This window comes from Bos indicus, chromosome 18, assembly GCF_029378745.1.
Source record: "Bos indicus isolate NIAB-ARS_2022 breed Sahiwal x Tharparkar chromosome 18, NIAB-ARS_B.indTharparkar_mat_pri_1.0, whole genome shotgun sequence".
In the NCBI taxonomy this organism is placed as follows: domain Eukaryota; kingdom Metazoa; phylum Chordata; class Mammalia; order Artiodactyla; family Bovidae; genus Bos; species Bos indicus.
In genome coordinates, this window is record NC_091777.1 from 26,787,176 (window position 1) to 27,074,675 (window position 287,500).

At 45.0% G+C, this 287,500-nt stretch overlaps 5 protein-coding genes and 3 non-coding genes across 27 annotated transcripts; 3 read left to right on the plus strand and 5 right to left on the minus strand.

Annotated features, from left to right (window-relative positions):
- The first annotated feature begins 36,125 nt into the window (after nucleotides 1-36,125).
- NDRG4 (NDRG family member 4) lies at nucleotides 36,126-78,894 on the plus strand. Of its 5 annotated transcripts, none has more exons than XM_019979842.2 (17): nucleotides 36,126-36,253; nucleotides 55,403-55,497; nucleotides 61,324-61,368; nucleotides 69,048-69,153; nucleotides 69,425-69,545; nucleotides 69,634-69,696; nucleotides 69,857-69,917; nucleotides 71,224-71,310; nucleotides 71,428-71,484; nucleotides 71,852-71,955; nucleotides 72,764-72,820; nucleotides 72,923-72,974; nucleotides 73,943-73,990; nucleotides 74,158-74,193; nucleotides 74,328-74,379; nucleotides 75,970-76,008; nucleotides 76,785-78,894. In XM_019979842.2, exons 2-17 carry the CDS (start codon nucleotides 55,426-55,428, stop codon nucleotides 76,937-76,939), a joined length of 1,155 nt encoding a protein of 384 aa, XP_019835401.2. In that variant the 5' UTR covers nucleotides 36,126-36,253; nucleotides 55,403-55,425; the 3' UTR covers nucleotides 76,940-78,894. The 5 variants fall into 5 exon arrangements, with proteins under 5 accessions (XP_019835401.2, XP_019835397.2, XP_019835398.2 ...); XM_019979838.2 differs by lacking the exon at nucleotides 36,126-36,253 and adding an exon at nucleotides 36,761-36,948; XM_019979839.2 differs by lacking the exons at nucleotides 36,126-36,253; nucleotides 75,970-76,008 and adding an exon at nucleotides 36,762-36,948.
- On the plus strand, nucleotides 43,000-43,072 carry TRNAG-CCC (transfer RNA glycine (anticodon CCC)). Its single transcript has one exon. It is a non-coding gene; the product is annotated as a tRNA-Gly (tRNA).
- Nucleotides 78,895-80,133: 1,239 nt separating the features above from the next.
- On the plus strand, nucleotides 80,134-86,566 carry SETD6 (SET domain containing 6, protein lysine methyltransferase). Of its 5 annotated transcripts, none has more exons than XM_019978870.2 (9): nucleotides 80,134-80,238; nucleotides 80,448-80,540; nucleotides 80,621-80,765; nucleotides 80,839-80,980; nucleotides 81,117-81,311; nucleotides 81,432-81,552; nucleotides 82,591-82,771; nucleotides 82,886-83,028; nucleotides 83,187-86,566. In XM_019978870.2, the coding sequence occupies exons 1-9, from the start codon at nucleotides 80,212-80,214 to the stop codon at nucleotides 83,490-83,492; spliced, it is 1,353 nt and encodes a 450-aa protein (XP_019834429.2). In that variant the 5' UTR covers nucleotides 80,134-80,211; the 3' UTR covers nucleotides 83,493-86,566. The 5 variants fall into 5 exon arrangements, with proteins under 5 accessions (XP_019834429.2, XP_019834430.2, XP_070626780.1 ...); XM_019978871.2 differs by having other exon boundaries at nucleotides 81,252-81,311; XM_070770679.1 differs by lacking the exon at nucleotides 81,432-81,552 and having other exon boundaries at nucleotides 80,173-80,238; nucleotides 80,402-80,540.
- On the minus strand, nucleotides 85,210-168,200 carry CNOT1 (CCR4-NOT transcription complex subunit 1). 9 transcript variants are annotated; one of them, XM_019978866.2, is made up of 49 exons: nucleotides 168,047-168,199; nucleotides 142,609-142,884; nucleotides 136,251-136,358; nucleotides 135,570-135,668; nucleotides 135,156-135,224; nucleotides 135,014-135,068; nucleotides 134,340-134,543; nucleotides 132,318-132,486; nucleotides 131,185-131,311; nucleotides 130,932-131,042; nucleotides 128,216-128,386; nucleotides 127,684-127,811; nucleotides 125,268-125,508; nucleotides 123,260-123,379; nucleotides 122,394-122,516; nucleotides 122,075-122,226; nucleotides 117,349-117,499; nucleotides 115,973-116,174; nucleotides 114,823-114,966; nucleotides 113,636-113,760; nucleotides 112,932-113,218; nucleotides 111,966-112,044; nucleotides 109,798-110,028; nucleotides 109,338-109,478; nucleotides 107,855-108,034; nucleotides 106,294-106,410; nucleotides 105,854-105,964; nucleotides 105,432-105,509; nucleotides 105,076-105,253; nucleotides 104,175-104,305; nucleotides 103,257-103,553; nucleotides 102,441-102,581; nucleotides 102,241-102,345; nucleotides 101,536-101,655; nucleotides 100,034-100,225; nucleotides 99,323-99,465; nucleotides 98,861-98,969; nucleotides 98,593-98,762; nucleotides 97,719-97,950; nucleotides 95,520-95,768; nucleotides 94,408-94,571; nucleotides 94,105-94,222; nucleotides 92,879-92,980; nucleotides 90,800-90,973; nucleotides 89,815-89,964; nucleotides 88,929-89,109; nucleotides 87,200-87,332; nucleotides 85,741-85,875; nucleotides 85,210-85,564 (listed from the first exon to the last, which is right to left on the minus strand). In XM_019978866.2, exons 2-49 carry the CDS (start codon nucleotides 142,708-142,710, stop codon nucleotides 85,486-85,488), a joined length of 7,128 nt encoding a protein of 2,375 aa, XP_019834425.1. In that variant the 5' UTR covers nucleotides 142,711-142,884; nucleotides 168,047-168,199; the 3' UTR covers nucleotides 85,210-85,485. The 9 variants fall into 9 exon arrangements, with proteins under 9 accessions (XP_019834425.1, XP_070626775.1, XP_019834426.1 ...); XM_070770674.1 differs by having other exon boundaries at nucleotides 97,698-97,950; XM_019978867.2 differs by having other exon boundaries at nucleotides 114,838-114,969.
- On the minus strand, nucleotides 107,198-107,336 carry LOC139177390 (small nucleolar RNA SNORA46). Its single transcript, XR_011561836.1, has one exon. It is a non-coding gene; the product is annotated as a small nucleolar RNA SNORA46 (small nucleolar RNA).
- Nucleotides 116,929-117,064, minus strand: LOC139177391 (small nucleolar RNA SNORA50). The gene has a single exon (XR_011561837.1). It is a non-coding gene; the product is annotated as a small nucleolar RNA SNORA50 (small nucleolar RNA).
- A 43,331-nt stretch (nucleotides 168,201-211,531) lies between the features above and the next one.
- Nucleotides 211,532-223,634, minus strand: SLC38A7 (solute carrier family 38 member 7). 4 transcript variants are annotated; one of them, XM_019979757.2, is made up of 11 exons: nucleotides 223,391-223,634; nucleotides 220,708-221,132; nucleotides 219,781-219,979; nucleotides 219,408-219,552; nucleotides 218,409-218,507; nucleotides 217,266-217,323; nucleotides 216,954-217,068; nucleotides 215,479-215,626; nucleotides 214,743-214,942; nucleotides 213,843-213,897; nucleotides 211,532-211,821 (listed from the first exon to the last, which is right to left on the minus strand). In XM_019979757.2, exons 2-11 carry the CDS (start codon nucleotides 220,975-220,977, stop codon nucleotides 211,719-211,721), a joined length of 1,392 nt encoding a protein of 463 aa, XP_019835316.1. In that variant the 5' UTR covers nucleotides 220,978-221,132; nucleotides 223,391-223,634; the 3' UTR covers nucleotides 211,532-211,718. The 4 variants fall into 4 exon arrangements, with proteins under 4 accessions (XP_019835316.1, XP_019835314.1, XP_070626787.1 ...); XM_019979755.2 differs by lacking the exon at nucleotides 223,391-223,634 and adding an exon at nucleotides 222,902-223,362; XM_070770686.1 differs by lacking the exon at nucleotides 223,391-223,634 and adding an exon at nucleotides 222,902-223,361 and having other exon boundaries at nucleotides 220,969-221,132.
- A 4,514-nt stretch (nucleotides 223,635-228,148) lies between these two features.
- GOT2 (glutamic-oxaloacetic transaminase 2) lies at nucleotides 228,149-251,953 on the minus strand. The gene is made up of 10 exons (XM_019979412.2): nucleotides 251,762-251,953; nucleotides 241,130-241,286; nucleotides 238,905-239,033; nucleotides 236,531-236,590; nucleotides 235,837-235,998; nucleotides 235,355-235,459; nucleotides 234,093-234,243; nucleotides 233,689-233,854; nucleotides 230,228-230,378; nucleotides 228,149-229,375 (listed from the first exon to the last, which is right to left on the minus strand). The coding sequence occupies exons 1-10, from the start codon at nucleotides 251,848-251,850 to the stop codon at nucleotides 229,253-229,255; spliced, it is 1,293 nt and encodes a 430-aa protein (XP_019834971.2). The 5' UTR covers nucleotides 251,851-251,953; the 3' UTR covers nucleotides 228,149-229,252.
- Nucleotides 251,954-287,500: the final 35,547 nt, after the last annotated feature.

The window sequence follows — 287,500 nt, forward strand, 5'->3', positions numbered from 1 at the left end:
GAGAGATGGCCTTTGGGAACCAGAAGACTTGTTAGGCAGCCACTGCGATCACGCAGGGAGAGACAAAGATGCCTAGACCAGCAGTGGGGATGAAAGAAGTGCAGGGAACAGAGGACGCGGTGATGACGGATGGTGGGGGAGGGAGAGAGGTGCGGGTCCAGATGACATGCAGATTTGTGGCCTCGGGAGAAACAGGTTTGGGCCAAGATGCTGTCATCTCACCTGGCTAACCATGCCGGCCGTGGCTCCTTCACCTTGTCACTGTGCCTTGTGCAAGTTTCTCGGGGCCGGCTGGGTGCAGTTTCCCACTTGGCTTTTGTCTCTTAATTTCCACACTGCTCCAAGACCTCACGATCGCTGCTCATGCTTAGGGCATAAGAATGTGCTGTAGGACTGCTCCCCATTTACATAACCTTCTGCCCCTGGCCGGTGACTGAGCCTGTTTCTAATCCTGACAGTAACCAGGACCCTGGTCCTTCCTGAGGCTTCCTGGCAGCTTGGACTTGGAGCCTGTGAGCCAGCCCCATGGTGGGGTGCCAGAGAGCCGGAGGGGAGCATTTTGGAGTTTGGAAGCTTTTTAAATTTTGTAACTGTTTCGTAGTTTTACTGTGTGCATTTTGTTTGGTTACATAAATAATATGTAAAAGATTCAGGCGATCCAGAACAGAACATAAAGTCCCTTCACCATCTCCTCCCCACCCAGCTCCCAGGGCCTCCCTGCGAGTCAGCATCATCAACAACAGGCGGCTTCTTTCGAGTCCCCTTCAGCACTTTCACACTCTTACACACATCTTTTATGTATGTTGGACCTTATTATACATTCTGTTCTGTAAACTTCCTTTTATTATTTTGTCTGAGAGAGATCTAACTACTGTTTTCTTTTGTTAACAACTGCACAGTTTTTATAATATGGTGGTATTATATTTTATTGAATATTTTATTTACTCACCTTCTCTGAGGGTTTGGCTGTTTACTAATTTTCTCAGTAATGCTGCCGCGGATGTCATTAGGCTTACATTCGGGCTCACATGCAAGGATTTCTGTCAAACATTCCTGGAAATGGAATTGCTGGGTCAAAGGGCAAATACACTTAAAATTTTGAGAGCTACCTCTGAATTGTTTTTCCCAAAGCTGCCTTTTTCTTAAAAAAAAAAAAAAAATTTTCCTTCGGTTACAAAAAGTAATTTGTGCTCTTGCAAAAAAATGTAAAGAATACAAATAAGACCAGAAAAGAAATTTTAACACACACATAATTCCAGTTGTGAACATAAAATCTATTTATTTGAGTCTTTTTATAGTACTTATATGTACATATGGATTTTTAATGAAAATGTATTTATAATGTGTAGTCTTTTTAGAAGGAGAAGGCAATGGCACCCCACTCCAGTACTCTTGCCTGGAAAATCCCATGGACAGAGGTAGGCTGCAATCCATGAGGTCGCTAAGAGTCGGACACGACTGAGCGACTTCACTTTCACTTTTCACTTTCATGCATTGGAGAAGGAAATGGCAACCCACTCCATGTTCTTGCCTGGAGAATCCCAGGGACGGGGGAGCCTGGTGGGCTGCCGTCTACAGGGTTGCACAGAGTCGGACACGACTGAAGTGACTTAGCAGCAGCAGCAGCAGCAGCAGCGGTCTTTTTAGAAACCTGCTTTTGCCATATCTGACAAAAGTCTTTTTGAGTCATTAAAGGGTGGGACTCTAGATTGCTAACGTGGTTTAGGGACAAGAGGAGGAAGGCTTATGTGGAAGGAAGGAAGCTAAGAAGAATTTTTTTTAAGACTATGCTAAATAGTTGATAACCCAAGTGGAGGATGTGTTCACTTGAACTATTTATGTAGAAGAATTATTCTGCACCCCTGGTTCTTGGATGTATTTGAGAAGCTGATAAAGCCATCTTCTTCCCAGCCATGTGTATGATCACATAATTTAAATATATTTCTAGAGGTTCATGTCCCTTCTCTCCCCAGTGGGAAAAAAATACATTATCTACATCATCATTTTAAATGGTTGCGCTGACTGCCTCAATGTGGCTAGGGCACAGTTATATAAACATAGGTTGTTAAGAATATGGACTCTTGAGTCAGGCACACCCCATCAAATCCTGGCTCCATTGCATGCTCTTCAGTCCCTCTGCCTGTCCCCCTACATGTAAAATCCAGACAATAATAGGTGGGTTCTAGGGTTGTCGGGAGGTTTAAAGAGTTCATGTACAGAAAATGTTTAAAACAGAGTCTGGCACAGGGTAAGTGGTAATTAAATGTCAGCTCTTATTATTTCCAGAGTTTGGGTTTTGTAACATGTCTAACTCTCTTGTGATGGCTTCCCACGGATAAATTCCTAGATGTGGAATAGCTGCATGGAGGCATTAGTGTTATTTATGACATTTTGGATATATAATGCAGAACCCCTCTATAAAGATTTAGATCCAGTCATTATTCCAGGACTGGATTTCCATTGGTGAAATGGATGAAAATCTCTGCTTTGGTGGAGTTTACATTAGAAATGGGGTAGACAGTAAGCAAAATAAGGAAGTGACCTACTAGAAAGAGACAATTGCTATGGAGAAGAGGCAGGGGTTGCAATTCTGAAGGGACAGGAGGTCCAGGGGTTGAGGAACGTTCCAGACAGAGGACCTAAGTATGGAGGGCTTGGGGGGCAAAAATATGCCACGTTTGCCTGAGGGGAAGCCGGAAAAGAGGAGGGGGACCCAGAAGGGGACAGGGACACGTCATGGAGGGCCCATAGACTAAGTCAAACTACACTTTGGGAGCAGCTTTAATTCTGTTCAATGATCCGTCTAGAAAGGATGAAGTAGGTGTTCAAGGGAACACTTAGAATGAAACTTAGAATGAACACTTAGAATTGAAATTATGTCTTCCTTGTTCCAATGTGTGCTTAAGAGCACTAAAAGGAAAAGGCAACTCTCAACGTTTCTCTAAGAAAATCAGAGGTTCTTGTTTTCTGAGTAAAACATGTGAATGTCCCACATACTCAAGTCTAACCTTTTTTTTTTTTCCTTCCTAGAACAGTGAGAACCAAGAATAAAATGAAAAGACTACAAGCTTGTTGTTTGTTCCTGGGCCGTGTTCCCAGGACAGTCTGTTTGCCAGGTGTGTGGTTTTGAGACCGTGTTTATCAGAGAATTTAGGTCTACAAGTCTCAGATGACCTTACCCAGGTTTGAGGGTTCTGAGCCCCCAGGCCTCCCCTGCTCCTGTTTTCCCTGCACCCCACGGCCACAAAGCATCAACCCCACAGACCCACGCAGAGGGCAGAGAGCCCAGCTCAGATGCTGGAAGTTAGAGCAAAGAAGTAGTGAACCACACGTTCTGCTTGGGGACGCCACAGCAGAAATAAGTGGCCTGGAATTCCTACTCACTTCCTCCAGCTGCAGAACCTCTGCTTCAGATAAACTAGGATGTTCTGGGGGCTTGGGAAGGACCAGACTAGGAGCTGAGATCGTTGTAAATGACGGGGGACGAATCTCAGTGTAGAATGGAGGCTGGTGGTCCCCTGCTGCCACATGGGGTCAAAGTTGAGCCCTGACAGGATGGCTGCTCCTCCTGTTTGGGCATCATCATCATCTTCCCCGACGCTCCCATTTGTGACTCCGCTTGTCGACAGCGTGTCGTTGATCGCCTCCTGCACACACCAGTTCCCACCCGAGGAGGGAGGGACGCTTTGCTCCACTTTTGGCTGAACGCCCACCAGCCTCGCCTGCTCCAAGTTAACACCCGTCACCCGGTTGCTTCTTTGTCTCTCTTCTCTCCCTTCCCTCCTTTCTTTCTCTTTTGCAGCTGGTACAATTTTATCATTATGCAGTGGGATTAGACCGAATAGATAACTTCTCCTGATTAAAATTAAACTGTACCTTAGTTTAATTTTTTAGCAGATTTCAACAAGCAGGTTTATTTATTTTTTCTTATGAGGCCCCTTTAACAAGCAAGTGTAAATGCTTGTTGAAAAAAAATAAAGCTATATGAAAACATCCAAAGAAGAAGGGCAACTCTTCACAGCTTTTACCTCCTGCTCTTCCTCTCCCGAGATACCTACTGTTAATATATCAATATTTTACTTTCCAGCTTAGACCTTTATTTTCACGTACATACCTATTCCACATATAATTTTTATACAGAAAGAAAGTATAAACTCCTGTTTAATTCTCATCTGTGTTTCAAGCTCCAGGAACATGATATTATTCATTCGCTAAGTTGTGTCCGACTCGGCAACCCCAGGGACTCAGGTTCACGTCCCTTGAGCCAGTGATGCCATCCAACCATCTCATCCTCTGTCGTCCCCTTCTCCTCCTGCCTTCAATCTTTCCCAGCATCAGGGTCTTTTTCAATGAATCAGCTGCTCGCATCAGGTGGCCAGTGTATTGGAGTTTCAGCTTCAGCATCAGTCCTTCAGTAAATATTCAGGGTTGATTTCCATTAGGATTGACTGATTTGATCTCCTTGCTGTCCAAGGGACCCTCAGGAGTCTTCTCAGCACCACAATTCGAAGGGACATGATAGGCATTGAAAATATTTGTTGAACAAATGAATTAAAAATTTCTGAAGTTTGTCTTTCACATTCAAAAATGCACCATGGACACCTTTCTGTGTTATCTAGCACATTCATTTTATGGCTACATAGTACTGTACACTTTTACTTTTCACTTTCATGCATTGGAGAAGGAAATGGCAACCCACTCCAGTGTTCTTGCCTGGAGAATCCCAGGGACGGGGGAGCCTGGTGGGCTGCCCTCTATGGGGTCGCACAGAGTCGGACACGACTGAAGCGACTTAGCAGCAGCAGCAGCAGTACTGTACAGGGGCTTCCCTGGTGGCTCAGTGGTAAAGAACCCACCTGACAATGCAGGAGATGTGGGTTTAATCCCTGGGTCGGGAGGATCCCCTGGAGAAGGAAATGGCAACTGAACTCTAGTATTCTTGCCTGGGAAATCCCATGGACAGAGGAGCCTGGCGGGCTACAGTCCATGGGGTTGCAAGAGTCAGACGTGATTTAGCAACTAAGCAACAGTATTCTATAGAATGTCTGCACTGTTGTCAAACAGCCCTACGGGTGACTTTAGGCTTCTCTGCACTTTCAATATTTGACGTCCTTGTATCTACGTCCTCCCACATGCATGTATTTCTGAAGTCAGTTGTAAATAAACAGAATAATGGTTTTCCAAAGAGGCCCACATCCTAATCCTCAGAACCTGTGAGTTTGTTTCCTTCTATGGAAGAAGGTCTTATAGGTGTGAGGCTCTTGAAATGAGGGGGCGGGGCTCATGAATAATCAGGTGTGTCCAATATAAGGCACCTTATAAGAGGGAGGCAGACGGTACGGAGTCAGAAGAGGAGGTGTGGAGCTGTGCTGAGAGAGCGAAGGGTGGGATGACGCCATTGCTGGAAGTCCTAAGCCAAAGTATGCCAACACCCTCCAGAATCTGGAAAAAGGTAAAGAAATGGGTTTTCCTGTAGAGCCTAGGGCTTCCCAGGTGGCCCAGTGGTAAAGGATCCGCCTGCCAGTGCAGGAGACGTGGGTTCAATCCCTGGGTCGGGAGGATCCCCTGGAGAAGGAAATGGCAACCCACTCCAATATTCTTGCCTGGAAAATCACATGGACAGAGGAGCATGGTGGGCTACAGTCCATGGGGTTGCAAAGAGTTGGACACGACTGAGCAACTGAGCTAGGGCCTCTGGAAGAAATACAGCCTTGCCTGCCCATTTTAGACTTTTGACCTCCAGAACTGTAAGATAATAAATTTGTGAAGTTTTTTCAATTATTTTATTGTGATAAAATACATGTAATATAAAATGTACTATCTTAACCATTTTTAAGTATACTGTTTGGTGGTATTAAATACATAATATTTAGTCAACACCATCCATCTGCTTAGCTCTTTTCATTTTGTAAATCGGAAACTCTAGATGTATTAAATGATAACTTGCCATTGCCCCCCAAACCCCGGCTACAAATCTTCTACTTTGTCTCTATGATTTTGGCTGCTCTAAATACCTCATAGTGGAATCATACGGTATTTGTCTTTTGTGGCTGGCATTTTTCACCTGGTGTAATGTTCTCAAGGTTCATCCATGTTGTTGCAAATGTCAGAATTCCCTTCTGACAAAGAGTCAGACACGGCTGAGCGACTAAGCACAGCACAACACGCATAGGTGGCGGGGTGGTGAAGGACCTCATTGACGATGTTATCAAAGTTGTGATGTTTGAATTCAACAAAAGGTTTACATAACAGATTTCAGAAGGAAATCTAGTCTGTTTTATTTTTGCTTTCAAAATATTTTTGGATTTTCCAGTTTGCCTTCTGCTACTGATTTCTAACTTTATCTCATTGTGGTCAGAGGAAATACTTTGTATGACAAGTTATCTTTTAAAATCCTATTGAGACTTTATTTTTGTGGTCCAACATATGGTCTAACCTGGGAAATATCCCTGTGTACATGAAAAGAATATGTATGCTGTTGGTGGGTAGAGTGTGCTATGTCATGTATTGTTGTTTTATCTATTTCCTTCTGTCTGCTTGCTCTTTTCATTATTTCTTTTCAGTTCTGTCCATTTTTGCTTCATTTATTCGATTGTCTGTCATTAGAAACGTAAATGTTTATAATTTACAGCAAAAAGTCATATCGAACTTGTATTAAAATATAATGTCCTACTTTGTCTCTTGTAAATTTTTTTTCACTTAAAGTCTTTTGTCCAACGTTAGTATAGCCGCCCCTGCTCTCTTTTGGTTACTATTTGTGTGGAATATCTTTTTCTATTCTTTCTCTTTCAGTCCATACGTGCGCTTTGATCTAAAATGAACCTCTTGTGGAAAGACTGGCATAGAGTTGGATCATGTGTTTTTATCCATTTTGCCAATACGTCTTTTGAATGGGGAGTTTAATCTGCTTACATTTAGGAGTAATTACTGGTAAGGAGAGACTTCTGTCATCTTATTTGTTTTCTGGGCATGTTTTTGAAGCTGTTTCCAGAAGAGATTAACAAAGAGATTAGAAGAAAATCAATAGTAGGCTGACTAAAAAAAGATCTGCCTTCACCAAAGTGGGCAGGCCTCATCCCATCTATGAAAGTTCTGAAGAGAACAAAAGGGCCAAGAAAGGGCAAATTATCTTCCTCTTCTTCAGCTGGGACATCCATCTTCTGCTGCCCTCAGAGATATCAGGGCTTCTGTTTCTTGCATCAGCAGCCCCTCAACCTCTGGGTCACAGGCCTTCAGCCTTTTACTGAATTATACCCATGGCCTTCCTAATTCTCCAGATGGCAGACCATGTAACTTCTCAGCCTCCATAACATGAGCTGACTCCTATAATAAATTTCATGTATACAGGTGGCTCAGTGATAAAGAATCTGTCTGCTGGTGCTGGAGACACGGCTTTGATCCCTGGGTCAGGAAGAGCCCCTGGAGAAGGAAATGGCAACCCACTCCAGTATTCTTGCCTGGAAAATCCCATGGACAGAATAGACTGGTGGGTTACAGTCCATGAGGTTGCAAAATATCGGATACGACTGAGTGACTGAGCATGCATGCACATTATATATATAAAAAGAGAGAGATCTATATAGAGACATTAATCTATATATATCATATTGGTTCTTTTTCTCTGGAGAACCCTAATACAGTATCCTAGTCTTTAATGTTTGTCTCTGTAAAGGGGGGAAACAGAAAATGAAAAGGGAAGAAGAAGGTACCAACCCTTTAACTCCCCCGGAAGTCACTTCCACTGGAGGGGCCACGGCAAGAACAATCTGATTAGAAGCAGCAATAGCCAATGGGAGCATGGATCTCTAGTATTTGGAGCAGGGTCCTTTTTTGCCTACCCTGGCTCCACAAGCTGTGTGCAAGCTGCTTCAGGAACATGTGCATAGCTGCCCATCATGGGGATGGGGGAACAGATAACTGCTATGCTCAGAGCTGAAAGTTACCAAAATGGACCATAATTTACTGTCCAAGCCTTTCCCTGGAAGTTGCAGTCCTTCAACAGACTCCAGAGTTCCAAAATACTTACGTCAGATTCTTCTGGTACAATTGTCTAGGGTATATTTAGTCATGTCCGACCCTTTGCAACCCTGTGGACTGTAGCCTGCCAGGCTCCTCTGTCCATGGGATTCTCCAGGCAAGAATACTGGCATGGGATTCCAGTTCCTCCTCCATGGGATCGTCTCGACCCAGGGATTGAACCCACATCTCCTGCATCTCCCTGAATTGGAAAGCGGATTTTTTACCCTGAGCCACCTGGGAAGCCTAATTGTCTAGCAAGGGAGACATATTCCCAGTGAGACGTATTCCTGGTGCTTCCCATCCCACCATCTTTCCAGAATCCTTTCGATCCATGTTCTTTTAAGCCACATAGTTCATAGTAATTTGTTACAGTAGCAGTAGAAATGAATTCAGCAAGAGCCCTAGAAATTGCTAGTTCGAATTATCAACTCATTTTCTCATTTACTGTCCCTCATATCCACATGGTTTCTATCCTGGTTGTGGCCCTCCAGACAATTCCCAATGTGCCCGTGTTCCTCTCAAACTGTCAATCCCAGGATGACCCACTTCTCTAGACCCTGCCCATTGGTACAGAGTAAGCATTTTGTTAGATTTGATCCGTGTGTCTGGGACTCTGCTATTTAGCTCTGCTCATTAGCTAGAAATGAACTGAACATAAAGCTACCTCAGTTACATCTCTTCTGTCCTGTTCTCATGTCATTGGTTTGTTTTTGACCTTGGGACAGGATTCTTTCCTCCTGTCTAAACTTCATGTTGACTAACAGTGAAATATTAGCACCTCTAGCATCAAGTTACTGACTAGTTGCTTGTTGGCCATTTCAATTTCTTGTGCTTTTGGAGACTAGAAAGAGCAGGTAGATTTGGCCCCTTAATCTCCAAGAAAGCTAACAGAGGCAACATTATAAATAGTAGGTAAAAGCCTTCATATAAAAAATGGCTCAGCTTCAAGGCTTTAAATGCCTAAGATGTGATTTATAGGGGAAAATTCACCAGAGAGCCCAGCTCAGAGCAGGGGCTGAGTTTATGTTGGGAATTTATTTTGTCATCAGCGCCAGAGTGGCCAGGCCAGCCAAATGTTGGCCCGGGTGCTGCAGGCCTCCTCCAGTGCCAGCAGAGAGGAGGTGCCCCTGGGAGCCGGAAGCCTGTGCACACCCATGTGACAGGCACCTCCTTTAGCCCCCTGGGGCCCTACCCAGTACTCAGCTGAGCAAACTCTCAAGGACTGACAATTCCTTGGCTCTTTATTGTCTGATTGAGGGTGGGTAGTCTACAAATTTAAGGGAAGTTAGAGTTTTGAGAGAGCCATTTCCATCCTGTCTTCTCTCTTTACAGAGACATCCGAGGGCTTCCCACGTGGCTCAGTGATAAAGAATCCGCCTGCCAATGCAGGAGACTTGGGTTCGATTCCTGAGTTGCGGAAGATCCCCTGGAGTAGGAAATGGCAACCCACTCCAGTATTCTTGCCTGGAGAATCCCGTGGACAGAGGAGCCTGCTGGGATATTGTCCATGGGTTGCAGAAAGTCAGACACGATTGAGCACACACATAGGCAGCCAAGGCTAGTTTGTGTAGACTTCAGGTTCTGTCAGTTATGCTTTGGGGAATAGCCTCATGGAAGGGCTTTGTGGGTATTTTTCACTCTAGCCAATGGTGGATGCACTGGGCCAGACCAGGAAAAATGCGTGCAGACAGGCTCACACATACTCCCACTGGAAGCACTGCATCCTAGGGCGGCTGTAACCTAGTGCCATAAACTGGGTGAATTAAAACAATGGAAATGTCTCGTCTGTCAGTTTTGGAGGCTGGTGGTCTGGAGCCAAGGTGGCAGCAGGGCCACGTTCTCTCCATAGGCTCCAAGGAGGTCCTCCCCTGCCCCTTCCAGCGTGTGCGGGCTCCCGGCACTCCTGCTTGGCAGGTGCATCACCCCGGCCTCTGCCTGCATCTCTGCACGGCATTCTGCCTGTGCGTCCCCCCATCTCCTTCCCGCTGCATGTGTCCATCTCTGGGCCCAAACTGCCCCTCTTATAAGAACACCAGTCCTATTGCATCAGGACTGGATTACCTCTGCAAAGACCTTGTTTCCAATTAAAGTCACATCCACAGGTACCAGGGGTTAGGATGTCAATATCCCTTCGAGGGACACAATTCAGCTGTAACAGGAACCTTCTACTAGGAGACAGAAGGAAGTGGGTAACAAAGGTCCAGGGATGCTGGCTCCATTAGCCGTTTCTAACTGAGATGTGAGGTCACCTGGACAGGCAACCCTCAACACTAGTATTCCTGGCTGACCCTGAGTCGGGGATCGTAGAAGGAAGGCCTGGTACAGGGCTGGGTCTCTGTACTGTCTTTTTAAAATTTTTTATTTATTTACGTATTTGTTTACTACACTGGGTCTTCATTGCTCGCCGTGGGCTTTCTCTGTTTACCGTGAGCAGGGACTATTCTCTAGTTGCAGTTTTCAGGCTTCTCAAGTGTGGTGGCTTCTCTTGTTGCAAAGCACGGGCTCCAGGCACACAGGCATCAGTAGTTGTGGGACATGGGCCTATCTGCCTCTCAGCACGTGGAATCTTCCCCCACCAGGGATTGAACCCTCATCCCCTGCATTAGCATGCAGATTCTTAACCCCTGGACCAGCAGGAAAGTCCCTGTACTGTCTTGAGAACCCTTCTCAGATTCCAACTTGCTTCCTTGACTCAGCAAAGCAAGGTCTGGAGTCCATCCATCACCTAGGATCCAGTTAGCAGTCGTTATGACTTACATTATTCTACCCTTCCAGAGTACTCCTTCTACCCCACACACAGCTCCCCTGAGAAGAGCTCTGGTTAATTCATATGATTTTTCTCCCTCTCGCTGCATTTCCAGCATGTCATGTGGCCTGTACAGAGCAGCAGCCAGGCAGCCCCTGACACACTAGCCCTTTAGCCTCATTCTCCTCGCAGATCTCTGCGGTGGAGAGTGAGGTGGCCCCATTCCTGGGCCTTGTCACCAGAGAAGCCGACGTGCTTGGGTGTTTTCTGGTTCTAAAACATTGCCAGTGACCCGCATGCTGTAATGCTCAATGAGACTCCTCACTTCAGTTAAGGCTTCCAGACACACCCAAATCCATCACCTGGTGCATACCAGGAACCATCGTGTCCTGTTAGCGTGGAACCACTCAGGCCCATCGGTTCCACAGGGGCAGCAGGGAGCTCCACTGCTTCACTCCAGGTTCTTGCATCCTTGACTGGAAACATTTTGCAAGCCCACTGTAGCATACCTAGAAAGCTACAGCAAGACTTTTCCATCAGGCAGCTCTAGAAATGCCACTTAGAGAACCATGGACTTCCCTGCAAGAGACGGGACTACAGGTCTTAAAAGTGTGAGTGTTGGACTTCCCTAGTGGCCTGGTGGTTAAGACTCCAGGCTCCCAATGCAGGGGGCACAGGCTCGATCTCTGATGGGGAAGATCTCACTGGCCATGAGGTGTAAGGGCCCCCCCTTAATAGAGTGTGAGTGTTCCCCACTGTCCCAGGCCTGCTGGTGAGGGCCTTGACACTGCCCTTTCCATCTCCCTTTATACCCTCTATAGAGGGCACTGTCATTGCCCGACAAGTTCTGGGAGGTAGAAAGGGGCAGAACCATCCTAAAGGAACTCAGGTCAGTGGCCACATATTTGCAGCAGGTGCCAACCAGGGCGGCTGTGCCAACTCATCCATGCAATACACTGTGAGCCTCCTGGAGTTGGGCTCTGGCCACAGTGCAGAGGCCTGGAAGGGTGGGGCGGGCATGAGTGAATGAAAGAGGAGTTTTCTGGAAAGGAAAGTGCGTACCTCATGGAAGCTGTGTGTGGTTTTTTTTTTTTTTTTTTTTAAACTTTACAATATTGTATTGGTTTTGCCATATATCAAAATGAATCCACCACAGGTACACATGTGTTCCCCATCCTGAACCCTCCTCCCTCCTCCCTCCCCATACCATCCCTCTGGGTCGTCCCAGTGCACCAGCCCCAAGCATCCAGTATCGTGCATCGAACCTGGACTGGTGACTCGTTTCATATGTGATATTATACATGTTTCAATGCCATTCTCCCAAATCATCCCATCCTCTCCCTCTCCCACAGAGTCCATAAGACTGTTCTATACATCAGTGTCTCTTTTGCTGTCTCGTATACAGGGTTATCGTTACCATCTTTCTAAATTCCATATATGTGTGTTAGTATACTGTATTGGTGTTTTCCTTTCTGGCTTACTTCACTCTGTATAATAGGCTCCAGTTTCATCCACCTCATTAGAACTGATTCAAATGTATTCTTTTTAATGGCTGAGTAATACTCCATTGTGTATATGTACCACAGCTTTCTTATCCATTCATCTGCTGATGGACATCTAGGTTGCTTCCATGTCCTGGCTATTATAAACAGTGCTGTGATGAACATTGGGGTACACGTGTCTCTTTCCCTTCTGGTTTCCTCAGTGTGTATGCCTAGCAGTGGGATTGCTGGATGATAAGGCAGTTCTATTTCCAGTTTTTAAAGGAATCTCCACACTGTTCTCCATAGTGGCTGTACTAGTTTGCATTCCCACCAACAGTGTAAGAGGGTTCCCTTTTCTCCACATCCTCTCCAGCATTTATTGCTTGTAGACTTTTGGATCGCAGCCATTCTGACTGGTGTGAAATGGTACCTCATAGTGGTTTTGATTTGCATTTCTCTGATAATGAGTGATGTTGAGCATCTTTTCATGTGTTTGTTAGCCATCTGTATGTCTTCTTTGGAGAAATGTCTATTTAGTTCTTTGGCCCATTTTTTGATTGGGTCATTTATAAAAAAAATATTTATTTATATATTTATTTGGCCACTCTGGGTCTTAGTTGCAGCATGTGGGATTTAGTTCCTTGACTGAGGATTGAACCTGGGCCCCTTGGATTCTGGAGCGTGGATTCTTAGCCACCAGGGAAGTTCCGAGTTGTGTGCTATTGCAGAGGATGGTCACTAGACCGAAAGTGCCTGTGCCGTCTGTACCTGAATCCCCTTTGTGCTAAAAAAGGCATAAACACTTGGAACTTTGGTGGGCTGTGTTTCCTTGAGCCCCTGCCCCAGGAACGGACCACATGAGTGTCAGAACCTCAGTAGGGTTCTGTGTACTTTGCCTTCTCTAATCCTTACAATACCACCTGAGGTGCCAGTGGTATTATCATCCCTATTTTACAGATGAGGAAACCTAGGACCAGGCAGATTAGGAGACTGGTTTAAGGTCTCCCTTGACTGGTTTGTGCAGAGCTGGGACTTAGAGCCCTGGCCTGGACTTCCCAGTACTTCCCGCCTCCTTGGTGCTGTGTGCCCTGAGTCAGAATGACCCAGTCCAGATTTGGGAATCGGGTGCTCCAATGCCTAGAATTGGCCAGAGTTCTCAGAGCCCTAAATAGACCCCATTCCCAATGGGTCGTGCCGTGTGGCGACACCGAGTCTCCCTGCAGCCCAGGAAAAGCATCAACAGTGCCCATGGGGAGAGTCTGCAGGGCTGCCCAGTGACCCCCAACCCCGCGGGGAGAGCACAGAGCTGGCTGCCCGTCCTGCGGGGAAGGAAAGCCAGCCCAACCTGCTCCTGGCTCTATATTTTTGCACGGTCGCTCAGTTGTGTCCAACTCTTTGAGACCTCATGGACAGCAGCAGGCCAGGCTTCCCTGTCCTTCCCTGTCCACTATCTCCTGGAGTTTGCTCAAACTCATGTCCATTGAATTGGTGATGTCATCCAACCATCCATCTTCTCACCCCATTCTCCTTTTGCCTTCTATCTTTCCCAGCATCAGGGTCTTTTCCAATGAGTTGGCTCTTCACATCAGATGGCCAAAGTATTAGAGCTTCAGCGCCAGTCCTCCCAGTGAATATTCAAGATTGATTTCCTTTAGGATTGACTGGTTGGATCTCCTTGCAGTCCAAGGAATTCTCAAGAGTCTTCTCCAGCACCACAGTTCAGAAGCATCAATTCTTTGGTGCTCAGCCTTCTTTATGGGCTTTATGCCTTTCTCCGTTTAGCCTACAAACAGAGGGCACCCTCTGAACGTCCCAGGACTTCACTGGCCATGGGGGCCACAATGGCCAAGAGGAGGCAAAGCTGAGTGGGCCCTTCCCAGCAGGCTGTGGGTATGAGATTATAAATAAGTGACAGTTTCCATAGTTACTGTGCTGTCTATTCTGAAGCAAGGGTGAATGAGGGTCAGGGCCCCAGAATCAGCACCAGGTTCAAGTCCTGGCTCCTCTACAGTTTTGCCTCGTGATCTCAGGCAAGTGAGCCAGCTGGCAAGACTCTGGCCTTGAACTCGTTTCACCCTCACGACTGCTTTCTCTCCAGACCAGCACCCACCCCTGCCCCCACCCCCAGCCAGCACATGAGTAGTGCCAGGACTCATGAGTGGTATGGTGTGAACTGGACCCCCTAGCACATCCTGTGAAGACAGGTCCAGAGTTTGGGGTTCAAGCAACCCATGGGGACGAAGAAATTCTCCAGACCAAGGGAACCCAGAGCCTGGGCTCCTGGCACTTTACCAGGGTGGCTGGAGAAGGGGCTGTACCAACCCACAGGGCTCCCCCTCCCTCTGCCATTCCCAGAACCTCTTTGTCACGCACTGCTGTATCTGCTGAACGTCCACTCATCTGTCACGTGCTAAGAGGGAGCCACCCGGTCTCTGGCGTTTATTACCCAGCCTGAGCTAAGACAGTGCAGTGCCAGGCAGAGTGTGCGCCCAAAGCCTCTGGTTCATTTCCACCGTTAGGTTCAGAGCCAGGCAGCAGTCAGCCAGGGAGCTGCACCTGCCACCATCAGCTCTCCAGGCTGACGGCTGACCCTGCATTGGCTGGCTGCTTCCTCAGCTGAGGCCCCAGCTCATCTGCCACTTGGTACCAGACCTTCCACATGCAGTCCTGAGTTGGCGGGGTGTTTGTGCCAGGCCACTGTTCCCAAGGGCTTCCCAGGTGGCACTAGTGGTAAAGAACCCGCCTGCCAGTGCAGGAGACATAAAGAGACACAGGTTTGATCCCTGGGTCAGGAAGATCCCCTGGAGGAGGGCATGGCAACCCACTCCAGTATTCTTGCCTGGAGAATCCCTTGGACAGAGGAGCGTGGCGGGCTGCAGTCCATGGGGTCAGACATGACTTAAGCGATTTAGCACACACACACTGTTCCCATGTACCCTACTCCAAGAGAAATCTCTTCATGGCTCCCAGGTCCCTGAGATCTGACATATAAAAGCCTCTAGCCCCTCTCCCAGCCCAGCTGGAAGGGATGCATCAGGGACCCACAGGGTTTGCGAATGTGTACATGTGTGTTCACCACACAGTAAGCTGGCTTCTTTCCTGATGTTTCACTTCAGACTGAGGTTTGCTGCCAAAGAAGAGATGGGAGGGGCCACACATGAGAATAGGGATCAATTTCTGGAGGATGAGAGGCCAGGCAAAGGGTACCCGTCCAGAGAAAGAGGATGTCCCAACAGGCAGGTATGCAGCATACAGCAACAGAAAATTCACTCAGTGCACAGGAATTAAATGCCTGCTGTTTTCCAGGCACTGTGGGGAGCTCTGGGATACAGACTGGACGAAGACCAGGGGGTGCTTAGAAGTCAAGCTCTGGAATCAACCACCCCTGGTCCAACTCTGGCTCCTACATTTTTAGTATCTATATGAAGCCGAGAACATCTGTTTTTGTTTTTTTTTTCCTGCCAGCATCCATTCTCAGCCCCTCTGGTAACAATATCCCTGTGGTTCATGTTGTCCCAGAGAAGGTGACCTTAGGTCCAGTTCCTGGGGAAGAGTACGGGACTCCTCTCGCCCCAAGCTAGTCACTGCCTCCCACTCCTCTGGCCATGGCAGGAGCAGGTGGGTGACCAAGTCAGGGCCCTGGTTACAACCCTGAAAGTGAAAGTGTTAGTTGCTCAGTCTTGTCCATCTGTAGCCCACCAGACTCCTCTGTCCATGGATTCTCCAGGCAGAAATACTGTAGTGGGTAGCCATTCCCTTCTCCAGGGGATCTTCCTGACACAGAGATCGAACCTGGGTCTCCTGCATTACAGGTGGATTCTTTACCATCTGAGCCACCAGGGAAGCCCATAGTCACAACTCTAGCTGACCATGAAACCAGACAAAGGTAGAGACCGGAAGTCCTATTTCCACCTGGCCACCAGACAGAGCCCAAAATTGAAGCAAACACAGAAGAAGCAAGAAGCAGAGATAGGGGGGAACCAAGGCCTGCTAGCACGTGAGTCCTTGGAGTTAGCCATGCCCGAAATAGCTGCATCCTTGCACCTCTCAGTTCAGTGAGTAAATTAATTACCTCTTTCCTTTTAACTTATTTTCATAAGCCAGTTTAAATTAGGTTTCTGTCGAGTGCAACTCCTCTAGTACACAAACGTACCCAAAGCAATTCCAGATTTCTGAAAATGGAGAATGAACCAAGACAACAGTGTCTTCAGGTTGTACTTGGTTACACATGGCTGGTGAGGGGTTATGGATAAGGGGACAATCTATGGTTTGCGTGGGTGATTGTCTGATGTAGGCAGAAGCGCTTCTCATTTAAGTGGTTTGTGAGTACCAGATAAAGCCTAACCTTTTCCCCTTCTTTTTTGTGAGTGCCTCATAGGCAGATTGGTTATTCCTTGGGTACCCCAAGGGGTAAGACCTTCACCCCTTGCTCTAGGGACCTTGAGGTTAGAGGTTTTCAACTCCCTGCCCTGATAGCCTATGATGGCCACAGCTCCAGGCAGACTCACTGACCCTTAAGTGAGAGTGCTTTCAACTCAGCGACAGGATTCTTAGATCAAGAGAGGGCAAGGAAGAGTGGAGATATATATAGCTGATTCAGCTTTCCAGGTGGCTTAGTGGTAGAGTCCACCTGCCAGTTCAGGAGACATAGGTTTGATCCCTAAGTTGGGAAGATCCCCTGGAGAAGGGAATGGGAACCCACTCCAGTATTCTTGCCTGGAAAATCCCATGGACAGAGGAGCCTGGCGGGCTGCAGTCCATGGGGTTGCAAAAGAGTTGGACACGACTTAGCGACTAAACAATAGCTGATTCACTTTGCTGCACAGCAGAGACTAACACAACATGGTAAAGCAACTGAGCTCCATTTAAAAAACAAAGACATAAGGAAATGTCTTGATACATAGTGTTAATGACATGAGTAAATTCTCAGGTAATAATAAATGGGAACCCAGTTAACAATTTTAAAATATATTACACAAATAGGGCCAAGGAAAATAGAATAAAATATAAACTAAAAATTAAAAAGAGAAGGGGGCAAGGAAAGGCACATTTCTGGAGAGAAGGCCATCTGAGCAGGAGATGGAATTCTGAACCCATGTGGGGAGGGGCAGGGGGATCCTAGATCTCTGTCACCTCTGGCACACATAGGTGCTCAGTAAACTGGTTCTTCTGTAGATATGAATGAGTGAATGAGCAGACCTCACAGAGGGATGGAGTATAGAGATGGTTATTATACAGGAAATTTCCCAAGATGTCAAAAGACCTAGGGACATCACTTGTCAGAATGTGCCTCAGATTCATCAGATTTTTGCCACATTTGCATGCCACCTGACTGTTATTACTTAATATTTTTATTTTAAGTACCCCCCCATTTTTAACTGAAATAAATATACCACTATGGCAAATACATGTACAATGAAGATGCAATGATTCTAAGCCAGAGGCTGTTCTCTTTGTTAAAAAGGATTAGCAAGAACTGGAGAGGTGTTAAAGACACCTGGCACCTAATAGAGACTTCCTCTTTGTACACTAAGCACGGAAAGGAAAGACTTACCATGAGATTTACTGCTCTTTAATTATTTATTAGGGTATTCACTCAAAATCATCATGTATATCGTCTATATCTCAGGAGATACCGGCATAGCTCAAGGATGTTATGAATTCAGTTCCAAACCACTGCAGTGAAGTGAATATTGCTGTAAAGTGAGTCACATGACTTTTTTAGTTTCCTAGTGCATATAAAAGTTATGTTTACAGTATCCTGTGGTCTCATATTTATTGTAATATTTCATGTAAATGTTTATTTAATGTTATAATATTGCAAAAATTACCTCTCTGCCCAACTTCACTTATTATGCTATTCTCTAGATATATCATGTTGCTGCAAATGGCAATATTCTATTCTTTTGATGGCTGAGTAATATTCCATTGTGTGTATGTGTGTGTGTATACACACACACACCACATCTTCTTCATCCATTCATATTCATGGATATTTCAGCTGTTTCCATGTCTTGGCTCTTGTGCACAGTGCTGCTGTGAACACTGGAGTGCATGAATCTTTCTGAATTAGAGTTTTCATCTTTTCTGGATATATGCCCAGGAGTGGGATTGCTGGATCATGTGGTAACTCTATTTTTAGCTTTTAGAGGAACCTCTAGACTGTTTTCCATAGTGCCCATGGTACTGGTTTATATTCCCATCAGCCGTGTAGGAGAGTTCTCTTTTCTCCACCTCCTTTCCAGTATTTATTATGTAGACACGCCCTTTCCAGTAATTATTATGTCATAAAGTGTAGACTTCCCATTTCAACTTAGGTAATTACTTACATTAAATTCTCTCCGTTCAAATGTTTGATGTGGTTTCTGTCACCTACATGGACTTTCACAGATATACCATCGAGCTGCCAGTTTAAGAGGCAAATACAATCATGCCACTTCTGTTTAAGACCTTTTCATAGTTCCCCATCCCCAACCAGATAAAATGCTTAGCTCATCATTCAAGACTCTTCAACGTCCAGCAAACACATATACGTACACACACTATATACCCTAAATTGTGGGCACAGCCAGCAGCTTGCTATTTCACAAACACAATTCTAGCTTTTCCACAACCACCACCCGAAGGAAACTTTGTACCTCCTCCTCTCTCTGCCTGAAATGTCTTCCTTCTCCTTCTGGAATGTCACCTGCTCCTCCAGGAAAATGTCTGTGTCAGTTACCTCCTCTGAGAAGCCTTCCTTGATTTTTCTCAGAGAAAAGAACGGCCTCTCCTGGGCTTCCCCAGTGTCCTCCCAGAGCACATACCCAACTGTGTGAGTGTGGACACCACTGCCTCCCCCAGATCAGGGGCTGCTCAAGGCCGGGGATCCATCCATGTTCTTCCCGATTCCTGTGAGCCTAGAACACTGTCTGACACTGAGCAAAACTCAATTCGTTTAAGGGATGCTCTCTTTTTTTTTAAGACTTTATTTTTTTAAATTTATTTATTTTTATTTCTTTATGGCTGCACTGAGTCTTTGTTGCTGCATGGAGGCTTTCTCTAGTTGTGGCGAGTGGGGGCTACTCTCTAGTTGGGGTGCGCATGGCTCTCACTGTGGTCACTTCTCTTGTGGATCACAGGCTCTATGGCGCCCAGGCTCGGCAGTTGCCGCTCATGGGCTTAGTTGTCCCGCAGCATGTGGGATCTTCCTAGGCCAGGGATTGAACCTGCATCCCCTGCATTGCAAAGCAGCATCTTTACCACTGAGCCACCAGGGAAGCCCTCAATTCACAATTGCTAAATGAAAGCATAGAAACATATCTATCCTTCAGTCGATCTACAAATTTAAGTCAAATTATGCCCAAGGGTAAAGAAAAGTGGTGTCTAAGATATAACAAACGATAAAGTTAACATTTTAAAAACTCAAATCCCATCCCATCTTTTTAAAACACACACAAACACACAAATGTATGAATATAAGCGTTAACCTGGGTCTTGTTTTCTCTTTTTGTGCAGAGTTCTACTTATTTTCGGAGAGAGGTCTGCCTCTTGGAGTGACTTTAACAAATTCATGAAAAGTCATTTGACAAGTTTATAAAAGTTCACTTCACAGATTCATAAAAGCCAGACTTGCCTTGACATTCTGCCAGAAGGATCAGTTTCTTCTTCTTGAATGCATATTATTTTTAACGATACTAACTTTATTCTCATTTTATTATTAAAATTATATGTGCTTTTGTAAATTAAAAATAATGGGTAGTAAAACAGATGTAGACAGGTAAAGACAAAACTAGAAAGTCCCTTAAAATCCACTACCCAGAAATAATCATTCTTCGCATTTGGTGAACAGAATGCACCAGTAAGAACCCACACTGCCTCTTTTAAAAATGATCCAGTACTTTAGATTTTTCTTTTCATGATTTCATGAAAAATCTAGAAGTCCTTCTGTCCTTCCGCCCAGTTGCTGAGCCAGGGCACACAGACAGTCAAGACCTGACCTTTGGGAAGCAGGTGCCCCAGTTACAAAACACAGGTCTCCCCTCTGAGATCCACAGAGTTGGTGTGAGCATGGATTCAAAGAGAAAAACAGCAGTGGGGAGATAGCTGAAGGGTAATGAAATGACAGTCCAGTGAACATGTTTCAAAAGCACATTCAATTTTGAAAGACAGAAATATTAAATTAGCAAAAGGGAACATGTTAGACCCAACAGAGCCAAGTTTCCGAATGTCTTTTTGAAATAATTAACTCCAGGCATAGGGAATCGGGTATATTCACTGCAAGTGGGAGATGACAGCGGGACCCAAAGCTGGAAGGTGCATCTGGAGACGGGTGTGTGGAGGAGAGCTTGGAGGAGCCCACTGGTTCCATTTTCAGGGTCCTAGGATGAAGGACCAGGAACTAGAAGGCAGGATTCTGGAAGGACTCATTGCAAGGGCGTCTGGAATGGCTCCCGGCAGGGTGCGTGCCCTCTCATTTCTCACAGTCAGCCACCTGCTTTGGAATCAAGGAAGCTCATTAAAGACACAGAGTCTTTGGTGCCTCTGAGCCTTCCTCACCAGGGTCCTGGGGTCAAGGCTCAGGGGCTTTGTGGGTCACAGGGTCTCCAGATGATTCTGAGATCTTCAACGAGTCACTCAGGACCTGGATGATTCGTTGTGAGCACTTAAAAGCATGGAGGAGAAGCAGAAATGCCGCAGAAATGCCGCAATCTGGTTTTATGTGAGAACATGTGCCAAAGCCTTAAATTCTGAGGAGGACAGAGAACGCTCAGTCCAAGGAGTGATTTGTTTTGTGTAATTTCCTGGAGTTTTCATTCTTATTCTCCAGAATTCCCTGATGCCAGCAGGACATTAAGCAACTATTAACTTTAGTCGTTGCCCATTTTACAGACATGGAAACTGAAATGAAGGTGACTCAGCTGTTGCCTAGACACCGACCATTTGGGTCTGCAGACCTCTAGCCTCTCACTTCCCCCTCCCCAAGTGCCCTTCCTCTCAAGAGTTTGTGATCCAGACTTGTCCTTCTGGGACTTCCCTGGTAGTCCAGTGGCTAAGACTCCACGCTTCCACTGGAGAGGGTGAGAGTTCAATCCTTGGTCAGGGAACTAAGATCCCACATGCATAGCATGGCCAGAAAAAACTTGTCCTTCCCTGCTTAGAGGGAGGCAAGATAGGGCACCTGGTCAAAAGATGTTTATCAGCCATCCCTCAGGCCCTGTACTGATTGCCTCATCTAATCTTCCACTCAAGGAAGTAAGTTCAGTTCAGTCGCTCAGTCGTGCCCAACTCTTTGCAACCCCATGAATTGCAGCACGCCAGGCCTCCCTGACCATCACCAACTCCCGGAGTTCACTCAAACTCATGTCCATTGAGTTAGTGATGCCATCCAGCCATCTCATCCTCTGTCGTCCCCTTCTCCTCCTGCCCCCAATCCCTCCCAGCATCAGAGTCTTTTCCAATGAGTCAATTCTTTGCATGAGGTGGCCAAAAGTATTGGAGTTTCAGCTTTAGCATCATTCCTTCCAATGAACACCCAGGACTGATCTCCTTTAGGATGGACTGGTTGGATCTCCTTGCAGTCCAAGGGACTCTCAAGAGTCTTCTCTAACACCACAGTTCAAAAGCATCAATTCTTCGGCGCTCAGCTTTCTTCACAGTCCAACTCTCACATCCATACATGACCACAGGAAAAACTATAGCCTGACTAGACAGACCTTTATTGGCAAAGTAATGTCTCTGCTTTTAAATATGCTATCTAGGTTGGTCATAACTTTCCTTCCAAGGAGTAAGCGTCTTTTAATTTCATGGCTGCAATCACCATCTGCAGTGATTTTGGAGCCCAAAAAAATAAAGTCTGACACTGTTTCCACTGTTTCCCCATCTATTTCCCATGAAGTGATGGGACCAGATGCCATGATCTTCGTTTTCTGAATGTTGAGCTTTAAGCCAACTTTTTCACTCTCCTCTTTCACTTTCATCAAGAGGCTTTTTAGTTCCTCTTCACTTTCTGCCATAAGGGTGGTGTCATCTGCATATCTGAGGTTATTGATGTTTCTCCCGGCAATCTTGATTCCAGATTGTGCTTCTTCCAGCCCAGAGTTTCTCATGATGTACTCTGCATAGAACTTAAATAAGCAGGGTGACAATATACAGCCTTGACGTACTCCCTTTCCTATTTGGACCCAGTCTGTTGTTCCATGTCCAGTTCTAACTGTTGCTTCCTCACCTGCATATAGGTTTCTCAAGAGGCAGGTCAGGTGGTCTGGTATTCCCATCTCTTTCAGAATTTTCCACAGTTTATTGTGATCCACACAGTCAAAGACTTTTGGCATAGTCAATAAAGCAGAAATAGATGTTTTTCTGGAACTCTCTTGCTTTTCCGACGATCCAGCGGATGTTGGCAATTTGATCTCTGGTTCCTCTGCCTTTTCTAAAACCAGTTTGAACATCTGGAAGTTCACGGTTCACATATTGCTGAAGCCTGGCTTGGAGAATTTTGAGCATTACTTTACTAGCATGTGAGATGAGGGCAATTGTGCAGTAGTTTGAGCATTCTTTGTCATTGCCTTTCTTTAGGATTGGAATGAAAACTGACCTTTTCCAGTCCTGTGGCCACTGCTGAGTTTTCCAAATTTGCTGGCATACTGAGTGCAGCACTTTCACAGGACCATCTTTCAGGATTTGAAATAGCTCAACTGGAATTCTACTACCTCCACTAGCTTTGTTCGTAGTGATGCTTTCTAAGGTCCACTTGACTTTACATTCCAGGATGTCTGGGTCTAGGTGAGTGATCACACCATCGTGATTATCTGGGTCATGAAGATCTTTTTTGTACAGTTCTTCTGTGTATTCTTGCCACCTCTTCTTAATAGCTTCTGCTTCTGTTAGGTCCATACCATTTCTGTCCTTTATCGAGCCCATCTTTGCATGAAATGTTCCCTTGGTATCTCTAGTTTTCTTGAAGAGATCTCTAGTCTTTCCCCTTCTGTTGTTTCCCTCTATTTCTTTGCATTGATTGCTGAGGAAGGCTTTCTTATCTCTCCTTGCTATTCTTTGGAACTCTGCATTCAGATGCTTATATCTTTCCTTTTCTCCTTTGCTTTTCGCTTCTCTTCTTTTCACAGCTATTTGTAAGGCCTCCCCAGACAGCCATTTTGCTTTTTTGCATTTCTTTTCCATGGGGATGGTCTTGATCCCTGTCTCCTGTACAATGTCACAAACTTCCATCCATAGTTCATCAGGCACTTTTTCTATCAGATCTAGTCCCTTAAATCTATTTCTTACTTCCACTGTATAATCATAAGGGATTTGATTAAGTTCATACCTGAACGGTCTAGTGGTTTTCCCTACTTTCTTCAATGTAGTCTCAATTTGGCAATAAGGAGTTCATGATCTGAGCCACAGTCAGCTCCTAGTCTTGTTTTTGCTGACTGTATAGAGCTTCTCCATCTTTGGCTGCAAAGAATATAATCAATCTGATTTCAGTGTTGACCATCTGGTGATGTCCATGTATAGAGTCTTCTCTTGTGTTGTTAGAAGAGGGTGTTTGCTATGACCAGTGCGTTCTCTTGGCAAAACTCTATTAGCCTTTGCCCTGCTTCATTCTGTATTCCAAGGCTAAATTTGCCTGTTGCCCCAGATGTTTCTTGACTTCCTACTTTCGCATTCCAGTCCCCTATAATGAAAAGGACATCTTTTTTGGGTGTTAGTTCTAAAAGGTCTTGTAGGTCTTCATAGAACCATTCAACTTCAGCTTCTTCAGCGTTACTGGTTGGGGCATAGGCTTAGATTACTATGATATTGAATGGTTTGCCTTGGAAATGAAAAGAGATCATTTTGTCATTTTTGAGATTGCATCCAAGTACTGCATTTCAGACTCTTTTGATGATCATGATGGCCACTCCATTTCTTCTAAGGGATTCCTGGCCACAGTAGTAGATATAATGGTCATCTGAGTTAAATTCACCCATTCCAGTCCATTTCAGTTCGCTGATTCCTAGAATGTCGACATTCACTCTTGCCATCTCCTGTTTGACCACTTCCAATTTGCCTTGATTCATGGACCTAACATTCCAAGTTCCTATGCAATATTGCTCTTTACAGCATTGGACTTTGCTTTTATCACCAGTCACATCCACAACTGGGTATTGTTTTTCCTTTGGCTCCATCCCTTCTTTCTTTCTGGAGTTATTTCTCCACTGATCTCCTGTAGCATATTGGGCACCTACTGACCTGGGGAGTTCCTCTTTCAGCATCCTATCATTTTGCCTTTTCACACTGTTCATGGGGTTCTCAAGGCAAGAATACTGAAGTGGTTTGCCATTCCCTTCTCCAGTGGACCACATTCTGTCGGACCTCTCCACCATGACCCGTCCTTCTTGGGTGGCCCCACGTGGCATGGCTTAGTTTCATTGAGTTAGACAAGGCTGTGGTCCTAGTGATTAGATTTACTAGTTTTCTGTGATTATGGTTTCAGTGTGTCTGCCCTCTGATGCCCTCTCACAACACCTACTGTCTTACTTGGGTTTCTCTTACCTTGGACTTGGGGTATCTCTTCACAGCTGCTCCAGCAAAGTGCAGCCGCTGCTCCTTACCTTGGACGAGGGGTATCTCCTCATGGCCACCCCTACTGACCTTGAACATGGAGTAGCTCCTCTCAGCCCTCCTGCACCCATGCAGCCGCTCTCCTTGGATGTGGGGTAACTCCTCTCAGCTGCTGCCCCTGACCTTGAGCATGGGGTAGCTCCTCTAAAGTGAAGTGAAGTTGCTCAGTCGTGTCCGACTCTTAGCGACCCCATGGACTGCAACCTAACAGGCTCTTCCATCCATGGGATTTTCCAGGCAAGAGTACTGGAGGGGGGTGCCACTGAGGAGAAAGCAAATAAGGCACAGAGAGATTAAGCAACTTGTTCAAGGTCACATAGCTCTAAGGCTGTGGGCTCCAGGGGCCCTGGGGAGTTCTGTTCCCAACCTTGATGCTTCACCAAAGCACCGTTACCCAGTCCCCATGTTGACTTTGCTTGTGCCTTCAAGACCCAGAAGGGGCAACTGAAATGTGTTCAACTGTGAGCACTTAAACCCATGCCCCTTGCCCACCCCATACAGAACATACACTCATGCCCTCCTCTCATGACACGCATACACACAACATCCACCTATGCACACACACACTGGCGACTCAAGCTGGGGCTGTGATAAGGGGATGGTGAGCCTGGACTGTGTTGGCTGCCGATGCTTTGTTCAAAAAGCCAAGAGCTAGGTGAAAGCATCGACCGGCTGGGCAAAGAGGAAATTGCTCTCCTGGGTGGGAAGAGGGGACCAGCTGTGCCACACCCCAAGAGCCTGCCGAGACCCAAAGAGGCTGCAAAAGAGGAGGAGAGCAAGGAGAGAGGATGAGAGAGAGAGAGCTGCGCTTGGTCCTCTCCAGGGGACGCAGCGAGGTCACAGCCCTGGCAGGCAGCATCTGGGCGACTGCAGGAGGTAAGTAATGGGCCATAAATAATGCATCGGGTGAGGCGGGGGGCAGTTGGTAGGAGAGACTCTGGCTTTGGAGCCAAGGGACCCAGGAAGGAATCCCACCCTGGCTTTGAGTTGAGGGAGGCCGTGACCTCCCTCTCATGGGCTCTGTTTCCCCAAACCTAAGCCAGGGGCACTCATCATATGCCTGGCCACTGGGAGGAGGACAAGAGACAACAGGAAGAGGATGACTGAGAACAGAAAGGTAGGGTCCAAATGTTAGGCGGCGTTATTGCTCTTAGAATCATCATTCCATCCAGAGACAGTAGAGCCCAGTGGGGAGGAGCAGAGACCCTGGAGCCCCCCTGCCTTCGTTCAGCCCCAATTTCTGGCCCTGACTTTACCCTTCTAGGCTTCAGTTTCCTGATTGGTAAAACGGGGATAATGATGGCACCCATCACATGGAGTTGCTATGAGGGCTGAGTGGGTGAAGGATGCTCAGCACAGCAGAGAAGGACATAAGAGCTGGCTGTTTCCCGCCCCCCCTCCGGTGAATTGGCATCATCCTGGGACTTACACAGTGAGGCTGGTTATAGATGGAATGGTTGTGTCCCCCAAATTCATATATTGAAGTCCTAAGGCCTCCAGCCAATGCAATGGTATTAAGAGTTGGTGGCCTTTGGGAGGTGGCAAGGTTATGAGGGTGGGGTGTTCATAAATGGGATTAGCACACTTATGAAAGGATCCCAGAGGGCTCTCTCTACTCCACCCCCACCTCCCCACGTGAGGACACAGTGAGAAAACAGCTATTTGCCACCCAGAAGAGGGTCCTTGCCAGGACCTGACCATCCTGGCATTCTGATTTCAGACTTCCAGCCTCTAGATCTGTTTATTAAGCCACCCAGTTATGGTATTGTGTTATAGCAGCCTGAGCTGGTGAAGAGTTGGTGAAGTCGGGACCTGCCTGCAGAGGAAAAGATCCAGTGCGTGGCATCCCTTCTGCTTACGGAAGCAGCAGGTGGGCACCCGGAGATGACACCCTCAGTCCTCAGGCCATGGGCAGTTGTCCAGGATGCTGGCTTTACTGGCCGGCAGCACTGCTCACTCACACTCTGGGGCTCCCTTCCCCTAGAAAACCCTTCATGTCCTTCTCTGTGACCCCTCCTCCACTCAGCCTGCAGAGCCAATGGCTTGGTCTCAGGATCAAACTGTAACCCACATTCTTATTGTTGTTCAGTTGCTAAGTCGTGTCTGACTCTGCAATCCCATGGACTCAGCACACCAGGCTTCCCTGTCCTTCACCATCTCCTAGAGCTTGCTCAAACTTATATACATCGAGTTGGTGATACCATCCAACCATTTCATCCTCTGCCACCACCACCTCCTCCTGCCCTTGATCTTTCCCAGCATCAGGATCTTTTCCAATAGGCCTCTGATGCAATATATCCAAAGTATACAAAAATCCTTTTTTCTTGTCTATCTTTCCTGATAGTGAAGTACATACAGTAATAATCCAATTCAGCTCAAGTCATTTAATAAGTGACCACTAAGTGTGATCCTCAGTGTCAGGCACTGGGCACCATACTGGTTTTTATTGCTGGTGTGAAAAATTACCATATTAGTGGCTTAAAAATCACACCAATTTTATTACAGGTTTGGAGGCCTGAAATGTGGAATGGATCTCCCAGGGCTAAAAGCAAGATGTTGGCAGGGCTGCATTCCTATTGGAGGCTCTAGAGGAGAATCCATTTCCTTGCTTTTTCCAGCTTCTGGCGACCATCTGCTTTCCTTGGCACGTGGCCCTTTCCTGCATCTTCAAAGGTAGCAATGTGGTCAAGCCAAGTCCTCATGCTGCCGTGTCTCTGGTTCCCTCCTGCCTCCCTCTCCCACTTTTAAGGTCCCATGTGATTATATTGGGTCCCCCCAGATAATCCAGGATAATCTCTCTACTATCAAGGCAGCAGATTAGCAACTTCATTTCATCTGCAACCTTCATTCCCCTCTGCCAAGTCATGTAACATATTCACGGGCTCCAGGGAGGAGGACACGGATGTATTTGAGGGAAGGCATTTTTCTGCTAACCACAGATCATCCATGGTGTGCCAAGCACTGCATCAGTACTTTGCAAGCATTCACTCAATCACTCATGTATTCAACAAATACTGGTGGTGACTCCCACCTACTGAGCCCATCCTAAGTAGCCCAGTGCTGGGTGCTGAGGCTCAAGCACCAACAAGACACAAGCCCTGCCCTTGGGAAGCTCATAGTCCAGGGAAGAGATGGGCTGGCACACAGACATCCATTATACAGTGAAGCCAATGACTTCACTTCTCTGAACCTGTTTTTTCATTTGTAAAATCAAAAAACCAAGAGATGTATCTATCTCTCAAAATGTTGGGAGAATCAAATGAGATACTATATGTAGGTAATGCCTTTAGCACTGTACCTGGCACACAGTAAGGGCTTCCTAAATGGTAGACGATGATTAGTGGTATTATTATTGAGAATGTGATATGATGGGAGCACAGAGGAAGGGAACCAGGTGAAGTCTAAATTGACATCCCCCAGGGATGAGCAGGATTAGCCCAGGGAAGTTTAGGAAGTGGAAGGAAGGGGTCCCTGGGCAGACAGAATGCATGTGCAAAGGCCCTGGGGTGAGCAGGCCTCTCCATCCTCATGATACCCCAACAGCCCATCAGATCTCTTCCTGCTGTGTACATGAGCTGTGTTCCTACTCCCAAAGTCCAGAAACCATAGGGACCCCTGGCTTATAAACACCCAGCTCCGAGGCGGTGGGATGTGTCATTGCACCCACTGTTCTCATCACAGGGATCCCACCCGCCCCCATATCTTGTGCCTGGGACCACAAAATTCATTGTCCTAAGAGCTACTAGTCAATGGGCCCCAGCTACGCCCTGGGCTGAGGGCTCTTTAGTCAGCAACTCTTGACTCCTTACTGCTATTTGTTAGACCTGTTTGAGAGAGGAGGAAACTCTGCAGGTTTGTGATCTTACCAAAGGCTGTCTGACTCCCCATCTCAAGGCCTGCTCAGGCCAACAGCCTAGGCTTTGATGGCTCAGCTCCATGCATGAAGGCTGGACTGTAAGGAGATGGATAGAAGATCTGGTCTACCCTAGAGTTGACCTAGGGGTGCCTGGAGTCTGGGCTAAGGGCCAGGGCAGGGACTGTTAGAAAGAACCGGCTCCTTTCTTTCCCAGGATAAGCTGTAACACCAGCAAGGCTCCAGATAAGAAAGGACAAATTGGCTTGGACACTTCAGGGAGGGTCCCAGACTGAGCCCTCCCACCCTCAGCAGAGCCTGTTCTTCTCCAAGAATAGGGACATCTGACCCAAGCTCACACAGAGCCAGGGGGAGCTTCCCAGTTCATCTGTTCCTTGACTGAGGACAAAACTGTGTGGATATAGAATAGCATGTATATCAGATTCCTGATGCACACTCGTGGCTCCTGGCCCTTCTCTCATCTGCAAAACTAACCATGTGGATTCCACTTATCTTCTCTTGGGGAGCGCTAGCCCCTATCATGCCAGGATGTCCAGACTACCTTCTTGCAGTTAAGCCTCCTTCCTTGTATGAAATCACAGTGAAAACAGATGACAGTTTGCATATGTAAGTGGCAAAATAAGTGATTGTCATCAATGCCATAAGGGGTTAACTCCGCAGGCTTGGGTGCTCAAATCCTGTTCTTTCCCACAAAAGGACTGGCTCTTGGTGGTCTGGATGCCTGACAGGAGTGTTCCTGTGTGTCTAAGGCCTTGGGCCACACTGCAGGGTCTGATCAGACAGTGAATGCTCACAGTGTGACCTCTGGGGAAAGCCTGTGTGGCCCTGGGCCACACTGTGTCAGTTTCACTTCTGGGGCCCCGAGTAGCTCAGGTCAGTCACTTGGTGCTGTGTGCACCAATTAAAACCCTGCGCCCCGGGGCTCAGGCGCGCACCTCTGGTTGATACGCCACTTGTGATGTGACACACCAGTGCTGGAAGCATTGACCGTGCCTGTGTGTGACTCCTCTGAGAAGGACGCCTGGAAGCTTGTGCCTGGAGTCTCCCAGACTCTGCTCATGCACCTCTCTCTCTTTAGGGATTTGACCTGAGTCCTTTCACTGCAGTAAATGGTAACTATGAGGGAAGTGACGTTTCTGAGTTCCGTGAGTCCTTCTAGTAAATCAAGCTCGAGGGTCGTCTTGGGAACCCTCCGCACAGCATCCTGTGTCAGTTCCTCAGTTTCTATTTTCTGGGAACTTGGTTAGAACCTCTGACTCCACCCAACCCTGTTATCATGGTGCCGAGGACACTGTGGGAGCACTGGAGGAGGGCAGAATGCCCGGGGCGGCTCAGCCTAGGGGCTAACCCAGGTGTGGGGCGTGGTACCCCAGCTCATCCTACGGCTTTAGCTCAGGTCTGGGGTGGGGTCGGGACAATCACCCTGTAGAAAGTGGGCCATTCTCTCCAGAACTTCAGGACAGAGGCTTCTCCAGACTTGTCTGTCCTCTTTGGGAGGAGAATGGCTTAGCTGTCCTCCAAAGAGCAAGTTTTAGCTTTCTGTCTGCTTGCTGCAAATTGCTGTTTACCCAGGAGTTCCCTGGGATCCGTGGGGGAAGCTGTGCCTCCTCCCTGCCCTCTTTGTTCTCCCTTCCCACTGCAAGCAGGGTTGATCAGGCCCCTGAAGCTCATGATTGAGGCCAGCAGCAGAGTTAGGATCCAGGAAAGCTTGGAGAGCCACCCACCACCCACCAGGAGAGCTGTCTTTCCCTGGGATGTTTCCCACCCTTCAGGGGAAACTAAAGCAGGGAACTCTTATTTCTGGTCCTTGTGACAAAGTGTAGACTTAAAAACATTAGTTCCTGAAACTGGGGCCAAATAGATCCCTCCAGGACTACCTGAACTTCTGTTTGTTTTTTTTTAAAGTTTTATTTGAAGTAATGATAGATTTACAGGAAGTTGCCAAAAAAAAGAATTACAGAGAGGTCTTGTGTACCCTTAGCTCAGTTTCCCCCATTGGTAACAGCTTACAAGTACAAGATCAAAAAAAAAATTAGGCTTTAAAATGAAATTAGCACAATTGGGAAGGTGGGATAATCACTCACTTTTCCCGGAGGATCCCCGAATGAACCTGCATAGGTACAAAGCCAATCAGGGCATCACAATACAGGTCTCCTGTCAAGGATAGATGGGCTGACCTTGGCAGAGGTCAGAGAGGGCAGAGGTCAAGTAGCCAAGCAAAAGGAGGCTGCAGGGTGGCCTTAGGAGGTCATCCAAGAGATGTGAGCAAAGTAGCATCTTGGCATAAATTACTAGCAACAATGTTTCTAACTGAAAAATTGGAAACATTCCTACATGCCCAATACTGTGGGACTAGCTCAGAAAATAATGCAGCACCCACACAGTAATGGGCTTCCCTTGTGGCTCAGGCGGTAAAGAATCCACCTGCAATGCGGGAGACTGGGTTTGATCCCTGGGTTGGGAAGATCCCCTGGAGAAGGGAAAGGCTACCCACTCCAGTATTCTGGCCTGGAGAATTCCATGGACTGTGTAGTCCCTGGGGTCACAAAGAGTCAGACATGACTGAGCGACTTTCACTTCACTTCACACAATAAAGACAGTGTAGCTCTTATAATTGCATTGCAGAAGAGTAATTTTATCAGGGTCAATGTTCATGATATACTGGCAAGTGAAAAAAGATAGAGTGGCAAAAATATATGCGGTATGATTCCTTGGAGAAAAAACACAAAGTGCTGAAGGACGCACCCCTCCCCACCCCTCCCCACCCCTCCCCAGTGTTAACATGTGAACGCTGGTCATCTTTAGGCAATGGAATTATGAGTGGTTTTAATTTTTTCCTCTGCACTGAGTGTTCTGCATTGAGCATAGATGACTTTTGGAATTTTAAAGATGTATTATCAGATCACCCCTTTGCTGGACTCGGCATATACTGGGGCTGCATATGTCTGGTAAAGCTTCCAGGGGAGATGGAGAGCACTCTCAGAGGGAACTGGTGGGTGCTCTGCTGTCCTCTGGGATGGGGGAGGACAGAGTAGGGTGTCTGGAGTTTCCTGGAGAGCAAAGGGTGGACCCTGCTGGGGGAGATGGGGGTCTTTCCATGTTATGGGGAAAAGGAGGTGGCGACATAGCCAGTGAGTAGTCCAGGGTGGCCCAGGAGCAGGAAGCAGATAATCTGGTGGCTGGTGAAATTCCAGAGTGCCTGAGAGCAGGCTCTCACCGCTGCCCACTTGCTCATTTCAGCTTCCTTATCATCTGCTCATGCACACCCAGCCTTTTCCACGTCAATCCAGGAGCTCCTGATAGAGGGCAAGGCTGCAGCACGCTCAGCTCTGTGCCTCCCTGAGCTTATCACGGGGCCTGGCTGACCCAGTGTTGGATGGATGGATGGATTCAGGGATCATCTCTCCCAATCACCCCCTCTTCTATCTCCATCCTCTGACCTTCTGCCTCTCTGCAGGCTCAGATGCCTCTTCCTCCATGAAGCCCTTGCTGACCCCTCCAGGCCCCCACTGTACTGCACAGGAACCTCAACTGCACATGTCAGCAGAGTCTGCTCAGAACCCAGATTATGGGACTCTGAGCTGGCTTCCTCCATTGGTGCACAAACCTGAAAGTCAAGGTCAGTGCCTGATCTGCTCTGGTTTCTCCAGTGCACTCAGCACAGATCTTGGCACCAAAGAGGCACTCAGCCAAGCCTGTAAAAGAAGAGAAAGGATCCTCTCTTCTCTCCCTGAGGCCATCTGACTCATGATGACTGAGTAGGGAGGGTTAGTTGTGTGTGTTGGGGGGGACCATTTCTGCTCACCCTCCCCTTGCTAAGAGAGGAAGCTTCCATGGCCCCAGGCTCCTCTGCACCCCTGACCCCACCTGCTGGTTCTTTTCACTTGCTCCCAGTCATGGTCACGAGGGGACTGGAGAGGGATGGTGACTCAGCCCAATTCATCACCACAATGGAAAAACACAGTCACCTGTCCTCCTGGCAGCGGGACCAGAGCTGCCTCTGCATCTGGAAGGGCAGCGAGCCATACTGTCCTCAAGGTCCTTGTGTCTTTCACCTGCTGAAAAATCAAAGACTGAAGGATGTAGGAGCATCCTTGCCTGACACTGTAGATTGGCAGTGTGATATGACTTTCAACGACCTAGGATAATGTGTTCCCTCCATGCCAGGCTCAGAGCTGAGGGCCCGTGTGCGTCATCTCACAGCAGTTTCATAACGAGTCCATCATTATCTGAAGTGGGCACTGGTCACTCTTGGCCAACAGCATCAGACATGCCCTTCCTATGAGGCAGGGTCCACCTCCCACTAGAGGAACTGAAAATACCTTTTCCCAGCCTCCCTTGCAGCTTTGACAGAATACGTGGTCCAGGCACTTCCAATCAGACATCCCATTCTTGTCTGTGAATTAGAATCTGGTAACATAAGAAAGCCAAGACCATAAGAACAATTCATCCTGGTGACAAAGCGGCCACAGCACCTCTGGCTTCAGAGGCAGCCATGGTCCTGATGCTAGTATCCCACATCCTGCCCAGGGGCGGTGCTGTGGTAGCATCTGTGGGGGGATGGCACCAATGCTTCAGGATTGGGCCTGCATCCTGAGATCCCCAGGGCTGCCCTCCATCCTTCTAACATAGCTCTGTTTTGCTTACACCAGACAGAGTAGGTTTCTAGTTCCTGCAACCACCCAGACTGATATCTTTGCTTGAGTTTCCAGATCAGGAAATGAAGGCCCAGAGAGATCTTCAGATAGGCTGGATCTTGTCTGCAGCTGAGGTGCAGGCAGTCTCTTCCCTGGTCTACAAATGGGAAAAAGGGAAGTCCAGAGAGGGCAGCAACTTTCGCAGCCTTTTTCACGTAATGAGGAGTGAGGCTTGAGGGACATGTCTTAGAGGCCCCCTGTCCCAGCCAACACCCTGGCCATCTGCCATGCCCTGCTTTCCTCTGTTAAAAACCCTGCCAGAGGCTTTCCTGGTGATCCCGTGGTTAAGAATCTGCCTTGCAGTGCAGGGGACACTGGTTTCATCCCTGGTCTGGGATGATCCCACATGCTGTAGAGCAACCAAGCCCAGGTGCCGCAACTCCTGAGCCCATGCTCCAGAGCCTGTGCTTTGCAGCAAGAGAAGCCACCGCAGTAAGAAGCTGCACACTACAACTAGAGAGTAGCCCCACTTGCCAAAACGAGAGAAAACCCATGTGCAGCACAGCCAATAAGTAAATAAAAATTAAAAAAAAATATATATATATATATATCTAAAACTCTGCCACCCAACCTGCCTCCAAACACCATGCCTCCATCACAAGGATGAAGAAGAGCCCTGGAGAAAAAGGAATGGAGACCTTGTCCATCTACTGACTCAGCTGGGACTTCTCTGCCTAGAGTGACTGACTCCTCCAGAAGGGCTCAGAGCCCCGCTCCCTGCCTATACCTGAAGCAACTTTCCTTGATGCAATAGGCCCCGGTGAGGGCAGTGTTCATACAATCACATTGCTTCATCATCTGTTGAGTCGCTACATTTTCTTAGGACTTCATATCCTCAACCTGACCCCTTGAATGCCCACTTGGGGTTCATGGATTCTGAGCCAGGTGGGTTGTCCACATTACTTCAAGTCCCTGGCAGACAGCATTCTGCACAGAGACAGTTGAGTCACAGTGTCAAATCTGTTATCAGGCAGTCTTTTACATCCTCCTGGGGCCTGTTTCCCTCGGGAATTTGCCAGGGAATTTAGAACAGGCTAGGCCTCGTGAATTATGTTACTAGACCATCAGCAATCAGTTTTGTTCAGTGACTAGCTCTGAAATTATTGGAAAGGGTAGAATTCAGAAAAGCCTGAAAGAATCTCTAATACAATAATTACAGTTTTATCATCAGTAATCATAGGGACTATTTACTGAGCATTTCAACTGTGAGTCTGGCACTAGACTAAAGCATTCTATGCCATCAGTGAATTCTTAGGCACCCTCTGAGGTCAGCATCATCCCAGTTTCATAGAGTATGACATGAAGCCTCGGAGAGGATAAGTCACACAACCAGGAAACTGTAGAACCAGCCTGTGCTCTTAAGGACCAGCTCCAGACTTGGATCTATAGAACCAGCTTCCTGGGTGTTTTGGATGTAGAGGTTTACTCTCTCACCACCTCCCCTCAGCATCCCCTCTGCAAAGGAGGAAACTGAGAGGCAAGGATTTCCCCAAGGTGAGCCCCAGAGTTGTAAGGAGAACCCAAGCTTGCAGTCTATATACTGCACCCCAAGCAGGAATATGCACCCCATCTAGGGCCACCCAGTCTTACCAGCTTCCTAAACATTGGAGAGTGGGTTAACTCAAGATCATAGTAGCTTCCTCGGAAGGCTGGAGTTGAGGGAAAGCTAGGACTACAAACTAGTCCAGATAAAGATCCAGTGAAGGGGGAGAGACCTTGAAGAATCCCATTGACCTCTCAGCCTGAAACATCCCAGACTGCCCAGATGACCTGGTCCCACACAGTCACTGTGCCCCAGAAAGGCTGGAATCAGGAGGGGCAGAGCCCTGCCCAAAGTCAGTGGCAGAACCCGGGTAGAACCCTGGTCTCCAGGAGCCCTCCACTTGAACTGCCTCCCCCAAGTAAATTTTCTCAGGTCATCCCACTCCCTTCCTCCCTACAGTAGGACTCCATCCGGGGACGCTGGCGCTCCCTCTCTTGGGGTAACAGGTGAGAGCAAGGTCCCTGGGCCTGACCAGAGGGAGCGTGAGGACCAAAGGGGTCCCCAGGTTCCTACTGGCTCAGATGATGGAGGGTGAATGGCGGAGAGTAGGGACTTGGACACATTCTGTTAGGGGGGTGGGGAGGAAGCTCTGGGGGTAGGGAGGGGGAACCTGAGGGCCCCAAACACCTGTGCCTGGAGTTACTCCCGCATGAGTTTCCCCAAGGAAACCCTCAGGCTCTGCAAACAGGCGCCGACGACCCAAAGCCCCGCTGAGCACCTGGCTCTTCCAGACACCCCAGGACTGTCCCCCGGCGGTTCCCAGCCAGCGACGGGGCGGGGGAGCGGGGTGCTGTCTCCTCCGGCTCCCGGGGAATCTAAACAAAGACTGGGGCAGAGACCGCTCCCTCCCTCGGGAGCTCGACGCGGCGCGGCGACCAGGGGACGGGCGGGGCGGGCGGGGCCTCCCACCGCGCCCGGCGCACTCGGAGCAGCGGGGACCCTTCCTCCGGGCGCCTGCAGGAGGTGAGGAACAGGCCGATCAAGCCGGGCTCTGCGCTGGGTTCGGGTGTCCCGGCGTCTAGCTCGCCGCGGGAGGCGGAAGCCACGCGCCCAGGAACCGCCTCCCGGGTCCAGCCCCCAGGCCCGGCGCAGCACCGGGACAAGCGCCCACCCTCCCCGCGCCCTCGTGGGCACGCCCCCCGCGGCGCACCGCCCCCGGCCCGGCCCCCGCCCGGCCCCCGCCCCCAGCAGCGGTGGCTCTGCGGAGGGGCCCCGGGTTGCCCGCACCTGCACCCGCGCGTTGGCGGCGGCGGCGAGGAGGCCTGGCTCCCCGCCTGCGCGTCTGTCTTGCTCGCGTCTCTCTAGGTGAGTCGGCAGCGCCCCGAGGCCCATCTCCCGCCACCCCCCGGCCACTGCAGCCGCGGCTGGCCCCCCTGCCTCGGTGCAGCCCCCGCGCGCGACCCCGACCCGCGAGCCGGCCGCCTTGTCGCCGGGCCACACTTCGCCTAGGAGGGCGGCATCTCCTCCCCACCCCACTCCACCCCGCCAGGGCTCTTCCTCTTCGCCTTTCCGGCCCGACACGGGGACCACCCCCGTCTCCGCCAAGGCCAGGGCCCCGCCGCACCGCGCCCCCCCGCGCCTCCCCGATCGCAACATCGGGGGCGGCAGGGCCTTTTTGTAAGCGCGGCGGGCAGAGGGGCCCCCTCCCGCCGCCTCGCGGAGTGTCACCCGCGCCCACCCCGCGCGCTCTCTCCGCCTCCCGGAGTTCACCCGGACCAGGTGGCGGCGGGCGCCTTTTAGGGGTGCGCGGTCGTGCAATTGGTGGATTTTTTTAAACCTATTTGGAGGGGGGGAGCGCGGCATAGGGGGCGGCGAGAGCGCTCCCGGCTCCCGGCGGCTCCTCCTGCTCCGCTCCTCGCTCTCCTGCCGCTTCCCTCCTCGCCTCCCGCGCTCCTGTCCCTGGCTCCGCCGAGCGTACTCCCCCGACGCCGCAGCCGCGAGCCGGGCAGCGCCGGACGCCGAGATGAAGGTGCTGGGACACAAGATCGAGCTGCTGACAGGTACCGCCGGCCCTTCCCGGCCGCCGCCCCTCGGCGCGGCCTCGCCGCCCGCTACTTTCCGAGTTGGAGCAGGAGCCCGGCGCGGTGGCGGCGGCCAGGGCTTTGGGGTGTCTCGGGTTGGCGCAGGAGGAGAGGGTGCGGACACCAGCTAATTCCTACCTTGTGCGCTGCGGGTTCCTGTGCGGAGCCGGGCCCCGGGAGAGGACTTGGGGCGGTGCCCTGCCCGGCTTTGCTCTCTGAGTCTCCGCGGCCCGGCGTCGGGGTGGGTAGAGCGCTTGCTGCCGGGATGTGGTCGGGGGAGCGGCCCGCTGGAGTCAAGCTCTAGTCAGGTCTTCAGAAGAAGAAAGGGAGCTTGGAGCCCCTGCCCTTCTATCAGTGTCGCTCCGTTCCCCCCAAGAAAGGAGCTCCCTGGGCTCCAATAGACTTGGGGGCTGGCGAGGGAGGGGGCTCGGATTTCCGGCTCCCTGTGACAATCTGAGCAGCCCTCCCTGCGAGAAGTTACTCGCTGGGAGTAGAGGCCAGTGATCAGGAGAGTGGGGAGCCAGATTGGACCCTGATGACCAGGAAACTTCAGCCTTGGGCCCCTCTGAAGAAGTGCCAGCCACTCTGCTGGAAACCACATCCCGGGTACAGTGGCTGGAATCAAAAGAGGACACTGGGTCTGCTCTGGAGAGGAGGAAGGGGACGGGGCAAGGGGTCTGAAGGGTGCAGACAGTCTCCCAGACAGGAAGGGCTAACCCTACTGGTGGCTCCTGTGGTCTCCCCAGGGGAGAGGTGCAGAGACCTAGACAGGAGGATGGGGGCTGGGAACAGCAGGGAGGTCCAGATGCCCCCAGGTGCCCGGCTCTGGGGTGCTCAGTCAGTGTGTGTTGCAAAGACACATGGGTTCCAGAAAATATCCTCTGGTACCTGGGAGGTTCAGTCCCTCGCCTGGAGGACCTTGCCACCGGGTGCATGGGAACAGAGCGCAGAACAGAGGACAGGACAGGGAAGGGGGTTTGGTGTGGGGACACACTCAGGAAGCAGGTTGGAGCCTGAGGTGGGAGATGAGGGGAGAGGAGAGATTTGAGCATGTGGCAGCATTTGAACTGCACCCTAAAAGACAGATTTTCTATTAATGGAGAGGGAGGTAGTGCTACAGGCTGAAGAATGGAGGGACCAGCACATGCAGAGGGCTTGGGATATGAGAGAGGCTTGAACCAAGCAGAGGCTGGAGGGCTGGAGTGTGTGGGATGGAGTGCGGGGGAGGGGATAGGTAAAGTTTGGTGTTGTAGGTATGGGTTCAAGTAACAGTGAGTCCTCCTTGGCTCAGGCCAGGCTCGTAGAGAAGAGGAGATGGGCGCTGTTCCTGGAGCATTGGGAACACTAACCAAGCGCTCAGAAGAGCAAGCTCTGAGCCCAGTTAGCCAACGGCTCCCCCCGGCCAGTTCCCTGCCAATTTTCTTTGTAGAACTCACCTGAGGCAGGCCAGTCCTCCTGACTTCAAAGGGAAGCACAGGTGGCTGGACTTGTTAATCCCCTGGAGGGAAAGTTTTCACCACCCCGTGGGTGGGTTTTTAGAGCTCCCCACGCAGGACAGAACTCCTGGATCCTTCTCCTTTAGCCCCAGAAGGGCCTGGAGGAGGAATATTGGTGGGAGACATGTGTGGGGGCTCTGGCGGGGCTCCAGGCTTTGGGGTCCCAATACAGTGTACCCTCATCCTCTGGCTATATGGGTCAGGGCCCCTCCTCCCTCATTAGACAGACTTGCCCAGTTCTCACAGACTCTGTGCCCCTGGCCAGGCTGGAACAGGGCTCCCTTGGTCAGTCTTCAGTCCTGGGTCCCACTGCCATTTTCTCTCACCAGGCCCTGGGAGACAGGGCATGCCCCAGCTCCAGTGGTTTTTCCAGCTTTCCCTCTTTCTCCAACTCCCTCCCATCCTCTTCCTGGTCCCACCAATCTGGGTTCATATCCCAGCCCCTCTGCAGGCCAGCTGCATGACCTCAGACAGGTGGCTTAACCTCTCTGACTCCAGTTTTCTCATCTTAGAGGTGAAACTGTTGACCCCTGCCTCTATAAGCTGGGGTGAAGCTTGCTGAAATGGCACAGGAGACACTCCTGGCTGGGGCCTGGCCCCTGGTGGGCACCTCGTGGGCTTCATCTCCCCTCGGGTTCCTTGGTCTTAGCTGTCCCTGTGATGGAGAATCCACCTGCCCTGGCTGATTGGCCACTAGAAAGTCTGGATCTGCTTTCACCCACTTTATCCCTGTTCCATGCATCTGTGAAAATTTGACCTATCTGCTCCATTGGCCGATGAGCAGGTCACAGGTTGTGGCTGGTTTCTCGTAGTGGCATACAGCAAGCGCTCAATAATTGTTGACTGAGCCAGGCTCAGCAGCATCTCCAGGATAATTTCATAGAGGTCTCCAACTCCCTGCCCGCACATCAGCATTAGGAAATTATTTCACTGAACCTCTGTTCAACTCATGTTTATTGAGCTGTTTATAGTTTTCACATTCTCCCATTTTATTATTGTGATCATTTTACCAGTGAGGCCAGTCTCTGCCTCACATCATACGGCTGAGAAGAGGTGGTGCTTTGTTTCAAACCTGAGTCCTGAGCCCTGAGCCATCCTATGCGTTTCTAACTGCCTAGCTCATCCGGGCCAGTCTCACAGCTGCTCTACCCTTCACTTTCCTCATCTGTGAAATGGGCTCGTCGTGGCACCGCCCACACAGTGATGAGACTGTGTGTAAAACGTCAAGAGCAGCATCTGGCAGGTGGGCAGCGAGTGGGAGAGGTGGGGCTGTTGTCCCTAAGCTGTGTCCTGAGGTCTCCTCCCCTTCCCTCTGTGCTCCAGTCACCGGATCCCTTCTTCAGGGAATTTCCAGCTCCTTTCTTCCTCTGGGCTCTCCACACAATCCAGGCCTCCTGAGATGTGCATCTGGGGGACTCTGCTTCAGCCTTAGGTTCTCCGTCACTTGGGAAGGGGAGACATGATTTTCTAGGGTTGGGTCCTGCTGGTCTGACGTCCACAGCTCTGACACAAGGTAGGGAAAGCTAGTCCCCCTTACTTATGGGGCTGGAAGGATGCCCATGAATTGTTATGGGCAGCCCGAGCCTGTCTTTTTGTTTCAGCAAGAAGAGGAGGTGGTTCTTCACCCACGAACAATGCTTAGGCGGCCAGCACCTAGTTTCCAGACGCCCTTCCAGGGTGCTCCCGCACAGGGAGAGCAGGGATTCAAGAATCAGAGGGTGTGAATTTCAGAGTCTCCTCTCTGCTCTCAGCTCCTGAGCATATTCTTAATTTCTCCAAGCCTCCGTCTCTTTATCAATAAAATGGGAACAAAGGCCCTCCCTTGTTAGCATGGTAAGAAGGACCCAGGACTCTGTCCTGCCCACGCACAAGCTCTCTGCGGCTTCAGAGGACAGACTCTTGGTGCCTTTTTTTATTCTTTAGTGAGATGGGAAAAGTGGGACATTTGTCTGTTTGCTAGCAGGAAGGTGATGGTTTTTGTGCATTTGTTCTCCAGCAGTCTGTCTCTAGGAGGGTTCGGAGTCAGAGCTCTAAAATGGCAGATTTAAGGCTCTGAAAAATGGTCCCTTGGGAGCGTCAGTATTAGACGCTGGAAACTTTCAAAATATGCTTGATGTGTGATTAGAAAGCCAAACTTTGGCCAGTTCAGTCTGGAATTTTGGTATCATTTTAACGCGTGGAATGTGTATTTAAATAGTGTTAGATTGTGGGCAGGTATAACTCTGACCCATATATTTATATGTGGGGGAAACTGAGGCATAGATTTACCACCCCCCCAAGACCCTGAATCCTCATTGCTAGCCCATCCATTTTAGTAAACTTCACTGCTTCACTCAGGTGCTGGAGTCAGGTGTGAAGGGACACGTGGGTTGCTGGACCAGCGGGGAGGGGAGCAGGTCCTTACACGGGGTGTGGGGAGATGGGCAAGCTGTTCCACTGGTGCAGCTTTATGAAGGGCAAGATGGCAGTGATGTATCAAAAGCTCAAAAATATGTATGGTCTGTGACTCAGCAGTTGAATTTTTAGGAACAAATAAAGATGTGTTCAGAGGTGTTTGTTCAAGGATGTTATCCCGTAGTTGCTTATAGAAAGGAAAGAAAAACAACTGGAGACAACCGCCTAACAGTAGGGGAGGCTAAATAAACAGGAGCACACTCACACCAGGCAACCTCAGGCAGCTGCGAATTAGGCTACCGAAAGTCACTTACCCACCTGAACAGATGTCTCCTGATATACATATAATAACGTGATGACAGCTCACACTTCTATGGCATTTGTCGTGTGCCAGGCACAGTCCAAAGCACTTTCTATATGTTAACTCATCATCATAACCACCCTATGAAATATGTGCTGTTATTTCCTCCTTTTAGACAGATGAGGAAACCAAAGCCCAGAGAAGTTAAATAACTTGCTTAAGGTCACACAGATGGCAAGTAACTGGCTGAAATTTCAACCAGGAGATCTGGCTCCAGAGTCCAAAAGATGTTTCAGAACAGTGTTTTTTGTTTTTAAATGTACAGATTAGCACTGGAAGTGAAAAGAGATAAGCAAAAATGTTAACAGTGGTTTCCTCTGGTTACTAGGATCATATGTGATTTTTTCTTTTTGCTCTTCTGACTTTTCTCAGTGAATGTGTATTGCATGACATTCAAGTTCTATTTTAAAAAATGAAAAATTAACAAATGCATAGGGGAACGTGCGAAGCTCTGGGGGTCTGATGAAACCAGAATTCCTGGGGGGATTCTAAAGGCGGTCTGAAGTCTGCTTTTGTGAAGAGGGTATGTTCTTGGAAAACTCTAGGGAGGAAGTGTCATTCACGGTAGGTATTGAACTTGCCTTTCCATAAGTATAGGGAGGAGGAAGTCATTGTAGGCAAAGTGGATAACACACAGCTGGGGTGTGTGTGTGTGTACACACGTGCTAGGCTGAATTTTGGCCCCCAGATATATTATGATCCTAATTCCTACAAGGGCTTTCCTGATGGCTCAGCAGGTTAAGATGTAGGAGACACAGGTTCGATCCCTGGGTCAGGAAGATCCCCCTGGAGGAGGAAATGGCAATCCATTCTGGCATTCTTGCCTGGGAAATCCCATGGACCAAGGAGCCTGGTGGGTTACAGTCCATGGAGTTGAAGAGTCAGACACAACTGAGCGACTGAGCACACGCGCACACAGCTCTTGTTTGCAGTATGTGGGATCTTTACTTCTGGCATGTGAACTCTTAGTTGCAGCATGTGGAACCTAGTTCCCTGACCAGGGATCAAGCCTGGGCCCCCTGCATTGGGAGTGCAGTGCCTTCGCCAGTGGACCACCAGGGAAGTCCCAGTCCTCAGGTGCTTTAAACACCAAACCACACATGTACACTCCAACCAAAATGACCATACGTCTTTAGCCCCACATCCAATACCTTTGAGGACTGAGATGTTTTTTCAGTTCATGTTGGGGCAGGGGTGGGGAAAGCAGCATAGGCCCTGTGTGCCTGGTGATGCTCCAGTCCTGGGCAAGTGAGAATCCTGGCCTGTCCCACCCAAGCGCACACCTGCTCCTCGCCCATCAGGTGACAGCTCCGGGTTCAGACCCCGTCTCTGTGGTGATGGGTCCAGTCCACACCTCTCCCCTGAGGTGCAGACTCTAGAACCCCATTGGCAGCATCCCCTGGCTCGGGTCTAAGCCAACTGCCTGAGCTTTTCCCCCAACCCCACCCTCTTTTCCCCAAGGCCTTCTGGGCCCATAAACAGCAGCTCTTTCCCTCCAGTGGCTCAGGACAAACCCAGATCACCTTGGACTCTTCTCTGTCTCTCATTCCCCATATCTGATCCACCTGCAGCTCCCGCCAGCTCTACCCTCAGAACATACCCAGCCACCACCTCCACCCAGGCCTTCAGCATCTCTTTCCTGGATTACTGCAGCGACTGGTCTCCCTGCTCCCACCCTTATGCCCTAGGTCTGCTCCACACATAGCAGGAGAAGGGAGACTTTAACATGGAAATCCTATCACATCACCCTGCTGCTCAAAACCCTCCAAGGCAGAGACTTCCCTGGTGGTCCAGTGGGTAAGACTCTGCACTCCCAATGCAGGGGGCCTGGGTTCGATCCCTGGTCAGGGAACTAGATCCCATGTGCTGCAACTAAAAGCTCCCACATGCTGCAACTGAAGATTCTGCATGCTGCAACTTAAAAAAAAAAAAAAAGATCCCACATACTGCAACAAAGACCCCACTTGCCACAAGTAAGACCCAGTGCAGCCAAATAAATAATTTTTTAAAAACCAAAACCTCTAAGGTACCTCAGGAAAAGCCAGAGTTTTTCTAACAAAACTTCTAGATGAAATGTGATCTGATGCCTCCTCCACTCTTCACTCTTTGTCCTTACCCCTCCCTCCCCGCTCCCCTCGACTCACTCTGCTCCAGCCATGCTGGCTGCCTTCCTCGAATCCACCCGAAGCCACCAGGCAAACACCTGCCTCACGGCCTTAGCACTTGCTTTTCCTCTGCCCTGAGCACTCTCCTAGGCATCCACACAGCCCCCTCCCTCACCTCCTCCACGCCTTTGCTCTCATCACCTCCTCGGGGAGGCCCACTCTTACACTCTGTTTCAGATCACAGCCCCACGCTCCTCCCCCTACTGTGATGTTGCTTCCTGGTGTGCCCGGCATGTCTGGCACACCGGGTATTTACTTGGATTTGTTGATTGGAATTCTCCTGAAAGTTCCACAGATGTAGGGCTTCTTGTCTGTAATCATCGGTCTTTTATCTCCGGTGCCTGAAACAGTACCCGGCACATAGTAGGTCAGTATTTGGCGATTGAATGAATGAGTGAATAAATGAAGGATGTAGACCTGAGCCACTCGGCTGCCCTGAGAGTGTGATCATTCTGGTGCCATGCGGGCTGAGAGTGGGGCGGGGTGACATTTCCCCAACCAGGTACTGCTATGAGAAGAAATGGCCTGGGTTGAGCGGCACTGACACGCGGCCCCCTTCTGCAGACATTGTATGTGAGGCGGGGAGACCCTGGGAGCAGCTTGGGGTGGGTGATTTCCTGCCAGGTGTGTGTTGTTCCTCAAAACAGGAATACAAGAGGCAATTCAGAGGGGACGGGGGCTTTCTGGGAGAGAAATACCCAGTCAGAAAGCTGCTCCTTCAGGCTCTCTCTTTCCTGCAGACCACACTGCAGACCTGCGAGCTGGGGGAGACTTGTTGCCTTGTGTTACCCGCTTTGAATCTTGCACAAACATCCAGTATCTTTGTTTCCAGACGTTTGCCAAATTAGGCAAAGATACAGGAGTGAATCGAGGCACCTGTGTTCAAGAAACTTGAGAATTTGCGGCCCCAAGTGCCAGACTGAGAGCGTTTTAACTTTTGAATGTGGGTCATGGTTACCAGTGTTGACGCAGCTTCTGTGAGCCTGTGAGGGGTGGTCTGGAAGGGGCTGGCTTACTCTCTGAAGTGAGAATGCTGCCCGCTGCAAAGAGGGGTCTGCAGAATTTCCCTGTGTCCCCTCAGGCAGGCCCAGCCTGTTCCTTTTCTTTGGGTTCCTTTAGCATGTTAGGCTGGGATTCCAAGAAAAATGTCCCAAGTTTAAATTAGCTTCGGTGGTATGTGACAGAAAGCCAAGGATAATAATAATAGATTAAACAGCAGAACAGAAATACACTCACAGACATAGAAAACAAATTTATGGCTACCAAAGGTGAAAGAGGGAGGAGGGATAAATTAGGAATTTGGGATTAACAGATACACACTACTCTAAAATAGATAAACAAGGACCTACTGTATAGCACAGGGAACCATATTCAATATCTTGTAATAACCTGTAACAGAAAAGAATCTGAAATATATGTGTAATATATAAAATATATATATATATAACTGAGTCATTGCTCAATACCTGAAACTAACACAACATTGTAAATCAAATATACCTCAATTAAAATATGGATAAAAGAAGATAAAGGATATTTCCCTCTTTTATAAGCAGAGTCTAGAGCTAGGCCATCCAGAACCATGGCTTCATGATTCTCAGGAACTTAGACGCTATCTATAGTGGTACTCTACCACCTTTAGTATCCAGCCTCAGGGTCCAAAATGGCTGTTCAAGTTCCCACCATCACATCTGTATTCCAGTCAGCAAAAAGAAGGAAGGGCTGAAGAATGGCATGTCTCCTCCCTTTAAGACCACTATCCCAAAGTCACATGGTTCCACTTACATCTAACTGGCTGATTGTTGTCATAAATAGGCTTTATTCCCTTGTCTACCTACTCATCTAAAATTTGGGGATCTAGTATTAAGAGTATCAAGGGGAGAACAGATACTGGGGGACAATTAACAGTCTCTGTCGCGGTGGACTTTTTCCTGGCTCCATACACAAGCTGCTTACATGGAATATATTATTGGGATTCCCATTCTGTCTGCAGCTTGGTCTGAAGGTTGGAGGTTTGTTTAATGTCTGGAACCGTGTTGTGTACAGAAACAGAGTTCACACATAGGTGCTGTGCCTCAATGGAAGAAAATTTTATAAAAGAGCTATGTTATGGCAACTCTCAGATGCACCTTTTTTTCATAACATCTCTGACATATATCCTCTCTTGGTGAGGTGGGCACCAGGACCACTGTTTTGCCATCATGGTACACCAGAAGGTGTAGTCTGGTGAGAAATCCTGGAGGTGGTAGTGGAGCCCTCTTGGGAAATGCTGTACCAGCGACATTCCTGATATCAGAGGAGCTGGGACTCCATGGAAAAGCATAGCCAGCCACAACCTCAAGACCGAGTGGGACTTCCCTGGTGGTCTAGTGGTTAAGAATCCACTTACCAATGCAGAGGATGCAGGTTCAATCCCTGGTCAGGGAAGATTCCACATGCCGTGGAGCAGCTAAACCCAGCAGAGCTACTGAAGCCAGCAAACTCTAGAGCCTGTGCTCCACAACAAGAGAAGCCGCTGAAATGAGACACCCTCGCACTGCAGCTAGAGACTAGCCCCCTTAGAGAAAGCCCTCTTGCAGCAACAAAGACCCAGGCAGCCAAAAAAAGAGAGAGAGCAATTCAGAAACATTGGATCCTGAATGTGAAGAAGTTTTAGGAAGAACTGATGCAGTTTATTTCACTTCTATTTTTTTTTCACTTCTATTTCTTTTTAAGAATTTACAAGCATTGTACAGCAACTATACTTCAATTTTTTTTATTTTTTTAAAAAATTTGTTTATTTTAATTGAAGGTTCATTACTTTATAATATTGTAGTGGTTTTTGCCATACATTGACATGAATCAGCCATGGTTGTATATGTGTCCCCTATCCTGAATCCCCCTCCGACCTTGCTCCCCATCCCATCCCTCAGGGTCATCCCAGTGCACCAGCTTTGAGTGCCCTGTTTCATGCATCAAACTTGGACTGATGATCTATTTCACATATGGTAATATACATGTTTCAATGCTATTCTCTCAGATCATCCTACCCTCGTCTTCTCCCACGAGTCCAAAAATCTGTTCTTTATATCTATGTCTCTTTTGCAGTCTCACATATAGGGTTATCATTACCATCTTTCTAAATTCCACATATATGTGTTAATATAATGTATTGGTGTTTTCCTTTCTGACTCACTCCGTATAATAGGCTCCAGTTTCGTTCACCTCATTAGCACTGATTCAAATGCATTCTTTTTAATAGCTGAGTAATATTCCATTGTTATACTTCAGTTTTTTTAAAAAAGAACTTATAAGAGTAATAGATGTGGGTCTAAGTCTATAAGAATAAAATATTTTAAAAAATTAATTACCAAAAGTTCTGAATGATAGGAACTCATTATGTTAGTGACAGTTCTGCAGTTACTTTGTGTGTATAGTAGGAATGAGCAAATAAAAATATTGCGGATAATTATAGCCAGGTTTCTCACTGTGGAAGAAAAACAATTACAAATAATGAAAGGAGGGAAGTTAGAATAAACTGGTGTTGAATTGGAATTAGAGATGTCAGTATAAATTCCAGATTTTTAATAGATATACAGATACATACATAGATAGAGAAAAGTGTGTGTGTGAGGCAGAAAAAATAAAAGATGAGTTTGGAGTAAATTAGAAGCTACTAAAAAATAAAAAAGACAGCGAATGGTGAAAGGACCCAAGAGCCAACTTAACTCCCAATGGCCAAATCTGGCGCAATCAGAACAATAAAATAATAATGGAAATGGATTATAACCCATAGAATAAAATAAGTAATTGAATAAATCAGTGAATGGAGAAGAAAAGACAACTCTGTGTCTTCCAGGAGAAATCCGATTAATAAATGTAGAAGGGGTGATGGAAATAGAAAACGATCATCAAGCAAATACCACTGTAATAACTGTAGGCAAGCCTCATCCATAGTTGTTAAAATTAGTGGGCAGAAAGTATGATGAGAAACAAGATGTCTGCATAGTCTCAAAGGATCTTCCCACAAGATACATGTTAGTTACAAAGGGAAAAACAGTAACTTTACACTGGAGAAACCCGGCAGAACCTGAGTCAGGGGATCAAGCTTAAGGTTCCCCAGTAATGAGACAGACTGACATCTTGTACCCCATGAAATGACGCAGTGACAAGGGCACATCTCTTCTGCTGTCTTCTTGCGAAAAATACAAAACCTCGGTCTAATCATAAAAAAAAAAGAGAGAGACAAACCCAGACTGAGGGACAGTCTACAGATTTTAACTACTCAGTGTTTCTCGGGTGTCAGCATCATAAAAGACAGACTGAGGAACTGTCCCTGAATGGAGGGACCGTGCCGCGACTAAGGGCAGTGTGGCATCCTGGACGCGGAGGCTGCTGGAAAACGTGAAATTCAGTGACCGGTACAGATTGTATCACCGGATTATATCAGTATTTTCCTTCCTGGTTTCTCTAATTGTTTAAGGTTCTGTAGCACGGTGACATTCTAGAGGAAGCCGAATGAGGAGTATGTAGGAAGTTTCTGTGCTTTTTTTTCTGTGATTTTTCTGTAAATCTGAAATTATTTCAAAATAAAAAGTTAAAATGTAGGGGGCAGTATTAATTTCATCAATAATGGGTTTTTTTTTTCCTTCTTTTCTATTGATTCATAAAATGTTAGTGTCAGCTCTAATTGATGGTATCTTAGATTTGATAAGATCTGCTCTGTAGAATCGGAGAAGGCAATGGCACCCCGCTCCAGTACTCTTGCTTGGAAAATCCCATGGACGGAGGAGCCTGGTAGGCTGCAGTCCATGGGGTCGCTAAGAGTCAGACACGACTGAGCGACTTCACTTTCACCTTTCACTTTCATGCATTGGAGAAGGAAATGGCAACCCACTCAGGTGTTCTTGCCTAGAGAATCCCAGGGATGGCTGAGCCTGGCGGGCTGCCGTCTATGGGGTCGCACAGAGTCGGACATGACTGAAGCGACTTAGCAGCAGCAGCAGCAGCTCTGTAGAATAAAAGTCTCCTTTTAGACTCTTCCAAATACATATTCTTCCTCTGAAATGAGCATTGTTATAGTTACCCTGATTCATTCGAGGACATTTTTTCTTTTTTAATTTGCAAATAAAAGTACCTGTTCCATGCATGTATTTTTCACATAAATGGGCTTATTTATTTATACTTATTATTCTGTGCCATGCCCTTTTCTCTTACCTGCGTATTTTAGAATGCCTTCCTTATCTGTTTGAGTGGACCTGCCTCATTTTTTAAATAGCTGTGTGATGCTCAGGGGTATAGATGTGCCAGGGTTTGTTTAACCATTCTCCTGACATTTATTTTCCTTGTGATGATTCTTTTCACTTTTTTTCCTATTCCAAAGAGCGCTGCAGAGTGCACCCCTGTGCAGAGCCTCTTAGTGTTTTTCTTCAGGATAAATACCTAGAAACGGAATTATTGAGAGAGATTTGCATTTTCCCCACAACCTCATTGACACTGAATGTTACCAATCATTTAATACGTTAGAGTCTGAACAAAGAATCATTCATTCATTCATTTCATGTCATTCAACAAACACACATCGTGTCAGAAAATATTAACAATTTATTTTCATTATTATTGCTGTTGTCATTGTTGTGGGCATGTGATGGGGAAAGGCATTTCAGGCAGAGGGAAGAGCATGCACAGAAGCACGTGCTTCCTGCAGGAATAATGGGCCGACTGAGTCAGCTGGGGTCTTTAGCTGAGTGTCGGCATCCAAATATGGCTGCCTTCAGCACAGTGGGAGTGTGTGTGTGTGTGTGTGTGTGTGTGTGTGTGTTGGCAGGGTGGCAGTGGTTGTGGAGAGATAGGAATTCACGGGCCCAAATCAAGGAAGAAGCAGGAGACATAGTCTAGGTCAAATTTGGCATAAAGCAGGGGGCTGTAATGGGAGAGGAGATGGAGGCTGGGCCAGAACACAAGATCATGTTCCCTGCAGCCTCCTGTTAAGCCATCTACCCCAGGGAAACAGAATCTGTGTAGAGCAGGGTTTGTTTTTCTTTATGGGGTGTGGGGGTGGGCAGTCGGCCACAGTGCAGCCTGTGGGATCTAAGTGCCCTGACCAGGAATTGAACCTGGGGCCCTGGCAGTGAGAGCACTGAGTCCTGAGCCACTGGACCACCAGGGGATTCCCTAGAGTCGGGTTTAAGAGCACGGGCTCTGGGGTTCCTCCCTGGATGCGCCACAGGGGACTTGCACCAGTCACACCCTCCGTGCGCCTGTTCTTGCCTCACCTGTGAGATGGGGATGCTGAGGGAAGGTCTGTCTCCATCCCAGGCCCGCCACCAGCGCTGTCCCAGCCCTCTGAGGTCTGCATCCAGACGGTGAGAGTGATATGAGGGGCCAGCTACTCGGACAGCTCTCAACCCTCTACACAATGCAGCTGGAAGCAAAGTTCCTGAGTTCTGGGTCCCTGAGTTCTGGGACTTCTTTTCAAACCACAGTGCTGGCGTGGTGTGGGTAGATGGAAGGGCATCAGGTGCCCAGGCTTGAACGTGAGTCTGATCCTGCCCTAAGTGACCTCGTTCTCAATCTGTGGCACAGACCCTTCCCCAGGGTGGAGCTGCCCAGGTCAGACTGGCTCTGCTCCTTGTTCCATTTGCTCAAGGCTCTTCTCGTAACGGGACGTCATAACTAGGACTTTCAGGAGTGCACCAACCACAGGGTGCCTTGGACCAAGACCCTGACCATGACCTGCCAGAGACCCCCTCCCTCCAATGATTGAAAAAACAAGACAGTCCTACCCCTTTTATAGTTTGGTTTCTCCCTGTCCCACAGGATCTGGTTCACCTGCATACGCTAACTTCACCCTGTTGGTGTCTGGCCTTCCTTCTCCTTCAGCTCTTGTGTTTCTCAGGGGGGCAGCTCAAGGCGTTTTGGGGTGGGGAGCGATGCTTCACTGTGCAGCGGTATCCCCAGGCAGCCTTCCTTGCCTCTGACTCCTAACCACTGTAGGTGCCCCCGGTTGCTGCTGCTGCTGCTGCTGTTAAGTCGCTTCAGTCGTGTCCGCCTCCTGGCAACCCCATGGACTGCAGCCTACCAGGCTCCTCTGTCCGTGGGATTTGCCAGGCAAGAGTACTGGAGTAGGTTGCCATTGCCTTCTCCTCCCGGTTGCTGAGACAAGCTCAAATCCCTGCATGTATTTCCAGATGCCCATACTACTGACCGAGCTGGGCTTCTACTCAACGATGGCTTTATTCCATAGGATGCGTAACTGCCACTGATCAGTTTAATTGAAGCATTTATTGAATAGTTTCGGGGCTTCCCAGGTGGCTCAGTGGTAAAGAACTCACCTAGCTAATGTAGGAGATACGGGTTCAATCCCCGAGTCGGGGAGATCCCCTGGAGAAGGAAATGGCAAACCACTCCAGTATTCTTGCCTGGGAAATCCCATGGACAGAGGAGCCTGGTGGGCTCCAGTAGTCCACGGGGTCACAAACAGCTGGACATGACTGAGTGATTACACACCAACTACACACCTCAGGAACGATCATAGTAATCATTTACATTTTTAACCCTGTTAAGTCTGAGCATTCACATGGGCCAGGTCTCAGCACAGAATCACATTTAAAGAAGCACAAAATCAGCAACCAAAAGTAATAGAAAAGAAATGCAATTCCTTTTAAAGAATTCACCCACCTTCACTCTGCTCTAGGGCCCCTTTCCGTCACCCAGCCAAAGAGCCCTTGCTTTCTCTCCCTCACCCCTTTCCTGTCCTTTTATTGCAAACATCAGCAGAGCCTCCCTGCCAGCAGGTATGACTTTCCTTAAACAGGAGACAAGAGAAAAAGAAAATCCTCCAAGTAGGCAGAAGAAAGTTAGGAGGACCCCAATCAACCCTGTGATTTTTGTCCCATCCAAATGGGTATAGAAATCTATTTTAAAAGCATGTTTCTCAGACTCACAGATTTAGAGAATAAACTTATAGTTCCTGGGGTAAGGGGAAGACTGTGGGGAAGGGATAGGGAGTTTGGGATGGACCTGTATACACTGCTACATTTAAAATGGATAAGCAACTAGGACCCACTGTATAGCACAGGGAACTCTGCTCAATGTTATGTGGAAGCCTGGATGGGAGGAGAGTTTGGGAGAGAATGGATACACGTGTATGTATGGCTGGGTCCCTTTGCTGTTCACCTGTAATTATCACAACATTGTTAATTGGCTATACCCAATACAGAAAAAAAAAGTTTAAAAAAATAAATAAAAGAACACCTGGTACATAGTAAAAATACTAAAAATAAATTACAAAAACACATTTCTGTCTGTTGTCTTTGTTGTACCTCAAAGCTTTCTGAGGTGGGCAAAGGGAGGCTACCACTCCCATTTTGCAGATAAGCAATCCTGTTAGTGGCCTGCTCAAAATAAAGCTAGGCAGTGAGTGAGACAGAAGAGATTCCAGGGACTGCGGACCTAACCACTGAGAAGCTGAGGGCTGGAATTCATCCCAGGCCCATTTGTTTCTAACACTCTGCGTTGCCTTTAGGGACTTGGGGATTAAGAGGAGGGGAAAGACAGAGTGAAAAGGCCCATCGCTATGGCTCCAAGACCCCCTCCCCCCGGGCACCTCCCACCCCACCTGCTCTGTGCCCCCTGACTCTGTACAGACCTGACTCAGGCTTCCTTGTGGGACTTGATAGGAACCTCACTCTTTTCTGAAAGCTTTTTTCCAGCTTTATTGAGATACCAAAGTTGACATATAACATTGTATAATAAGTTTAAGGTATACAATGTATTGATTTGATAGGAATCTCATTTTCTTGTAACATTATCTAGCTGCCTTCTTTTAATTTTTGAAAATTATTTACTTCTTGGCTATGCTGGGTCTTTGTTGCTGCTCTGGGCAGTGCAGTGAGCAGGGGGCTACTCTCCAGTGGCAGTGCCTGGGCTTCTCATTGCGATGGCTTCTCTTGCCGTGGAGCACGGGCTCTAGAGAGCTCAGGCTTCAGCAGCTGTGGCTCGCTGGCTCTAGAGCACAGGCTCAATAGTTGTGGCTCATGGGTTTAGTAGCTCTGTGGCATGTGGGATCTTCCTGGATCAGGGATTGAACCCACGTCTCCTGTATTGACAGGCAGATTCTTTACCACTGAGCCACCAGGGAAGCCCTGCTTTTTCCCTCCCAATCACAACTCTCTTAGGAAGGAACTTGTCTGCCACCACCACCTGGGAAGAATGCCTGCTGTGGCCTCTGTTCTGGAGCCCCACACCACCACCCGCTGGGCCCTGGGCGGTCCCTGTTTTCCTGGGGCTGAGACATCCCCGGTTCTCTGGAGTATGAGGTTTCTCTTTGCAGCCCCCTTCCCCACCACCCCCTCCCTCACAGGCCATCTGTCCCTGCACTGCCCACTCTCAGCCCTTTTAATAGCACCGTCCTTGGGGAGGATGGGTCTCCAGGGTGGTTTCGTAACAGACCTGGGTGAGGGCGGGGCCATTCCAGTCCTGCCAAGGCATTTAATTGAGTCGGGTATTCAGGGAGGCTGGAAGCTAAAGACTCCCTAATGGGGAAGAGACTTCCAGGGTGGGGGCCCTTCTTTCAGCTCCCCACCGGATGGAGGGATGAATGTGCACACATCAGAAAGAATGGAAGAGAAAGTGGGGGAGGGGAGAGAGGACGCCGCTCTAAAAATACAGCCCATGTGCATTGTGTTAGCCGGTTTCCCTGGAAACCACTGGGAACAGAGAGCTCCAGGGTGGCACAAGGTGCGGGGACCTGGGCGCCTAGACGGGCAGGGGCCTTCCTGCCTGGTCTCTTCATGCTGGGGACCAGGCTCTGCCAGGGGTGGCGGCACAGAGCTGGATTAACCTTCCAGCAGGCCTGGGTGGCCAGCAGTTCCCAGCCCAGCCTCAGCGCATCTCAACCCCAGACTAGACTGAGGTGGGGACCACAACGCAATCACAAGGCACCATCTTGATAGCATTCTGAGGGCCAATGCTTCCTGCTTCTGACAGGATGGAAGGAAGCCCAGGGGAGGTCTGGAGCTGCAACCTGGTCTCAGGACTGCCCACAGGAAATGGGTTCCAGTTGAGGTCCTTGGGTCCAGGCAACCACTGTGCCCACTCCCCGTCACTAGGGCCTCTATAGGGAGAAGCCAAAGGAGCAGGGGTGGGCAAGGATGGGGGGCACCTTCTTAACCAACCAGCTAGTGGGATGGTCAGCCTTTCAGGGCAGAAAGGAAAGTCTGAGGGCTTCACCTTTAAGATAGATTGATAACAGAATTGGGAAGGAAGGAGAGAGGGGAGGGAGGGAGGCTGGGAAGAAGAATAGGGAACGTCCTTCCAGGACAGACAGTGTTACAGCACCAGCATGGGGCTGGATGAGGAATTTCCAGGCCTGGCCCCATCTGGGCTTGGAACTTCTCTGAGCTTTGGTTATCTCATCGCATTTCCCATCAGCGTGAAATCTAACAACACAGGAAAGTGCCTTGGGAGCCCTGGAGTGCTTTGCCAGAATAAAGAATTGTTAATCATCTTCAGGGAGTCTTTCTTAATGGTTTTTTTTTCTCCCTGATTTCAGACTCGAGGTGCTAGTTTTCTGTCCTTCATTCTGGGATAATACCTGTTAACTTTATAAAAAGCCTTCCAGGCTTTTTTCTGTGTGTGTGAAACTATTCATATTTCTCGTAATTTTGATAATATTGTATGTTTTACAACTTCTTTTTAAAAATCTATTACAACACAAGCATTTTCTCACGTTATTAAATAATCTTACAAGTTATTGTCTTCCCTATTTGTGGACATTTGGCTTCTTTTAGTTTAGTTTTGTTTTTTTTTTCCCCTATTATAAACGGCACTGGGGTGAGCTTTCTTAGAGATAAATCATTAGATGCTAGTTTCCCTACGGAAAGCATATGGTTTCCTTAGGAAATTTCTCCCAGGGAGAGGACTGCTGAGTCCAAGAGTAAGAACCTTTTAAATGATTCTAATTCAGTTCTGTAAAGCTGCCCTTCAGAAAGATGGATCAATTTATACACTCACAAGCAGTGTAAGAAAAGTGCCCGTTTTGGTGCATCTTTGCCGGCACTGCAAAGTATGCCAATTCCATTAGCAAAAAATATATATATATCTATATCTTTGATGTCTAGTACGCTTTCATATTCCCCCCTGTATTTATTGGCTAATTGTAATTCTTTTATGAGTTCTCAGCTCATATTCCTGCCTAGTGTTTCTCTTGGTGAATTCTTATTTATGCCATCCTACAGTCCCAGCGAAGAATGGTGGTGCCAGACTAGACGGATTGTGGGGTCTTGGCAACCCTTTCTGTCTGCCTTCCCCCAAACACTGGATCCTCCAGACACACACATGTGCACAGATGACCCTTCCTCCCCTGGGGTTCAGAGGCCCAGAGTCTCCCCAGAACCTGCAGCCATTAGGCCTGGGCCCCTCCGCCTGGTTGTGGTTGAGGGGTCACAGTCTCACCCCTCCCTGCTGGTGGTGTGTCGTGACTGGCACCCCTTCCTTCAGTGTCACACTGCCAGCCCCCTCCTCTCTCAGAGGCCCCCTCACCCAGGCTTGTCCTAAGCACTGAGCTCAGCTCAGTTCCGTGTCCTCCAGACCCCACTGTCCACTTCTGACCACCGGGGGCTTCCCCACACGTATCCCCCTGCTTCTTAATAAATGGAATTCACTTGAAATTGTTTCAAGGGTCATGGTATATGGTGTCGCTCTGTTTTTCCTTTCTTTTTTCTTCTTTCCCTTCCTCCCTTCTTTTCTTCCCTTTTCGCCCCTTCTTCCTTTTTTGCCCCTTCTTCCTTTCGTCGGGGGCTTGGGGGAACATGTTTTAAAAACAAATAATGTAATGACCTCCCCTGAGCCTTGCTGCCCCGGTGAAGCGCTGAGCTGGGCCTGCTCTTGGGGACCGCGATCCGGGGATGGAGCGGAGCGGGCGGGTGGTGCCTGATGCCCCTGTCCCAGTGCGGGGTGGCGCTGTCCTCTCCGCCGGGCTGAGACGTCCCCGCCGCACCAGGCCCTAACCCCGCGTCCTCGCCCTCTCTTCACAGGGCTCCTGCTGCACGACGTGACCATGGCCGGCCTGCAGGAGCTGCGATTCCCCGAGGAGAAACCACTGCTCCGGGGCCAGGACGCCGCGGAGCTGGTGAGTAGTCGCGCCTTCGCGGTCCTGGGGGCGGAGGGCGCCACCTCGTGGCTAAGAAGGAAACTGCGCGCCTTTTCTCTGGTCTGACGGATGGCAAGCAGCTGACCGTCCATCCTTCTAGTCTGGCAGATGGCAAGGAGCTGACCCTCCGAACCGCGACGCGAGCCAAGGGCCAGGAATCCTCAGGCCAACCTGGGAAGCCTTGTCCCTGCCGGGAGAGAGTTCCGCGCGGGCTGAGCGCCCACGCAACTAACATCCAGCCAGCCTCGCTGGGGCTTTGGCTGTCTTTGAGGCAGGGAGGCTCTTTAGAAGAGTTATTCTCATTTCAGTGATGAGAGAACTGAGGCACAGAAAGGTTAACTCACTTGGCCAGGGTCACACAGTTATCAGGGAGTGAGGTTCTGAGCAGCCTTTGGACCCCAACAGGGTCCCCGCTGGCCAGGGCTGCCTCCAGCAGCAGAACCACACTTCCCCCCTCACTCAACCCTTTCAGGTCTGCAGCTTCTCTTTTTTCCTCACAAGCCTTTGAGATAGGTGGGCAGGTATTACCAGCAGAGCCCCAAGGAGCAGTGGGCCCAAGGCATTGGAGATTGTTATTTTACCTGAAAGGGCCCTCATCAGGACCCCAGACATCAGATTCCAGAATTAATTCTGCCCACACTTTCTAGTAATGGTCACTTCCAGCATGGCTTCCCTTTCCCTCCTTGCAAGGAAAACCTGGGGGTCCACTGCTCGTGGAATTCTGGGGCAACACAGCCGCAGCTGTCTGCTGGTTATGCTGCCAGGCTCCCTCACTTCACAGATGGGAAAGCCGGGAACCCAGTCCCCGGGTGCTCAGCACACCCCCTTTCTGCCCTGCCCCCACCTCCCACAGCCTCCCTCCAGAAGGTGAGCCCCAGAGCTGCTGAGCACCGCATGTGGGGTCAGAGTGGCTATGCAGGGCCCAGGGGGCCAGCCACATGAGGTTGGCAGTCCTGGTCCAGAGAAGGGCACATTTTTAAAATTTTATTTTTAATTGGAGGATACTTGCTTTACAATGTTGGGTTAGTTTCTGCCATACAACATGAATGGGCCATAAATATACATGTATTCCCTCCCTCCCTCCCCCTTGAGTCTCCCTCCCTCCCCCCATGCCTGGGTGCAAGCTCAGTCACTCAGTCGTGTCTAACTCTATGGACTGGAGCCCTCCAGGTTCTTCTGTCCTTGGGATTTCCCAAGCAAGAATACTGGCGTGGGTTGCCATTTCCCACTCCATGAGATCTTCCTGACCCAGGGATCGAACTGCATCTCTTGAATCTCCTGCATTGGCAGGCAGATTCTTTACACAGTGCCACCTGGGAAACTCTCCTGCCTCCCCCACCCCCATCTCTAAGACAGAACCTTGAGTTAACTTTTAAGGCCTGATTACCTGAGGGCAGCCCCCAGCAATGGTTAGGAAACACTGGTGAGCTGGACACTGTAGACTTTTTTTTTAATTCATTTATTTTTAATTGAAGGATAATTGCTCTACAGTATTGAGTTGGTTTCTGCCAAACATCAACATGAATCAGCCATAGGTATACATATGTCCCCTCCCTCTTGAACCTTCCACCCACCTCCCTCCCCATCCCACCCCTCTAGGTTGTAAGAGCCCTGGTTTGAGTTTGCTGAGTCATACAGCAAATTCCCATTGGCTGTCTATTTGACATGGGCTTCGGTGGTGGCTCAGACAGTAAAGAATTTGCCCGCAATGCGGGAGACCTGGGTTCGATCCCTGGGTTGGGAAGATCCCCTGGAGGAGGCCATGGCAAACCACTCCAGTATTCTCGCCTGGAGAACCCCATGGACAGAGGAGTCTGGTGGGCTACAGTCCATGGAGTCTCAAAGAGTCGGACACAACTGAGCGACTAAGCACACTCATCTATTTTACACATAGTAATGTGTGTTTCCATGTTACTCTCTCCACACATTCCACCCTCTCCTGGACACTGTAGACTCTTGACTCTGATCCTACTCCCTCCCTGTTCCAATCCCCCATCATCTCCTCCGGGTGCTCCATGCCAGGATGGATGTGCATCTATCTGTGTGTGGCAAAGAGAGCTGAGGGCACCTTGACCTCACATGTTCTCTTCCACCCCTCCCCTTGGCAGGGCACCCCAAGAGATGCCCCCTCACCCCTTCCTTCTGCTTGGAGAAGCCGCCCCACTGGTCTCCCTACTCTGTCCACCTTTTAAAGTCCACCATGTCCTTCCTGGCATTCTAATATGCTCCATTCCCTTGTTCCAGCCCTTGGTGAGTCCTGCCCTTGGGCTTGGTAAGTCACCCTTGAATCCTAATGATAAATTTCCCTTTTTGCTTAGACCGACAAGATTTGATTTCTATTACTGGCCACCATCCCTCCCCAGGCCTGTTTTTAACTATTGTTCTTGGCTTTGGTAAGGGACTCGGATAAATTTATCCTTTTTTGCATACACCAAAAAATAAATAAGACATACCCTCACTTTCCACATTGTTGCCCAGCGGCTGCCATTGCTCTCAGAGTTACAGCCACAGTCCTTCCCTGGGACCAGCATATGCTCTGCACCAACCCCCAGCCTCCGCCGACCCAACCTCCCCCCACCCCACTCCTCTCCTGTCTCATGGGCTCACTGTTCTTCCCTGACCCAGCTAATCATCTTCCCAGCTGTTCCCTCTGCCTGGGATATTCTGGCTGCAGAATTTGCAGAGCAGGCCCTTCATTTTATTTGGGCTCTGCTCAAATGCCCCCTCCTCAGAAAGGCCTTCTCTGACCACGGGGTCTAATACTGACCCCCCTGCACACCCTCCAGGCCTGGCCATAGCACTCGCCACTCTCAGGCCCTGCCCTGCAGGCTCCTGGGGCAGAGACCCTGTCTGTTTTGTTCTCTGATTCCCCCAGTTCCCAGCACAGCACCTGATACCCAGTAGGTGTTCAGTAAAGACTTGGGCCAGGTGGAAGCTATAGACTGTGATGTGGTTCAGAAGAAGTTTTCCAGAACTCTCTGTAAAGTCCTCCTGCCCCCAAACAGCCTGTCCTTCAAGGCATGCAGGCAGAGACCGGCCTTCTTGTGAGGGCACGACGGCGGCTCTCAGGGACCCCTGCACCCATCACCAGGGCTCAGGGGGGGGCTGCCTGCTGACACAGGGTGTGCAGCTGTGGGTGGTATGGAGAGATGAGGGCACCGTGGCCTCACACATTCTATGCGTCTCTCCCACCCCTCGCCTTGGCAGGACATGCAGCAGATGCCCCACACCCTTTCTCTGCCCAGCCTGGCCTGGCACCTTGCTGCCCCTCCCTTCCCTTGTCAGAACCCCTCTGACCAGCCCCCAGGCTCTGCCTTCTTTCTGCTGCCCTTGGTGTCTTCTCTCATCCCAACTGGACCTGAATATGCCTGTACCCCCAACCCCTCCCGCCCACAAGGGCCCGCATCTCTGTTCTCCTCCGAGACTGCGAATCCCCAGCTCAGTTTCTCCCCTTTCTGCAGTGGACCTGGTCACCAGTCACATCTGCTTATGAGTGGCCCCAACCCACCGCCCCCCAGATCCGCCTCTGTGCTCCCAGTGTGGCCTTCCCAGGTTTCAGTGACAGCTGGTGCAGTCCTGCCTGCCTTTGCTTTTGGCCTTTTTCCCAGGCAGTTACACCCACAGAGTCCCCCGTCCAGCTACACAGGATGATAGTACCTGTCCCCTGTCCTTTTGCACTTTTTAAAATCTTTCACCACCTGCAAGGTATAAATTCCCTGGGTCTACTGAGGAGTGAATGCGTCCATGTGATCACCCACCATCCCTCCACCATTTGAGACTCTGAAGTCGTTGCTTGCTGTGTCTGGGGCTCCGTGCCTACATTCCCCCACCTGGATCTCCTTAGGCTGCTCCTGGGCCTCCTTGCCTCGCCCCATCTGGGCCCTCTCTCCCACCTGTCTTCCTCGAAATGTTCATGTGGTTCCTCCCAGCCTCCGGCATCTCCAGATTGGCTTGTGTTATTCCTGCTGTTTCTTGGTTTGGGGTCCTGCCCCTCCCCTTGAAAATCTCCTGCATGCATCTCTTCCCCTGCCTACCCCCCTTCCCCGGGCCAGGTCTTCTGGTGACAAAATTCGTGAATATCCAGCCTCCTCCCTTTCCCCAGGGCCCCGCCCCCTCCTTCGGAGGGTCCAGGAGTGGCTGCCTCCGTGTTCTCCTCCCCTCCCCATGCAGAGAAAGCCCCTCCGCACTGGCCCTGGGGGAACCAGGAGGGGGAGGATGGCCGTTGTTGATGTCACCTGAGACAGATGAAAGCCTCTTGGCCTCCTTTTTGGTGTGAGAGCCTCTAGTCCTGTCTGATTCTGTCTGCCACGCCTCCCACTCCAGCTGCCAGAATGCAGATGGATGGACTTCGCGTTCTGAGAGGGAAACATCAGCATCGCTGGTTTTCGCTCTTTCCCTCCCATCCCTGTGATGCGGGCCCATTTTCCTTCTTGTTACGCTTGGTGGCCCTGCCCTTCTCTTGCTGTCCTCCCGTGACATCCTGGTTCTAGTCTGTCTCCTTTGTCCACATGGTTACCCAGCAGCCTCTGTAGCACCCAGAGCCCAGTGCAGGGGTGCCAGGACAGAATGACTGCTCTCCATGCCCTTGGTCAATCCTCATGGACACTGAGGCTTGGAGGCTAAGCCACCTGCCCACAGCAAGCAGAGGGGAGCAGCAAGTGTTCTCAACAGACACGAGAGAAGGCAGAGCAGAGGCCCCAGATCTCCGCTCTTCCTGGATATGTGGGATCCCACCCTCCATGAGGTTTCCTTCCCCAGATAGAGTCCCAGAGAGGGTGCAGATTGTCCAGGGGCCTCCAGGCTGCATCAAGGAGAGCCTGGCAACTTAGACGCCGAGGGTTTGGGCTCCCACTCCTCCGCTCTCCATCTCCACCACCTTTTAAGCAGTGGGTATATCTAAACCTTGCTCCCCTCCTTGTGACGTCAGACTTGTTCACCCAGGTCTGTTTGTGTTGGAGGAGCCTGGTCCATGCCAGGCTTTATGCTGAGAGCCGAGCCAGACACGGTCCACACCCTCTGGGTACCTACAATCCAGTGGGAAGAATAGGTACCAATCAGATGGGCACACCATCAGCAGAAATGAGCCGAAAAGCCAACCTTTGAGAGGTGGGTCTGAAGAGATGGGGGCAGCTATGGCACGGGCCCAGGCAGCGCCTTCGTGCAGGTCAGAAAAGCCCACTTCTCCCTCAGGGTGTGGGGCTTGGCTTCCCCATCCTCACAGTGGGTGTGACAGTCAGGCCCTCATCCCCCAGCCCCTGAGCTTGTGCCCTGATGGTCGACCTTGAAAACCATCCGAGGGGCCAATGGGCAGAGTGATGAACAGCAAGAATTTGGGGTCAGAGATTGTTCCATCACTTTCTCACCATGTGATTCAGCCTCTCTGAGCCTCAGCCTTCTCACCTGCAAAGTGGAAATCTTCACATTTTAAATTAATAGGTAAAAAAACACTAGGAGGTAAAAATCCATGTGTGTAGCTGCTCGTAGCTTCATCTGTCACATATTTAATGGCTTGAAACCTGGTGTGTTGAAGGCCCTGGGTCACTTTTGTTCACATTAAGATAGACTAGGGAGGGACTTCCCTGGCGGTTTAATGGTTAAGACTCTACACTTCTACCACAAGGCATGTGGGTTCAATCCCTGGCCTAGGAACTAAGATCCTGCATGCTGCAAGGCTCAGCCAAAAAAAAAAAAAAAAGATGGGAACAGCAAGTGATACTGCTCAAGGCAGAGCCCCTCCTGGTCACCCTTCACTGCCCGGCCAGCCTGGCCCTAACGAGCCAACCTTCTCTGTTTGCCTTCCTGTAGGAGAACTCTGACTCCTTCCTCTTGGCTGTGGACACAGACTGGAAGGTAGGTCCCCACTCAGCTTCCCCAGATAGGGGACCGACTGCTGGCTGGCCCCTCCCTGACCCAGCCTGTTTCAGATGAGGGTCACAGCCCTTCCGAGGGCCCCCAGCCTGAAGCCACAGGGACTGGGCACCTGGCAGCCTTCAGAACCACCCCTACTGCTCACAGCAGCTTTGCCTGGCACCCTGCCCCATGGAGAAATGCCCCCTCCCTCCCTGAGCAGGACAGGGGAAGGAGGGGAGGTCTGGGGGAGTGAGGATGCTGTCATCTGAATCAGCACTTTCCTCCTATGAAAGCCAGACTGATGCTCCGAATAGCTCTTGTTTCCATGGCAGCAGTTGCCCGGGACAACCATGTCCTCTTCAGTTTGATGCCAGATTCCCTGGGAAAACTGAAATCAGTCTTTGTGTTTATTCCTCCACGTGATGATTTCTGATTTCGCTCACTTGGCCCGCCATTTCTCCCCTGTGAGTCCCAACGTGGCCATTTATCTCTGGGTCTCAGAGAACGCGAGATAGACAGAATGGGAGCCTCACAAGGTTCCAGGGCCCCCATTGGCCATTAAAACCTATTGACCAAAGTCAGACCTTTCTGGGACCTTCCTCCTGGCTGGCGGGAACTAGCCCTCAGGCCACCATCCAATTTAGGTCAGTCTCCCAGCCCCATGACAGCCTCAGCCTCGTGGTCTGGACGCAGGGGTGACGTGGGAGGTGGAGCGGCCTGCAGGCTCCTCCCCCAGGAGCACGGCTCTGCAGCGAGGACCTGAGGATGTGGATCTGAGCCAGGCTTTGGACCCTGGGTTACGTGCCCCTTCAAGGACACAGCGGAGGCATCAGAGCAGTGCCTGGGCACATGCTCCTGTCCACTGGGAACTCTAACTCCGATCACAAAGGCCTCTGCTGCTGGGGAAGACAGGATGGGACCTGGGGGAGTGGGGACCCAGGAGCCAGTGGCAGGGGAGGGAGCCTAGGCCACAAGGTAGCCTAGGCCAGCCAGAGTGCCCTTTGTCCTCCTTGCTCCAAGAGAGGGCTGAGGAGTGTGAACACACAGCCCCTTTTCTGTGCAAGGGACTACTGAAATAAAATCCAGGGCAACGAGCTGCTGCCTGACCCTGAATGGGACTCCTCGGATGCCAGTGGTGCTGCCAGCCCCCAAAACACACACACCCTGGGAGGCGGATTGGGGGGTGAAAGGTGATAGAATCCTGGGGTGCTCTGCACCCATATACCAGGCCCAGGCCAGGTGGGTCACCCCATGTGTGTGAGACCCTGGTTCTCAAGATCTTTGCTTGGTAGACCGCAGCATGTATTAAAAAGCACCTTACTCTCTGCTCTGGTTACTCCACACAGGTTGCTTTTTGTTAAGTAAAGCAGCCGCCAGGATGGTCCTTATCTGGGCCAAGGCCTGGCAAGGATTTTATCCTGTTCAGTCCCTAGCCTCAGGGGGCCCAGCTAGTGGGGGAGGCGGAAGGACCTGGTCCAAGTTGTGACCCTGCCACGTAACCACCAGCACAGCTCACTACCTCATTCGTAGTAGCCAAACCCTGGCAGGTTTGACCTCCAGGTCAAACTTGGAGGTCAAATTTGAGGCAGCTCAGACCCCGGGTGTTTGTAGGCTTGATGATGGTGCCCTCGTCCCTGGGCTGACTGTGACTAGTGGCCACCGGAGCCAGACTGCCTCCGTGCAGCCCCTGGCTCTGAGCCCTCTGGCTGTGTGATGTTGGGCAGGTTACAGGACCTCTCTGTGCTTCATTTTCCTTGCTTGTAAAGTGGATGTTCAGAGGACAAAATAAGGTAACATAGCAAAGCTTTTAGATGGGAGTCTGGCCCGCTAGAGAACTAAGGCCGTAAGCATTTACAACTCTTAATAATGTGACCTCATGGGACTTCGCTGGTGGTCCATTGGTTACGATTCCACCTTCCAGTGCAGGGGGCTGGAGTTCGGTCCCTGGTCAGGGAACTAAGGTCCCACATGCCTCGGGGTGTGGCCAAAAGTTTTAAAAATAATAAAAGATAATAATAACGTGAGGTACCGGTAAGCTCCACTGCTTCCTCGCTGAGTGGGAGAATTTACTTCACTGTGCTTCAGATTCTTCATCCTTTCTCATATATGATATTGTGAAAATTATGTATTATCCTTGGCAGCTCCTTATGCAAGCAGCTACTCTACTGTTCTTCCATTTAAGATATGACAGCTCAGAGGAGTTAACTGACTTGCCAGAGGTCACACAGCAGAGACTAGCAGGGTTTGGCTCCCAGGACCTGAGCTTGCCTTGTTCAGCCCCAACAACTGTATAACCTCCAGGGAAGAGACCCACAGTTCGGAGAAGCACACAGATTACCGCATTTCTCCCCTGGGCAGACGTGGGGTTGGGTCTGTAGTGAGGTATGTAGCTTTTTATCATCCTCCTAGGAGCTCTGTGAGGAAGGCGCAATTCTTGTTTGATAGTTGAAGAGACTAAGGCACAGAGGAGTGGAAAAATCTTGTCCAAGGTCACCCAGCTAGTGGATGGGAAGGTTGAGACTTCGACGCAAGTCTGGGGATTTGAAGCCATTGAGCTGAGCAGAATCAGGGGGTCATGGCTTGCAGTGGCTAGTATCCGAGGTCACCTAGGCCCAAGGGTGGAGAAGGCCACTCAGAGGTTCAGGTGGGCATTAGGTTGGATGGGGATCGTGGAACAGGGAACGTGGGCAGGACGTGAGGGGCTGGGGTACACCCATTCCAGGCCCTGGCTGCCCTTGGAGTGCACAGGCCCCTGCACTCTGCAGCAGGCCCACATGGCGAGAGGTCAGAAAGGGGCAGAGAAGTTATTGACGCTCCCCCTCCACCAGGCAGAGGACGTGGCCGGGAATAGCATAGAGGGTGGGTGCTGACCAGGTCACCAGGCACCCAGAGATGGGGAGGTGACCGCCTTCCCCCAGGGCAGCCGGCCAGCATGCACGGCTGTCCATAAAAGCTGGGGCGAGTGGCAGGTTCCTTCACCAAAGCGACAGAATGGGGGCACAGGCGCCCGCCCCCCGCCCCCTCTCTGTTGCTCCTGCTCCTCTCAGTCCTTGGGCTCCCTCCTCTGCACCCCTCCCTGGCCTATTTCCTCTCCTCCTCTATTCTCCTTTGCCTCCTGCTTCTCATCTGAGTACCCTGCCTGCCTGTCTCCAGCCAGCTCCTGACCCACATCCTGAGCCACGTAACCCCCAGCACCTGTCCTGCTCCCCAGAGACTTTAGAGCCAAGCCCCAGGCTGGGTGACCCCAGAAAAGAAGGCTGGGTGTGGCTATGGGGAGACGGGGTGTGCACGTGGACAAGCTGCCCTGCCCCCATTCCACCTCCTCTCTCTCCAGGGGGACTCTGGCCTGGGTGCAGGATGAGGGTGCGGGAGGACAGAGCTGGTGTATGCCCACCACATCCCTGGTCTCGAAATCTCTCCAGGCCCCCTGGCCCCAGAACCCTCATTTCCCGTCCCCAGTGGGCAGGCACTGGGCATCCATGTACGCAGATTGGGGACTGCCCAAGGGGAAACCCTGGGGGTGGAGGAGGAACAGCTTCCTGGAGTAGGGTCACAGCCCAGGTTGCTGCAGGCAGCAGTGACTCCCCACACCTCTCCAGGTGAAGGGATCCAGGTCTTCCTGATGTGGAGGCTGGGCTTGGGAGCCACTCAGGCTCTCCCTGCTCCCAGGGTATGGGTCAAGGGCTGTGCTGTCTAGGGCACCCTGGACTGCTCTGCTGTGAGAGGCTAATCTGTACCTGCCACCGGGCGCACCTGTACATGTGGCCTCTAGTCTTTCTGGGACCCGGTGTGCAGCTGCGGTTCCGAGCCTCTGTGCAGTGGGGCGGGGCGGGGGTGGGGGAGGTGAGTGGGTTGCAGGAGCTGGGGACCATCCTGACTGATGTGTTGCTGGGGGTGGGAGGAGCAGAAGCCGGGGTGACCGAGGACCTTGGAAGCCAATCGGAACCAAGATTTGTCTCCTGAAAGCCAATCCAAGAGCAGGGGCTCCGGGTGAGCGAGTGGCTGCTCACAAACCCCGCAGGGAGGAGGGGCCAGTCCAGGCCGGGCAGCTCCTCATATAAATGGCCCGTGAGCTGGGGCCCCACCATAGAGCCGCTGGTCTCCCACTTGCGCAGACGTCCAGTCTCCCTCTGGACTCGGGTGACTCAGGCCTTTGTTTGCCCTTCCTGGTCGAGGCGGGTGGCCTCCCTCGGCAAGATGCCGGAGTGCTGGGATGGGGTGAGTGAGGACTCAGGGGACCGCGAGGTCCGCGGGGAGGCGGGGGCATGCTCTGCCTCTATCCGGCGGTGCTTCTGCCTTCAATTGGCGCACCCTGGGGGTCACAAGGCAAGATCAGCGGGTCCCAGGTTTCCTGGTGACCCTGGTCCGCTGCGTGGTTGGGAGGAAATGTTGGTGGGTCCGCGGGGGAGGATGGGGGAAGACTGAAATCTCTGCGGAAATCGAAAAGGGCTGTGACTTGTCTGTCAGCCCGTGTGGATGGCTGTGCGAGATGTGTATCCCACTGACAGTGTGCCCTCTGCCTGGCACGTCCCAGCTCTGCCTGGCGCCTGTGACCCCTTCAACCCTGCAGAAGCTGTTCTCTGAGGCGTCTGGGGTCCGTACCTGCAGGTGTCTGACCTCCTGACCCTGCGGGGGTTGTCATGGTTGTTTGGGGGGGACTGCATGCAGAAGCAAAGAAGTCTGGGTTGTGTGTGGTTTTAACTGGGCCGTCAGGCTGGGGTCCCTGCAGGTGAGGAGCTGAGAAGGGGGTCTCTGTGCTTTGTTTTCTGGGCATAGGAGGGCAATGCTGGGGCGATGAGCCAGCAGTGTAAGGACCTGGAGGGGCGGGGTGGGGAGGGGGCGGGGGAAGGGTGGGGAAACAGGACACCTCCTCCCTGGGGCAGCAGGTGCCCTGAATCCGTGCAGTTCTAACTCTAAGAAGGAGAGGCAGGGGCAGACCCACCCCTGTACTCCCCGGCCTGCCCTGCGGGGTCCAATAGCCATGGGGCCACCCCTGACACCCGCACCCAAGCAGCGACGTCAGTGCCTCCGCGCCGCTGCAGACTCGGTCCTCTGAATTATTGATGCGGTTGACGGGAAGAATCCAACCAGCCCCACACGTGCTCGTCTTGAAGCCCGAGTCGGAGGGCTCCCCCCGCCACTCCCCGCCCCAGCCCTCAAGGTCACGGATGAGGGGAGCGGGACAGGCAGAGAGAGGACATCAGAGCCCCCTCCCGGACTGCCGCAGTGCCTGGCGCTGGCGCCCACCTGGAGGCGGGACGAGCTCTGACGTCACCGGGAGCCAATGAAAGCCCTCGGCCCTGGGGGTTGGGGGGCTCCGAGTGCGTCCGCCTGCGACCCTCGGGACGCCCCTCTTGGGGACATCTGGCCTCTATCAGGATGAACTGGATCTGAAGTTCTGGTTCAGAGCGGGTGCAGGGAGGTCGGCGGAGGGTTCCGCCAAGGTCACTGGGCAACCGGGCCGGCGCCCACGATGGCGCGCTCAGCTCCCCCCTTCCCGTCCCCTGGGAGCTGAGCCTTAGTGGGGCAAGCGCCACGCCGAGTCTCGCTGACCCGGGGTGATGGGGGTGGGTGAGGGCGGGGATGGGGACCCAGGCGATCACACCGAGACTGGGAGGGGGCAGGCGCCCCCTCACACACACACTTAGGGGAGGTGGAGAGCTGGGAAGACCCCTTCTTGGCCCTCACTTGTGCTCTGCAGGGCTAGAGCTGACCCCACTGCCGCAGGCAGCGCATTGCAGCTCTAGTGCCATGGGGGCCCTCTCCTGCCCCAGCCCCCACCCTCTATAGCACCGAGCGTCCTTCCTGCCCCCATTCCTTGCCCTTCACAGAACTGAGCTCCTCCTGCCCACCCACCCTACCCCGTAGCATTCATAGCACTGTGCACCTCTCCTGCCCCCATCACGCCCTCCATAGCAGCCTGGGTCTTTCCTGCCCCAGCCCCTATCCTCCATTGCACCGGCCTCCTTCCTGCCCTGCTCCCTGCCCTTCATAGAACTGAGCTCCTCCCAGCCCCCTCCATAGCACCGTGCACCCTCCTGCCCCCTACCCCGCCCTCCAGAGCCAAGAGAGCATGGCCGGAGGTTGGGGGGGGGGGACTCGGCAGGGCCCCCCAGCAGGGATAGGCAGCTATGGGGAGGGGTCTGCTCAGAAGTCTCTGGGGTGGAGCTGGATCTCTTCTTCAGAAATAGCAGCCTGAGAGAGGCACCCCCAAGGCCCACCCTGCCTGCCCTCTCTGAGCTTGACCTTGGGCAAGTCAGTGCTCCTTGGCCAGCCTCAGTTTCCTCCTCTGTGAGTAAACAGAAAGTATATGAAAAGTGTCTGGTCAGTGGTCATTGAGCAGGAAGTGCTAGTGAGGAAGGACAGGCCAGGGCCCTGCAGAGGCTGCTGTGGACCCCAGAAGTGTGGCTCCCGGGGTGTGGTCTTGGGCCCCAGGGTTGGCACCACCAGTCCTTCCCTTTTGGAGACGGGACCAGGCAGTGGTCCTCTGAGCCTAGACCCAAGAAGGCCGGTCACCTAAGGCTCCCCTTTCTTGTCGGAGGCAGAAACTTTGGTTCTCTCTGAATATGAGTGTCCTGGCATCCTCCACGTAAAAGGTGGGGAAAAGTACTCCTTCAACCTGGCACACAGTAGGTGCTCAGTCACATGGTGATTCTCCTTGACCTCAGCCTGACCTCCAACTCCCCAGAAGGGACCACCCACCTCTTGCAGTCCCCAAGACTCTCCCTGGGAGGGCAGGGCAGTTTATTCAGCGTTGACAGACCTTCTGGGAGTCTGCCCGTGAGTGGCCAAGAGGGACCAATTCCCAGAAAGACCAGCCAGCATGGCTCAGGGGATGCGCCCACCCACGGCAGCCCCCTTTCTGGGGCCAGGTATCAGCTCATCTAGTTCTCTCTGAACCCCCATGAGATGGCTCAGAAAGAGGTGGTTGAAGCACAGAGAAGTGTGTGCCTCACTCAGAGTCACACAGTAAGGGGCAGAGCGGTTCCTGAACCTGCAGCACTCAGCTCCTGCTTCCTGAAGGACTGATGACCTCGAGCAGCAAACCCAAGGGGGTGGACCCAGGAGGAGCCCAGAGCCGCCACTGCAGAAGGCCTTTGGGGGAGGGGATGGTGTCGAGCCTGGCCCTGCCCGAGGGAGGCCTTGGGGATCTGAGAGAGGCAGGAGCGAGAGCCTGGGGGTGGAAACAGGGACAGCTGTGGGGATGGGCAGCTGGACTGGCTGGCATGGGGTCTTCACCGTGGATTCTAGGTGGGCTGCAGCCCTTTTGCAGGGTTCTGAGTCCAGGGGGATCATGATGAGGGCAGGACTCGGTGGGGATGGCAGAGCTGACCCAGAGGGCTGCAGTGAGATGAGGAAAAATGGGCCTCACTGGACCCTGGAGGGCTGAGTGCAGCCGGGCTGGGCCGCCCCGCTGGCTGGTTTGCGAAGGAGACAAGAATGTTCACGTGCAGCCCAGTTTATGTTGCCCCTGTGCTGAACACCCGTGAGGAAGGATTTGCCCTCTGGTCTGTCCTCTCCGGGGGCAGCTGGGGGTGATGAGAAGGGGATGCCCACCCTATGGGGGGAGGGGTGAAGGTCCCACCATAGGCCCAGCAGCCCCCAGGCTGCTCCCCAGCCTCGTTTCCCAGAAGAGCCAGGAGTTGCCCAGAGGGTCCAGCGCGGTCTCTCCTCTCCAGGAACATGACATTGAGACGCCTTATGGCCTTCTGCACGTGGTGATCCGGGGCTCTCCCAAGGGCAACCGCCCAGCTATCCTTACCTACCATGACGTGGGGCTCAACCGTAAGTGTGCCCTCCTCTGCCTCAGGTCTGCCGGAATAGTGAGGCCCCCTCCCTCCCCACAGGGCTGTGTGGATCCCCACTCACGCTTAGCTCTGTGCCTCCAGCCATGTGGGTCTCAGTTTCCCCGCTGAACCATGAGGCTGATCATCACCTCTGTCTCAACCTCCCTCCCAGCATCCACGGGCCTCATGGGCCTCCCCATCCCCCCCATCCCTTCCGCAACTTCCCCAGTTCCTTGGCTCAGCCAGAGCTGAGAGCTGTGTCTTTGCAGACAAGCTGTGCTTCAATACCTTCTTCAATTTTGAGGACATGCAGGAGATCACCAAGCACTTCGTGGTGTGCCACGTGGACGCCCCTGGTCAGCAGGTGGGGGCGTCACAGTTTCCTCAGGGGTAGGTACCAAGAGAACCCTGCTCCCAGCTTTCTCTAGGCCCTCCTACCTCCAGCTGCTCCGGACCTGACTTCCTGCTTCACCTGCAGGTACCAGTTCCCTTCCATGGAGCAGCTGGCTGCCATGCTCCCCAGTGTGGTACAGCACTTTGGGTGAGTCCCTGCCCAGTCCCCCACCCCCACCCCGGAGGTGCCCACCACTGCCACAGAGCCAGCAGCTTCCAGCTGAGGGCTCAGGGCTGTGGCTGGGTCTGCTCTGGATGGCCATCACGGGAAAAGAAACCCCTAGAGTGACCAGCATGCTCTCTGTCAGGTTCAAGTACGTGATTGGCATCGGAGTGGGAGCCGGAGCCTATGTGCTGGCCAAGTTTGCAGTAAGTCTACCCACCACCGCCCCCCCAGGCCCAGCAAATCCCAGGACTGGTCCCCCCAGGGGGTAACCCTGCAGGAACTTTCTGTGTTCTTTCTTCCTCTCCTCCTCCCTCTACTTCCTCTTCACTTAGAAAAGTCCTTTTTTCTTTCCTCCAAGGAAATTAAGAAAAAAAAGTTAATTTTTTCATACATTTCCTTAAAACACTATAGTCTGTAAGTTGCTCAAACCATTATCCAAAACCAACAAGCTATACAACTAATTAGCCGCTAAGTAAGGATTATCTTAATTCCTCATTCACTAATTAGAGTAATACTTAAACATGAATCATTTTTTAATGAAAAGTTACTCTTATGTTAAGTTTTGAGATTTAAAAAAGTCAGATTTCAGAAACATCATGTCAGGCAGGAGGAGCCCACAAGCTTTCCATCTCTAAAAAGAAAACCTTAATTTTTAGGAATCAAAGTATTTCTTTCTTCAAAACAAAGAATAAAACAAAAAAACTGACCAAGAATTTTCAACTCCAGTTTCGACTGCAGTACTTAACCACCTTGTTGACTGTCAGTCATTCCCTGCCACCCCAGACAACCTTGACATGACCGCAGTATGTATATATTACCATTTTCTCCTAAACACGGGCAGTCAGTCGAACAGAAAACTCCAGTCTCTTTTACAATATCTAAACACAGAACAGGCTTTGGAAAGCTCAGTTTCTTCACATCACTAGGGCTTTTTCTATGAAAGCAAAGAAACAATATTTTATTGAAGATGCTTAGTCCTCAGTGTTGGAATAGTAACCTCTTCAAGTGAAAGTCGCTCAGTCATGTCCGACTCTTTGCGACCCCATGGGCTATATAGTCCATGGAATTCTCCAGACCAGAATACTGGAGTAGGTAGCCTTTCCCTTCTCCAGGGCATCTTCTCGACCCAGGAATAGAATTGGAGTCTCCTGCATTGCAGGCTGATTCTTTACCAACTGAGCTATGAGGGAACCTCTTCAAAGATATATTTAAAAGCTGAAAAACTGTGATATAGGCATAGATTCCAAATAAAAGGATTGTGAAAAGTTCCAGGTGGAGAGGAGGATGAGCAGGGCTGGAAGGGGCGCAAGTTCTCAGCTGAAGGCACTTGGTCATCGATTGCACCTTGGAAGCCCTTACAGAACACGTCCTCCTCTTCAGACCCTTACCACCCTCTACCGCCCACGAGACAGGCAGGGCTGGAATTTTACAGTCGGCTTTCTAGGTGGAAAGACTGGGGCTCCCTGGACCCCGTCCCGCCCTTCAAGCCCTGTCTCCCTGTCACGGCAGCTCATCTTCCCCGACCTGGTGGAGGGGCTGGTGCTGATGAACATCGACCCCAACGGCAAAGGCTGGATCGACTGGGCGGCCACCAAGGTGAGCGCGGTCCACCTGGAGGGGGGCGGAGCAGGGGGGGCGGGGCGGAGCCGGGGCCAGGGCAGAGCCGGGGGTCTTGAGAGGCGTCTCTTAAACTGGCCTCTGCCCGGCCCGCAGCTCTCCGGCCTGACCAGCACTTTACCCGACACGGTGCTATCCCACCTCTTCAGCCAGGTAAGGGTGTGCGGGACGACCTCATGCAGGAGTGGGGTGGCCGGGCTAGGAACCTCCCGAAGAGCCTGGTTGCCGGGGATGGGGCGGGGAGCGGTAGTGGATGTAGCATCTGAGCTGAGCTGCCGCACCCCTGCCCTGCGGTGAGCCAGGAGACTGCGGCACCGAGGACTGGGAGGGGTTCCCTCGCCTCTGAAGGTCATGGGCTCCCCACGACAGTCTTGCTGTCTCCCTCTCCCCACCATCACTGGGGGTGGGGCAAGGGCTGCTCTGCGATGCCCACTCTGACGTCCCTGTCTGTGGCTTCCCTCCATGGATGCCGCTCACCGCCCCCTTCCCCTCCTCCCGTCCCCCGTCCCCCGGGACCCAGGAGGAGCTGGTGAGCAACACAGAGTTGGTGCAGAGCTACCGGCAGCAGATCTCGAACGTGGTGAACCAGGCCAACCTGCAGCTCTTCTGGAACATGTACAACAGGTGTGGGCGGCGGCGGGGGGGCCAGATGGCAGCACCAAGACTGAAGGGCTCACATAGCTGGGGGATCCCTGATTCAGCCGTCCCAGGGAGGAGCAGGTCGCTGGCCGGCTGGCAGAAGAGCAGACTGTGGAACCTCCGATAGGGGTGACCTCTTGCCCAGGGTCACACCCTTGGAGGGGCAGAGGGCGAGCAGGGCTTGTCCGCTCCTCCTCCACCCCTGGCATTGCTGGCAGGAGCAGCGGGGGATGTGGGCGCCACCTCTGCCCCCACCACCCTGAGCCTCAGTGCTGACAGCCCAAAGTGGAGAGGAGGGGGGATGAAGTGCTCGATGGATCCCCTTGGGGTTAGTCCTGCAGGGGAGTATCCTGCAGCTCCCACTGGCATGTCCTTCCTTCTCTTTTTTCCTACAAATATTTCTTGAGCCCCTGTTGTGTGTGTGGTGCTGGAGAAACACTGGGGAGGGAGAGGAGCCCCAGCCTGCCTCCCTCTAAGGCCCGGACTCCCAGCACAATGGTGGTCACAGCCCGTGATGACAGCCAAATGTGAGGGCCCACCTGGCATGAGCTGGGGAGTCTGGGATCTCCCCATTTCACCAATGGCATCCGTGAGGATCTGTCTCACAGTCGAGACACCAGAGCATGAGCCCCAAGTCTGGGACTAGCCCGGCACCTGGAGGGATGTTGGGCCGTAATTGCCATGTGGAGGGATTGGGTGTGGCTGAAATATAGCAGGTCAGGCTCAGGGACACGCTCCAACACCCCGCCCCGGGATCCCGTCCTGGGCTGCCCGCCTCTGCCTCCCCTTGCAGCCGCAGAGACCTAGACATTAGCCGGCCTGGGACAGTGCCCAACGCCAAGACACTCCGGTGAGTGGCCCTCCCCCTCCAGCCTACCTGGCCCTTGCACACACTGCCCCCCACCTTGCTCCGGTGCCCAGGCCAGACGGCCCTCTTCCTCTGTGCCTGCAGCTGCCCCGTGATGCTGGTGGTCGGGGATAACGCACCTGCCGAGGATGGTGTGGTGAGTGAGGATGGTGTCCTTGTGCAGGTGGGAGGCAAGGGTAAAGGGGTCACTTGCTCCTAGTCCGCAAGGCCAATCCTTGACCCAGCCCCGGGAAGCCTCGGGGTGGACACTGGCTGCTGGGCTCCTCATCCCACTTCCCCCCATCTTGCCATGCACTTCTGCCTGGAGTGACCCCATCCTTCAGGTGGGGGAAGCCTGGAGACAGGAGGGCCCTGGGGCCAGGACCAGGCCACTGATTCCCTCTGCCCACCCCACAGCAGTGCAGCCCCTCTGCAGTCTCGACCCATTTTAGGCCCAGAGACTAAGATCTCTCTTTTCTCTAAAATCTGATTCATTGGTTATGAAATAATCTGTGAGCACAGGAGCACATACCCCCGTTACATTTGGGACCGTGTGTCACCTCTCCTGTTGGAACTCTGACAGCCTGGGGGTGCGTGTCCCCCTTAGCACAGAACGCCGGGGCTCAGGAATGCCCAGGGAAGCCCCCCTGCCCAGTGCACACCCAGACTACTGCGCACTCCCTGTGCCCGAGGGCCGGGGGAGCGGGGGTGGGGCTGTGCCTGCTGTCTTAACCCAGGCAGGGCCACAGCTTCCGAGGCTTCAGGTCTCCTGCTGACCTTTGGCTCTCCCCCACCTTGACCCCTGACTCCTGGGGTCCCTAGTGCTTTCCAGCTTCTCCTGCAGAGGTGGCCCTGGCTCCCTGTGAGGACTGGGCCCAGCCCCCACCCCACCAGCAGTGGTGAGTGGAACAGAGGGTCTCAGGCCCTCAGGAAGCCGCTTCCAGATCCCCAGGGCCTTGACCTCTCCGAAGGTGCCCAGGGAGGTGCTGGCTGGCCTGTGTCTGCCCCCTGCACTCCCTCCCTGTCTCCCAGCCCTGAGGAGAGAAGCTGCCTTAGCACCTGGGGCAGGGGGCGCCCCTGACACCCTCAGGTGCCTCACATGCTGAAGCTGCTCCTTGTCCCCAGGTCGAGTGCAACTCCAAACTGGATCCAACCACCACGACCTTCCTGAAGGTGAGGCCTCCCCCTCCCCACCACGGGCCCCCCCAAAGGGAGGGGTCCCAGCCAAGGCGGGAGCAGGATGATGTGTCTGATCAGAGGACCTGCCTAGGTTTGCAAGGGACAGGCAAAGTGTGGTGGGAGGTGGCCCCTGTTCAGTTCACCCCCTCTTTTCCCTGCAGATGGCAGATTCTGGGGGTCTCCCCCAGGTCACACAGGTGAGACTCTTGGCCCTCCTTCCATCTCCTACCTGGCCCAGGGTGGGCGGGACCTCCCCAGGGTGGGCGGGACCTCCCCCCTCCCCCAATCCCAGGCCGCCAATCAGACCCTGTGCCTGTCCCTTGCCCTGCAGCCCGGGAAGCTGACTGAAGCCTTCAAATACTTCCTGCAAGGCATGGGCTACAGTAAGTGTACTACCCCCCACACCCCCACTGACTAGGGAGCAGGCAGCAGGTGGGGGCTCTGAGCATGAGTCCTTTTCCAGGGCCAGATGCTGTGCCTGCGGACTTCTAGGGCATCTTCGCCTAGGCTGTAAAGTCGGTGATCCCAGGCTGACCCCTGCCCTCCCGTGCCCTTGGAGAGGGAGGCTTTGGGGCACTGTTTTCATGGCAGGGCTGGGCCTGTTGGGTGGCGGGGTTCTTCTCCCAGCCCTGGGGGACCCAGGCCTGGAGCTGAATCCTGCCGGGGAAGCCTGCCTGGGGGGTGAATCATCCACACCATGCCCCCAGCTGGGCCTCCAGCACCCGAGAAGGGCTGGGAAGGTGCTGGATGGTGAGAGGGGCAGCAGAGAAGCGGGCTTGGAGTCTGGGAACTGGGGAAGGCACGGGAGGCCATCTGGGTGTGAGGAGAGCTGAAAGCAGCCAAGCCTGGGGGCAGCAGACCTGAAGACCCCGAGGTCATAGGGGCCGTGGGGTGGGTGGAACCGGCTCCCTACCACCTCCAGCTTCCCCTCGTGCAGGGGTGAGACCCTGCTCGTGAGCCTCTCCCGCATGCACACACAGCCCTTCAGTGACACAGGCGTATCCCTGAGTTCCTCCCATCTCCCCCTTATGCCTGGCTCTCCTCCTAGAAGCAGACTTCCTCTCCCTGAATTTGTTTTCTTCCCCCTCGACTTCAGTCTCTGGAGCTTGTGTCTCCTTGGGAGGACAGGCCTATAGGGAAAGACCGGGGGAGTCCAGCCAGGAATCGAACTCCCGGCCTCCAGGGGACCGGGCCCCCCTGCAGCCTGTCTGGGGACAAGCGGGGCAACGAGAGGCCAAGCCCCACAGTGAGACCCGGCGGGGACACAGAGCCCCGGAGGTGCCTGGAGAACACGGCTGGGACGGGTGGGTAAGTGGTGCTTGTCAGGGCCAGGACCTGTTCTCTGGGCCCTGGCAGGAATACCACCAGGCAGCTCAAGACCTGGGAAGACTTGAGAGATCATACAGGCCTCTATCCAGGGCTTCCCAGGCAGCTCAGTGGGGAAAAAATCCGCTGCCAATGCAGGAGACCTGGGTCCGATCCCTGGGTCGGGAAGATCCCCTGGAGGAGGATATGGCAACTCGCTCCAGTATTCTTGCCTGGAGAATGCCATGGACGGGGAGCCTGGCGGGCTACGGTCCACAGGATCACAAAGAATCGGACACGACTGAGCACGCATGCATGGGCCTCTATCCACGAGGATACTGAGCCCACTGGAGTGGTGAGGGTGCGGGGACACGTTATAGTCCTCAAAGGCCTTGTCGGCAGAGCCCCCAGGACTGCAGCCCGGGCTGGAGAAGCAGAGGCGGATGAGTGCCCCACCCTGCTCTCTGGGCTCCTCGGGGCAGACTGACATCAGTGGCTCCTTCTGGGGGTGCAGGAGGGGGCCCCTGAGGCTCCGGCCCTGCCCCCAGCCTCTCTGTACCCTCCTCTCCTCTCCGGCCCATCTCAACGCCCGGGCCTCGCCCAACCTCCTCTTCACCCGTGTTCTGTGTCTCCCCTACCCCGCCCCCTGGCTCTGTCTTCTCTCTTAGTTGCATACTTGAAGGACCGAAGGCTGAGTGGAGGAGCAGGTAGCCCCGCAGCCCCTCCCCTGATGCATGGATCCCCCCGCCCGCCTCCGGCGCCCTGGGCCCCCTGCTCCTCCCTCTGTGCAGTGCTGCAGCCAAGCCGCATCTTGCTGTGGAAACTTCTTGTGCCGCTTTTCCGTGGGCTCTATCCCGGTTAGGGCTCTGGAGTGGCCGGGCTTCAGACCAGTCATGCTTCTAGGTTCCCTGGGGCCCCGTGGCTTCCAGAGCCCTGGCAGTTGGGGCCAGAACCTCTCAGAGGTGTCAGGGGCAAGCCACGCCTGAGCTGGACAGGTGGCCGGTGGAGGTCAGAAAGGAAGCATTTGCTCCCTGAGAGTTTATCTCACTTGTGTGACTCTCTGAATAATGGACTGAGGGCCGTCTGAGGCTACCACACCTTGCCCTTCTTTACAGAACTGATCTCCCCCCTCCCGGCCCCACTGTCTTCTTGAGGGAAGCAGAATTAGAAAGAATGCCCCATCGTTCCCCGGGCTTAAGGACTCCTGGTTGGTCGTCAGCTGCTGCCCCGTTGGGGCCACAGCTCTGGCCCGCTCTTGTGAGGAGGGTCCTGCTGGCCCCTGTGGCCCCCAGCCCTTGGGCGCACTCCCTGTCACTGGCGTTGCATGACCGTAGAGCCCTGGCTGCGGATGGGCCTCCGAGCCTTCGTCGGAAGAATGGGTCTTGCTGGCCGCTTTGCTTGCGTAAATCTTTCTCCCTTCTCCCACGTGCCCGTGCCCGCCCTGCTGGCCGGTCCTCACCCCCGGTACCCTCTCTGTCCACAGTGCCCTCAGCCAGCATGACTCGTCTTGCCCGCTCTCGCACAGCATCCCTCACCAGCGCCAACTCGGTGGACGGCAGCCGCCCGCAGGCCTGCACCCACTCGGAGAGCAGCGAGGGGCTGGGCCAGGTCAACCACACCATGGAGGTGTCCTGTTGAAGCCCCGGTCCCACGAAGACGCCCACTCGCCCCCTCACCCGCATTGATGTCCCACGGCCACCCTCTTGCGGCTCATTTCCCCTTTAGTTTATTTTTGTGAGGGCGAAGGGGAGGAAATGGGGTTACTTCTCTTTTGTTTAAAAAGAAGAGGGGATCTGTCTAGATGCTGCAGCAGAACAGTCTCCAGATGGTTTGAGGGGCTCACTCCTCCCCACCTCATTCCCCTCATGAACCTCGTTAACTTGGCTGACTCAGTCCCTCTCTTCTGACTCCCCAAGGCCCAGGCACAGTAAAGGCACTGTTCCAGGGAGGGAAGGGAATTAGCTCAGGAAAGACTCAGAGTCCTCCTCTGACCAGGATCCAGGATAACATCCTGGGTCAAAGCATGGGTTGACCCCTGGGCCAGGCAGGTTTGAAGATGGGGAGGAGGTTTTGAGGTGGTGGGTTCTGGGCCAGCAGGAACACGGGGTCCAGCTCGAGCGCTGGAGTGAGAACCAGGAGCCAGCCCCTTTCCCCCAGCAGCCCAACACCGAGCACGTCTGTGTCTGGTCTTAGCACCTATGACAATCGTCTGAACAGCAGCCACAAGGGGGCGCTACTACCAGGCAGCAGTTTTGCGGGTGCTCTCCTGGCAAGCCTGGTGTTGTAGGGCCAGGCAGGGGCTGAACGGGGCTGCTTTGCCTGAGGAAGACAGAACACGGAGGACCTGGAGGGCAGGAACCCCACAGACTGTCCCTTCCAGCCCCACCCTCGGCCACCTCCTGGCCCTGGCCCATTGCTGAGCCAAGGCCCTGAGGCAGAACGTCACCTGGTCCTCTGCCTCCATAGGGAGCTGACGGGCTGAGGTTAAAGGCTGGGACAGCCTTTGAGTGTTGGGTGCACTTCTGAGAACTTCGTGGTGACTGCTTTTGGAAGCCTGCAGACAGTGGCAGCTCAGAGTTCCTATAGAGTTCCCTCAGAGACCCCCCTTTTTGCCTCTAGGTTCCATGGAAGACAACTCAGTCAGCAGCAGCGTGGCCAAGGTCATTAGAAATGTTTCTAGACAGAGTTCTCGTCAAGCTATGCCAGCGTTTCATGTAGGCATCACTGAGCAAGCTCATGTGGAGAAAACTGGTCCGAGGTGTCCCACATCACCATCCTAGCCAGGTGGAGGAGGCCTAAGCTGGGGCTTGCTGGGTCCAGGGGTGGGAGGTAATGTTTCCTGAAGTGAACAAGGGCCAGGCAGAAGAGCAAAGCTCCCCACACACCCCAGCCCCTTCCTGTCACCTGAAGCGCAGCACTGTGCCATATACTCCCTATCCACCCACCTTACCAGGTAGAATCTCCGGGCCCAGAAACCAGAAGCCATTCGTCTCTGAGCCTAAATCAATTGCCATAAGCCCCCAAATGAGCAAAGAGAAGAGGGCAATGAAAAATGCAGGACTGTGGAGGGGGGTGGGTGCGTGTGGGGCTGAGGGGACTCCTGCACCCACATTTCCTCTGCACACGTCTCCCCTTTTATACTCTTAAGCCATGACTCTAGACTGCTCTAGAGCCCAGTGGAGTGTTAGTCTGCCCCCAGTTCTGTTCACTCACGTGCTTCCTCGGAATATCGAATGTGACTGTTTGAAAAGCTGGTAGAATTAATCCCTTATTGTAGATAGCGCTGTGAAACTTGGATTTCTTTTCTGTGTTCTTTCAGATGAGATATCTATAAATATCTATACATTATATATATATATGTATATTGGGTACCCCCACGTGTGGCTTTCCACCGGAGGTTGTGTCTTCTTTGGTCAACGTGAACTTTTAATGGAATTTATTATTTTCCTCTCTGTACAAAGTGAAGAGCCTACTCTTGTGTATTCTGGTGGCTGATGTCGTGAGACTTTGAGATGACAAAATGTAAAACAAAACCCCTTGTCAACGTAGAAAGAGTGAACTGTGCTGAAAAACTAATAAAGTAATAAGAAAAATTTGAGTATGGTGATGCTATGCCCATCGTGGGAAGCTTTGAAAGTATAAGCTGGTGAGGCTGGTGCTTCCTGGGTTTTAGGTGGGGTTGAACGTTTAGAGTGAAGACAGGCATTTCCATCCATCTCTGTATTTCCAGATCTTGTCTCATTCCACAAGGTAGATATTAATTATCCTAGTTTCACAGCTGAGAAAACTGAATTTGCCCTAATAAGAGACCAAAGTGGGAGCTGACCTTGGCAGTAATTGACTTCAAAACCCAGATCTGTAATCTCTGTATTCGCTGCCTTTAATTTCTTAAATTTAACGACATGCTATTTCCCCGTGTTTAACCACCATTTCCGATTCATTCACTATCCTGCTGTTTGTCAGCTACTAAAGAACCAAGTAAATAAAAGCAAACCCCTCCTACTCTGCAGAAACAAGACAGGGTCTGTTCTAGTTTGGGGAGCCCCGCCCACTCTCCACGAAACTGCGCAAACCGCTCTATTCGCGCTCCCAGCCGACCTCTCGCGAGGCCTTCCCTTCGCATCCAGAAACCAAATTTTGCACTTCAACCCGGCTTCTACCTCTGCTGTCAGAGACCTACGCGGGAAAGCATTGTGCCTGGCTCAGACCACGCTCAAGGCGGCAAAAGGACACGCCTTCATGCACCCAACCGCACGTTTTCTAAACCCAGCTGCGGACACTTGGCCTCAAAGATGTTTTCAGCCGGAATGATATCAGTTCAGTTCAGTCACCCAGTCGTGTCCGTCTCTTTGCGACCCCATGGACTGCAGCACGTCAAGCCTCCCTGTCCATAGCCAACTCCCGGAGCCTACTCAAACCCATGTCCATTGAGTCGGTGATGCTATCCAACCATCTCATCCTCTGTCGTCCCCTTCTCCTCCCGCCTTCAATCTTTCCCAGCATCAGGGTCTTTTCCAATGAGTCAGTTCTTCGCATCAGGTGGCCAAAGTATTGGAGTTTCAGCTTCAACATCAGTCCTTCCAATGAATATTCAGGAATGATTTCCTTTAGGATGGACTGGTTGGATCTCCTTGCTGTCCAAGGGACTCTCAAGAGTCTTCTCCAGCACCACAGTTCAAAAGCTCCTGCTGCTGCTGCTGCTGCTGCTGCTGCTGCTGCTGCTGTGTCGCTTCAGTCGTGTCCGATTCTGTGCTGAGTGCAAATGACTGCTTGTCTTCCAAGCGAAGGCGAAATGAAAGTCACGTTGTCCGGGGCGGGGACATAGGCCCCGCCCTCGAAAGCCCGGCCCCCCGGACGCCGGAAGCGCCGGTGCGGGTCTACAGACGCCTGAGGCTCCGCGCCCTCGGACCATGGCGACCCAGGCAAAGCGCCGGCGGGTAAGTTACGGCGGGCGGCGCGGGTGCACCCCTCTCCACCGCGCCACGCCACTCTCTCGCGCGCCGCTCCGCGGCCTGCCGCGGGTCATTCGCCGCTCTTCGCGTCCCCTCCCCAACCCCGGGCCTTCCTCCGCGCGCGCGCCCCCTTCTTCTCCGCCCCCAGCGAGCTCTCCCGGGCGGGGCCGCGCCACTGCGCTTGCCTGTCTTAGGTGGCCGGGCCTGCGGGCAGCGACGACGACCCGGCCCCGGTGGCCAGCTTCCTGAGCTGGTGCCAGCGGGTGGGACTGGAGCTGAGTCCCAAGGTGAGAGGGGGACTGGGGGAGGTGGGTGCAGCGGGGAAGCGGGCGCGGGCCAGCTCTGAGGGGCCATTCTCTCTGCTCAGGTGGCGGTGAGCCGGCAGGGCACGGTGGCCGGCTACGGCATGGTGGCCCGGGAGAGCGTGCAGCCCGGGGAACTGCTGTTCGCGGTGCCGCGGGCCGCGCTCCTGTCGCAGCACACCTGCTCCATCAGCGGTGTGCTGGAACGAGGTGGGCACGCCGACAGGGGTGGAGAGACGCCGAGTTGGGCCCGCGGGGTCCCTAATCTTCGTGTCTCCCCCAGAGCGAGGCGCGCTGCAGAGCCAGTCGGGCTGGGTGCCGCTGCTGCTGGCGCTACTCCACGAGATGCAGGCCCCGGCCTCGCCCTGGAGCCCCTACTTTGCGCTCTGGCCCGAGCTGGGCCGCTTGCAGCACCCCATGTTCTGGTGAGAGCCGTAGAAGGGGCTGGGGAACGCCAACACCGTACGTAGCCTGGCTCGAACCGCTTGCCCTTGGGACACGGGTGCCAAGCGCTAGTCTCGGTAGATTGGGTGAAGAACCCGGGTGGGGGTGTCACTGCAGGCCAGAGGAGGAGCGCCGGCGATTGCTGCAGGGCACAGGCGTACCCGAGGCCGTGGAGAAGGATTTGGTCAACATCCGCAGCGAGTATTATTCCATTGTGCTGCCCTTCATGGACGCCCACCCCGATCTTTTCAGCCCCAGGGTCCGATCTCTGGAACTCTACCGCCAGCTCGTGGCTCTTGTGATGGCCTACAGGTCAGTGAGTAGAGCCTTGCACAGGACTCTCTTCTTTAGAACTCTGTTGAGTGACCAGAAGGGAAAGAACAGTGAGCCCCACCCCAACACTGGGCTTTAGCCAAGTTCTCTCTGTGGCAGCTTTCAGGAACCACTGGAGGAAGAGGAGGATGAAAAGGAGCCAAACTCCCCTTTGATGGTGCCTGCTGCAGACATACTAAACCATTTAGCCAATCACAATGCCAATCTAGAATACTCTCCAGTGAGTGGATCCCTCCCAGTTCTTGTTTCTGTGCCTTGATGCTTGGGCATTTGAATCGAACCAATGTCTTCTTCATGCTGGCCTGGCAGTTGAGCCAAATGGGCTCAGTTCTCCTCATACTAGAAATCAGTAGGTGAAATTAGTTCCTCTGCTATGTACTTTGCTTGCATATTACAGTGAAGTTCTTTGAACACAAATTAAAGCCCTCAAAGAAAGTTGGGGTTATCCTCTGCTAAACCTGTGCCATTGTTTTGGTGCTTTAGGTCTGTTCTGTGCAGTGCCAGTGAGCTGAGATTGTGTCAGGGCCCTGTGGACAACAATCTGCAACAGCCATAGCGTCAGTACTTTTCAGAAGAGGGGATGTTCCTAAGAAAGGGTTTAAGATGATACCAGGACTGTGTTTATATCTGTTCTATTTGCTAAGTGGAAAGTTGCAAGAAAAGATGTAAGTTTATGGAGTTAAAAATTAGGAAATGGCTGTTATTTTTAAAACCTTGTCTCTATTTGCTGTTCCTACTTTGATCTGGGTTGAGTTTTTTGTTGGCTTTTTTTGCAGAGCTGTGCATATCTTAGTTACCCAACCAGGGATTGAGTCCTAACCTCTAAACCACCAGTGAATTTCCTTTGATCTGGGTTTTTTTTGGCTGCACTGTGAGGCACATGGGATCTTAGTTCCCCAAGCAGGGATGGAACCCACACCTCGCTGCAGTGGAAGCTTGGGGTCTTAACCACCAAGACCACCCGGAGGTCCTCCTTAATTCATTTTTTAAAGCTAGCAGCTTTTTGAAGTGCTTGAGATGACTGAGCAGAAGTTTCACCTACTAAAGCATTGGGCTGTTTAGACTTTTGTAAGCCTCAAATGTTTTATTCTACAGCACAGGATCTTAACTAAAAGTAGAATGTTGGTAGGTATAGCATCAGCCTCATTGCTGAACTATAACTGTTGGTGGGAACTATACTTTCCTAGGAAGTGAAGTCATCTTCTTAGGGGTGGCCTGGAAAGGGCTTGACCCCAGCTTCTGAACCCTTCCACCCCAGACTTGTCTTCGGATGGTGGCCATTCAGCCCATTCCTAAAGGCCATGAGATCTTCAACACTTACGGGCAAATGGCTAACTGGCAACTGATTCACATGTATGGTTTTGCTGAACCGTATCCCGACAACACGAATGACACAGCTGACATTCAGATGGTGACTGTTCGTGAAGCCGCGTTACAGGGTGAGTGGTTAACTCAGACACCAGTGTGTGTCTATCCTGCCCCCTTTTTGTGGACTAAGGAGAAATGAGGTTTTGGGTTTACCAAGACTTTCACACCAGTACTTCTATCTATAGGGACAAAAGTTGAAGCTGAAAGGCTCCTACTCTATGAACGCTGGGATTTCTTATGCAAATTGGAGATGGTAGGGGAAGAGGGAGCCTTTGTGATTGGGCGTGAAGAGGTACTGACTGAAGAGGAACTGGCCACTACACTCAAGGTACATGCTCAAAATGAGTATTTAGAGCTAGATGAGAAGAAAGGTGGCCTGGACAGAGTACACTTAAATGCTGCCAGGATAGGCCAGCTTCTCTGAATCAGTTTCAGAAACATGCAAGTATTACATCCTACTTTAAAGGGCCCCATGGTTGCTTCTAGGTACTGTGCATGCCTGCTGAGGAGTTCAGAGAGTTTAAAGACCAGAATGGATGGGAAGATGATAAAAGTGAAGAAGACAGCCTGACAATCACAGATATCCCCAAACTCAAAGCATCATGGAGACAGCTTCTTCGGGACAGTGTTTTGTTGACCCTGCAAACCTATGCCACAGACTTAAAAACTGAGCAAGATTTACTCAGCAATAAGGAGGTCTATGCGGCACTTAGCTGGAGGGAACAGCAAGCCTTACAGGTGCGTTATGGTCAGAAGATGATTCTACACCGGCTGTTGGAGCTGACACGTTAGCAGGCTCCCTTCTGCCTGAAGGAGTATCCCGAAGAGGAACTTCATGCTAAGCTAGTATGCACTGATACTTGGAAAGAAGTAAAATTTGGATCTTTTGCTTTGTGTTTTGTACTAATACCAAAAGGAAAAGTAGCGAAATTAACAAAATAGGATGTACGCCAAGGTAAGAGTGACATGCTGAAGGATTGGGAGCAGTAGACTTGTGAATTGCTGCTGTTACTAACACTGATAAACTTTATAGCTGTTTTGTTATCGAGTTTGAACCAAAGCAGAAATGTGATAGTGATACATTTTGTTGTAGTCTCGACTGAGAGGCGTCACTTTCACTTTTCACTTTCATGCATTGGAGAAGGAAACAGCAACCCACTCCAGTGTTCTTGCCTGGAGAATCCCAGGGATGGGGGAGCCTGGTGGGCTGCAGTCTATGGGGTTGCACAGAGTCGGACACGGCTGAAGCGACTTAGCAGCAGCATTTAATAACATGGAGTTTGAAAGTAGACCTGGTAGGTCTTGAGCAACCACTTTCCCTTTTTTAAAAAACTGTTCCTGTTGGAGGATTTAGTAAGCTATGTTACTGGAACTCTGAGCAGTTATTTTAATTCCTTAGCAGCCTAAGATACCAGTGACATACAAGCCCCCATGTAAGATTTCTATTTATCTTGTATATATTTCAAGTGGGATAAATATAAAATATGTACCTACTCCTATTCCTTTTCTTTTAAAAATTGTATCAAAACGCCATGAGGGTCTATTTTTTTAAACTGGCATTTTGAATTTAACCACAGAAACCTGGTGCAGTTAACTTTGAGAAAGGAAAAGGAAAACACTACACAGAAATCACTTCCTTGTTTAAAGATGCTACATTGGTAGTGGAAAAACCTAGCATTCAGCAGAAGTTGGTGTTGCCCAATGGGAAGGCTGGGTGGTCCACGTTCCTTCTCACCACCAGCACTGGCTGCTACTGAGAAAGGCACAGTGGACTCGTGTGTCATAACTTTAATGTGTGACTACAGTATGCATACACATAGAAGAAGTAGGGAGGCTAAAGCCAGGAACTAGAAAGGCTACAAAATACAACACATGGACCAATATACTTGCAAAACATTCAAAATCCTTACAAAAGGGGCTGTATTGGTCCTTTTGACTTTGTTGTTGAACTCAGCCTGTATGGCCATTCATTGGGATAATGGGGAAGGGCAATTCCTACTATTTGGCTCCTTTCTGCACAATTTACAAGTTACTATAATGAGAGATGGGGGAGCTTTAGGCCTGGTTTGGCTTCCCTTTATAAAAAGTGTCTCACAGGGCCCAAGAGGGTGTGTTCTCCAGCAGCAAAGAGAAAATGATGCTCTCCCAGCAGCAAGCTGTAGATGTGGGGAAGAGGTAAAATAAAAAACCCATGGGATCTCAAATGTGAACTCTGCACATGTTCCTAGCATACCAGATTCTACACATCCACATTTTTAAAAAACAACTTGGTGATTTTCAAGGTCCCTGTCCATACTTTTTAAAAAAAGTTACACAATATTTAAACTGGCTTTCTTGCTATTCTTTGGGACACCTGGAATGTCAGAAGACATGGCGCTATGCCCCGTCCCCATCCCATCCCACCCCACCCCCAGACAAGTGCATGGCATCAGCAGCTCCTTCCATTATAAATTGGGCAGGTACCAGTTTACCTACTTGCCTTGAACACATTTTGCACAAACCCAAGAAGTTTCAGACAAAGGTTTTCTCTTTCATATATTTACACAAGTTCAAAATGATATTCACAGCATCTTCTAAATTTTGGCCAAGAGTCAAAAAAATGCATTTAAACTTTGGAACGTGTCCACATAGACAGGTAGCTGACCCAAACAGTAATTGGGGCAGATACCCAAGAACCAAAGGGCCGGGAAAGTCAGGAAGAGCTGAAAGGATCTTCAGCCAGTTTATGAACTTGGTACAGTGGGACCTCCAGGCAGACACATTTACAACAGAGATGTGGTTCCATCTAACTGGCACCTGTCCCTTCCATTACTTGCTGAGCCTGCTTTTGTCCCATGCAGCACTGTGCGACGGACTGGAATAACCTGAAGAATGAAGACAAGTACAAGCTGGTGAGAAAAATTCAGGCCTGACCAAACCTTGTGTCTTACTAATTTTGGCTACTACTCCCTTCTTAATCACCCACCCAAGCTGAAGCCATCAAATGATTATTTCTCCTGTCTTAAGACTGAAACAATGAAAACAATTACTTTTGACTCACTTTTCAATTTCTGGGGCACAGTGTACAAATTCATGGTTCCAGAATTTAAATGCTGGATTTTTAATCAGCTCAATGAAGGTAATAAGAAGACCCCAAGGATGTGGCCTATTTACAATCAACCGTTCCAAAAGAACCCTGGAGGATGGAAGAAAAAGTTCATCAATGCACAGGAAAACACCAGATCATGACCACTTCTCTATTAGCTTTAGAAAAGGAAGGTGGATATACAGAAGTTAGCATAAATAGATCCTAGAATTACATAAAGTAGATTTGAACCCCACCTCTTCCCATTACTGAGCCTAGAAAACTAAGGTAATAGATAATAGATTACATGGCACAGAGAATACACTTAAAGAATAAATACTCAAATAGGAAGTAAGGATTTTAATGCTACTAGTACACATGTAAACTGGGGGGGATGATTCTTCTGAATGGCAGTCAGTATTGGCTTAAATATTTACATTCTTTGACCTAACCAACTGTACTTCTAAATTTATCCTAAAGACGTAAATAAAGCACAGCAACAAAGACATGAGTACAAGGATGTTCACTGATGCTTTATATGTAATCACAAAAAGGACTTGTCATCTAAACATCTAATAATACTAATTAATTTTTAGTATATAAAACTAAGGAATATTAATACCTAGAAGCTAATAATATGTGAAGGGGCAAGTTTAAGAAGTCTGGTCCAGTTCTTTAAGTTTGCCTGTATATCTCTCACTAGGATGTTCCCATTTCCTAATTTGCAAATGCTGTATATAGTCCAAGCAATCTGTAATAGATTCCTAACTATTGTTAGTAAAACACAAGTATGATCCTGTTATTTCTCCTGCTTAAAACCTTACTACCTACAGGTAATGAAGACAAGTTTAAGCTCTTTAACCTGGCCTTTGAAAGGCCTGATGCTTCAGGACTCAGGTTAAATATGCTGACAACACCACTTGGGAAAAATCCCTAATCTATAAAAGTACTGGCACCTTGTGTTGACAACTACTTTTTGGTTTTAACAATGATTAGTAATTCTGTTTGTGTGTGGGGGGGTTTTTTGGTGCCCATCAGACTATTTCAGGAGGGCAGGAACCAAGTCCTTTTGTTCAGAACTATTTAACACATGGGCTTCCAAGGTGGTTCAATAGTAAAGAATCTGCCTGCCTGTGCAGATGCAAGAGATGTGGGCTCTATTCTTGGGTTGGGAAGATCTCTTGGAGAAGGAAAGGCTATCCACTCCAGTATTCTTGTCTGGAGAAGCCCAGTACTTGTCCAGTGTTCTTGTCTGGACAAAGCAGCCTGGTGGGCTACAGTCCATAGGGTCTCAAAGAATCAGACACGCCTGAACACACATGCATTTAACACAGATACTCGGTGAACACGGAATCCATAGGAAAAACACTCAGAAGTCATAATAAAAGGGAAGAGGTTCCATTTAGAAACTCCGAAAAACAGACTTCTGTCTTACCTTGTGATCTGTTCTTGAATAGCTTCAGTGTTGGCCTCTGCAAAAAGGTACAGCATGGTGCAGCTGAAGTAGTGAGTGTGGCTATTTGGGTACCGCAGCTGATTTGCAATTGCATTCAAGAAGAGATACCGACCTAGAAATTAAGACAGTTTAGCGAGAATTTGTTCTTCAAAGGCTGAATCATTCTGACTGGCTAGGGTTTGGATTTCTGATAAAGTCTGTCATGTTATCCTTTGTTTCAACCAGTGGGACTTGGACCCCCAAAGAGTTTTCATTTCTGTGGGTTTTTACTTCACTATTTTCCACATTAAAAATTTTTTTAGTTGAAAACTATTTTTGAGAACTATTGCATAGTAATATAACATGTAAATATAAAATTTAAGTATTTCCCCCCAAAAAAACTTTATTATTATATAGAGTGTCAGTGTTTTACATTCTGTTGGATTCTCATTTCTGCCCTTTTGTTCAGTCTGTTTCCAGTATGGTATTTCATTCATGTAGCCTCTGGAAACCTTCACTGTACACTAGTAACAAAATGAGTGGAAAAACGCAAATGTTTCATCATGAAAATAGTTTTGACCTCACAGTCCCTCTATAAGGGGTTTACTTTGGGGATAACCCACCAAGGGTTCCCAGTCTCTACTCTGAAGCTAGCCTCATCTTAACTGGATTTGGTTGTCTGTGTCTGCTTGGTATTACTCACAGTGAGCTTCAACACTGCCTTGGAGACTACCCTCTTTTTTTGCTGTTGGGTTCTGGATGCAGTGGTATTTACCTGTGTTAAATCTTGATTTTTAAGCTGTCTCAGACCCGCCCCCCCCTCCCCCTGCCACAAATATGCAAGTAGTATATACTTAAAATTGGAGAAGGCAGTGGCACCCCACTCCAGTACTCTTGCCTGGAAAATTCCATGGACGGAGAAGCCTGGTAGGCTGCAGTCCATGAGGTCACTAAGAGTTGGACACGACTGAGTGACTTCACTTTGACTTTTCACTTTCGTGCATTAGAGAAGGAAATGGCAACCCACTCCAGTGTTCTTGCCTGGAGAATCCCAGGGACGGGGGAGCCTGGTGGGCTGCCGTCTGTGGGGTCGCACAGAGTCGGACACGACTGACGCGACTTAGCAGTAGCAGCAACATATACTTAAAATTAGCCTCTCAAGGATCCATAGCGGAAAAAGCCAAGACAAGCAGGACAAGTAGGTTGGTCACCACCTACTTGGGTCTCTATTACAATGAATACAGACCAAAAGATGTAGTTTAAGCACGTGAGATAACCTACACCAGAAATTATAATGTGAACATTTTGCAAAGCAGGTAGGGGGAGTCCTATTCATTAATCTTTCTTTACACATGGAATATGTAACATACTGCCTGGCAAAGAGGCACCAATAATGCTGGAACAAAAAGCAGGCTAGCAAAACAAGTGAGCCTATCTTTAGAGAGGCTAGTAAAAAAAAATGTTTATTTTTACACTAAAAAAACCAAAACAATACACTCGTATATACTGAAATATTAACTGATGTGGTAAGGATTCTGGATGGTTTTTTACCCCCTTTACGCTTTTCTGTGTTTTCTGCATTGAGCAGATACTACTGAATTAAATAATCAGCCAGACCTATAATCATATTGACAGAACATTCTCTGTTGTGGCTTAAAGTATTTTTAGGACCAGACTATGACCAAATACACAGAAAACTTGACTCTGAGAACTGGCTGGCTTCACTCACCTTCAGTGTCCAAATCCACAGCCAGGTTCTGGAAGATGTCCATGTGAGCTGAGTGCGTGATGGTGCTCATTGAAGGTGTGCTGCCCTTGTTGTGGATGTGTGCAATGGCCTGAGTCCCTACATAGAGCACCAGTGCATTAATGAGCTGGAGGTTGTAGCGATTACCAGGCTCATTGGATACCTAAGTGAACAAAACAGAAAGCTCCTGACTTACTCGCACCGATAGTGATTTAAGCATTGATTTAGGCACCGACAGTTCTAAGAATCCTTTTTATGACTTTCAGAGAAAAGCTGAACTGCTCCCAATATTCTCTGTGACTTAAATTTTAGAAATCTGCTTTGATTTTGTATGGTTATGTAACAAATACACAGATGCTCAAAGATAGTGTGTCAATAAAAGAGGTATGATTTCCCTTGGGACACTAAAGCTTTAACAGTTACCAGCACAAAAATAAAGTTTATAAAGTCAAAATATGCATTATCTCACTTATTTAAAAAAAAAAATTGAAGAGGGAAAAAGATGTGGTTTCTTGGTATGGGAAGACCGGAAAAATAATATAGCCTCAATCATTTTCTATACAGCAAACTGAATCAGAATCCAATTTAGAAGTCTTATTAGAGTATGGGAGCGATTATCAGCAATCTATTCTTACGGAAAACCAGTCCATTCCCTGGCTGCCTCTTCCAAGATTATGCTATAGATGTATAGGATGAATATATGTACTTATGCTAAAATGTATAATATAATCTCATCTAACCATTAAAAATGACAATGTGCTTTAAAACCTTTAAAGCATGTTGAAATGAGACCATGCACAGGACTAACTATGCATATAAAGTATTTTCTATAAAGACACAACCAAGAGTTTCAGTCAAACCAATTAACCTGTAGGTTGCTGCGCAGATCAGACAGGAAAGTGACAGGTGATCGAGTTTTAAGATAGGAATCCAAATCCTTTTTGAATTGAGGTGGCATCACTCCAGTAAAATTGGTGAGAATCCGGGGAGCGATGTTAATTTCACTCAACATATCCACCTGCCACAAACAAATACAAGAATCACAATCAGAAGCATTTGTAGGGCCTTAATAGCAAACTGTCTCTATGTTAGAAAGTTGTTTATATAAAATTTTGTCTTGAAGAGTACTCAATCGTTTAAAAACATTTTACTGAAATACAGCAATTTATAATGTGTTAATTTCTGCTGCACAGCAAAATGTTATTAATTAGAAGAAACAGATTACTCAAAGGTACCTATATACAAAATGATAGTAATTTCTCATTCTATACTATTTTATCCTTCTTAAAATAAGGCACAATAGGTATCTTGTAGAAGTCTATTTTAAAATACAGAATGAGACTCTTTGCTCACCAAGAGCCCTACTCTTTGAAAAGATATCCCAGCAAAGTAAGACATCATATTCTCTACTTTAATAAAACTTACAGTAGCCATGTAAGGGGTGGTATGATCTTAAAACAGTCCCTTCTTTTGACAGTTTAAACAAAATGCAAATACACACCTATGAAATATGGCATTACTAGTGTCTATTCTGCAATGCTCTGCCACTAGTGGGGCCACCCAACAAATGACTGGCCCAATACCTAGGTTGAGGTTCTGTAAATACAGCTAAATTTAATAAAAAAACTGAAAACAGCAACTAGACAAATACTGTGAACCAATATCCAGAAGCAGTCAGTCTCATACTTTATCAGGTTTAATAACATAACTGCTTCCCCCCAAAGAGCAACGTTATCTAACAGGTAACTTGTAGGTATGTGTGTTCTGGGGGCAGCATATACCTCTCTCAGCAGAGAAAGGACTAAAATACTAACAAACAACTTTCTTTTCCTTAAAACTATTTAGAACTTTACCTTCAGATTAGGAGTGAATGGGTCTGGGAGCCTCATGTTTCTTGGGAAGGCACTCAGGATCAGATTTCTTAGCTGGATACAATTAGGTGGGATCACGTCACAAAATCCATAATGGTAATCACAAAGGAACTCAGGAAAATCATGCAAAAGAACCAGCAGCACCCTTAAAGTGCCCTATTTTTCAAAAACAAGAAAAACATTGGTTGTTTCCACATTAAGAAAACAAGAGTAACATTTTTACTATTATAAATTTAACTGAAGGGAGGGAAAAAAAGGCAAAACTAGGTATCCAGAGTTTATAAAAAATACAACTTACCAAAACCCAAACAAAAAAGAAAATCTGAATAGCCCTTTATAATAAAGAAGTTAAATATTTGTTAAAACTCTTTCCTCAAAGAGGAAGAGGCTTTACTTTGGCTGGCTTTACTGCCAAATCCTTACAAATATTTAAGGAAAAATTAACACTATTCACAATCTTAATACAAAAAGATTATTTTCCAACCCCTTCAATAAAAGTAGCATAACTTTGATCCCAAAATGACATGAAAACTAAAAACAAAAAAAAATCCTAAATAGTAGAAATGGAAATCAGTGATACATCACAACCAAATGATCCACAAATGAATGCAATGGCAGTTTAAGAATCTGAAAATTAATGGACTAATAACACTGACAAAAAAACACATGACTTTGAGTTCAAGAAAGCATCCAATAAAATTCAACACTCATTTTAATGATTTTTAAAACTATCAGCAAATTATGATTAAAAGGGCATTTCCTTAACCAGAAAATGGTACCTACAAAACTACAGATTTATAAAAACATTATACAATTTCACAAAAACATCAATATCTGGAACATAAGTCTAAGGGAAGTAAAATTAAAGACCTAACAACTAAATGGAGATACACATGGGTTGAAAGGTTCGATATTATTAAGGCATCTATTTTCTCCAAGTTGATCTACATATTCAGTGAAATCTCAATCTAAATCCCAGAAAGTTTTATAAGTAAAGCTAATTGCAAAGTTTTATGGAACTGCAAATGATACAGAATAGCCAAAATAGTGTTACAAGAGAGCAGTTGAAGAACATTCTGCTCTACCTGAGTACTCTACCTTTACAGTAAGTCTTACCATCAAGACCTTTTGATACTGGGCTAAAAGCAGATCAACAGGTAAACTAGGGAGATGCCCATACACAGTTAACTAGATCATACAGGTACTAAACAACTGAACAAGAAATGAAGAACTTTAAAACTGTTGGTGAAAAGCCTTACATACCTATTAAGCTGGAGGGTATAAGGAAGGGGAGAAAATGACCTTCATCATTCACAAAATTAAGTTTGCTTTCTGAATGTAAATGTAAAAGCCAGAATTAATGGTTTTTTGAGTAGGGGGCAGGCACGTGCAGAACAGAATGAATTTAAGATTAGCAAATATTTCTTACCCAAGACACAAAAAGCAACGTACAATAAAAGAAGAAAACAGGTCAGTTTAACTACACTGAATTTAAAGCATCTACCCCTCAAAAAACACATTACTTTTAAGGGAGTGAAAATGCAAGCTACAGGAATAGGAGATGTCTGAATATACATCATCAAACGGCTTACATCCAGAATACATAAGAATCCTTGTTTAAAAAGAAGAAAAACACAGATAATCCCAAAGGGATATGAGCACAAGGCTGAAGAGGTATATCATCAAAGGCAGATACCCAACTGGCCAATCTACACACAAAAATCTTATTAAGAAATCAAGGAAATGCAAACTAAATCCACAATGAGATCCTTCTGCACAACTGCTAAAATGAAAAACAGACAATTTCAAGTATGTTAAATATGGGGAGAAACAGTCTAATGCAATTCTGGAAGAGTTAACTGGTGCACACATTGATATATGAACATCAAGCACTGGTTATACAAATTATGTTCAATTTTTGCACTTTTCTGAATATGTGTTATACTTTAAAAGCTTAATTAAACAACATTAGGCCTCATATACTGCCAGTTGAAGTATTTTTCAAGTGTTTTAAACTGCTAGGTTTTAATTATTCTGATTTTACAATTTCAAATTAATTACCTTGTAGAGGATTTGCATAGGTTTGGTGAGTTCCACATTTCTAAGGAAAGGCGCTAAATATTTGAATAAATCAATCAGTAACTGTGCATACATAGGCCATCCCTGAAAGAAACATATGGGTAATAATTACACTCAGTTGCTGTCCCGCCACCAAAAAGGTTGCCCAAGCAGCTACGCTGTTGACTATTATTTTCTTCATAAACCTCTCTTAAAGACTGACTAGCACAAAAAAGGAGTAAGCAAAATAATGCAGATAATGGGAAATGATATTTGAAACAAACTGGCTCCAGAAATTCCAGGATATTTAGGTCCTTCTGCCTGCACCAAATAGGGTAAGGGTGTTTCAGACAGAACACAAAACACCCAGCCAACTAAGAAACTCACATCTGTTAATTTCTTCAAGTCCTGGATCTCAACTATTTATTTTTCCCACGTTCAATTCCTCAACTCTTAGCAAATAACCTCATCCAATTTACAACATGAATCCTTTATTTTCACCCAAATTTGGCCTGCTTACCATATTCCAATTATACCAATTATGTGCACTTTGGGTAGATTTTATTCAGTACTGTTCTTCCTCCTGGAATGCACTTATTCACCGAATACCAAATCCATTTAAGGATTATTTCACTTTTTTTTTTTTTTTTTTAACCAAACATAGTAGTCACATTTGTCTTCTGATCTGAAGGGTCAATCAAAGGTACTTCCTTACACTCATCTGCCACTTAATTGCAAGATGAGAGAGAAATGTTCTCATAACTGTGTTTATTCACAATTATACTAAAAACTCTTATCTCAAATTTTATCTTAATTCTTCAAATACAGTAGAGACCAGTGGTCCTCAACTCTGAATGTATGAGTCTTTAGTATTTAGAGTGAGAACTTGTAAAAGTGGCAGGTTCCCGAGTTCCATTACTCAAGAGTTTTATATAACTGTCTACAGAGGTGCTTTAGGGTCTCAACATTTTTTGGAAAATGCCTTACAAGGCTGACGTAAGGTGACTCATGACAACTTGGAGAAGCCATATGCTAATCATTGAGGAATGGCTTTCAGGCAGAGGCGGTCAAGTACCTGTTATGCCTCTCCCCATGACCTGACTCTACATTAAATGTAAGGACCCCCAACTAAGCCTGAAAGAAGTACAGTGACCACTGAATGACTAAGAGTGCTAGTTAGTCCCAGGTAGTTACAGTCTTCATCTGTAGGAGATAAACTGCAGCCACACCTTCTGCTGTGGCGTGTGTGCCAGCATTCTTGCAATAAATATCCGATGGGAGATCAGTTCAAGCCAAGCATACACAAAGCCAGGAGCTTTGGTAGGCCTCAAAATGTGGAATGTGTTGCTGAAAGAAGAAAACCTTAGTCAGAAGCACAGTCCAACTTAAAGTTAAAAAAAAAAAAAAAAAAGACTGTAAGATAATATGCAAGCTGCATTGTAAATCAACATGCTTCTAACCCAGAGTTCTTCTCAAATTTTATGACACTAAAACAGCAATCCTTAACATTATTACTTTCAATAATAACTCACCAGAAAGCTGTAAGTGTCTGGAAATTAATGGTTTCCAACACATGCTCAGGTGCATTGAGTTCCAAGAGCAGCATGATAAAAATTCGGTGGTAGGGAAGTTGCTGAAATTCACTTTGCCGAACATCATGATCCTGTAGGAGAACTCCCACTACTATACCGAGGACCTATAGAGCACATAGATTATACAGCATGTAAATCATGAAGACAATTCATTTACCACTCTCTAGTCATGCTTCATACCTTTCATTCTTATGCCTCACATGGAAGTAAATATAAAATTATATACTGGAAGCCAAAGGGACCACACGTTGGTTTGATCTGTCCTGTACTTTTATATGTTTTCTCTGAATTTCCATAACCATGGACCAGACATGTACACTCTCCACAAATTTTTCTAAAGCTCTAGAAGTCAGCATGGTACATATTTTATCCTGTTTACACAACCAACCTAATCTTTCTGGTCTGACATAAAGCTTACAGGAGGCAAATGATGCATACTTCTCTTGGCATTTAGGAGATGGGAGGTCAGATATGCTCTTAGGTTGCAGAAACACTGCAGAACTATCCTGCACTCCACTTGATTTCACCACTGAAGAGTAGGGGACGTGAAACCCATTTGTAACTATCCAAGACCAAAGTCTAAGTTCATTTTTGCACTATCTTAACATTCAAATTACCAGGAATTCCACTGCAGAAATCAAAGAAAAACTCTGTTCCTTTTCAGAAAATCAAAGACAACTGCAATGTCACTCATGGTATCTGAGTTGTCAATCTTATGTTATCAAAGGAGATGTCTAGTCATCCCATTCACAGTAACTCTGTACTTGGGGGCAAATCTTATACTACCCTAAGTATCTTCTAATGTAGTCATTACCAAACAGTAACACACTGAAAATACCTTATACCGTTTTGCTCTGAGACAGGGTGTCTTTCAGTTAAGGCACCACACTCCTCTTCTAAAATTCGGTTATTATGTTTACTTATTATCTATGAATTTAATTTCTGGACAGAAAGGGGGATATTACAAAATGTTTTGAGGGCCCTGTAGGGTTGAGAACCACTGATGCAGACTTCAAGTGTGCAAAAGTCTAAGGCAAGAAAGGATTTCAGACCTTATTCAGCAGATTAATCTTTGTGACAGTGTTGGTGGCCTCCCCTGAGTGCTTTACTAGCAGTGCAATGAGTCGGACAAAGGCATCCAGGTTGTGATAGCACTTGGCTCGGATCATGGTGGGATTAGCAGCAGGATTGTGCTGCTGCTCTGCCTGAGCACGGTAACTGATTTCAACACACATTTCAGTACACAGACGAAAGAACCTTGTTATGAGGTCATCAGTCTTCAGGATTCCTTGCTGGTGCATCTACCAAGGGAACAAAAACATTAGAAGGCAGGATGAGATAACACACATGGATAAACGTTTAATTTTCATGCCAAGAAGTATTCTCTCGTTTAATCCTGTTGTCACATTTCTAACTGTTACTTTGTAAAACAGCAGAACCCATGACAGAATTCCATCAACTTTGATGGAAAATGAAAAAGAATAACAGGGCAATTTTAAACAAGCAGTCCATAGCCAATAATTTCAAAAGTTAACTATGCAAGTTAAACCACCTTTGTAGTAACCCATTAAGTCATACTAAGACATTCTGGTCAATGTGTATTTCCCCCAAGTAAGAGATTAAGTTACATATACTTTACTTCCTTACAAAATTTAAGATAATTTCTTCCATCTGACTTAACCAAAAACAACAAAATTTTTGAAACTCCAACTAGTTGTACTAGGAAAATCAAATAATAATTTATACAATAAGTAGGTACCAAATTTTAGCTCACAGATCATACCCAGCTATTTTAATGTAAATTAAGATAAAGTGAAAAGGGTAAGTTTATTTAAAAGAAAGGATAAGTACAAATTTTATGACATAATCTGGAAGTTAAGCAGGGAAGTTATTTGGCTAGTACAAAAGAAGAAAAAGAAGACAATGTAAAAACATTAAGGCTGCAGAGGGAGGTCAGTGCTTACTAAGCAATGAAACCAAGCCCAGAAAGAAAACTTGTTTTAAAAAGTTTCCAAGATAATGGTCAAGTTAACTGTCCCTTGATAAATAATTAACACAGCTGAATTGACATTAATACACTAGGCAAAACAGATGGCTTGCAAAGGGACTTCTGTACAATGAAATCTAAAAAACTAAGTGGGGAGAAGAAATGAGGACAGACTGCTATGATCAAGAGGGAGCCTAAGAGGAGAAAAGAATTCTCAAAAAGATTCAAAAGCACAGAAAAATATAATACATTATCTTTTTCAAATGAAGAGAAGAAACAAGAGCATATAAGCCAAGAGGAAGAGCTGAGACAGGTGCCACATCCATACCCATGAAATATCAATGATCACAAAAACCAATTGATTTCAAATTCCTCCATCCAAATTGGAAATCAAGCTCTAAGTATGCAGTAGCAGCTTTTCAATAGGGTATGTTTGATAATTCCTTGGTTTCTTTTAAGGGAGAAACTTAACTTATTATGATTTAACAACAACAAAAAAAATCACCTTGAAAAGTAAATCCAATTCCTAACAACTTCTAAAATTCAAACCAGCTCTTCCATATTCAATTGTCATTCAAATGAAAGATAATTTGTATCTTTCTTTGGTGGCACACCTAAGCTTTGGTCTCAGTTTGAAGAAATACAATTGTCAAAATGCAGAAATAAGCTATTTTAGGAGATAGCTAAGCTAATTAATTTAGAAAGATAAAAAGCACTACCATTTAAATGCTTAAGTTTTGCTGTTATATTTTCAATTTTCTATTTTTTTGTTTTTTGGCTGTGTCTCGCAGCTTGCAGGATCTCAGTTCCCTAGCCAGGGACTGAACTCGAGTCACCAAAGTGAAAGCACCAAATCCTAACCACGAGACCACCAGGGGACTCCTTATTTTACTTTTAAACATGGGCTGTTACAGAACTTTACTTAGCCCATAATCTCATCCCTGCTGATAATCAAGCTGGTAAAATTACTATATACATCTGGCAATTTTATTATTCATTATCTGGTCCACTGTATTCTGTAGCTGTGACAACTGAAATCAGATAAAAAGTACTAAAGGGGATAGCAAATGCTGACTTTACTGCTTAGTGACCAATGATGAGAAAATAAACAGTATCAATTTAACTGAGTAATGATGAAGACATTTTTGGTTTACATGAGTATGGAGGTAACTGACCACAGGTACATAATACTGAACTTTAATAATGGAGGCATCACACCCTACTTATGTTGAATAAAAAGCACCTTTCTTTCCAAAAGCTCTACCTGTCCAACAAACGCAGAGAAAGCTTTGGTACTGTCACGACCAGCTGCTGCTGAATGGTAGAGATTCACCCATTCCCTCAGAAGATACTCTGCCTTCTCCCTCAGGCCTGGAGGATCATCATACTCTGAGGCTTGAGAGATCCCAGAATGCATCATAAAGTTAGGGCCTCCATGAGCACGATCAATCATTGCTTCATAGTTGGATCGCACTACTTCCATCAGTTGGGGCAATCTAGTACAATAAATCCAGAATGAAAATCAGTCCACTCATGGTTGTGATTTCAAAGACATACAGTTGGAAATTTGCTTATTAAATAGAAACCACAAGAGTGATGATCATTTACCATTCCCATGATTAAACAAAACTATCCTCGGTTTTCTTTGTTATCTGTTTACCCATGAGGACAAAATGTGCAAATGACTGACTTCAGTTAAGTCACTTCTTGACCAAAAAACGCCCAATGAAAGGGAGCTGATGTCCGTGGTCAAAAAATTATTCACTGCATGCCCACTATGTGCCATGCTTTGTGTTACTTAATTCTCAACAGCTATTTAAGGTATTATTTCCATTTTATATAAGAAACAAACGTAGGGAGGATAAGTCAACTTGTCTAAAATCAGATTTTAAGCAGCTGAGCCAGGCCTTCAACAGAGGACTCTGACACCAAACCTAGTGCTGTATGTACTGGTCTGCAGCAAGAGGGCTTGGCAGCAGTTAGTTAAGCTTTCATATTTCAAGGGACAATATTAGGCCTCACCAAAGCTTACCATATGTTGTAGGTAAAGCTGTTATGTAACGGTAACGTTAGTAAGTCTACACACTCATTTCTAAAACTGCGGAATGCACAACAACCCCAAAACATTTCCTTCTCACCCTTCAGGAGCATTGCCTCTGGAGTGAGCATTAATCCTCATGAGGGTTTCAATGGTGTGGAACAGATCTGCCTCAGTAACATGGGCAACACTCCTTTCATCCACCAGCAGTATTTTTACCAATTGCATAGCAAATGCCACAGCCATGTAGTTTAAACCATTCTCCATTGACTGGCAACACAGAAAGCACAATGTAAGAAAGACAGCACTGACAGCAAACACACTTCCCAACTACCAGAGTCTCTTTTCCCGCTTAATTCTTTCCATACCTGAGCAAGGTGAAGATCATACTGTTGCATGTTGACCAAATGATTGCGAATTAGCAACTCCACTGCCTCCACATTATATTTGTATTCATCCCGACACTCAATTAGGCACCTAGGAAAGGCAGTATTCCTTTATTCATAAAGGCTCACCCATGCTGTGGATCAGGTGAAATAAAGGGCCCACTTCATTCAATGTTAACTTATTCCAAATTAAGGATGTCTTGAGTACCAACTGAAAATCAGTGTATCAGTTTCCAAGATTTAAAATAACCAGTAACTAAGGAGAACAGATAACCCAGTGTTAAAAGTTTTGCTAAGTCTCGAAAACAAAGCATTCCATTTAAGACATATAATTCTCACTACTGAAAATTAGAAATTCCGTATGTTTGAATTTTATAAACAGGGCCATGTGGTAATGTGAGAAGGCAGTTGAATAAATATTACTCTTCTAAGACAGGGACTGACCTTGTGATCTGTTTGTTACACCATGGAGACCCATATGCCCGGCCATCTTGAAGAGCTTTCAAGACCAAGAGGTGGCACTCTCTGTAGCGAAGAAGGAGGTCAGCATCAGCACCACTGGTGGCATCCAGTAAGCCCTCTACAGCCTATTGAAGGAAAAAAGCATTCATTCAGATTCATGGAAAATACAATACTCAGCCCAATAATCAAAGCCAATAACCAAACCTTGATACAAAGTACAATGTATCTTCTAAGGCCTCAGTGAAGAATCTCTCCCCACACACCAAAACCCTTTCCACTTGCCTCACACACACCCTCTCCCAGTTCCTTCCAGTTTATACTTACTACATTCCTCACTGTCAGAAAAGGCTTCACTGTCCCAGCAGAGCCAAAACCCATTGTGGCCCCACACCCTGCCCCCCACCAGTACTTAGATCAACTGTCCCTCAAAACCTAAGGGAATATCTTTTAAAGTTTCTTAAATAATCATAATTCCTGAAAATCTTACCTTTATAGGGAAAAAAAGACTTCGCACTTTAAAATTTATAACTATTTGTAACACTCTATTCTGGAGAAAACCACCTGCTTACTACAAAACAGAACCTACTTTATATTAATTTTTAAAAATCTTAACCATAAAGTAGATAATGATGCAGGTCACCAGATGTATACAAACTCAGCGTCTTCTAAAACAAACAGATTAAGAACACTAACCTTCTGGAGCAATCCAAGAGCAGCAATGGCATCTCGAGAGTTCCGTGATAATACTACAACCTCCAGAAGACTTCTGAGGGCCTGAGCTTGGGGGTTCATGGCCAAAGTTGGCGGGATAGCGTGAAGATGCTGCTCCAGTTCTGTAATACACTTATCATAAATCTGAGCTACATCATCTGTTGCCCAAGCTTGCTGTTTTGAGAAAACAACCAAAGGGGGTGGAGGGGGGAGGCGTGGAATTAAAAGACTTTTCACTGGCACAAGCAGCAATTTAAAAGTATGTTTACTACCCGTAATTTCTTTTCATCAAAAACATGGAAGGGCTCTTTCATTTCCCTTCCTGAACTATTTCGTGTTGATGCTGTTAGGTGGGGCAGTGCAAAATAAGCCCTGGCATGGGGTGGGGGTTTTACTTGACAGTGGAAAGCTTTGCAAACACCAGTACAAACAAGTGATAAAAGACGGCATGATAAACAATGAGACAGGCTGAGGGCAGCACCCCCTGTAGCATGTAATAATCTCTTTGCAGCCTATGAAAGTAAGTAATTCAAGCCATGGAAAATATAGTTTTCAGTCCAACTGTTAAAACTCAGTAAGAGAATAAGAACACAGCATCATTTCTGTGCTATTCCTATCAAACATGTACTACCTGAATCTATTCATGAGAACATACTGTACAAACCCAAATCAGGTCATTCCACTAAACCATGGGCCTGTAATCAAAGTGTCAAGGCCATGGAAGACGAAAAAAGGAGCTAGGCTAGATTGACTTGGGGGAAAAATTTTAAATATGTCAACTAAATGAAATGCGGTTCTTTTTTGGGGGGTGGATTTGGGGAACACAGCTTGTGAGACCTTAGTTCCCTGACAGGAAACCAAACCCGGGCCCCTGCAGTGGTAGTGAGGCGTCCTACCCTATCCGCTGGACCACTAGGGAATTCTCTGAAGTGTGTGATTCTGATTTAGATTCTTTTACTATAAAAAGACCATATTAGGACACTTTGTAAACTTGAATGAGGTCTGAGGATTAGATGACATTGATGTATCAGTGTTGACTCTGTTTTCAGTGGTTTTACTATGGTCACGTAGAATGTCTCTGTAAGGAAACACAGACTAAAGGATACAAGAGTGACTGGGACATCAAGGTCAGCACCTATGTTCAAATGGTTCAGAAGAAAATGTTTCCCCCTCACATTTTCAACTTTTATAACATTTCAAATTTTTAGAAAATCTTTTTACAAAGAACAGGGCAAACCATGAGGTCACCAAGTAAATTCCTTTAGTATGTCAAACATGAAGGTTAAATCAACCTCGTGAATTAAAAAAATTCCCAAATGCCATGCTGATGTGATACAAAGGGTAGCGACACTCCACAATGCAACAGCTGTGGGTAATTTTTTTTCCTTGTAACTTAAGCTCCTGGGCACAAGTGACAGATTAACTGACAGAAACATTCAAATTAAACTGTAAATTCCTCAATTTAATCCAAGACAAGTACTTACCTTCATGGGCTGGGCTAAAAATCCTGTGGGCTGACTTAAATCATTTGTAGGCAAGAAGCCAGGCACATTGCGTGCAAACTCTTCATAAACAGCCAGCTGCTTTGGGTCCACACCACCAACCTTGGAAGAAGAAAACCTGTTTTAACAGGATCCTCTTCACAATCAAGGGAAACCTTTTTATCAAAGTGGAAACTCTGCATGGGAGTAAGCACCAGGGTTTTGAGAAGGGACACAGGAGTCTTTACAACATTTAACACACGACTGAATAGGCATGCATGTATGCACACACAGTTCAGGGTTTCCTATTTTCCCTGAGACCTGTTAGAGTCACCCTCATTTATACTTTTTCCACTGGCAAATGCCTCAAGTAGGACCATGCAGCCAGTGCAATTCCCCAATGGAGCTGTAAAATTGCTAAGATTTCTCAACATTGTCTTCTCACCAACAAGCAACTAGCAATAAAAACTCAAGTATCAGAAGGGAAGACCAAGCTCAGAAACAAAAACTAGAAGGCATATGAACGTGTAACAGCAGCACTTCAACAACAGGGGGAGGGGATACATCTAAGCTATTTCTGTGTCTTCCCCACAGGCAGCCTTTAAGAGAAATCACATGATTTCTCAGAAACAGAATTTAACCCCTATCTTAGTCCTCAGAAAGAAAACAAAGACAGGGCAGAGAGAGAGAGACAGCCCCAAGTCTCACTTTCAGCCTGATTTGCTCTGGCATCCGCTCAGCTTGGTATGTTAACACAACAGGATCACAATACCTTCGCCCTTCTTGCCTAGCATGTTTTCTCAGCTCAAATTCCTGCAAACAAACAAAAAAATCACTGAGGTTCTTGTTATGAGGCACTTTCTTAAATGGAAAAACAAATACTTAAAAGGCAAATGCTAAACACTTACAGTTGCTAATCTCTTGTCCATCTCAGGGCCTGCTTTTTCTACTGCAGTCTTCTGAATAAAACAGCAAGCTAATTCACAATTGTCCTGAGCTAATTGAGCAGCTGCCTGATCCATCATTTCCCTTTGTTGTGGGCTTGCAGTCTATTGGGAGGAGAAGAGACAGAAAAAAATTTAAAGTTTTCTGTGGGTAGACAAAACAGATAGATGGGATACTAGAAAATGCAATGTTTGGGCAAATTAATTTTAGAAGTTCCAACTCTACTTATGACTTATTAGCTGTGACCATGAAGTAATCTAACAATCATCTTCAAGATGATACACTACTCAACTGAAACATCTTACCAGGTTGTTATGAAGATGGTGAACACTATGAAAGCAATAAAGCAGTACACAAAGGTATTACTAACCATGACATCTGAGACCCCAAATGAGTGAGTGAGTTATCTGAAGAGACTATGTGCTTATGTATATGTGCACGCATGCGTAGTCACTTTAAACTGTTTTGTACTGTCCTACTCCAAAGTGCTTTAAATCTAAATTCTTCATGGTAAACAGAATCAAGAGTGTTAACTTAGGCAGTTTTCAAAAAATCCTTCATTTCTTTAAACCAGTAAGTATCTACTACTTGCCAAATACTACTGAGGATAAAATAAACAAAAATAAACACCACCTCATAGAATTGACAAATCCAAGAGGAAGACATCAAACACATATGGTGACTATTAAGAGTACGTGGAATGCTCACTGCTACAAGCAAAGAACAATGGCTTCGTAAGCAGTAATGAGTTTTATACTACAAGAAAATAGTAAACTTACACGAAGGGCTGAGGCAAAACTGTTTTTCAGGTTGGTTGATATGCTCATGAGTAAAGGTTCCCTGCAAGTAATCATAGCCATTCCAGCTGTCAAGTTCCGCATCATGTGATGAGCTGCTATTCGCATTCGAGATTCCTCAGAATCCAGGGCAAAATCTTTCCTGACTATTTGCTCACAAGTAGTCATGGCAATCTTAATTGATCGATCCACCACAGGATGGACCAGCTCCTGGACAGCCCGTTCGATTGCTTGGCGCACACACTGCTTCAGCTGTGGATGGGCCTGAAACAAGGGAATCTAGGGAGGAAAAAAGAAGTCAACAATTTGTTTAAATAAAACAACCAAATTTCTATCAGTAATCACGCCCTTGTCTTTGAATTACTTCCAAATTAACCATGAACTACCCATTTCTACTTTAAATAATGAAAAGCTCAGAAATTGGAAAGCTGGGCTCCAAGGAGGGCACAGTAATCACTGTATCTTGTGATACATGATTACACATCAAGTTTAATGGGCAAACTGTTCATTACTAGATGCTTAAAGACACTACCCTGGTTAGTCAAAATTTGTGGCTTGAGTACTCCTAAAGAAAGTAACTTCTTTAGTACCATGGGGAAATGCAAAAATAATCAAGATAATAGAAAAAAAGGCTTTCTACAAAAACTATTATTTTCAAAATAGCAAGCATTTTATTAAAAAAAAATTACATTGAAATCTTTTTCTTTACTTGAAAGACTATTTATGGGTATTTACTGAATTTTTAAGAAACTTAAAAAATATTCATGATGAACTTATACTACACATAGCAATTCCTCCTCTCTGCAACAAAAGCCTACAACTTAGGAATCCACATAGGAAGTAAAAAAGGGAAGGGAAATTTAACCAGTTGACCTCGTCACAAAGTAACAGTTTACTTACTGTTGGGTTTAGAGTAATGTGTGGTGCCAGGCCTGCGAGGGAATAGACATTGATGTCATGGTAACTGTACTGTGGCTGTGGTGGAACAGTGGCTGTACAGGTGGTGCTGGTAGCTGGTGTTGTAGAAGTTGCTAAATGTAGAGAAAAAATAAAAGCTAATGAAAGAAGCACACTTCCTGACTTTACTATAAAATTAGCAGGGCATCATGTGGTTTTAATCTAACTAAACTGACTGAATGGGGATGGGGAGGGGTGGCACAGGTCACATTTTTCCCACCCTGAATTATCACAATCTAAACAAAGCATGTAAGACTCAGTCACTGGCCATGCACCTGGGCACAGGAATGAATTGAGGGGTCTTGCCACATTAGCTGGCCCAAACCTTGTCCCATTATTCTATATATAATGTATATCAATTTTGAACCTATTCTGTTTCTAGTTTTACCTGGGGATTCTTGAGGGCTGAGAAAAAAGAAAAGCTGGTTTATTGTAACCACACCTCCTAAAGCTCCCAGTCCTCTTAATGCAGGTTAAATAACCCACTCGCCTAATGGGTTGAGCCAATCTGGCCATCCCCAAATTTGAAGAATAACACAGGTCTTCATGCCAGTGCACTTCTTTCTCTAAGACCTCAAACAATGTAACAGTCTGGCTGAGGGGGAATATGAGGAACAACTGATTAATGATATTAGTTACGAATACCACAGATAGAATTACCAGATACACTAAGACAATGCCTAGACATTACTAACATTCCCTTAAAAATTTAGAAGGCTCACCAGAAAGTACACAAAACTGCAACCCCACTTTACACAGAAAATTACAACTTGCTATACGCATGCATGCGAATGTACCACTGAAGAAAACGTATGATAAATAGAGGGTTAATTATCACACTTACTTGTGGTTGTGATAGGAGGGAGCTCCTCTGGCTGCTTGACATCTTTCTTTGGAGCAGAGAGTTGCTCATCTAAGTTCTTCAGGCGATCTTTATCCTTTAGGAGGTTTCCAGGTTTTAGCTCATTGATGTCTAATGCAAGATTCTTACAGAGGACCTCAATTTCAAACTTCAAGTTTAACTGTGTAATTCCAATATTCAATGAGAATATTAAAAATGAATATTCAGCGTCATAATAACAGACAGTATTCTCACCCATTTGTCATAGTGCTCCCCCCACTAAAAACCCTCTTTTTCCTGTAAATTTTAATAATGTAAAGGAAGACAGTGTTCCTAAGGATAAAGAGCAACAAACTTACCTTTAAGTCATGTTCTTGATGTAGCTCAGCTAATACATTCATAATAGCCATTGTCCAGGGGTTGGGTGGCCTAAAAACCTGAAGAAAACCATTATGTTAAGCTTGCCCCAAACTCACTCTTTAATATGTATTATCTAAAACAGTTAAGCACTCACACCCATGTGGCCATAATAAAATCCCTAGCCTTCCCACAAATCATATTTCAGAAAAACACCAAAACCCAAAACCACCCATTAAAGTGAGTCCTGTATACTACTGAGCCTCTCAATTTGGAAATCCCAAGCTTCCCTGAGGAAAACTAACTGATCTAGCTCTATGTTGCTAAGAACTGAGGATATAGCCTCTTGACCTTCTGCCAAAACAAATGACCTCTCATTAGATGACTCAAATAAGTCTTCAATAAAATATTAAAATTTACTCACCACACTACGAATGCTAGATTCTAAGACTTTGGCAACAAAGGGCACTACATAGAGCAACTCTTGCTGTCCTTTAACATAAGCCTCTAGCAGCAAAGATTTTACATCCAAGTCCTAGAAAAACAAACACATTTTTAAAATGCTGGGAATATATTAGAAAATTCCTTATTCAATATCCCCAATTATACTCTGCCAAACTCATCCCCAAAATTGGAATCAATAATTGACCCTCACCTTATGAAAAGCCAAGGGGTAACAATCATACCTTTTGTTTATCTTGCTAAACATTGTAAGGCCATGGGCATGCAATTAGGGATTCAAAACATGGGCCAAACCTTCACAGATACCGCGGCAAAACAGCCCCAATTAAAGTCAAGATTTTTAGATAGACTATGCTGTATGAACATTCTCAAGTTTTACATGAGCCTTTGGTTAAAACTTACAGTGTGTAAGATGGGTTTATTTTTAGCTAGTGTAATCATTCCTAGCCAATGTCCCAAGTTCTTCAGCAAAGACCGATCAGAGAAATTGGCTGCAGCTTTATCAGAGGTCAGGAGTACCTGAAACAGTGTATGATTAAGAAAGGTATGAAAATGAGCTTATAAAAAAACATTCTCAACTAAATGTTTAAGAATTCCATTATTCTACATTAAAAACAAGCTATCAATACTGAGAACATGCCCCAAGGTAGATCCTGTCCACGTATCACTGCAATATTTTGTTGTGTTCAGTGACATTTTTACCTTCAAACGTCTTTACATTTAAAAAAAGTAAAAAAATTTACAAAACTAAATTTTACAGAAGGTAAAAAATATAAAATACATCATACTGACGTGAAGTAACACCACGTATCGTATATGGTCCCACAGCAAAGTATTTTAAAACTGAAAATTTTAGCTAGGTTTGAAGCAGCGACCCAACTGCAAATCTGTTTTGAAGAGCTAAATTCAATTCAAATGAAGACTACAGCTATGATCTTTAAGTTCTTCCCAGACAGCAGGCATTCTAAGGAGTATAAGAAGATTGCAGTGCTCTGTTGTGATCTTTAGCATTATCTTTGGAAACAACTAAGATAACCTTCTGGAATACACTGTAATATTGCTTACACACTTTGAGAAGACCTAATCCATTTCATCAATTCTCTACTTTTAACTTTCTTAAGGGAGACAGAACCAACACTCCAGTGTCTTGCATACACTCATACACTCATTTCCTACATAATACTTTTTATGGCTATTAGTTTAAATTTATACTTTTGTTTAAAAGAAAGAATCTTTTGATCCAAATCATGTGGAGATTTTCGTATCCCAACAATCCCTGCTATCAAATGACAAAGGCTGGATTTAGTTATGTTCCTTAACTCCATACAGCAACAGCAGAATGGCACAAAGTCAGCTGTGCAATAGAAAGGAGCCAGGAATTCTTTTGCACTACAGCGTAACCAAGAATAGGGAAAATTCCTATTCACAGGTTTAAATATAGTGCTGGTTCCTAAGCCAATATCCCAAGTTATTCAGCAAAGAATGTTTTCAGCTATATGCTGGTTCATGCTGTTTTCTTTAAAAATTATTCTTCCTAAGAAAAATACTTAAGATATTATAGAACAAGCATTAGCCCATTAGGAAACGTTTGACCTTAAACTTCGGAGAATCTTAAATGGCTATTTTACAACACTGAAGAATCTTGAGCTATCTGGCATTTAAGACATAAATGATGGTATGGTATAGAATGATGAAAACGAGTATGTCTATACGACTAAATTCTTCATGAAAACTTAGCCCTGTATTTGAAACAATGCCTAAAGCAACTTGCATAAATACTGTAACAAATACAACATACAAGAGAAAACAATACCCTCTAATTCCACCTGTGAAATCAAATATTTCCAAACTAAAAACAGTAGTAAAAAGAAATACAAAGGTCTGACAGAAAACAAAATTCTGTAAAGCAATTATCCTTCAATTAAAAAATAAATTAAAAAAAAAAACACACAAGAACACTTACTTTGATGTTTCTATAGGTCTCATTCAGAACCATCTTATTAAACTCAGGATTCTTCAGCGTGTCAAGGAAGTTAGAATACAGGCTGTGAAAGTTTGGCTCAATACTGACTCTCTTCATAACCAGGTACTGTGAAACCCAAGGCATAAATTCTTCCTTCACAGTTTCCTTTAGTTCTTCAACCTAGCCAACCATTACAACATGGGAAGTATTCAATTAAAAGATGATAAAATACAGTTTTATGTTTCGTTTCTGTGAACATGACTACAGTGTATGCTGCTGCTGCTGCTAAGTCGCTTCAGTTGTGTCCGACTCTGTGCGACCCCACAGACGGCAGCCCACCAGGCTCCCCCGTCCCTGGGATTCTCCAGGCAAGAACACTGGAGTGGGTTGCCATTTCCTTCTCCAATGCATGAAAGTGAAAAGTGAAAGTGAAGTCACTCAGTCGTGTCCGACCCTCAGTGACCCCACGGACTGCAGCCTTCCAGGCTCCTCCTTCCATGGGATTTCCCAGGCAAGAGTACTGGAGTGAGGTGCCACTGCAACATGCTACATCTCCCCAATTTTACACAGTTGCTATCAAGTACAGTATATTCAAGTCCATGTAAGTATAGAGTCAATCATCTCTTAAGCTGGGTAATTAGAACTGAAACATCTATGGTCACTTTAAGCTTTAAAATTGCAAAATATGTAGTCCCTCATCCCCATCTTACTTACTCTCCATTTGAACAAAAGAAGATAAATTACTAATCTACAACTTGTTATTAATAAGCCTGATGCCAGAACTATGTTTTTCTACATTTCTATCTCTAGGAATTATTTGCAAAGTTTGAAACTCTTCTTCCAAAAAGCATGCAAAATGCTTCAAAATTTTCCCCCAATCAATTATGGTGAGAGTCTCAAAGACAGTACTTGCATTATAAATTACATTTCAAACCCTTTTGTTTAGGCTAATTAGTATTGACGAAAACAGACATTTCCAAGTATCATCTTAGCACATAATCTTGTAAGGCAAGCATCAATTCTTTTCACAAGCTGTTAATGATCTCTGGGAGGATGTGAATTGTTACTACAAATACAAATGAAATTCCCATCATGAAATCATTTTCAAGTTTACTTCAAAAAGCCTGTAACTCACTGCAAAACAATACTATTTGGGACTTCCCTGGAAGTTCAGTGGTTAAGAGGCTGCACTTCCACTGCAGGGAGTGTGAGTTTGGTTCGATCCCTGGTCAGGAAACTAAGATCCCACATGTCATGCCATGTGGCCAAAATTAATAAATAAATAAATAAAATCAGTGCTATTTAACATCTACAGAATCTACAACCACTAGTTGTATATCCAAGTTCCCTTCATTTTGATTCTATTATCTTCACCTTTAAAGATTAAAAAGGGTAGAGAATATCAAATGTAAATCCCCCAATCCATCAAGAAAAACAACAGAGAACATTTGTAGTGATACATAAACTATTACTTCAGACTCACCTTTTGTGTCATATTTGACTGGGAAAGGTTGTTGAAGATAAAAGCAATTTTCTCCTGGATATTTTCTGGGGGCTCTACGATTCTCTCAGTTTGATCTGTGGCCACAAGCAATGTATCTATATTTGTTGTATTAATAGAAGGCTAAAGAAATAAAATACATAAAATTAACAAACTGAAATCCTTACTACACAAATCCTAGGGGTGGGGTATGTACACAGATTCCTTTAGTATATAAAATACATATGGTATGTACAACTGTGCACTTGAAGTGCTGGCAAGAACATGTACTGAACTATTCATAGGGGCTACATGTGGGAAATCAGGGTGGTAAAGGGAGAAATGCTGATCTTTCATGCTTTATTAATAGGCATGTGTTATTTATAATAAAGTACATGCTCACTATTGGATATATTGCAATGTAACAACAAATACAACAAAGAAAGAAGATAGACCTACTTACTGGCACATCTTTCTTAAAGCTGACTCCAGTTGGCCTGGTGACTGTAACCGTTTTAGCAACAGTGGTGGTTGTTGAGGTGGTTACCATAGTGCTAACCTGGCCAGCAAGGGGAGCTTTTGCTGGAACCTGGGCCTGGGCCTGGGCTTGAGCCAGTGCAATACTTCCAGGGGTTGTGATAGAGCCCTGCATTTTCACAGGAGGATCTCTAGATTGCTGTCCATACTCAATATACTAAAGGGGTAGAGAAAGAGAAAAACACATTAAATAAGAATTCTTAACAGAAACTGAAATACTTGAATTAAACTCCCCTCACTTCTGAGAGACTGGAAATCATATCAGAGCACTCTTTTGGTTCATCTATCTCCCTTATATCTTGCCCCATTCTGGTGAATATTCCCATATGTGTAATATGTAAGTGGATACCACGAACTTCTGAAGAAATAAAACTAAAATGTTACTATGCTTAAGTATTTATAAGAGAACCAGTTAACAAGTTTTAAAAAGGTAGCCACAAATGCTTACCTATAAATTTCCTTAAATTCCTTCACATAAATAAACTTAAAGGTTCTAAAATTTATATAATAAACTGATTTCTATTGGATGCTAATGAAAAAAACCACAGCCTAAAAAACACTGCAGCGTGAGTTCTCTCTCAGTAAAGCTAATAGCACAAAACAAGAACAGTTTACACCACCTAGCCAACTGAAGGGTAAGCAATGTTCTAGGATAAGTTTCATCCCTCTCCTCCACATTTCCCAGTCCAAAAAAATTCCTTCTCCCACACAAATTAGAAGACTGACACAGCCTTCCCGATACTATTACCAACAGCTTGTTCCCGACCAAAAACTAGAACCTGTGTATATATACCATAACTTTATTCAAAAAAGGAGACATTTTCAAGAAGGAAAAATATAGCCCTTTAAACTGAAATATAAGCAATGACTTCTCCCCCCTTCTCTGGGTAATAAGTGTGTTACAGTGGGAGCTCAGGACCAGTCAGTGTGACCGTTTTCGTACCACCTCCCTCATTCTTGCTCTCTAGTCTTTCAAGGTCCCAGATCTGAATTTCAAGCTCATCTGATTGCAGCAGCCTCTTACTTCCCATCCCAGCTTTTCAAACTCTGTTTTCTTGCCGAGTTTTCAGTGCCATAATTTTGGCATAGCACTCCAAAACCCCTCAATAGGGATCAATATACTCCTGCCTCCCATGCTATGGTTTCTGAGGCTAAACCATCATAATGACTCTGTACTCCTACAAACAAACCCAGCGGAATGAGGTAGAAAGTGCTGGATTAAACTACAATACAGAATTAAAATCAGTTCAAATTCTGATCTGATTTCTTAAAATATGATCTTATAAAGGAGTTCATCTGCTTTGTACTGAAAAAAGTAAAATAAAGTTAACAGAGATTAATCAACTTTCTTTTCTTGTTCTCTGTAAGCTGACTTTGACCAAAGGTAAGATCAAAGTATGAATATTTAGTAATCATGTGAAATCAACCATTAAAGAAATATATACAAATTTCAAGAATAGTCACATAACATGGTTTAAAATATTCTCTAGGTCCATTTCCTTACGGACTGTCTCCTTTTTAACCCTGAAGGAATCTAAACCGATAGTTTAAGAAGGCTGTATTTTTAAGAAACACTGATCTAAAAACTTGTATATGCAATGGGTTTGGGGAATTTCCTGGCGGTCCAGTGGTTACTGGGCGCTTTCACTGTCACGGGCCAGGTTCAATCCCTAGTCAGGGAACTAAGATCCCACAAGCCACAGAGCAGCCCCCCAAAACCAAACCAAAACAAACAAAAAACCTAAACACCAACAACAGAAAGAAATAGCTTTGATTCACATTAACATCTAAATCAGAGGAAAAACTTATATTTTTAGACTCAGGCAGGGATTCTTGGTTAACAGTGAAAGATTTCTTCTCCTTGATAGAATTAGTAGGCTAAAAGAACTAGCAAAAGCCTTTTATCAAATCAAGCAAAACCGCTGCTTACAAAATATAAAATTCCTATTTTTTCAAGGTTAAGCTACAAAACAAGCAACAAATAATATGTATACCTATGTCAGAACAATCATTAGGCAATCTTAATGCCATTGCCAATAAATCCAAACTTAAACAGATAAACCCTTCAATTACTTAGGTACTGAAAATACTTACCTCCTGTAAATGATGTGGAAATTGCATAAAGTGACTGATCGAAGCCAAGTGCTGACAATACTGGGGATAGTCCTTCAATCTGTCAACAAAAACATTTATTCATTTGCCATTTCATGTAAGAACAGAGGCAGTACAATTTCAAATCTTCAAAAGCTAATCTAGGCCATTTCTCCCATTTCTACCTTTGAAATAAATACCTTATTTGAAGAGAATGCCAAAAGGAAAAACAAAGAAGAGAGGGAAAATGTGAACTTCATCCTTTCTGTATCAAAAAAAAACTTGTTTTTTAAACAAGTTTAAGTAAAACTTTGTTTTACTTAAGATTACAATGAGCCACTAAAACTACTATCTTTCCAGCTAGCTGAATTCCAAATGTTCATCAAAAGGTGAAGAGAAAACCAGTTTGCTAATGAACCCATACAATAGAATACTATTCTGCAATAAAAAGAAACTGAAACATGCAGTAACATAGGTAAATCTTGGAGGCATCATGCTCAGTGTAAGAAGTCAAACTCATATACATTGTGTAGGACTCCATTTAGATAACACCCTGGAAAAACCAGACAAATCCAATCAGGGATTGCCAGAGGTTAGATGTGCAGGAAAGTTAACTACAAAGGGGAAGTAAGGGAACTTTTGGGGGGTGACGAAAATATTCAGTTATTTTGACTGTGGTGGTGGTGGTGGTGGTTACACAACTGTTTGAATTTCAAAGACCTATTAACCTAAAATACTGACTATCATGTATTATAAAGTATAGTTCAGTAAACAAAAAAAAATTGCTACATTTTTCCAACCACTTGTTTGGTAAATATAACAAACTGTTTTCACTTCTTCCTTTTATTTCATACAGTCATTAAGGTTAGTTAATACACATATAAGGCATAGAAGAATTAGCTGAAAAGTAAGCTACTGTTTCTTCTTTTATTAAAAGAGAGAACCTTCACAGCAAACCTATCCACTCACCTATTTTTAAATCTATCTAGTGCAGCAATCCCAAAATAATACATTTTGGATCCAAAAGGCTTGCGTAAGGCTTCAAGAACGTATCGCAGGGCCAAACCTAGTGCCATATAAGTGACCAGTCCTTTTTCGATTATTCCACCAAACAGGCAGGCTGTTATATGTAACTCTTTATCAGGGTATTGGGGGAAGAACCGATATTCTTCGAACAAGTTCCTTAGCATACAGTTAAATACTTCTCGTTCCCTCTTTATGGTAGAATCTTTAAATCTCTGTAGCATTTCTAATACCTGGAAAAAGCAAGACAAAAATCATATATACATAAAGGAAACCATTATTAAGAAAGTGAAGTAAAAGTTGCTGAGTCATGTCCAACTCTCTGTGACCCCAAGGATATACAGTCCATGGAATTCTCCAGGCCAGAATACTGGGGTGGATAGCCTTTCCCTTCTCCAGGGGATCTTTCGGACCCAGGAATCAAACCGGGGTCTCCTGCATTGCAGGCAGATTCTTTACCAGCTGAGCTACCAGGGAATGCACTCCTCAAATACTCTTAATTGTTAAGCAGAATATTTAACAATAAACTGAGCTTGAGATAAATATTAAAGAGACATATCAAAACACTTGGTGTTATATTTCACTTTGAAAGGGGCATTTATTTAAGATTTACCTAAACCATAAAGAATTAGATCATTCTAGACACTCACCTCATCAACAGACATGGTTGGATGTGGTGGGTGATTATATATTCTCTGGAAATAGCTGTTTGCTTCATCATCTATCTCTTTACTAAAGTGCTGATTTGCCTCTGGCCACACCTGAGACAAGTCCGCTGTTAAAAACAGAAAAGCAAACAGTGGGCATTTAGGCTCTTCCTTTACTCCCCCACATTAAGCACACAGAGCCAGAGAGACCAATATAGTTTGAATTTTAAGAGGGGGAAAAAAAAAAAACAAAAAACCTAAAATGACGTGTTAAAGAGGTGAAGTTTCAATATTCAACTGCTCTAAGGACACAAGAGATTTTAACAAAACTGCCTTACAACCACAGTTCTATCTCAGTACTTTATATAAGGACTTTTCACACCATGAAAGTTCACTAGGTTCAAATTTATAATGCACTTACCCTCAACACAACCTCATTCAAGGTTACTTTATCACCTTTTACATGTAAGAATTCCCAATGCATATGCATGACACATTGAAAGAAAACACAAAGCATGCTACAAAACATAACATTCAGACAAGCCTTTCACACTAACATTTTCAAATCAGTCTGTATACTTTCAAACCTTGGATAATGAATATTTAGTCCCAATGACAAGGATATTTATAAGTCAATGATACATACATACAAAGAAGACTCCTCTGACTTTTAAATACCTTACTAAAGGAGATTAAAAGTTTAAAATTTGATTTTTTTCACATATATGGCAATAATTATGTGTACTTCTAAATCATAAAGCTATAACATTAAAATATAGTTATTTACTTTATAAACTGGCAAAACTCAAACAGAAATCTGAGATTTTCCTGGCTGCTCCTGATTTAAAAAACAAAAAAGGTTTATATACATAGATTTAAACTACTGAGCCTTTTTTTACTTTGCTCCTTACTCCTCGGATAACACCTTGAAGAATGCCACCTCTTAACTGTCACCTTGTTCTGACAATCCAGGATGAAAGGTGGAATACCACCTCAAATTTTTGTTTTAAAAATTTAAATTCATGATACTCCCACCCATCTAGGAGGCGTGTCAACATAATGGCCTTTTAACAGCATATTAAGACAAAGTCAATGTTTTTGTCCATGTATCTCTGGGGACAACAAATTGGACATGTAAGTTATATATGTATCAGTCACACTTCACAATCACAGACAACACTACCACTTACAAGGTTTCATCTTACTCTGCTGGAATGTAGGCTGGTTCAGTCCAGAGGTGCCCAGTTTCCTCTGTACAAAAGGATCGCTATTCACTGCAGGGAGTCCAAGAGCCCCAGTTCCTATACCAGTCAGGCTGCCTGTGCCAAGACCACCTACTAGAAAGAATGAAGGCAGCCAAAAGTCTTATCATTACTCATCTTCTTGACTTTATCAAAGACAAATTCTTAATTAAAAAGTCATGGTCTTTTGTTAACTCAGTTGCAACTAGGTTACAGAGTTATTACACTGCAGGGAGTCCAAGAGCCCCAGTTTCTATACCAGTCAGGCTGCCATGAAATTCTCCAGGCCAGAAAACTGGAGTGGGTAGCCTTTCCCTTCTCCAGGGGATCTTCCCAACCTAGGGATCGAACCCAGGTCTCCTGCCTTGCAGGCAGGTTCTTTACCAGCTGAGCCACCAGGAAAGCCCAGAATATTGTGGGTAGCCTATCCCTTTTCCAGCAGATCTTCCTGACCCAGGAATCGAACCAGGGTCTCCTGCACTGCTGGCAGATTCTTTACCAAATGAGCTATCAGGGAAGCCCGTTATTACAACATTTCACTAATTAGGTTTTAGTATTCTAAACTTATACTCTGGCAATAAAAGGTGCAAACAGCTTAGGAGAAACATGTTGGTACTACGGGGGAAAATGTAAACTTTACTTCCACGTTAAAAGCCAAAATATGTGGGAAAGTTCTAGTGCTTTCCTATCATTTTCAAGGTAGATGCAAAAAGGCAGGACATATACCTGAATCTGATGTATGAAACATTTCACCTTTATTATACGAAGGTTGGGTAATTTATAAAGCTATGAGTTTTGATCTAAGCCTAAGTTCTTTAGAATGTGATTAACGAACTTGTTACTGTTTATAGTATCATGTGGTAATAGAATCCTTACTGAATAACTCAACTAAAAAATTTATAAGTATAAATATCCTCATTACAATTTGACTAAATTAATGTAATAATGTTTTTCTCTTCCCAGCTCTGGATGTGAAAACAACTTTCACAATTTAGTTTAAGCACTTTTCCTTTATCACAGTGACTCAGAACACCTTACATGCACTAAGGCATGATGAAACTTACAGATAATCTGTACCCCTCCCCACCACTCCTCTTACCTGGAAGCTGTGATGAAAGTCCTCCAATACCACTGAATGCAGTTGTCTGATTTGGGGTTGAAAGGGGTGGAAATGCTTTTGCTGGTGACTGTGGGGTACTGAATGCAGAACCCAAATTTGGAGGAAAGCCCTGCATACTCTGGGTGTGAGGGGCAGCTGAACCACCTATACTAAGAGATGCCATTCCAGCAAGAGGGTCAATCTAAAGAAAAACATTATAAAAACGTATTAAACACACTTCAAGCAAAGGCAGATAAATGACACAGGTAAAGCAATCTTTAGCAATAGCTCTTCAAATGCTTAATAAACTGCAAAACATGATGATGCTTAATCCCCAAACCAAGTGTACCAGTCATTTTTCTTAATATATCACAACTATATCACAGGATCTGTGATACAGCAGGTTTAAAGAGCCCCTGCCAAAGAACCAGAGCCACAATATAAGGGCTATAAAACTTCAAGAATAACATTTCAGATGAAGTTCTCTGAAGCTGTACTACTAAACATTTAGTAGTGACATGGGGCGATCCTTATAATTTCCAATAGGCCCCTTTAATATAAACAAATCTCAATTAAATTAACTTTTAATACAATAAAAGCATTAGAAATTAGAAATCTAGTCAAAACAAATCTTGTCAAACTTTGAGAATCTTGGGGTTGGAGGAGATCAGCTCTAATTTAAAAAACAAAAAACAAGGTATACTATTCATACCAAAAGATTTTATAAAATATCTAATAACTACACTTCTAAACTTCTTAGTTTGTGACATTATTTCAGACTTCTGTGACTATAGAAAATAATATATGATATGCCTTTTATAAAGTGGTCACTGAAGTGGTTCCCTAAGTGCTCTTTCTTAAAATAAACCCCAACCTGCCATTCAATGCAGCTGAAAATAGAAGCGGAATATGTTGCTCCCAGAGAGAAGGGGGTGGTTGGTGTCAGGGAGTAACTTAAATGTACCTTGTTTTTAAAAGAGCAGTTCAGTTGAGAGCTGAAGAGCCCCAGTTATAACAAGTCCTTATGCTCTAGCACTGTTGCTTGGCCCGTGAAGCTACAAACAAGACACATCAGGTTCAAAGGCAGTGCTTATTTCTCAAGTCTGTTATTCTTATTTTAAAAAGAAGCCCTTACCATATACCTAAGTTGTTTTGTATCTTTCCTCTCATAGTCTGTTTAATGATTCAAATCTATTCTCAACCACAATGCCTATTTACAGATCTCCTTTAAGTGGATACTAGACATGCAGTTATCTAAAATGTAATAAATTCAGACAAAAATCTCCTTTGAGTAGACTATTAATGATGATGCAGAAGTTTATTCTATTTCAAATCTATGACCAAATGGAGATGTACCAAATGTAGTGTTCATTTACCTGAACGGGAGAAATGGCGTCCAAGCTGCTAGCACTAGGAGGGCGTCCTTTTGGCATAACTCCCGGTGGTGGCTGCCTGGCCTTGTTCATAACGTTACTGCAATTGGCCACCATGGTGAGGATGGTTTCTGATAACTCCTGAGAAACACTCCTGGAGAGACACGAAAAGAGAAAAATATCATTAATTATTCCCTAGCACACCTAAACAAACAAATCTGGATTTCTAATAAATAGAAAACTTGCTGGAACCTATGGCTCAATTTCCACTATATCCCATGTCTCTCTATCTGTTATTAATCACCAGGATTTTCTGAGCACTGCCTTTCTTGTGAAAATATTTTTTAATAACTCTGAAATTAACAAGCCTTGGGTACACTGCTGCCCATATATTTTGAAATACCGCTCTAAGAAACATTCCATATCCTCAACTACTTCATCAAAAATTATGCACAAAAGTGGATAAAAGTTATCACAGTAAACAGATAAACAATCTTTAGACAAGGTTTTCAGTCAAAAATAAGACATTAATTTAAGTATAGATAAAAATGCCATACATGTAGTCAGTAACTGTATTAGGCAAGCATGTAAAAAACTGACTTCTAAAATGTGAAATAGGCTATACGTTTGACAGGAAAATCCACCTTCCTATCACAGGGTGCTATTGTCTCCTAAAACTGTGGAACCCCTTGCACTCATAAATGCTATGCAAACTTCCTACTGTCTTAGACCTTACCCTCTAAATTCTTAATCATACTGTTGACTCTAAAAAGTAAAAGCAGTCATTCAGACAAGAAAGTTGTTTCTGAGGGGAGGGAGAGGACAGATTAGGATATTTAAAGTACCAAGTAAAACTCTACATTAAACAGTTCAGAGAATTCTCTGGAGGACCAGTGGTTAAGACTCTGAGCTTCCACTTCAGGGAGTGTAGGTTCAATCCCTGGTCAGGGAACTAACATCCCACATGTCATGAGGCACAGCCAAAACAAATAAATTATCTTGCAGATAAGCACAAAACTATGGGGAAATAGACCAACTGCCTCTGGTTATAATAAATGGAGAACTTGCTATGGAGAAAAATTTTATAGCACCTAGCAAAACTGCATATGCCATTTCCCTTTAACCTAACAATTCCACTTCTAGTGGGCCCAAATATACACTGGCAAAGACGATGGATGCAAAATGCTATTCATTGCAACATTATTTGTGATATATAGTGAAAAACAAACTGAATATTCACAAATAGGTACTAGTTCACTAAGGCACAAAACATCTATTTAGTAGAGTGCTGCTGCTACTGCTGCTAAGTCGCTTCAGTCGTGTCTGACCTTGTGCGACCCCACAGACGGCAGCCCACCAGGCTCCACCATCCCTGGGATTCTCTAGGCAAGAACACTGGAGTGGGTTGCCATTTCCTTCTCCAATGCATGAAAGTGAAAAGTGAAAGGGAAGTTGCTCAGTCATGTCCGACTCTTAGCAACCCCATGGACTGCAGCCTACCAGGCTCCTCCATCCATGGGATTTTCCAGGCAAGAGTACTGGAGTAGGGTGCCTTCTCCAAAACAAACAAACAAACAAAAAAACACCCCTTTAAATTAAAAGGAAAACCGTTTCAAAGACTTCTATGCCATGGGTTAATGGCTACAAGTAATAGACAATAATTATCATATTATATTCAACACAAAATGCCTTCAATTGTAAGCCACAGCATTATTTTACATGCTCTACAAAATTAACTGGGTTAATCCTAATTGTAAGAGGTCACCAATGAGATGAATCATCATTTCAGAGATGTTACAATATTAAAACTGTGTAACTTATGATTGATAAAAATGGTTAATTAAAATATTATTCCTTGCTATTGCAGAACTTGCCATAGCTGACAAAATTCCAAACTTAAAGAGACCAGAGTACTAGAAGGAACTCCCATAAATGCTTCACTCACCAATTAGCTACATTTTGCCCTATTTAACCATTTTTTCTATAATATCCACTTCTCTCCAAAACATTTTAGATTAGATACATCATGTATCTTTTATCTCTAAATACTTTATAACCTGTTTTCTAAGAACAAGGTCATTTTCTTACATAACCTTGTAGAACAATAATCATGAAATCCAACGCAAGTTGGGCAAGGATAAAATAAAATAGGCCAAATTCAAATTACATCAATTATTCCCATAATGTCCTCAATGCTCTTTTCCCCCACTTGGATCAGAATCCATTGCACTGAGTTGTCACATCTCTTCTGTTTCTTTAAACTGTCAAGAATTCATCAACTTTTATTTCTCTTTTCTTAAACTTGATTTTTTTACAAAGTAGAAGCCAGTTTTTTGTTTTTATACAATGTCCCCTTGATTTGTGTTTGTCTGCTACTTTGTATTTTGCTGACAGCGAGATTACCACATAACGTACACAACGTTCTCAATGGGTTTTATCATGAGGCACGTGTAGAATGGAGCTGGTGACCTCCTGATCAATAAATTAATGTCGTAAATGTCAGATCCAGCCTTCTCTACTGAAATGTTACTACTTTTCCCCTTTGAGAATCACACAGGTATTCATTTTACTATGCTTCAGAAATTACAAAAAAGAATATATAGGACAGAACAAAAGTGAGGACGGTGGAGTAAAGACCTCTAAATATTCTCTCCTCCATAAAACCAACTAGAACACTAGCCAAAAAAAGGTAGGAGTTGATTTTTCCAAAACTCTAGAAATGAACCAAAAGGCTTTACAACAGTCAAGGGAAGGAATTCCCTGTCAGTGCAGGAATTAAGACTTCTTGCTTTCATTTTACTGCTGGAGCCAGGGATCAATCCCAGGTAGAGCAGCACAGAGTGGCCAAGAAAAAAAAAACATGAGGGGAATTTTTCTTCCAGAAAGATGATTACTTCTTGGTAACAACAGCAAGCTTCATGACATCTTAATTTGCCCAACTCAGAATTAAAACACAATCACAGTGAAAACCAGCAAGCAACCTGACAACCACCAGATCAAGAGGGCTCAGAACTGGGCTGAAACATCTTCCAAGTTCATTCTCAAAGAAATAATCATTATTTCACCTATCTGAGGATTCCCTGTGAGACCACAATGGCCGGGTTGTCTATACTGGACCTAAGAACTGACCCAGGGCAAACAGACTCTTCCTCATGGTTATCTGCAGAAAACATTTTAAAGGTCACTGTTTTAACTTCCTGAATGCCTAAGGTAGAAGATAACAGTCTGACGAAACAACAGGCTAACCAAAAGTTCAAAAGGAAAACTTCAGATGATTCCCATGGGTGGAAATCTGAAAAACTCTCACATTTCCCCAGGAATCTAGAAGGTATGAGGTGTGTGTAGGGTTGTGCTAGCATCTAAAGCTGTGCCACTGCCATGAAAGATCTAAGAAAGCCCAAGTTCTTAGGTTCAAGCCCAAGTTCACCTCAAGCCAACCTTCAGGTTCTGACTAAGAAGCAAGTGAATACCACAGTGGACTTGTCAAGAGACCAACTTAGGGTTAAAGATATGCCTGGACACAGCACATAGAATCACCAGGTGAAGAATAGCTTACTGATTTCAGAGTTTAGTTTAACAAAACCTCCAATCTTAGCTAACCACAAAGCTTATCCAGAGATATCAGTGACCAAAGAGGACAAAGAATACAGATATTACTGAATTCGTTCAGAAAAGAGCATTAACAAAACAAAAAACCCTTGAGTGGGTTTTCGAGAATTGTGATTTCGAGAATTGCCATATTAAACTTTCCAGCTTTCAACCACAAATAGGACATGCAACACACACACATATAACCAAACTAACTAGAAACAGAGGTAAGGAAACTCCCTTCAATGTGAAACGTAACTATAAAACCCATAACTAACATTATAGCTAATGGTCAAACACTGGATACTTTCCTCCTAAATCAGGAACAAGATAAGGTTGTCTGTTCTCACCACGTCTATTCAACTTTAGACTGGAGGTTCAAACAAGAACAATTAGACCAAAAAAAACAATCCAACTCTCTATTCAGATACCATGACTTGTATCAAATATCCAGCAAAAAGCACGACTAAGGCAATGCAAACATCACTGAAAGAAATTAGAGAAAACTAAAGAAATGGGAAGATATCCTAGATTTGTTAACTGGAAGACTTAATACTATTAAAATGGCACTATCCCCCGAGGTGATCTAAAGATTGAACATAATCCTTATCAAAATCCCACTGAGCTATGTAATTTCTCTGCAGAAATGGACAAGCTGACCCTAAAATTCTTATGAAAATTAAGGAACCCAGAATGACCGAAACAATTTTGGAGAAGTAGAAAGCAAAGTTAGAGAACTCACACTTCAATTTAAAAGTTTACTTAAAAGTGAAAGTTATCAAGACAATGTGGTACTGGCATAAGGACAGGCATATAGATCAATGGAATAGAACTAAGAGCCCAGAATAAACTCATATTATGTGCAACTGATTTTTCAGAAGATAGTCCCAAATGGAAAGACCAGTCTCTTCAACAAACAAATCGACTATTCACATGTAAAACCATGCATTTAGGATCCTATCTCACACCACATATTAAAAAATTAACTCAAACAGAGCTCATACTTCAGTAGTATAGTACTTTGGACTTAAAACCCACTGGATTACTTTAAATGCTGTTGTATTTAATCATTCAAACCCTCTTCCTCAAATCAATAATTATCCACACAATCCAGTTCCAGTATTAAATATACTCTTCTTACCCTGCACAAGCTTGTAAACAGGCCAACATTGTCGCGAGGGTTTCTGGAGGAAGTTGAGCACTTTTAGGCTGATCTTTCTCTGGGGCAAGTCCCCCCAAAATAGAAGGACACCGTCTCTTTAAAAAAGTCATACAAGCCTGGATAAAAGGCTCCTGAAAAAGAGAAAGTCTTTCAGTGTATTTGAAACTCATCATTAACTGATTTCAGACTAAGCACTACAACTCAACTCCAGAATATAGTAATAACATTTTGCCATTTTCTTCAGTTATCTTGACCATCAAAACTTAAAAGAAGTAATAAACGGACAAATCCCACTTACTCCATGCTCTCGAATTTTATCTGTGAGCCATTTGTCAAGTTTGAGGTATTCACGACGTGAAGCAAGTGCAGCAAGGTCAATAACAAAGGCAAATGGAGTACCATTTAGCAGCATTGACAAAGCCTAAAGAAAAAGAATATTAGAAACTACGAGTCAAGCAATTGAGTGACTTTTCTGTCCTATTTTCTGTTTCCAGTTTTTATTTTCACAAACAAGTCTAAATAAAATATTGCTAATATTTTCTTAATCATAATTTTTTAAACAAAACAGCTTAGTGTATATCAATGGTAACACTTGTCCCTAACTATACGATCACATTTCAAAGACAAACACATGACTTTACCTTCACAATAAACTTTACCCTGTGTTTTTTCAAATAAACCTAAAGCAAAGCAAAACACAAAGCATGAAAAATTATCTTTATCTGTTAAAAAAAAAAAAATCTAAACTCAGGCTTCCTCTAAGTACAACTACACCACCAGTACTGTGTACATCAAATCAAAGACATCAAGAATCAGACTATTTGTCAAAAGAATCCGTTAATGCTAATGAAATCTGTAGAAAAGTCGATAGCCAATCAGTTTCTCCAAAAATTGTATCTCACAGATTACATCTAAGAAGATGTCAGTATCACTTATTTTAAAACAGCCCTTTAAATATCATAGAAGACCAAACAAAACTCAGTGAAATGTAAATGAAAACATTTTTACACTTCTAAAGAACCACTCTTCTTCCAACCTCTTTCTACCTATAAGGAAAAACTAAATCTCATCCATTCTAGCTTAGAGTTACATGTGACTTATTCCTAAGACACTTGGAATTTTTATCATCAATAAATAAAGCGTTCTCTGTCCCTTCAAACTCACCTTCAAGTCCTGGGCCACATCAAGTATTCGAGACAACTTGGCCTGGTCATACTGCTCCCCTCGCATGTACCATTCTGCCATTGCATGCATGATAAGTTGGCGGATTGAGGGAGACTGTCCCTAAGAAAAGAAAAAAGGGAGTTAAATAGCAATACTACTACTAACCATTTTGATACGCTGTTGCAACTGCTATTACAAACGCTGATTTCACCTGTACTCATGTAAAATTGAGCTGTATCAGTGCAAATGATAAAGCATTGATTACAGTGACTTGTGTGTTGTGGGGGGAGGGGTGTTATTTCCACATCTTCCAAATGATGCCTACCCATAAACCCTTAGGTCATATACTCACTACAACAAATCTGTCCTATAAAACACTTTCAAAGACAATATATGATGTGAACATGAGGGTGCATCAAATTTACATGATCCCTTAAATTCAATTACATATTACTGGCCTATAAAGACAAAACAGTGTTCAGCAGAAAACAGCCTGTCTTTGCAGTTGAATGGTAATTTAGCTAATGTCTCTCAGAGAAGCAACAGCAATCTAAATCTACTATCTAAACCACTTTCCAGTAACTGTCTCAGAGTGACAGAAAGCCCAAGTGAGACACGTATCTAATCAGGAATGGTGATGCATGTCCCTTCACTGTGCCCTCTCTCACAGATTTATTGAGAAAAGTCTAAGAAGGCCTACGCTTCAAACTTCTGGTTAAATGTTTGATAAACACTTTGTAAACTCTTATCTATCATGTGATTTCAGTCTCCAGCAATGCAGGTGGCCCGAGGAAAGGAATGGAACCAAGGCTAATGTTTTCCAAGTTTTATCTGGTATATAACGAATAATAGCAGGAATATCTTAAAGAGGGGAAATTGGTATAAAGGGGAAAACAACTGCTTTTTCTTAAAGCCTCTACATATATCTGCATTTAAAATGCAGGCTACTGGGGAGGAGGGGAAGATCAATGGACAGAAGAGTATTTACTTGTCAAATGCATCCTACAAAATTGGGTGGGGGGGCACAAGGGCTTGAAAACTCAGCAGGAACCAAAATAAAAAATTTTTTTTTAAATTTTATTTTATTTTTAAACTTTACAAATTGTATTAGTTTTGCCAAATATCAAAATGAATCCGCCACAGGTATACATGTGTTCCCCATCCTGAACCTTCCTCCCTCCTCCCTCCCCATACCATCCCTCTGGGTTGTCCCAGTGCATTAGCACCAAGCATCCAGTATCGTGCATCGAACCTGGACTGGCAACTCGTTTCATATATGATATTATACATGTTTCAATGCCATTCTCCCAAATCTTCCCACCCTCTCCCTCTGCAACAGAGTCCATAAGACTGTTCTATACATCAGTGTCTCTTTTGCTGTCTCGTACACAGGGTTATTGTTAGCATCTTTCTAAATGCTGGATTTAAAGTACAATTATGTCAATTCAATTGATCTGTGATATTCTCTCATTTGCTATTAAGAAGTAAAATGAGAACCTTCTGTTTCTATTAAGCTCTGTACTGGTACCCTAGCGATACAGTTTTCATAATACTGAATTTTTTTTTTAATTGTCTAGCCTCCTTGCTCTTTCAAGTTTTATACTTAATACCTACATGATGCTAAAAGATAAAATAAATTTTACGGAAGTGTGACTTTCTCAGAGTGTCAGGATTCCAAGGTTGACAATTTCTCTAGTTGAACATCATCAAAAGAATGTCTATTATGCAGAAATAGAATTACAGATGTAGGAAACTAACACAGTTATGGGGGGTGGGGATTGGGAATGACATATACACACTACTATGTACAAAAGAGAGATAACTAAATAAGAACCTACTGTACAGCAAAGGAAGCTCTACTCAACACTCTGAAATGGCATGTATGGAACAGAATCTGAAAGAATGAATATGTGTACGTATAACACTCACTTTGCTGTACACCCAAAACACAAATCAACAAAAAAGTTTTAATGTTGATTATTAAGACAAAGAAATGGTCGTATCTTACCTGTCCATGCCATGCATAGTGCAAAATTATAGCTGAGTTAGGGTGGTTTCCAAGGAAAATTGGCATCAGAGTGGAGATGAGTTCGTGGCGCAAGGTGTGCCAGGAGGTGTTGATTTGTAATAAGGCCAATACCAGCATGTCTGGACAGTGTTTGATAGGGAAGCTGAAGAGCTGTTTGACTTGCTCATATTGCCCTACCTCTGCGAGCCTTAGCAGAGATTCAATCAAATCCAAGCTCTTCCTAACAAGAATGGAAATAAGATAATCTGTCAGTGAAAATCTAAGGACACAAAATCCATTTTCCAAATAAATGATACCAGCTATCAAGACAAAACCAAGTTGCTGTCATCTTTAGTATTTGAAAAATATTTAAATTGGTGCTGATTCATCTCAAATATATAATGCTGGCATGCTTTCAAACTAACTTTAAAAGCCGTCCAAATTAACAAAATAAGTGATGAAGGAGTAGACGTGACTGACCATTTGCATAACCACGGACCTCCTCACCATGAAAAACTTTTTGTGATTAGAGTGAAAAGTAAAAATATCAGAGTTTACAAACAGTCAAAAATTCAATAAAACATAAACACAACAAACATTCTACATAAAAATACAGCCTGACTCACACAACACTGCAAATCAACTGTATTTCAATTTAAAAAGAAAGCCCAGCCAGAACACTTACTTTGGTAACACAGTTTTAACTTACGTGCCCCCTCTGATGTCTATACAAGTTCAGAAGTAATCAATACCTCCTATGAATTGGAAGCTAAATGTGGTTGGCTTCAGCCAAGCCTCAAATCTTACTAATCCTAGTCCATAAAAACTATGGGATAGAGATCAAATTAAACACCATGAGGAAATAGATACCCTATATCATAGGGAAGACTACAGGATGCTATTTTTCCATTAAATCAATGGTCAAGAATTATATTAAAAAAAAAAAAAAAGGAGGAAGACTCATAGAATGAAAGAAACTATGTACTTAGACCTTGTGTGGACTCCCAATCATACAAAGTGTTATAAACCATTTTTGAGACAATTAGGGAAACCTGAATATACAGCTGTATCAAGGAGTTATTAAATATATAATGACATTTCAGTTTTATAAATTGGAAAGAGGTTTTTATCTGTTAAAATGAAGAAACACTACCATACACATTAATCTTAACAGGAAGGGAAAAAAAAAAAAATCAACCAACCCAGCAGATCCAACACTGGCTACCACCTGGACATCTGGGGAATCGATACACTTTAGAACAGACCACTGCTTCAGAACAGGGATCAGCAAACAACATTCACAGGCCCAATCTCACACTGCCTAATTTTTGTAAATACTGTTTTGCTGGAATAGAGTCACACTCACTTTTATACTGTGCTACAATTTAAGAGTTAAGTAGTTGCACAGAGACCATCTGGCCTGCAAAGCCACATATTAAACCCTTTACAGGGAAAATTTACCATCCTTTGTCTTGTAAGATGATGTCAATAGGGCTTTGTGCGTGCGTGCATGCTAAGTAGCTTCAGTCGTGTCTGACTCTGTGTGACCCTATGGACTGTAGCCTGCCAGGGTCCTCTGTCCATGGGGATTCTCCAGGCAAGAATACTGGAGTGGATTGCCATTTCCTACTCCAGGGGATCTTCCCAACCCAGGGATTGAACCCACATCTCTTAAGTCTCCTGTATTCTCCGGAGGGTTCTTTACTACTGGTGCCACCTGGGAAGCCCAATAGGGCTTTATACTGACCTAAAACGAACAGCCACAACACGTCCTCCTCCCTCCCCCTCCCCCCAAACACTAACTGTTCATGTTGAAAAAGTGTCCCAGTAGAGTATGGTTGAAAAAAATGGAAAAAACATTATAAAGTAGATGTCTTTGAGGACCAAAGCAGCCCATGGCCACTCCCTATAGCCATGAGTGTATTTTAATAGTAATGCACATCCATCCCTCAGAGAGGAATGACTTAAGTTTCAGGAGAAACCAACTCAGCCAGTCAGATTTTCCCTCAGAAATTTGGAATTGAAACTCAGAGAAAATAGATAATTAACTTAAAGTTTGAGATTTCATGAGTTGGCCACTTTGAGCCACTTACAAAAGCAAGCAAGCAAAATCTACAGAGAAAAGAAAGGGATTTAACCCTAATAGAGAAGTGCAAATCTCCTTCTAACGTGTCTGATAGTTTCAGAAAATATACAATGGCAGATATTACAAGAAGAAAGATGTGTCTAGTGATAAGGGGACTAAATAGAGATTTTCACCCAAGAACACCCTACTATATAAAATTTAGGGTAAGCAGGCTTGCTAAAAATACTATTTCATTTAAACCTTTAACTATGTAGTTGGCTAACTATTAATCTTATATTTCAAAAAAGTAGAAGTGATCCTTTCAAGAAAAGCTAGATGAAGAGTGTTTACCATGTGGCAATTTCTCGATTGTCATCCTCTGGTGGTGCTTTCAGAATATCAGTGGCAACAGTATGACAGGGATAGTCGGCAAAACAGAAGATCTCTGGATTTATAAGGGAATGCTGAATGAAGGAGAGCTGGAAAAAGAGAAAAAAGTCCTTACTACCATAAATGACTGTGGATGTTAAAAAACTGAAACATTTTAACAAAGCAATTTCAACCTTAAGGTTATCAGAAATTTCCCTTTAAAATCTTAATTATTTGATCTTTCAAAACCACAGGTAATTCAGACAAAATAAGGTGCATGATGACCCTGGAGACAAACATCCTTAAAATACTGGGAAATCAGATGGATTGCTACACTTCAGCTGAGTCTGGTATTAAACTATAATAATGTTTCTTCAAAATTCACGGGAGTCTCTGCTTTTCTGAGCAATGCAAAACAAATTCTATTTTAAAACAATATTTTAATCAAAGGATAGATGTCACTATGTTAGTTGTTATTTTGTGTCTCTTCTATAGCTAAACACTATTCACTTACCTGGCCTTCTGCGTGTTTCCAAGGTCTGTATATGAGATCTACAGGGAACACTTCCATACCCAGACCCCTTTGAATGCCATAGACTACATTATGAAGTCCTTTACTATCACGAATTTGAAACCCAGGATGGTCCAGTTCATAAGTTACTTCCTTGAAATTCAAACTCGGGTTCTAAAAAAGAAAAGCACTTCAAAGTTTAAAGAACAAAAGTGCACATATTTTGATTGCTTTATCCAAAGAGTCACATTAAATCTTTAGTTCAATCAAGATGGTAATAGTCTAATTATAGACACAAAATCATCTAAATCTTTCCGGCATTACCAAAAAGTCTTAGAAGAGGTATATTCCTTTTTAAAAAAATTTTTATTTTTATTTTGGCTGTGCTGGGTCTTCATTGTACCACATGGGCTTAGCTGCCCCGCAGCATATGGGATCTTAGTTTAGTGACCAGGGATCGAATCTGTATCTCCAGCACTGCAAGGCAGATTCTTAACCCGTGGACCACCAGGGGAGTCTCAGAAAAGCAAATTCTTAATATTCAAAATAAACCAGCTCTACTAGTAAGTAACTCCAATCTTTCAGCAAGCAACTCCAACCTTTCAGCTCATGATATACTTCTGAATATATATGAGGACATAATGGGGAAATCTCTCTTCCTCTACTTTAGTGCAATGAACACGCCCATCCCGATAATGCCTCTTCTTTACAGTAAGACTTCATTACTTTGGAACAAAGTGGCAAAGATAAACCAATTATCCCAAATGTCAATCTTAAAGATCTCCCCTAAAAGTATCTCAATGTATGTATCAGGAAAAGTGATCTAAATTCTTTATGACAAAAAGACTAAAAATACTCTATTCAAAAATGTTTTATGAAAAGGTATTCATAAAAGCAGTATGAGATTCCTTAAAGAAACACAAAGCACAGGAAACAACTTTAGAAGATCATTTACCAAACACTCTGCACCAAGCAATAAGAATATTTTGTGCTTGGGACTTCTCTGGTGTCCCAAGTGGGTGTCCCAGTGGTTAAGACTTTGAGCTCCCAATGTCAGGGGCACAAGCTGGATCGCTGGGTGGGAGACTAAGATCCTGCATGCCACATCGTGTGGCCAAAATGGAAAAAAAAAGAATATTTTGTGCTTGAAAGGGAAAAAAAAAAAGGATGTGCATACTTCAAAATTAAATCTCCAACCAAAACATCATATCCAATTTAGTTTTGCTTTAAGGTGACTTCTCTGAAGACTTGCTTTGTATACAGTACAAAGAGTAAACCTCAGTTGGGGTATTCACTCTAAGGCAACAATAGCATTCAGAGGTGAGATTTTTTTCTACAGTTTGTTTCAAGGACTGAATGTGACAGAACAGAATCATAAATATACTATTAAATAGCATTCCTAGAAAGAGGTTAAGTTTGGAAAGTCCACAGGTATGCCCCTATGGTTTCCTCCTTCCATCTTGGGTAGTAAAAAAAAAAAAAAACAAACAAATTATTAACCCAATGTATGTCTGAAATTGTCCTCTGCTCCCTGTCTACAAAAAAATATACAGAAACTCAAATACATGAGAAGAAAAAGGAAGAGGAAAATATTACTAATTCAACTATTCAAATCCACACTGAAGGTATTTAATTTATAGCCTTTGCACTCTGAAATCAAAACAACATAGGTTCAGATAACATGGAACACTGTCCTTGTCTACAATAAAAAAAAAAAAAAAAAGAGTATCATCAATAAGGCAATAAACTACTGAGATGAAACAGAGAGAAAAGCATGTTTTCATTTTATAGACAACCACAGGTTAAGAACAAATTAATAACTGGTTATCCATAAGTGATAAAACTGTGATTTTATTTTGCCTTTCTTTCATTTCACTTTCCAAATTTTCCGCCATGATCATGTTATTTTTTAATAGGTTTGAACACCATAAATCCATCTACTATTAAAATAAAAGGAAAACCCTTTGATGTTAAGGTCATAAAGAGAATGGTATGATTCCCTGTTATTCAGTTCTGTCTCTAAGTTACATATGTGGAAAACTAAAACTGAAATATAGGACAGACAAATGACCTGACACCTTACCAAGAATGTTATGTGTGTGTATGTAGTCGTTAGCCTCATATGTAGTTCCCTGACATTTTATGAACAAGCCTGGAATATTACACCTTGATCTTGACTCCACACTCCTTTTTAATAACTAGAAGTTTTACCCTTGTATTTAACATTTCAACATTTTAGGAGAGGTACTTTTTATTTGGGAGCCAATTATTTAGCTTATGGATATTCCAGAAGTAGAACTAGTAAGAGATGTACTGATTTTTATTATTCCTATCCACCATAAACAAAGTTGGCAGGGTTTTTGTACACCTTCCAGAAAACATTCAGACTTTCTTTCTCCTCAATAATTCTTCATATAATCATTATTTTGTAACAAATTCATCCTTCCCCAAAAACCACACACTAACTGCCAGCCAATCATCTCATCAGTGTGATTCAGAACTGCATAGCAACAATTCATTATGAACAAAGCCAGAGTTTGACTATGTGCTATTTCCAGTACATAATTACTTCTGATGTTTCATTACATTTAAGCCAATGAAGTCAGAAATTACAAAACAGTGCAGCCCTCATTCAGCTAGGCACTTTACTCATTAAAATTTTCATTCTCTGGGCTATACCTTACTAATATCATAAATATACGACATTACATGTACTCACCAGTTCTTTGAGAACATCGATCAAGACTTCTACATTCCATGTGTGTGCCTGTGCTCCATCACTTTTATCTTTCCCATCACTCCAGATTCCACTGCCAGGAGCAGAGATACTCTGTAGGAGTAAAAAATGAATTAAACAAAGCCAACTACTGCATGTGTTCAGCTCGGGTTGATAGAACAATCATACTGACTTAATAAAATAAAAAGGGTAGGACATTAATTCACTTTGTAAAATAGTTGATTGCCACACTTACCTGTAATGGAATTCCGTCTGTTAATCCTGAATGAGTTCGAGCCATCATTCCTAAAACCCTTGCAACCTGGGCAGCTGTGACCTCCCGAACACCAAACTGCATGATTATATTGCGACATTCTTCAATACTGAAACAAAAATTTAACTTCAGAAAAATAGCACCCTCAACACCAAGGTTAAGAAACACTCATATGAGTCTTTGAGTGAAATCACTAGTTTTACTAACATAGAGTAATACACTTCATTTCTTCTTACTTTCACATAGCAAGTAATGGAAAAAATGCCCAGTTAAGAAAAAAGTTTAAAATACTGATTAAAGAAGGAAATATGAATTAAGAGTAGTATTTTTCAAAAAGAAACAAAATTATCCTCCTCAATCTTTGAATATCAGTATTTTAAAGAATAACGATTTATACCAATCAAGGGTTATTCTGATATGTACAAAGCCTTGAAAATGTACTTTTTTTCACTTTGCATCAACAGAAGTTTTATGCCAGACACATATATACACATAAGAAATACACTTTCAAACTAAGTGGAAATGTGATTTGAGTTTTAAAAATATTAAATGTTACACATAAAGTCAAACTAAAGCACATAAATGCCCTTAATAATATATTCTCAGAAGAAACATTAATAATCCACTGTTTAATAGTCTTAAGTGCTACCATTAGGGTAAGCAATTTCCTCTGATGCCCCTGGAAAGTGGGGAAAATATTTGAAAGGCAGGGTATGAAAGGCTAGAAAAGGAAGACTGTAAAAATCAAGGCACAGTGAGGAAACTGAGGGTGGGAGGAGGCAGAAGCAAATCAGGCATGCTGGATGGGACACGATCCCATTAACACTTGCTGCAATGCCCTTTCTCTCTCAAAAGCTAAAAATGCATAACATGCCAACTAGGCTAGGAACCCCTGTCTGTAAATGTGAGCAATTAGGGGGGATGGATAAGTAGAAATTTAGCCACCAAAACACTAATAGGTGGCAGCAAAACTAATATGTGGAAGATTGAATTTAGAAGCAAAATTCTTGAGAGGCAAAGATAACACATCAAGGAATCATCAGGAACTTGCTTTAAAAAATGACATTGTACTTGTCCTAAGAGTAATCAGAGGTTTAAAATGCCTTCCTACCAACCTTGCACAAAAGCCATAGCCCACTTCTTGCATAAAATCAGCCAAAGAGCTCTCCATCATGGTTTTAGCTACCCCTCCGGAATCAGGCAGGATTCTGTCCATTAGAATGTCCCGTTTTTCAGGGTATAAAAGTGGTGCAAGCACCACAGGACAGCGTTCCTGGGGAAAATCTGAGAAAAGGAAGAAGATACTTATAACTGCTATATTGATTAAAAACGAACTGTCCTCTTTAACTCTCTAAAAGTCCCTCAAACCTGAGTCTTTGACAAGTTCATACTCAAAGCAAAGTTTATTCAGTTTATTCAGCTAGCCCAGTCCAAACTATGACTTCAACACCAATTCTAAAATTTGAATGTTCCTTTGTCATATATAATGGTCATGAGTATATTTTTAATTCTTTTAGATCCCATTATCCATTGACATTGACTAAGTCACACCCTATCAGTTCAGTTCAGTTCAGTCGTGTCCGACTCTTTGCGACCCCACGAACCACAGCACACCAGGCCTCCCTGTCCATCACCAACTCCTGGAGTCCACCCAAACCTATGTCCATTCAGTCGGTGATGCCACCCAACCATCTCATCCTCTGTCATCCTCCTCTCCTGCCCTCAATCTTTCCCAGCATCAGGGTCTTTTCAAATGAGTCAGCTCTTCACATCAGGTGGCCAAAGTATTGGAGTTTCAGCTTCAAGACAGTCCTTCCAATGAACACCCAGGACTGATCTCCTTTAGGATGGATTGGTTGGATCTCCTTGCAGTCCAAGGGACTCTAATTCTTCGGTGCTCAGCTTTCTTTATAGTCCAACTCTCATACCCATACATGACCACTGGAAAAACCATAGCCTTGACTAGACAGACCTTTGTTGGCAAAGTAAATGTCTCTGCTTTTCAATATGCTGTCTAGGTTGGTTGTAAGTTCCCTTTCAAGGAGTAAACATCTTTTAATTTCATGGCTGCAATCACCATCTGCAGTAATTTTGGAGCCCAGAAAAATAAAGTCAGCCACTGTTTCCCCATCTATTTGCCATGAAGTGATGGGACCAGATGCCATGATCTTCGTTTTCTGAATGTTGAGCTTTAAGCCAACTTTTTCACTCTCCTCTTTCACTTTCATCAAGAGGCTCCTCAGTTCCTCTCCACTTTCTGCCATAAGGGTGGTGTCATCTGCATATCTGAGGTTATTGATATTTCTCCCAGCAATCTTGATTCCAGCTTGTGCTTCTTCCAGCCCAGCGTTTCTCATGATGTACTCTGCATATAAGTTAAATAAGCAGGGTGACAATATACAGCCTTGACGTACTCCTTTTCCTATTTGGAAGCAGTCTGTTGTTCCTATATATCACTATATAGTTCACACCCTATATATCACTCTAAAATGTCACACAGCGCTATCAATTCCCATGCAAGGAAGGCATCAGAAACAACTGGTACATCCATGTCTTTTCATTTCACTGACAAGTGGAAAACTTCCTATTACTGAGAAAGTTAATGCAGTTTAAAATTATATAAATTTTAATATAATTATATAAACATTAAGAAAACAATAATAACAGTGAAAATGGATAGTGGCTAGTCCACTATAAGATTTGTTTTAAAGATCTCTGAAAGGAAGATGGCAATAACAGAACCAGGAGTTATCTTAGCACAACAATGCCAACAGCCGAAGAGGTAAAGTCGGTATATCAAAAGTGATCAACTTATTTCAACCAAAAAGAACATGCCACAATACCATAGTCTCTGTATCCCATAAAAGGGAAAAATCTGACCACATGGAAATACACCAAGTCCAAACTGAGATGGCACTTAGATAACAAGATTGTCAGTGAAGTGCTCTTCGCATTATACTGTTTCTATAACGAGGCTTTTGTCACTAAAATACTCTCTTCCTTCTCAAAGATTATCAACTTAACAGAAAGGTAAATCGCTGTCTTCATTTGTATTCTAAAATCCCTTTGCCATGTATATTCATCCAAAAAAACCATCTTTTGTCTCATCTTTTATAGGCTACAGACAGTCTTTTTACCTCTGCGCAGCGTCTTAAGAAAAGCGTCTATCTGTTCCTGTCCAACTCCAAAGGCTCCCTTCTGCCCAAAGAGGAGATGGGACAGGAGGAGGTGTAGGACCTCTATTGCTATATCTTGGAAGCCACCTTCCTGATTTCCACTGACGTCTGCGTCAATGTAAGAACGCAGAAGATCTGGAAGCTTCTGTTTGATAAACTGGGCAGCTAGAAGGGTAAACAAACAAATAAACAAACAAACAAAACAAGTTATTTTTGCACCACAACAGGTCAGAAGTCACATACCATCAAAATGTAGATAGATGACCATCATTCTCATTCACCAACTCACCCTTCACCCTCTGTATTTTCACAGCTCTAGCTGGCAGACATAAAATAAAAGACCAATTGCCAAGGGCTTGGTGAGGGGGTAGAGAATTTTTGGACAGGTACAGAGCTTCAGTTTTTTAGAACAAAGAAGTTTCAGACATCCATTACATAACAATGTGAACAGTTAACACTAATGAATTATACATTTGAAAATGGTTATGAAGGCAGATTTTAATGTGTTTTTACTATATACACACACACATAAAGGAGATCAAACAAAAATAATCATACTCTCTAAACTAAGTTCAAGATTCAGAAATCCACAGATTTTAAAGACTCTAACCTCACTACAGGAAAGAAGAACTTACCAAAACCTCTGAGATCTGTGCTGGAAGAATTCAAGAGGGCAAGGCCAAAAATTACCTGAAAGAAGAAGGGTCAGATTGACCAAAGAGTACAAATAGTTGCTTTATTTCTAATTCTGTCTATCTCTTTTCTTAAATCACTTACCTCTTGTACTTTGCTTAACTTGAGAACTTTACTCAGCTGGGCAAATAAGTGGGGTGCAGGCTTTAAACTCTGAAACAAACCAAACTTTATTTTAAAATAGGAACATACAATTTTCAGATCCATAAAAGCATCTGTTCACCCAATTACGGTGCTGCATAGGAGTGACAAATCTGTACTGAGGCTAGCAACAGTTGTGGAACTGTGTTCTGACAAGCTTAAGCCTTGATATGACCTGGTTTTATTAAGATTCTAATTATTATCAAACTACCTTGACTTTTTTAGAAAGCTATAAAACCCTCCAAAGTAAGTATTTGAAGTTTTTTAATTAAAATATGATATGAGATCAAGGATTAAGGCTTTTTTACAACATCTAATAAGATATCACATCTTAGGGCTACTAAAAGGAATACCAACCTTCTGATAGTGCAATGGATTATCAATGGCATAGGACAGCGTCGAGATAAAATTTGGCTTCGTAATCAGTGACGCACACTCCTGAATCAGAAACTGAGTCTTTAAAAATAAAAAATAAAATTTCATTAGCACTCAGTCATTATCTTGCATAAACAGAAACAGCGTTGCTCAGAACATTAAAGGGTAACCTGATACTGTATACTGTTCCTACATTATCAAAATCAGCTCTTTAAAAATCCCACTGAAACTACCAAAGTCTATTAACAAGAAGTGTTACCAAAACCTCTGTAGGACAGAGTCCATTGACAAGGTCACCATAATATCATGTAATATCATGACAAACTGCTCCCAAATTGAGAATCAAGCCATAGAACTCAATCTAGGACAAGAGATCTTTCTGCCTGACTTACTTGTCAAGCAGGACTGCCCTACAGTCCCGCTTCCTTCAGGCAGGTCTCATTCCCAGTTCTCTAAGCCTGAATTGTGTAGCTATAATGGTCTGCAGCCAGGCAAGACAAGAGAAGGACAAGAAAAGGAGAAGTCCCTCTATCTTTAAGCCATTCAGCTAAGATTATTTCTGGATCTTATTTGTATGTGAGATCTGCTATGCAACTAGGCCCAAAATGCAACTCAGGGAACAATCAGATCTAAGTGAATATATACTGTGTAAGCCCCAAATACCTGATGAAAATCTTTGCCACTACTTTTACCATCGCCACTGAAATCCACATGCGAAAATAGGCAGCGTAATAAATGCCTGTCTGCCTCAGGACCGTGCCGATTCACAATCTAAAAAGACCAAAAATACGAGTTTGTAGTCAAAACTGAGTGATTTTTTTTTTTAATTCACCTCTAGGACAACATCCCAAATTACTTAACTGTTCATTCTGGAATAAGAGTTCTAGGAATTGAGATGGAGGTGCCAATATTTTGTGATTAAATATTTTTAAAATGCTCCCTACAGGCACTAGCAAGAAGGAAAGAAAAACAAAAACTACCAGGAATTAGCCCCACCTAATTGTGTTCTCTGATTCCCCTCTATATCAAAAGCATCAAACAGCACAAATGACACACTGAAGTTGTAAGGCAACAAGTTTATAACAAACTGCACTCGTGGGAGCCTCATTTTTTCTGTCCATTGTTGTTTTTACCCTAAAGAGTATAACCTAAAATCTAACACAACTGCGATTTTTATAATAATAGCCCACATGGAAAAGCCCTAAAGGAACTGATCTAATTATTAGTACTGGCCCTGAGCTTCTGGCTGTTGCTCAAATTTACCAATGCTATTCCCTATAACTAAAAAACTCCAGATATCTACAAATTGGTTTGTCTTCTCACCTCCTTTAGGTTTCTGCTCTAAAGTCACTTCATCAGTGAGAGGTTTCCTAATTACCCTCCCTAAAACAGCAATATGACCTGCCATCATCACCCCTCACCCTGCTTTACTTCTCTCCATGGTACTTACCATCACCAGATAATTTTCTATTTTCTACATCTCACTAGACTATAAGTGAGAACTGGGAATTTATATATCTGTGTTCATGTCATATCTAGTCAAGAAAAGAGCTTCAGTTCAGTTCAGTCGCTCAGTTGTGTCCGACTCTTTGCGACCCAATGAATCACAGCACACCAGGCCTCCCTGTCCATCACAAACTCCCGGAGTTCACTCAGACTCACGTCCATCGAGTCGGTGATGCCATCCAGCCATTTCATCCTCTGTTGTCCCCTTCTCCTCCTCCCCCTAATCCCTCCCAGCATCAGAGTCTTTTCCAATGAGTCAACTCTTACGCATGAGGTGGCCAAAGTACTGGAGTTTCAGCTTTAGCATCATTCCTTCCAAAGAACACCCAGGACTGATCTCCTTTAGAATGGACTGGTTGGATCTCCTTGCAGTCCAAGGGACTCTCAAGAGTCTTCTCCAACACCACAATTCAAAATCATCAATTCTTTGGCACTCAGCTTTCTTCACAGTCCAACTCTCACATCCATACACGACTACTGGAAAAACCATAGCCTTGACTAGACAGACCTTTGTTGGCAAAGTAATGTCTCTGCTTTTGAATATGCTATCTAGGTTGGTCATAACTTTCCTTCCAAGGAGTAGTGAAAAGTGAAAGTGAAGTCATGTCTAACTCTTTGCGACCCCATGGACCATAACCTACCAGGCTCTTCTGTCCATGGGATTCTCCAGGCAAGAGTACTGGAGTGGGTTGCCATTTCCTTCTCCAGGGGATCCTCCCAACCCAGCGATCGAACCTGGGTCTCCCACATTGCAGGCAGACGCTTTACCATCTGAGCCACCAGGGAAGCCAAGGAGTAAGCGTCTTTTAATTTCATGGCTGCAATCACCATCTGCAGTGGACACTGTTTCCACTGTTTCCCCATCTATTTCCCATGAAGTGATGGGACCGGATGCCATGGTCTTCGTTTTCTGAATGTTGAGCTTTAACCCAACTTTTTCACTCTCCTCTTTCACTTTCATCAAGAGGCTTTTGAGTTCCTCTTCACTTTCTGCCATAAGGGTGTGTCATCTGCATATCTGAGGTGATTGAAAAGAGCTTAGCACAATGTATATGTAGAGTAATCATCTGTCTATTAAACAGCACATTAACAGACTCCATGAGCCAAAAGATTCGTTCTGGGTTTTTAGTATATTATCTGTATGAATGCTTTGGATTACTTTATAAAAAACAGTGCACCTATTCAAACAGTTTAACATATTAAAAAGAACATGAAAAATTTTTGCGGGAGACATAAAAGATTACTTTTAACACAAAAGACATAATTGTCAAACTCCTAAGTAAAAGATGGTGGAGCTAAGACTACTTTTTCCCTATTCTAGCCTCTCATATTAAAAAAAAAAAAAAAAACACTTCAGTGACTTCTTTGGTCATCCAGTGGTTTAAGAATCTGCCTACCAATGCAGGGGACATAAGCTCAATACCTGGTCCAAGAAGATCCCACATGTCACGGACCAACTGATACCATGTGCCACAACTACTGAAGCCTGTGCACCTAGAGCTTGTGCTCTGCAACAAGAGAAGACACCACAGTGGGAAGCCAGGACACCACCACTAGAGAAATTCCACACAGCAACAAAGGCTCAAGGAAGGAAGGAGGCAATTTTTTTTTTTTTTTTAATTTAAAATAGGGTCAAAGGACTTGGAAGCTGATAAGAATAAGCTTTCAGTGGCCAAAGAGGATAATGGATGAATATCAAGAATACTTTCAATGGCTTCAAACACATCAAATATGTTAAAAAATACGCAGATTTCTAATATTAAAAAACCATTCATTGGTCTTATTTGGAGGCTAGGAAACAAGTCATTTTGAAAACTGGCAAACAGAATCAAGCCCTTCCTCTATATAAATCATACTTCAGGCAACCAGACAATTACAGGTGGTAAGGGCAAGTTTCCATTTACAGAACTATTTCAACTAATAAAAAATGCTAACAATTAGAATGTTACCACTTTGCAATCCTTAACAATCAATGAATCCAGTCAATGAACAAAGCCTGACAAAAATCACAAAAATAGAGACTAGACATTATGAACTCCTAATTAAGTAAAGTATACACTGCCACCCATAAAACTGTCCTAAGGGAGAAAAAAATCTTAATCTGATTAAGCTCCCAAATTTAATTATCAATTTATAGCAAAGTAAAGAACATGTAAAATACCACCCTGGGAATGTAATCAGCAATATTCAGACAGTGGATAACTACCGGACAATCTGATTTCTTTAACAAAATAACTGCAAGGGTGGGGGGGTTGGGGAGGGAAGAAGGATAAAACACAGATTTTAAGAGATTTAATAAAAATGCAACAAACTATGGGGCAGAAGTCCTGACTCAAGTCAACAGTTTTTACCTTTTTTTAAATGAGGCAAACTGAAAAAATGCTAATGTTAACTGGATATTTGATGCTTAAGAACTATTCTGCCAGGGGCAAGGGTTTGGAGGAGGACTGGGAATTTGAGAGTAGCAGGTGCAAACTACTGTACAGAATGGATAAACACATCCTACTGGATAAACATCCTATTCTACAACAAAAAGAATTATATTCAGTATCCTGAATAATGAAATAATATATAAAATAATGAAAAAGAATACAAAAAATAATATACATACACATAACTGAATCACTCTGCTGTACACCAGAAACTAACCAACACTGTAAATCAACTATACTCTAATAACATTAAAAAAAAAAAAAAAGTTACTGAGCATTTTAAAAAAAGATGTGATAATGGTATTGAGATTAGGTTTATGGTAAGACATAAATGAAATTATGCCTGGGATCTGCTTTAAAACAACTGAAGAGAATGGGTTAGATGAAACAAGACTGGTTACGAAACCAGTCTGGTTTCAAATGAAACCAGATGACAGATTCATGGGGGTTCTATTATACCTACTCATGTGTGACTGAGATCATCTTTAATAAAATCTTAAACTGCAATTTTATTATTACATTTTATGGATGAAATAATTGAAATTTTAATAAAATTTTTAAATTTATTGAGACTATCATTTAAAGAACAGTATAAAATGTTTTTATAATAAAAATACTTTTAATGCAAACCAAAAATTACTCAAGTATTAAAAAGCTGAGTAGGAAAACCAGGCTTGATTTTATTTTTCTATATTTTACTTACATAGTACCTTTTTAAATATTTACGAATTTGTTTGTTTATTTGGCAGCACCGGGTCTTAGCAGCAGCTTGGGGGATCTTTGATCTTTAATTGTAGCATATGGGAGCTAGTTCCCTGACCAGGAATCAAACCAGGGGAATCAAACCAGGGCCCCCTGAGTTGGGAGTGTGGAGTCTTAGCCAATGGACCACCAGGAAAGTCCTCATATTTTCTTTAATAATGACAACAAATATTTTCAAAGAAAATAACAACTATAGGAGTTACTCTCTAAAGAACATCATAAAACCCTGACTAAGGGGGCAAATTAAATTCTCAAGTTGCTTTTTCACCTATAGCATAGTAATACTAGCCAGCTCATTCACATTTAGGGATTTCAGACATCTAAAGAAAATCTGATAAATATTCCTTCTTCCTACTTGTCAGCAGAAGAAAGAACAAAAGGAACACAATTCCAGTCAACCTATTTAAGCCACAACAAGTGAAAAGTGTTAGTCACTCAGTTGTGTCCAACTCTTTGTGACTCCATGGACTATAGCCCACCAGGCTCCTCAGTTCATGGAATTCTCCAGGCAAGAATACTGGAGAAGATCCCTTCTCCAGGGGATCTTCCCAACCCAGGGACTGAACAAGGGTCTCCTGCACTGCAGGCAGATTCTTTACTGTCTGAGCCACGAGTTCAGTTCAGGTCGGTTCAGTCGCTCAGTTGTGTCCAACTCTTTGTGACCCCATGAATCACAGCACACCAGGCCTCCCTGTCCATCACCAACTCCTGGAGTTCACTCAGACTCACGTCCATCGAGTCTGTGATGCCATCCAGCCATCTCATCCCCTGTCGTCCCCTTCTCCTCCTGCCCCCAATCCCTCCCAGCATCAGGGTCTTTTCCAATGAGTCAACTCTTCGCATGAGGTGGCCAAAGTACTGGAGTTTCAGCTTTAGCATCATTCAGTGAGCCACGAGGGAAGCCCCTAAATATTTATAAAAATAAATACTAGGCAGCTTAGAACTGCAGTAAGCCTTTACCTATCACCAAAGGAAATCCAGAGTCAAGAACTAGAACCCTATTCCCATCCCAGTTCTAAATTTCTTACCATTCTCAAAGTTAAGAGAGGGGGCTATCTGCAAAGGTACCAGTGAGGCCACACTTGTATAAAGAAAATCTGTACACACTGAAAACCTCAGCCCAAGGCTAAAACCAAACATTCTAACATCGACGTTCAAAATTAATTACTAAATAATTTATTCCTTCTTTCATTTCAATTCAAATGCACTTGAACACTAAAGGTTAGGTATAGGAGACAGAGACTAAAGGACAGTCCCACACCTTGAGGTCTTTGGAGTAGAGAAGACGATCAAACCAATTATAATATACTATTAAGTTGACCACATAGAGCCTTGCTGGGGGAAATCCAGGCAGTGCCACCATATTTCCCACTTCAAGGTGAAGTTGTAGGTGCCCCTGCAATTGGCTCCTTCCGTGTTCGTCTAAGCTGCAATTGTATTACTCAAGAACACATGTCTTTCTGAGGCAGCCCTCAAACAACAAGATGGATATAAAGGCCAAGCCATCTGGGCCCCCCAGAGGACCACTGTGATATCCACTCCAGTTCTCCCTGTGGAGCTGGCCAAGATTTTTACTGAGTTTCCACCACAGTTCTCCTGAATTACCATATGACCAAGCAATTCCATTCTTCGGTATATACTCTCAAAATTTAAAATAAACATCCACCCAAAACTTGTAAATGAATGTTGATAGCCACAATATCTACAACAGCCAAAAAGTGGAACCAAACCTAAATATCCAGATGCATGCTTCGACATGAATTAACCTTGAAAACTTACGCTAGTGAAAGAAGGCAGAAACAAAATGCCTCATATGGTATGATTCCATTTATATGAAATGTTTAGAAAGACAAACCCATGGAGGCACAAAGTAGGTTAGTGGTTGCCAGTGGCTGGAGGGAGGGAGAAATGGAAAGCAACTGCTAATGGATTCAGGTGTTTCCTCTTCAGGTGATGCGAACATTCTCAAGTTAGATGGCGACAGCCAAACAACTTTATTAATATACTAAAAACGAGCCAATTTTACATTTTAAAAGGATCAGTTTTATAGTTTGTGAAGTATATCTCACTTTAAGACAGAAAAGAAAACGGGACCGACTAAAATGAAACAGATCAGATTTCCTAAATTTTATAGAAAAATCAAAATCTGTGAATCCTAAAATTTAGAAAAAAGCAATGAAGTAAGATCTCGTCTATATATTAAGCTGAAATCACTAGAAATAAGAGGCATTTTTCATGCAGCATACCCACATAAATTTCCAATTTTCTTCACTGTATACTCATTCCTTTAATGATGCTTGTTTTCTCACTAGTTTACTTACATGCTGTATTTCCTGCTGGCTGGCTCGGTAGTTTTTCTTGGTTAAATTGTCCACCAGGTAGCTGATTTGAGACAAGGCCAGCGAGAGCGAGTCAAGATTCATTGCTGGTTGGGGCGGAAGCAGGCGGCCGAGCCCGGCGCAAAATCACCATTATTCCCCTTTAGTCACCTCAGAGGCAGGTTAATGCTTTCTTTGTAATCAGCCTGTATCTGGTGTCCGTACAGTGTCTTCAGTTCTTTTTTACCAGGAGTCTTACTCTGTTCTGAAACATGGCACCTGTTTAGAATAAAAAAAATTTTAATTAGCTAATTTTTTATTAGGATTAAAAGAGGTTAAATAACTCTCCATCTTAAGACCTGAAATACAACCAAGGACCTTTTAAAAAATTATGTCGTCTCAACCATTACTGATAAAAAAAATGCCAAGTTTGAAAAATTAGGTAGGGGCAGTATAAAAAGAAAATACATCCATCCTCTTCATAAAAGATTGTATTTTTCGCAAGATGTCCTATAACATGAGGCTTCTTCTGTAACAATTTCAATGATAATTTACACTACATCCTTTAGAAGCCACAAGGAAGTATTACCCTAAAATTAGGGCTTGTGGAAAGAAACATTCATCTGACATTCTCAATCCCTCTTCCCACACTGTCTACAACTTATTTAAAAGATTCCATTTATTCACCTTACTACTTATGTATTGCTTCAGAATCAGACAGTAGTTTGGTTTTAAAGCTGTATTTTAGGATATATGTTTCAGTATTTGAACAGCTGACTTAAAATTAAGGACCCCAGAACCCTTCCTGTACTGTTCAAACTTCTCAGTAACAGAATTTAGAAAGGAAAAAGCAGCAATATAGCTAAAATGACAGGATGCTTATCATTTTATTAATTCCAACCACCTGCTGAGTCAGGAACTATTCTATATTACAACACATACAGGACTATTCTGTATCACAACACATACACCGCCCCCCCGCCAAGTTTTTAAGAATTCACCAAGTACCACTGCTGACACAAGAATCTTTGAATGCAAGGAGCTGAGCTTACCCACAGCTTCATAATCAGAAATCTGCTCATAACTTCATTACCATCAGAACTTACTACATAAGGTAAAGGAAATTCATGAAGATTAAAAACCCCCTTGGTAAGGGCATTTAAACCTTTAATAACTTCTTAACAATGTAGAAAGACTACCCTGCTTTGTTCTGTTTTGTTTCTACCTATGTTATTCTTCTCTACATCTTCCTGGGGAGAAAAAAAAACAGTAAGAGAATCTTGGGGATGTGGCAAGGCATTTTTGTCTATTCTAAAGTAATACCATGCTGCTGCTACTGCTAAGTCGCTTCAGTCGTGTCCAACTCTGTGCGACCCCATAGACGGAAGCCCACCAGGCTCCCCCGTCCCTGGGATTCTCCCGGCAAGAACACTGGAGTGGGTTGCCATTTCCTTCTCCAATGCGTGAAAGTGAAAAGTGAAAGTGAAGTCCCTCAGTCCTGTCCGACTCTTAGTGACCCCATGGACTGCAGACCACCAGGCTCCTCAGTCCATGGGATTCTCCAGGCAAGAGTAGTGGAGTGGGGTGCCATTGCCTTCTCTGAAAGTAATACCATATAAGAAGTCGAAGATAAACTGATAATATCTATCCATTATATGTAACTAACATGCTTGCTATAAATTCTTAGAGCAAGTTGTTTCCTTCATAGTATGATGATAGCATATTTCACCAAGATTGTTAACATTATTAACTGGTACAACCTTTTCTGAAACTCAAATTGGCAATTATTGTAGAAAGTGATTTTTGCATTACTCCAGAAACTATAATTCCACCATTAAGACTGTATCTTTTGATGTATATTACCTCAAGAACTCAAGGGAAACAGATTTTCAGTGAAATACTGTGTATCATAGCAAATAGAAAGTAGAGCAAAAAGTAACTGCTTAAATATGAAGAAATACAAGAAATAAATTATGGTATATTGAAACAAGGCAGCTGTTAAACAGAAATGAAGCAAAACTGTGCAGGAAAGACACTTATTAAGACCAAAAAAGGGACACAGATGGGAATTCCCTGGCAGGCCAGTGGTTAGGACTCTCACTGCCTAGGCCCAGGTTTCATCCCAGGGAACTAAGGGAACTTAGATCAGGGAACTAAGATCCTGCAGGTGGGGGTGAGGACATAGGAATTTTTGTTGAGTAAGTATTTAATAACTACCTCTGCGTAAGAAGGTAAAGTGTGGAAGACTGCCCTTTGTATCTTTAGTTTCTAACATTGTTTTCCCACAAGTATATATTTTATTTTCCACCTTTCTTTTTCAAAGAAAAGTTTAAAGAAAAGGGGGGGAAACCCATCAGAAGGGTAGATAAGTTTAGAATAAGTAGATTACTTGAGATTTTTGGTAAAATATCAGCCAAAGAAACTAGAGGAAAAATGAACAGAGCTACACATATATACCACTGGTTGTTTCAAGAATCTTCACATCCAAGCTAAACCAGGCAGCTTATATACAAGTCATTTCCAGAAAAAAAAAAGTCCAAGAAACCACTCAATACCCTCCCAAGTTCAAAATAAAAACTCAAAGTCAGAAATCCTTGGCTAAGATGCCTTCAGATAACATTATCACCAGAACTGTGTGAATAAAAGGGGTCAAAAGAAGACCTCTTTATTAAAAATCTAAAATGCTCATTTTGGGGGATTTCTCTGGCAATTCAGTGGTTAGGACCTATCACTTTCACTACCGTGGTCCCAGTACCAATCCCTGGTCAGGGAACTAAAGGTCTTGCAAGCTGCGCAGTACAGCCAAATAATAACAACAGTAAAATAAAATGCTTGTTTTTAGTGGCAAGTATAAGTCAAAGTATTTTTAATTTTTATAAGTTGTGTTCAGTTAAAACTGTATTATTCAAGGTCTTTCCTGGTGGTGTAGTGGTTAAGAATAATCTGCCTCCCAATGCAGGGGACACACGTTCAATCCCTGGTCAGAGAACTAAGATCCCACACGCCACGGGGCAACTAAGCCCTCAAGCCACAACTAGAGAGCCTGCACGCCTCAACTACCAAGACCTCACGCTCTGGAGCCTGTGCTCCGCAACAAGAGAAGCAGCCCTTAAGCTGCAATGCAAACCCAGAAGAGCCAAAAAACCCCCCAAATTTGTATTATTCAAAGTATATTATTCATATGAACAGTAGTTACTTTACAATATATTGTTGTTTAGTTGCTAAGTCATGTCCAACTCTTTTTGTGACCCCATGGACAGAAGCCCACCCAGCTCCATGGGATTTCCCAGGCAAGACAGTTGGAGCAGGTTGCCATTTCCTACTCCAGAGGATCTTCCCAATCCAGGGATCAAACCATCGTCTCTCTCTGTGTCTCCTATTTTGGCAGGCGGATTCTTTACCCCTAGTGCCACTTGGAAAGCAGGTTTACCTGTGGTACAGCACAAATCCAGCAAAGTAAGTGTTCACTGACCTTCCAATAAAATGAATTCCTGCTTGCTTTGGCACTTCAAACTATATCTTCTCTACCGACATGAACTCCATAACAAGGGTTACAACTTTTTCGCATTAACATCTAAAGACTACGAAGGAGGGAGTTCCCTGGCAGTCCAAGGGTTAGGACTTGGTGCTTTCACTGCCGGAGGCCAGGGTTCAATCCTTGGAACTAAGATCCCGAAGCTGCAAGGCGTGGCAAAAAAAAAAAAAAAAAGAACTGCAAAGGATAAAAATACTAGTCTAACACACTTTTCAACAAGTCAATCTTCATTACATAAGCAAGTTAATGCATTAAACTAATGCCCAATTAAGCCCTCACTTTATGAGATCTATTAGTAGGGTGACAACATAATTTATTAACCAAACTAGGATGCTTCTGAAAATAAAGGGGTACCATTAACAATTTACACCAAGACAACAGGTATAAACTAGGACATGTGATCACCTTAGCCATCTAGAAGCCTTAGACAAACTGATCTGTCTCTCCAAGATCCACTTCTGTTAATCTGTTTCTAAAATGCCATGTCACTGGTCTCTTACTTAGTCTCCTTTACCAGCCCTTCCTCTTCTGACCTCACAGTACTGCAATCTGTGGACTTCTCTACATTCACTTTCTTGATATACTTCAGTCTTACAAGTGTTAGAAACTACATATAGCAATAACTTCTATAAATTCTATCTCCAACCCAAATTTCTCTCATATATCTAAAACTGTATTATTTAATTTCCTAATGACACCTCAACTACAACGTGTTCAAAAATGAGCCCCTGGGATTTCCCTGGCAGTCCAGTGGTTAAGACTCCGTGCTTCCAGTGCAAGGGACATGGGCTCGATCCCTGTACCTGTTTTCCCCATCTCAGTTGATACCAACTCCATCTTTAAGTTACTCAGGCCAAATTCTTAGATTTCCCATTCACCGTAATCAGTCAAAAAATTCTTTTGGCTCTACAGAATCTATTCATTTCTCACCACAGCTATAACCAAGAATCATCATCTCTCTCTGGGATTACTATGTTAACCTCCGAACTAGTCTCCCTGTTTGCACCCTTGCTCCACACCAGTCTATTCTCAACAAGACAAAAAGACTTTCCAAATATAAAACACTAAGGTCATCCTGTGCTCAAAACCCTCCAATGACTCAGAATGGAAGCCTGAGCCCTTACAATGGCCTATGAATAAACACAGCTTGAGGGAACCTAGCCACTGGTGCTGTTCTAGCCTTCTTCTTCACTCCCCTCTGCTCAGTTCCCTTTAGCTACAGTGGCCTCCTGGCTGCTTCTCCAGCATACTCCTACCTTAGATTCCTCTGCCTGGAACCATCTTCTTCCAGATGCCAATATGGCTAACTACTTCAAGTCTACACAAATGTCACCTTCTCAGTGAGTATTACCCTGTCTAAATTGCAAACCGCACCCCCCCCCAACCAGTCTTTTTTCTTTCCACATTGTATCACCAAACATGGGTAACATATTTGCCTATCTCTTCATATAAAAGTTCCATGAAAGCAGTGATCATAATTATCTACTGTTCATCAATTTATTACAAGCACTACATGGCCCATACAAGGAGTTCACTGCGTATCTGAAAAACTATAAACTGAAGCTTAGGATTTTGCACTTATATTCCGACTCTACCAAAAGGTATGACAATCCACTGAAATTTTCCTAGTCAGAAGTACAATCACATGAGAGTAAATGATAGATAATTTTTAATTTAACTGCCTCAGTAGCTGCCCTATCAAGTTGTTAAGACCCTTCCAATTAACCTTTAGCATCATAATGTGTATATAAATTGGGTCACAATGTCTTTATAGGCCATCTTTATTGAAATAGATAAGTGCAAAACAATAAAGTGTCTTTCAAAAGCTTTCCATCAAAATGTTTAGATGTTAAATTATTTCAAGATCACTAAATCTGAGATTCTAAGATACTCCTCAACTGTAACGGATCTGTGGCCCAGGAGCATTTCATGTGCATACGCAGTGCCTAGTTTTGGTCTCCATATATATCAGGGATTCAAATTGCTAAATAATTACTAACTTCAGGGACTTCTCCAGTGGTGCAGTGGCTAAGACTCCAAACTCCCAATGCAGGGGGCCCAAGTTCAATCCTTGGTCAGGGAACTAGATCTCATATGCCGCAATTAACAGTTTGCAGGCCTCAAGTAAGAGTTTGAATGTTGCAACTAAAAAAGATCCCAAATGCCACAACTAGAAGATTCACATGCTGCAACAAAGACTGTAGATCCCACATGTTGCCAACTAAGACTGGGTACAGCCAAATAAACAGCAAAGTAATTTTTAAAAAATCTACCAAGGACAAAAGAAATCTACCAAGGATATGGCTATGTAAAGATTAAAACGGCAACTTTGGAAGACAAAGACTGTTTAAGTCTATTCTTGGTACTTTTCCTAATATTAAAGATATTAGAAACAATATATGTATATATTCAGTTCAGCTCAGTTCAGTCGCTCAGTTGTGTCCCAACTCTTTGTGACCCCATGAATTGTTGCAAGGCCTGCCTGTCCATCACCAACTCCCGGAGTTCACTCAAACTTACGTCCATCGAGTCAGTGATGCCATCCATCCATCTCATCCTCTGTCGTCCCCTTCTCCTCCTGCCCCCAATCCCTCCCAGCATCAGGGTCTTTTCCAATGAGTCAACTCTTCACATGAGGTGGCCAAAGTACTGGAGTTTCAGCTTTAGCATCATTCCTTCCGAAGAACATCCAGGACTGATCTCCTTTAGAATGGACTGGTTGGATCTCCTTGCAGTCCAAGGGACTCTCAAGAGTCTTCTCCAACACCACAGTTCAAAAGCATCAATTCTTCAGCGCTCAGCTTTCTTCACAGTCCAACTCTCACATCCATACATGACCACTGGAAAAACCATAGCCTTGACTAAACGGACCTTTGTTGGCAAAGTAATGTCTCTGCTTTTCAATATGCTATCTAGGTTGGTCATAACTTTCCTTCCAAGGAGTAAGCATCTTTTAATTTCATGGCTGCAATCACCATCTGCAGTGATTTTGGAGCCCCCTTCCTCCCCCTCAAAATAAAGTCTGACACTGTTTCCACTGTTTCCCCATCTATTTCCCATGAAGTGATGGGACCAGATGCCATGATCTTCATTTTCTGAATGTTGAGCTTTAAGCCAACTTTTTCACTCTCCTCTTTCACTTTCATCAAGAGGCTTTTTAGTTCCTCTTTACTTTCTGCCATAAGGGTGGTGTCATCTGCATATCTGAGGTTATTGATATTTCTCCCAGCAATCTTGATTCCAGCTTGTGCTTCTTCCAGCCCAGCGTTTCTCATGATGTACTCTGCATAGAAGTTAAATAAGCAGGGTGACAGCATACAGCCTTGACGTACTCCTTTTCCTATTTGGACCCAGTCTGCTGTTCCATGTCCAGTTCTAACTGTTGCTTCCTCACCTGCATATAGGTTTCTCAAGAGGCAGGTCAGGTGGTCTGGTATTCCCATCTCTTTCAGAATTTTCCAGTTTATTGTGATTCACACAGTCAAAGGCTTTGGCATAGTCAATAAAGCAGAAATAGATGTTTTTCTGGAACTCTCTTGCTTTTTCCATGATCCAGCAGATGTTGGCAATTTGATCTCTGGTTCCTCTGCCTTTTCTAAAACCAGCTTGAACATCTGGAAGTTCGCAGTTCACATATTGCTGAAGCCTGGCTTGGAGAATTTTGAGCATTACTTTGCTAGCATGTGAGATGAGTGCAATTGTGCGGTAGTTTGAGCATTTTGACATTGCCTTTCTTTGAAATTGGAATGAAAACTGACCTTTTCCAGTCCTGTGGCCACTGCTGAGTTTTCCAAATTTGCTGGCATATTGAGTGCAGCACTTTCACAGCATCATCTTTCAGGATTTGAAATAGCTCAACTGGAATTCCATCACCTCTACTAGCTTTGTTCGTAGTGATGCTTTCTAAGGTCCACTTGACTTCAGATTCCAGGATGTTTGGCTCTAGGTGAGTAATCACACCATGGTGATTATCTGAGTCATGAAGCTCTTTTTTGTACAGTTCTTGTGTGTATTCTTGCCACCTCTTCTTAATATCTTCTGCTTGTGTTAGGTCCATACCATTTCTGCCCTTTATCGAGCCCATCTTTGCATGAAATGTTCCCTTGGTATCTCTGATTTTCTTGAAGAGATCCCTAGTCTTTCCCATTCTGTCGTTTTCCTCTATTTCTTTGCATTGATCACTGAGGAAGGCTTTCTTATCTCTTCTTGCTATTCTTTGGAACATATGTATATATATTGCTCAAAGTATATATGTATATTGTCTCTAATATCTTTTACACACACACACACATATATAGCAGTAAAAGGATTAGCTACCTACATCCAATGGAATCCCACCCTACATGTGAACTAGACATTTAAAATGTAGTTTTGCTATAAACATCCACTACACAGTGCAGAATGAAGAAAAGCTTATAAAATGGTACGTAGAAGTCCAACTTATATAAAATTATTTCACATTTTAAATGAAAAACACTACACAATATTAAAAATTATTTGCTGAACATCCAATCTAAGGAATACCAGGCAGTTGTGGTTTACAGTTAATCCTTTAAGTGTTAACATAAAAGAATATTCATGACACTGAGTGAAAAGCTGCAATACTCTGAATAGCATGATGCCATCACATAAACACATCTATGTTTACATGTGCAGAGAAAACAAGCTATAGATTAACAGAGATTACAGAGAGGCCTTCATTTAAAATTCCATTTTTTTTAAGTCCACTAAGAAATCTATACACGTCACACATGTAACATAACATATACACAGTATTATTCACTGCAATATTTATCCTAGCAAAGGAACGGTCATGAGTTGGTGACTGGAGAACAAACATCTCGGATAATGTACAAAGTATTCTACTCTTTGTTTAAAGCTTTAATTTCTATAAATGCTACTTTTTACTTTGTATATATGCACACATAAACACAGTTGCTTTTTTTTTTTTTTGCAAAAAATACATGGATGGATCAGCCATTAACTAATAAAAAGCTACCTACACTGGAGTGGGTGAGAAGTGGGTAGTAGACACAGGAATCAGAACAAAAATTCACTGATTATACCTTTTATATGGTTTTGACTTCTGAACCATTATTTACATCTTTGATATTTAATAAGAAAAAAACAAAAAGCATAAATGAACCCGAGTATCAAGCTGATAATAAAGAACACAGTAAAAACAAATACTTCAACTAACACAGTATCCTGAACATTCTTGATGTAGAGTGGGATATATTTTTAAGGACAGAAAGAAACCAAAGAAATCTGACTCAACAGGTTTACTTTTAGCAGTAATATTTTACTGCAATTCTAAGCTACATTTATATATTACTGGACACAGCAAATAAATGAATAGGCATCCAGAATCAGTGCAGATCAATGTAGTAAAGACCAAAGTTTAGTTTGACAGAAAACACCAAAATTCTATAAAGGAATTATCCTTCAATTAAAAAATATATTTTTAAAAAAGATAAAAGTTTAAAAAACCTGAAACATTTTATTTGAAATGTAAGTATCAACAGGAACTCATTTGAAAAATTTCTGGGACTTCCATGGTGACCCAGTGGTTGAAGACTCTATTCTCCCAACAAAGGGGGGCCCAGGTTCAATCCTTGGTCAGGAAACTAGGCCCCACATGCTGCAAACTGAACCCAGTGCTACTAGGTCTTCACCAAGACCCACATGCCACTAAGACCTAGTGCAGCCAAATAAACAAAAATGTCCTGAGTCTAATAAAATATATTAGAGTGAACAACAAAAACTATAAGACTTTGTTGAAAGCAAGCATCAGAAAAATAATAGTAATAAATACAGGAAGGAAAGTGTTCCTTAACACTGTTAAAATGTCCATGCAACCCAAAGCGATCAATAAATTCAACATAATATCAAAATTCCAATGGCCTTTTCCATAGGAAAAAAAAATTCTAAATTTGTATGTAACCAAAGGATCTTGAATAGCCAAGGCAATTATAAAAAAGAACAAAATCAGGCCACAACAAACTTAAAAGCTTCAGTATAACGAAAGAATAAAATGAAAAGACAACCTATAGAATGGAGAAATATTTGCAAACCATGTATCAAGAGGTTAATATCCAAAGTTTATAAAGAACTCATACAATTCAGTAAGAAAAACAAATATGACTTAAAAAAAATATTTAAGCTGCGGGAATTCTTTGTTGCATCATCTAAAATCTAGTTTCCCAACCATGGATTGAACCCCCCACCCCTGCACTGGGAGCTCTGAGTCTCAGCCACTGGACCACCAGGTTAAGTCCCAAATCTGATTTTAAAATGAGCAAAGGAACTAAGTGGACAAAGAAGACACCAAAACAGCTAGCCAACATTAAAAGTGCTAAACATCACTAATCCTTGTGGGAAATGCAAATTGAAACCAGGGTATCATCTCACATCTATAAGGATGGCTATCAACAGTAAGACAAGAGGAGTTAGCAAGGATGTGGAGAAAAGAGAAGCCCTATATACTGCTGTTGGAATTATAAACTTGTTCAGTCACTATGGAGAACGTAGAGGTTCCTCAAGATATTAATAAAACAACCATACAATCCAACAATCCCACTTGCATATACATCCAAAAGTAATGAAAACAGGTTATTAAAGAGATATTTGTACTCCTGTATTTACTGCAGCATTATTCACAATAGCCAATACGGAAATAACGTAAGTTTTTGTCAATGGACGAACATATGAAGATGCAGTACATACAATGGATCCTTGAAAGACACAGGCTTGAACTGAGTGGGTCCACCAAACGAAGGTTTCACAAAGGTTTTTATGCTAAATATGTACTATGGCACTGTATGATCTGTGGCTGGATGCCAAACTGCACATACTGACACCATCTACAAAGTTATACATGGGAATTCATGCCCCTAATTCCATATCATTCAAGGGTCAACTCTGTATACAATGGAATTCTCTTCAGCCATGAGGGGGAAAAATATCCTGCCATTTGTCCCAATGTGGTTGGGTCTGAGAACATTATGCTAAGTGAGATAAGTCAAAGACTATGACTTCCCTTCTATGTGGAATCTTTAAAAAAAAAAAAAAACTACCATCAAACTTATACAGACAACTGATAACTGACCGATGGTTGCCAGAGGTGTATGCATTAAGTATGTGAAGGTGGTTAAAGGTACAAGCTTCCAGTTATAAAGTTTAAGTCCTGGGGATGTAATATACAACATGCTGACTATAGTGATTAATAGAATAAATCTGAGAAGTCAGGAAAAAAGGGAAAAAACAGATTTAACAACTATGTGTAATAATAAACATTTAGACTTGTGATCATTTTGAAATATATGCAAATTTCAAATCATTTTGATGTATGCCTGTAACTATTGAGTATAACTCAATAAAAAATAAGTTAAAATGTTAAAAAATCAAACTTGAAAAAACATAGTGGAATGGTGGTTACCCAGGGGGTGAGGGAATGTATGTTTAAAAGGTACATACTTGCAACTAGCAAATAAGTCCTAGGGATCTAATACACAGTACAGTGATTATGGACAACAAAACTGTATAATAAACATTAAATTTATTAAGACAGTAATTGTTCTCACCATAAGAAATAATTGTATGATGTTGACAGATGTATTAGCTAACATTACAAAGGCAATCATATTACATTATAAATGTATCAAACCAACATATTATACACCTTAAACTTACAATGTTATGTATCAATTCTGTCTCAATTTTTTAAAAGCCCTAGAAACAATGATACCCCAGAAGCAAGGAACTCATCTAACTTCTGGATCTTGGTTTCTAAATACTAAGAAGAATCAAGATTCCTTGGAGACATGACTAATTCCAGGATTTTTAAACAAGGAAGACGCAAGGTGAATTTGGATCATCCTGTGACAAAAACGGGAAACACTCACAAGTTTCAGGGGGATAATGTCAGAAAGACACAAGAGCCAATTAAAAGGACTGTTACTAATGCTAGGTCTATTTGAGCACCAGAAGGGACTTATGAACAATGTTTCTATAATTTACCCCAAATGCCACATCACTTAGAAATGCTTGAGGGAACAGAACATGGAACACACATTTCTGAATCCACACTGGTGATCAAATTTACTTTTGGCAGCCACAAATTTCTTTCTATGAATTCTAAGTTCTTCATGTGTGCAGATGAAAATAAAATCCAAACAGTTAAGCATTCTAACATAGTTATAAGATTAAATGAAAATGTGTTATCTAACCTGTAATTGCAGTACGCTACTATGGGTAAAAGTTCCTTCCAATAAATCACAGGGTAAAAAAAAATTGCCTATGACCGTAACACAGGGAATGAGAATTCCTGAATCCATTATCACCCTTAAAGAGGAAGGAGAAGATGTACCTCGTACAGAAAGGTGCTGGCTAACAAATTTTAAAAGTATAAAAGATTAAGTTGCCATTTTGTAATATCCCTGCCCAGTATAAAAACCAATTCAGGCAAGAATCACCAATAATACAGGGCTTCCCCAGTGGCTCAGCAATAAAGCATTTGCCTGCAATGCAGGACGCGGGTTCTACCCCTGGGTCAGGAAAATCCCAGAGAAGAAAATGGCAAACACTCCAGTATTCTTACCCAGAAAATCCCATGGACAGAGGAGCCTGGCAAGCTATATAGTCCATGGGGTTGCAAAGAGTCGGACACAACTGATCATGTACACATCATATGCCAGAAAGTCTTAATTTGTAGGAGATGCATGCTGAAACATTTATGATCAAATACTTCAGTAAAAATATAGAAATGTAGAGAAAATAAACATGGCAGAATGTTAACTTGAATCTAGGAAGACGTTACAGGGTTGTTCACTGTACTATTCTTTTTTCTGTACATGTGAAAGAATTTTTCTTAACAAAACCGGGGATGGGTGCATGTATTACCTTCATAATTATAAGCAGGAATTACCAGCACATGATGAGATTTCCAAAAATTGACTTTGTACTCAAGTTGTATTTAAATTTTTATAAGTATATGGTAATTTTTACAAAGTAAAAAATTCAAGGTAAGTTTAAGCAATTATTTTTAAAAATTCAAAATTTAAAGCCATTAAGACCATTAATTACATGTAACGAAAGGGTAAATGACCTTGAATAAGTGACTGAACATATATGCTTCCCCCCATTTGTAAAATTAGGCCTCAGCTATAGTGTGTGTGTGTGTATCTGCAGTACTCAAAATGCTGATTCCTAGGGCTTCCCTGGTAGCTCAGTGGTAAAGAATCTGCCTGCCAATGATGCACAAGATATGGGTTCAATCCCTGAATCGGGGAGATCCCACCTGTCAAGGAACAATTAAGTCCATTTGCCACAACTATTGAGCCAGTGCTCTGTCTCTCCAGTAGCTAGCGCAGTTGTGTTCGACTCCTTGTGGACTACAGGCTCCTCTGACCATGGAATTTTCCAGGCAAGAATACTGGAGTGGGTTGCCATTTCCTCCTCCAGAGGATCTTCCCAACCCAGGGATGGAAACCCCATCTATACTTGCAAGTGGATTCTTTACCACTGCACCTCCTGGGAATCTCTCAGCTATACCAAAGCTTTCCCAAAAGGGTTTATCTTTAAGGGGTAGAAGGTATAGCAGAGATAAGGATCTCCTAAGCCCTCATGGGAACAACAGAAGGTACCCATCACAAGCACAGTAGATGATGCTCTTTCACCTCAACATCACCTTTAACAGCTAGCTGCAAAGTAAGCAACTGTCAATCTTTTCGGTGGAGCTGCTGGGGAAGTTTACATACCACATGCCAAGAAGGGTAAACAGGCAGACGAAGTTGTGACTGACTGGTCTCCGTGATGATATGGTAAAGCTGAGTCATTGGCTCCTGACAGGAGCAACTGAAACCCTTAAATCTCTTGTCTTCTCTGTTCAAATGGCATTCAAGACAGTTGCAATGCTGCTATGCACACAAATTCTCAAACTAAGGTTACATCTTTATACTTTTACATCATTATTTTTAATGTTGGGCTCAAAATACATTCACATTTTTCTAAAAGTCAGTACTAAATAAAAAGGACAAGCCTTTATCTTTAAGCACTTCAATTTAAAGTTTTTGAATGTCTTGAAAAAAATGCTCTGAATGTATCATATATTTATGTAAAAGTGAAACTTCTTGCTCAAGATGACTGTCAATAATTTGGGGATTATTAAAGTATGTGTAGCTCTTTCAAGCATAAAACTAACATAAATCTTACTACAGAAACAAGATCAAGTTCATTAAACTTTGAAAATATTTTTAATTGGAAAGTTTCACTATTATTATTCCTTATTTTATCAGGATTATACAAAATGTCAAATGATTCTTTTGCAGTTTACTCCACTATACTATACCATAAGAATCATCTTCTAGAGATGGCCTGTACCTTCCTTTAATTCACAGTTGAGCCTAACCATATACCATGTGCATACTTTAGATGCTACAGAAAACACAAAAATAAACACTGACCTCAAGGGGCTTAGCAGAATACAGAATTTACTGCAATGCTTGCAACAAGGCAATTGTATATAAGGAGTGGGGGGGGGGGCGGGGGGAACAGTATTTAAAATGCTGATTCCTGGAGCTTCCCTGGTGGCTCAGTGGTAAAGAATCTGCCTACCAATGCAGGAGACATCCCTGATTCGGAAAGATCCCACATGTTGAGAAACAAGTAAGTCCACTTGCCACAGCTACTGAGCCTGTGCTCTAAAGCCCGGGAACTGCAACTACTGAGCCCACGTGCCACAACGGAAGCCCACATCCCCCAGAGCCTACGCTCCACGGAAGAGAAGCCACCACAATAAGAGAAGCCATCACAATGAAAAGACTGCACACCACAACTAGAGAATAGCTCGCACATCAAGGAAGACACAGCACAGCCAAAAAAAAAATAAAATTCTTTTCTAAAAAGCTGATTCCTGGGAATTCCCTAGCAGTCCAGTGGTTAGGACTCCAAGATTTCACTGCTGTGGGCCCAGGTTCAGTCCCTAATCAGGGAACTAAGATCATGCAAGCTGCATGGCATGGCCAAAAATGATGATTCCTAAACGTCACCTTACACCAAGAGTCAAAATCTTCGGGGAAAGAGAACAGAACGCTGCATTTTAAACTCTGGAGATGGGTTTTTGTGGATTTTAAAGTTACAAAACCACCGATTTTACAAATAGCTCTGGGATTAGTTTAAGAAAAGTATAACTTGACACAGTCTGTTGTTGTAACATAAGGAAAGTCCCTCCCACTGATTCCTTTTTTGGCTAGAGCAGAGACATCTTTGTAAAGGTAATTTGGTTATTCATAGCAGAGGCCAGCAACCTGCATAGTATCACCTAACTTGCTTGCTCTAGGTTTAAATATGGTATCAATAGGTACTTTGAGAAGCCCCCCTAAAAAAGCCAAACAGACTAGGCCCAAGGCTATCAGGTTTACTGAACCCCCAACTTCCATTATTAAAAACACACAGAATTCTCAGATATTCTCTACTAACACCAAAGTCTGACCTTGAAAATTCTTCTCTAAGTCTTTTTTTTTTTTTTAGGCTCTGCCTGTGATAGGCTTTTTTAATTGGAGAATAACTGCTTTACAATATTGTGTTAGTTTCTGCCATATATCAACATTAATCAGTCATAGACACATATATGTCCCCTCGCTCTTGAACCCCCATCCCACCCCTCCAGTTTGTCACAGAGCACCAGTTAGCATCATTCGGCAAATTCCCACTGGCTATTTTACATATGGTAGCTGACTCATTAGAAAAGACCCTGATGCTGAGAAAGACTGAAGGCAGAAGAAGGGGACGACAGAAGACAAGACGGTCGGATGGCATCATCAACTCAATGGACATGAGTTTGAGCAGGCTCCAGGAGATGACGGAGGACAGGGAGGCCTGGCATGCAGCAGTCCATGGGGTGGCAGACAATCCCACACGACTGAACAACAAAGGTTTGTTTCAATGTTACTCTTTCAATTGTCCCTCCCTCTCCTTTCCTGACTGTGTCTACAAGTCTGTTTTCTTTACTAAGTCTTTAAAAGTAGCATTCTGACTAAAAGAGGCTGAGTTGAGCCTTCTTTTCTCATTCCCAACATGTTCTACAACTGCACAGTTCAATATGGCAGCTATGAACATGTGGCTACTGAAATGTGACTAGTGACCAAAAGGCTCAATTTCTAAAATATTACTTAATTTTAACTTATCTTAGTGCAAAATTAAGGACTTCCCTGGCAGTCCACTGGTTAAAATTATGCACTTCAAATGCAGGGGGCTCAAGTTTAACCCCTGGTTGGGAAACTAAGTTCCCCTGTGCCACACTAAGCTGCATGTGGGTAGTGCTACCATACTGGACAAAGCTGTAAAGTGCTATGGCCCATATAAATCAGAGTAAGTATCTACTCTTGCATCCAGAAGCAACCAATACTAATTTTCCCCGATGTCCCACTTTTCACTTTGGTTTCCTTAAAAGAGCTCACTTCATGATCAACTAAACCCCTGTTGTTGTTCAGTCGCTAAGTTGAGTCTAGCTCTTCTCGATTCCATGTCCTGTAGCCTGCCAGGCTCTTCTGTGCAATGGATTTTCCCAGCAAGAATACTGGAGTTGCCATTTCCTTCTGCAGGGGATCTTCCCGACCCAGGGATCAAACCCGCCCTAACTTAAAATATATATCCTGATGTTTAATATTTCTCCAGTAGGCAGGGACTCTAAATTTACTGTGTACAGCTCCAAGTCATTCATCCAAAATGTTGGCTCACTTATTAAAATTCTAGTTATAATTACTGTGTACATAATAGGATAACTTACAGAAGCATAATCACAACAAATACTTTAATAATTAGAATTAATCTAAGCATTTTACCTACAGCTGACCCTTAAACAAGGGTTTGAATTGAGAGGGTCCTCTTATATGTGGATTTTTGTTCAATAAATACATACTGCAGTACCACATCCAAAGTTGGTTGAACCTACAGATAAAAAGAGCCAACAGTAAAACTGCCCATTAGTTGTTTATTGCAATGGGGTTGGTGCCTCAACTCTCACATTGTTCAACGGTCAACTATGTCATTTTATCTAAACCTGGTAACTTGTTGAGAAAGGTATTATCCCAACTTTAAAGAGAAATAGCTGAACTTGCAGCTACTAAGTAGAAGAATTATGACACAGTTATAATAGGGCAGGAGATACAGGATTTAAAAAACACAACTTGTATTATAACTTCCAAATAAGTATTTTAAAGAATCTAATTGTTTTAATGCCATTTCCTGATATAAGTATCACCAATCTTAAAGAAAGTGATGAAAAATAAGAGCTTCAGCATATGCCGCACAGTGTGGCCAAAAAGTAAAAAAGTAGGATAACTAAATTTGAATTTCAGATAAATAATAATACATCATAAAAAAAAAAAAAAGAGAGAGCTTTAGGCCCCTAAGCCCCCCTATCTCTGCACTTTGTCTTTTAATTGATTCCTTCTTCACCCAGGAAATGACCAACTCTTTAAAAAACTTACTCAGAACTGCCTGGGATCCACCAAAAGGGCACTGGTTAAGCAAATCAAAAAATGGAATATTATGTAACACTAAAAAAAAAAGAGGAGCTACCTAGAAAGACTGGAAATATCTATTAGGGGATAAAAGCAAGCTACATGTGTGTATATGTCCTTATATGCGGACTATCTAGAAGAATACAAACAGTAACCATACATGAAAAGTCAGACGAAGGAAGCTAAGATGGGAATTAACCTTTTGGAGAACATAGGCAAAACACTCTCCGACATACAGCACAGCAGGATCCTCTATGACCCACCTCCCAGAATATTGGAAATAAAAGCAAAAATAAACAAATGGGACCTAATTAAACTTAAAAGCTTCTGCACAACAAAGGAAACTATTAGCAAGGTGAAAAGGCAGCCTTCAGAATGGGAGAAAATAATAGCAAATGAAGCAACGGACAAACAACTAATCTCAAAAATATACAAGCAACTCCTACAGCTCAACTCCAGAAAAATAAATGACCCAATCAAAAAATGGGCCAAAGAACTAAATAGACATTTCTCCAAAGACGACATACAGATGGCTAACAAACACATGAAAAGATGCTCAACATCACTCATTATCAGAGAAATGCAAATCAAAACCACTATGAGGTACCATTTCACGCCAGTCAGAATGGCTTCGATCCAAAAGTCTACAAGCAATAAATGCTGGAGAGGATGTGGAGAAAAGGGAACCCTCTTACACTGTTGGTGGGAATGCAAACTAGTACAGCCACTATGGAGAACAGTGTGGAGATTCCTTTAAAAACTGGAAATAGAACTGCCTTATGATCCAGCAATCCCACTGCCGGGCATACACACTGAGGAAACCAGAAGGGAAAGAGACACGTGTACCCCAATGCTCATCGCAGCACTGTTTGTAATAGCCAGGACATGGAAGCAACCTAGATGTCCATCAGCAGATGAATGGATAAGAAAGCTGTGGTACATATACACAATGGAGTATTACTCAGCCATTAAAAAGAATACATTTGAATCAGTTCTAATGAGGTGGATGAAACTGGAGCCTATTATACAGAGTGAAGTAAGCCAGAAAGAAAAACACCAATACAGTATACTAACGCATATATATGGAATTTAGAAAGATGGTAACAATAACCCTGTGTACGAGACAGCAAAAGAGACACTAATGTATAGAACAGTCTTATGGACTCTGTAGGAGAGGGAGAGGGTGGGAAGATTTGGGAGCATGGCATTGAAACATGTATACTATCATGTATGAAACGAGTCGCCAGTCCAGGTTCAATGCACGATACTGGATGCTTGGGGCTGGTGCACTGGGATGACCCAGAGGGGTGGTATGGGAAGGGAGGAGGGAGGAGGGTTCAGGATGGGGAACACATGTATACCTGTGGCGGATTCATTTCGATATTTGGCAAAACTAATACAATATTGTAAAGTTTAAAAATAAAATAAAATTAAAAATTGTTAGAGTAAAAATAAAATAAAATAAAATTTCCCTGAAAAAAAAAAAAATTAATTTTCAAAAACAAAAGGTCAATAAAAGTTTATTGCATATTCCAAGATTCTCTATACAGAAATCCCAATCTACAGAGGTCTGAACCTCATTCCCTGTGCAGAAAAGAGTTAATTTAACAGAGAAGGCCTGAGACTGCTTCTCCTTAGGAAGACTTGCCAGGTTGGCTCTTTGCTGTTGTCAGTACTTGGATTTTGAGAGAATTCCCATTCCCAGAATGAGGCTCACTGTGCCTAAACTGTACCCAAAAAAGTGGCTTATACTGAACAGCTGTTTTCCCTCTGGGAATCTGGAATTTTTCTATGTGGTAGGCAGAAGGTGCCTTCATGACCAACCGAGGCACTGAGTCTCTACGAGCTTCCTTGCCAGCCAACATTTCATACACATGTGTTGTCACAAGTGCTAGAGGAATTAAGTGAGTCCTGCGTGACTCCCACTGGGAGAGGCTCAGGCACAGGAGAACAAGCCCTAGTTTTCTTTGACTGTTGTTTAACCACTAAGTTGTGTCCGACTCTTTTCCAACCTCAAAGACTGTACGCCGGCAGGCTCCTCTGTCCATGGGATTTCCCAGGCAAGAATACTGGAATGGGTCACCATTTCCTTCTCCAGGGAATATTCCTGATCCAGGGATGAAATCTGCATATCCTGCATTGGCAGGTGGACTCAGCATGTTTGCTTTCCTGATTTTGCTTTGTATTCTTGTAATAAATCACAGCCCTGAGTAGAGCCATATGCCAAGTCCTGTGAGTACTTCTACAAAATTACTGTACACCCACCTCCCAACACATTCATTCTGTTACTAGCCAAGAAGAAATGCCTTCTGAAGGTAAGTGGACTCAATTTGTGGGTCTCTTCTCTAGAATGTGCAGAATCCATTTGAGAATTTTACATTTTATCATAAAGACAATTCTGGAAGCTATTTGGATTGGCTGAGATACATGAAAGACATGGAGGTCAACTGTAACTGAAGTAAACTTAGTGAGGGAGAGAGTAAGTTGGCAGGGGGAAGGTGGAATATTTGAGAAGGTACAGGGCAGGGCTAATGATGAAAGGACTTTCTTTGGCTTTTACTAAAGACAGATGGAGAATCAATTAACAGTTTGAACGGAAGACACGACCTTAGTTTTAAAACTGTAAGAATCACTCTAGATGATGAGAATAAACCAAAGGGGAGCCAAGGGTAGAAAGCAAAGTAGATAATAGCACATTAAGAGAATTAGTGACTAAAACCCAAACACAGAAGAACTCTAAAAAGCTATACACATATCCCAAAACTAGGTCAGTATATTAAAGCAATTTATCATACCAACATTTTGTAGTTGCCAAAGTCCTTGAGGGCTTACTGATTGGGAAAAGACAAAAATCAAAATGAAATACTTTCAAGGAATTTTTAAATTTTACCTTTGGACAGACAATCTCAACTGCTGTAACCTCTAGCATAACTGTTTGAAAAGGGAAGAGGATTATTCCTAAAATACTCATGCCATAATAGTGACTATTTATACATGGTATACATATCTCTTCATTACCTAAAGAACAAAGAGCACCAGCATAAATAATTCAAATTGTGGACACCCCCAAATTATGTATTTCCAGGCTTAGAAAGATTTAGTGTAAAACTTTCTTAGAACCCACCTGGCAAGGAATAAGGAAATATTCAAGGGTATAAGAGTCGACAGGTAATAAATTGGTTTGAAATGAAAGCTCTGCCAAGGATAAAAACAAATTGATCAAGAGCTGACTTACTTCATAACTATGTCACTTCAAATATGCCAATTTTACTCAAGGCAATGGAACCTTAATACTAACTCAAAAAACATTTAATAGCCTTGTGTGGATAGCTTCGCAATTTTATTTATTTTATGGCCACACAGCACATGGGATCTTAGTTTCCCAACCAGAGACTGAACCAGCACTTCCTGAAGTAGAAGCATAAAGTCTCAACCACTGGACCACCAGGAAAGTCTCTTCACACTTTTAATAGAATACAATCCATATATCAGCATATGCTATGCTATGCTATGTCAAGTCGCTTCAGTCGTGTCCAACTCTGCGACCCCACAGACAGCAGCCCACCAGGCTCCGCCATCCCTGGGATTCTCCAGGCAAGAATACTGGAGTGGGTTGCCATTTCCTTCTCCAATGCATGAAAGAGAAAAGTGAAAGTGAAGTCATTCAGTCGTGTCCGACTTTTAGCGACCCCATGGACTGCAGCCTACCAGGCTCCTCTGTCCATGGGATTTTCCAGGCAAGAGTACTGGAGTGGGGTGCCATTGCCTTCTCCAATATATATATCAGCATACTTTAAACAACTGTTAGTGTTAGCAAAAAACAATTTATTTATAAAAATGGAAAAAGTGAAAAGATCTCAAAAAGCATGCTTACTCCAAAATCAGAAAAGAATCAGTTCTTGATCTGAAACCAAATATTCAGAAGCATCTTCCCAGTAACATGTGCAAAATTACAAAGCTATGCCATATATTTAAGACTGCTAAAAAAATTAGAGAACTCTTCTTAGAGCTATACCTTAAAACTCTAACTACACCAAGAGAAAACTTACTCAAATATCTGTCACAATTCAATTTACAGTGAAGAACATTTAAAAATTTATGTAAAAAAAAAAATTTTTTTAAAGCTGCTCATCCTTTGAAGGCCTCAAAAGAAATGCAAGTTTATTACACTGAAGTTCAATAATGCCTACTTTCAATAACTGTAAGAGAAAAGACTATCTTTCTGTCATACTTGAGTTTTATATTTTTCACACTGAAGAGATGAAAAACTCAAATCTTGTATCTTGTCCTCCAAAAATTAGTGGTTGATCATAGATTATCCTCACCTTTTTGATGAACGATCAAAGTCTTCCTTGTACTTTAGCAGTATGGCAAGACAGAACCAACAGTAGGCCAGAGTAGGAAAACCTGGTCTAACACTAATCTAAGGAAGTCACTTCAATTTCCTGGGCTTCAATTTTCTAAACATACCATTAATTCTGTATGACTAGATTTCAAAGTTTAACTTTCCAAAAGATGTCAACTGAATTGTAAGTATATATAGCTTGAAGAGAAACAGCCTGTGCCCTCAAAGAACAAAAACCAGGGTGTATGGTTTTCCAAGAACGCCGTGTTCCGTGTTCTATAAATCTACCCAAGTGTAACAAATGGAAGCATTATTCAATTACAACTCAGGACAACTGTATGTGTTTGGAGAATGAGAGACTCCTTACCTACTACAAAGTAGGATAGAAAACTTACAAATCAATATATGGTACAGGTAAGTGAAACTAGCCAAGAGGAAGAAGAAATTAATTTGCTTAGGGAAATCAGGGAAAAGATTATAGACGGTACATGTGAATACAAATTGGAATGGTAATATTTTGTTAACTACAGATGATGACACTCCAGACAATAGGGGCACCACTCTGCAACAATCTTTTAACTACACCATATTAGTAACTTTGCTATGAGTACAGAGGAATCAATACTTACACAGTGATAGGTCAAGGTACTGAAAAACTTGAGTACAGAATGCCTAGATTCAAACCAATGACTTGGTAGACAATTTGTCATTAATATAAAGAACTAACTGTATTCCTGGAATCATTTACATTTTCATGTATTATTTATGTAATAAAGAAATCCAATAAAAGATACTGGAGATCAGTTAGAAAGATAATGAAAAAATGACAGGGTCTGAAACAAAGAAGGAACTACTCTGATTATGAGTTCACAAAAAAAATAACAGTAACGCTGCATTTCAAACCTAAGAGCTCTAAATCCAAGGTGACAAACTTTCAAACTAATTATCTAAAAGGGGAAGTGTTGAGCTCTTAATATGAAGCTTAAGAGCAACAAAATGGTATCTTTCAAAATAATGCTTTCACTTTACATTTCATATAATTAGTCCACCACCACAAAACAAAAACACAAAAACCCACAAGAACAAAACCTACACCTCCACCGCAGACACTTCAACATATCCTTCAACATTCTAATTTAGCCTAGAGGCAGAAATGCATTTTTTTTCCCCAGAAATGCATTGCTCAAACCTATACTCCATACTCCCAAAGGCTGTATTTCCTTCAAATCTCAACACAGGATTTCAAATTAAGTCTACATATCTACTGACTTCTCAAATGAGTTTTTCAATGAATAATTTTATTCGCTTTGCTACATTCTTGCAAATACATGAATGAAAAGTACCTTAAAATTAACTATTGTGTACATAAAGGATGCAAAGGTTTTGAGCCCATTTTAGCTTTGAAATATGCTTCTTAAAAATTGTAAGCAAATAGGAAAGGAACTGCAGGATCTTTCTTTATATAAGGTCTTAAAATAAGACTCAGTAGGATGCCATTTTGAAACTTCCCAGCAGGAAGTTCAGTTTGGACAGAGGGCCAGTTAAATGCTTTGACCAATATTTTTTAAATGACTTACAAGTTAGTTTTGCTCTCTTACCAAAAAAAAAAAAAAAAACCAAGTTTATGACTGGTATTGCTGCTGCTGCTGCTAAGTCGCTTCAGTCGTGTCCGACCCTGTGTGACCCCAGAGACGGCAGCCCAGCAGGCTCCCCCATCCCTGGGATTCTCCGGGGAAGAACACTGGAGTGGGTTGCCATTTCCTTCTACAATACATGAAAGTGAAAAGTGAAAGTGAAGCCGCTCAGTTGTGTCAGACTCTTAGCGACCCCATGGACTGCAGCCCACCAGGCTCCTCCGTCCATGGGATTCTCCAGGCAAGAGTGGGGTGCCATTGCCTTCTCTAAATTTTGTTAGTTCAAGAATCATAAACATCTTACCAAAAATAAGTATCTTGAAACATCTGGGCATCCAATTTACTGTAGACAAATTCTCTTCCATAGTATTGAGTAACAAAGATTTGTTACATGGTAGAATGAAATAAAGATTCAAGTTCATAAATTCATAAACTTAAGTTGGTTAAAAAGAAACTTCTCATAACTAGATCAGGATCTAACCAAAAACATACTTGGAAAAAGCAACACTCAAGGATAATTTGCTATTAGTCTTTAAGCATGTTGTCAAGAAATAAGCATTTCCTCTTCTGTCCTCCGAGTTTTTTTTCTTTTTAAATGACTTAACCCAAAGTTAGGAGATTACAGTACTTAGCAGACAAGATCCATATTAAAGAGACCAGTACTTAAAACCCCAGCAGAAATCTAAGAGACTATATTTCTCTCTGGCTAAGCCAGAGATCCATTTGAGTTAGGAACCAAAAGCATTTCATTTCTGTTCCACAATAATGCCAGAAAAGGGTGCCTTAAAACTGCTAAAATTACAATCTTAGGCAAGAAAGGGTAAGATGTTGTTATTGATGGTCAAATTTCTGCCTTGTTTCCACGGAAGGAATTGGGACCCTTCACTTGTTGAAAAGGGACCAACTCTCCAAACAAGTTTTATTAGCATGCTACCATTTCAAAGCACAACTAGATGCCTACGTTATGCATCATTGGCTCATTTTCTTCTTAGACAAGGTAACAATTTGGAATGTCCTAAAACAGGATAATTTAAACTGTTACCAAATATCTTATTGAGAGCTAAAATACTACACTGCCAAATCTCTGGAAGGATAGACATGACAACCTGAGGATATTAAACCCAAATACTTCTACACAAACAAGTTTGTTCTTAATCTGTTTGACCTACTTCCTGATTTTGTATTTGTCCAATCATTTTTCCATCCGTGTATCCCTACTATCAAACGGACTGTTGCGAGGCAAACACTCAGAATTTTCTCCGCCAAAAGTAATCAACTATACTCACTCAATTATTAACTGTTAAACTCCCCAAGGCAATTGAGTTACAGAGAAATAAAAAGGGAGACTAAGAGTTAATACTTTCAGGAAATAAATACTTTTAAGAGTCCTAAAATATGTGATGTCTGAGTGACTTCAAAGGGAAAAGCTTTCTGCTCAAAGTTTATTTTAAACACATCTCCAAACCCACAGACATCAAGCATTAAAGTTTAATCCTAGGAAGGGTACTCATCTGTGGGAACCCAGTTGGGTGAAATCTGCAGAGGGGGTGGGACTGAAAAAGAACATTTGTGCTTTTGGCCTTATGTAACCCCCCTGGAGACCCATAGTATCTCTCACTGAGGCCTCCCAAATGCTCAGCTCACTAGGAGGGCACTTCTCCTGGGCGAGTAGCACCGCTACTACAGAACAGACACTGAGCCAGGTGGGTGGGGGCCGACTTTGGAGACTGACTGAGCGCCCGGGCGCGCGAGTGGAACAAAACCTGTGGCAAGAAGTAATGAGGAAGTGCTCGCTCCCGCCCGCCCCTCCCACCGGCGGACACCCGAAACACTCGGGGTTTGACAACGTGCTGGGGGGCGGGGGAAGGGGACAGGCAACTCCAGGTCCACCGAGAGGAACCCGGAGTCGGCAACTACTCCGAACACAGGCACCTCGCCCCCCACCCCACTCCCCCCACCCCCCCCGCCCTGGAGCTAGGCCTCCGAGGCCGAAGCCCGCAGCACCCATCCGGCAGTTGAGGAGCTCGTGGAGTCTGCAAAGGGTGCAGTCCGCGCGAAGCGAGGCCCCAGCCGCCCCAAGTGCCGCCAACGCCGCCCTCAGAGCCGCCAGGCCCGGGCAAGGGGGGGCCAATCCCGGGTCTCATTCCGCGCCCTGCCCTCGGTTTCGTAGAGCTTTCACCAAGCCCTCTTCTCTTCAGGAGCCGAAGACTCCGCGGGCCGAGGGGAAAGAGTCCGCCCTCTCTCACCTCGCCACTTCTCCGTCCCGACTGCCCCTCACACCTCGGAGCCCCGGGAAACGCTCCCAGTGGCCCCGGGACCATCCCCGTTCCTTCCCGCACCGGCACCCGCGTTCCGTAGCTGACACCGCCCGCCGGCCTCGGCACCCGACCCCAGCCCACCACACCTCAAGCGGCTCCGGCGGCGCTGGACACAGGAAACTCCTGGGTCCCCGACTCCGGCTTTCCTAGACCCCCTCTTCGGTTAACTCCGCTTGTTTCTCTACAAAATGGCGCCGGAGGTCGCGCGCTCACGTCGCGGCCTTTCCCCTCCCCGTTCTCATTTCATCATTTGCTGCCCGCCCGAGGAGGGATGGACCCAGCACCAGCCAATGATCGCACCCCGCCTGTGGCTCCCGCCCAATCACCGACAGGTGCCCGCGGATTTAAACCAATCACACACTATCACTTGCAGAAGTCAAGGAAGAAACCAGGCTCCTGCTAGCAACTACCAATCCAGACTCCTACTTCGCGGGCTTTGGCCAATTGCCGTTCACCAGTCCCCAGGGACCGGAGTCGGCGCTCTCGCGCCTGCGCTCGAGGCGAGGGCCAATGGGGAGAAGCAGATAACTTCGATTTGGGGCTTCACGGACTTCCCACCTGCCCTCGAGGTCCTCGATCAATTGGGGTCTGGTAAAGCCTCTGAGAAACAATAAATAAAGGAGGGGGCCCTTAAGCCCTCTCCACCTTGTGAGGTAACTACTCTGAGTTAGAGTGAAAAACAGCCTTCCAGTACTCTCCTTCCTCTTTCGAAGTGTCAAGCGTCCGGTAGACCACGGGGATTCCCAATCTTAAACATTCCCGTCCTCCCCCGCGTCTCTTTGGCGGGGAACGCCGGTTACGAGAAAGCTACAAGCAAGCCAGGCTCTAACTAGAGCTCTGGCGCTTTGCATCCTGGGATGTGTAGTCCTCCCCCTCAGCCCATTCCTGTCGCAAAAGTAGTGCGAGTTCCTTCCTCATTTACGGCGCCCCAGGAAGAGCAATGCATTCTGGAGAACGTAGTCCCGTTTGGTACTCTCATGCTCCCGTCAGGAGAACTTTCCCGTCTAGTTCTGCCTCTGGAAGAAGGCACTCCTTACGAAGAAATAGGAAACTCTTGGGTTCTTTGTTTGGCTTAGTCCCTGTTAGTGGTAGCAGAAGGAATACTTATGCCCTTTGCTGTCAGGAGAAAAAAATATAGAAACATCTTTTTTAACATTTTGTGGTTAAAAAAAAAAGATTTTGTGGTCACCTGTATCCAGCTCAGGGGTGGGAGAAGTAAGAAGAAAGTGTTGACTGGTGGCTTTTTTACTTTTTGAAAACACGTATCGTTGTCATCCACGTCTTGGGGCTACGCGGAGTTGTCTCCTAGCCATCTCTCCTACTATCTTTTGTGTCTAAAAATAGTTAAAAAAAAAAAAAAGTTGTGGTAAAGCCTGTGGCCTTCTGAGATGTCCTACACTCTGTGGAGTATGTTTCTAAGTCCATATCTTACCTTAAAAAAAAAGTGGTAAAAACGCTTAACAAAATTTACGTTTTTATGTGTATTGCATGTTGTTGTTCAGTATTGCATAGTAGTGTTAAAATTTTATGCATATTGCTGTGCAGTGGATCTCTAGAAGTTTTTCATCTTGCAAAACTGAAGCTGTGTACCGGTCAAACAACTCCTCATCTCCTCCCTCCAGTCCTTGACAGCCACCCTTCTGTTTTCTAAGAGTTTGACTACTTTAGATACCTCTTTTAGGTGGACTCATGCAGAATTTGTCTTTTTGTGACTGACTGATTTCTCTAACCTCCTAAAAACACTTTTTGACACCTGCCTTGGTTGGACACCAACTCTTGCAGCAAACTTTTACTGAGTATCTGGTGGTTTCAAATACCTGTAGGATACCCAAGGACCCCATGTACAATAAGCACAAGGGTTGCTTCAGTCTTGTTCATAGCTGTATTCCAGCACTTAGCACAGTGCCTGGCACTTGATAGACACGTGAGCAAATAAATGTTGAAAAATCATGCAATGGAGAATTGGATTTAAAACATTATCATGTTAGTGATAGAAGACTCCTTAAACAGACCAATGAGCGAGTGAAGTCGCTCAGTCGTGTCCGACTCTTTGCAACCCCATGGACTGCAGCCCACCAGGTTCCTCCATCCATGGAATTTTCTAGGCAAGAGTACTGGAGTGGGTTGCCATTTCCTTCTCCAGGGGATCTTCCCAACCCAGGGATCAAACCCGGGTCTGCCGCATTGTGGGCAGACGCTTTACTGTCTGAGCCACCAGGGAATCAAGGATTAGAATATAAGTCCTTCCTATACCTTGTTGCTGTATAAAATTGCTGGAACCTCAATGGATAGCAGAATTTTAGGCAGAGTTATCAAAACTGAAAATGCATAGACCCATTGATCCAGTATCTAATAATTTATTCCACAGGTGAATATTGAAAATTTGTACAGAGATGGATGTTTAAAGATATTAATTGATGGGGTTAATGAGGTCCTAAAAGGTTAGACACAATAGAAAAGAAGACAAATAAGAGTATGGAATACCACAAAGCTTTTTAAAACTATAAGTCTGTAGGTACTAATATGGAATGATTCAAAGATTTATTGTTAATCGTTAGGTGCAGAATTAGAAAAACAAAACCAAAAATGGATAGCATAATCAGTGTGTTACCATTTGTGTAGGAGAAGTGAACTATATTTGTATTTACCTATAAATAAATGTATAAAAAGATTTGAAAATATATGCCATTTCCCCCAGCCGACATCAGTGGTTATCCCTGGGTAGGGAGTGGAATGAGGAAGAGTAAAGGGAGCTTTTGCTTTTTGTTTTGTTTTCAGTCAGTCAGTTCCGTGGCTCAGTCCTGTCTGACTCTTTGCAACCCTATGGACTATAGCATGCCAGGCTTTCCTGTTCCTCACCAACTCCCAGAGCCTACTCAAACTCATGTCCATCGCGTCGGTGATGCCATCCAACCATCTCATCCTCTGTCGTCCCCTTCTTCACCCACCTTCAATTTTTCCCAGCATCGGGGTCTCTCCCAATGAGTCGGTTCTCTGCATCAGATGGCCAAAGTATTGGAGTTTCGCTTGAAAATCAGTCTTTGCAATGAATATTCAGGACTGATGTTCTTTAGGATTGACTGGTTGGATCTCCTTACAGTCCAAGGGACTCTCAAGAGTCTTTTCCAACACCACAGTTCAAAAGCATCAATTCTTCGGCACTCAGCTTTCTTTATAGTCCAACTCTCATATCCATACACGACTACTGGAAAAACCATAGCTTTGACAAGATTGACTTTTGTTTTGTTTTATTACCATACTATTCGAACTTTTGAAAAGAGGATGTATTCATGTTTCATTTGTATAATTTAAAATATTTTTTTTAAAAGATACCTGTAGAGGTCAGCTATCTCAGATCAATACTGTAATTCTACAACTAGAATTGTAGTTGGTCTTAGACATAAATCTCCTAAAGTAAAGTAAGTTGAATGAAATAAAGCTAAGTTACCTTTCCCCACTTCAGCTTATCTTTACCCTAAGGCTGCTCTGGGAGACCCTTCTGTCCACTCCCAACCCCTCCCTCCCGCCCCCAAACTCACAGCCCCAGCTACACCAACACTACTCCTAGGAGTTGACTTGCTTTGGGGACTTAGCCTAGTACCTGAAAGGACTCCCACAATAAATAGCTTGGAAATCAAAGGTCTTCAACTGTGTGTTATCATGAATTCTGGGTGGCTTCTATACTCACTAGAAAGGAGAGAGATGCATAGAATGTTTTCCAATTGGAAGGGTTAGTGGAGATCACCTGGTGTACTTTTTTCATTTTATTGAAAGACATAGTTGGAAGTCATGCCCAGACAAAGTAGTTTACTAGAGACCTTCACAAAGAATTGAATCAACTTGTAACTCAGCAATTATGTGTTCTGGGGTTCAAACATATTTAGAAACACGATATTTTTACCAGATGTTAATTACTCACCTGGCCTCTTTGCTCAGCCTTCTTCCAATCCTTCACCCCCCAATTAATTGTGCATCCCAGACTCTGGAAGAACTATACAAACTCTTTTAATTGTTTCTTAAAATAGCCTAGAGAGGAATATGTAAGTGCTAGGAAACAAAAGCCTTATTGAATTGGCTTGGGGTGGAGGCAAAAATACTTAGAAGACAAAGGACTTTGAGACTTTGAGGTCTGCAGAAAACTGTGTTATAAAAATGTTTGGAGGTGCTTAAAGTAATGCTCAAAATTCTCCAAGCCAGGCTTCAGCAATACGTGAACCGTGAACTTTCTGATGTTCAAGCTGGTTTTAGGAAAGGCAGAGGAACCAGAGATTAAATTGCCAACATCTGCTGGATCATGGAAAAAGCAAGAGAGTTCCAGAAAAACATCTATTTCTGCTTTATTGACTATGCCAAAGCCTTTGACTGTGTGGATCACAGTAAACTGGAAAATTCTGAAAGAGATGGGAATACCAGACCACCTGACCTGCCTCTTGAGAAACGTGTATGCAGGTCAGGAAGCAACAGTTAGAACTGGACATGGAACAACAGACTGGTTCCGAATAGGAAAAGGAGTACCTCAAGGCTGTATATTGTCACCCTGCTTATTTAACTTCTATGTAGAGTACATCATGAGAAATGCTGGATGGAAGAAGCACAAGCTGGAATCAAGATTGCCGGGAGAAATATCAATAACCTCAGATATGCAGATGACACCATATGGCAGAAAGTGAAGAGGAACTCAGAAGCCTCTTGATGAAAGTGAAAGAGGAGAGTGAAAAAGTTGGCTTAAAGCTCAACATTCAGAAAATGAAGATCATGACATCTGGTCCCATCACTTTAGGGGAAATAGATGGGGAAACAGTGGAGACAGTGTCAGACTTCATTTTGGGGGGCTCCAAAATCACTGCAGATGGTGATTGCAGCCATGAAATTAAAGACGCTTACTCCTTGGAAGAAAAGTTATGACCAACCTAGATAGCATATTCAAAAGCAGAGACATTACTTTGCCAGGAAAGGTCTGTCTAGTCAAGGCTGTGGTTTTTCCAGTGGTCATGTATGGATGTGAGAGTTGGACTGTGAAGAAAGCTGAGTGCCAAAGAATTGATGCTTTTGAACTGTGGTGTTGGAGAAGACTCTTGAGAGTCCCTTGGACTGCAAAGAGATCCAACCAGTCCATTCTAAAGGAGATCAGCCCTGCGTGTTCTTTGGAAGGACTGATGCTAAAGCTGAAACTCCAGTACTTTGGCCACCTCATGTGAAGAGTTGACTCATTGGAAAAGACCCTGATGCTGGGAGGGATTGGGGGCAGGAGGAGAAGGGGACAACAGAGGATGAGATAGCTGGATGGCATCACCGACTCGATGGACGTGAGTCTGAGTGAACTCTGGGAGTTGGTAATGGACAGGGAGGCCTGGCGTGCTGTGATTCATGGGGTCGCAAAGAGTCGGACACGACTGAGCAACTGAGCTGAACTGAAAGAGGAGATACAAGACCTTTTTATTCCATGTTCTTGTTTTTCAGTCCCATTTATCAGAGAGTCAGTAACCTCAACTCACAGTAGTTTTGACTGTCTTATCCAAAACAACTCATTGACAGCCTAAGTCTGAATTCTGATCTCCTTCCAGTCCATCACCACTGCCTAGCTCCAAAACCTTCTGGCTCCCTGGACACCCAAGCTTTGATATGAATTTGGTGACTCTACCCTGATGCGGGATGAACAAGGAGGCATGTTCTATGAAGACCATTGAGGAATTCAAAAATCCAGTCCCTAAGCCGGACTGTGCCCTTAACTTTCTGTGTAACCTTGGGAAAGTCACTTCCCCTCCCTGTACTTCTTTTTCCCCCTTCATTATTCTGAGGATATTGGGCGTGACCCCAATACTTGAGGATACTTGGTGTGATTGTGTTCTGTGGACCCCTAGGAAGGCAAGGCGGAGAAGGCGATGGCACCCCACTCCAGTACTCTTGCCTGGAAAACCCCATGGATGGAGGAGCCTGGTGGGCTGCCATCTATGGGGTCGCACAGAGTCAGACATGACTGAAGCAACTTAGCAGCAGCAGCTGCAGCAGGAAGGCAAGGACTTAATGTGGGGTCCTGGAATTCTTATGTGCACATAGGTTTATTAACTAATAATATATCAAGTACTATACTCTAAAGGCAATGGCATCCCACTCCAGTACTCTTGCCTGGAAAATCCCATGGACAGAGGAGCCTGGTAGGCTGCAGTCCATGGGGTCGCAAAGAGTCGGACACAACTGAGCGACTTCACTTTCACTTTCCACTTTCATGCACTGGAGAAGGAAATGGCAACCCACTCCAGTGTTCTTGCCTGGAGAATCCCAGGGGCAGGGAGCCTGGTGGGCTGCCATCTATGGGGTTGCACAGAGTCAGACACGACTGAAGCAACTTAGTAGTAGTAATAGTATACTCTAAAGGTAAAATTTTACATGCTTTATCTCATCCATACCTCAAGACCCTGTAGGATAGGGACCCCATTTTACAGATCATAAAACTGAGGCTTAGGGAGGTGAATCACTCGCCCAAGATCACATACCTAGTCAATGGCAAAGCATGCCTTGCAGCCCAAGCTCTCTGACTTCAGGGCGTACATTCCCAGTTATCGCCCTCTAAGCCTTCACTTGGAAACCGCCGTGCCTAGGTGATCTCCCAACTGTCATGTTCAGTGATCCAGGAATGACCAGACAGTTTCCAAGCCAAAAAAATGTGATGCATCATCTGACAGGGGTATTATAAATTAGTGACACAGGTTCTGAAAATACTTCAATGAGTTTGGAGTTTTCCAGTTAAGTTTACATTTGAATTTTTAGATCCTCTCCTTAACAGAGGATTCTGTCCAAAGACTGTGTAGAAACTTTTGACTTTTTTTTTTTTTAAGATTGTTTATCCCTCTGTCTCTTTTCATGAGTGAACAGGGAAGAAGCTAAGAGAGGAAAGGAAAAGCTGTGAAGCATTTCCTCTGGTTCATGGTTAGTTTATGGTTAGTTTAGCAATGAGTGAATGCTTGCAAACAAGTGGAGCAGGTCTGAGAAACCTGCCTTGGGCTGTAGACAGATGAGTGGACTTTAGGACTATCGATGGAATAATTCTGAGCTGGGCAGAGTCTGTGTGACTCTGCCCTAATTTTCTATGTTCTCCCTGATTACAGACCTGACGTTTGAAACGATTGCCTGAAACCTGCACCATTAGTCTGAGCTCTTCATCCTCTGCCCATCTGGGCCCCTGCCTTCACAGATAGTTCTCCTTTAGTTCTACAAACTTCTCTGTGCACTGTCTCAATCCCTCTGCCCCTAGCTTATACTTAACATCATTTACCTAGCACCCATCTCTACTGTCATCTTAAAAAAATAAACTTACACGATATCCTGAACTGAAGTGGGGAGGGGGCAAGAAGTTGAATATTGTCTTCCAAATTCCCCTTTTGAGGGGTGCCAAGCCACCCCTCCCAGGTGGCCCAGTGGGAAAGACTGCCTGCCAATGGAGAAGACTTGAGTTCAATCCCTGAGTCAGGAAGATCCCCTGGAGGAGGAAATGACAATGCATTCCAGTATTCTTGCCAGGAAAAATTTCATGGACAGAGGAGCCTGGTGGGCTACAGTCCATGGGATCACAAAGAGTCAGACACAATTGAGCACGCATGCAGGCCTCACAGCTTGTAGGATGTTAGTTCCCCAACCAGGGATTGAGCCCTGGTCAATCAGCTGAATCCTGGGCCAGAACAGTTCAACATCCCCCTCCCCGACCAGGGCAGAACCCTCATTTCTTCAACAGATAATCGTGGATTAAACATCTGCTAAAGTGTCTGCCTACAATGCGGGAGACCCGGGTTCAATCCCTGGGTTGGGAAGATCTCCTGGAGAAGGAAATGGCAACCCACTCCAGCATTCTTGCCTGGAGAATCCCATGGACAGAGAAGCCTGGTAGGCTACAGTCCATGGGGTCGCAAAGAGTCGGACACAACTGAGCAACTTCACTTCACTTCACTTCACCTCTGTTCTGCTAAGAACCCAATAGGCACTTCAGGCACCTGTGCAAGTTAATGTTGCTCATTATCCTCTGGTCAAACTAGTCGAGAAGCCAACTGTCAGAACAAAGGATTACAAAAGCGATCAATGTTAACAAATGGGGAACACAGGGAGTTTGGGAGAAACCTGCAACCTAGTCTAGGGATTCAAAGACTCTCTAAGGACATGAATGGCATCGGGGTACTCTAGACAGAGTGGCAGTACCTTCCAGCAAAGAGCTAAGCCTCAAAGAGATGACTGCTGGCATTTTTGAGGAATTAAAAGAACGGAAAGGTTGGAGCCTAGAGAAGCAGCCAGAGGCTGGCTTAAGCCTCTGTGGTCAGCCCGTTATCCTAAGGGCTCTTGGATGGAACAGCTGATGTGCTAATATTTGCATTGTTTGAAGGTCAGACTGGCTGTGGCATGGAGAAAGGATTGGTGTCAAGCAAGAGACGTAGCTGGGAGACTAACCAGGAGGCCACACAGAAATCCAGGGGAGGCGGGAGTGGAGGGAAGTGGGGCCACCACAGATGTGGGAGCTCAAAGCACCAGGCTTTGGCAACTAATCGAATGTGAAAGGTGAGAGGGCAAAGGGAAGGATTGTCTGCTCCTGGGTACTTCCCCCGCCCCTGCCCCCGCAACCCCATCCCATAAAGCAGGGAGACTGGAGGAGCAGGTTTGGGGGCAGAGATAGTAAGTTCAATTTAAAAGTGCATATGTTTCACACAAGTGGAGTGGCCCCCTTGGGCTAAAGCCCGAGGCGACTGAGAGCTGGAACTGCTGATGGAGACTTGAGTCACTGACCAGCTGGTGGCCCTGGGGGAGCCTTCAGAGAGCAGAGGCCCTGGGGCCCTGAGAAGAGCTACACTCAGAACTCTGGTTGAGGAGGGAAGAGTCGTTAGCTTGCTGGGAAATAGACCAGCCCAGGAGGCCTGAGGACTGCTGGAGGCTGAATGCAGTCACCCTAGCCAGAGGACAGAGGGACTCAATGTTTTAGAGCAGCCAAGCAGGGAAGAGATTGACAAGGCCTTGGGCAGTGTGATAGGGCTATGTGACCTTGGAGAGAGCCTTTTCTGTGTATGGAGAGAGGGGACCTTAAACCAGAAGGGATTAGGCTGCCAGGAGAGCTGTAGGTGGAGGGGAAGGGAGGGTTTGTTTTTAAGATAGAGATTAAGGCACATTTCTATCACAAGATAGAGATTAGGGCACATGGGGACCATCCCCATGGAAAAGAAATGCAAAAAAGCAAAATGGCTATCTGGGGAGGCCTTACAAATAGCTGTGAAAAGAAGAGAAGCGAAAAGCAAAGGAGAAAAGGAAAGATATGAAGCATCTGAATGCAGAGTTCCAAAGAATAGCAAGGAGAGATAAGAAAGCCTTCCTCAGCGATCAATGCAAAGAAATAGAGGAAAACAACAGAATGGGGAAGACTAGAGATCTCTTCAAGAAAATTAGAGATACCAAGGGAATATTTCATGCAAAGATGGGCTCGATAAAGGACAGAAATGGTATGGACCTAACACAAGCAGAAGATATTAAGAAGAGGTGGCAAGAATACACAGAAGAACTGTACAAAAAAGATCTTCATGACCAAGATAATCACCATGGTGTGATTACTCACCTAGAGCCAGACATCTTGGAATGTGAAGTCAAGTGGGCCTTAGAAAGCATCACTACGAACAAAGCTAGTGGAGGTGATGGAATTCCAGTTGAGCTATTTCAAATCCTGAAAGATGATGCTGTGAAAGTGCTGCACTCAATATGCCAGCAAATTGGGAAAACTCAGCAGTGGCCACAGGACTGGAAAAGGTCAGTTTTCATTCCAATCCCAAAGAAAGGCAATGCCAAAGAATGCTCAGACTCCCGCACAATTGCACTCATGTCACACGCTAGTAAAGTAATGCTCAAAATTCTCCAACCAGGCTTCAGCAATATGTGAACCGTGAACTTCCAGATGTTCAAGCTGGTTTTAGAAAAGGCAGAGGAACCAGAGATCAAATTGCCAACATCTGCTGGAAAAAGCAACATCATGGTAAAAGCAAGAGAGTTCCAAAAAAAAACATCTATTTCTGCTTTATTGACTATGCCAAAGCCTTTGACTGTGTGGATCACAGTAAACTGGAAAATTCTGAAAGAGATGGGAATACCAGACCACCTGACCTGCCTCTTGAGAAACGTGTATGCAGGTCAGGAAGCAACAGTTAGAACTGGACATGGAACAACAGACTGGTTCCGAATAGGACAAGGAGTACCTCAGGGCTGTATATTGTCACCCTGCTTATTTAACTTCTATGCAGAGTACATCATGAGAAACGCTGGGCTGGAAGAAGCACAATCTGGAATCAAGATTGCCGGGAGAAACATCAATAACCTCAGATATGCAGATGACACCACCCTTATGGCAGAAAGTGAAGAGGAACTAAAAAGCCTCTTGATGAAAGTGAAAGAGGAGAGTAAAAAAGTTGGCTTAAAGCTCAACATTCAGAAAATGAAGATCATGACATCTGGTCCCATCACTTCATGGGAAATAGATGGGGAAACCGTGGAAACAGTGTCAGATTTTATTTTTTGGGGGATGGGGGCTCCAAAATCACTGCAGATAGTGACTGCAGCCATGAAATTAAAAGACGCTTACTCCTTGAAAGGAAAGTTATGACCAACCTAGATAGCATATTCAAAAGCAGAGACATTACTTTGCCAACAAAGGTCTGTCTAGTCAAGGCTATGGTTTTTCCAATGGTCATGTATGGATGTGAGAGTTGGACTGTGAAGAAGACTGAGCGCCAAAGAATTGATGCTTTTGAACTGTGGTGTTGGAGAAGACTCTTGAGAGTCCCTTGGACTGCAAGGAGATCCAACCAGTCCATCCTAAAGGAGATCAGTCCTGGGTGTTCTTTGGAAGGACTGGTGCTAAAGCTGAAACTCCAATACTTTGGCCATTTCATGCGAAGAGTTGACTCATTGGAAAAGACTCTGATGCTGGGAGGGATTGGGGGCAGGAGGATAAGGGGTCGACAGAGGATGAGATGGCTGGATGGCATCACCGACTCGATGGACGTGAGTTTGAGTGAACTCTGGGAGTTGGTGATGGACAGGGAGGCCTGGGGTGCTGCGATTCAGGGGGTCGCAAAGAGTTGGACACGACTGAGCAACTGAATTGAACTGAACTGAAAGTCCTTGGAGTTCAGTCTTAGCAGTTTTAGATAGCTGGAGGGACCGTTTTTTGGAAATACTCGGGCTTTGATGTTCTCCAGCCCTCCTCCTCTTCCTTCTTCTCCTGGGGGTTCTTCTCCAAAGCAGAATGTGTCCAGCAACAGCCCCCATGGGAAGCAACTCTTCCTCTGGCTGCTAAGTTTGGGAAGAAGAAAAGAACAACCACCCCACTGCCACTCCCACCCAGACCACCCCAGAGTCCACCCTTCTCCTGGGGTATCATGTCCTCACTGGCTGCCTTGGGGCCTCCATGCACATCGCCCTCCCCAAGAAGTTGTAAGCCGGGTCAGTGTCCCCCTTATAGACAAGGGCTCAGAGTTCATCCTGCAGCAGTTCTCAGGGGAGAGGGGTGGTATCTGGGTGCGGCAGGGAGAAGCAGCCGAAGGTGTCCAGACAACCCATGTCTACGCTGGGACACAGGGAAACTGGGAACTGGAGTTCCTGAGCCCCTTTTCAGCCTCGCCTCTTTTTTAAAAAAGAAATATGTATTTGTTTATTTTTGGAACCCTTTGTTATGGCCCTCTGGCTTCTCTAGTTGCAGCTCGTGTGCTTAGTTGCCCCAGAGTATGCGGGACCTTAGGTCCTCATCTAAGGATTGAGCCTGCGTCCACTGCATTGGAAGGCAGAGTCTAAACCAGTGGGCTGCCAAGGAAGCCCCAACCTCGCCTCTTAATCAGCGAAAAGTTGCTCCTTGATATGGGCCTATCCACTCTCCCAGGATAACGATTCCTTCCCACACCTCTTCCTGGACTTTCGGACTGCACCTCCATCCCATCTGATTCCGACTGTGGCAGGTGCCTCTGCATCATCCATCTTTTCTTTCTACAACTATTTGAGTCTTTACTGTGTTCCAGTCACTGACACAAGTGCTGGGATCCTAACAGTGAGCAAACAGCCTGCCCTCACCTACACCTGAGTGCTGCTATCTCTGCCCTGGACTAGTGCCGGAAACAGGATTCAATTCCTGGGTCAGGAAGATCCCCTGGAGAAGGAAATGGCAACCCACTCCAGTGTTCTTGCCTGAAGAATTCCATGGAGAGAGGAGCCTGGAGGGCTACTGTCCGTAGGGTCACAAGGAGTCAGACACGACTGAGTGAGTAACACACACACACACATATGTCTGCCCTACCTCTCCCCAAGAAGGCCCTGTAATCCTGGGAGGTCACATCCACACTCTCATGCCTCTACCAGGAGCTGCTAGATCTCCTCAGGCTTACCTGCACAGTTCCCAGGCAGGGAGGGAGTTGGGGATGTGTCTCAGCTCCATGGTTGAAACACAGGTATGTGGTGTGGCCTGGAGACATTCAGGTAGCCCAGAGATGGGGCCATTAGGAGACTGGAGGCAGAGTATGGAAGGGATTAGGGGTTGAAAGCCTCAACTATTCCCTCCCACCATCCCATTTTCCATGCCAGTCCCCCCAAAACTTGGTGAGCCTCATAGAGATGCTATTTTGGGATCCCACAAACTCTTCCCATGTTCTAAGCCCCTGAGCCCCTACTATGATTCTGCTCATCCCTTTCCCCTTCTCTTGACTTCAGAATCCTCTCCTATAAAACAGAAGAATTGACCCAGGTGATCTCAAAGTCCTTTCTCTCTGGAACTTTTCTGGCTTCCACAGCAGCCTCTGGTCCTCCCTGTACCCCAAATAGGAATTGTCAGGGAAAGTTGCCTGAAGAAGGCTGGATAGAGAGAGGAGGGGCAGCCAGGCTACTTTGCCTGCCTTCCACTCTCACCATCACCACATGATAGTCCCAAGAAGTAAGGATTCCAAGGATACACCTGTCCCGGTCAGGGGAACCTGGGGAAGTGCTGCATGTCCCCATTCCCACCATCCTGAGCATCCCACATCCTGATCTCTTTCAGCTCAGACCATGCTGTCTGCAGTCCAAGGTTGCCCTAGGTAAACTTGCACTGGGATGTTGTCTCTCCTAAGTTTCAGTTCCTTCATCTGTGAAGTGGGGTCACCATAATACCTACTGTGGAGGTTCTTTAGAGAGTTACATGATCTGATGAAGTATGTAAAATACTCAGTGCCTAGCACAGAGACACTTCATTTATTCAGTCATGGATTCAACAAATAGTTTTTGGATTTTTTTTTTTTTTCTTTTGGTTGTGCTGGGTCTTAGTTGCGGCACACAGAATCTTTTAGTTGTGACATACAGGGTCTAGTTCCCTGACCTGGGAGTCAACCTGGGCCCCTGCTTTGGGAGCACGGAGTCTTAACCGCTGGACCACTGGGAAAGCCCCAACAAATAGTTTTTAAGTGCCTCTTATGTGTCAGGTGTTGAGACTATAGCAGCAAAAAAAGCAAATTCTTTCAGTCATTGATCTTGATTTTAAACAGGGGGTTGTGATAAACAATAATACTAAAGACATCATGTGAGGCAGTATAAATGCTACAAAAAGTAATGAAGCAGAACAAGGTGCTAGAGTGACAGAGGAGGGGGTTAGGGAGATGGACAGGTCTGTTTGTTTAGGGAGACCTCTCTGATAAAGGATCTGAGCAGAGCCCCAAAAGAAGTGAGGGAGGGAACCATGCAGACATCTTGTGGCAGAGGGTTCCAAGCAGGAGACCAGAAAGTATAAAGTCCCTGAGGCTGAAGGGTGGTGAGTCTGCCACTGGGGCTGAGCACTGGGAGAGGAGGAGTAGCAGAAGATGAGGTCAGATGGGAACCGGAATCATGGGACCCTGTCATCCATGGTGAGGACTGTGGCTTTCGTTCTAGTAAGACGAGAAAGCCATACATAGATTTTGAGCTGAGGATGATGTGAACTGACCTTAGTTCTAAAACCTTATTGCAGGAAGAGAAAACTACAGGAGAGCAAAGGGGCAGGGAGCAGCAGCAATCTCCAGATTAGAAGGATGTAATAATCCAGGCAAGACATGATGGTGGATTACACTAGTTGCAAAAGTGGAGAGAAGCATTACCCGTAATAATTATCTCCAGACTACAGGGCACAGCCCTCACCATCCCCCGTCCCAAGTTTGTTGTTGTTGTTGTTCAGTCGCTAAGTCGTGTCCGACTCCTTGCGACCCCCTGGACTGCAGCGCTCCAGGCTTCCCTGTCCTTCACTGGCTCCCGGAGTTTGCTCAGACTCATGACCATTGAGTCGATGATGCCATCCAACTGTCTCACCCTCTGTTGCCTCCTTCTCCACCTGCCCTCAATCTTTCCCATCCCACCTCGCCAACCAGTTACTCAGGTGGCCCTTTGACCTGGTATATATATATATTTTTTTTTTAGTTAGGAGCAGCTTTAAAAATGTTCTTTATTTATTTGGCTGCATCGGGTCTCAGTGGCATCGTGCAGGCTCTCCATCACGTCGTGTGAGCTCAGAGACTCTCCAGTTGTGCTGCTCTCAGCAGTTTCAGCTGGGCTTAGCTGCTCCATGGCATATGGGACCCTAGTTCCCTAACCAGAGATCAAACCCCTGTCCCCTGTGTTGCAAGGCAGGTTCTCGGCCACTGGACCACCCGGGGAAGTCTTGACCTGGTATCTTCAGAAGAGGTTGCCCTTGTCAGCAAGCATAAGACCCCTGGTGGCCATGTGCCCCCCAGCAGGGTGAGCAGAGGTTGCAGATGTTGAGGGCAATGCCCTGAGTCATGCCATAAGCTTCCAGAACTTGCAGAGAGGAACCAGTCCAAGGGCTTTCCAGGGTCGAGGGTAAAAACACAGGTTGCTGGCCTTTCAGGCACACTGTATTGACTTTGATACCTAACATGATGAAACCAGTCAGCAAAGCATGAAGGACCGGAGCTGTGCCCCCTGGTCTCTTGGATGGGCAGCAGTCTTGGCGCTGACCCAGGGAGACACATCCGTGCCATATGACGGGGAGCTGAGGGCACTGCTGCTTCCTTTCTCGTGGGAGAGAACCACCAAGTGCCAGCCGGCTCCACCAAGTCAGCGGGGTGGATTATGCTCTAGAGTAGCAGTCCCCAACCTCCAGGCCACAGACCGGAACCTTCTGTCACATCAGCACCGGCATTAGATTAGGAATAAAGTGCAGTATAAACGTAATGCACTTGAAGCATTCGGAAATCATCCCCTCCGCCACCCGCTCAATGGAAGAATTGTCTTCCGTGAAACCACTCCCTGGTGCCAAAAAGGTTAGGGACCGTTGCTCTAGAGGCCAGGATTAGCAATTGATTTTTTTTTTTAAGTTTGGCCTGTTTAGATAGGGTCAAAGGCTCTGTGGTCCTCTTATCTTCTCCATTCGTAGTCCTCGTGGCATTCCACTATCTTCGTGTGAGCACGCATAGCAGGAATTTTGCAAGGCTGCATGGCAGGCAAACTCCTTGGCAGAAATCTGGGGTTCAATTGCTCAGTAAACACTCCTGAAATGCTCATCCTCATTTGCAAATCAAAATTTCGTGAGCCAGAATAGCTCCCCGTGTACAGTAACCCTTTGTCAAGGGTCAAAGGAAGGGGTGAGGCATGTTCCATTTGGGGTTCTGGCAATGGCTAATCAGAACCTTGAGGGCTGGGACTTCCCAGGTGGTCCAGTGGCTTAGGCTCCACACTCCAAATGCAGGAGGCCCAGGTTCAATCCCTGGTTAGGGAACTAGAGCCTCCATGCCACAGCTACAAGTTTGCATGCTGCAGTTAAAAGATCCTGTATGTCCTGTATGCCAGAACTAACACCTGGCACAGCCAAATAAATAAATACTTAAAAAAAAAAAAAGGGCCTTGAGGGACAAGCACCAGCCCAGGGAGCAGAGGCAGAAATGCTGCTCTGGGAAGGTCCTCCCCTCAGTGTTGTCATCTTTCCCAGTGAGATCTCCTGCTGCATATTTGGCTTAAAAAATCATAGCGTGCTAAAGCTTGCACTCAGATTTGCATCATTTGCGTTCAGATACGCACACCCTCTTGGGAGGAAGAGACTAGAGTGGTGTGACAGCAAATACTGCAGGAGCAACAGGGGACAGTCCTGTCTCCTGAGGGAGAGTAAATGTTATCTGATGTGGATCGGGGCCTATCTGCTGGCTGTTTGCTAAACCCTATGTAGGTTTCTTCTGGATTAGGGCAGGGTAGGGGGCAGAGGTAGAGGCCCTCTGGGAGGCCACATAGCCCAGAGGACAAACTTGGCCTTTAGACACAAAATATCCTGAATTCTAGTGCACACTCTGCTTATTACTGGCTGGAAGGCCTTGTTTGTTTTTCTGCAAGATGGGGAGGAAATATTGCCTGAATTTTTAATGAGGACAGTATATTGTATTTACAATTGAAAAGCAAAAAGAGACAGGATGTTTTTAGATTTTATTTTTACATATTTAAATTTTTTTCTGGTTTATTGAGATACAATTGACATATAACATTGTATTAGTTTAAGGTATACACCATAATGATTGGACATACGTATATATTGCAAAATGACTACCACATTGTTGCTGTTCAGTCTCTCAGTCGTGCCTGACTCTTTTCGACCCCATGGACTGCAGCATGCCAGGCTTCCTGTTCTTCACCATCTCCTGGAAGTTTGTTCAAGGAAAAGTGAAAAGTGAAGTTGCTCAGTCGTGTCCGACTCTTTGCGATCCCATGGACTGTAGCCTATCAAGCTCTTACACCCATGGGATTTTCCAGGCAAGAGTGCTGGAGTGGATTGCCATTTCCTTCTCCAGGGGATCTTCCCGACCCAGGAATCAAACCCAGGTCTCCCGCATTGCGGGCAGATGCTTTACCGTCTGAGCCACCAGGGAAGCCTAAGTTTGTTCAAACTCACGTCCAGTTGAGTCAGTGATGCCATCCAACCATCTCATCCTCTATTTTCCCCTTCTCCTGCCTTCAATCTTCCCCAGCATCAGGGCCTTTTCCAATGAGTTAGCTCTTCACATCAGGTGGCCAAAGTATTGGAGCTTCAGCTTCAGCTTCAGCTTTAGTCCTTCCAGTGAATATTCAGGGTTGATTTCCTTTAGGATTGACTGGTTTGATCTCCTTGCTGTACAAGGGACTCTCAAGAGTCCTCTCCAGCACCACAGTTCAAAGGCATCACTTATTGTGACTACCACAATAAGTTTAGTTACTGTCCATCGCCTCTTATAGTTACATTTTTTTTTCTTGTGATGAGAGTTTTTAAGATCTACTCTCCTAGCAACTTTCAAATATACAGTAACAGTATTATTCACTAGTGTCTTCATGCTGAATTACATCCCCAGAACTTATTTATCTTATAACTGGAAGTTTGAACCTTTTGACCATTTTCAGAAATTTCCCCACCCTCCAGAAATAAGACTTTAAGAATTTACATATTTATTTATTTGACTATGCCGGGTCTTAGTTGCAGCACTTGGGATACTCTGCTGAGCACAAACTCTCTGTAGGTGCAGCCCACGGGCTTTAGTAGTTGCTCCTTGGCATGTGGACTCTTAGTTCCCCAACCAGGGAGTAAACCCGAGTTCCCTGCATTGCAAGGTGGATTCTTAACCACCAGACCATCAGAAAGTCCCCAGAAATAAGAATTTTTAAATCACCACGTGAGTCCCACCAATCTGCCTGCCTCACAGGGTTGTAAACTGACTTGGGAGCATGCACTGTGTGTGTCAGGACAGCTCTGCACACTGGGGTTCTGAGCTCCTCTTTTCCTTTACTCTCCCACCAGCTGAGGAGGAAGGAGGTGTCCTGTTTCCAGCCCTCATGGAAGAGAGGGGGACTCATGGCGCTGAAGCAGTTGTCCTCTGTGGTGTACCTGCAGAGCTGTAGTAGGTGTTGGGGGAAGGCCTGAGGTTGTGGGCTGAGACCTGGAATCAGGCAGTGAGGGTGTGGCCACCTGGGCTCACCTCCACTCCCATGGCAGTTATCCCATTGCCTGCCGTGTTAATTACCTCTGATCAATGTGAACTGGCCTGCCTGGTGGCATCACCTGCCTCTGACCTATGGATGGCAGAGAGCCAGCTGCCTCAAAAGTAGGCATGCCAAGGAAGGAAACAGGACTTACTCATTGCCAATGAGCCCAGGGTAGTAACCATACTCTATCAGGGCATCATCACTCAGCTGGTAGTTGCTCATTTCCTTTCCCATGCTGAAGCCCAGACACCAGAAGACACAAATAAGTGCTGAGAAGTCCCTCCTGATGGTAACAGTGATAATGGCTGAGCTTGAGCACTAGGCCCTGCTCTGAGCCCTGTATATTCATTGTCACTGAATATGTTTATTCACTGTAATCCTGTGAAGCAAGTACTATTTTGTGTATCCCCACTTTACATATAAGCAAACTGAGGCACAGAGAGGCTAAAGAGCTTGCTCACCACCATATAGCCAGTCAGTGTCAGAGCCAGGGTTCAAACCCAGCTTAGTGCCATCTCCAGGTCTCTATTCTTAATGCCTCATGCACGAATAACACAGAACCCTACTCAGTTATCTTAGAGCAACTGACTTCTCTCAGATTAACCTTATGTATACTCAGCTATCTTAGAGCAGCTGACTTCTCTCAGATTAACCTTATGTATAGATGGGAAACAGGCCAAGGGGATAGGACTCAAGGTCAGAGATTGATCTCTGTCTTCCAGATATATCCCAAATCTTTCCATTCATCTCCACCTCCAGTGCTCTCATTCTGGTCCATGTGTCACCGTCATCTCTGCCTGGATCACTGCAACAGGTCCTACTGGGTCCCTTCCTTCTGCTTTCCCTCCATCCCCTGCAATCCAGCCTCCTTCTAAAACCCCTCCAGTGGCTTCCTGCTTCTGCTGCTGCTCAGTCGCTCTGTTGTGTCTGACTCTCTGCGGCCCCATGGACTGTAACCTGCCAGGCTCCTCTGTCCTTGGAATTTTCTGGGCAAGAATACTGGAGTAGGTTGCCATTTCCTCCCCCCAGGGATCTTCCAACCCAGGGATCAAACCCAACCAGGGATCTAACCTGTGTCTCTTGTGTCTCCTGCATTGGCAGGTGGATTCTTTACCATTAGTGCCTCCTGGGAAGCCTGTTCCAATGACTTCTTAGAGAATTCTTACTATGGCTTACAAGGCCCCCAGGTTCCTGTTCATCTCCCCAGTAGCACTTTACCATGTGCTCCTATTCATTCTCCTCTATCCACAGTGGCTTTCTTTCTACCTGTGCTTTTATGCCTCAGTCTTGCATTTGTTTTTCTCTTCTGTCTGGACCACTTTTCTTGAGGCTTTTCTCTTGGCTTTCTGTCACTTAACTCATCTGTCTCCTTCTCAGGAAGTTTTTCCAACTATGATGTCTAAAGCAGTCCTTAGCAGCCCTTAACATTCTCTGAAATGACCTGGTTTATATGTGTGTACATTGATTGTCTATTTTCCCCCCACCTAGAAGGCAGACTGTCTTGGTCACCACCATATCCCAGTCTGTGTCAGACTGGGTGCTCAAAGAATATTTGAAGAGTGAAGGACAAGATAAAGATTATTGGGCAGTGTTGGCATTTGGCTCCTGTTCAGCCATCCAGAGACCTGAGACTCACCTTGAAGTTGCTGGAAAATGCATCCTTGAAAAGTTGTGCACTCGGGGTGGGGGGGATGTATATATCCCGATCCCCGCCAAGCACTGTGTGTGTGCTTAGCTGCTCGGTCGTGTCCAACTTTTGCAACCCCATAGACTATAGCCCGCCAGGCTCCTCTGTCCATGGGATTCTCCAGGCAAGAATACTGGAGTGGGTTGCCATTTCCTTCTCCAGGGGATCTTCCCGACCCAGGAATCGAACCAGGGTTTCCTGCATTGTAGGCAGACTCTTTACCGACTAAGCTACAAGGGAGGCCCCATATACCCCCATCAGTTCAGTTCAGTTTAGTTCAGTTGCTAAGTCGTGTCTGACTCTTTGAGACCCCATGAATTGCAGCACGCCAGGCCTCCCTGTCCATGACCAACTCCTAGAGTTTACCCGAACTCATGTGCATCGAGTCGGTGATGCCATCCAGCCATCTCATCCTCTGTTGTCCCCTTCTCCTCCTGCCCCCAATTCCTCCCAGCATCAGAGTCTTTTCCAATGAGTCAACTCTTTGCATGAGGTGGCCAAAGTATTGGAGTTTCAGGATTTTTCTCCAAAGACATATAAGTCCTGGCTGGAAAAAATGGGGAACTTTTCAAATCCACAGCAGCGGGGATTCATGTAGAGGGATTTGTCAGCATTCCCTCTATAGGGAGGAGGGAGATATGTAGGTGTCCTTCAGGTGGCAGGCGCAAAGGGCACTCACTAGGCTGAATGCAGGGGTTGTGGGCCTTTTGCCAGTGCCTCCTAACCAGATGGAAGCCAGGGAGGGGCGTAGGTGGCTGCTCCAGCCTGGGAGTAGGTGGCTCCAGGGTATCCCCCAGGTTGGTATCACAAGGGAGGCGAGGGAAGCCCTCTGTCTTCCAGCCTCTCCAACCTTCCCTGGAGAGAATCCTTCCACCACCTAAGCGACAGAGAGTATTCCCATTTCAGGCCAAACTTTACTATGGAGCTTCTTCCTGAACCTCAAAACTGCCCCTGGCTTGTCCTGTTCTTTTATGGATAGATAATTTGTCTGCCAGCTATTGTACTAAGTACTCTATAGGAATTGTCTCCTTATTCCTCACAGCAGCCTTTGAAGTACGTGTTTTTTTTTTTTCTGGTTCTGTTATACAGCTTATGGAATCCTAGTTCCCTCCTGATGAGGGACTGAACCCAGGCCCTTGACAGTGAAAGCAAAGAGTCATAACCACTGGACTGTCAGGGAATTCCCATGAAGTAGGTTCTTTTATTATTCCCACTTCTTAGATGAAAAAACTGAGGCCCAACCAGGTTTATTTACCCAAAGCCATATAACTAGTATATGAGCTCACATTTGAACTAGTCAGTTTCCATGGCACATATATGCTAAACTTCTCCTAAATGATCTATATCTTCACAATACTAATATTATTTTCCACTTCACAGAGACCTGCAGAGAGAGGTTAAATAGAAAGAGGTTAAGTAATTTGCCCAAGTTCCCACAGCTGGGAGGTGGTCTTATCATAGCATATGAACTGAGTCTGCAACTTAAAAAAAAAAAAAATATATATATATATATATATATATTTATTTATTTGGCTGTGATGGGTCTTAGGTCTTAGTTGTGGCATATAGGATCTAGTTCCCTAACCAGGAATTGAGCCTGTGTCTGCTGCATTGGCAGAGAAGGCAATGGCACCCCACTCCAGTACTCTTGCCTGGAAAATCCCATGGACGGAGGAGCCTCGTGGGCTGCAGTCCATGGGGTCGCTAAGAGTTGGATATGACTGATCGACTGCACTTTCACTTTTCACTTTCATGCATTGGAGAAGGCAATGGCAACCCACTCCAGTGTTCTGGCCTGGAGAATCCCAGGGACGGCGGAGCCTGGTGGGCTGCAGTCCATGGGGTCGCTAAGAATCGGACACAACTGAGCGAGTTCACTTTCACTTTTCACTTTCATGCATTGGAGAAGGAAATGGCAACCCACTCCAGTGTTCTTGCCTGGAGAATCCCAGGGACGGGGGAGCCTGGTGGGCTGCCGTCTATGGGGTCGCACAGAGTTGGACACAACTGAAGTAACTTAGCGGCAGCAGCAGCAGCTGCTGCATTGGGAGCTCAGAGTCTTAGCCCCTGGGACACCAGGGAAGTCCTTGACCCTGCAGCTTTTAGTAATGTTCAGGATGGTTTGCTTTCCATGGAATGTTATTCATCTGATCCTAAAAAGTCCATAAGAAAATACATGGTTCAGAATCCTGGGATTCAGAGAGGGGGAGTGACTGGCCCAAAGTGACACCAACTACAACTCATGCCCCGTGAACCTAAGTCCAGTGTTCTTTCCACCACACGGAGCTGCTGTCACCAGTTACTCTCCCAGAGTTTCGGCTCTGAAGGCCTGAATCTAATTATCCAACCCTCCAACCCTCCAACCCTCCAACCCTCCAACCCTCCACCCTGCACTAGGTGGAGCAGGGCTCCTTAGGGAAACTCACTATAGCTCTGACTTAGATCATCAAGGAAAAAGCAGACCAGATGGCCTTTATTCCTCCTGCCCCACCCCAACACAGCTCCCAGGAAGCCCCTGCCTCACCCAGCAGGGCCCACCTCAGCCAGAATTCCCTGCATGGGGCTCCAGCGCAGACCATTCAGCCAGGGCACCAGACAGTTGGACAAGGGGTTCTCCTGGGACTCCCCAAGCCTGCAGGAGAAAGAGAAAGGGGTCCTCCGGCACCATGTCCCAGGGTTTCCAGGCAGGCCAGCTTCATGGGCGTGTTACCTGTGCAGTCGCATGGTCTGATATTTAGAAGGTCCCCACTCTTGGTTGACGGCTCTGCTGTCACTGTCTTGAATTCTTAATAACTTTTGAGCAAGGACTCCACAAATGATGTGGCAGATCCTGTGGCCAAGAAGCAGCCCAGCTGCTTGAAAGTGGACCTCCCTACCTTTCCCCTCCTCCTACAGAAGCCCTGTGTTGGGGTGGAAAATTACTGGCTTCTCTTTTTTTTCTGGGGTTCTCACTGAAGGCTCAGGCTGCTCCAGTTCTTGTGGCTAATTCCTGGCCTGGCTTCAGCCCCGTCAGCCATATGTGATGGGTTAGGGTTTGGGAGGTGTCTGCAGCACAGTTAGTGGCAAATTCCAGCTGGACCCACAGAAGTCAGAAGGACCTCAGCAGTCATGTGCTTCAGCCCTCCCACTGTAGAGGAAGAGAACCTGAGACCCAGAGAGGGGTCTGTTTAGACTAACAGTGACTCTTCTCTTACTGTCTGTACCCTGCTGAGGGCAGGCAACCAGTGAAAAGAAGGAGCACTCATTTAGCATTGGTCTGGGCCTTGGAAGTCTTCTATCATTTTTCATGCCCAGTCGAACTGGGGCAGAAAGTTCCCTTAAAATGACAAAAAAAAAAAAAAAAAATAAAAAGAGGGACAAGATTTTTAAAAAGAAAGAAAAAATTAAAACCCCAATCTGACTGCCCAGCAGAGCACCTTGGCAGGACACATTTGGAATGCCCTGCCAGGCTTCCCAGGTGGTGGGTGGTAAAGAATCCACCTGCCAGTGCAGGAGACTCAGGAGATGTGGGTTTGATCCCTGAGTCAGGAAGATCCCCTGGAGTAGGAAATGGCAACCCACTCCAGTATTCTGTCTGAAGAATCCCATGGACAGAGGAGCCTGGTGGGCTACAGTCCATTGGGTAGCAAAGAGTTGGGCACGAGTGAGCAACTGTGCACACGCTCAGGTCCTAGCTACCACACCTGCTGTGCACTCACCTTGGCCCAGACCCAGTTCGGAAGACTTTCCAACACTGAGCTCAATCAATCTACCCAACAAACCTGTCAGATGCTATTTTTTTTGGTTTGTTTCTTACTGTTTTTTTTTTTGGGGGGGGGGGGGCTGGGCCACTTGGCAGAGAGGATGCTAGCTCCCAGATCAGGGACTGAACCCATGCTCCCTGCAGTGGAAGAAAGGAGTCTTAAGCACTGGACAGCCGGGGAAGTCCCAGATGCTATTTTTGTTTCCACTTTGCAGATGTAGAAATTCAGACTCAGAAAGGTACAGTGCCTCTCCAGGTATTTCTTAGGCAGTGCTTTTAAAGTTCACCTATCAAATGAGATAATGCCTGGGATGTGTTGAATACAATGCTAAGTGCATAGTAAATGCTCAATAAAGGGCAATGTAGGATCAAGACTCAGACTCAGACCCATCCAATTCCAGTCCCCTCTGCTCTATTCCAAGGATCTAGGTTCTCCTAGTGTCCCAGCCCTGCTCAGTTCAAACTTGATTGATCTGAACTCAGCTAGCCAGAGTTTCGGCTTCCCTGGTGGCTCAGTGGTGAAGAATCTGCCTGCCAATGCAGGAGACGTGGATTTGATCCCTTGGTTGGGAAGATTCTTTCGAGAAGGAAATGGCAATCCACTCCAGTATTCTTGCCTGGGAAATCCCATGGACAGAGGAGCCTGGTGGGCTACAGTCCATGGGGTCACAAAGAGTGGGACATGACTTAGCGACCAAACACCACCACCACCCAGAGCTCACAATTAGGTTGATTTTTTTCCCCTGAGCTTCCTACTCAAAATTGTAAAACAAACAAACAAACAAAAAGCAAATCCACAGGAAACAGACCAGGATTCAGAATTTAGTCTATGAAGGCAATTTCTCAGGAATATTCTCTAGTTAATACCTACTCCAGCCAGCTATCTGCACCTCTCTGTCCTCAAGCCTCGACAGGGGGTGACACATCATAGATGCTTAAAAACAGCTTGTGGAGGAAGGAAGAAGGAAGTAAAGAAGCTCTCTGCCAGACCTTTTTTCCCCAAAGAAAGATTCAGTTGTATTGTATTTATGAGGTATTCTTTGCTAAAGAGGAAAGCATTCCTAACACATTTTGGAATTGTTAATCTTAAACATCAAGGATATATAGGTTAGGGATATACAGGTTAATCAGGAATTCAGTTAAGCAGAAAGATGGGTCACTGGTTGTGGTTACTTGTTGTTGTTCATTGCTCAGTTGTGTCTGACTCTGCAACCCCGTGGGCTGCAGTTGCCAGGCTTCCCCTTGTCTTTCACTGTCTCCTGAAGTTTGCTCAGACTTACGTCCATTGAGTCGGTGATACCATCTAACCATCTCATCCTCTGTTGCCCTCTTCTCCTCTTGCCTTCAATCTTTCCCAGCATCAGGGTCTTTTCTAATGAGTCAGCTCTTCACATCAGGTGGCCAAAGTATTGGAGCTTCAGCTTTAGCATCAGTCCTTCCAATGGTATTCAGGGTTGACTTCCTTTAGGATTGACTGGTTTGATCTCCTTTCAGTCCAAAGGACTCTCAAGAATCTTCTCCAACACTTCAGTTCACCAGCATCAATTCCTTAGTGCTCGGCCTTCTTTATGGTCAACTCTGGTTACTTGAGGTCCAGCGTAATATCACAGCACCCAGAAGCCTCCTTTATACTAATATGCATGGTGCCCCCCAGGCATGGCTCAGAAGAAGGTACGGTCAGCTTCTCCTTGGCCTTCTGTTAACCATAAGCAGCCAGACAAGCCTGGAGAATGTTGGGGTCTGAGAACAGCCAAAGTTAATGGTGAAGCCAGGAGGCTACATCCATCTCGATTTACTCCCTACACTGCCCTGGCTAGTATTCCTGGCCAGTCCCATTCCCTCTGTCAGCTTGAGCTTCTGGGCAGAGGCTGGTAGGACAGCTGGCTCCAGTGCTGGCTCCTGCTCAGCCACTGGCATTCCAGAACCTCAGGACAGATGCTGGGTCACAGGGTAGTGCCTGGGCGGGCAGGGATTGGCTGATTTGGTTCAAGGATCATTGCAGGGCTCCAAAACCCAGATATCCCCAAGTGCCAGGCAGGAAACATACATGCAAGAAGCTTCGGGGTTGCTACTGTACTGAACTGGAAAGCAGGCGCCTACCCAGCTCTAGCTGGTGGTTTCCAGACAGGATTGAACACAGTGTTACTAGACGTGGTAGTTTCTCAGAGAAGCTCAACATCCAGATTTCTGTCTTTGCTCTTGTGTTAGTTTCTGCTGTACAGCAAAATGAATCAGCCCATGTATATAAATATATATACCCTCTTTCTTGGATTTCCTTCCCATTTAGGTAACCACAGAGCATTAAGTAGAGTTCCCTGTGCTCTACAGTAGGTTCTCATTAGTTATTAATTCTTCTTCCTTTTTTTCTTTCCTTCTTTCCCCCCTCACTCTCTTCTTTTTTTCTCTTTCTTTCTTTTCTTTCTTCTCCTTCTCCTCCTCCTTCCTTTTAAATGATAAGCACACAGGGCTTCTATTGACAACCCCTGTGATAAGGAACTGAGGAGGGAAAGGCTGAGGACAAGATAATCTTCCAGAGCTGGGAGGGACCACAGAATCAATCTCACTGAGAATAAACAAGTGGCCTGTGGACGCATCCTCTCATTCCTCCATCCTCAGCTTTGGTCATCAGGAGTCAAGCCCTGGGGACATCATCTAGTCTTAGTTGGCCCCTATTCCAACCACTGTCCCTCCAGGAGATGAAGCTGGTCACATTCCCAGCAAGAGCCTCTTTCTCCAAGATGACCCTTCAAAAGACACCTCAGTGAGTATGAAGGGTGAGTTCTAGCTAATAAGATGTCAGTGAAATAACATAACCCAAGTCCTCTTTTCCAAGGAGATCTTGCTGTTTAGAGACTTGAGGTGAACTCTTGTAAGTGAAGAATTCTATCCTAATTTATTTAAATTATTCTGTGGGAGTTCCCTGGTTGCCTATTGGTTTGGATTCTGGGTTTTCACTGCTATGGCCCAGGTTCAATCCCCAGTCAGGAAACTGAGATCCTGTAAACCATGGGGCAAAAAACAAACAAACAAACAAAAAACAAAGGTACCCTCTGATGCCAAATGTGACCTCTTAAAAAGGATAACAGTAATAAAACATTTATTTATTCCTTATTATAGGCAAAGCACTTTTTATAAATTAGATATAATTTTTGCAACAACCCTTTGAGCTAAGTATTTATGTATATTTTTCCAGAGTATGTGGTAGATAAAGATGGCCACAAATGTCACTTCTCTCTTGGCGGGGTGGGCCTAGCTTCCCCCAGTTGAATCTGGTGACCAGTTATGGATTGGGGTTCCCATGACTCCCACTTCAGAGGTTAATTGATTGCTACAATAACATACAGAGCCCAGGGAAACATTTAGTTACATTTGCTGGTTTATTGTAAAGGATATTATAAGATACAGGGCTTCCCTGGTGGTTTGGTGGTAAAGAATCTGCCTGCCAATGCAGGAGATAAGAATTCGATCCCTAATCCGGGAAGATCCCACATGTCTCGGGAGCAACTAAGCCTGTGCACCAGAATTATTGATCCTGTGTTCTAGAGCCTGGGAGCTGCAACTATCGAAGCCTGCTCACCCTATAGCCTGTGCTCGGAAACAAGAGAAGCTGTTGCAATGAGAAGCCCATGCACTTTAGCTAGAGAGCAGCCCCCACTCTCCACAGCTAGAGAAAAGTCTGAGGAGCAACGAAGACCCTGCATAGCCAAAAATTTAGCCAAAATTAAATACATAAAACTGTAAAGGATATTTTAAGATACAGAAGAATGGCTAGGATGAAGAGGTACATAGGGTGAGGTCCAGAAGGGTCCTGAGTACAGGAGCTTCTGTTCCCATGGAGTTAGGATGTACCACCCTCCTGGCATGTGGATGTGTTCACCAGCCCAGAACTTCTGCCAGCCATGGACTTTTAGGATTTCTGTGGAGGCTTCACACATAGGCCTGAGTGATCATTAACTCAGTCTCCAGCTCTTCTCCTCTTGCCAGAGTTTGAGGGGGCGGGGCTGAAAGTTCCAATCTTTTAATCATGGCCTGGTCTTTCTGGTGACCTGCTCCAATCCTTCAGTTATCCAAGAGCACACCAATCATTGCCCAGGAAATTCCAAGGGATTTAGTAGTTCTGTGCAGGAATCAGGGTCAAAGACCAAACATCATAACAAAAGATGCTCCAAAGTGCCCTTATCATTTAGGAAATTACAAACGTTTCAGGAGCTCTGTGCCAGAAATGGGGCAGAGACCAATACATGTATTTTTTTAAAATTATTATTTCACAAGTTGTACTGTTGTCTAAGAATGGAGAGGCTGACAAGCAGTCTTTGCCACAACAAATATTGTAATCCATAGATAAGGAAATCAAGGCCCAGATAGTTTAACTAATTGCCTAAGGCCTCATTAGAAGCAGCAAAGCTAGAATTCCAACATGGCCTCTGCTGCTGCTGCTGCTAAGTCGCTTCAGTCGTGTCCGACTCTGTGTGACCCCATAGACGGCAGCCCACCAGGCTCCCCCGTCCCTGGGATTCTCCAGGCAGAACACTGGAGTGGGTTGCCATTTCCTTCTCCAATGAAATGCAGTGAAAAGTGAAAGTGCAGTCGCTCAGTCGTATCCGATTCTTAGCGACCCCATGGACTGCAGCTTACCATGCTCCTCCGTCCATGGGATTTTCCTGGCAAGAGTACTGGCGTACTGGAGGGGTGCCTATAATAGATATCAATTTTTTCTTCTCTTATTTAAAGAAAATGTTTTATGATCACTTTTAACAAGCACTTCTGAAACTGCTTCTCTGGTGGCTCAGATGGTAGAGAATCTGCCTGTAATGCGGGAGACTTGGGTTCATTCCCTGGATCAGGAAGATTCCTTGGAGAAGGGAATGGTAACCCACTCAGTATTCTTGCCTGGAGGATCCCACAAACAGAGGAGCCTGGCAGGGTACAGTCCATGGGGTCACAAAGAGTTGGACACAACTGAGCGACTAACACTTCGGCTTTCTGAAATTGTGCAACTTAGACTGGGACTTGAATCCACAGGCTGGGATGCAAACCCAACCGATATCCAGATTGGGACTTGAACCAATGGTCTTTTAACTGAGATTGTACACCTGGTCTCAGGACTTAATGAAGCTCAGGTTCTTTGATGTCTTGTCACAGGAAGAATCCAGTGAGAGACAAAGTGATAGGTAAGAAGTGGATTTATGTAGAGAAACACACTCCGCAGATAGAATGTGGGCCATCTAAGGAGAGAGTGGCACCCGGATATGGGGTTGTCAGTTTATATAGGGGTGGGTGATTTCATAGGCTAATGAGAGGAAGGAGTATTACAGCTATTTTGGGAAAAGTGAAAGTGTAGTCACTCAGTCGTGTCCCACTCTTTGAGACCCCATGGACTGTAGCCTGCCAGGCTCCTCTGTCCATGGAATTCTTCAGGCAAGAATGCTAGAGTGGGTTGTCATTCCCTTCTCCAGGGGATCTTCCTGATCCAGGGATCGAACCCAGGTCTCCCACATTATAGGCAGATTCTTTACCATCTAAGTCACCAGGGGAGTGGTGGGGATTTCCAGTAATTGGGCCACCACCCACTTTTTGAGCTTTGAAACTGTTATGGCGCCTGTGGGTATGTCATTACTTGCTGATGTGTTACAGTGGTCATGTACAGAAGCTCAAGGTCTAGTGGAAGTCCACTCATCTGCCACCTTGGACCTTGTTCAGTCACTCAGTTGTGTCCGACTCCTTGTGACCTCATGGACTGAAGCAAGCCAGGCTTCCCTGTCCTTTACCATCTCCCAGAGCTTGCTCAAACTCATGTCCATTGAGTAGGTGATACCATCCAGCCATCTCATCCTCTGTTGCCCCCTTCTCCTCCTGCCCTCAATCTTTCCTGGCATTGGGGTCTTTTCCAGTGAGTTGGCTGTTTGCAACAGGTGGCCAAGTATTGGAGCTTCAGCTTCAGCATCAGTCCCTCCAATGAATATTCAGGATTGATTTCCTTTAGGATTGACTGGTTTGATCTCCTTGCTGTCCAAGGGGCTCTCAAGAGTCTTCTTCAGCACCACAATTCGAAAGCATCAGTTCTTCAGTGCTCAACCTTTGTTATGATCCAACTCTCACACCTGTACATGACTATTGGAAAAACCATAGCTTTGACTATACAGACCTTTGTTGGCAAAGTGATATCTCTGTTTTTTTAATATACTGTCTAGGTTGATCATAGCTTTTCTTCCAAGGAGCAAGCGTCTTTTAATTTCATGGCTGCAGTCACTGTCCACAGTGATTTTGGAGCTAAAGAAAATAAAATCTGCCACCGTTTCCACTTTTTCCCCATCTATTTGCCAGGAAGTGATAGGACCAGATGCCATGATCTTAGTTTTTTGAATGTTGAGTTTTAAGGCAGCTTTTTCACTCTTCTCTTTTCACCCTCATCAAGAGGCTCTTTAGTTCCTCTTTGCTTTCTGCCCTTAGACTGGTATCTTGGGCCTATTTGGTTTTAATCACTTTATGTCATGGGCTTCCCAAGCGGCGTAGTGATAAAGAATCTGCCTGCCAAGAGGAGACACAAGAGACGTGGGTTTGATCCCTGGGTTAGGAACCCACTTCAGTATTCTTGCTTGGGAAAATACCATGGAGAGAGGAGACTGGCAGGCTACAGTCCATGGGGTCGCAAATAGTCGGACATGACTGAGTGACTAAGTACACACACAGCTTCTGTCAGGTCCTTAGGCTGCTGCTGCTGCGAAGTCCTTCAGTTGTGTTCAACTCTTTTCGACTCTAAGGACTGTAGCCTGCCAGGCTCCTCTATCCATAGGATTCTCCAGGCAAGAATACAGCCCTCTTCCAGGGGATTTTCCCTACCCAGGGATTGAACCCATATCTCTGAAGTCTCCTGTATTGGCAGGTGGGTTCTTTATCACTGGCGCCACCTGGGAAGCCCTATCCTCAGGCTATGTCATTCTTGTTTTTTTTCACTTGACTGCATTGGGTCTTAGTTGCAGCACATGGGATCTTCTTTTCGTCACATGGGATCTTTTGCTGTGGAGCATGGACTCTTTGGTTGAAGCACAGGCTTCAGTGGTTGCGGCACTTGGGCTTAGTTGCTCCGCAGCATGTCGGATCTCAGTTCCCCAACCAGTGAGTGAAGCCGAGTCCCCTGCATTTCAAGGCGGATTCTTAATCACCAAACCACCAGGGAAGTCCCTGTCATTCTTGAAAAGGTTGTGACTGGACCCCTTCCCTCCTGTTTCAGTTCTGCTGTAGTCAGTTCTGCTGCTGTTATTTTAATTCATTCTTTCTTCCAGTTTTATTGAGATATAATTGATACACAGCACTCTGTAAGTTTAAGGTGTACAGCATAACGAAATGATTACCACAATAAGTTTAGTGAACATCTGTCACCTCATATAGATACAAAATAAAAGAAATAGAAAAAAAAGTTTCTTGTGATGAAAAGTCTTAGGATTTACTCTTCTAACAACTTTCATAGATAACATGCAGTAGTATTAATTATATATATTATACTGTACATTACACGCCTAATACTGATTCATCTTATAACTAGAAGTTTGTACCTTTTGGACTAATTTCATCAAACTCCCCCACCTCTGGTAACTACAAATCTGATCTCTTTTTCTATGATTTGGTTTGTTTGTTTTTTGAAGTATAATTGACCTACATTTTATTACTTCCTAGTATACAATACTGTGATTTGATATTTCTCTACATTTCAAAGGGCTTCCCTGGTAGCTCAGCTGTTAAAGAATTTGCCTGCAGTACAGGAGACCACAGTTCGATTCTTGGGTCAGGAAGATCTCCTGGAGAAGGGACAAGCTACCCACTCCAGTATTCATGAGCTTCCCTGGTGGCAAAGATCATAAAGAATTCACCTGCAGTGTGGCAGAGCTGGGTTCGATCCTTGGATTGGGAATATCCCCTGGAGAAGAGAATGTCAACCCACTCCAGTATTCTTGCCTGAAGAACTCCCATGGACAAAGGAATCTGGCGGATTACAGTCCATGGGGTTGCAGAGTCAGACACGACTGAGCAACTAAGCACACATACATTTCAAAATGATCACTATGATAAATCTAGTTACCATCTTTCACCATACAAGATATTATATAATTACTGGCTGTGTCCCCCACGCTGTACATTCCATACTCATGATTCATTTATTTTGTAACCGGAAGTTTGTACCTCTTAATCTCCCTCATCTGTTTTTCTCATCTCCCCACCCTACTCCTCTGGCATCCGCCTGTTAGTTCTTTGTATCTATGACTCTGTGTACATTCTGTTGTGGTGGTGGTGTTTGTTTTTTAAGATTTCACAAATAATTGAAATAATTGTCTTTGTCTGACTTATATCTCATTTACTATAATATCCTCTGGGTCCATCTATATTGTCCCAAATGGCAAGATTTCATTCTTTTTTTATGACTGAAAAATAGTTCACTGTGTATAATCAGTCACTCTAAAAATTATATATATATATATATACATATACATGTATGTATATATGTATATATATATATGTATATATATACACACCAGCTTCCCTACTGGCTTAGATGGTAAAGAGTCCACCTGCAATGCAGGAGACCTGGGTTTGATCCTTGGGTTAGGAAGATCCCCTGGAGAAGGGAATGGCAACTCACTACAGTGTTCTTGCCTGGAGAATCCCCTGCACAGAGGAGCCTGGCGGTTTACATTCCATGGATACAACTGAGCGACTAACACATATATGTACACCACATCTTATCCATTCGTCTATCACTGAGCACTTAGGTTGCTTCTATACCTTGGCTATTGTAAGTATAAAAATGATTTTAAGTTTAAAGCATCAAAACAAAACAGGACTTCCCTGGTGGTCCAGTAGGTAAGACTCTCTGCTTCTACTGCAGGGAGCACAGTTTCCATTCCTGGTCGGGAAAGAGTACTGCATCCGCGTGGTGTGGCCAAAAACAACAACAACAACAACAAAACAACTAGTCATGCATCTTGTTTTATAAAAGCCAGTCCTGGGACTTCCCTGGTGGTCCAGTGACTGGGACTCCACTCTTCCAATGCAGGGGACCTGGATTGGCTTCCTGGTTAGGAAACTAAATCCCACAGGCCACAACTAAAGATCCCACACACCACAGCTAAGATCAGAGATCCTGCATGCCGCAACTAAGACCAGGCACAGCCACATTTTTTTTTTTAAAAGAAAATCCAGTGGTAATAAAAAGCTCATATGAAATGCCAGCAGTCCTTTGTCCTAACTTTGCCCACCTCCAGCTCGCTGTGTTGCCTACATTTATCTCTTTTAAGCTGTTTCTTTTGGCATTTATCTCAGTATTTAAATGGCAACCCACTCCAGTATTCTTGCCTGGAGAATCCCATGGACGGAGGAGCCTGGTGGGCTACAGTCCATGGGGTCGCAAAGAGTTGGACATGACTGAGCGACTTCACTTTCACTTTTAAGATAATGTGCTTATATTGTTATTTCGTGATTTAAAAACTAAAAGCAGTAATTATTGATAAAAGATTTAGCTTTCTTACTCCTGCACCTTGAAGTCCTTTCCTCCCCTTTTAAAATGAAGTTATGTCACAATACAGCCCATAAGGTTAAATAATCAGTATGGACATTATTGAGTATGCAAATATCATTCACTGCTGTGCTTAGCAGTTTACTTTGATTACCTTTTGTGTAAATCTTGCTTGTTTTTCCTGTGATTAATAATGGCCATATTTTCCCATTTGCTTTGTCACATGCATACTTACCCAAATGCTCCAACAGATCTGTCAGTAATTATTCCAAACGCTTAGACAAGTCAGATAACCTCTTAGGTTTATGTCTCCCTGGAGACTTTCCTTTGCTAGTGCTCCATATTCTTGCTCCAACTGAACTGGCCACATTCTGGTCAGTTCCCCAGCTGTCTTTTGAAAACCTCTTGGTTGTTCTTCTGAGACTGATTCTTGGTTTCCTAGATGCTCTGCTTTCCACTTCCTTGCTTTACAGCTTTATTTTGCTGAAACATATTCTCCAGTGACTTTCTGAGAAAGGTAAAACAGGATGTACATTTATTTACCCTTTATTTATCTGGGAATATTTTTATTTCAGCCTCATACTTGATTGAAAGTTTGGTTGCACATGAAATCTAGGTTGAAAGTTTTCACTCAAAAATTGTGAAGGCAAAAAAAAAAAAAAAAAAAATGAAGGCATTGGAAATCCCCTGACTGTTCAGTGGTTAAAACTTTGCACTTCCACTTGGAGGGGGCGGGATGTAGTACATCCCACATGCTGTGTGGTGCAGTCAAAAAATTAATTAATTTTTCAAAAATATAAAAAATTATGAAAACATTGATGTGTTATCTTCTAGCCTGCAGTGATGCCAAGAAGTATGACATCCCTACACCCCCCCTCCACCATCTCAGAAAATCTTTATGGTTTTCTCTCTATTTCTAGTGTGCAGCTGTTAAAATTCAATTCACTGGTTCAAATATTGAGATTCATGTCTTTGTTTGCAAAATTTTCTTGAGTTATTTCTTTGATAATATCTCTTTTTCTCTGCTCCACTACTTCCTGTCCCTGCCCATTTTCTCTGTTCTCTATTTCTGGAATTCCTGTTAGTCAGATGTTGTAGCTGAGTTGAAACTTAATTTTCTTATCTCTTTTTTTCCATCTCTTTGTCAATGAAGCTGCTGAGCCTTAACCACTGGGTGCCGGGGTCCAGCCCCGGCTGATCCAGGGTATTCGAAGGGGAGACGGCTTCAGCGAGGATCAGGATACAATAGCTTCAATTAGACATTAATTAGAGATGTAAAGAGTAATAGAATGAGGATAGCTCAGTAGGAAAATTCAGTGGAGAAAAGAGGCTGAGTAGCTTGGTTTACGCGGGAGACCAATAAAACTTCAAGACAAGAAGTTTGCATCACTTACGTAGGCCTCAGGCGTCCTTCTGTTCTCCCGAAGGACAGGAGACACTGAGGCCTCCCCGGTCGGATCTTAGAAGCCCAGGCATAATTAGTAAGCATGGCGTGTTCTGCACTCCAGATGGAGACTCAGCCAGAGTGAGAGAGAGAGAGACATGGGGAGACCAGTCTTTCGAGGAACTGATTCCAATTCTTTATTTTCCAGAGTCTGTTTTTATACACTGAGATGTTATACAAAAGTCACGTGGGGACAGCAGTCCTGACTTTTATTAAAGTCAGGTGCTTCATACAAATGTATACAGAGGTCTTAGGGGTGTTACATCATCTTCTGGCCAGGGGGCCTGCTGACAATTTATGACCCTCTCCTTGTGACAGTGGTCAGTCAACCAGAACACTTTTTTCTCCAAGGGTGATTATTCTTAAAACAGACGCCACCCAAATAAAGTTACATTCCTATAGGGTAAGGGTGTAGTGGGTTTTAGTTAAGGAAAGAATTTACTTAGCCTAAGGTCTAATGTGATTTATATAAAAGGTTAATACTTATTTCTTCTATATATTCATTAATGTGTGTAAGGGCAGGGGATGTGGAGTCTTAGCAACAAACATTGGGTCAACGAATGAAAAACCCTTCACCAATACAATTTCTAATCAGCCCACTATACTTATACTAATGGTTTTCTAACTTTTCTAAGGAGCCTGTTTTTAGAAGGTTTAAAGCATCTTGTGCCTTTCACGGTTGGGAGGCTGTGAGCAATCACATGTGGCCGGACAAGCCTGTCAGGCAGGCTAGAGAACCTTCAGAGGAGTTTGTAGGTTGAAACACTCCTATCACGCCCAGGAATTATTATTAACTGGAGCTCTAAGTTAACTCCTTCTCCGAAAGAGGTGGTGGGGGACAGCCCCCCGTAAAGTCAGAGGTGTAGGGGAGAGCACAAAAGAGTAAAGTAGGCAGGCTCTGGTTATGGGGGTAGATGCTCGAGGATTTCCAGGGGGACTCCTGAGGCTCGATTTGCGTATGTCAAGCCTCCTTCCTCATGACCTTTGCCATGGGCGGAGTGCCTCACGCCGGCCCCCAACAACTGGGCAGCCAGGGAATTCTCTCCATCTCTTTGTCTTTTCAGGAGATTCTCTTAACTATCTTTAACTCTTCTTTTGATTTATTTTTAAATTTGGCAATCATATTTTTAATTTTTAGGTGCTAGTTTTCTTTTTGTCCATTTTTCAAAGTACTCTTCTGGCTTTATAGTTGTGATATCTGCTTTATTTAATTGCCCTTCTCTTGGGAATCCCCTGATGGTCCAGTGGTGAGGACTCTGAACTTCCACTGCAGGGGGCCTGGGTTCTACCCCTGGGGATCCCACAAGCCAAGCCAAATAGCATGTCCCCTACCCCCACCCCAAAAAATTCCCTTCTCTCTAAATAACTCCTTTTAACAGTTCTTTGAAGGCAAGTCTACTGGCAACAGAGTCCCTCAATTTTTGTCTGAGAAAGTATTTCTTCACTTTTGAAGGACCATTTTACAGAATATAGAATTCTAGGTTTCTCTTAACATTTAAAATATTTCACTCAACTCTCTTTATGTTTGCATTGTTTCAGAGAAGTCAGATGTGTAGTACACTATTGAACAACATGGCTTTGAACTGTGAAGGTGTATATATAGTGGATTTTTTTCAGTAGTAAATACTACTACACTGCATGATCTGCAGTTGGTAGATGAGAACTGTGGGTATAGAGGGCCAACTATAAATTATATAGAAATTTTCAAGTATGTTGAGGGTCAGAACCTTTAACTCCCATATTGTTCAAGGGTCAACTGTAAATCTTTTTTTTTTTTTGCCATACCTGTTGGCTTGCAGGATCTTGGTCTCCCATCCAAGAATTGAAGCCAGGGCCGGGCAGTGAAAGTGCAGTCCTAACCACTAGACTGCAGGGAAGTCCTGGGAATTCTCTGTAATTCTTCTTTTTTTTTTTTTTGTGAGGGGGGGGGATAGAGGAGGAAGGCAGGTTTTTAATTTTTTGTTATTTTAAAATATGTATTTATTTTTGGTTGCACTGGGTCTTCGTTGCTGCACATGGGCTTTCTCTAGCTGTGATGAACAGGGGCTGCTCCTCGTTGTGGTGCACAGGCTTCTCATTGTGGTGGCTTCTGTGGTTTCAGAGCACAGGCTTTAGACACGTGGTCTTCAGTAGTTGGGGCACATATGCTCTATAGTTGTGGCTTGAGGTCTCTGGAGCTCGGGCTCAGTAGTTTTGGTGCCGGGGCTTAGTTGTTCCACAGCATGTGGAATCTTCCCAGACCAGAGATTGAATCCGTGTCCCCTGCATTGGCAGGCAGATTCCTATCCACTGTACCACTGGGGAAGTCCTGTAATTCTTAACTTTTGCTTTTCTGTAAGTACAGTGTTTTCTCCCTCTGGCTTCTTTCAGAATTTTTTTCTTTTTTTTTTTTTTGTATTTTTGAAAATGATATGACTTGGTGTCAAACTTTTTGTCATTTATCCTGCTTGGTGTTCTCTGAACTTCCTGAATGAGTCATTAGTTAATTCAGTTCAGTTCAGTCAGTCAGTCGTGTCTGACTCTTTGTGACCCCATGGACTGCAGTAACACCAGGCTTCCCTGTCCATCACCAACTCCCGGAGCTTGCTCAAATTCATGTCCACCGAGTGGTGATGCCACCCAACCATCTCATCTTCTGTCATCCACTTCTCCTTAGAGGATTGATTAGGTGCCTAAAATTAATTTGGGGGAATTTCTGTCATTATTACTTCAAATATTTTTCTGTTCCTTTCTCTCTTCTTGTTCTGATATTCCTATTCTGCATACATTACTACTTTTGGCTTTCTACAGTTCTTGGATTTTATTTTTTTAAGTTTTTTTTTCTTTTCAGTTTTGGAGGTTTCTATTGAGATATCCCAAAGCTCAGAGATTCTTTCCTGAATTGTATCTAATCTATACTGTGTGTTTGTTTCTGTTGCTAAGTTGTGTCCAAGTCTTGCAACACCATGGACTGTACCCCACCAGGCTCCTGCGTCCACAGGATTTCCCAGGCAAGAATACTGGAGTGGGTTGCCATTTCCTTCTCCAGGGGATCTTCCCAACCCAGGGATCAAACCCAAGTCTTCTGCATTGCAGTGAATTCTTTACCACTCAGCCACTGGGAACCCCCCTATATAGTATAGGCCTATCAAAAGCATTCTGCATTTCTCTTAAAGTGTTTTTTTTCTTCTGTAATCTCTAGCATTTCTTTTTGGTTCTTTCTTAGAATTTCCATCTCTCTGCTTACATTGCCCATCTCTCTCTTCCTGCAGGTTGTCTGCTTTATCCGTGAGGGCCCTTAGTATTTTAATCGTAGTTGTTTAAAATTCCTGCTCTGATAATTCTAACACCCCTGCCATATCTGAGTCTAGCTCTGATACTCTGTCTCTCCAAACTGTATTTTTTGCCTTTTAGTATATGCTGTATTTTAAAAAGAATTTGTGGTTGTACTGGGTCTTCACTGTTGTGTGAGGGCTTTCTTTAGTTGGGGCAAGCGGAGGCTACTCCCTAGTTGTCATGGCTTCTCTCGTGCAGCGTGGGCTCCAGAGTACACAGGCTTCAGTGGTTGCAGCATATGGGCTCAGTAGTTGTAGCACTCGGGCTTAGTTGCTTCATGGTATGTGGGAATCCTCCTGGATCAGGGATCAAACCTATGTCCCTTGCATTAGCAGGCAGAGTCTTAATCACTGGACCACCAGCAAAGCCCTCTTATAATTTTTTTTTGATAGACATAATGTACTAGGTAAAAGGAATTGCTGTAAGTAGGCCTTTAGTAATGAGGTTGCATGGTATAAGGGGAGGGGAAGTGTCTGTAGTCCTATGGTTGGATCACATACTCTTAGCCTGTGTGCTTCTGGACTGCGAACGCCTTATGTTTCTCAGCTCTCTGTCCAGTCCCCCTTAGGTGGGACACAGTGGCTAGAGTGGGATGAAATTGTGTGTTTCCCTTCCCTTAGGTCTGTTGCTGCTGCTACTGCTGCTAAGTCGCTTCAGTCGTGTCCGACTCTGTGCGACCCCATAGACAGCAGCCCACCAGGCTCCCCCATAGGCTCTGATAAAATCCCAGTAGGTTAGGCTCTGGTTAAATTTTAAGTGTCTCCCCAGGGCATATCTTTGTTAACAAGAACAGAATGCTCTAGCAATTTCAGAATGGTTCTTTTTACTCTTATCTGCTAGAAGCATGATGGATTTCTTTCTGATGTTTACTATGAGAACTTGGTAGAACTTCAGGTAAAAAGTCTCAAAGTATGCCTCCTTCTCCCAAAAGGACTGGGCTCCTTGGTGTTTTTCTCCCTCTGATTTGTCTGCATTGAACCTCCAGAAATTCATCAATTACAGTTTAGGTTCCCTTACTCTGGCACTGACTCCCACAGAGGTTTCTGCTTGTGGGTTTCTGCTCTGTATTTGTGTCTCTCTTCAATTTGAGGGGCAGGGGTGTGCCTTATAGTCTGATGTATCTTACACATTTTAGAAGAATTGACTCTTTGGTTTGTTCAGCTTTTTACTTGTTAGGATGGACTGACCACTTCCAAACTTCTTAAATGCTGGACTCTAGGAAACACATCAATTAAATCTTTTCTTTTTTTCAATTTCATTTTTAATGGAAGAATATCCAAATAGATGAATCATGTGCCTATTCCTCTCCCCTCTCACCCCACCTCTCAGGAAACATAAAGTATTTGGAGGACAGGGTGTCTGCCTTCTTCCTTCTTCCTGGCTGCATTATCTCTGGCCTTCCTCCATATCAACTGAAAAATTTTTCATCATGTCACAGCAGTGAATTACCAAATCTGGATTTGTAATATTGAATCTACATCTAGCACATGTACCTACATAATTAGATTATTTGACTGGTCTGATTCCCCCACTAGGCCATGATCTAGAAGTGGCCCTGCCCCAGTAGAGGGACATCATTCAGAAATGCTAGGCTGCAGATCACTAGGAACCTGAGGGACTCAAGGGACTGGAGCGTCCTCTGAAGCCATAGGCGCCTCTCTTTTACAGGCTGAAATTATACAAAGGTGCCCTCTACTGACGAAAGGGTGGAACTGTAGTTACACGCCATGCGCCCCCCTGCCCTGCTCTTTCCAGTATGAGTAAATGACCAACATGATCCCTGCTCTCTACCAGGCACTTCACATATATTATACCATGTGTCCTTGGATTTTTAATATTTTCATCTACAAGATGGGCACCATAACTCCTACTTCATAGTTGAGGAAAGTGGGGTTCCTAGAAGTGAACTGATTTCCTGAGTTCCCAGTGTAAAGCGGTATTGCTCAGGTCTAAGCGAGCTCTGTCTGAAGCCAAAGCCTTTGCTTTGTCTACCAGTCCCCTGATACTCAAAGTGCGGTCCAAGGGCCAGCATGGGCAAAACTGGGAGCATTTACAATGCAGACTGAAGCCCCACACCAGATCCACTGCATCAGAATCTGTATCCTAAGGAGATAAAACATTTTTAAGTACATTAAAGTTTGAGAAATATCCTGACTCCCAGGAAGTGTTAGGGGCAACTTGGCATGTGGCCTCCTGAGGAGAAACTGAGTTTTCACATTTCTTCTGTAAATGTGGATTTCTGGTCATAAAGCACTTTTCATTTTTTCATGTACTTTCTTGGCACTGGCTCTCCTTTATCCTGGGAGGTAAATAAGGTCAGTGATGATCAGTCCCACATTAGAGATATGGAAACAGAAGCTCAGAGATGGAAAGTGACTTGCCCAGAGCCACTGGCCAGCTGACATCCCACCACTTGATGTGGTTTGGCTGGAGGGTAAGCCAGCGGTTCCAGGATCTGATGTTGGTGCTAGCATGAGGGTTGGAAGTTCCTAAGCTTGCGTTCTGGGGTCAGAAGTCACCAGGCCAAGAACCCTTTGCTCACTTGTTCATTCATGGACGGCAAGAGGGCTGTCTGGCTCCAGTATTACTTCCTGTGTGTCCTTGGGTAAACCATGTAACATCTCTTAGCTTTTACTTCTGCATAGAAGTATGATGTGAATGATTCAAATGTGAATGATTCAAGTGCTAGCACAAAGTAGGAAATCAGCAAGTGTTAGCTGATGTTCATTCATTCACGCAACTATTGAACACTTGCTAAGTGTGTTCCAGGCACTGGCTCAGATAACTGACAGGTAAGGGAGATGTGCCTACCCCCATGGAATTTACAGTCTAATGGGGAAGGAAGACAGACACTGATTAAGTACTTACAAGTCTTGGCTACAATGGATGAATGGATGAATTTGGCTATTTATTTGCCTATAGCCTAGATGTAAGCTTTTCTTCCCTCTGTTTACTCAGAGAAAGTGAAACCACCCTCAAGCTCTTGGCCCACTAAGCAAGTGTGGAGCGTGGCCCAAAGCTGTCCCACCTGTGTCGTCTTTTTATTTGGCTGCATAGCATGTGAAATCTTAGTTCCCTGACCAGGGACTGAACCCATGCCTCCTGCAGTGGAAGCTTGGAGTCTTAGACACTGGACCACAGGGGAGTCCCCCACCTGTCTAGTCTTGCATCATGTTTCCTCCTTGGAGAGAGTCCTCATCTCCACCTGGAGGGAAGGATCTTTGCAAAATAGCTGAGCATGGATAGAGAGTGTGAGAGGTAGAGTGTGTGGAAGGTGAGCTGGTTAGACTTTTAAGGGGCAGCCATTGATGACTGAAGCCATCCCAGAATTCTCTGCTCTCCTCTGTGACTCCCCCACACCCTGGCCATGCTCCACCAACAATACCCACTTTCCAATTCCTCAAACCACCATGTTCCTCCCATCTTTGCAAATGCATTTCCCATGGCCTGCAAAGGTCTCCCCACCTCTTCACTTAGTTCATTCCTACACATCCTTCAGAGGCCAGCTCATATGTCACTTCCCTTAGGAAACCTTCCTTGACTCTCCAGAGAAGCACCAGACCCCCAAATGTAACATTCTGTATTTTCCCTTCTTGGCATGTATCACAACTTGTGTGTTTATATTTGTGATGACTTGCTAAGCAAAGGGAGAGCAGAGCTGGTGTGTTTTGCCAAGTATCTTCTCCCCAGCACTTGAGCACGGTGTCTGGCTCCTCAACTGGGACAACGGGGCCTGCTCTCAACACCAGCCTCTGAAAGGACAAAGCGGGGATGCTCAGGAGTTTGAAGCTCACCCCAAAACTTGAGGTTGGTGGGGGGACATACAACACAGAGGCCCATGTGTGCCTGCACAGGAGGGGGTGAGCCAAGGCAGAGTCCCAAGTCAGCGGGGAAAGGCTGATGGGATGTGGAAGAAGGCAGAGGTGTCTAGAACCATTTGAGGTTTCTTGCTCGGTAAAGGGAGTGCAGTGGGCCCATTCTCAACTCAAGGGTCATAGATAGTGAAGCCAAAAGGGGCTTGCCACATCCCAGCCCCTACCGCCCACCCAAGTCCGTCTTCCTTCTGCCAGTGGCCTGGACTGTCCCCGGTGTCAGACACAGATCACGCAGCTCAGCAGCACAAGTCCCTTTTTATTAACCATCCTTTCCGGTCTGAATGTGCACAAGTAAAAAAGAAACAGTAAAATGCCCAGGCAGGGAGGGCAGGGGAAGGCGCTCCTGAGGTTATTAGGCCAGATTCCAGCTCATTTCCCCCTTGCAGACCCCCACCCGTGATTGAAATGCAACATGAGGCGGCAGTACAGCCCTGCTGATGTCCATCCTCCCAACCTTGTCCATATGCGTGCTGGCAGGGCCTGGTGCTGTGTAGCAGGCTGAGAGAAGATGGCCACGTGGGCCTGGCCCTGGGGGAGCCCAGAGGGGATGTGAAGAGGGGCAAGTCACCCAGGCTGGGGCTGAGCAGAAGTCTATGTGGCTCCAGCCAGCCTCTGCTTCTGGTATCTCCCTGCCCTGAGCACATGGGTCCCTCTCACCCCTACTTCTCCATTCAGAGGTTCTGGGCAGGAAGAGCCAGGGAAAATGCTGAGTGTTCCAGGCAGAGAAAGCCTGATTCGGTGCCTGGGGTTGGCCTGAGTAGCCAAAGTGTTCAAAATATGAAGGCGGAGAGTATCTCTCCTCACCTCGCGTGGGGCACAACCTAGCTATGTCCTAATGTGACTGACAGGCCTCCGAGGCCAGGCTTGGTGGACACGTGGAGCTGAGGAAGTGGACAAGGGAGGGTTTGGTCCACCCCACTACCATACTTAGGAGAGCAGGAGAGACTGAGCTCCATAGGAAAATGGGGTGGGGGAGAAGAGGTGATGGGGGAAAGGAGCAGACAAGATCCAGACTGGAAGGGAAACTTCTAGGCCAGCATGACTACACTCAAATGTTGTCCAGACAATGACATGTCAGCTGCCTTTTTTGTCTTGTCTCCGGGTACCAGGCTGGGGTTGACATGGAGGGCAGGGAGAAGAGAAGCAGCCATTGAAAGTGAAGATACCAGACACAGTCACCTTGATCCTCACGAGCCCAGCCCACGTGGCATTTCCAGCCTGCTCCATCACCCATTCTTGGGCCTTTGTCCCATTTTTTTTTCCTGGTCACACCTCGCAGTACGTGGGATCTTAGTTCCCTGACAGGGATTGCACCTGTGCCCCCTACACTGCAAGCAGAGTCTTAACTACTGGACCACCAGGGACGTCCCAACTCTTGTTGCTTTGAAAAGAGGGGCCCACCTGGAATCTAAGAGAGAAAGCAGACTCCCCACCGTGGGGTGAGTTCAGGGAGTACTCACAGCACCGTGGCACGGGGTGGCTCCTGGCTCCTGGCTCAGAGCTGGGCTGGCACCGTTTGTAAACATTAGACTTGGTGATGTCTGGGATGGAGGAGCAGAGGGATGTCTGGACCACAGGTCTGGGTAAAGAGGCAGGGCGAGACCCCAAAAGCCTTGGGAAATGTCAATCAGCCATGGGCAAGGGGGCTCTCGGGCTCTCCACGGGCCCAGGAGGCAGTGGACAGGCATCCATCTACCTGCCTTGGTGCACTCATTTGCTTTCAGGCTACCTCTGGGACTTGCGGGAGGAAGCCGCTGGTGGCTGGGCTGCCGACACACGGGAGCAGGTGCTGAGTCCCGGGGTGATGAGCAGAGCCTCTACTCAGGACAGGCTTCTCTGTGGAGGAGAGGACCTCTCGGTGCACACTCTTTCTCCAGAGGCAAGTCAGGCTGAGTTCTTTCTTTGGAGACCTACCAACACTCTTTACCCATGGCGTCCAGGCATGGAGAAGTCGAGAAGTGGAGGAGGGGAGGAGGTTCTCCTGTGGCATGAGACTTCCTCCTACCATCCATGGCACTGCCAGGATGGGGGAGCAGGAAGGGAGCTGAGTTGGAACTGTCCACGGGGGTGGGGTCTGATTTCACCCCAGAACTGTTTCTGGAAAAGGATGTGTGGATGTCATCCCACCAGTGGAGGGGAATGATGCCGGGCCCAGGGTGGTCCTGAAGCTCTATGAGATGGGTTCCTGGGTCTAACAACAAAGGCCAAGAATTCTCTGGGAGGCAGTGGTTACGCCAAAAGATCCACAAAAATGGCGTTGGCTGTGGTCTGGCCAAAGATGAAGGCTCCCAGTGTGACCAAGAGGACTCCGTAACTGACCATCGCCCACCAGCTGTAGAGCAGAGGGTGAGAGAGGGGGCCTGGTCAGTCAACCACTCATGACGTTGCAGACTCTCATATATATATAAATGTATGTACTAAGTCACTTCAGTCGTGTCTGAAGTCATGACTCTTTGTGACCCTATGGACTGTAGCCAACCATGCTCCTTTGTCCCTGGGATTCTCCAGGCAAGAATATTGGAGTGGGTTGCCATGTATCAGTTAATTACTGTAATTACTTATACCACTTCTCCTGTGGGTAGAGCACTTCCTACTTCTCAACAGCTTTCACACAAAGGTTTATGGGGCTGGGTGTATGACTCCTAGACCATGGGTAAGGAGACCAAGACCTAATGCGATTAGCTGACTGGTCACAGGAGACCAAGGGCAGGACCAGAATTAGAATGTATGTCTCCTGATGGGAAAGATGGTCAGGAAAAAGCAAGTCACACGAAGTGATCCATTTTATTAAAAAATAAGTCAAAAGCATCTGCAAACTTATGTGTGTCAAAAACAGCTGCAGGCTTATAACTGGATTTTTTTTTTTTTTTTAGGCCTTACCACATGGCATATGGGATCTTAGTTCCCCGATTCCCCATTCCCCCTGTATTGGAAGAACAGAGTCTTAACCAGTGGACTGCCAGGGAAGTCCCCACAATAATTTTCTGTTTGTTTGTTTTTAAAGCATGCAACCTGGTCATAACCTCTCTACCATTCAGGAACATGTACATATTAAAAACAATGCAGTGTTTTGCAAAATGTGGCCTGTACATACAATGAATATTATTCGGCCTTAAAAACAAAGGACATTGTGACTCAAGTTACAACACACAGACCTTGAGGACATTATGCTAAGTGAAAGAAGCCAGGTACAAAAAAAAACAAATACAATTCCAGTTACAGGAAGTACCTAGAAGAGTCAGATTCACACAGAAAATAGAATGCTGGTTGCCAGGGGCTGGGGCGAAGGGGAACAAGGAGTGACTGTTTAATGGGTACAGAGTTTCAGTTTAGGATGATGCAAAAGTTCTGGAGATGGCTGGTGGTTACACAAAAATATGAACGGAATTAATAACTACTGAACACTTTAAAAAGGTAAAATTTTTTTAAATATAGTGTTTTGTTTTCAATAGACTAAGAAATATTGAAAAGGCCTCTATGTACTGTGCTGGCAGGGATATGGGGAACAGGGCACTTTCATTCACTGCTGCTGGGACTCGGACTGGTACTGCCTCTTGAGAGGGTAATTTGAACCCACGTTCCAAAGTGAAAAGGGGCATGCCTTGTGATAAAGCAACTTCCTTCTAAGAATCGATGACACTAAGATCCTTGAACAGGTGTGCCAAGGTGTATGTGCACAAGTGTGTTCACATTCAGGACACATTCAAACAACAGACTCTACAGCCACTGAAAAAGGAAGCAGTCGATCTTGTGTGGACAGAGAGTGATCTCCAAGATACATGGTTAAGTGAAAAAAAGCAGGGGTAGGAAAGTGTGTCTGGATTGAAATAATCTTTGGGAAAAAACCTAACCAGACACAAAAACCCATGTGTCTGTGTATACACACGCATCACTTTGTGTACACAGACATCCGTGCACACATAGCAACAGTCTACAAGGGCACAGGCCACGCTCATGACATGAGCTCTCTCAGGAGAAGGGAGAGGGCGGTGGGGAAGGAGGGACTTCCACGTTTTTCTCTAAAGTCCTTCAGAAGTGTTTGAACTGTTACAACTAACACGTTACTCATTTTAAAAGAAGTATTTTAAGGAACTTCCCCGGTGGTCCAGTGGCTAAGACTCCATGCTCCCAAAGCAGGGGGCCTGGGTTCGATCCCTGGTCAGGGAACTTGATCTCACATGCTGCAACTAAGACCCAGCACAGCCAAATAAATAAATAAATATATATTTTTTAAACAGTATTTTAGAAACTCCTATTTTCAAAGTACACAGGTCTCCTGATTCCGACCAGTTTAAAGGGTACCTCCCCGTCCAGCACCTCCCCCAGAGGCCCACAGGCTGGGCCCTGCTTTACCTGGCTGGCTTGACTTCCTCCATCTCAGAGAGTTTGGCTTGAATGAGGCACAGCCCTGGAAGAGAAGAGGTGGCCCTGAGAGCTTGGCTGGGTTCCCCCCATAACCGGCCAGCCTCCACCTTTGCCAGGAGACAGGGGAGGTGGACAGAGAAAGGCCTGTGTTTCCTCCTCCACATTTTCCATCTCTGCCTCCACTCTGCACCCAGCTGGAAGCCTGGCAACTGGGCTCCCAGGAGAGGTCCTTGGGTGGCACATAAGACCTCAAGCTAAAGGGGCAGCACTGGGAGGCGACTTTGTGGTGCCCTCGCTGCAGGGCTTTCCCAATGCACTTCTGAGCAGGTGTGGCCCCCTTGCTCCAGGCCAAGTGGCAAGGGCCTTCCAGCTGGCCTCTTGGGTAGAAATAAGCTGGGTATAGGCAGAACTCGTGACTGGGCAGACAGGACAGTTTCCCAGGGATCCGGTGGCAGACTGTCTGAAACTCAAGTCTCCCAACCTCCGTGTCAGGGTGCCACTGCCAGACCCTAATTACCCTGTCGTGGGCTGACCCAGCCAGATCCCTGACAGTCATGGAGGAACAGGTTCTTGAAATAAGAGTTAAGACTATATAGACTGTGGATCTGGACAGACTTCAGTTTGAAAAGATTCTATTCTTCTTTAGTTGAGTTTGTTAACCTCTAGGGAAGTTTGTTACTCTCTCTGAACCTCACACCTCCTCATGGGTAAAATGGAGATGACAATTACACCTTCTCTGTAGGAGGTGATGCTCAAACAGGGGTTCCCACAGAGCCTGAAGGTGATTGATAAATGCTGGTGATTATTCTCCCCCGCAGGTGAGCAAGACAGGAGCTGAGGCCAGGAGGGTCTGGGAGTGAGTGCTGTGGGGACACCGGGGGTCCACACCTGGGAAGACAAAGATGAAGCAGGCGGCCAGGCCTCCGATGACTGAGATGACCTTGCCGATGTCAGGGATGAAGAGCGCCAGCAGCAAGGTGAGCAGGAACCAGACCAGCGTCTGCAGCACTCGCCGCCGCCGCTCCCGGCCCACGTCCTCCTCCACCGGCATGCCCTGGTAGCGCAGCCACAGGCCTTCGATCACCGCCCTGCCCACACAGAGAGGGGCTCAGAGGCGTACCTGCTGACAGAGCCCCCACACTCCAGCCATGGAGCCAGACCCCCAACTGGATGGACGGTAGGTAAGACAATCCCTGGGCCTCAGTCTCCTCTTCTGCGAAATGGGTCTAGTGGCATTCTTCTCAGGGTTGCCATGGGGACCGGATGGGATGGTGAATGTGAAAGACTGAGTGCCTTGCCTGGTCCAGAGTTTGCACACCCCATGGGAACTGATTCCACTAGACTCCTGGAAAGGGAGGGTCTGGGGTATCCAGAAGACAGGGTGTTCAGGAAGGGACCTGGATTAGAGGTTCTCAGAGCACTCACAGGTTGTCCTGGTGACTCTGCCCCCCAAGACCAGGCTGGGGGTGCTTGCAGGGCCATCCTAGGCATTAACTGTTTCCTATGGGCTTCAATGTCTCTCTCTATAAAATGGATGTTTCACAAGGCCCAAGGCCGTGTTCAAAGGGCATCCAGGGGCCCTGGTGAGAAGCACCACCTTCAAGGGGTGGGGTGGAGGGCTCACCGTCCGCAGAAGTGCAGGATGGGGTAGGAGGTGAGCACACTCAGGATGATGAAGGCACGGGCCACAGCCACAGCCATGTCTTCTGACGGGTAGGACAGGAGCACGTCAGGGTCCACGGCGTCTCCAAAGGTCAGGAAGCCGCAGATACCTGAGGGCGGGGACGAGAGGGCTGGGTCAGAGCGACCCTGGGAGGGTTAGGGAGAGGGACCATCCCTTGCTCAGTCCAGCAGCAGATGGGGAGGTGACAGACCAGCCCTGGAGGCTAAAACTGAGGCTTAGAAGGGTGTCGGGGCTGGGCTCAGAAGCCCTCTTCCCTGACTTCTCACATTCCCCACACCCACACTGTTAACCTCTTTAATCTTGAACTCCCCCAGCAGTTCCTGTCTCAGAGCTTCTGCATTAACTTCTGTCTGCCCATCTCCTCATCATTCAGGTCTCAGCTCAGAGGTCCCTCCTCATCCACAGTGACCCCCGACCCCAGGCACTCTCTCGACATCACCTTGTTCTCTTTTCTTCACAGTGTTCCTCTGAGGTTGTTTTTTTTCCCCCACTTGTTTATCATCTGTCTCCCTCAACTAGTAAAAACATGAACTCCAGGAGAACAGGGGCTCTGCCTATTTGCCTCCCTTGTTCTTGGCTCCCTATTCCTGGCTGTATCTGCAGAGGCTAGTACAGAGCTGGTCCTGAGACCCATCTGTGGGAGCAATCACTGGGCCATTCTTCTTGGTCTCCCAGTCCTGCTCCCTCATCCACACCATTCTCCACACAATACGCAGAGCCAACCCTTCTCCGAGCCACACCCCTGCTGAAAACGCTTCCTCTCCGGCTCCCACCAGTCCTCAAGGGTCTGGCTGTGCTCCCCGTTTGGTGCTGCTGCCCACCACCCACCCCCACAGCTTGTTCCACAGACCTTCTTCTGTCCTGGCCTCAGGGACTCTGCATTTTCTCGTTCCTCTGTCTAGAATGCTTTCCCCCTGGGCTCTTCAGATTCTAGCTCCTTATCATGGTTTGGGCTTCCCCAGATGCCATCTCCTCTGAGGGGAGCCGTCTTTGATCCGCCCCCTAAAGCCAGCCCCACTCACATCTTCCCTGGTTCGCTGTTACTGTGGCACGCATCTGGATTTCCTTACTGATTGCCGGTTTCTGCTATAAGACTGTCTCTCCGAATAGACTGTCAATTTCATGCAAAGCAGGACCAGACCTCTCTCTGTCTATGGCATCCCCTCCATGCTGAGAACGTTCCTGGGACTGACTGACTAGGCACCCACTGACAGCTGCTGAATGAATACATGCATGCATCTCTCATTTGGGCGGGAGGAGCCCCAAGGAACCCCAAGTTCAAGCCAACGCCAACGGAAGTATTTGACGTGCTGGGAATGCAGGGTTAAGCCCAGGAAATCCTGGGCCAGAGGACTTGGGGATGAAAATGGAGAGTGGGAGCCCTCTAAGCCTGGCCCTCAGAGGGGAGCACTCACCTGTGCCCATGTAGACAGCGAGGGCGATGACCATGGCAGCTGTCACCACGCCGCCCCAGGTCTTCACCTCGGGCTGCCGCATGCTGTTGAAGACGGGTACGCTGCTCACGTGACACTGTCAGGGTGAAGGGCAGGGTCAGGGTGTGCAAGTGACCTCATCCCAAGGACAAAGGGCAAAGTCCTGGGACTCCCACTCAGCTCCCCCTTCCAGGACCACCCTCACCACCACCCTGCCCGTCCCACCGATAATGTAGATTCCATCCCAGGATGGGGAGTGAGCTAAGGGAACAAAAGGGACCTTGAAACTGCCACCTGAAATCCGAAGCAGATGGTGGGCATGGCATTGAACACGGCTATCCAGGAAGCTGGCCTGCGGACAGACACACAAGATGCTGCTGCCCGTGAAGCCCTCAGAGTCCCCAACTGCCCCACGCCTTTACTCTTCAGTCAGCCCCCCACAGCCCCCACCAGCCAGCGACACACATTCCCCCCACACAAGGGTGGAGTGGAGAGGACACACTTCACAGGTCAGTAAACTGAGGCTCTGGAAGGCCCTCCTGGGACTCAAATCCAGAAGTTCTGGTTCTTGCACTTGGGCTTCTGCTTCTCTGGTTTGTTCCTTTCAAGAAAAAGGAAACCAAACTTCCTCTCAGTGGTAAAAAATACACCTTGCCTGCCAATGCAGGAGACATGGGTTTGATCCCTGGTCCAGGAAGAGCCCATATTTTGAGGAGCAACTAAGCCTTGGAGCCACAACTGTTGAGCCCACATGCTGCCACTACTGAAGCCTGAGGCTGTGCTCCGCGACAAGACAACAGAGAAGCCACTGTAAGAGAAGCCTGTGTGCCGCAACTAGCGAGTAGTGCCCACCTGCCACAACTAGAGAAAAGCTCTAGAGGCAACGAAGACCCAGCACAACCAAAAATAAATTAATTAATTTAAAAAAGTTTTAAAGCTTTAAAAAAAAAAGAAACCTTTTTTTAAAAAAAAAAATGAGAAAATTGATTCATTTTCACAAAGAAGATACAGGTAAGCACATGTTGAAAAAACGTGCAGTTCCACCTTGGCAGGATCTATAACCCAAGGCCTAGTCTCACACTGGCTCATTTGTTGTACGTCAATGGCAAAGTGGCCCTCATCTCTGGTTCTTACTCTTCTCTCCAGTAAAAGGAGATCAGGACCTCTTGTCTCCTTCCTACAATGACCAATGAGTCAAACCCCTAATGAGCCTTGGGATTTTTTTTTTTTAATGTATTTATTTGGCTGTGCCAGGTCTTAGTCATTAGACGTGGTATTTAGCTCTCTGACCAGGGGCCCCCTGCATTGGGGGCAGGGAGTCTCAGCCACTGGACCACCAGGGAAGTCTCCTGTGTGGCTTTTTGATGCCTGACCTAATACCTCCTGGGGCCCAAGTGCAGCTTCTACCCTATGTGCCTCCTGGGGGCCCTCACTCACCTGTTCAGGATGTCTGCTGGGGTCATCTCTTTATCAGGCCAGATGTATTTGATGATGATGATGGCAGTGACATACCAGGTACCCACGACGCTCAGGAAGCTGCCAGAAAGGATGAATTAAGCCTCCTCCTCCCTAGTCCCAGCTGCCTCTTCTTCGATTCTATCCCCAGGGACATCCATCCTTCACCTTAGTGACCAAAAGTGTCTAAGGAACCAACTGGGAGATCATTCCAAACAAAGACTTAAGAAATGCATGAGAAATAAATTTCAAAGAAACAAGCCACAGTTAGGAAGCCAAGAGGGGACCAGACTGACATGTGTGGCCACTGGGAAATAAGGTGGTTCAGCTCCATAGCTCAGAGACTGCAGCAGGGGGCACTGGGCTTCAAAGCACATCTGCTACTTCAATCAGAGCAGCCCAGGTATGGCCAGAGCTGCAAGCAGGGCCTTTGAGAAGCAGGAAAGGCTGGAGGGAGAAGGCTCCAAGGCACTAATACCAGAAAGTCAACATTAAAGAGAACCTTGGAGACACTGAGCATGACCCCTTCAATTAAGGATCACAGCAAACAGGTTAGAATCCCTGTTTTTCAGACTCTGAGCCAAGAAGCTAGTCCCTTCCCTTCACACTGAGCTGCATGGAAAATGCTGTGAAGCTAACAATTCCAAATGATCAAAAAATCTCATGCTTTGTGAGAAAGACAAGGCCCAGGCCAGGAGAGGCCTTCACATTCAGGATTACTATCCGTCCCTTCTTGGACAAGGACATTTGGAACTGATGCTCCCACTGATGCAAAGAGCCACTGTCTCCCTAGCTGCTGACACAGAAGGAACGTCTTCTGCTAGAACCTCTGCAAGCCCTGTTCTGTCTCTGCCTTGCCCCCTCTTTCTGCCCCGGAGGCAAGGTGGCATGGAGGAGAGGGGTTCCCCTGCTGCCCTTGGGTCTCTGACTGCCTGTGACCAGAACTGCTGTCCAGCGCAGGCTGGGGTGGGGCCTCCAAACCTGGCATATTTCTGGAAGCCGATCTCCCTGGGGATGGAGAGGGGCAGGATGAAGAGGAAGGCAGTGAGGCTGATGGTGAACTTGCGGTCTGTGTACCAGGGGCTGCCGCCGGGCCCCTCAGGCTCCTTTGCCATCACAGCTATAACTGCAGAGGGAGGAAGGAGGGAAGGTGATGCCAGGCTCCTGCAGGGTATGGTCCTCCACCTCTGCTGGGATCTCCAACTGTCTCATGGGCCCAGCAGCCAGCAGGGAGGATTCCCAGATGAATGCCGGGCCCGGGCCTTGGGTGGGTATTCCAGGCTCTTCCCCGCCCACTGCAGGATCCCCAGGGCCAGGCGGGAGGGATGAGGTAGATACTGAGGGGGGACCTCACTCTTGTCCTGCTGGTCCCCGATGATGATGAGGAAGGCGATGCAGGTCCCGAAAGTGTAGGTGGCAATGGCGACCTCACACAGCACGCCTGTCAGCTTGCCACACACAGCCCACACCACCTCCTGGTAGGTCCTCTCATTGCTGGCCTGGGAGCAGTAGGCCAGGATGACGAGGCCACTGATGATGAAAACCAGCATGGCCTGCAGGCAGGGTGGAGCAAGAGTGTATGGGAAAGGCCTGGCAGCAAAGAGCAGCCTGGTTTTGCTCAGCGTTTACTGGCCTGGTGCCCAAAGTCCATTTGGCAAATGAGCCTTATCCTGCAGGGTAATTTTAATAGATTACTGGAATCGGCATTTTCCTTAAAGACAAAAAGTTTTGAGGAAAATTTCAAACATCGCTCAAATCTCAAATTCAAAAATCATCAATTCAGGGACTTCCTTGGTGGGGCAGTGGTTAGGACTCCATGCTGCCAATGCAGGGAGGGCAGGTTCAATCCCTGGTGGGCAACTAATATCCCACATGCTGTGTGGTGTGGCCAAAAGATTAAAAACAAAAAAATCATCAATTCAAGACCAGTCTTGTTTCATCTCTTCCCTCTCCCACTCTGGATTATGTTGAAGAAAATACAAATTTCATCAGCAAATATTTCAACATGCAGTTCTAAAAGGTGTGGGCCCGCTTTTTAAACGTAACCACATAACTATTAAATACGCAACTGATGTCTGAAATTCCCTAATTGCTAAGAACGCTTCTCATCTGGCCTCAAAGGAAAGAATGCTACAGTAGTTTAATAATGTCAGCCATGTGTGGCAGAGGGGAGAGTGATTAGCATGTGTCACTGACCACTCCCGATCCAGAGCCCCCCTTTTGAGGCCAGGAGCCCAGACCCACCACTCTGCATTTCTGCCTGCCAGGCCCCCTCACTCACCATCTGCAATGTGATGCCGGCTGCCACGCCCCCGGCAGTGCTGAAGGCTGCCGGGAAGTTGAGTAGCCCCGCGCCCAGGCAGGCATTGACAACGATGAAGATGGCTCCAAGTGTGGAAGTGGTGCCTCCGCCCACACCCCCAGGAGGGGCCTCCCCCTCACTCTTGGGGGCTATGTCCACAGAGGGACTCTGCAGCAGACGGGCACGCTCCCCAGAGTCTGTGCTTAAACCCCATTCGCCAAGGTCTCTGTTGATGCTGACCTGGGCCATGGCCCCTGGAGTCCTGTTCCCGCAGGGTCTGTGGGTTCTGTCTCACGGCCTCATCCACTGGGGAACTGAGGGAACACACCTTCAGCTGGAAGGGTGGCCCCAGCCTGTGTGGGGCTGTTATCCTAGGAGGCCTGTGGATTCCGGCTCTCCTAAACCTAGATGGGAAAGGCAGGTATACTGTTATCCCAAGATAACGACTTTCCCAAGATCAGATGGCTGAGATCCAAACCCAGGTGTGCTAGTGTGTGGATCACTGCACTGGGTGCCACAGCGTAATGGCAGAGACAGAAAGGTGTCAGACGCAACTCCTGCCTGCTTCAGGCTCACGGACTGATCAGGTAAGTAAGACACAAACCCAGAAGAGAGGGGTACCGACATGTCAGCACTAGAGGCCATGCGTGCATCAAGCAGGAGTGTCATGCACATATCTTATCTCATTCATTCCTTAGATTACAGTGGTCATAAGGTTCAGAGAGATCAAATCACTCATTCAGGATCACACAGTAGCAAGCTGCAGAGGAAGACTGAGATCCAAATCTGTCTGGCTTCCCAACTGGTTTCTATACCGCAGGGTCTGAAGAACAATCCTCACCTAGAACTGTGGGTACTTCAGTTTCTCACACCCAGCATACCTCCCTCCTGCCCAGAGTCTCAATGCTGTGGAGCTTTCAAAGCCCTTCAAAATTTCAGTGAGGATTTAAATTCTCTTCTCCCACATGACTGACCTCACCACTGCCCATCACAGATGCATTCCATCTCATGCCCCCAACACACAGGGGGGTCTAAAATGTCTACTGAGGCCTCTTGGGTGGTCTGATTCTTGCCATGGCTCCTCCTGTGATGGCTGAACAAAGTTGGGAGCTGTAAACTTATCACACAGAAAAGGGGGCGTTTGGGTACTCTCAGACATGTCACCAAGCATGCAAGCAAGGGACACAGCTCCAGGGAAAATATCTCCCTGCTGGCTTCAAATCCAGAAAGATCAGTCAGATGCCACAGGGCTTTCTCTTATGCAACTTGCCACCCAGCCAGCAACTCAGCAAAAAATCAAAGCAGTGAATGAGTACTGGAGGCACTTTTGGTCTCAGGCTTCCAGTGTAGCTCCAGAGAGAACCATGTAAAGCAGGTGCTCCCCACGCTGTGAGACCTCGCCCTCCATCCTGCTCACCTCTCAGACACAAGAGGTCTCTGCACTGCTCCGGAATCTCTTAGCCTCCCCTCCCCTCAAATTACTCTGCTCCATGGTCCCCAGCTTACCTGCTCTTTCCACCCTTCTGGCTTTGGTGGACAGAGAGCTATGGGCTATTCCTTATGGCGCCTTCTTCCCCAAACTCTGAGATCTGATTCTCCTCACTTCCCTGTCTGCCTTCAATTTTTTCTTTCTCAAACTTCACCAGTGCTGGTCAACAGAGTGAAGGGAAGTGAGACTCTCTGACTTAACTCACAGAGTGAAGCAACAGCTCAGTTAGGGAAACAGACCCACGGAGGGAGAGAGGCTTATGTCCCAGAGGCTCGTTGGCAGAGTCAGAACTAGCAGCTTAATGCCCACGCCCTCAGGCCAGAGCTGTAACCACTGCAGTAGGCCCCTGAGAGCCCAACGAGAGTAAGTACCCAGGCCAGCCTGGGGCCGAATCCCAGAAATACGAGGGGTGGGCTGCATTGGAAAATGGGCCACGGCCCACCCGGGACAGAGAGTGGGCTGCTGTGTGGTAAACTGTGGAGGGGGTTCCGGGGCTCGACAGGTGGAGACCAGGTAGGGACAGGCCGGGATAAGGTGCGGCAAGGGCCGGCTGACCCCGAGCGGGCGTGGTACAGAGGATGACAGGTTGCAGAGCCCTGCAGCGAGTGAGTAGGGTTCTGCCGCGGTGGGGCCCTTGGGGACCCAGATTCCACCCTCCACCAACCTGTACCTCCTTCCACCTACCTGCGGTCTTTCTAGCCCCGGCCGGTAGTGTAGACACGTGAGCAGCGATCACATGACCGCCGGGGCCGGGGCGGACCGTGGGGCACGCTGGGAGTTGTAGTCTTCTGGGGGCGTCAGTGTTAGACTGTTGTTCAGTCACCAAGTCGTGTCCGACTCTTTCCGACCCCGGTGTAGTTCAGCACACCAGGCCTCCCTGTCCCTCACTAACTTCAGGAGTTTGCCCAAGTGCATGTTCATTGCATCGGTGAGGCCGTCCAGCCATCTCATCTTCTGACGCCCTCTTTTCCTTCTGCCCTCGATCTTTTCCAGCATCAGGGACTTTTCCAATGAGTCTACCAGCTCTCTAATCCTCATCCCAAAAGCTTTGCCCTCGGTATTTCCCAGCACCAGGGACTTTTCCAATGAGTCTGCCAGCTCTCTAATCCTCATCCTGAAAGCACTGCCCCAAACTACTCCCGGCACCCTGTCCGCCCGTATTTATCCCGTTACCTTTGGTCCCGGGTCCCTTGGCCAAAGCACACACTTCTGCTTCCTTTTAGGAAGAGCTTTGGGAGGTTTGGTATCTTTGCCAGTCCCGGTGCCCCGTGGGCCCTGGCTGTTGGGCTTCATTGTCCTTGTTTCCCTTCTTGCCGTCACACCCACGGACAGGGACTCAGGATAGCGAGGGGTCATCTGTACCTCCTTGAGCTGTGGCTGGCCTGAGGGTTGTTCATATTAATAGTTATAACCCCAGAGCCTGGATTCTACAACTGAGAATCTGAGGCATTGGTGTCACTCAAATAAATAAATATTTGTTGAACCAAGCAATCAGTGTCCAGAGCCCTGGCTTCTGTTTCTGGCTGTGTGCCACTTGAAAGTTGCCACATAACCTTTGGCTTTCCAACGGTCTCATCTATATTACCTCCTCTCCACGCACCAAAGGTCCTTGCTGGTGAGATTCTGTGTCCTGTTTACCTGGTTTCCCTCAATGGTGACATTTTGCACAATTACAGCACCATATCACAACCAGGATACTGACATTGACTTGATCCACTGATCATGTTCCATTTCCTCAGTCACATTTATAGTTATTTTTGGTGTATATTTAGTTCGATACAACTTAATCATGTGCGGAGTTTACAAATCTACATATACCACATTCAAGATTCTGAATATTTCATTCATCACAGGGATCCCTCCTGTTGCCCTTTTATTAACATAACCACACTCACCTCCCTCCAGCAAGGCTACCCCCTTCTGCAACTCCTCTCAATTACTCATCCATGGCAGTCAACTCCATTTCTAAAAGGTTCTGATTTCAAAAAATGTTCTATAAATAGGATCATAAAGTCTGTAAATTTTTAGGATTGACTATTTTTATCCAGCATAATTGCTGGAAGACTCATGCAAGTATATGTTTTGTTACCGAGTAACAATATTCCATGGTCTGTGCAGTTTGTGCAACTAATCACTTTTGGAGGACATCTGAGCTGTTTTCAGGTTTTTAAAAACAAAAATGATTTTGTTGTGATTTATGAATTTTACCACAGAATTCATACTTTCAGTGCCCAGTACAGTGGTTTTTAGTGTATTCAGAGTTTTACTCATTACCACTACCTAATATCAGTTCAGTTCAGTTCAGTTGCTCAGTCGTGTCTGACTCTTTGCGATCCCATGGACTGTAGCACGCCAGGCCTCCCTGTCCATCACCAACTCCTGGAGTTCACTCAGACTCACGTCCATCGAGTCAGTGATGCCATCCAGCCATCTCATCCTCTGTCGTCCCCTTCTCCTCCTGCCCCCAATCCCTCCCAGCATCAGAGTCTTTTCCAATGAGTCAACTATTAGCATGAGGTGGACAAAGTACTGGAGTTTCAGCTTTAGCATCAGTCCTTCCAAAGAAATCCCAGGGCTGATCTCCTTCAGAATGGACTGGTTGGATCTCCTTGCAGTCCAAGGGACTCTCAAGAGTCTTCTCCAACACCACAGTTCAAAAGCATCAATTCTTCAGCACTCAGCCTTCTTCACAGTCCAACTCTCACATCCATACATGACCACTGGAAAAACCATAGGCTTGTCTAGACGGACCTTTGTTGGCAAAGTAATGTCTCTGCTTTTCAATATGCTATCTAGGTTGGTCATAATTTTTCTTCCAAGGAGTAGGCGTCTTTTAATTTCATGGCTGCAGTCACCATCTGCAGTGATTTTGGAGCCCCCCCGCCCCCCACCAAAAAAAATAAAGTCTGACACTGTTTCCACTGTTTCCCCATCTATTTCCCATGAAGTGATGGGACCAGATGCCATGATCTTTGTTTTCTGAATGTTGAGCTTTAAGCCAACTTTTTCACTCTCCACTTTCACTTTCATCAAGAGGCTTTTTAGTTCCTCTTCACTGTCTTCCGTAAGGGTGGTGTCATCTGCATATCTGAGGTTATTGATATTTCTCCTGGCAATCTTGATTCCAGCTTGTGCTTCTTCCAGCCCAGCGTTTCTCATGATGTACTCTGCATATAAGTTAAATAAGCAGGGTGACAATATACAGCCTTGACGTACTCCTTTTCCTATTTGGAACCAGACCTAATATCAGAACATTGTTATCACTCACTCCCAAAACCCTGCAACCATTAGCAGCCATTCTCCATTCCTCCCTCTCCCAAGCCCCTGGCAACCACTAATCTACTTTGTGCCCTGCATGAACTGTTTTCAAGATTCATTCATATTGAAGCATATTTTAGTACTTTATTCCTTTTTATTGCTGAGTATTATTACATGTACGTATGTGTATGGCTATATCAAATTTTGCTTATTCATTCGTCAGTTGATTGGACATTTATGGTTTCCATTTTTTGGCTCTTATGAATAATGCCACAGTGACCATTCAGGTACATGTTTTTGTATGCGCGTTTTATTTATTTTGTATACACAGAAGTAGACTTGCTGGGTCAAATGGAAACAACGTCTAACCTTTTGAGGAATTGCCAGCCTGTTTTCCACAGCAATTGCCCCATTTTACATTCTGACCAGCAGATGTATAAACGTTCTGTAACTATAACTGCACGTGTGCTCCGTGTCCAACTCTTGGCAACTCTGTGAACTACAGTCAGCCAGGCGCCTCTGTCCATGGGACTTTCCAGGCAAGAATAATGGAGTGGGCTGCTATTTCCTACTCCAGGGGATCTTCCCAAACCAGGGATCGAGCTAGCGTCTCTCGTGTCTCCTGCACTGGCAGTGGATGCTTTACCACTGATGCCTGGGAAGTCCATAACGGTTCGTTTCTCTATTTCCATGAAAACCCTTGCTATTGTCTGATTAGAACCATCCTAATGGGTGTGAAGTGATTCTCATTGTGGTTTTGAGTTGCATTTCCCTGATGACTCATGTTAGCATCTTTTCATGTGGCTATTAGCTATTAGTATGTCTTCTCTGAAGAAGTGTCTATTCAGACCCCTTTTCCTGTTATTTTTTATTGAGTTGTAAGATTCCTTTATATATTCTTGATATAAATCCCTTGTCAATTATGTGATTTACAACACTATTCCCAACATGTTTATAAGACTTTAAAAAAAAAGTTGGTCTTTCAGTTATTAGATAGAAATGAGCCATTAATTTCTATTAAAATTTTTCCAATCAACATACTCCAATAAAAACTAATTAAAAAAATTTCAACAGCCTAGGAGTAAGGAAAAAATTCTCAAAAACAAAATTCTCAAGTTGGTTGAATGAGCTGGACTTTGGTTGTTTAGAGGTAAGAAGGGCAGTTTGGTCTAATAGCACCCAATGGCTGGCCCATGGGTCAGCTGTATCTCCGCATCACCTAGAAAGTTTATTATTATTATTAAAAAAACAAATTCCAAGCCTTACCTCAGACATACTGAGCCAGAATGCCCAGAGGTAAGACCAGAGAATCAATATTTTAAAAATCCAGATTTGAGAACTATTTTGCCTTAAATTATAGTGAAACAAAGGCATGACTTCTCTTTCTGGGCAGGCAAACCACCTCCTCTATCAAGTGGAAGAACATTAACATCTTAGACTCTAGCAGGAAGCAAGGAAAAGGTTGATGGCAAACAGACTGAACTGTCAGAAAAACATCAGGTTCACACCCTGCATGACTTTTTCGTGAGGAATAGGACTTAGTCCAGGGTGAGCTGGAAATGCATGTGTTTAAAAATAACAAGGTTGGCTGCGTGGTAAAGTTCCTTTTCCAGCTGAGGTCTTGATGGCCAACTTTCAACCACTTTGGCTCCAGACAGGGCGACTTTAAGCAGTTTCTTCTATGATAGGCAGTCAGCTCCTTTACATAGCCGCTGACTAATCCGTTGCCTGTTTACCCATTTAAGATACCTTCCCAAAGACATGCAGTGAGTCAGTCCATTCACTTGACCCTTCATCACCTGGGGATATCCATTAGCAACAGGAACACGCAGAGCCAAGAAGTGGGAATGAGCCCATTATGCACTGTGTCTCTCAGAGAGTGAGGAGATGCAAGGGGGAAGGACCAAGGTGAGCCCGTTTTCCCCTCCTAACTATAATCAAAACTCTGTGGATGGGCTCTGGGCCTGACCCCTGCTCCACTGCCTGTCCGTCCAGAGCTGTCCTGTTGTGAATGGCTCCTGGCATGAAGTATAAGGTGACAGGAAAACCTTGGGATGTTTGCTGATGGAGTACGTGACTTTATGGTAGAGGCTGGTGATCTAGTTTGCATCTTGCTTATAAGTCATTAAAAAAAAAGAATTAGTTGCCAGCTTTTAAGCATCAATAGACCTCCTTAAAAAAAAAAAAATCAGGATTTCCATTTTATTTGAAAAAATGAAGACCTGCAACCCTGGGTTTTTGTTTTCACAGTACCTGTCAATTACTTCTCTATGTCTCACTCTGAGGACGTTGGCTGGTCACCAATAAGCATTTCACGTCAAGTTCACATTACTTTTTTACTTTACATGTACTATTTATTTACATTACCTACTTGAATCCTGTAGACATCTGAAGTTGCCACTTCCCCGTCATCTCATCACTGCCTATATCCAGAGGATTTTGAGGTACTCCACTTACTTGTTCCCCCAAGGTCCAAACGATTATACCCACATTTTCAACATTATTGGACTGGATATAAGGAATGACACCTAGGATGTGGCTTTAGTTTACATTCGAAACAGCTAAAACATCTCTTGGCTTATGGTCACCTGGACACAATTCTAGATTCCGGGGATATATACCCACTCATACCTTTTCATCCCATTAAGGAAAAAAGATAACATGGTAGACAGGTTGGGTCTACAGTAACTTTATTGTAACAGAGAAACCAGGCTGCAACAAGTCTACATGATTAGAGCAAATGGTGGTTTTCTTTCCAGAGGGTGAAGCCTGAGCCCAGCTGGCAGCACACAAGGGTTAAAACTGAAGCCCAGAGTATCCTCTTTCCCGGTTCTACCCTGCACGGCCTGACTCCTGATGAGATGACTGACTGCACAACCACACTGCACAAAGGGACGAGGGCCAGCTGGGCAGAGGCAACGTCCCCACGTTGAAGAGGATGCCAAAATAAAGCGGTTTACCTACTCTCTGCTATTCTTTGCCAAGAAAAGCGAGGGTATTGGGATGAGCAGTAAATAATGTTCTTCGTTCTTCAAATAAATAAATCCTATGGGATGGGATTGATGGTCACTCAGGAAGTAGGACAGGACGAATATCTGGGCTAGTTACAGATCTCTGGGCCCGAGGAAAGGAACAGCAGTGATTAGGGAGAAAAGAGGAACATTAAAATCCTGCAGGTACTGGAAAGAAAAGCCTTCTTTCTCTTTTCCCTAAATAAGATGGGAAAGAGCATCTTTTATTTTCTCCCACTACAGTGGTAGCAGACTCGCTGTAAATCATGATTTCCATAATACAGTTTGTTGACAAGTTGCTCAGTCACGGGAGGACAAACATGAGGCTGACTGCTAATGTTAGAACTTCATCTTTTCATAAAGCCTCTAACAGGTGCTGTTTTCAGGCTGGTTCTACAGAGAAACCCGTGACACCAAAAGGTATTTCACTTAAAGCTTCTGAAATATTGAAATGGTGTGACTGACAGGGTTTTTTTTTTTTTTTTGGGCTTTCTCGTACATGTAAACTCTGGTGGAAAAACTGGAAATAAAGGATGAGTTTGGTTTACAGCCACAAAGTTCCCGACACCAGTCACAGGTGCCTCCGCCCTATTTCACTGCACGTTCTTTTCTGAGAAACACATTCAATCGCTGAGTTTTAAAGTACTGTGGTTGGAAAAAAAAGATCCGCTTACCACCATCCACCCTCCCTCTTCCTCCATGTGGATTTCATAACAGCAGAGGCTGAAGACAGGAAGGTTGTCTCTGTTCCTGCTGACCAGGGGAATTACTTGGTGACCTGGTGAATGGCGTGAGCAAGGTATGCCACGTTGCCTGAGGTGACCCCTGCCACAGAGATGCGGCCATCCTTTGTCATGTAGATGGAGAACTCCTTGGTCAGCCGCTCCACCTGCAGAGAGGAGAGTGTGTGGGTGCTTCCTGGTTGAGGGGGGTGGTCTCCCCAGCCCTGGCACAGCACAACTAGCCAATGTTTAGAACAGAAAAAAAATAACAGAAGCTCTGTTTTCTCATTTAAACCCATTCCTAGAGTTTGGTGTGTTAGCTTAAAACAAAAGAAGAATAAATAGCTATCTTAAAGTAGGATGTTGAATTCTGAGGTAGGGAAAGGTGAAAAAAATCTTAGATTCAGCATTTCTAGAAAAATGGATCCAGAATCTAGCTATGGAATAGCTACTTCTCCTATCAATATTCAGGCTCTTGCTTGTTCTGGAATCTTTTGAGAAACAGTGCTGGTCATAAAAATGACCAAGGCAAGCTCTGTTCTTCAGAAGTTTATAACCTCACAGAGTAAACAGATAGGTAAAGTACTAACAAAAGATAAATGACTAACAAAGAATAAGATGAAATGAATGCTTCTTCCTAGAGTAATCCTCGGAGAAGGCAATGGCACCGCACTCCAGTACTCTTGCCTGGAAAATCCCATGGATGCAGGAGCCTGGTAGGCTGCAGTCCATGGGGGTCACTAAAAGTCGGACACGACTAAGCGACTTCACTTTCACTTTTCACTTTCCTGCATTGGAGAAGGAAATGGCAACCCACTCCAGAGTTCTTGCCTGGAGAATCCCAGGGATGGGGGAGCCTGGTGGGCTGCCGTCTATGGGGTCGCACAGAGTCGGACACGACTGACGTGACTTAGCAGCAGCAGCAGCAGAGTAATCCTAAATACACAGGTGACCTGAGGAATTCTGGTTTGCAAGGACTGATCAGTTAGTCAGTGGGAGAGGAACGGGAGTCTACCCACCTGTTCAGGCTTTAGGCCTGTGTAACAAAACATGCCGATCTGGTCAATGATGTGCTGCCAGTTGTGGGAGGAGCCCTCCTTCTTGAGGTTGGACACCAGCTGTGTCCGCATGCTGATGATGCGGTCGGCCATGCCCTTCACTTCGTGCAACCTGTAAAAAAAAATCCCCCAAGATGTAGCTCAGTTCTGGCCAAGCCCTGACAGATAAGCCAGCTCTCAGTGCTTTTATTAATACCTCCCTTGAGTACTCCCCAAGGGTGCCTCAATTCTCTGTTCTTGACCAAATCCTTGTCTGGGAAGAAAGCTATTTGATAGCTTTCTGCTTTATATCAGAAACACTATGATCAGGCAACTAAAATAGTTGACATAATGGAGTTATTAAGGAAAATGAACAGAGTGCCTTTCTACTTACCAGATGGATACTGCCCAATTTATGAATTATTTAATAAAGCCAATTAGATTTTCAAATTAAAAAAACAAAAGAAGAATGAATAAATCATTCTAAAACTTACGAGGGCTAAGGCTCTCCATCTTTTATGCAGGGGCAAAACCTTCAAATTAAACAGTAAAATATTACCTTATTCTTTAACATGGATGGAGGAAACATTGCCACCTTCACAGTTCAGACAGTGTGCTGTGAAATGGCCATGTGCCCAGCCATGTCTAAGTGCTGAGGAGAAGGGCAGGGCTGAGACCTGGCCCTTGCCTTTAAAGGCTCGCCACCCGCGGCCGGGGCACACCTGTAAACAACCCACTATGGAACAAAGCAGGACAAGCCATGAACCAATAGGTGCTGCGTTAAGACAGCCTTTGGAAGAGAGGGCTAATTCCATCTGGGGGAGCAAAGAAAGCAGTCCTCTGGATTCAAGACACAGTCTCCCCCTTCCTCAGGATCTACCCTTTTTTTCCATTCCTGTGGAGCTCTGGGCAATTCTTGTGGGCTCCTACCAGCTAGATGACTGTGAAGAATTTACCTCCTTGTTCTCATGGGTTCACTTTTCCAAACCATCTCTCTATGATAGTGTCATGCAGAGTTAGAACAGAGGTTACAGGTTACCAACCAAAGGTCAAATAAGAGTCTTAGTCGTGACTTATCTGACCCAGTTAAAGATTCCTAAATTTGGCACTTGCACATAAAGATGTAGATTTGCAGCCTCTCTTAAAAAACAAGAAGCTGGCAGCATTGCATTGGCAGTGCGATTATTGGCTGGAGCTGGAACCCCTGGCCCCACTAAGGATGGCATTTGATTTTAAATTTCCTGTAGTCCTATTCATCCAGTTCCACTCACTTTGAGCCTGGGCCCTAAAGGCACTACTGAGTACACAAAATGGCTAGATGCAGGGCCACCTCAGCAACCACTGCTTCCAAGGGTCACATCCATGATCCTTGTTGTCCACAGAATGAAGATCTGGCTTCTTACAATATCAGAGTACTTCCTGATCTGCTCCTTCCCAGCTTCGCTGCCCTTTCCATCCTCCTTACACTCAGTGTTTCTGCCACAAAACTCACTTGCCACGTTCAAAGCACATCCTGCGCCTGTGCTGATCCTCATGCACATCTCTCCCTCCAAGTTTCCTTTCGCCTCCCTTCGGAAAAGAGCTCCCTCTCTCCTCAAGGCACAGTCAAATGATGCTGTCTGCATCATATCCTTCCTCATTTCCCACTAATCAATAGCTCTTCCTTTACTCAGCATTTATCCTATCTGTCTTGTATCAATGCTATACATGTTATCTCTCTCACTAGATTATAAACTCCCCAAAGGGACAGACATCTTAGTCACCTAGCACAGTATCTCTGTCATCTTTGTACACTGCTACTGCTGCTACTGCTAAGTCACTTCAGTCGTGTCCGACTCTGTGCAACTCCAGAGACGGCAGCCCACCAGGCTCCCCCATCCTTGGGATTCTCCAGGCAAGAACACTGGAGTGGGTTGCCATTTCCTTCTCCAATCACTACAGACTTCAAAATGAATATTGAAATGCACACGTTAAAAGAAAATAAACATCTTGATAACCATTAAGGACCATGGAAATCTTTTTTAAAAACCACTTAAAAATTAAGGAAAAAGGTTATAATTCTTTGTGACAAAAACAAACCAACCCTACACATATATATCTAATATATACACACATATAATAAATATATAGACATATTATTAATGTTACAATAGGAATAATAACAGGCAAAGGGAAAAACAAAATCTGGGTTATAGTGACTTGCCCAAATTTTCTGAAATGTAATCACACAATAATTTTGTAAAGGAAAAAAATAAAATTCTAATTTAAAAAGTAGTTGATTTTTTAGTAAGCCTAGCATATATCTGAAATATCCTGAACCAGACTCTATTTACCCTCAGTGTTCACAGGATTAATTTAAGGTAGAAAAAATAGTTCTCACATGATGTCCAGGTGAGCTGAGGATGAAGTTTCTTACAGACTTAGTTCTTCTATCCCATTAGCTGCTTAGGGATCTACCTCTCAGCTAATCAGCTATACAGGATAAACTCTTACATAACAAATCACATCTTCCAAGACTCTGAATTATATAGAGCAAGGTTTGGTAAGCTTTCTCTAAAAGGCTAGACCATAAATATATTAGGTTCTGTGGGCTGTATAACCCTCTGTCACAACTATTGAACTCTGCTGTTGTGATATGAGAACATCCATACAAATTCATCAAGAAGAGGGTAGGGCTGTGTGCCAATAAAATGTTATTTATTAGAATTGCGGCAGCCTAGATTTGATCTGTAGAACATAGTTTGCCAACCCCTGATCTACAGCAATGTTTTCTAAACTGTGGCCATGACCCATTAGTCGGTCATAAACTCAATACAGTTGGGGGCAACTGGCATTTAAAAAAAAATTGGAGTATAGCTCAGGAAGACCAAATCCTGAGTTTTGAAAGCTGTGTGTGTGTGTGTGTGAATACACACACGTATATAGTATATATATGTATATAGTTTCAGTTATATATTCATACATACATAGGTGATGATGTAAGATATAAGTTTTATGTGGATTGTGATTAAAAAAGTCTTTTTTTTCTGAATAACACTAATTTAGAGCACAGGTGCCAAGAGATTCAGATAGTATAGATAATATAAAACATGCAGAAATACCAATTCGATGCTTGCTATTATTAGGATAAAAACAAAAGATATAACATTCGGAAGAAAGTTTTCCTACATAAGACACTTCAGTTTAGGAGAAGGCAGGTTTTACTCAACATGGAGATAATGGACTACAGAGAACTGCTGTTTCTGAATTAGGCCTGTCTCTTACAGGGGAAAACCAATTTATTTGTTCAAAAGTGCTGACAAAATGCATACTCCTCTCTCCTTCCCCTTCCACCTGTGGAAGCTGAGTGATAACTGCATGTCCCTATAAGCCAAGTATAAGGGAGCTTTGAAGGATCAGTGGTGGGAAAGGCAGATGGCTGGGGAGGTGCAAATCGCCTTTACCATTGTTTCCGCAAATCCGGGCTGGTGAGAATAGTGGAGGCAATCCGGGCCCCATTGATAGGGGGGTTGGAATACATGGGACGGATCAGGATCTTCAACTGGGACTCAACTCTTTTGGCTTCCTCGGCATCTTTGCAGACCACAGTGAAGGCTCCCACACGCTCACCTGAAAAGACAACATGGATCGTCTTCTGGTTCTCTGATTGAAAATGATAAAGGCAATCATGATTAAATTTGCTATGTCTTATATGTTTCCATTAGAAGCACTGCAAAAATAACTCTTTGTTGTAAACACATCTTCATGTGCAATCCCTCCCCCCTCGACTCTACACTTTTGCGGCCCCCTCTCCCAGCACTTCTTCAATCTCAACAGAACACACATCACCCTCAGTCCTTTAGCTTACCGTATAAGCCCATGTTCTTGGCATAGGACTGGCAGAGACAAACATTAATGCCCTGTTCGATGAAGTGGCGCACAGCCCAGGCATCCTTGTTACCATCGCCACTGGCAAAGCCTTGGTAGGCCATGTCAAAGAATGCAAAGAGATTGTTTTTCTGGGAAGGAAAGAAAACATGGCCAAAGCTTTAGGAGTCCTTCCCAAGACGCCCCAGATGATTACCTGTGCTTATCGGGACCATGCCTGCCTTGCTCAGATTCAACAGTTTTGTCCCCAGGTGTCAGTTTGGAGATGTTTAACTTTCCTAGAATTAAGGTATTAACATATATATATTTTTTATGTTGGTGGATACAGGCCTTCAAGAAGACATTAAGAAAAGATAATCCAATCTGGATAGAATGCTGCGTGGTCAAACAGGAAAACTGCTTCCTTGTTTTTTGGCCCACCTGTGCAGCATGTAGGATCTTAGTTCCCTGACCAGAAATTGAACCCGTGCCCCCTGCATTGGAAGAGCAGAGTCTTAACCACTGGATTGCCAGGGAAGTCCAAACAGGAAGCTCGTCTAAGGCCCACAGCGGTCTGGGTAATTATTTTGGTCCAGTCAACATAGGACTAACTTCAGCCTTTCCTGGGGCTAATGTGACTCCGGCAGGCCATCTTATTCCAGGCCTCATTATAACCATTTCATCTTGAAAGTGCTCTCTGAATGCTGTTCCTCTGTCTCATTCTGTTCGTAGCTTAGGTTTGACAGAATCGAAAGAAAGGGGAAACCAAAAGGAATGAGAATGGGGATGTGAGGCAATAGGTATCTCCCTCCTTGGGAACTTTGACGAGTGCCTTCTCTCGTAGAAGAATGAGACTCACTGTGAATAATTAACGGCAGTGCTGAGAAGAGTGGCAGACAGGAGGGGATGTGCAACAGTGGATGAAAGGGTGACCACGTAACCACTGGCCAGGGCAAGTGGAGGCACCAGCAGCAGACGTCATGGGGCTGACGATGCCAACTGTGCAGACTAGCCAGAGACAAGTTTTAGCAGAATCCCATACATCTTGGCTGAGGAACAAAAGGTTATTTTCAAACTCCTAGTGTATCATGAATTACAGAACTGCTAATTATGCAAATGAGGAATTCTTTTCTGGTGACTACACAATGAGTGGAAATCTCATGCAGCCTTGAGGTTAATTCTCACTGCTAAGACTCTGCCAAGTGAAGCATCCAAGGCTAGTTCCTAAATGCAGAACTGTCACCGGTCAGTTCACCCCCTCACCTTCACCACTGTCGCCATCTCCTTCCACTGCTCAGGACGAGGGTCCACTCCCGTGGGGTTGTGGGCACAGGCGTGCAGGAGAATGACACTCTGCGCTGGTATTTTCTAAAAAAACAAGGACCAAGAGATTACTCTGCAGCTTTACAGGAGATCATTTACCCGAAATGCACAGGGTCACCATTATTTGATAAGTAACGAAGATAACATGAGGTCTGGGAATTAGCTCATCTTGGTTTTGTTTTTCTGGCCACTCCACATGGCATGAAGGATCTTAGTTCCCCGACCAGGGATCAAATCCGTAACATCTTGCAGTGAATGGAGAGGCTTAACCACTGGGCAACCAGGAAGTCCCTGGACCACCAGGAAGTCCCTCATCCCAGTATTTTAAGTTGGATATTGGACTCAAGTAGGGAGACTTCAAACCTCCACAAGGAGGTTAATTCCTTATTCCCTCCCCCTCCTGCCCTGAGAGCCACACTTACTGAAATGTCCTCAATAGCGCCTGTGAAGTCAAAGCCGCACGTCTTGGGGTCATAGTACCGATAACTCTGGAGCTGCATGCCAGCATCCCTGAAGATGGGTGTATGATTCCCCCAGGTTGGTTTGGGCAGGAAGACATCCCGGCTGAACTTAAAAAATCTTTGCTAAAAGATTGAATGAAAGTGAATGGAAAAATGAAGAAAGGAGAGGCCAAAAAAAAAAAAAGTATATTTTACTGAGAGGAGGTTTTTCTCTACTGAAAGTCAGCTTCTCTCTATGATTGAGAGACAGTGGTGACTCAGCAGTGAGACTTCCTGGGTTGGTTCAGGCTCCGACAATTATACTGGGCTGTGTCGCCAAGGATTTGTCTGGGCTCACTTTCTTCCTCTGTAAAATGGCATTAACTAAGTCTCCCTCAGAAGATAAAACATGTTAAAATATAAAAGTTCCTAGTTACAGTACGTGCTCAGTAAGTTGTACTTCATAATAACTCTTCTAATAATTGTTTCTTCTAAGTACTTCCATTCCTCCCCTCCTCAAACTTCATTTATCAGAAAACAGGAAATCTTCCAGCCTTGTGGAAAGAGAAAATCTATTTCCAGGTCAGAAGTCAAACACATATGGAGTTGGGAACCCCATCATCCCTAATTTACAGACCGTCTTACTGCTCTTTCATGAAGGAGTTTCCAGACTCACCAGAAAACTGGCTCCGATCCTTAAGGCCCCGGTTCCAGAAATGGTCTGCACGGTGACATACTGAAGGAGAGAGGTGAGTGGTCAGTGACGTGCAGCAGTCTCTCTATGGGCCCATGACTTACCCAACCTGAGCTCAGGCCCACAGAGAGGCACTGTACAGTCAGTGCCCCTCCTTCTTCAGAAGCTGAGGACACCCTTCCAAGGGAAGATTTGGAAACAAGAGAATAGCACTATTGTTTTCATTCCATTTTCTAAGTGACAGATAGACTCTCCTTGCTGCTGCTGCTGGGTCGCTTCAGTTGTGTCCGACTCTGTGTGACCCCATAGACAGCAGCCCACCAGGCTCCCCGATCCCTGGGATTCTCCAGGCAAGACTCTTCTTACACGTTCTCAAAAGAGCTGGCTCTCCACTTTCCAGCGCCTTTGCTGATGTGGACGCCAATTCCTTATTGCCTGGCCTGAAAATTGTCAGTCATACTGTGTTGTAGCAGAAATTCTCAGGACACAACTCCCACCTCAATCAGATATGAAAAAGGACTGATTTATATATAGAATCTAGACTTAGATGAAATCGAATGACTCTCTGAACATGAAAAAGCAAGTCATCTTAAAAAGTCAACAAGTATGTTAGAATAACATTATTACATGAATCATAGCCTATGAGTTTTCATAATCTGAAAATATCTTTTGGGTAACAGGGAAACGGCCTCAGTAAATCTTCAAATTGGTCAACTTTAGGGGATGAGGAAGAAACTACAGTTAGGGTTTTTTTGTTTGTTTGCTTGAAGGCACCACAAAGTACTACGCTCTACAAAACCTAAGTCTATTTTCTGGACTGGGAGGCAGTGCATTAAATGGTGGGAACCCCTGCTAATGTACTCTTTCGTAAACAAAATTTGCCTATGCAAACTTCGGCATGATAGAAATAAAAACCTAACTGTAGATCTGATAATAAGACTGACAGAGGCATGGCAATTTATAAAAGAGAAACTGATGTTATTTTATTTAAACTGTTATTTTAAGATAGGCCAGTCTTATACTTAGCTGTAATTCACTCAAGGAACACAGACTAAGCAAAAATTACAGAAAAATATAGACATTTTAGTGACTGGTAAACAGGTGGTTGGATCTTGCCTGGTGGCTCAGACCGTAAAGCGTCTGCCTGCAATGTGGGAGACCTGGGTTCAATTTCTGGTTTGGGAAGATCCCCTGGAGAAAGAAATGGCAACCCACTCCAGTACTCTTGTCTGGAAAATTCCATGGACGGAGGAGCCTGGTAGGCTATAGTCTATGGGGTCACGAAGAGTCACACACGACTGAGCGACTTCACTTTACTTCAACAGGTGGTTGGTTGACAGACAGCCATCAGACCATATTTTGTCCATGACTTACGATCAATAGTACATGACCCTGCGGTTGAGGGTGTATGCTTCTCTTGGAGTTAATGAACTGATGTACTGACTTAGACCAGTCTTATATAAACCATTTATTCTGGCCTGGGGAATAGGGAAGGGAGATGTGTTAGTTTAGCTTTGCTACTGTGTGTGTTTTCCCCCAGACTTACCCAGAAAAGTAAATATTTAAGCACACAAATCTATCTATTTAACAAATATATTTGCTTCAAAGGCAAGTAAACTGTAATGCACATAAGCCCACCTGTCAGGCTGGCCGGCTGTATCCCTCGTGCATGAAGTGGCTTATGCTTTCTCTGTGGGTGCATACAAGAATCTGTTTGTAAAAACCTCTTTCTTTCCTAGAAAGAGGGCCCCCCCAGGGAACTGGAGGGGGGAGACATCTAGGAGTCTCTTGTGCATCCTCTCAAGGCTATAGCGATGCTCTCTGCCCTGAGAGGAGGGAGACATTCACAAGTAAGCATGGTCTGCTCTCTTTCTACATGCAAGCTGGCTGTGAGGAGGCAGCAGAGGACTGCCAGACTTGTCTTGGCCCCAGCAGTCCCCTGTGGCTTGTTTTCCGCCTGTTTCCTGTACCTAAGCTGAAGCGTGGGAACAGAGGGTCAGAGCGCTAACTTCAGGCCTTAAAACTCGGCACAGTTTGGCACTCTTAAAAGCCATTCAGTGTAAAACGAGCAAAAGCTCACACAGACTAACAGCAAAAGCAGTGGCAAATCTTTGGTCAGATCACAACATTTTCATATTCCTACTCCATTTTGGGAATTAGTATTATAGGAAATCTTTTATTAAATGAGTGCCAATTTACTATCTAAAGGAAGAGACATTAGTCATAGTGTAGCCACCTCCAAACAGCCATCACACACAAAGTGATACATCTTTTCTTGTTTAAATTATTTCAGATTTCTTTAATCTGTTAAATTTAAAAACAGACCCTGTATGATGCCAGAGTCTGTGCTACTTACCCGGCCACTTTTCAACACTTCATTGTTCTCACCCAGGGCTAGTTCTGCAGATGCCTTACAAAATTCAGCCAGCCCCGCAATGGGCAGGTATTCTTTATCCAAATTTTTTGCAGCAATCTGGGCCTCCGCCTAGATAAGGAAAAAATGTTTTCTAAGTTAAATTTTGGAAGTAAAGCCTCTTTTAAAAAGTTTGGAGATACTGTCCAAGAAGAAGGGTAACTAGAATATATTTTATAAATAGCACAGAAATTTTATATTTTTTAATCATATTTTATTATTTTTTAAAGTTAGGTTTTATGTGAATGGGTAGGTATATGATATCTCTTGGTTTAACAAAAAATGGCAGTCTCGGGATGCACAAGAGCAAATCAAATCTGAATACATAAAGGGGGAGTATTTTAAGGTATATGCCAATCTAAGAGGGCTTCCCTGGTGGCTCAGATGGTAAAGAATCTTTCTGCAATGTGGGAGACCCCTGGGTTGGGAAGATCGCCTGGAGGAGGGCATGGCAACCCATTTCAGTATTCTTGCCTGGAGAATCCCCATGGACAGAGGAGCCTAGCAGGCAATAGTCCATGGAGTCTCAAGGCTGACAGTTATAGTCACGTATCTTCATGCTTTGGAGTCAGAGGCCTGGCTGACCCTTACTAGCTGTGTGACTCTGGGTGATTTATTAACCTCCTTGAATTTCAGTTTGCTCAACAGCTGTTTCTACCCCTCATATGACTCAGGTAAAGAGTTAGGAGGTAATATACAGAAGTATGTGGTAGTGTTTCAGCTTCTGTCAATAGTTAACACATGCTAAATACTTAATTTTTTAAATTAAATTTTATTTTTAAAAAATTTGTTCAGGCAGATAATCTTTCTTTCTTCTCCTTTTTATTCCAGGTCTTTTAAAAAATTTAATTAATTAATTTTTGATTTCACTGGGTCTTCACTGCTGTGCATGGGCTTTTTCTAGTTGTGGCACACAGGCTTCTCACTGCAGTGGTGTCTCTTGTTCTGGAGCATGGGCTCTAGAGCATGGGCTCAGGAGTGGTGGCACATGAGCTTAGTTGTGCCAAGGCATGTGGGATCTTCTTGACCAGAGACTGAACCCCTGACCCCTGCACTAGCAGGCAGGTTCTCACCCACTGGACCACCAGGGAAGCCTCACGCCAAATACTTTAAACTGACTTACTGAGAACAAAAGTAATCCCTGCACGACCTGAGACCCAGGAGCCAGCAGTTTTTCTGAGTCTTCTCATCACAGCTATTTCTTAAGTCCTTTTTTTCCTAGAGAGATGACACCTAATCTGTACTCCTACACACTCAGAAATTTCTTCTTTCGGTGGTTCCTTCAGCCCCTGCTCTGTTACTGCAGTGGCTCACAAGGGCCTGAGCCAGCCTACTGAAGCTCAAATGCGGTTCTTTACTGTCACCCAAAATTATGCTTCTGTAACTGCCACTCAGGATGCCTAGTTCTGCTTTGTAGCAACAACACATCACTACCCCATGTTTGGAAGAAACACAGCAGCACATTGATATTTCATCAGAGGAGGTGCAGATGGAAAGGAAGTACTTTCTTTTAAAAAGTTGTTAGAAGGAAATTAGTTACATTATTTAGAGTTGTGATAACCAGTAAAAAGACTACTAATAAAAATATAACAAAATAAAATTATTTAATAGTTCAACAGGATGAAAGGACAGAGCATACCTAGGTAGTTGTGTCTTATTAAGGCAATCAAAATGGGAAAAATGGAAAATAACAATGGTAACCCTCATCTATAACGGGCTATTCCTATCACCAAGAGACAATGTTTAAATTCTTGGTCCTTTTGTGCATCCTTAGGATTAATCATTATAGTCAGTTCAGTTCAGTCACTCAGTCCTGTCAGACTCTTTGTGACCCCATGGACTACAGCACGCCAGTCTTCCCCCCTGTCCATTACCAACTCCTGGAGCTTGCTTAAATTCGTGTCTATCAAGTCGGTGATGCCATTCAACCATCTCAAACATCATTACACTCTGCCTGTTTTACAGATAATCACAGAAGTTCAATCTTGGAAAAGATCATATAGTCCCAACCTCTCACTTTTACAGCTAAGGAGACTACCCCAGATAACACATGTGATTCAGGTAGTGAGTATCAGAACGAGAACCCAGGTCTCCCCAATCCAGGAGTCTGTCTTCAGGAGGGCCCTTCAGTTATTTATCCCCATCAAACAGATGTCTAGCAAGCTTACCTTCCGGACACTTGGAAGCACGTAAGGCTTTCCATTATCATCCCGGTAGGCACCAACTCCCAGGTTCATCTTTTTGCTGTTGGTGTCTCTCTTAAAGGCTTCTGTTACTCCCAGGATGGGATCTGGGGGCCCCATCTCCACATGAGCCCACCAGGAGCTGAAATAGGAAAAATAAGATATCAGTCACAGTACCTAGACTTCCATGGCCAGAGACAACTTGGACCTGCCAAAAATCCATTTCAAGAAATGTCTACTATTTCTTCTACTATTTCTGCTATACTATGCTATACAGTATAGCCACAGACACCAATATAATACAATGCCTAAGATGTCACAGCAGTTGCTGAAGAGTGGAGAAGGCCAGTAATATCAATACAAATGCTTTGAGAGGCAAAAGGCAGGGACACCTGAATCATCCTGGGGAGGACAGGGTGGATGTACATGCTTTCAAGGCAGTCCAAACCTGACTTGAATTCCCAGGCAAAAGATATCACAAGTAATTTGGCAGGAAGAAGCTGAGTGGTAAATGACGAGACAAGAGAAGGAAGCAAGGCCAATGTAAAGCTGTTATGTAACACACCCAACCAAGGGGGTTGCATTTTAGCCTGTTTACCAACTTGTTGAGGGCATCATTTGGAGAGCCTGCTAACATACAGATTGCTGGGCTCTACTTTGGATGCAGTGAAACTATACAGAATCATTTAAGTTTTTTTTTGGAGGGCAGATGGTCATCAGGTAAGAACAGTGATGTGAATAGATTTTTATAGCTTGTCTGGTCACAAGATGGTCACTGAATGCAGAGAGGGAGAGGAAATGCAGAAGGATCACTGAAAAATCTGGTTCCTTACCCAGCAAGAGAAAGAGATGAAGGCTTGAACCAGGTCGGGGCAGTAGTGGTGGAGATGACAAAGAACTGCCAGGTATTTAGAGCCGGTTGTAACACTGCACTGATTTCCTTATTATTTATTGAGTTAAAATGTTTAACAATGTTCAGCATTTTATATTTGTATCAGTCATGATTTTACCTTAAAAAATATCCTTTAAATGAAATCTTGCCATTTGCGGCAATGTGGATTGACTTGGGAGGGCATTATGCTAAGTGAAATTAAGTCAGACAGAGAAAGGCAAATACGGTATATCACTTACATGTGGAATCTAAAAAATACAACAAAGCTAGTGAACCTATCAAAAAAGAAGCAGACCCACAAATACAGAAAACAAACTAGTGGTCACCAGTGGAGAGTGTGCAGGGGCAATACAGGGGTGCAGGGGGAGTGGGGGTGCAAGCTACTGGGTATTAAGATAGGCTCAAGCATGTATTGTACAACACAGGGAATATAGACAATATTTTGTTATAACTGCAAATGAAAAGTAACCTTTGAAAAGTTGTATAAAAATAAGAATTAAAAGAAAAACCATATCCTTTCAGTGTTTGGGGTCATCCACCATTGCCCAGTGGATTTACCTGGTGGGGTCAGATGAACTGCCTTGCTGGGGAAGTGCACTCCCAGAGTGAATCCCAAAAGGGAAACGCACCTAAATAGCTTTCTCTAGCTTGTTCCCCACTCCCTACTAATTTGGGGGTTCTGGTTCCTTTATGGTCAGTTGTCAGCAACACAGACTGTGAATGTGGTATTATGCTTTGACCATTAGTGATTTCTGGAAATGGATAGTAGAGCTCTATTCTCCATTGGGCGAGATGACAGATACTCTGGTTTGCTGTCGTTTTGCATCTTTATTTATTTGTTTACTTATTTGGCTGCACCAGGTTGTAGCTGTGGCACATGGGATCTTCGATCTTTGTTGTGGCATGTAGGATCTTTAGTTGAGGCACGTGGGATCTAGTTCCCAGATCTGGGATCGAACCCAGCCCCTCTGCATTGAGAGTGTGGAGTCCTAGCCACTGACCACCAGGTAAGTCCCTGCATGTTTATTTTGGTTGTGCCGAGTCTTTGTTGCTGTGTGTGGGCTTTCTCTAGTTGCAGAGCACAGGCTCTGGGCACTTGGGCTTTAATAGTTGCAGCTCCTGGACTCAGTAGTTGCAGTGTGTGGGCTCTTGAACGCGGGCTCAGTAGTTGTGCTGCATGGGCCCAGCTGCTTTGTGGGGCATGCAGAATCCTCTCAGACCAGGGATCAAGCCTGTGTTCCCTGCATTAGCAGGTGGATTCTTATCCACTGGACCACCAGGGAAGTTCCCTGCACCTTTTCTTTTTTTAAAATAAGACTTGAGATTGTGTGTTTTTACTCCTCACCTGTAACTGAAGTTATAGTTTTTTCTTTTTGGCATGCAGGATCTTAGTTCCCAGAGCAAGGATCAAACCCGTGTCCCCACCGGACCACCAGGGAAGTCCGAAGTTACAGATCTTAAGAGATATAAGGTCTCCATGTATAATTCAGAAAGTCTTTTTTTTTTGTTTGTTATATCTCTGAGTGTCTGAATGTTAAATGTTTTCCATCTCTGGCGAGAGATGGAAAACACTGATTAGATTACTCTATCTTTGATAAAATAGATTATAAAAACCTCAAAGTAAAGGTGCTCTGTTCTAATTGTTACAGAAACTGAATTTTTAATGCTTAAAATGTGCTAGACTCAATTTTTCTTAAACAGCTCAGAAACATTTTAGAAATTCAAGTTCATATAAATTAAATCCTTGATAAATAAGACTAAATTTGATTAAAAAACCCAGCTAAATATTTTATTTATTCATGTTAATATAATACAAGCATACGTTTTATTCTATGTGGGTTTGTTTTTTCTAAATTTACACTAGTTCACTTGATAAAAGAAACTAACAACACTCCTACGGGTGCATGCTCCGTTGTGTCCAACTCTTTGTGATCCCGCATGGACTGTAGCCCACCAGGCTCCTCTGTCCATGGGATTCTCCAGGCAAGAATACTGGAGTAGGTTGCCATTTTCTTCTCCAGGGGATCTTTCCAAACCCAGGGATCAGAGCTGCATCTCCCTCCCCACCCCACCCTTCAGCCTGTCGCAGAGCCCCTGTTTGAGTACCCTGGGTCATACAGCAAATGCCCACTATCTGTTTTACACATGGTATTGTAAATTTCTGTGTTACTCTCTCCATACATCTCCCCTTCTCCCTCCTCTCCTCCCACTTTGTCCATAGGTTTGTTCTCCATGTCCATTTCTCCATTGCTGCCCTGAAAATAAATGGCTGATTCTTGTTGATGTATGACAGAAAACCACACAATCTGTAAAGCAATTATCCCTCAATTAAAAAAAAGAAAAAGAAAAAAGCCGCATCTCTTACGTCTCCTGCAATGGCAGGTGAATTCTTTACACTGAGTCACCCAGGAAGCCCAACAGCACTCCTAAACACCCAAAATTATGGAAAATGTAAATTTGTGTTCAACCAATTCTTATTTTGACAAATTTAAAATTTTAACAGTAATAGTATATTTTTTAATATATTTTTAAAATTGTACTTATTTGGCTGCACTGGGACTCTGCAGTGGCACGTGGGATCTTTGATCTTCATTTTGGCATGTGGGCTCTAGTTCCCTGACCAGGGGTCGAACCCAGGACTCTGCTTTGGGAGCTGCTGCTGCTGCTGCTAAGTCGCTTCAGTCATGTCTGCCTCTGTGCGACCCCACAGACGGCAGCCCACCACGCTCCCCGTCCCTGGGATTCTTCAGGCAGAACACTGGAGTGGGTTGCCATTTCCTTCTCCAATGCATGAAAGGGAAAACTGAAAGTGAAGTTGTTCAGCTGCGTCTGACTCTTAGCAACCCCATGGACTGCAGCCTACCCGGACTGCAGCCTACCAGGCTCCTCTGTCCATGGGATTTTCCAGGCAAGAGTACTGGAGTGGGGTGCCACTGCCATTGCTTTGGGAGCAGGGAGTCTTAACCACTGGACCACCAGGGAGGTTCTCAGTAAAAATATACTTTTACTTTTTATTAACAGACTTTATTTTTTAGAACAGTTTATATTTAGAGAAAATGGAATAGATAGTACAGAACTCCTGTACACCCACCCCACAACAGTTTCCTCTTAACATTTTATATTAGTATTGTACACTTGTTACAATGAAAGAACCAATGGTTGCTACATTAAGTCTACAATTTATTCAGACTTTTTAGTTTTTACCCAGTGTTCTATATCTGTTCCAGGACACCACATTACACTTAGTTGTCATGTCTCCCTAGGCTCTTCTTGCCTGCGACAGTATCAGACATACCTTATTCTGATGATGTTGACTGCCTGTGGGGACTGGTTAGGGATACTCTGTAGGATGCCCCTCTTTTGGAATTTGTCTGATGTTCTTCTCATGATTAGACTAGGGTTATGGGTTTTGGAGAGAATTTTTGGGAGAACTGTAAATTTCGGAATACTCGAAGACAATTTCTCAGATCTTTGAATAACTTAAAATCTTGGATTCATATTATAATGAGTTAACAGAGTAATTAATCATTGATACAGAGATAACTTCTAAGTATGACAAAATACTGAAATGCTGATTACTAAGCCTAATTAAATGCTTGTGTAGGACTGACATAAACTCTCTCCCCTGTTTTATCTGTGAAATGTAAGTTACTTTGGTTAAGATTATAATTATTGAGTGGTTGAGACTATACTATGATCAACAGTGACACAGAAATAAATGTGTAAGTTTTTGTTTTTCAAGGGAAAAAAGTGTTGTCCTAAAGCTGCTACTGCTGCTAAGTCGCTTCAGTCGTGTCTGACTCTGTGCGGCCCCATAGACGGCAGCCCACCAGGCTCCCCCGTCCCTGGGATTCTCCAGGCAAGAACACTGGAATGGGTTGCCATTTCCTTCTCCAATGCATGAAAGTGAAAGTGAAGTCGCTAAGTCGTGTCTGACCCTCAGTGACCCCATGGACTGCAGCCTACCAGGCTCCTCCACCCATGGGATTTTCCAGGCAAGAGTACTGCAGTGGGCAGTTGCTCTCAAACATTTTGGTCTTTGTATCCCTTTATTCTCCCAAAATTTACTGAGGATCCAAAAGAGCCTTTGAGCCTTTATTTATACGGCATAGGCCTACCAAGATTTACTCTATCAGAAATGAAACTGAGAGACTATCCTAAAGTGTCAGTTTGTGAAAGAACAAGTAAGACACACTTTAGGGGAGTTGAGTTCTATGGTAACCTCACGGGTAGGATTCTGGGCTTTTATTGCCGTGGCCTGGTTCAATCCCTTGTCAGTGAACTGAGACGCCACAAGTGGTGTTACATGACAAACCTTAGAAAGTGAATTTTGTTTTGATTTATAATAACTGGGTCTGAAAAGAAGCTACGGAATATGTTGCCATTTTAATAAGGTTTTTGCTCAATCATTCTTGGTGATTTTACCAACAATATGAAAGGTTACTTTTTACCTTTCGTGTAATCTGTCTAGATGTTAGAGATTCTGTGTTTTAGAACGCAGAATACTTCTCTATGCTTTATGTTGACTCTTAAGTCTTTGATTATTTAAGGATAAATTAGAACAAATTTAGTAGATTAATCTTAGTTTTGGCTAGCAATTTGGTGAACAAAAGAATTTAAGGTACAATGAGTTTTTTTTTTCCTTTCTATTTTCCAACTCAAAGTTGTTTTTTTTTAAATTTGATGTTCTGCACATTTGAAAGAGCCAGGTTCTTTACAATCATGTTATATGTTTATATTATTTTGTTGTTGTTTTGATCATATAGGTAAGCAATGATCACTTTTCTGGCACTCACAATCCTTCATTCATCTTAATCAAGGGACCAAATATTAATAACATCTAACAACACTTTCACTTGACCTTCCCCAAATTGAATCATAGCTACAGAAAACATAAAAATTTCAGGCTATCTTTTACCAAAAACTATCTTTGTGATTGACCCCTGAAAAGCACTATCTTTTTTTCCCCCCAATAAAACTCCTGGCAGCATGGATGCATTAGTGGATAAAACTGAGGTTTTACCTCATGGTAAATTACTGTTCTGAGAAAAAGATTATTCTAGATTTTCCTTCAGGGATAATGAACAGAAAGGGTTTTATTTTATAGTTTCATATTATAGAAAACAAAGTATGATCTCTAAATCAATTGCTGAGAACCTGTTGTGTGCTAAGAGCTGGGTATAAAAACACAATCCCTCACCACCAGATTAGCCCAGTGGAGTGACCAGTAGGGAGTTACAGACAATGTAGGCTGGGGGGTGGAGGTGAGGGGGACAATGTACAGTGATGAAGACAGGCTCAGGGCATAGATTATTATTCATGGGGGCCCTGAGGAAAGGGCCTGATAGCCTGGGAAGGGGAGTGAAGTACAGGCTTAGGAAGGCTTCCAGGAGAGGGTGACCTGAGAGCTAACTGCTACAGATGAAAGGAGGAAAAAGACAGTCTAAGCAGAGGCTAGGGGTAAGAAAGAGCCTAGGGTGTTGCAGTAGAAACTGGAAGCTAGGGAAGCAAGGTTCCCAATGACTTAGGTGAAACAGCCCACCTTTTTCTAGTAATCATTTATCCAATCCTAACTAATCAAATGTTTCAGCACAGCACAGCACAGCACACTATCCACACTGAAAGCCTGATGAATTATTATTATTTCATTAAAATTTCTTTCCCAACAATCGTTCTCTTGTTGAACTTGAGGCCAGTCAGCACTAATATACCTCTTTCCTCCACAAGGCACACGGGATAGCTGTTCAGACACGGCCGTAGAGGTAAATTTTAGCTCTCCTGACAAGGTGAAAACTGTCTCAGTCTCTGGAGCAGTAATTGGTGTGTACAGCTAATTCTCTCTTGTCAAAGGGTGGATTATTCCATTTTCAGATTTCCCAGGCTTTTACTTCTTTTAACAGCTTGCCCTGGGCAATGTTAGGACTGGGCAAACAGCATGGATTCCAATGCTCAGTCACCTACCAGCTGTGTGAGCACTGGCAAATCAATTAACTTCTCTAAGCCTCAACTTTGCTTACTTGTAAAGTGGGGGCACAACAGTACCTATCTCAGAGGGTTGTTATAAGGATGAAAGGAGTTATTAAATGTGAAACACTCAAAAATAGGGTCTGGTACACAGTGAGTGCTTGATGTTAGCTGGTATCACTGCTACTAAGTAATTACTACTATATATTTTTTTAAACCATCTTGCCAGTAGTACAGAGACTGATGAGGCAAGTATATAAAAAAATTCAAGGAGCGTAAGTTATAACTTTATGACCAAATGCAGGCCTTTCTTGCTTTTCAATGATTACTACTCAGTTTTTTTCTGGAGTCTTGGGAGATATCATCAATTTTCCTCCTTACTAGCGCTCCTGCCAGGAGTCAAATTCCTTCTCATTCTTTCTCATTGTTCTAGGCTGCTAGGTTGTTTCAGTACCTAAGCAATAGTAAGAAACAGATACCCCGAAGCAATTTCTGAACTGTGCCTGGCGAAAGCTTTCATTATATCCTACCCATGATTCAGACCCTGAAAACATGTAGCCATCTGCCCATCTATATCACTATCATTAAATGATGAGTGCAAGGAACACCCTGAATACCTAAGGACATAGAACTTTTAGTAAGCAATTTTCACTTTTAAAAACACAGTTCTATTTCCAAGGCCTTCCATCAACAATGACAGAGCACTGCTCCTAAACCACAAGGAGAAGGCACCCTTCTTATTAAAGCGTATGAAAAGCAATTATTTGTCAAGTTCTTTAAAAAGCTTATCTAGTAGAGAAATTTCTTCAGAAATCACAGCCTTGAGTCTTCTGGCAGAGAAGTCACTGAGAGTGCTATCTTTTAAGAATTCTAAAAGAATTTCAAAATATTAAATCTTAATCTAAATAAAGGAGCAGGGATATTTCATTTGATTTAGTTCTACATCAGTAAGGATGTTTGAGTCCTTTATGCTCTTTATTATTCTATTGCTTAAAAGGGTAAAGATTATACCTACACTGCAAGAACTCTGTTTTTAAGAGAGTACTAGTGGGAACCAAGAGTGCTCCAGGGACAAAATTGATGCTGATAACTTGTGGCCTACAAAGCACTCTTATCTATGCACTTTGGACAAAAGTGCAAAACTTCAGCCATTGAGCAATACTGACCAGCCAACCAAAAGATGTCAGGTGCAAAGTATGCAGATAAACACCTCCAACTCAAAAACTCTGCAAAACTTTCTGCAGGCCTATCTAGTGCTTCATAGTTTTAAAAATGCTTTCCCTCAGATTCTTAATTTAAAATAAGAGAAGTTAATTAACTTGCTTATGATCATAGAACTAAAAACAGCAAAGACGATACTACAACTGTGATCTTCTTACTGGTTACTGTACCACTACTGTACACGGCCTTTTAAAGGGTCTCCTGATACTCTTTCAGTTATTTCACTACAAATTAAATAATCAGAATTAAATAACAACAGATTATCTATAAAATACATTAGCATATTTTCCTTTCTTCACTGTCCTGTGACTCTGTCTCAATTCATGTTACTGTGTTTTTACAGCACAATAAGGAAAGGTTAAATGTTTAGTGCTTTCTGTATAAAAAATGCAGCTATATGAAACACTTGAACTTAGTTCATTTAAATGACTCAAGTATGAAAATAAAGTATTTCATAGGATAAATACCCAGTTCTTCAGAATACCAACTGCCAAGGTTTCACTGTATTAGAACGAGCTGTTAAAAAAAAAAAAAAGAAAAAGAAAAGAAACTTCAACCAGTTGAGTTTATTTTTTATAAATGTTTTCCAATTTTACCATTTGGCTTTAGGTAAAGATCACATCCACAGTGGCAGGAAAGGAGGTTCTTACTTTCTTGCTGTCTGAACAGTTAACAGTCATAGCCAGGCCTGGCACCTGTTTCTATCAGTCAATCATGCATCAGTGTTAAACCTGAACATCTCAACTGCAGGTGCTCACATACTTTAAGACTTTTTTGGTACACATTTTGCACCACTCTGGTTCCCCTATGTTTAGATTTTGAACTAAGATACAATGTGAAAATGTTGTATTTGTCTCTGTTGCATTAAGTTAAAAAGCAAAGTTTAAAGTTAAAATATTTCATTTGAAAGGCATGCCAGCCAACGTTCTAAATGCTGAGACGGAACGTAGTAGGTATAGTCTCTGCTCTCATGGAATTCACATTCTAATGGGGAAAAGACACAAAAGAATCAGGCTGTCAAAGTGAAAGAATGACTAAAAGGTCAGAGCCACGGGGATTTTCACCAATCACTTTGTAAGTAGAGCTGAGGGCACCCAGTCAAATCCAGAGAACAAGAAGATTTACAATGGTGAAACAGACTGTCACTTGGCTATAATTTTAGGCACTACTTTCTGTTCTCCAAATTTGCTGCATAAATGATAAGCCCTCCCTAACTCTGGCCCACTAGATAGGCGGCCTTAAAGAGCACAGCTTGACAGTGGGCCAAGAAGGAATCAAATCAGGGAGAGAAGAACGGGAAAGCCTGGGCAAACCTGGACAGGGTTTGGAAAGAACAAAGTGTCCCGCCGGCTTAGAGGCTTCCTGTATGCATTTAAACGAAAAGGCCAAGACACGTCCGAGAGGTCAAGGCTTCGCTCTTTAGAGTTAATATCTGATTGCGGTGGTTTTGGAGACTCGGTTCCTGATTAGGGAGTTATTAAGGACACTGTCCCAAATCGGCTTCTTGAGTGAATTAAACAGCCTGGCTTAGGTCTCTCCACTAGGAAGGGATTACTGACTCGTTTCATGCGCTGCAACCTTTTCTCTGCAACACATCACACAGTTTGAAATGACAAATTTGGAATTTTTGAGTGGCACCGACGCCTCCCTCGGGCTTGTTTGTTCACTGCAGTATCTATCTAGCACAGGTCTAGTGCCTGGCTCTGTGAAACTGGGATGAAGAAACACTAGATCAAAAAGCAGAGCGAGCGGGAGGGGAAGAAAGGCAACTTTCCTACGGCCAGACCTCCTGAGGGATAAAAGGCGGGAGGGGGGGGGTCACTCAACCCGGACTCTTAGATCCAAGGGCTAAAGGGCTGGGGGAGGGGTCACTGGTGACTCAGGAGACGACTGGCGGGAGGATGCCGGGAGCCAAGGCCACAGAATGAGAGAGGAAAGCCGGGCCCGAAAGCCAGAGCCCAAGAATCTTCCTTCCTTGAGCTTCCTTGCCCCGACGCACAGACGGCCGTCAGCTGCAGTCCGCCCAAGCCTGCCGCGGCCCAGGGAGACTTCTACGGGTGAGCCCCGCCACCTGCCCCAGAGCTGCCGGTCAAGGGCACACGCTCCCAGGCCCCGCAGCCAATAGGCGCGAGGCAGAGCCGGCGCCGCAGCCAATCCGCGCGAGGCCTCCTCTGCGCCGCAGCCCGGGTGCTCTCCCCTCGCTCCCACCCCCAACTGAGCCGAAACTGAGATCCCACCCCCGCCCCCAACCCCTAATGGAGTCCGGGTGCTGTAGAGGGACATACTTCCTAACCCAGGGGAACACGTTGGCATGCTCTCCAACAGTCCCAGGGACATGGGAGCGGTGGGATGTAGGACCCAAAGGGTCATTGTGAGATGTGGACGCTCAATCATCAGCCCCCTGTGAATCCGAGAGGGGAGCGGAGAAAGCTGGTGTGTGAGGGTGCCCGCGTGTGCCTACAAGGCGGGTTAGATGTCCTGGGGCGCCGGCAGCTCGGCTGGGCAGGCCTGTGGCCTCAGCTCCTTTTCCCCCTGCTTACCTGGCTCTGGCAGAAGCCGCGGCAGCGAGGCCTGGGTGGAAAGCCGCGGCGACTCCGGACAGGAAGCGGCCAGAGTGCAGCAGGGCCATGGTGGGCGGCAGGCAGGCAGTGGGTAGCTGGAGGACTGAGCGGAGATGCCAGCGGGCGCGGACCCAGAGGCGCGAGGTCCTGCTGAAGGTAAGGGCAGCGACTTCCCGGCAGAGGCTAGAGCGGCCTCCCGCCAGGCCCCGAGCCGCGTCACAGCGCACCCTGGCGGTCGGAGCGGAGCGGCTAGATTTCTGTGCAGCCTTGGGTGGCGGGTCCCGGGTCGGCGCCACGTGGTCCCGGAAAACAGTGACAGCACAGTTTCTTGCAGTTTACAGCGCTCGACACACTTCACTCATTTAACGACGACGGACCCGACCGAAGGGGTAGCTGCTATTATGCCACTTTAAAAGATGGGAAAAGGTAGGCTGACGTAGGTGAAGTAATTTGCCTAAGACTATAGAGCCAGTTACCTAAGTGGACGTTCCTAAATCTTCAGCCGGATGTTTCCGTAAATGCAGATCACCTCATCTTGTTCCTGCGTGGTTTCTAATCTCTGTTATGGAGAAGATAACATGCGTTATCTCCTGGGACACTTCTGAGGATTAGGCGAGATTAGCCGATTAGGTCGAAAAACAGGGTCTGGTTTAGCAAACTAGAAACAACTCGTGGTTATTAATGATAACCTTGTGTTTGTCAAATCCTTGCAGTTGTGTGTGGAAGGGAATTAATCATTCTTAAAGGAAAAAGCAGATGAATTTGAGACTCCAGACGTGGAAAGATTCAAACAAGTCCATTCTAAACAGTGGCTGTTTCTCTTTTTGGGGGCCATGCTGCACAGTTTATGGGAACTTGGTTCCCCCACCAGGGGTTGAACCCTGGCCCTTGGCAGTGAAATCACAGAGTCCTAACCACTGGACCGCCAGGTAATTCCCAGTGGCTGTTTCTGGGACCCTCTTCTCTGAAACCCAAGTAGAACTGTGTCTCTTGCCGACTTAGTTTATCTTCTATATCATGACAGTGTGTAAATGAGTAAGTCTGGATGCCTACCTGGTGTCACATTCTAGGCTCTTCCTAGAGCAGCCCCAACTTACTGTCTCAGACTCATCTGCTTACTCTCCGACCTCAGCCTTTGCCCTCACAGGCCGTGATTTCCATTCCCCGTCTGCATTAGTATCCTAACAACTGCTGTAACAAATTACTACAAACCGGATGTTTTAAAGCAACAGAAGCTATTCTGTCAGTTTTCAGTGGCTAGAATTCCAAAATCAAGGCAGGGTTCATTCCTTTGGGAGTCTCTGAGATGGAATCTGTTCCATGCCTTTCTCCTAGCTTCTGGCAGTTGCCAGCAATCCTTGCTAGCTCCTTGGCTTACTGACAGATTGCTCTAACCCCTGCCTCCATCTTCACGTGGTGTTCTCTCCCTGTGTGTCTCTTCACTTCTTACACGGATGCCAGTCATATGGGGTTAGGGACCACCATAAGGGCTTCACATTAATGGCTTGATTACATCTGCAAAGACCTCCTTTGCTAGTAAATCACATTCCCAGGTATGTGGGTTGGAACTTCAAGCTACCTGATTGCAGGATACGTTTCAATGCATAATAATCATTGTCGCCAGAGCCCAGCAATTATACTTCCCGGGACAGATCCTAGAGACCTTGTGTATGTTTAAGGATGTCAGTGAAACGTTATTGGTAAAACTAAGACACAGGCAACAACCTAGTTGCCTATCAAGAGAAAATTAGACGCATGTGCTGATACAGTCACACAGTGAAGAATTACAGACTGCTGACATGAATGAGCTCAGTTTATAGGTATCAATATGTATGACCTCAAGAACATAAAAAAGCAAGTTAGAGGACTATAAGTGTAATATGGAGCCGTTTAGATAAAATTTTATTTTATTTATTATTTTTTAAAGAAGTGATCGTATTTACTTATTTGTTTATTGCTTTGGCTGCACCCTGCAGCATGCAGGATCTTAGTTCCCCAACCAGGGGTCAAATCTACAGCTCCTGTGTTGGAAGACCGAGTCTTAACCATTGACTCAGGCTTCTTAAGCACTGGACTGCCAGGGAAATCCTTAGATAAAATTTGAAAATACACAAAACCATAGCATACATTCACTCATCAGTTCAGTTCAGTCGCTCAGTCGTATCCGACTCTTTGCGACCCCGTGAATCACAGCACGCCAGGCCTCCCTGTCCATCACCAACTCCCGGAGTTCACCCAGACTCATGTCCATCGAGTCAGTGATACCATCCAGCCATCTCATCCTCTGTCATCCCCTTCTCCTCCTGCCCCCAATCCCTCCCAGCATCAGAGTCTTTTCCAATGAGTCAACTCTTCACATGAGGTGGCCAAAGTACTGGAGTTTCAGCTTTAGCATCATTCCCTCCAAAGAAATCCCCGGGCTGATCTCCTTCAGAATGGACTGGTTGGATCTCCTTGCAATCCAAGGGACTCTCAAGAGTCTTCTCCAACACCACAGTTCAAAAGCATCAATTCTTTGGCACTCAGCCTTCTTCACAGTCCAACTCATCCATACATGACCACAGGAAAAACCATAGCCTTGACTAGACGGACCTTTGTTGGCAAAGTAACGTCTCTGCTTTTCAATATGCTATCTAGGTTGGTCATAACTTTCCTTCCAAGGAGTAAGCGTCTTTTAATTTCATGGCTGCAATCACCATCTGCAGTGATTTTGGAGCCCCCCAAAATAAAATCTGACACTGTTTCCACTGTTTCCCCATCTATTTCCCATGAAGTGATGGGACCAGATGCCATGATCTTCGTTTTCTGAATGTTGAGCTTTAAGCCAACTTTTTCACTGTCCTCTTTCACTTTCATCAAGAGGCTTTTTAGTTCCTCTTCACTTTCTGCCATAAGGGTGGTGTCATCTGCATGTCTGAGGTTATTGAAATTTCTCCCGGCAATCTTTTTTTTTTTTTTTTCTCCCGGCAATCTTGACTCCAGCTTGTGCTTCTTCCAGTCCAGCGTTTCTCGTGATGTACTCTGCATATAAGTTAAATAAGCAGGGTGATAATATACAGCTTTGACGTACTCCTTTTCCTATTTGGAACCAGTCTGTTGTTCCATGTCCAGTTCTAACTGTTGCTTCCTGACCTGCATACAGATTTCTCAAGAGGCAGATCAGGTGGTCTGGTATTCCCATCTCTTTCAGAATTTTCCACAGTTTATTGTGATCCACACAGTCAAAGGCTTTGGCATAGTCAATAAAGCAGAAATAGACGTTTTTCTGGAACTCTCTTGCTTTTTCGATGATCCAGCATATGTTGGCAATTTGATCTCTGGTTCCTCTGCCTTTTCTACAACCAGCTTGAACATCAGGAAGTTCACGGTTCACATATTGCTGAAGCCTGGCTTGGAGAATTTTGAGCATTACTTTACTAGCGTGTGAGATGAGTGCAATTGTGCAGTAGTTTGAGCATTCTTTGGCATTGCCTTTCTTTGGGATTGGAATGAACACTGACCTTTTCCAGTCCCGTGGCCACTGCTGAGTTTTCCCAATTTGCTGGCATATTGAGTGCAGCACTTTCACAGCATCATCTTTCAGGATTTGAAATAGCTCAACCGGAATTCTATCACCTCCACTAGCTTTGCTCGTAGTGATGCTTTCTAAGGCCCACTTGACTTCACATTCCAGGATGTCTGGCTCTAGGTCAGTGATCACACCATCATGATTATCTGGGTTGTGAAGATCTTTTTTGTACTGTTCTTCTATGTATTCTTGCCATCTCTTCTTAATATCTTCTGCTTCTGTTAGGTCCATACCATTTCTGTCCTTTATCGAGCCCATCTTTGCATGAAATGTTCCCTTGGTATCTCTAATTTTCTTGAAGAGATCTCTAGTCTTTCCCATTCTGTTGTTTTCCTCTATTTCTTTGCATTGATAAACATATGTAAAAGTTTGAAAGAATGCACCAAAGATCCAGTTGAGTTCAGGATCAGGAGGGCACAAGAGGGTGTTTGCCCTTGTGGAGAGAATAAGACAACTTTGTCATATTTGCTTCATAAAAAATTACAGAAAATGTTACCAATTATCACCATTCTGGGTACGGAACTCTGTAATAAATACATTTTACTTTCTCATAAGAAAGCAAATTTGAGATACTGGTATGAAAAGTGAATTGGAAAAGACAGTTGTTAGGGGTAGGGTTGTTGTTATTTAGTCACTGAGTCATGTCCAACTCTTTGTGATCCCATGGAGTGTAGCCTGCCAGGCTCCTCTCTGTCCATGAGAATCCATGGAATTCTCCAGGCAAGAATACTGGAGTGGGTTGCCATTTCGTTCTCCAGGGGATCTTCCTGAGCTATGAACTTGCGTCTTCTCCATTGGCAGGTGGATTCTTTACCACTGAGCCACCAGGGAAGTCCAAGGAGTAGGGAGGCAAGGTCAAAAGAAGGCTGACAATAATCCAGGCAAGAAATTCTCAATTGTCTGAGTTCAGATAAAAGTAGCAATGATGGAGGAAAGGTTACAGGTCTGGACTTATCAACGAGGAAGAATCAAAAGTGTTTGGTGATTAAAATTCAGGTAGAAGTAGAAAAGGAGTCTGAAATAATTCCCAGTTTATCAGTTAAAATTAGAGTTATCTGCAGGTAACAGAGATCCAAAATAACAGGCTTAATCAAGATAAAATGTATTTCTCTAACTTAAAAATCTAGAGATAGGCAGTCCAGGGCGAGTATGGCATTTCTGCCCCACACAGCCCTCAGCAACCCAGCTCGTGCCTCCATCCTCCATAAGGTGTGGCCCTCACCCAGTGGTCCAAGAAGGCAGTCATAGCTTCAGCCACCACGTCTCCATTCCAAGCAGGAGTCTAAAGGAAGAGGCGCACATACACACACAAAATCAAGTACAAAGGATACACAGTATTACCTTTTTTTGGCAGGTGGTTTTTGGGATCTTAGTTCCCTGGCCCCAGCTCTTGGCAGTGAAAACATGGAGTCCTAACCACTGGAATGCCAGAGAATTCTCAACCAGTTGCCTTTTAAGGGAGCTATAATAGAATGAGGCAGAATGTGGCAAAGATGAGCTGGAGGAGAGAGAGCTGGGGAGGGCCCAGGAGTGAGGACTCAGTGCCAGTTGTGGAAAGCAGGGAAGCCTTCATGGAGGAGATGGCATTTGATCTGAACTTTATAGGATGTATGATGGTTTGCATGTTGGGGAGGAAGGAAGGAGAAAACATGGCCCGTGTTCCACCTCACTGTCTAACTTGTCCCTGCTGCCCCCGCTGGTTCCTGTCTTTGTTCTCAACCATCATCAGGGTGGCTCTCCATCTTCTGACTCTTATCTTCAGAAGACAGTGGCTAGTTGGCTTCCCTCTTCTGACTGAGCACCTCTTCTGGCCATTTCCTGTTTTTTTTTTTTTTTTTTCCACCCTCTTACCTCCCACTCCCAACCCTACTATTAATGGCCTGGACTCCTGAATCCTGCATTTCAGATTTTGGTCCTCATCTGCTAATTAGCTGGGAAAGATCAAAGGCAGGAGAAGGGGACGACAGAGGATGAGTTGGTTGAATAGCATCACTAACTCGATGGACATGAGTTTGAACAAGCTCTGGGAGTTGGTGATGGACAGGGAAGCCTGGTGTGCTGCAGTCCATGGGGTAGCAAAGATTTGGACACGACTGAGTGACTGAACTGAACTGACTGAATTCTTTAATCCATCCATCTGCTTTTGCAATCAGAGAGCCTCTGGCAGCCTCCTCTGCCCTCAAGTCAACCATGTATCTGTACTTTATTTATATTCTCTTTATTTTACATATAAACTTCCAAGTAAACACTCATACACTCATATATATATGTCAAGTTCATCAGTTGTTGTTGTTGTTTTTTGGGGGGGGGGGGCTATGTTGTGTGGCTTTGGGATCTTAGTTCCCTGACCAGGAATTGAACCTAGGCCCTTGGCAGTAAAAAACATGGAGCCCTAACCATTGGACTTCCAGGGAGTTCCCATTCCCTTTAGATCAGTTTTAACAGACCACATGTAAGCCCTTGGTCCAGGCAGTCTGGGTGACCTTTGGATTCAGGCAGTCAGAGGCTCTGGATTCCAGCAATTGGAAATGACTATTGATAATATCATGCCTTGTTACATGGCGTCTGGAGCCTTTCTCCCATTTCCTGGTTGCCCTCAGGCATACTCAGAGGAAGTGTTTCCAGAAACTTTTCTGAGCTCAGAAAAGTCAGCCCCCTGGGCTCCAGGTAGATCCAAATATTTATTGGATTCTCCTGGGTGAAAGGGGGCAGGAATGTCTAATAGTGAGGAGATCCTGAGTCAAAGAAATTTTTCACTGTACTCAACCCTCATCATTGTTTGTATTATTATTTTAAAAATTACTCTTACCACACAGCCAGGAATTCTGCTGGAGTTCCAGCTGCCTGGAACTGAGCTGTCTATAGTCCTGAGAGAGCAACAAAGACAAAACTTCGCTAGCAAATCAATAACTCCTCTCAACCCAAAGGCCCACACTCCATCCCAATGCAGTTGTAGATCATAGAATCTAGAAACTGAAAGGGCTTTCAGAGCTCCTTCAGGACAGTGCTTCTCATGCTGTGATGGGCATTGGAACCACCCAGGGGTCTCGTGAAAATGCAGGCTCTGATTCAGCAGGTCTTAATGGGGCCTGTAATTCTGCTTTTCTTATAAGTTCCCTGACTAGGCCATTGCTGCTGACCAGTGGACCACGTTTGGAGCAGTGTAAATCTAGACCATGCCATGCAGCACTTTATAGATGTCAGTGGAAGCCTGTGTCCCAAACTCCAGACTTCCCACTGTATATATGGAGAATCTGAGGTCAAAGGAACGAAGTATTGCCTAAGGTCACCTGGCCAGCTGGGGCTTGAGACTGGGAACAAAAGCATAGATGAAGGGTAGATTCCTTTTACCAATTGCAGATGACTGTGAGGATCCCCTGATCTCTTCCTGACCTGGAGTCAGCTCCTTGGTAGCCTGTCCAGGAACCATCTCCAGGCTTCTGTTCCAGGCCCAGGCTGTGGATCGGTGCTGTGGGTCAGCGTCAGGCTGCAGGAAGAAAAGGTATAATCTTTTCTAGGCTAGGGAACTGAAGACCTTTAAGGAAAGAGAGACCTTTGCACAGAATTGTACTTTTAGGGGAGTGTTCTCACCATCACCACCTGGGGGAATGATGGAAGCAGGACTGGGCAGTAAGAACGAAGGCTCTGAAGCTATAATGGCCCTGAAGAGTGGTCCTGAACTGGGGCGAGGGGTCTGGCTTTTATACCTGTGTACAGTCCCTTGTCCTGCTGCATGACCTTGCCTGGCAAGTGAATGTTTCAGTGGAAAGGGAGCAGGGCATCTGAGCAGCCGCCCCCAGCGGCTACCACGTGGATATTTATATAAACTGTGTAAGGAGAGAGTACTTATGAGGGACCCACTTGTATGTGGGGGGTGTGTGTGTGTGCGCACACATGTGTATATGGTGGCTGGATAGGAACGTGCCTCTTTGGAACCTTCAGAGAGTGTTCATGTGCACTTGGGGTGACTGCATTTGAGTGTGACCTGTTGTGTCATTCATTTGTGTGTACACGTGGAAGTCAGCAGTGTGTGGCTCTGTGCCGACATCTGGGTGTGCCCCATTTGTGTGTGGGTGTGGGAGTGGTGGCAGCTGGACATGTACTGGCCTCCAGACCCACTCGATGAGAAGCCCTGTGGCCTCCTGTTCCGAGGAGAACAGAGGAGGCCCCTGAGCCAGGGCAGGGGATGCTGGGCTGTCTTTGTGGCCTTGGGTGGGGAGGGGATGGTACTGCTGAAGGCCACCTCATCTGAAGAAGCAGCCCTTTCTCTGGATGGACCGGGGCCTTCTGTATCCCCTCAACCCTTGTCCTCCATGCCCAGCTTGCCCCAGGAAAAGGTGCAGCCCTGGAAGAAGAGCTTGAGGGGAGGCCTGGGTGCAGGCACTCTTACCAGAAGGAGGCTGTAGGAGAAGGTTCCGGTGATTCTGCCCCTCCTCAGGATTGGAGGGCATCTCCAGAGCCCCCACAGAATGTATTGGGGTCTTTGGCTGGTGGACCATCTGGAAACCTCTCCCCCTGGCTCGCAGAATGTCTCCAAACACTTTTCTGTGCCTGTGAAGTCACTCTGGAAAAGTATACTTCACGTTTTTACCTGATAACTATAAGGATTTCAATAAATGATTTTTGAAAACCCTTTATTAAAGGTGTCCAACTGTGGCTTCCTGTGTGCGGCCCTTGCGTGTGTCTTGGTTTCCCTTTGTTCTGCTTCACACTCAAGACACTTCACCTGAAGGACCCCAGCTGCCCTGTCAGCTAGAATCACGACTAGCTCTGGGTTCTGGACAAGCCCTGGCTCACGCCGGTCACCTGCACGAGAGGGAGGTGCACACGTGGCCTCGCGTGTCCTGTGTATGCCATCTGTGTTGGGGCTGTGAGGTAGCTGTAAGTAACTGCCTGTCATGTGGTGGTTCTAGGAGCCCAGAGTCTAGAGGGGTTGCCTGTGAATGGGGAACCAGGAGGGGTGAGGTGGAGAAGGTGACTCACCCAGGGCCACACAGAGCACCTTTAATAGGGCCTAACCTGTCACACTTCACTTTATTTTTTCACTTTCATGCATTGGAAGGAAATGGCAACCCACTCCAGTGTTCTTGCCTGGAGAATCCCAGGGACAGGGGAGCCTGGTGGGCTGCCGTCTATGGGGTCGCACAGAGTCGGACACGACTGAAGTGACTTAGCAGCAGCAGCAGCAGCAGCCTGTCACATAGGTGGCCTGTTGCTTTTCCCAAACAGTTCTGTCCCTCTGGCTGCCTCTGCTGGATCCACCCTGCCCTGCCCATGGGGTGAGGACCAGGATTCAGGTTGAGATGTGAAGGCCTGCGCCTATTGCATCCATAGATCCCAAATACGCCCTCCCATCAAGACTTGACATGCTCAGTGTTGAGTCATTTCTGACTTTACCAGAAATCCAAGTCATCCTTGATCCAGCTCTCTATCACCTCCCACACTCCCCAGTTGACCCCAGAATATACTAATAAATAGCTACTAAAACATTTATTCCCTCATTTATTCCTCACAATAAGTTGGAAGGAAGTTGGAGCCCAAAGTCTATAGCAAGGGAGGGGCTGAGTTGGGGATCAGGCCCATCTCTCATTATCACAGGAAGTAGAAGGCACCTGCCTCTCATCCACGTGGTCACATCATAGCCCTCTCTTGGGTCACCCCAGAAGCCCGTCACTAGACTGTTGGACTCCAGTCTTGCCCCTTAGGGCATTCTCCTTAGGACAGCCAGCAGTGTCCTTCTAAAACATATCATCACCCTAAGGGACATTGCGAAAAAGGGCAATTATAAAGGAAGATGCAGCATCTGCCATAAGACAGCATTTTGAAGGGCAGAACTGATTTGGGGTTCTCAAAATGTGATAATAAATGTAAATACAGATGCTGCTGGCCAGAGAAGTGCAGAGCAGAGACATCTGACCTGTGATGTCAAGTAAAACCACCTGGATTTTCCAAAGAAGACATACATATGGCCAACAGGCACATGAGAAAGGGCCCAGCGTCACTGATCATAAGTTCAGTCCAGTCACTCAGTCATGTTCAACTCTTTGCAACCCCATGGACTGCAGCATGCCGGGCTTCCCTGTCCATCACCAACTCCCAGAGCTTGCTCAAACTCATGTCCATCGAGCTGGTGATGCCATCCAACCATCTCATCCTCTGTCGTCCCCTTCTCCTCCTGCCTTCAATCTTTCCCAGCATCAGGGTCTTTTCCAATGAGTCAGTTCTTCACATCAGGTGGTCAATGTGTTGGAGCTTCTAATCATCAGAGAAATGCAAATCAAAACCACAATGAGATATCACCTCACACCTGTCGGAATGACTATCATTATAAAGTCTACAAATAACAAGTTTTGGTGAAGATGTGGCGAAAAGGAAACCCTAGAACACTATTGGTGGGGTTGTAAATTGGTACTGCGGTTATGGAAAACAGAATAGAGGTTCCTCAAAAAACTAAAACTTTAACATGCTGCTGCTGCTAAGTTGCTTCAGTCGTGTCTGACTCTGTGCTACCCCATAGATGGCAGCCCACCAGGCTCCCCAGTCCCTGGGATTCTCCAGGCAAGAACACTGGAGTGGGTTGCCATTTCCTTCTCCAATGCATGAAAATGAAAAGTGAAAGTGAAAGTGAAGTCGTGTCCAACTCCCAGCGACCCCATGGACTACAGCCCACCAGGCTCCTCCGTCCATGGGAGTTGCCAGGCAAGAGCACTGGAGTATGATCCGTCAATTCCACTGTTGGTATATATCTGAAGAAAACAAAAGCAATAATCTGAAAAGATACATGCACTCCAATGTTCATAGCAACATTATTGACAATAGCTCTGATATGAAAGCATCCTAAGTGCCCATCAACTGATGAATGAATGAAGAAGATATATATGTATATATATGAAGAGTTGGACACGACTGAGCACTCACACACACACATATATGTATATAATAGAATATCACTCCAGTCAAAAAAAAAGATGAAATTCTGCCATTTGCAGCAATGTGGATGGACCTAGAGGGTATTATGCTTAAATAAATCAGAGAAAGACAAATATTCTATGTTGTCACTTACATGTGGAATCTAAAACAAGCAAAGGCATGTAACAAAACAGAAACAGACTCACACATATAGAGAACAAAGTAGTATTTACCAGTGAGGAGAGTGAAGGGAGAGGGGAATAGGGGTGAAAGGTAGATTAAGAGAAACAAACTATTATGTATAAAATAAATAGCAAGGCTATATTGTACAGCATGGGGAATAAAGCCATTGTTTTGTAATAACTTTAAGTGGAGTATAACATATAAAAATACTGAATCATTGTGCTGTACACCTGAGTGAGTGAGTAATAGTTGCTTGCTGCTGCTGCTGCTGCTAAGTCGCTTCAGTTATGTCTGACTCTGTGCGACCCTATAGACGGCAGCCCACCAGGCGCCCCCGTCCCTGGGATTCTCCAGGCAAGAACACTGGAGTGGGTTGCCATTTCCTTCTCCAAATAGTTGCTTCAGTTTAGTCACTCAGTCGTGTCTGACTCTTCGCGAGCCCATGAATTGCAGCATGCCAGGCCTCCCTGTGAAAGGTCGTTGTTGAATCACACGAATACACCGGGATTCTTGGCCCCCGGAGGAGAAGAATTCAATCCAGGGCCAGAGACGAGGCTTGATTGCTCGGAGCTTTTGTGTAATAAAGTTTTATTAAAGTATAAAGGAGATAGAGAAAGCTTCTGACATAGGCATCAGAAGAGGGTAGAAAGAGTACCCGCTTGCTAGTGTTAACAATGAAGTTATATACTCTCCAGTGAATCCAAAGAATGTCTGGAGGTTGTAAAGACCTCATCAGACCTACTCCCATAATTTACATTTTAAGGTAACACTGTCCTCAGGCAAGATACATCCTTGTAAAGACCAGGTCTACTCCCATAATTAACATTTTAAGATAACAGAAGGTTTAATCCAAAGACTGTCCTTAATCCAGAGACTGTCCTCAGGCAGGATACATTATTGTTATATAATCCTAAGGAATGTGGAGAAAGAAAAAAAGTTTGTCCTTTCTTCCTCCTTGAGAATTCTAGACCCCTCTCTCCTTGGGGACCCCTAGATTTCCTATCAACCTGCCTAGGAAATGACTCTCTCACCTGTTCATCTCCAACTCCCGGAGTTCACCCAGACTCACGTCCATCGAGTCAGTGATGCCATCCAGCCATCTCATCCTCTGGCGTCCCTTTCTCCTCCTGCCCCCAATCCCTCCCAGCATCAGAGTCTTTTCCAATGAGTCAACTCTTAGCATGAGGTGGCCAAAGTACTGGAGTTTCAGTTTCAGCATCATTCCCTCCAAAGAAATCCCAGGGCTGATCTCCTTCAGAATGGACTGGTTGGATCTCCTTGCAGTCCAAGGGACTCTCAAGAGTCTTCTCCAACACCACAGTTCAAAAGCATCAATTCTTCGGCACTCAGCCTTCTTCACAGTCCAACTCTCACATCCATACATGACCACGGGAAAAACCATAGCCTTGTCTAGATGGACCTTTGTTGGCAAAGTAATGTCTCTGCTTTTCAATATGCTATCTAGGTTGGTCATAACTTTCCTTCCAAGGAGTAAGCGTCTTTTAATTTCATGACTGCAATCACCATCTGCAGTGATTTTGGAGCCCCCCCCCCCCCCAACAAAAAAAATAAAGTCTGACACTGTTTCCACTGTTTCCCCATCTATTTCCCATGAAGTGATGGGACCAGATGCCATGATCTTCGTTTTCTGAATGTTGAGCTTTAAGCCAACTTTTTCACTCTCCTCTTTCACTTTCATCAAGAGGCTTTTTAGTTCCTCTTCACTTTCTGCCATAAGGGTGGTGTCATCTGCATGTCTGAGGTTATTGATATTTCTCCTGGCAATCTTGATTCCAGCTTGTGTTTCTTCCAGTCCAGCGTTTCTCATGATGTACTCTGCATATAAGTTAAATAAGCAGGGTGATAATATACAGCCTTGACGTACTCCTTTTCCTATTTGGAACCAGCCTGTTGTTGCATGTCCAGTTCTAACTGTTGCTTCCTGACCTGCATACAGATTTCTCAAGAGGCAGGTCAGATGGTCTGGTATTCCCATCTCTTTCAGAATTTTCCACAGTTTATTGTGATCCACACAGTCAAAGGCTTTGGCATAGTCAATAAAGCAGAAATAGATGTTTTTCTGGAACTCTCTTGCTTTTTCGATGATCCAGCAGATGTTGGCAATTTGATCTCTGGTTCATCTGCCTTTTCTAAACCAGCTTGAACATCAGGAAGTTCACGGTTCATGTATTGCTGAAGCCTGGCTTGGAGAATTTTGAGCATTACTTTACTAGCGTGTGAGATGAGTGCAATTGTGCAGTAGTTTGAGCATTCTTTGGCATTGCCTTTCTTTGGGATTGGAATGAAAACTGACCTTTTCCAGTCCTGTGGCCACTGCTGAGTTTTCCAAATTTGCTGGCATATTGAGTGCAGCACTTTCACAGCATCATCTTTCAGGATTTGAAATAGCTCAACTGGAATTCCATCAAGTAGTTGCTTAGTCATGTCCAACTCTTTGCGACCCCATGGACTGTAGCCTGCCAGGTTTGTCCATGAATTTCTCCAGGCAAGAATACTGGAGTGGTTTGCATTTCCTTATCTATGTACACCTGAAGCTAATATTAATGTTGTAAATCAACTATACTTCAATAAAAAATATGGAAAAAAACATCTGGAGGAGGAAACACTGACTTGAATCTGAAGACTGAGTACAAGTTTACTAAGCAGAAAAGGAAGGATGTTACCAACATAAAGAAACAGCACTTGTCAAGGCTGGAAGACATCAGAGAACAAGGCATAGATAGTCAGAGTCAAGGTGCTCTCAGATTGAACGCGTGTCTCCCATTTGCCAGGCGGATTCTTTTCCACTGAGCTGTCTGGGAAGCCTATATTAAGACACAGTGACTGACACGTAATAGCTAATTCTTGCCTGCATTATTTCATATGGTCTTGACAAAAATCCTAAAGGGTGACTCTTCTTATTCATTTTATAAAATCTTCAGTCAGAAATTGAGAAAAGTCTGAGATTTTTACCTTACTTGTAAGCTTATGAGTTAGCCTGTTAGAGTTTTTATATACTTAGAGCAGACATGAGACCTCTGGGTCAGAGACAAGGAGGATTTAGTACTCACCTGCCAGGGAACCTTTTCCACCTGCTTCACGCTCCGAGGGGAAAGGTGATGAAAGCTAGAGGTTACCTGTTCATACAGAGGGTTGCCCTATGGGACAGGAGCCCTCAGATTAGGAAACTGGTGATCCTTTCCAATGGTGAGAGAGATCAGTTATTCCCCTGGAATGTAAGCAGGTTTCCACTGAGGGAGAGAGGAGGAAAAGGCTTATCTTTACTACCTTGCCGTATCTCCAGAGAGATAATCGCCAAACATCTCATGAAATATGTGTCTCTAGCTTCCAAGGCTGTTTTCCATTCAAACATACCTTACATAGAAGACCCAGATCTTGCATCAGGTGAGAAATCTGGTCAGACTTGTCTCCCAACAAGGATAAGGAAATTGAAACTTAATATATTGCAAAGTATTTGAACTTGGGTTAGTTAAAGCACTAGGAAAATGATTGAATGAATGAATGACCTAGGTGAAGGTCAAGATACAAATGGCCACCTTCATATACTCTCCTGAAAATAGGTACTGGGGCTTCCTTGGTAGCTCAGTTGGTAAAGAATCCGCCTGCAATGCAAGAGACCCTGGTTCGATTCCTGGGTCGGGAAGAGTCCCTGGAGAAGGGATAGGCTACCCACTCCAGTATTCTTGCCTGGAGAATTCCCGTGGACAGAGGGGCCTGGTGGGGTTCATGATGTTGCAGAGTCAGACACGACTGAGTAACTAAGCATAGCGCAGGGTGGTATATGAGTGCCTTGTGATCATAGCAGAAAACTCTTTATCAAAACTAAGCTGAACGGGGACTTCCTTGTGCGTCCAGTGTTTAAGACTCCGTGCTTCCACTGTAGGGGGCATGGGTTTGATCCCTGTCCAGGAAATTTTATTCACTGTTGACTGTTGGATCCTTGCTGCTTTGCGGGCTCTCCAACTGTCACAAGCAGGGGCTGCTCTCTAGTTGCAGTGGCTGCCCTTGCAGCTTGTAGTGTCTAGGCACAAGGGCTCAGTAGTGTGGCTCACAGGCTTACTTGCCCCGTGGCATGTGGGATCTTCCTAGACCAGGGATAGAACCCACGTGCCCTGAATTAGCACTGACATTAGTGGGGTCCATTACTGTCCCCATTTGCATAGGAAAATGTGGCACAGCGAAGCCAAGCTTCTTCCACGATTGAGCTTTGGCAGATGGCAGGCCTGGCATTTGAACCCAAGTATTCAGACTCCAGAGGCCAGTTTAATAACCGTTTGCTAAACTCTTTTGAAGTTTAGCATTCTGTCTGTGTATGTCCATGTGTGTGTTTGTGTGTGTGTGTGTGTATGTGCATGTGCGTGTGGATAAATTCTCCTCTAGTTCTCACAAGCCTATGAGAGAGGCATTATTATCATCCCTAATAAAGATGAGGCGACTAAAACTCAGGTGTAAAAACTTGCCAAAAGTCTTTGGGTTAATAAGTTGTATTTAAGGAATTTGAACAAAGCACTGTATGTCTACTAAAGCTAAGCCCTGACAACTATCTTTCTGAGGTTTCTGAACCTCAGTTTCCTATATGCAAATAAATGTAAATAAAATTATTTCTGAAAGTGAGGACATGGAAGCAACCTAAATGTCTATCAACAGAGGATGAATAAAGAAGATGAGGTACATATATACAATGGAATGTTACTCAGCCATAGAAAGGAATGAACTTGGGTCATTTGTACAGATGTGGATGGACCTAGAGACTGTCATACAGAATGAAGTCAGTCAGAAAGAGAAAAACACCCCTCATATAGAGGGGTGGGATGGGGAGGGAGATGGGAGGGGGGTTCAAGAGGGAGGGGGTATATGTATACCTATGGCTGATTCATATTGAGGTTTGACAGAAAACAACAAAATTCTGTAAAGCAATTATCCTTCCATTAAAAAAGAAATAAACCATATATTAGCACATATATGTGGTATCTAGAAAAATGGTGTAGATGATCTTATCTGCAAATGAGAGATAGAGACACAGACACAGAGGACAAGCATGTGGACACCAGTGGGGGAAGAGGGTTTGGTGGGATGAGTTGGGAGTTTGGGATTCACGTGTATGCACTATTGATGTTATACATAAAATAGATAACCAATGAGAACCAACTGTATAACTTAAGGAACTCTACTCCGTGCTCTGTGGTGACCTAAAAAGGAAAAAAATCCAAAAAAGCGGGGATATATGTACACGTACAACAAGCTTCCCAGGTGGTGCTAGTGGTAAAGAACCCACCTACCAATGCAGAAAACTTCAGAGATGCAAGTTCGGTCCCTGGGTCTGGAAGATCCCCTGGAGAAGGGCATGGCAGCCCACCCAGTATTCTTGCCTGGAGAATCCCATGGACACAGGAGCCTGGAGGGCTACAGTCCACGGGGTTGCAAAGAGTCGGACACAACTGAAGCGACTTAGCACGCATGCAATGCACACACAACCGAATCACTTTGCTGTATAGTAGCAACACAACATTGTAAAGCAACAAGACACCAATAAAAACTTACTGAAAATAACTACATTAAACTTACTTGTCAGTGAAAAAAAAAAAAACTATTCCAGGCAATGACTGAGGAGAGTATCACTAAGACCATTGTGTGTGAAAGCCCTTTGCTCCCTTTGGATTGAAAAAGGGCACAATTAGAAAGCAGAAGACATTTTTATACTTGTTTTTGCTTTGAGAATATGTCTCTCCTTGATTTCGAGAAGACTTTCTGAGCACAAAGGTTAGATTGGAGGCTGGTTGCCAGCCAGCATCCAAATGACAGGATTTGCATGTAAAGAGAGTTTATGCTTTAATTTAACTTAGTATTATTTGGAACAGCTTTATTGATATAGCATTCACATGCCATATATTCATCTATTTAAAGTGTACAATTCAATGATTTTTAATGTATTCAGTTTTATAACCATCACCACAACTGTTACTGAACCAAACTCAGTCTGCTCACCTACATGCAGAAAAGCCCATTTAATGACAGCAGATTGTGGTGAAGAAAAGTACAGTGTTTATAGCAGGAAAAAGCAAAGGGTTTAGGCAGCTAATTCTCAAAAGGCCCAAACTCCCCATGGCTTTCAGACAAAGGTTTATAAAGACAGGGAGAGGGAGGCGGTGGCACTGTGTGTGTGTTCAGCTCGTGGACACTCTTCTGATTGGCTGGTGGTGAGGTAACTGGGAGTCAGTATCATCAACCAGCCGGTCTGGGTCTATGTGCTTGTGGGCAGCATGCAGTTAACTTCTCCCACCTGGTGGGGGTGTCAGTGGCTGCAAAACAGCCCAAAGAATTTGGCTCAGAATATTATCTACAGCCCTTGAAGAGGAACCAAAGGTCTTTGACTTTGTTTATTGGCTCAACTATTAATACCTGTGCTCAACTGCTGTCCTCTGTCCTGTATTTTCTGTATTCCTGTATTTCCTCTGTCCCTGTATTTTCTCACCTCTTTGATTAAATATATTCTTTGGAAGCTGGGGAAGGCCTTAGGAGGCTAGTTTTTCTACAAATAATAGGCAGGCAGAGCACATGGTGAAAGGGTTTGTCCTAGGAAGGCCCTCTGCTCAGTTACACAATCAAATTTTGAACATTTTATCATCCCCCAAAGAAACTGTGGCTCAGCGGTGAAGAATCTGCCTGTAATGAGGGAGATGCAAGTTCGATCCCTGGATCGGGAAGATCCCTTGGAGAAAGAAATGGCAACCCACTCCAGTATTCTTGCCTGGGAAATCTCGCAGACAGAGGAGCCTTTTGGGCTATAGTTCATGCGGTTGCAGAAGAATCGGACACGACTTAGAGACTAGACAAAAAAGAAACCCTGTGTCCTTTAGCAGCTACCCTCTGTTTCTCCTCATAGTACTATGCAACCACGAATCTACTTCCTGTCTCTGTACATTTGCTTCTTCTGGACCCTTCATGTAAGTGGAATCATACAGTAATAATACGTGGTCTTTTATGACTGCACTTTCATCATGAGTCATGTTGGTTCCTGCTCATAGAGCAACCACAGATGTAGGGAAATGTTTATGCTCTGTTCTTAGTGGCTTAAATCATTTGGTCCATGTGATCCTGGGAAATCTACCACTCTAGTGACAAATAACCACTATCTTGGTTTTGCCCAAGTTGATTAGTTCCAGAATTACAGTCTCAGTTCTCTCTCTCTCCAACCTTTTAGCAATAAAATATCTCCTTTCTACCGACTGAGGGCACAGAGAAGAAAAAATCTTGTGTAAACACAACTGGAGGGAGATAATGTGTGTTGGCTTAGATGGTAGCTGCCATATGCCTCCATGTCTGCTTTCATAATGGTCTCCTGGTTTCAGTGTCCATTTTTATGTCAGATGGAAATGTAACTTGCTGAGGACAGTATTTCTGTCCTCTGCTCTGAGTGAATTGATGTGATCAGAACAAGGAGTCAGAATTGACACAGATGATCACGTCAGCCTCCACAGAAAGTACAGATAATTAAAGGTCGTGACCAGATCCATAGAAAGAAAATAGTTTGGATGCTACAATACTTTATGCAGTGTCTATGAATTGACATTTCAGACACATTAGGAAAAGTCTCATTGCCTAACTCCCTTGATTAAACATTTTCTCTTGGCGAACTCCTACATTTATCATATAACCTTCATAATTTTGGCCTTGATTGGACACAGTCGGTATTTATTGTATATTATTTTATTTATTTATTTTTTAGTTAAAAAACTGGCTGCACTGGGTCTTTGCTTTGGTGCCTGGGCTTAGTTGCCTAGCAGTGTGTGGGATCTTAGGTTCCCCCACCAGGGTTTGAACCCACGTCCCCACCATTGGAAGGTGAATTCTTAACCACTGTACCACCAGGGAAGTCCCTCACAGTCAGCATTTATTAATCATATCATGAACAGCCAGATGCCTGTGGGACAGGACTACATGTGGTGACGTTCTTCTCCCGATAGGTCTTTCCCCACAATTCTGCCCCCTGAGCTGGATGCCAATCCCTGTATTCTTCCTCAAACAGGTCGTCTATCCTCTCTGACAGCTCCACGTCATTATGATGCTGTGTTCTTCTAAAAAAAAAAATCTGACTAATCCTTTAAGACTGAATTCAAGCTCCATCTCTTCCCTGGAGTCTCCCCTAATTCCTTCCATTTTGGGTTTTCTTAGAATACACAAGGTAGATGGAAAAAGAGAGCCATAGTATTTTGAAGCTCCTCCTATCAAAAGGAAGAGTCTGTTTCCCTTTTAAAGAAAGAAAAGAAAGGTAGCGCTAAGTCATGTCCAACTCTTGCGATCCCACGAACTGTAGCCTGCCAGGCTCCTCTATCCATGGGATTCTCCATGCAAGAATACTGGAGTGAGTTGCCATTTCCTTCTCCAGGGGAATTTCCTGACCTCGGAATTGAACCCAGGTCTCTTGCTTGTTCCCCTTTTGCTTGAATCCAAACTGGCCTTATGACCTGCTCTGACTAATAGAAAGTGGCAGAAATGATGCTACATGAGTTCTAGAGCCTGGGTCCCCAGGTGCCTTAAGATGTCTCCTGTGTCCTCTTGGAATGCAGCCCTGAGACCACTAAGCAGGGGAACCGTCTAGCCTGCCAGAGGGTGAAAGGCTGTGGGGGAGAACCAAGGCGCCCTGGCTGAGGGCATCTGACCAGTCCATCCCAGTGGAGCCACTGGATAATTTTAGCTGCAGGAATGAGCCCAGGTGAGCCAGGAGATGTTCCTGTGTGTACGCCTGGCCAAGAGCAGAATCGTAAGCATATAAATGATTGTGGTTTTTAAAATATTACCTTTTTTTTTTTTGCCATATGACATATGGAATCTTAGTTACCCAACCAGGGATCAAACCTGTGCCCTATGCAGTGGAAGCTTGGAGTCTTAACCACCGGACCACCAGGGAAGATCCCTAAATGGTTATGGTTTTAAGTCACAAAATATTGAGGTGGCTTATTATGCAGCAATAGATAACTGATAACGATGGGCTATTTTTCCTGATGTTTTTAAAGGTTACATATGTGAAGGAGGTTACAGAGAATTGTTTGGGAAGGAGCTTTCTTCTCAGGGGAAAATCTTCTCTTTCTCCTATTTTCTTTGTTCGAAGAATTCTCCTTCACTATTTAAGTGTCATGTTAGGTATCCATTCTCAGAATCCTCTGCACTCAGAGACAGGGTCAGGTGCCCTTTGGATGGGTGAGAACAAGGTGCCCTCTTGTTCTTACCATAGTACATTTTATACCTTATAGTTAAAACTGTATTGTTTTCTGGTCTGTGTTCTCTGTGAAGGTCCTGTGAGGGCAAAGACAAAGCCTACCTCAAACACCACTGCACATCTAGAATTTGGCACAGCATTGGACATACATGGGAGGGTTTTCTGCTTATGGATCTCACGGGTTCATCAAAGACTGATGCTCTCACCAGGTCACCTGTTCCACTGTGGGACAGCACTCAGCATGACAGTGCTTTTCCCCATCACAATATAATCCCTATCTGTGTACGTTCTATTCAAAGATCTGCATCTGACCACTAGAGCCAGGAAACAAATGCCCTGCATATTTGAGTACAGGTGCTGTGCCCCCCTCATTAAATAATTTCTTGGGACGTCCCTGGTGGTCCAGTGGCTGAGACTTTGTGCTCCCAGTGTAGGGGGGCTGGGCTCAATCCCTGGCCAGGGAACTAGATCCCATGTGCTGCAACTAAAAGATCCCAAGTGCTGTGACTGAGACCTGTTGCAGCCAAATAAATAATATAAGAAACTATTTCTTCTTCAGTTCATGGCAGCAGAAGCAGCTGAGGATCCTGGGGACGTCTGGCATAGAGCTCCTGACCATCCTGAGCTCTCTTCTCTTTTCATCCTAAAATATTATAAGAACTTTTTGCATCAAAACCCATTCTTTAGGTTAACAAATCCATCATAAAATGTCATAACAAGAACTTGGCACTATTGGGAGAGGTCTGATCCAGTCAGAGGAGAGTGTGATAATCACTTTCAGTTCAGTTCAGTCACTCAATCGTGTCTGACTCTTTGCGACCCCAGGGACTGCAGCACGCCAGGCTTCCCTGTCCATCACCAACTCCTGGAGCTTGCTCAAACTCATGTCCATCCAGTCGGTGATGCCATCCAACCATCTCATCCTCTGTTATCCCCGTCTCCTCCTGCCTTCAATCCTTGCCAGCATCAGGGTTTTTCTAATGAGTCAGCTCTTCGCATCAGGTGGCCAAAGTATTGGAGTTTCAGCTTCAGCATCAGTCCTTCCAATGAATATTCAGGATTGATTTTCTTTAGGGTTGATCTCCTTGCAGTCCAAGGAACTCTCAAGAGTCTTCTCCAACACCATAGTTCAAAAGCATCACTTCTTTGGCGCTCAGCTTTCTTTATACTCCAACTCTCACATGACTACTGATAAAACCATAGCTGTGGCAAAGTAATGTCCCTGCTTTTTAATATGCTCTCTAGGTTGGTATTAGCTTTTCTTCTAAGAAACAAGTGTCTTTTAATTTCATGGCTGTAGTCATCATCTGCAGTGATTTTGGAGTTCAAGAAAATAAAGCCTGTCATTGTTTCCATTGTTTCCCCATCTATTTGCCATGAAGTGATGGGACTGGATAGCATGATTGTAGTTTTTTGAATGTTGAGTTTTAAGCCAGCTTTTTCACTCTCCTCTTTCACCCTCATCAAGAGGCTCCTCAGTTCCTCTCTACTTTCTGCCATAAGGGTGGTGTCATCTGCATATTGGAGGTTATTGATATTTCTCCTGGCAATCTTGATTCCAGCTTGTGCTTCATCCAGCCCAGCATTTCGCATTGACTCTGCATAGAAGTTAAATAAGCAGGGTAACAATATATAGCCTTGATGTACTCTTTTTCCAATTTGGAACCAGTCCATTATTCCATGTTCGGTTCTGTTGCTTCTTGACCTGCATACACATTTCTCAGGATGCAGGTAAAGTGGTCTGGTGTTCCCATCTCTTAGAATTTTCCACTTTGTTGTGATCCATACCGTTTGTATGTGATCCACATAGACTAAGCTAAAAGGCTTTAGTGTAGTCAATGAAGCAGAAGTAGATGTTTTTATGGAATTATCTTGCATTTTCTATGATCCAACGAGTGTTGGCAATTTGATCTCTGTTTCCTCTGCCTTTTCTAAATCCAGCTAAACTGGAATTTCTCAGTTTAAACCATTAACTTTGTGGCATTTTGTTACATAGGAACAGATAATCAATACATCATCAGCCTATGCTGTGCTGTGCCTAGTTGCTCAGTTGTGTCTGGCTTTGCGACCCCTGGACTGTAGCCCACCAGGCTCTTCTGTCCATGGGATTCTCTAGGCAAGGATACTGGAATGGGTTGCCATTCCCTTTGCCAGGGGATCTTCTCAACCCAGGAATCGAACCCAGGTCTCCTGCATAGCAGGCAGATTCTTTACCATCTGAGCCACGGGGGAGGCCCGATAATCACTTCATTCTTTTATTAATGCAACTTAGGTCATATTGATTTCCTGGTTATAATGGCCCTGTGGCTAGCAGTAGCATAGAAAAAACTCTTCTGAGTAAGAGTTATATAACCACTAACCTCAAACTAATAAGAATGCATAGTTTATTTTACTGACGTTTTTGAACAAGTGTGTCAATCTTCATAGAACTTAAATTTTATATTGGTGATGAGGCATTTCAGGTGCTGCTGCTGCTGCTAAGTCGCTGCAGTCGTGTCTGACTCCGTGCGACCCCATAGACGGCAGCCCACCAGGCTCCCCCGTCCCTGGGATTCTCCAGGCAAGAGCACTGGAGTGGGTTGCCATTTCCTCCTCCAATGCATGAAAGTGAAAAGTGAAAGTGAAGTCGCCCAGTCGTATCCGATTCCTAGCGACCCCATGGACTGCAGCCTACCAGGCTCCTCCGTCCATGGGATTTTCCAGGCAAGAGTACTGGAGTGGGGTGCCATCGCCTTCTCCAGTTCAGGTGCTATTGAAGGCAGTTCAGGTGCTAATTTCAGGTGCTAATTTCTTTTTCTGTTATACTTGTGAGAATTCTTGTTGACTAGAATTCCATATTCCATTTCATTGAACTATGCTATGTCTTTAATAGGAAAACTTCTGTTTAGCATTTGGCAAAATTCTTTGTTTAATTCTATTGGATTCTATTTGTAAGAAGAAAAAAAAATACCCAAGTGACACTAAATCTTTTCAGAGAACCGAATATTCTTGTCACCCCACCTCCAGTATTGCAGGAAAAGTTCCAATAAAGTAGATAAACACTACAATAAAGTGATAGTAGAAAGAAGGGGGTTTGAAATCAGACAATTTGGGTTTGAATCTCTCTTCAACCACTAGGTGGTCTATGAAAATCGAGATGTGACTAAAGCACACTGACAATCAGTTACGGAGTGAAAAAAGGGAATGAATTGCTTCATGGTACCAGGGTGTGCTCATCCGATGTCTGGGATTCCTTAGTTTGTGGTTTCCTGTAGGTCCTGGCTGCGCAGAGTACCATCCCCCCACCCCACTGAGGTGACCTGGCTGGCACTGCGGCTGGTAAATCCTGATACTGAAGCTGTCTTGCTGTGTATTATTTGTAAATCATACAAAGCATGTATTATTTAACATGCTGCATCTCCAGTGACTTCTGTAGTTAAAATAGGGATGAATGAACAGGTGCAATAGTCCTCTGAACTTTACCATTTAGTGTGTTAGGGGCTTGTTCTGGGCTTGGACAACTTGGGTGGGGTGTGTGTGTAAGTGTGTATGGGTGTTTAAAAGAGCCACAAGTGTATAAAAAGTGACAGGACCTTCTAAGTGAGTGAGGGGAGGACTACGTGTGTACCTGTGGAGGCGAGGAGAAGATTGCCTCTCATAGGGTTAAACCATAGGGTTACAATGTTTTCTGAACCCGCACTGAACTGGCATCTCGGCCTCCCACTAAAGAGATGAGGAGGACTCAGGTTTCTTCCCATCTCCTTGCTGCAGAGACGGGCTAGGCTGGTTGTAGCGTCTGTGGGTGGATGCTGCCACCTCGTGGTAGCTTCTCAGAATGCGCCATGCAGGACACAGCAAAGGCTGAGCAGTCCCCATTCTGCTTTTGGAAGAGGATTAAGCGATTTTACCAGAAAGCAATTAAAAAAAAAAAAAAAAAAAAAAAACCTGAAACAAGATAGATATATTCTGGAGTAGAATGTATGTCATATTTACTTTATTTAATACTGTTTTAGAGCAGTTTTAGATTCACAGCGACACTGAGTAGAAGGTACAGACATTTACGTTATCAACTCTGTACCCCTACTTAGACACCTAGCTTCCCTCATTATCGACGTCTCCCACCAGAGTGTTACATTTGTTACAACCTTTGAAACTACGTTGACTCATTGTAATCATCCAAGGTCCACAGTTTACATGAGGGCTCATTCTTAGGGCTGTACCTTCTAGAGACTTGGACAAAGGTATAATGACATATATCCGTCATTATGTATGGTCCAGAACATCTTCTCTGCCCTAAAAAATCGTTCGTGCTCTGCCTGTTCACCCAAAACTTTACAGAATGCCAAGCCACGTAAGGATATCTACCCAAACCCTTATTAACCCTTTCACTCGACTTTGAACATGTAAGGAAAAAAAATAATACAGGCATACCTCAGAGAGATCACACATTGTGTTCCAGACCATTGCAGTAAAGCGAATGTCAGGAGGACCAGAAGTGTTGATGTCTGAGGAGAGGAGAAGATGAAGTTCAAGCAAAAAAGCAAATTTGCCCTTCCTTTACCTTTTTGTTCAATTCAGGTTCTTTTTTTTAAATTGTTTATTTGGCTGTGTGATGGACAGGGAGGCCCGGGGTGCTGTGATTCATGGGGTCACAAAGAGTCGGACACGACTGAGCCACTGAACTGAACTGAAGAGGAACTAAAAAGCCTCTTGATGAAAGTGAAAGAGGAGAATGAAAAAGTTGATTTAAAGCTCAACATTCAGAAAACTAAGATCATGGCATCTGGTCCCATCACTTCATGGGAAATAGATAGGGAAACAGTGGAAACAGGGTCAGGATTTATTTTTTTGGGCTCCAAAATCACTGCAGATGGCTCCAAAATCACTGCAGATGGTGATTGAAGCCATGAAATTAAAAGACGCTTACTCCTTGGAAGGAAAGTTATGACCAACCTAGATGGCATATTCAAAAGCAGAGACATTACTTTGCCAACAAAGGTCTGTCTGGTCAAGGCTATGGTTTTTCCAATGGTCATGTATGGATGTGAGAGTTGGACTGTGAAGAAGGCTGAGCGCCGAAGTATCTTTTAATTTCATGGCTTCCCTGGTGGCTCAGATGGTAAAGCGTCTGCCTGCAAAGGAGACCCGGGTTCGATCGCTGGGTTGGGAGGATCCCCTGGAGAAGGAAATGGCAACCCACTCCAGTACTCTTGCCTGAAAAATCCCATGGACAGAAGAGCCTGGTAAGTTATGGTCCATGGGGTTGCAAAGAGTCAGACATGACTGAGCGACTTCACTTTCACTTTTCACTACTCCTTGGAAGGAAAATTATGACCAACCTAGATAGCATATTAAAAAGCAGAGACGTTACTTTGCCAACAAAGGTCCGTCTAGTCAAGGCTATGGTTTTTCCAGTGGTCATGTATTGATATGAGAGTTGGATTGTGAAGAAAGCTGAGCGCCGAAGAATTGATGCTTTTGAACTGTGGTGTTGGAGAAGACTCTTGAGAGTCCCTTGGACTGCAAGAAGATCCAACCAGTCTATCCTAAAGGAGATCAGTCCTGGGTGTTCATTGGAAGGACTGATGCTGAGGCTGAAACTCCAATACTTTGGCCACCTCATGCGCAGAGTTGACTCATTGGAAAAGACTCTGATGCTGGGAGGGATTGGGGGCAGGAGGAGAAGGGGACAACAGAGGATGAGATGGCTGGATAGCATCACCGACTCCATGCACATGAGTTTGGGTGAATTCTGGGAGTTGGTGATGGACAGGGAAGCCTGTTGTGCTGCGATTCATGGGGTCGCAAAGAGTCAGACACGACTGAGTGACTGAACTGAACTGAACTGAACCAGGTCTTAGTTACGACATGAGGGATCTTTCAGTTGTGGCATACAAACTCTTAGTTGTCTCATGTGAGATCTAGTTCCCTGACCAGGGATTGAACCTGCCCCCTGCACTGAGTGCAGAGTCTTAGCCATTGGACCACCAGGGAAGTCCCAATTCAGGCTCTTAATGGATAGGATGATGCCCACCCACATTGGGGAGGGCAATCTTCTTTACTCACCTGCTGATTCATATGCCAATCTTTCCTGGAAACACTGTTGCAGACACACCCAGAAATAATGTTTTACCAGCTGTTTGGTCTCATCCCTTAGACCAGTCAAATTGACACATAAAATTACCCATTACATAGACCTAAGGTGTCCATACCTCTGAATCCTCTTCTTCCTGAGGGTTAACATTTAGATAAAAATTGCAAAAAGATTTGCAACATCTGTCTGATTTAAACTTAGCCTTGTTTTTCTCCTGAGTCAATGGTGACATGCCCAGTTATTTGCTTAATCTCCTAGACAGGGAGGCCTGGCATGCTGCGATTCAGGGGGTCGCAAAGAGTCGGACATGACTGAGTGACTGAACTGAACTGAACTGAGGACATGAAATTGGGAAACATACAATAGAGATGAAATATTTCAACATATTACCCGACGTTGCTCCTTCTGGTAAATCTTTGTGACAGTGATGGTGACCTGAATGTCTACCTTGACTTCTGATCAAAATTTCAAAATAACTAATACCATTACTTTTCCAGAGGGAGTAGCTGATGGGTCAGAAAAGCAGGTGAACATTGGAAGGTGTGTGTGTGTGTCCAGTGGGGAAGAGCAGCTGGGTTCTGTCACTGATAGATGGAGAGTTCGGGCACATGATTTGGTTCCTCTTGGATTTATGAGACTGGGGACCAGTGGCAGAGAGCCCTGGAAATGAGGATCCTGGGATCTTTTTGCTGTGGCTGCTGATCACAGAGAGCCTGTGGAAGGAAATTCTCATTACCTACCCCCTCTCCATCTGGCTTCCAAAAAGACCGTACAGTGACATTCAAGACTTATTTATTGATACTTGTGGCGTTCAGCTCCCATCTGCCTGCTGGAATCACCCTTCGCTGTCCAAGGTATAGGTTCAGTTCCTTTAGAAATGCTGGGCAGGAGACAGGGGCTTGTAAAAGTCACTTTAGAAACCCCCACCCCCACCCAGGTATTCTTCTAAGAATTTTAGAGAATTGAATCTTCTCCATCATATTCTAGCAAGGGTTCATTTGTTCTCTTTTCTTTTTGCTGACAACCCCAGTGTGGCCCAGAGGATTTAAACCACTGGGTAGAAATGCAGCTGATTTTTGAATATGATGTTACACCCTGCATCTTTACTGAATTTGTGTATTAGTACTAGCATTTTTTTTTTCTGGCAGACTCTTTAGGGTTTCCTTTATATAATATCATGTCCTCTGTAAACAGAGGCATTTTTACTTCTTCCTTTCCAATTTGTATGCCTTTATTTCTTTTCCCTGCCTAAATGCTCTGAGTAGGAATTCCATAACTGTACTGGATAAAAGTGGTCCGAATGGGCACCCTTGTCTTGTTCCTGATCTTAGAGAAAAAGCTTTCAGTTTTTTACCATTTAGTATAATGTTAGCTGTCATATGTGGCCTTTATGTTATTATGTTCCCTCCCTACTCATTTTGTTGAGAGTTCTTATAATGAATGGGTATTGGATTTTGTCAAATGCCTTTTCTGCATCTACTGAAATGATCCTATGATTTTTGTCCTTTATTTTGTTAATGTGGTATACCGCACTTACTGATTTGTGTATATTGAACAATCCTCACATTCAGGGATAAATTTCACTTGGTCAAGGTATATGACCCTTTTAATGTGTTGTTGAATTTAATTTGCTAGTATTTTAAGGATTTTTCATTTATATTCATCAGGGATCTTGACCTGTAATTTTCTTTTCTTGTAATGGCTCTGTCTGGCTTTGGTATCAGAGTAATGCTGTCCTTTTAAAATGAGTTTGGAAGTGTTCCCTCTTCTTAAATTTTCGGAAGAGTTTGAGAAGGCTTGACATTAATTCTTCTTTAAATATTCTGTAGAATTAATTGGTGGAGTCATCAGGGCCTGTTCTCTGTGTTGCAAGACTTTTGATTACTGATTCAATCTCCGTACTCATTATTGGTCTGTCCAGATTTTCTGTTTCTTCATTATTCATTCTTGGTAGGTTTTGTGTTTCCAGGAATTTATCTGCTTCTCTTAGGTTGTGGGCGTATAAATAAATGTTTGTGGTAGTCTTCTATGATCCTTTGCATTTCTATAATATTAGTTGTAATGTCTCTTCTTTCATTTATAATTTTGAGTCTTTTTTCCTAGTCTACCTAGAGATTTGTCAAACTTTATCTTAAAACAAAACAAAACAAAACAAAACCCAGATCTGAGTTTCATGAATATTTTCTATTGTTTTTCTATTATTTTTTTTATTTCATTTATCACCACCCTCATCTTTATTCCTTCTAACTTTAGGTTTAGTTTATTCTTCTTTTTCTATTTCCTTGAGGTGTACAATTAGCTTGTTTGTTTGAGATCCCTTCCTTCCTCTCTCTCTTTTATAAGATGACCTAATTTTATTTTTCAAACAAATTGAATTTCACTTTGTTGCACAGCAGAAACTGACACAACATTGTAGAGTAATTTTACTCTAAAAAAAAAAAACCCCAACCCAAATTGAATTTCAAAGGAGATTTGTGCACCGGTTAGTGATTGAGTTTAATTTACAGAAGCGTGGAGCCACAGGCTAGAGGGCCTCCCCTAGACCCTCCCTTCAGTCTGCGCTCAGCCCCACGTCCCCACACGACGCACTGGACGCTGCGTTGAGTTTTGGGTCACCTGTCGCTGCAGTTGGACGATGGATTTTCTCGGGGGCACGCGGGTCTCCGACGGGGCACCAGTCAGGTGCGTGCTGGCTGGAGAGCTCTCGGCCATCAAGCCTGCCGTGTGGTCTGAGAGGCGGTCACCAGGGTGCTGGGAGGATCCGGGCAGAAGTAGCTGCTTCTCCAGGCTGCCATTTCCAGGGCGTCGGAGTCCCGGTCCCGCCTCCTGCCCAGGACGCCCTCCGCGAGCCCGTGGCCTGTGGGGGCCGGTCCTTCGCTGCAGCTGCCGGGCAGCTGAAGAGGGCGTGGAGGGCGGAAGCACGGGCAACGGTTGTTTCCTGCGGAGAAGGGCAGGGGACACGGAGCGGCGCCTGGACTCTGGGCCTGCGGCCTCTCCGGAGGGCTGCGCACCCCTGAGCCTGCCCTGGGCGCGCCGGCTGTCGGGGGACCCTTCTGCACAAGGCCGGTGACTCTGCGTGTGTGTGGGAGGCAGGTGGTGGTGGCGTCCGGTGGGCCAAGGGCCGCCTGTGCCCCGGGTGTGGGCTCCGGCTTGGGTCCAGGCTGCGGTCCATCTTCGCGGCTCCCGCGGTTGGAGCAGGTCGTGCAAAGCAGGCCGAGGTCCGGGCCCAGGGAGAAAGGAGGGCGCTGAGGAGGTTCCCTGAAATGGCTTCTGCAGGAGCCGGGCTGGCATCACAGCTCGCCGGCATGTGTCCTGATCGGCCACCTCCTCCTAGGCATGTCTGGGCTTGTCGTTGAGAATGAGAGTCAGGCACGCGAGGCTCCGAGCACAGTGCTGGCCAGGCCCCTCGCCGACCTGGCCCCGTGTAGCTGGCCGCAAGGTGACGGCTCAGTGCACCGCCGCTGGTGGGACTCACAGGGCAGAGGGATTAGGGCCGCGGGGCCCTGGGGCCTCCGTCCCAGCCCACACCTTCTGCTCTCCAGCCGCATCCTCCTGGGCCCTTTCTGCTCGTGGACCCAGAAGGGGACCACCCCAGTCCTTTCCGATGTGTTTTCCTAACTGACTCTCAGGATGGGGAAGTTGTGGTCAAGGTGTCTTTCCTTCCAGAAGCTTCTGGGCTCCAGGCCTTTGATAAACTACAGTGCCTGGTGGAGCCAGGGCCTGGATGGGGCAGGTCTTCTGGGAAGTGGAGGGGGGAGCAGTGGGAGACCTTTGCGGATTCAGCTTTCTGCTGAAAAGTAGCTCACAAGCTGTCAGGTGGCAGACCTCCGCCAGCTAAGTGGTCTCCGAAGGGGTTCCTTATGTTTTCAGTGGGCTGATATCATCAGGTGAACCTTCTGAAAGAGCCAAGACTCGAAACAGAGGTGGGAACGCATGTGTGGGGTGCAGAGGACACTGGGGAAACGAGCTGGGCCACCACAGATATTTTGAGGGTGGCCAGAATAGTGCTGAGCTGGGGACACAGGCTGATAGGGTGGTCTTTGTGGAGAAGGGTGGCAAGTCTGCACTCTAACCGCTTGCTGTTTCTCTCCCCAGGTTCAGAGGGCTCATCTTGAACAAGACTGTCACCAAGCAGCAGTGCAAAGGCATGGCCATATTTGCTTTCATCATGTGTGGGAGGTTTTGCCAGTCTCATCATTTGGGCTTCCAGGTGGTGGGGCTGAGACAACAGCTACTTTGGGAGTCTGGCCCTGGTCGGGGAAGGCAGCTGGGAAGCTGAGCTGTGGTTGGGCTGCTGTTCCCAGATGGAAGCAAAAAGCCCTGCCTGTGGCCCCTCCAGCTCACACCTGCCCTCGCAGGCACCCAGGACCAGAGCTGATCCCACGCTTTGAAGAGTTTAACCTGGGATCTGCTGGCATCTGAGGCTGAATGTGGCTTCAGAACTGGGGTGTTTGCCTCTTGTGGGTTTTCTTTTACTTTAGATTCACTGACGACACTTAGACAGTTACACGTGAAAATCTGGACTCCCATCTTCTCAAAAAGCAAGGCTATGACAATACCAGTTCGTGTCAGGGTAGGCAGGAGTCAGCTGCCACCAGGATGGGCTGTTCTATATAGTTTGCCTCAATCCCCTCCATCTGCTGTTGTCTTCTCCCTGACCCTCCACTGGTTCAACTTCTAGGCCTAGACCCTGTGGGCATTTGTGGTAAGGGCCCATTTTTTAACCAGAGCTTGACTTGTGTCCAGTTTCTGGGAAGGCTCTGTAAGAGGGACCAGGTGGTTGGAGAGGAGCCAGTGTGACAGCCCACTGCCCAGGCCCTGTCTGGCCTTGTGTGTCAGTGGGCTTCGCTTCATATCTGTACCCCGGCAGAATCCAGAAATCCTTTCCTAGCGCAGAGGCTGGTCACTGCAGGGAGGATGGCAGCAGTTATGGCAGGCCCAGGGGGCCACAGGTCTGGAGAGAGTCCCCTGGGGGTGCCCTCTTCAGCTGTCTGTAGGGGCTGAGTGAGCAACTAGAATGAATGATTTATGCAGGGGAGTCAAGCTGGGTGGTGGGAGCAGTGGGGAGCAGGTCAAAATGCAGAGTGGGTTTCTGGGTGACTGGCACGGTGCCCAGTAAGTTGCTAGCTGATGGGAACGAAGGTCTAGAGTTGCCAGAGTATATTTATATCCAATTGTTACATCCCTGTTTGTTGTTAAGACTATCCTTTCTGCATTGTCTGAGTGCCTTTGTAAAAATCCAGCTGTTGATATATGTGTAGGTTTTTTTTTCTGGACTCACTATTCTGTTTGTCTGTTTTTATACAATGCCATGCTGATTTGATCACTCTAGTTTAAAAAAAAACTCTTAAAATGAGTTATGTTAGTCCTTCAAATTTGTTCTTTTTCTAAGTTGTTTTTGGTTATTCTAGGTTCTTTATCTTTTCATATGAATTCTAGAGTTACCTTATCAATTTCTACAAAAATGTCTGCTAGGATTTTGATTGAGATTGCTTTGAATCTGCAGATCAGTTTGGAGGAGAATTGATGTCTTAACAACAGAGTCTTCTGACCCATGGTCAAAGTATAGCTCTCCATTTGTTTATTATTATTATTTTTTTTAGCCCCCCAAACCCCCCAAACTCAGCTAAGGACCCTGTACCGGACCGGTTGCTACGTGTCAGAAGGGCAAAGAACTGCTTCCGGGGCACCTCTCCATTTGTTTAATTCATCCATAATTTCTCTCAGCAACAGTTGTTTTCACTGTTCGGGTCTTTCCCATTGTTTTCTGGTTTATCTCTAATTATTATTTTAAAATACCTGTTTTAAGTGATATTTTTAAAAAGTCAGATTCCAACTATAGGTAGCATATACAAATATAATTGATTTTTATGTATTGATCTTGACTCCTACAACTTTCCTATACTCATCTATTTATTCTAGTAGTTTTTTTTGTTGATTTTGTTTTTTTCCAGATGGGTTATCATATTATCTGTGAATAAAGATTCACATTTTCCTTCTTCCTTTACAATCTGGATACTGTTTACTTCTTTTTCTTGCTTGATTACACTGTCTAGAACTTCTAGTACAGTGTTCAGTAGAAGTGATAAGAGTGGGAATCCTTGACTTGTTCTTGATCTTAGGGAGGAAACATTCAAGTTTTTCACCATTCAGTATGATGTTAACTGTTTTTGGGTGTGTGTGTGTGTGTGTGTGGATGGCTTCTCTCAGATTGGAGAAGTTCTCTTCTGTTTGTTCTTTTCAGAGGTTTTTTTTTAAAATCAGGATTGGATGTTGGATTTTGGCAAATGCTTTTTCTGTGGCTATTAAGATTATCATGTGTTTTTTTTGTCTTTAGTTAGTTTACTATGTAACATAGTAAATTACATTGACTGAATTTTGAATGTTAAAATAACCCTGCATTCCTTGGAAAAATCCCACATAGTCCTGATATATTATCCATTTAATATATTGTTGCTTTTGATTTGCTGAAGTTTTGTTTAGAATTTTTGCATCTATATTCAAGAGGAATATTGGTCTGTTTCTTTTCTTGTAATATCTTTTTCTGATTTTGTTGTTGGGGTCCTGCTGGCCTCAGAATAAGTTGGGGAGTAGTCCATTCTCAATTTTTGGAAGGGTTTGTATTGAATTGACATTATTTCTTCTTTAAATATTTGATAGAATGCACTGGGAAGTCATCTGACCTGGAGTTTTCTTCTTTTTTAATGATACAGCTACTATTTTTTAAAAAATTTATTTTATATTGGATAGTTAACAATGTTTTATTAGTTTTAAATGTACAGCAAAGTGATTCTGTTAAACATATACATATATCTATCTTTTTCAAATTCTTTTCCCAGTTAGGTTATTATGGAATATTGAGCAGAGTTCCCTGTGCTGTACAGTAGGTCCTTGTTGCTTATCTGTTTTAAATACAGCAGTGTGTACATGCCAGTCCTAAATCCCCAACCGATCCCTCCTTCGACGCTTCCCCCGTCCACCCCCCACGCCCGTCTGTTACTATAAGTTCTTTGTCTAAGTCTGTGAGTCTGTTTCTGTTTTGTAAATAAGTTCATTTGTATCACTTTTAAAAATTCCACATATAAGTGATAGCATATGCTACTTGTCTTTCTCTGACTTACTTTACTTAGTATGATGATCTCCAGATCCATCCATGTTGCTGCAAATGGCATTATTTCATTCTTTTTAATCATTGAGTGATGCTCCATTGTATCTTCCATTGCACCACATCTTTACCCACTGTCAAGGGACATTTAGATTGCTTCCATGTCTTGGCTATTGTAAACCGTGCTGCAATGAACATTGGGACATATGTATATATATATTTTTTTCCCCCTATATATACAATACCTTACTTATTTTTAAAAACTTTTTATTTCATTTTGGTGTATAGCTGATTAACAATGCTGTGATAGTTTCAGGTGAACAGTGAAGAGACTCAGCCACACATACACAAGTATCCGTTCTCCCTTGATGGGGTGTTTTAAATTATAGTTTAGGTTCCTTTCATCGATAGACATTTTCAGGTTGCCAAATTTTGTCTTTAATGAGCTTTGGTCATTTGTGTCATCTAAGGAATTTGTTCATTTCATATAAGTTTTTGTATTTATTGCCATAAGATTGTTCATTACATTTACTTTTATTTTTAAAATTTCAGGCGCGCAGGGTCTGCCGGGAGTTGTAGTCTGTATCCAGCTTTGGCGCCAGCGGCGCATCCCTTTCTTGGTGGCTCTGGTTCAGGCAGGGCTACCAATTGCGAGGTGGCCCCGTTCATCTTAGGAAGAAACGTCTTCTGCCCCGCCAACCCATGGGCCTCCCTGCCTCCCAAAAAAATAAAATAAAATAAAATAAAATTTTATTTATTTATTTTTTGGGTGAGTGGCATGTGAGATCTTAGATCCCCAACTACGGATCAAACCCACGCCTCCTGCATTGAAAGTGCAGCGTCTTAACCACTGGACCATCAGGGAAGTCCCCTGTATTTGCTGTTTTCCTTTAATATCTGTAGAAATTTACTTTTTTACTTTTGACTGTACCATATGGCTTGCAGGATCTTAGTTCCCAGACCAGGGATAGAACCTGGGTCCCAGCAGTGAAAATAACAAGTCCTACCACTGGACTGCTAGAGAATTCCCAGTAGAAATTTAAATGTTGTAGCTCATTTATTCATTATGTTGATAATTTGAGTCTTTTCTCTTAATCATTATGGCTAGAGTTTTATTAATTTTATTGATCTCAGAGAAGCAACTTTGGCTTCATTTTTTTTTTCCTATTGCCTTTTTGTTTTCTGTTTCATTTATTTTCACTTTGATCTTTAGTATATCGTTTCTTCTGCTTAATGTGGGTTTAATTTTATCTTCTACTTCTAATTTTTAATGTGGAAAGTGAAATTGATTTTTCTTTTCTAATATAAGCATTTAGTCTTATAAATTTATCTGCTTTGGTGACATTCCATAAGTTCTCATATTTTCATTTTCCTCCTGTTCAAAGTATTTTCTAATTTCCCTTTTGATTTTGTTTTTGACCTGTTTATTACTTAGATATGTATTTAGTTTTAAAAACTTTGGGGATTTTTTTCAGAAATCTTTCTGTTATTGATTTCTAATTTAATTTCTTTGTGGTCAGAGAAAAATACTTTTTGGGAGTTGAGTCCTTTTGAAATAATTGAGATTTGGAGTATGACCCAGTATAGGGTTTTTCTTGATGACTGTTCTTGATGCATTTGAGCAGAATGTGTATCCTGACATTGTTGGGTTGAGTGTTTTATAAATGTCACTCAGGTCAAGCTGGTTGATAGCTGTTCAAATCTACCACCTCTTTGCTGATTTCCTGTCCATTTGTTCTATCAATTATTGAGACATACTGAAATGTCTAGCTGTAACTTGGGATTTGTCTGTTTTAATGGCTCATACTTTGAGTGTAAGTATCTCCTGTTTTTTATTTCCCTGGGAATCTTGTTCTGTTCTCCCAACTCACCTCCAGAATGAGGTGCTGCTCTACAGAGCACATTCAACTTTTCCTGGAGGAGTGTTCACTGCTGTTTGTCTACTGTTTTTTTTTTTTTCCCTGTCCTTTCACTGGGTCATTATGTCCTAGACCGCAGTGACTGGGTTTTGTTGCACTCACATATGAAAGACTCAAGAAGCATTTTATGATGTAAGAAAGGTATTTGAGGCTCAGTACATGTACATGTGGCATTATTAAAACTAGGAACAAGAATTCATTAGATTCAGGGAACTGCAATATGGAGTGGCAGTGAGAATATAAGAACCTTGAGAATTAACAAAAATTATTGTGGAGGACATGACTTTTGACTTGATGAAAAGTTAAGAATGAAAGCTATCAAGTGTATCTGGCATGGGGTTTCATTCACATCTACTCAAGTTAGCAGGATCATATCCTTGATCCTTTTGTTTCTCTTCATAACTCATTTCCAAAGGATTTGTGTAAAATGCTTTCCAGCAGATAGAATGTGGGCTTCATTTGAGATCTCATGTGTAATGCCCAGAAATTATAGAGATCACAAGGGTTTACTCTGGATGCTTTGGTCAGAAGGTGCTTTATGACTGAGGTGGCATGGTTTTACTTTGTTCATATAACTGGAAGTTGGAAAGTTCATGGGAAAATAAATCATTGTGGCTGGCGAAGAGCTTGGGATCAGAACCTCTGGTGCATAGTAAGAGTCTGAGGACATAGGCAAGATTCTTAACAGAAAAGAGATGTAAAAACAAGAGGGTTATGGTTTAG

What these genes read in the sequence shown, in the direction of transcription:
- SETD6 (XM_019978870.2), top strand. Translation starts at nt 80,212, where the DNA reads ATGGCGACCCAGGCAAAGCGCCGGCGG. An exon ending in GCTCTTGTGATGGCCTACAG is followed by an intron (nt 81,312 to 81,431) that starts GTCAGTGAGTAG and finishes TCTCTGTGGCAG; the next exon opens with CTTTCAGGAACCACTGGAGG. An exon ending in CCAATCTAGAATACTCTCCA is followed by an intron (nt 81,553 to 82,590) that starts GTGAGTGGATCC and finishes CTTCCACCCCAG; the next exon opens with ACTTGTCTTCGGATGGTGGC.
- NDRG4 (XM_019979838.2), top strand. Translation starts at nt 36,912, where the DNA reads ATGAAGGTGCTGGGACACAAGATCGAGCTGCTGACAG. An exon ending in AGTGTGGTACAGCACTTTGG is followed by an intron (nt 69,697 to 69,856) that starts GTGAGTCCCTGC and finishes GCTCTCTGTCAG; the next exon opens with GTTCAAGTACGTGATTGGCA. An exon ending in CACCTGCCGAGGATGGTGTG is followed by an intron (nt 72,975 to 73,942) that starts GTGAGTGAGGAT and finishes CCTTGTCCCCAG; the next exon opens with GTCGAGTGCAACTCCAAACT.
- GOT2 (XM_019979412.2), bottom strand. Translation starts at nt 251,850, where the DNA reads ATGGCCCTGCTGCACTCTGGCCGCTTCCTGTCCGGAGTCGCCGCGGCT. An exon ending in GCGGCTTCTGCCAGAGCCAG is followed by an intron (nt 241,287 to 251,761) that starts GTAAGCAGGGGG and finishes TTCCTATTTCAG; the next exon opens with CTCCTGGTGGGCTCATGTGG. An exon ending in AAGTGTTGAAAAGTGGCCGG is followed by an intron (nt 236,591 to 238,904) that starts GTAAGTAGCACA and finishes TCTCTCCTTCAG; the next exon opens with TATGTCACCGTGCAGACCAT.
- SLC38A7 (XM_019979757.2), bottom strand. Translation starts at nt 220,977, where the DNA reads ATGGCCCAGGTCAGCATCAACAGAGACCTTGGCGAATGGGGTTTAAGC. An exon ending in CCAGCAGACATCCTGAACAG is followed by an intron (nt 217,324 to 218,408) that starts GTGAGTGAGGGC and finishes GTCTGTCCGCAG; the next exon opens with GCCAGCTTCCTGGATAGCCG. An exon ending in CCATCTGCTTCGGATTTCAG is followed by an intron (nt 217,069 to 217,265) that starts GTGGCAGTTTCA and finishes TCACCCTGACAG; the next exon opens with TGTCACGTGAGCAGCGTACC.
- CNOT1 (XM_019978862.2), bottom strand. Translation starts at nt 142,710, where the DNA reads ATGAATCTTGACTCGCTCTCGCTGGCCTTGTCTCAAATCAGCTACCTG. An exon ending in AGACCTATAGAAACATCAAA is followed by an intron (nt 106,411 to 107,854) that starts GTAAGTGTTCTT and finishes ACACTGTTTCAG; the next exon opens with GTACTCCTGACCTCTGATAA. An exon ending in ATGATCTTCACCTTGCTCAG is followed by an intron (nt 98,763 to 98,860) that starts GTATGGAAAGAA and finishes CTGTGTTGCCAG; the next exon opens with TCAATGGAGAATGGTTTAAA.